The sequence below is a fragment of the Podarcis erhardii genome (genome assembly GCF_964252035.2).
Source record: "Podarcis erhardii genome assembly, chromosome: 1".
Classification (NCBI taxonomy): Eukaryota; Metazoa; Chordata; class Lepidosauria; order Squamata; family Lacertidae; genus Podarcis; species Podarcis erhardii.
Window position 1 is genome coordinate 130,184,685 of NC_138497.1, and position 288,358 is coordinate 130,473,042.

The 288,358-nt window shown below is 45.3% G+C and overlaps 2 protein-coding genes and 2 long non-coding RNA genes across 6 annotated transcripts; 2 read left to right on the forward strand and 2 right to left on the reverse strand.

The window, feature by feature from the left end:
- Positions 1-60,976: 60,976 nt before the first annotated feature.
- LOC309332440 (uncharacterized protein) lies at positions 60,977-206,465 on the forward strand. 2 transcript variants are annotated; one of them, XR_014152079.1, is made up of 9 exons: positions 60,977-61,371; positions 73,253-73,603; positions 76,135-76,253; positions 117,964-118,025; positions 120,488-120,603; positions 122,998-123,348; positions 123,862-123,971; positions 125,711-127,232; positions 206,244-206,465. XR_014152079.1 is itself a non-coding variant. In XM_081845644.1 (8 exons), exons 1-8 carry the CDS (start codon positions 61,317-61,319, stop codon positions 125,765-125,767), a joined length of 1,221 nt encoding a protein of 406 aa, XP_081701770.1. In that variant the 5' UTR covers positions 60,977-61,316; the 3' UTR covers positions 125,768-127,300. The 2 variants fall into 2 exon arrangements, 1 of the variants encoding a protein (XP_081701770.1); XM_081845644.1 differs by lacking the exon at positions 206,244-206,465 and having other exon boundaries at positions 125,711-127,300.
- Positions 147,389-174,131, reverse strand: LOC309335565. Its single transcript, XR_014153575.1, has 3 exons — positions 173,319-174,131; positions 172,856-172,932; positions 147,389-147,635 (listed from the first exon to the last, which is right to left on the reverse strand). It is a non-coding gene; the product is annotated as an uncharacterized lncRNA (long non-coding RNA).
- On the forward strand, positions 160,391-172,704 carry ICOS (inducible T cell costimulator). 2 transcript variants are annotated; one of them, XM_081849919.1, is made up of 6 exons: positions 160,391-160,748; positions 163,010-163,057; positions 165,532-165,852; positions 167,252-167,394; positions 169,568-169,659; positions 171,852-172,704. In XM_081849919.1, exons 1-5 carry the CDS (start codon positions 160,691-160,693, stop codon positions 169,640-169,642), a joined length of 645 nt encoding a protein of 214 aa, XP_081706045.1. In that variant the 5' UTR covers positions 160,391-160,690; the 3' UTR covers positions 169,643-169,659; positions 171,852-172,704. The 2 variants fall into 2 exon arrangements, with proteins under 2 accessions (XP_081706045.1, XP_081706044.1); XM_081849918.1 differs by having other exon boundaries at positions 160,398-160,748; positions 167,249-167,394; positions 171,852-172,703.
- A 21,131-nt stretch (positions 206,466-227,596) lies between the features above and the next one.
- Positions 227,597-230,262, reverse strand: LOC309335589. Its single transcript, XR_014153590.1, has 2 exons — positions 228,664-230,262; positions 227,597-227,705 (listed from the first exon to the last, which is right to left on the reverse strand). It is a non-coding gene; the product is annotated as an uncharacterized lncRNA (long non-coding RNA).
- Positions 230,263-288,358: the final 58,096 nt, after the last annotated feature.

The window sequence follows — 288,358 nt, forward strand, 5'->3', positions numbered from 1 at the left end:
TGGGAGAGGTTGGCACTTGAGTCGACAGCCTCTTTTTCCATAGTGTCACCTTGGCCTTAGGGCTTCAGTTACAGGGCAAAGAGGAAGCTGTCTTTCTCCTTTTTTATTTTTAGCTTAACATTATGCCCCCACCCCACAGCCCCTTTGCCAGCTCTCGTGTTCCAGACGACGTTTGTGAGATTAGTTTTGGGGCCGCACCGTAGTGGCAGCAGAGAGAGATACTAAACCTACCGCCATCCGATAAAGAGTGTTCTCCTTCATGGAGAGCACGCGTTGCGGTGGGGGCCGCCAGGACACTCCAAAGTTGTGGGCGGGCTAATTGATGGTTGGCCACTGATGCGATTGGGGCTTCCCTTGTTGTTGGGAAGAAGTTAATGTTGCCATTTGTTGATTGACAGCCAGAAATGCTAAAACTCCCTGCATGAGGCATAGAGCAGTGTTTCCCAACCTTGGGCCTCCAGCTGTTTTTGGACTACAACTCCCATCATCCCTAGCTAGCAAGACCAGTGGTCAGGGATGATGGGAATTGTAGTTCAAAAACAGCTGGAGGCCCAAGGTTGGGAAACACTGGCATAGAGCTTCCTCTGTTCACCCGTGCATGGGATTGCCCCCCCCCCCTATATTCAGGGTTGTTCGCTTGACCTTGCTATGCCTGTCATGGGGTCGTCGGCTCTTGGGGCAGGGGCCCGGTAGGAATTTTGTCCATCTGGCTGATTGGCTGGGGACATTTGGTTTTTGCCTACTGCGTAGAAAATCGTTACAACCTGTAAGGTTGTGGTTAGAAGAGGAAGAAGAAGAGTTTGGATTTGATATCCCGCCTTTCACTCCCCTTCAGGAGTCTCAAAGCGGCTAACAATCTCCTTTTCCCTTCCTCCCCCACAACAAACACTCTGTGAGGTGAGTGGGGCTGAGAGACTTCAGAGAAGTGTGACTGGCCCAAGGTCACCCAGCAGCTGCATGTGGAGGAGCGGGGAAGCGAACCCGGTTCACCAGGTTACGTGACTACCGCTCTTAACCACTACACCACACTGGCTCTCATTGGTTTATGGTTTGGTTGGTTGAGGAGCATGGATTAGCTGTGCCTGACCCTCTAATGCTGCTGCTGCAAGGGATTTCGTTAAAGGAATCAGGGGCTAACTATTGCTTGTCCACCCTGTCAAGGGGGCTCAGGCCATTGCAAGAGCCCCTGGCTGCATTTGGGGAGGGCTGAGGGCAGGTTCCCTGCTCCGTCGCTACCCCCAAGTTTATTCCCCTTTTCTGATTTTCGCAGGCGTGCGGAATGTCAGTCTGTCCCCCACGGTGGGGGCAGATAGTCGCAACCAATGCCTAAGCAACCACTCACATGTTTGTATTTTAATAAAGTTGTGGCCAAAATTATGCCAAAAACCTTAAACAATTTTTTTGTGTGATGTGTGAGTTATTGGAGTGGCCCTGGGGACCTCGACACGCAACACCTGACACCTCGAAGAATGCTCATACTGTTTCTATACCATGCTGGATATTTTCTAAGGTTGCCATATTTCGAAAAGTGAAAATCCAGACACAAAAATTGTTGAGTTTTTTTTTTGGGGGGGAGGGGAGGCAAAGCTTTTGTTTAGCTTAGCCTAGAGTTCTTGAGTTTTTATTTTTTTGGGTAAATTGCCGTTTTTATTATTTTATTTTTAGCGTACACACAGAGTCCTTTTTTTCTATAAAAATGTTTAGGGGTACTCTCATTTTGACTCAGGAAAACTACAATTTTACAGTTCAAATCGGGGGGGAATTAATACAGTAAATGGACAAAAGGACAAAGAACATGCATTACTCATATTGAAATACTGCCCCCCCCATGAGGCCAAACTTTCATCAGTAAAATACCACACATCCACATTCCACACTGCTTCACACATTAAACGCTCACTTCCATCTGAGACTCAGGAAACACCGGGAAAGGAAATGAGGCCGCCATCGGGGGCAGCAACGTAACTGAAGATTCACCGTGCTAGAGAAGAAACTAAATTTTAAAAAATGTTTAGGGGTATGCATACCCCTGTATACTCCCAGAAAAAAACACTGCATATACATATGCACACAAACACAAACACACACACAGAGAGAGTTTTGGATATATGCAGTTTTGGATGGTTGGTGGTCACTCCTAAAATGTGCCATTGTTTCCTCAGGTTTGACAAGAACCTGTGAAGGCACAAAATGCAGAGATGAGGATTGGGAGTGGGGAGCTGAGGATAAGGAATGAGGAGAGGGAATAAGCCTGCTGAGACCCCCTAACAGCTTACACCAAGACAGTATCCTGCAGTAACCACAAATTGCCATTTTAAAGCTAATTTTAACTTTTTTTGGTGTGTGTGTGTGTGAAAATTGGTTCATGAGTAGCATGGTGAAATAGGGTTGTCATACACCTGGATTTTCCCAGACGTTTTTGCCAATTTACGTCCAGATACTGCTTCCGATAAAAAGGGATGCTGGTGGCGCTGTGGGTTAAACCACAGACCCTAGGACTTGCCGATCAGAAGGTTGGTGGTTCAAATCCCCGTGACGGGGTGAGCTCCCGTTGCTCAGTCCCAGCTCCTGCCAACCTAGCAGTTCGAAAGCACATCAAAGTGCAAGTAGATAAATAGGTACCGCTCCGGCTTAGTCATGATGGCCACATGACCCGGAAGCTGTACACCGGCTCCCTCGGCTAATAAACTAAGATGAGCGCCGCAACCCCAGAGTCAGTCATGACTGGACCTAATGGTCAGGGGTCCCTTTACCTTTACTGCTTCCAATGACAATATTCCATGTATGCCCAAGAAATTCCGGATGTATGCAATCCTATTTCACCATGCTGTTCATGAACCGGCTTCATTTAAGAGTCTTCTACCAAAAGCCTTCACACAGAGATACCCAATGTAGTGCCGGACAGATGTTGCAGTATTTTGACGACAGCCATCTCTTACCATTAGCGGTGCAGTTTAGACAGATTGGAGAGGTAGCTCAACAACTTCTGAAGGGCTTCACCAGGGCCAGCTTACCCATGAGGTGTACTGAGGCGGCTGCTTCAGTTGTTGGAATCCTGTGTGGCGATGCCGCCATAATAATAATAATAATAATAATAATAATAATAATAATAATAATAATTTATTTGTACCCTGACCATCTGGCTGGGTTTCCCCAACCACTCTGGGCAGCTTCCAACAAAGATTAAAAATACATTAGAATGTCACACATTAAAAACCTCCCTGAACAGGGCTGCCTTCAGATGTCTTCTGAATGTTGTTGTTGTTTAGTCGTTTAGTCGTGTCCGACTCTTCGTGACCCCATGGACCAGAACACGCCAGGCACTTCTGTCTTCCACTGCCTCCCGCAGTTTGGTCAAACTCATGTTTGTAGCTTCGAGAACACTATCCAACCATCTTGTCCTCTGTCATCCCCTTCTCCTTGTGCCCTCCATCTTTCCCAACATCAGGGTCTTTTCCAGGGAGTCTTCTCTTCTCATGAGGTGGCCAAAGTATTGGAGCCTCAGTATTGGAGCCGGTGTTATATGGTCTCAGCGGCCGCCCCCAGTCACCAGTCTAGCTGCCGCATTCTGGATTAGGTGTAGTTTCCGGGTCACATTCAAAGGTAGCCCCACGTAGAGTGCACTGCAGTAGTCCAAGCGGGAGATATGGGCAGCCTGCCTGCCATCACCAGTGAAGCGAGGGGAAGTGGTGAGATATTGTGGAGTTTGTGGAAGATCTCGCCTGAAACTGCCCCTCGCTTTGGTGGTGAGGAGTGTCAACTTCCCGTTTCACCTCAGGCAGCCAAATGAGATGAGCCACTACTGGGCTTCATATATATGTGTGCGCGCACACGTGCACATAAAATACATCTATAGATCGGTGCCAGATTTATGTATAAGCTAAAAAAGCTATAGCTTAGGGCCCCGTTCTCTTGCCCCCCCCCAATTTCGCTATTAATATACTTCTTCTTAATTGTATTTCATTTCAACAATTACTTTGATAAAATGCATATTTTGTTATGTGCAAATGGCTTTAGATACCTACTAGGTCCATAAACTACCATATAGGATATATTCAACACAAAAAACAGTGACAATTTGTTGCTGACAAAGGACAGCTGGACATATAAAGGGCCCCATTACCTTCAGCAGCTGAGGGCCTCATCAAACCTAAATCTGGCCCTGCTATAGATGTAGGAGACAGGAAGAAACCCTTTCCACAACAAAAGCTATCATTCTAGTCAATATAAATGGAACATAAAGCTTGGTGACAGACATTTTCTTCCTGGTTATCATTATTTATAGCCTTGAACTTGCTTGCTAGCTTGCTGGCAACACCCCTCTTCTGTTCACTAGCAACACAAGCAAAACAGCAAAGGCAAAAGTGGAAGCGATAATACTAAAATGAACAGTTAGATTCTTCCAAACGCCTTGCGCTCTGTATTATTACAGCAGAGATATTGAATGCTCTGCGTTGAACGTTATAATCAAAGAATGACACCTTGATTACAACTCCTCGCCTTTAAGGTCCTCTTCCCTTCATCCTTAGCATGACTTATGAAACTAAAGTTTACCTCTTTGGCTGAGGGAGACACAGCCTTAAACTGGAGTGTCAGACAAAGTGATGTGACTTCTGTCTCAGGGAGATAGGCAACTGTGTTATACTGAATCAGACAATTGGTCCATCTAGTTAAGTATTGTGCACAGCGGTATCTTGGTTTTTGAACAGCTTAGTTCATGAACAACTTAGTGCCCAAACACTGCACTGTACTGTACCCAAACACTGTAGGTGCTCCGGTTTTTGAACTTTTTTCGGAAACCAAACGTGCTCCGTTTTGAGTTCCCCTGTGTTTCCTGTTGCACTGCTAATTTGCGTCCGTCCCCCCATTGCAATTCAAGCCTTCTGTTTCCGATCGCAGTGTTCTGAGGTGATATTTCACACATATATTCAGTAAACATTTTCCAGTCTTCTTTAAATGTATGTTCTTCTTGTTCTCTTATTCTGTATGTTAAATCTGCAAGCTGTGCGTATTCCATCAGTTTAAGTTGCCATTCTTCTTTGGTTGAGACCTTTCTCGTTTTCCATTTAGGGGCTAGCAAAACGCAGGCCGCAGTAGTGGCATACATGAATAATCTTTTTTGACACCTGGGAATTTCCCTCTGAATTATCCCCAACATAAAGGACTCTGAAGGACTCTGTGTATCTGAAGAAGTGTGCATGCACACGAAAGCTCATACCAAGAACTGACTTAGTTGGTCTTTAAGGTGCTACTGGAAGGAATTTGTTTTGTTTTGACTATGGCAGACCAACACGGCTACCTATCTGTAACTGATAAAGGACTCTGTGTTTTTTTTTTGAAAGGTACTTTTAAACATCCCCCCCCAATTCATTATATATCATTTCCCAATACTCCGTAAAAGATGGAATATGGAGCTACAAGCACTTCCCTCTACCTTAGGAATGCAGCCTTCATGAACATTTTTAAGGAGTAACTTATAACCAAGTTTACACTGGATTCAATTATCTCATGACAAAACACTTTCTGTTTTTTAAAAAGAAAAGAACTCAAGTGTGGTTAGAAATCAAGCTCGGTTCAATGTAGATGAACTTAGATGAACTTTCTTATCTAAAAGTCTCTTCCTGTTACTGGTACACCTTCCAGTTGCAATTTTATAACATGCCATTTAATAGGAACAAACACTAAATAATGATAATGATAATGATAATGATAATGATAATGATAATGATAATGATAATGATAATGATAATGATAATGATAATGATAATGATAATGATAATGATAGCGTACAGGGGTACCTCTGGTTAAGAACTTAACTTATTCCGGAGGTTCGTTCTTAACCTGAAACTGTTCTTAACCTGAGGTACCACTTTAACTAATGGGCCTCCTGCTGCCGCCACGCGATTTCTGTTCTCATCCTGAAGTAAATTTCTTAACCTGAGGTACTACTTCTGGGTTAGCAGAGTCTGTAACCTGAAACGTTTGTAACCCAAAGCGTTTGTAACCCGAGGTACCACTGTACTCTTGTTCTGATGTAATTTTCCGCCCCCATCTGAGGAGTGCAAATAGATTTTCACGCTATGGAAAACTGAGCTCAGCAACAGCCATTTGTGACAGACACATTATTCTTATTACACATGCGAGGAAAATGAGGCACAGGGATCGGTTGGCTTTTTCAGGCTCACCCAGCAAATCTGTCAAAAGGATCTGGAAGTCAAGCACAACTTTGAAGAAGAAGACTATGAGAAAACAGAAGGGATCCCTATATTGGGAACAACGTACTCCTCCCTGCCTGAGATAACTCAAGTTGCATTCTTCAAACCAGTTGGAAATACTTAACGTTTAAACTGATTTAAACTCATTGGGTTCCACAGACTTAACCGGCTTGTGATTCACTCCACCACTTAATATTTCCATCTGTGGTTTTCTTCCGCATCTTTGAATGGGTGATAAATCTTACCCTTCACAGAAGCGGTATTTGAAACATCTGTGTATTGCGGTTTGTGTTGAGCTAAAATAGGCCAGAAGGGATGGGAGTGTTTGGTAGGCATATTTGTCGTGAGTGGGAAGAGCCTGGGGAGTTCGATCTGGAGGACCTTGGAGCGGGTCCGAGCAGAGAGGGCTGACGGATTCTGAATCCAAAGAGATGTCTGATCCCAAGAAGCTGCCCATCAGCAGGGTGGAGATCCTCACCCCCAGAGGAGGCTCAGCTGGGAATAAATTTGTAAAAAGGTACTCCCTGTAAGTAGAGACATCACCTTGCCAACAAAGGTCCATATAGTAAAAGCTATGGTTTTCCCAGTAGTGATGTATGGAAGTGAAAGCTGGACCATAAAGAAGGCTGATTGCCAAAGAATTGATGCTTTTGAATTCTGGTGCTGGAGGAGACTCTTGAGAGTTCCATGGACTGCAAGAAGATCAAACCTCTCCATTCTTAAGCAAATCATCCCTGAGTGCTCACTGGAAGGACAGATCCTGAAGCTGAGGCTCCAGTACTTTGGCCACCTCATGAGAAGAGAAGACTCCCTGGAAAAGACCCTGATGTTGGGAAAGATGGAGGGCCCAAGGAGAAGGGGACGACATAGGACGAGATGGTTGGATAGTGTTCTCAAAGCTACCAGCATGAGCTTGACCAAACTGCGGGAGGCAGTGGAAGACAGGAGTGCCTGGTGTGCTCTGGTCCATGGGGTCATGAAGAGTCGGACACGACTAAATGACTAAACAACAACAACACTACGAGAATTGGCAGCATAAGTTCATTTCTTCAGTACTTGTATTCCCCAGTAGTGGTGGCAAGGGCGGACAGGGTATCTGTGGGGGTGCCATCCCATGGGGTTCTGCCACCCGAGGCCACTGCCTGAATCTGCCATATGATGAACTGCCAGAGCACCTGCGTGCTGCAGAAGTTTTCACTCGGCGTGATGTGAGAGGAGCATATAGCCTAGCGTGCGGCAGGGAAGGTTATAAATTGAAGACTGCATTCTAGATGTGCTGTGGACCTGTTCGAATACACAGCCTTGCTGTTCAGACTCTGCAATGCCACCCATCACCCCGCCCTTGACTCTGAGCCTTCTTCCGCTGGGGAAGAAGAGTCAGTGTGGTGTAGTGGTTAAGAGCGGTGGACTCGTAATCTGGGGAACCGGGTTCGCGTCTCCGCTCCTCCACATGCAGCTGCTGGGTGACCTTGGGCTAGTCACACTTCTCTGAAGTCTCTCAGCCCCACTCACCTCACAAAGTGTTTGTTGTGGGGGAGAAGGGAAAGGAGAATGTTAGCCGCTTTGAGACTCCTTCGGGTAGTGATAAAGCGGGATATCAAATCCAAACTCTTCTTCTTCTTTTTCTGGGGGGTTCCCTTGGGCGTTCCCCAGCTGGTGCTTCTCCCCCAGTCCTCTGCATCTAGCCAGCCCATAACAGGCAGCTGCCTCCCTCTGTCTGACAGTAGGGCATCCTTTTGGTATCATGGCACACCAGGGCTGGATCTACACACATCGTTTTAAACTTTGTATGAGAATCGGGTTGGCAAGAAGAGGAACTCCGCAGCGCCATCTGGTGTCACAGTGTTAGAATGCGCGAGCAACGCATAATAAAGCACTTTTTCTTTGCCAGTGTAGCCAAGTCTCAGGATTGAGAAGAATGAGTGAAGTGCTGGTTCAAAGAGCCTACTGTTTTTGTAGGTGTTCGGTACCCTCAGGCAGGAGACACCTGTAGAACCATTTTGTTTGCCCTCCCTGTCTGCGTTTCCTGTGGCTGTGGACAGGTTAAGACAGGCTTCTCCCTCCTTGTTCGAACAGCAATGAACCCTCAGCCTTGCCAGTTTGAAGACTGTTACGTGCCACTCACAGGTAGTAGGCAGGGCTCAACGATGCCCATGATTAAGCTGGGTTTATTTTCATGTGGTGATTACCGTCTGCTAAGTCTATTCCGCTAGCAACCGACTTCCTCAAACACTCAGACACAGGACTTGCAAATGATGAAATCCGCAAGTGACGTGCAGCTTTGACTTAATGAAACCAGCCGGTGTTATGAACAATCAGCCTCATTCCAGTTATTAATGCACCGCATCGGCGTAAGAGCATATTGTCATGTGATTATCCTTTGTCTTTTGGGCATAGAGTCAATTAAAGCGGCAACATGTACCGTAAAGCTTTTAGGCAACACTTAGCTTTAGCAGGGATAAAGGGGAATAATTATTGCAGGGAAAATCCTATTACTAGAGCATATTCTCTCTCTCTCTTTCTTTCTTTCTTTCTTTCTTTCTTTCTTTTAAATCAACTCAAAAAGCAATGCTATCACTAGAAGTTAGTTTACTTATGTAAAGGGATGCAGTGCATATTGTCCGAAAATAGAACAGTCACATCTTTTCAAATGCACAATATTGGACTTTTTTTAAAAAACAAAAACCCTTTCAGCACGACAGGAAACAATATGGAACTAATTAAAACTGCATTTGTAGTTTCCTTTGATGGCGGTTGCAAAGAATGTGAGTCATCTCCGAGTATAATTTTGACTTTAAAACAGGAGTTATTTATCTAGCCTAGATTTAAAGCCCACCCTGTCTCTTAAGTCATGGGCAGGTAATGTTTATCACTACCCTAACTAACCACATTTCACAGCCCGTCTCTGTTCACCCCCCATTTTCAGGTGGGGAATAGACACCGAGAGACAGAGCAATGGTTAGAAACAGGTTCATTATTATTATTATTCAGCCTTGAGCTTGGATTTGAAGGGAAGGTAGCATTTTGGATCCAGCTTGCATTGGAAAATAGCAGTTGATTCATGAAGCAACATTGGGTGACCAGAGGCCAAAGAGGGCAAAACTCCTTCATTTTCCAGAGTAGCAGGTCTATCTCCAGATCTACATGCCCATGGACGGACTATAACATATAAAGGAGACCTTTCTCCCTTCAAATGGATTCTGCTGGGTGAACTGTTTGCCTTTGTTTGGGCTTTCTTACATTCACAAGGAACACCCAAGTTTCTCTAAGGGTCCCTATTTCCCATGGATTCACTGTTTCTGACGTGATCCCAGAATGTCCGACTTTTCCTTAAAAAGGTAAAGGGAGCCCTGACAGACCTGCATACATAGACGTTAAAATTTCTCCATACAGGATGTAGAAACTCTCCCCTATTTTTTACACGAGTGATGCGGATCAATGATGCAGATCACAACTAGTTTGGTTGTCGTGGAAAGACCACCAGACAAAGTTAGTGTTTGACTCTGCCCACTGCTCAGGACCTCGATTGTTATGTACTAAGCTTGGTTCCTAGAACAATAGGCAGGTAGGATCCTAGAAGACAGCAACCTGATTGGTCTGCAGGAGCAGTCCAATCAGGTTCCAGGAGGGAAGTTGAATCAGCCAATCACGCGGGACCCATTGTGTAAATAATGTACATATAGCTAGAGGTTTTTTGGGAAATCACTCACTCACTGTTTACCATGAGCTGAAATAAAGAGCATGAAATCAACACTCAATTCTGATATTCTCTTTCTCCCATTTTATTTCCCTTTTGAAAATCAACCTACCCCTTCCTTCACCCAACGAAATGCTCAAGACCTTATGTGGTTTTTAAGCAGCCGCTGGGTATTTTTCCACTCCTCCCAACCGTTTCATAGTAATCCCATTGAAAGCGTTTTTCCTTAGTGTTATTTCATCAGTGTGGGATAATGACTACTTTCTTGGTCTGGTTTCCTGCCAGTGTGGAAATTTTTTGTCAAGGCAAGTTCCGACCAAGGTGGTGAGTGTGTTTTGGGCTTTTCCCAGGTAATATTGCTTTAACCGTCTTGTGCAATTGACTGAACGGGGATAAACAAATGACATTTCGCTTGCTCTTAAAAACCGCTCTTACTAACTGTAGAAATATATAAAACTGGGGAGGAGAACTGGCTGAAACAAAAAAACATATCCGTGCTGCAACCATAAAGCACGACTTTTTCAACTGCTTTTTAGACTGCTGTTAGGCAATTTCTGATTTCAACGTTTCAACCCTACTGTTATATATAACTTACTGACACAGTCTAGAGTGATACCTCGGGTTAAGTACTTAATTCATTTTGGAGGTCTGTACTTAACCTGAAACTGTTCTTAATCTGAAGCACCGCTTTAGCTAATGGGGCCTCCTGCTGCCGCCACGCTGCCAGAGCCCAATTTCTGTTCTTATCCTGAAGCAAAGTTCTTAACCTGAAGCACTATTTCTGGCTTAGTGGAGTGTGTAACCCGAAGCGTATGTAACCTGAAGCGTATGCAACCCGAGGTACCACTGTAGTTAGAAATCTGAAGGAAAAGAGAGGGGGAGAATCGATATCACTAATATTTTGTTCCTCCTACACTAATACGAATTTTCTTTTCCCTCCAGATTAATCCATGACAATTTCCTAGTAAACACTACATCTTTTTTATAGGGGGTAGACAGGCACTCCATGACGCTATCCAAAGGAATGAAACAAATTGTTTCGCGAAGCTGGAATTCACTTTTCCGTTTAGGACACAAGAAAAATTACTGATCTTTGATTTAGGAGTTCTGGGAACTTCTCAAAAGTCCCCCCTCCTGGAAAAAATAAAATAAAATAAATCACCCAACTTATCCAAAGCAGGCAATTACTGCTTCAACTTATTTTTTTCCCACTTTTGGCAGAAAAACCTTCTCCAGATACTGTTGAATGCGAGGCAGAGTTCCTTTACAGATAACCTGTTTGCGTGTCGAGGTCCCCAAGACACCCCCCCCAAGAAAAACACAATTGACACTTAATTTTTGTTTCAGGTTTTTGGCATAATTTTGGCCACAACTTTATTCAAATACAGCAATGTGAGTGGTTGCTTAGGCATTGGTAGCACTAACTGCCCCCGCACGGGGACAGCTCTGACATTCGCACCCCCCGCGAAGTCAGGAAGGGTAAGTCACCTGGGGAGAGAGACGGGACTGGGAACCATGCCTCACCTCTCCCCAGAATGCTCCCAGGGGCTTGCGTGGCCCTAGCCCCTTGCCAGGGGGTTTCGGACAAAAGCATGGGGGAGCCCCTGGGTTCCTTTAACGGTAAAACCCTTCAGCAGCAGCAGCAGCAGCATTTTGGAGGGGCAGGCACAGCCGAATCCATACCCCTCCACCAGCAGCAGCATTTTGGGGGGCAGGCACAGTCCGAATCTCTGTCAGTACTGTGTCCAGTTCTGGGCACCACAGTTCAAGAAGGACACTGACAAACTGGAATGTGTCCAGAGGAGGGCAACCAAAATGGTCAAAGGCCTGGAAACGATGCCTTATGAGGAACGGCTAAGGGAGCTGGGCATGTTTAGCCTGGAGAAGAGGAGGTTAAGGGGTGATATGATAGCCATGTTCAAATATATAAAAGGATGTCACATAGAGGAGGGAGAAAGGTTGTTTTCTGCTGCTCCAGAGAAGCGGACACAGAGCAATGGATCCAAACTACAAGAAAGAAGATTCCACCTAAACATTAGGAAGAACTTCCTGACAGTAAGAGCTGTTCAACAGTGGAATTTGCTGCCAAGGAGTGTGGTGGAGTCTCCTTCTTTGGAGGTCTTTAAGCAGAGGCTTGACAACCATATGTCAGGAGTGCTCTGATGGTGTTTCCTGCTTGGCAGGGGGTTGGACTCGATGGCCCTTGTGGTCTCTTCCAACTCTATGATTCTAGGATTCTATGAATCCATACCCCCCAGCAACCAATTCCAGACCAATGCCTAACCGCAAACCTTACAAGTTGTGACGATTTGCTACGCGGTAGGCGAAAACCAAGTGGCACACACTAATCAGCCAAATGGCAAAATTCCTACCGGGCCCCTGCCCCAAAGCAGACGACCCCATGACAGGCAATAGCAAGGTCGAGCAAACAGCCTAACATTAGGGAAGGGAGGGCGGGTGCTCCGAAGCATGCAGCGAAAGAGGACGTCCGTTGCTGCGTGCCTTGTATTTAACAAATAGGGCTGTCAATCACTAATTGGCAACATCTAAATTTCCCCGGTAACAGCCCGCCCCTGCTTACAGGATGGCCAAACCATTTGCCTAGTAACAGTGAGTTGTCTTGTCAGCCCCGCCCACAACCTGTGCTCTCCATGAGGGAGAACATACTTTGTCCTAAGATGTCTTCTAAAAGTTGTATAGTTACTTATCTCCTTGGCTCGGGAGTCACAAAGCTCTATATATCCACCAACATTTCTCAGGTGAATATAAGGACACCCGAACAAACCCTCCAACATTTGATGAAAATAAGGACGTCCTAAGGAAGTGTGGGACATTCCAGTATCCAGGACGGCTTCTGAAAATCCAGGACCGACCCTGGAAAATAGGGGCACTTGGAAGGTCTGACGTGGTCGGAATCTCACATTAGAGAAATGAGTAAAAGCAAGAATTCTGTGAGAAGGGTGGAAGGGGAAGAAACTCCTGGTGTTTGAAGGAACATTCCCTGGTTAATCAAGATGTTGGCTTCCATTATCTAAAAGTAATATAGCACAATCAGTTTGTAAACGACTTGCATTGTGCCAACGGAAAATTAAGATTGCAGCTCTGGAGAAATGAGAATATCTGCTATGTTCCGGAAAACGCACTAATAACAAAATCCTATTAAAACTTGCTTTTCTCACCATAGAAATGCTGGTCACGAGCTATTGGGTAGCAGACGTCTTAGCCCCCAAAGCAGGTCTTATTTACATTCTTCTATGAAGAAAGAAGTTGCCAGCTGCTTTGGCTGTGCCAATTCAGGCATATCTGTCTTTTCTTTGCAAATTACGTTGGACTGTTGTTGTTGTTGTTGTTGTTGTTGTTGTTGTTGTTGTTGTTGTTGTACCACCTTTCGCCCAGGCTGGGACTCAAGGTGGTTTGCACAAATTTGAACAACACACACCAAATACAAAAAGGTGTTGTTGTTGTTTAGTCGTTTAGTTGTGTCCGACTCTTTGTGACCCCATGGACCAGAGCACGCCAGGCACTTCTGTCCTCCACTGCCTCCCGCAGTTTAGTCAAACTCATGCTGGTAGCTTCGAGAACACCATTCAACCATCTTGTCCTCTGTCGTCCCCTTTTTCTTGTGCCCTCCATCTTTCCCAACATCAGGGTCTTTTCCAGGGAGTCTTCTCTTCTCATGAGGTGGCCAAAGTACTGGAGTCTCAGCTTCAGGATCTGTCCTTCCAGTGAGCACTCAGGGCTGATTTCCTTCAGAATGGATCGGTTTGATCTTCTTGCAAGAGTCTCCTCCAGCACCATAATTCAAAAGCATCAATTCTTCGGTGATCAGCCTTCTTTATGGTCCAGCTCTCACTTCCATACATCACTACAGTGGTGCCCCGCAAGACGAATGCCTCGCAAGACGAAAAACCCGCTAGACGAAAGGGTTTTCCGTTTTTCTATGCGCTTCGCAAGACGAATTTCCCTATGGGCTTGCTTCGCAAGAAGAAAGCCCATAGGGAAATCTCCGGGGACCTCTTTTAAATGCTGGCGGTGGGGAGCAAAGCCTTTTCCCCCCCCGGCCTTCAGAAGAGGTCCAGGAAGGCCGGCGGGGGCCGAAAGGCTTTGCTCCCCACCGCCAGCATTTTAAAAGCGGTCCGGGATAGCAGGGAAGCGCTTCCTGCTATCCCGGACGGCTTTTGAAGGCAGGCGGGGGGGGGGAGCAAAGACTTTCGCCCCCCGCCGGCCTTCAGAAGAGGTCCTGGACCTCTTCTGAAGGCTGGCGGGGGGCGAAAGTCTTTGCTCCCCGCTGCCTGCCTTCCCGGGGGCTTTAAAATAGCCCCGGGACAGCGGAGAAGTCCGTTGTCCGGGGCGATCTTAAAATGCTGGCGGGCGGCAGCGCTGCTGCCCGCCAGCATTTTAAAAAACCCCGAGACAGCGGAGAAGTCCTCTGCTGTCCCGGGGTTTTTTAAAATGCTGGGGGTGGGAAGAAAAGCCCTTGTCCCCCCCCCAGCCTTCAGAAGAGGTCGGGGGACAGACTATCCCCGGACCTGGTCTGAAGGCGGTTTCCATAGGAACGCATTGATTGATTTTCAATGCATTCCTATGGGAAACCCTGCTTCGCAAGACGAAAAACTCGCAAGACGAAAAAACTTGCGGAACGAATTAATTTCGTCTTGTGAGGCACCACTGTACTGGGAAAACCATAGCTTTTACTATATGGACCTTTGTTGGCAAGTTGATGTCTCTACTTTTTAAGATGTTGTCTAGGTTTGTCATTGCTTTTCTCCCAAGAAGCGGGCGTCTTAATTTCGTGGCTGCTGTCACCATCTGCAGTGATCACGGAACCCAAGAAAGTAAAATCTCTCACTGCCTCCATTTCTTCCCCTTCTATTTGCCAGGAGGTGATGGGACCAGTGGCCATGATCTTCGTTTTTTTTTTGATGTTGAGCTTCAGTCCATATTTTGCGCTCTCCTCTTTCACCCTCATTAAAAGGTTCTTTAATTCCTCCTCACTTTCTGCCATCAAGGTTGTGTCACAAATTTGAACAACACACACAAAATGCAAAAAGGTAAAAATCTTTAAAAAGACAATAGTTTGAAAAGTAATTAACCCATAATAGAAATAATAAAATAATACAGTACCAGGTGCTGTCAGTTTTGAGCCCAAAGAATTGTGTTTGTAGCAAATGGGTCACCAGAACTGGTCATTCCCAAGCCAGAATGCAGCTCAGCTTCCTCCCATCCACGTTCTCACTGCTGCTTAGAAGGATTTAAGATGCAGCGAGAATGTGAGATATATCTACATTCTTGTGGTTTCCTTTTGTGAAAGGACATTTCCTACCAAGGACATTGGAATCCCCAAACAACCTGATTCCGGCAGAGAAACAGAACGAAAAAGTACATTCTTCCCTGTGAAAGTATCCAGCGCGCAACTCACATTCCATTTTAATCTTTTTGTGTTTCAGAGATGCAAGGGCATCGGAGAGGTCCGTATAATTGGTAGCTTTTCGGTAGACATGTCTGTCTAGGGCAGAAATGGAGTAGATCGAGAAAAGTTAACTAAAGTTTGCTTTATAATCATCCTTGCTTGGAGGTGGAGCAAATCCGTGAGCATTTCCCAGATGTGTGATGGATGCCCATAAAAGATTCTGCCTCTGCAAACAGGGAGTTTATTTTTTGTCAGGAATGCTAGAGAGAAAGATTAAATTCCCCACCTCCACCTTTTCCCTGCTGCTCAGGCTCCCCTGCAGCTGCTATTTACTTTCTGTTTCTAATGCACATGTTAATTGCATTTGCCCAATTAACGCCATGTCTCATTCGGGCCTAATTCTGCACTCTTGAGGGGCTTTTGAACTGGGTATTTGAACTAGGGCTGCATGTGATGATCATATCCCCGTAATAACTTTGCACTACATGATAACGTTATAACGTTACTGTGCTCGTATTACAATAGTTCTTTTTTTAAAAAAGATTTTTATTGATACAGCAAGAAAAAAGAAAAAAAAAAAAAAACACAAATACCAAATTACACACAAGAATAACCATAGACACATAATTTTCTTAGCAAACAATAAAACATATATTGGTCTTAACACTAAAGACCCAAGCTCCTGTCTATTCCATATTTCAATTTCATATTACTTATTGCCAATACACACTTTTATCATAATTAAACTTATTCTTAATATATCTAATTTCTTATATCTACCTTGCAACTATTACTGAAGTTCCTCGAATGCTGAAACAGAATTTAAACTACTATATTTATTTTTCAGACGTTCTTTGAAAACCTCCCATGTGGAAACAAATTCCTGTTTTGATTTATTCTTTATTTTTTCTGATAGACCATCTAATTCGGCATATTCTGTCAGCTTTTGGATCCAATCTTGTATAGAGGGGATTTCATTACTCTTCCATTTTGCTGCAATCAAAACTCTTGCTGCCGCCGTCGCATATCAAAAGACACCCTTCCTCTTTTGTGGAATATCCAGATCTGTTATTCCCAGGAGGTAGGCCTCTGTTCTTTTATTGAAAGAGATCTTTAGCATTTTTTGCAGTTCTGCATGGATACTCTCCCAGAATACCTGCATTTTCCTACATATCCACCACATATGGTAGAAGGTATTACAATAGTTCTTAAGGAGTAAGACGATTACAAGGAATGCCGTTGAGATGCATAACTGTGTGTGGGATTGGAATCGACTGAAAAGAGGATCTCTGAAACTTGCTGAATCCTCGGCCACTTCAAATCTCTCTCTGATTCTCCCACTACTGAAATGGCACCACCTGAGGCCCCTTTAAAAAAGCAGCATTGTGAGTTTGGGCATGGGGGCAGAGCGGGTTTAATGCTGAGCTCTTCTAATTCCTGGATTCAGCATGGATTCCATTTCAGACCCTCCAAGTCTCCCTATTTTCCAGGGTCAGCCCCAGATTTACGGAAGCCATCCCAGTTTCTGATTTGATCCTGGAATGTCCTGCTTTTCCTTAAAGTAAAGGGACCCCTGTCCATTAGGTCCAGTCATGGACGACTCTGGAGATGCGGTGTTCATTTCACTTTACTGGCCGAGGGAGCCGGCGTACAGCTTCCGGCTCATGTGGCCAGCATGACTAAGCTGCTTCTGGCGCAACAGAACACCGAAACCAGAGCAGCGCATGGAAAAGCCGTTTACCTTCCCGCCGGAGCGATACCTATTTATCTACTTGCACTTTGACGTGCTTTCAGACTTCAGGTGCTTTCAGGTTTCCCCAGCCACTCTGGGTGGCTCCCAACAGAATTAATGATAACAACAACAACAACAACAAAGCGATAAAACATCAGATATTGAAATCTTTCCTAAACACGGCTGCCTTCAAATGTATTCTAAAAATCAGACAGTTGTTTATTTCCTCTCTGCTGATGTACATGTTGGCTGCAATCCTGCACACAGGTTGTTATTGTTGTGTTGTTGTTGTTACCCTGCTCATCTGGCTGGATAGAACATTTTTTATGTATGCAACAACAGCAGCAAGAATACTAATCGCAAAGTATTAGAAGACACAAGATTTACCCACCCGGGAAGAATGGCAGATGAAGTTGATGGACTACATGGAATTGGCAGAAATGACTGGCAGAATCCGAGACCAGGGAGAAGAGTCGGTGGAAGAAGACTGGAAAAAGTTTAAAGACTATATACGGAAATATTGTAAAATTAATGAATGCTAGGAAAATGTTGGAATGAAGTTATATGGCTTTAGTAGAAATGTTATAAGGAATTAAGGATAGATAGATTAATAGAGTATTAAAGGAAAAATAAGGTTAGAATGTGTTAAGATAATTATAAAATTAAAAACAGAGGAAGATGGAAAGGAATTGCTGGGAAAATTAATAGAAGTGGAACACAAAAAGGGAGGTGTGAGGAGGTCGCGGAAATAAGTGAATGAAAGATAAGACATGGAAATTATTTGATGTGATTTTTAAATTGTGTCTGTTTTTTTTTTGTTAGTTTAATGTTAGTGTTTTGTTAGTGTAATGTAGTATTTTTTGTATTGTATTGTATTGTATGGTTTTTCTTTTTTGCAGTGTTTAAATTGTTGAAAAGGGCAATAAATATTTTTTTTTTAAAAAAAGATAGTTGTTTATTTCCTTGACATCCGATAGGAGGGCATTCCAGAGGGCAGGGGCCACTACTGAGAAGGCCCTCTGCCTGGTTCCCTGTAACTTCGCTTCTCGCAATGGGAATGAGGGGATCGTTTGTTGCTTAGCTTGCTGCTGAAGGCTGACTGCCAACTCCCAGCGCTGTTGATGATTTTGTTCAATTTATTAGTTAAGTTCCAGCGATCCCTCTAGCTCTCTCCCTGCTGCAACTTCAGAGCTGACCAGCTCCCTTTCTCACTGTGAATGTGTGTGCATATATGTGCATGTTTTCTTCTTTTTTCTGGCACCATGCTTCATTTAACTTTAGCTTGGGGCAGCAAACACATGCTGTTGTCTGTTGCATGACAGTGCGCCAGCTTCTCCCTGTTCATTCGCTGAGCTGCTGAATTGTTCAAGCACTTGGGATAAGTTGGGCGAAATCGAGAAATGAGGAAGGACTGGTCGAGGGGAGCAGGTAGGGAGATGGATGGAAGCCTTTAGGTGAGAACAACAACAAAAGAGGAGGTACAGGCAGTAGTGGCAAGAGAGAAGTATGGCGTGTCTTCTTCTTCTTTCTTCTTCGGCAATCACTCGTAGCCGAGTAGCTGTGGCAGAAACATACAAGGGAAAGATAGAGGGAGGGGAAACGGGATGTGTGGAAAAGGGTTATATGGCAATGATACTACACCATGGTCTTGAATAAAAACTCCACAAAAAGGTTCGGAATTGATGCAAAGGGCTGCCAAGCGATGGGCAGAGAGGAATTTCACCTACTCTGTGCTTTGTCAGGGATATCCTCCTTTCCTGGTTGTTACAGTAGTACCTCGGGATGCAAACAGGATCCGTTCCGGAGCCCTGTTCACATCCTGAACAGAACATAAGACGCGACAGCGTGTCTGCGCATGCGTGGGTTGCATTTTCCCGCTTCCGCGAATGCGTGTGATGTCATTTTGACCGTCTGCACATGCGCGAGTGGCAAAACTCAGAAGTAACGCACTCCGTTACTTCCGGGTCGCCACAGAGCGCAACCTGGAGCATATTTATCCCAAGGTATGACTGTATTGGCATCCGTCTGTGTCAGAATGCTGTCAGCGGCTCCCGGCTGGTTGCCCAGGAAAGTATGGAGACAAGGAAAAGTTTCGTACAGTCCTTTTTCATTTCAGTCTTTGCAGAAAGAAGCTATAGAACCCAGCCTCTTGGATAATGGCGTTGTCCTGAGTGAATCTCTCCTACTTCCGACTTCCTACTTCCTTATTCGTCAATCTCATCATCTCCTCTACGGGTGCTGCTACGTGCCCTCTGTCTTTGAGCTCTTTGCTCTCCTACTTTTAAGGCTCGCCGGGTTCTGGGAGATAGAGGCTCTGGAATGCTTTCTAATGACAACGTGTCGGTCGGGTGTTGTTCTGGCTCTCCCATGATTTCCCAACTTTCCCCCTCATCTGCCTCTGAGTTGTGACCTCCTGCAAACCCCTGCTGTAAATCTATATGTCTTCCTCTTCCTCCTCCCTGGAAGGGTCAAGATGGGGAGGCGGTCTCCACCATTCCTCCTCTGCCCAGTCCCTGATATCCTGCCTTGGGAGGCAATGGAGGAGTGAGCCTTTGGGGGCAAAGTCAAACTGCTGGAAGGTTGCAGTGCCTGCTGTGGTTGTAGAGACTGATATGGGAGAGACGTGTTTTGTTGCAGCTGGGGCAGATGAAGGCGTCTGCTGCAGATGCAACATGGCGTTTCTTCTCTCTGCTTGTCTCCAGTCACTGTGGCCATCTGCAAGGGATTCCCACACAGCAGGGCTGGTGTTGCTGGCCTTCATCTCATTTACATACATTTTTGTAACGCAGAGTAAGTCTGCCAGCCATAGCTGTCAACTGTCCCTTATTAGGCGAGTAAGTCCCTTATCCTAGCGCCGTGTCCCTTACTGATGATGTCCCTTCAATTTCCCGGGTTTCAAAGGAAGCAGCTCCTCTCCCTCCCTCCCTCCTGGCCAGGGAGGAGGGAGGCTCCAACTGTGTGGCTTGGCTGCATTGCTCACCCAATAAGGAGTCTAAGAACGACTGCGGGGTGGAGCTTGCATGCCTTGTGCCGATCAAATTGGCCGCGTTGCCTGGGGACTCGCCTTTGCTCAGTGCTTCCCAGCGGAGAGGTGATGGTGGTTTTCCTTGCTGCATCCCCTTCACTGGGTTGCTGTGCTGTGGGAACCACCGCTCGAGGCTTCGTTTGGCTGCTGGCTGGGCTTTCTGCCTTTGGCTCGAAGGGGCTCAGAAGTTGAACATACCTGTGTTTGGAAAATCCCTTATATTGGCTGCTGATCCCTTATTTTTGAGGCTGCTGGTCCCTTATTTTCAAATCTGTAAGCTGACAGCTATGCTGCCAGCGGGGCTGGTGCCTGAAGCCAGCTCCCCATAGAGCATGTCCATGGGGATCAAGCCAGTGTAGATCTTGCTGAGACAGGACTGCAAACATACTGGGAATGTGGGCTTGGGAGAGCACAGCTTTGTTTAAAATTCCATCCTGCCGTGTGATGCCCCAAATCTTCCCGATGCAGCCCATGTGGAAGGCGTTGCAGTATCGCTCCTGGTGGTTGTAAGCTGCCCACGACTCACTTGCTTAACACACAAGCCTGATAGATCTTCATCTTGGTATTGGACTTTAACATCGCATTCTCCCATGCCCTTTTGGAGGGGTGAGCCATTGCCGTAGTTGTGTTGCTAGCATGTTTGCCCAGCTCAGCGCTGACAGTTGTCAGGCTTCGGGAAATCAGATCCCTCTCACGGTGGCAGCAAAGAAGCAGAGAAAAACAGAGAAGAGTTCTTGCCAATTCGTTTATTCAATAATCACAGCGGGAGACAAAGGAATGTGGTCTCTCTCTCAAAATGGCGTTGCTCCAAGTAAAGTCCAACCCCCCTAGGTCGTCCCTATTGTACATCACCCCTGTGTTGGCTAATCTGAGCTTTCTGCCTCTGAGCTCTCTGTTCTACTACCCACAATGCCCGTCTGGTTCGGGTGTGTGTGTGTGTCAGGAATGCTTTTCAAGGACACCGAGTCTGTCAGCTTTCTCTCCCCTGGCGCTTCTTCTTCTTCCTGAAGTTCCTCTTCCAATATTTCCCTGCTTCTCCCCTCTGTAGCCTCTGGACTATGCCCTACTGCAAACCACTGTTCTAAATCTATGTTGTTGTTAAGTCGTTTAGTCGTGTCTGACTCTTCGTGACCCCATGGACCAGAGCATGCCAGGCACTCCTGTCTTCCACTGCCTCCTGCAGTTTAGTCAAACTCATGCTGGTAGCTTCGAGAACACTGTCCAACCATCTCGTCCTCTGTTGTCCCCTTCTCTTTGTGCCCTCCATCTTTCCCAGCATCAGGGTCTTTTCCAGGGAGTCTTCTCTTCTCATGAGGGGGCCAAAGTATTGGAGCCTCAGCTTCACGATCTGTCCTTCCAGTGAGCACTCAGGGCTGATTTCCTTCAGAATGGAGAGGTTTGATCTTCATGCAGTCCATGGGACTCTCAAGAGTCTCCTCCAGCACCATAATTCAAAAGCATCAATTCTTCAGCGATCAGCCTTTTTTATGGTCCAGCTCTCACTTCCATGCATCACTACTGAGAAAACCATAGCTTTTACTATACGGACCTTTGTCAGCAAGGTGATGTCTCTGCTTTTTAAGACTGTCCTCCTATTCTTGGGAATGTTCAGGAGAAGGGATGGCAGTCCCCACCATTTCTCCTTGGTCCAGCCCCTGACAATCGAGAGGTTCCTGGTTATGGTGGAACCCAGGTAGACAAAATCATCTACCACCTCAAGTGTGTAGTCATCAGTGCTGAGTGCTGGTAACATCCTGACCCAGGACAATGTTGGTCTTTCTTCATCAGGCTGATGAGAAGGCTGAACTCCCTGCAGGCTTGGGCAAAACGGTTGATGAGTCTCTGTAGAGCTTCCTTGAAGTTTGCTGTCACGGGCACATCAACCTCAAACAACATATCTCTGATAAAGAGATCTCTTGGTGCAGAGATGTGAATGTTTCTCCATCGCTCCAAGATACAGAATAGATATGGATGTTTACACTGCTTCCCAAACCAGCAGTGGGAGTCACTGGTTGTAAATGGGTGTGTGTACAGAGCTACAGGGTACGACAGCTTCCAAAGCTCCTGTGTTAAGTGGATCTATGCTTGTTTTAGTGTGCACTTCTAGTAGGCACAACAGTTTTTTAGCATGTTTAATGCAACTGTTCTGATACCCACTCAATTTTAGGTTCACCCCCCCTTAAATGCCAGAAACCAGCTGTTATAGGAATTCTAAGGTCTTAAAGGTAAAGGTAAAGGGACCCCTGACCATTAGGTCCAGTCGTGACCGACTCTGGGGTTGCGGCGCTCATCTTGCTTTATTGGCCAAGGGAGCCGGCATACAGCTTTTGGGTCATGTGGCCAGCATGACTAAGCCGCTTCTGGCGAACCAGAGCAGCGCACAGAAACGCCATTCACCTTCCCGCTGGAGTGGTACCTATTTATCTACTTTGACGTGCTTTTGAACTGCTAGGTTGGCAGGAGCAGGGACTGAGCAACGGGAGCTCACCCCGTTGTGGGGATTCGAACCGTCGACCTTATGATCAGCAAGTCCTAGGCTCTTCTAAGCGCCACCCGTATAGAATAAATGTTGATAATTGCACAAGGTAAACACACATACATACGGTAAGTATATAAATCACATGTCTAAAATAGTACAGGAGAGCAATCCAAAAGCCATCTTGGCGCTCTCAATATTTCCTCTGCTTCCTTAATCTCCCTTACCTGAGAACAGGTAGGCAGACAGCAATCAGGGGAAGTTCCTGAAGGAATTCTTCTCCTATATCTATAAACCTCCCTTGTATTAATTGTCATGGTTTGCCCAGATGCTCTGCATTGAGGGATGTCCGATGGTCATCCTGATGGTCTTATCAAATGCTAATGTTTTGTGTAAACTGTGTCTGGAACTTTGTGAAGCTTGCTAAATCCTCAGGAATATCACTCCTTGGCCTGCCTGAGCCCCAGTAACCCCACCTTGTGTGTGATGTAATTTCTGACTGTTTGTAGAGGGGATGTCCTTCTTCTTGATGCCAAAATTCAAACCCTGAAAAGAGATGTTTCTTCTTGGTTTGGGGTCTCTCTTGCCTCCTTGCTGGGAGGGGAGGGAACTCTGTCGCAACAGAAAAATAAAGATCTGCCTTGCTTTCACTGCACCCTGCGTCCGTCCATTTATCTCTGACTGATCATGGACTTAGGGGACTCAGCCCCTTGGGGAGTTGGGCAGCAAAAGCCAACCATCCCTATTTTTTCTTCATCACAGCCTTGCAGCCAGGATCAATCCCACCAATAGCATAGCAAAGGGCCCCTCAATGGTGGCTAACACATGTCCGTAGGAATACAGATTCCACTCCCAAACCCACCCAGCTACAAGCTTTAGCACAATGGAGTACTGGATAATTAGAGAGAGAAGGAGAGAGAGATCAGCAGAATGTAAATAGCACTGACAGCTCCTTTTTAAAAGGCAGAATTGTAATTAGAGTTCACTTTGCTTGTGGGCTGGGATTTACCTATGTGAATCAGAGGAGTGAGGAATCATTGAGTAATGAATTATTCCAAAGCCATGCCAAGTCTGGCTGAGTTCTCTCTCTGTCTGACACTTGCTCAGACTTTATTAGCCAACACAGTTCACATCTGCTTCTAGGTGGCATTGCAGAAAGCCACGTGATGCAGCTGTTGCTATGGTACCTACAGGACTTCTAACTTTAAGAGGAAAGGGAAGAGAAGACGTACACAACCTTTAAGCTGACATCTGAGAGAACGGCATCCTCTCAGGAAGAAAAACAGCCTCGGCGGGCTTCGCTTTTTATTCTCATTGAAAATTACCTTGCATGATATCCGGGGATGTCGCTGAGAAGGATAGCCTGGACTTTGGAAGGCTGGGGTGTGTGATTTGCCCCAGGCCCTGCGACCCCCTAAAGATAGCTTTTGTATGACTTGTAATCCCCTGAAAATAGTAAAGGTAAAGGGACCCCTGACCTTTAGGTCCAGTTGCAGACAATTCTGGGGTTGCGGCGCTCATCTCGCTTTATTGGCCGAGGGAGCCAGCGTACAGCTTCCGGGTCATGTGGCCAGCATGACTAAGCCACTTCTGGCAAACCAGAGCAGCGCACGGAAATGCCGTTTACCTTCCCGCCGGAGTGGTACCTATTTATCTACTGGCACTTTGACGTGCTTTTGAACTACTAGGTTGGCAGGAGCAGGGACTGAGCAATGGGAGCTCACCCCATCGTGGGGATTCGAACCGCCTATCTTCTGATCGGCAAGCCCTAGGCTCTGTGGTTTACAGGAACCCAAACGCTCCCATCTAAGTAATGGGAACGCTTTCTCTCTCTCTCTCTCTCTCTCTCTCTCTCTCACACACACACACACACACACAGAGAGAGAGAGAGAGAGAGAGAGAGAAACACAAACATATCAGTTGAGTTTCCATTCTTGGAACTGCCTGAGACCTTGGAGAGAGATTATCAAAACCAAGGCTGGGGTGCAAATAACGTTTGGGTTTCTAATGAAGCTTATCTCATTAACAGCAGTCTTCCAAAATAGTTGCAGTTTATCGCACGCCCAAGACATCGGAATAGCTGTTCCGATTTCCCATCTATGTCTTGAATAATCCTCTGAACAGAACGACTGTTGCACCACTAGTGAGAATCTATGCACCATAGGGGATCCATAATTATCTTTTTTTTTTTTGGAAAAAATAACGCTCCCCAAAGCTTTCTAACAAATGTTCTCTATTTTTAACTTCCCTACTCATAAGGCTGGCCACAATACAGCCAGACAAGGGAGAACCACAGCATGAATGTCATAACAATAATACTTGCCGTCACAATTGCAGCGTTCCTGCTCGTTTGGGGTTTGTTAATGAGTCACTCATCCTCTTGTGAGAACCTGCATGAACTTCGCTAAGCTCTTTTGCCTTCCATGGGATAAACACACCTTCTCTCCACCCTTCACATAGGAAACCCAGGCAGATATTCCACATTCAAGTTGAAGCTTTAGAGAAGCTGCCAACAAATGAAAGATAAGTCTCTCCAGAGATAGTCTTTGGATGAGTAATGTGGCACATCATATCAGAACTATTCCAGTTTTCTTGGACTGGTAATTGTCAAGGAGACAGGCTATTCCTCACACAACTTCTAGGCCTGCTGCTCGATCTCATCCACCTCCTTTCTCATCCAGAAGAGAAATACTTTACAGCTCAGCCTTTGCTAACCAGACAAGCTCCAGATGTTTTGACTCCAGCTCCCAACTTCTGGCTCAGGCTGATGATGGGAGTTGTAGTCCAAAACATCTGGAAGATACCAGATTGGCAAAGATGGCCATAACTCCTTTGCCTGGAATTTTGCCTTTTGAACGACCAGGTTCTGTTTGCCACAAATAATAACAATTGCACTAAAAATCCTGAAAACTGGAGTGTGGTCTTCATCCTGGTGCTTGTTCTGGATATTTTGGGAGCCCCTAAAAACTTCAGAAACGCTGTAAAATGGGGTTTGTGTGTCAGGCTTGTGTAGGTGCTCCAAACCACTGAATAGCATTCTTCTGCCACAGCTTTGTAAACAGTCTGATGACAGTAAATTTAGGCACTGTCTCCAGGCCAGGAATGTAGTTATCCGGCCAGATGTCAACCGCCTTCTGGGCAAGCATCTATCAGCATCTTGGTGACTGAAGATGCAAGCCTTGTTTTCTTGTTTGTGGGTAAGGATTCCATTCATACTTCTTACTTGGGTCATGTGGACGCCATCTGCAAACATTAATTTCCTTCAGGGCAAAGAATAGAGTTTTGCCAAAAACGTCTCCTGCTCTTGCTGAGCCAGAAGAGTAATCAACACCATGGAGGCTCTGATTGTGACTCTATAGTCAGCCTGCATGTGGTTTTGTCTACTTGGGAGGGAGCAATTTTGTATTAGGGCAGTGTGGAACACTAAGAGGGGCTTCCTGAGTTATAACCCCTCTGCTTGATCCCACAAGGGACATCTGAAGGAGGAAAAATGTTAAGTTGTGGGTGAACATATCCGACGACACAGCGATTCTTCAAACAGCTCTTGTTTATACACAGGCCAGAACAGAACTGAACTGAAGGGTTCAGCCAGCCTGCTTATATAGAGCTCCACTAGAACGCAACAGTAACCATTTTCTGTAACTATCCAATCACTGAACGTCACTTTCGATCCCTTATTTGCATATGTGGGACTGAACTATCTACAGTATCCCCCTGCTGGCCCAGGGTGAGAACTTCAGTACATAACAAAAAATATGAATCCCTGTGACCTATGTATGTAGGTCTATCTGACTTTTAAATAAGTATCTGACTTTAGAAGACATCTGAGGGCAGCCCTGCTTAGGGAAGTTTTTAATGTTTGATGTTTTGCCGCATTATTATTATTATTATTATTATTACTACTACTACTACAGTGGTACCTCGGGTTACAGATGCTTCAGGTTACAGACTAACCCAGAAATAGTACCTCAGGTTAAGAACTTTGCTTCAGGATGAGAACAGAAATCGTGCTTCGGCGGCGTGGCAGCAGCAGGAGGCCCCATTAGCTAAAGTGGTGCTTCAGGTTAAGAACAGTTTCAGGTTAAGTACGTATCCAGAGGAATTAAGTACGTATCCAGAGGTACCACTGTAGTTAGCAACTAGCTAATCTGAAAAATGTCTTACTTCTTTCAGAAGGGCTCCCGGCTGTCACAGTTGCCATTCTGCAGGGACAAAGGTTGTACGGCCTCCATCTCTTAGTTGAGAAGGGATCCTTCCCGTCCCAATTTTTGGTGTGGATTCATGTGACAAGGCCGCTCCACTTCCTGGTGGGGCGGTGTTGCGAGTAGGCCATTTGGCCTCTTGCCTGCACTGGCGCTGGGCTTAGCCCCCACGTCATTGGAAAGTCCCCGGGTGCATCAGGGACCCTGGGGGAGCTTGAGTTGATGTACATCAACATGGCTTCCCCTATTGGCGGTTGACCCTTACTAGACTACCTGCATGGCGGGCAGGAGTCAGACATTGTCGGTTCAATTCCAGTGCCTAAGCCAATACCGCTCACATTCTGTAACCAATAAAGTTGTGGTCTAAATTTGCCCATTAACCTAATATACTGTGTCCTGGTGTTATTATTCAACATAAGCCTTGGGGTCTTGATACGCAATAATATTCAGAAGCCTGACTGAATTCTGTGGGAATTGCTCCCTGATATGTATGGGATTGCAATATGAATTGCTTAGTCTTAAAGGTGCAACACAGTACTGTTAACAAGGGACCCAATGTGTTTCCAGGCCTATGGGAAAGGATTATATTAATTATATTATATTTATTTCAACGTCCCTCCCCCTCGGAATGTGGAATAAAATGCAGGGATATCAAGTGGACTTGGAGCTTGGAAATCAGGGTTAAAATCACCACCCAGTCACAAAACTCACTATGTGACCCTGGGCCAGTCGTTGTCTCTCAGTCTATGGAATTCAAATTGAACAGTGGTACCTCGGGTTACAGACGCTTCAGGTTACAGACTCCGCTAACCCAGAAATAGTAGCTCGGGTTAAGAACTTTGCTTCAGGATGAGAACAGAAATTGTGCAGTGGCAGCGGGAGGTCCCATTAGCTAAAGTGGTACCTCAGGTTAAGAACGGTTTCAGGTTAAGAATGGACCTACGGAACGAAGTAAGTTCTTAACCCGAGGTACCACTGTAACGCAACAATTTGTGACATAATAAATAAAAGAAGCAATTAAAATTCAATCAAAATTCATCCAGCATCTAGCACAGTGCATTCCAATTGCTACAACAGTCTGAAAAATCATCAGGTTTAACGCCAAGAGCCTCAGCAATTTCCAAGTTATCTTTGGGAGTTTGGGAACCACTGCACTGTAAGATTATGAACAATTCTTTCAGTTTGCCTTGAGTGTGGTGAGAGAGTTGTGATTGCTGCCAGCAGTTTTTGCAGCATGCCGGAAGTTACAGCTGGAGAAGAGGCACAGACATCCTAAATCATTTAACTCAATGAGACTTAATTCCAAGCAGACATGTGCAAGATTGCACTCCACCAGAATGTATTTCGGGCACAATGCAATGAGATGTCTGACAGACAGAATGTGATCTGGTGACGCATCCCCCAGAATTAGAAAAAAGCTTGCTCCATTTAATTTCTGCCTGCCACCCAACTGTTAAGAGCACTTCTCTCTCTTAAAATATGCAAAGAACTCAAGTTAAGATTTAAAAAAACCAGTGATAGCAAAATGCGGGGCACTTGGTAATATATCTTAAAACAAAAATATTACAAGTGAACATCTGTGACTATATGTGCTGGTCCCAAGGGATAACTGTGCGGCGAGGTCAGAGTCCGGTCCGAGGTCAAGGCTGCGGTATGGAGGCTGTCCATCAAAGCTGAAGCGGGATCCAAGGCAGGGAGTCGGGTGGGGTCAGGAACTCTGGCAGAAGAGCAGGACAGGGTGCAGGCAGGAACAGGCTACCAACAACCTGCAACCTGGGACTGGGGCTGGCTGGCCTTTATCTCCTCTGAGGCATAGGGCAGCCCCGGTCCACAGGTGACTCGCCTCTCCTGGCCTGGAGGCGAGCACTCCTCCTGCGGGAACTTAGTTCCCTCCGCCTCTCTGCCCTGAGCCTCTGCAGCTCATGAGAGGCTGGAGGGTTACCAGACCCAGAGGCAACCTCAGCTTCCCCTGACGGGGCTGAGAGTGGAGCACCTGCAGGCAATGGGTCCTCCATCACAGGCTGCTGATGCCTGCAGCTGAGGATCCAGCACAGGTGAGGACCCTTCAGGCTCAAGCCCCAGCCCCGGCTCAGCTGGTTCTGGAGGCTAAACATGCCCAGCTAAACATGCCCAGCTCCCTTAGCGGTTCCTCATAAGGCATCGTTTCCAGGCCTTTGACCATTTTGGTTGCCCTCCTCTGGACACGTTCCAGTTTGTCAGTGTCCTTCTTGAACTGTGGTGCCCAGAACTGGACACAGTACTCCAGGTGAGGTCTGACCAGAGCAGAATACAGTGGCACTATTACTTCCCTTTGAGGGAAGTAATTTGAGGCTGGCTTGGGGACCCCGACATGCAAGCAGCCCAGGGAGCAAAATAGCTGTAATAAACAAGGCGTAAATTGCAACTAGCGGTCAGAAAGACAAAAGTCGGGGAGTTTTCCTCTTTTGTATCCTTGGCGTGATCTTAGGTCCTTTGTGGACCAGATAAAAAGTGCTGAAAGGTCACCCTTGCCTAACTTTAGTTAGGGTTCCAGGTGGAGAAATCGAAGTTAGAAACAGAATTGTTAGAACCAAAGTTAGAAACAGAATTGCTAGAACCAAAGACTAAGGTGCTATCTAGAATGTATAACTTGCTGTTAAAATGGAACACACAAGACGAAATGGTTAAATCGGCTATGATAAAGTGGGCACAGGACATTGGGCATAACATTATGTTTGAGGACTGGGAAAGGTTATGGACCACTGGGCTGAACTTCACTGCATGTAATGCTCTGAAGGAAAATGTAATGAAAATGATATATAGATGGTACATGACCCCAGTTAAACTTGCCAAAATATACCATTCGTCTGATAATAAATGTTGGAAATGTAAAGAAAATGAAGGAACATTCTTTCACCTCTGGTGGACATGCCCTAAGGTGAAGGCCTTCTGGGAAATGATATATAATGAGCTAAAAAAGGTATTTAAGTATACCTTCACCAAGAAACCAGAGGCCTTCCTTTTGGGTATTGTCGGCCAGAAGGTGCTAAAGAAGGACCGAACATTTTTTATGTATGCAACAACGGCAGCAAGGATACTCATCGCAAAAAACTGGAAAACTCAAGATCTACCCACACTGGAAGAGTGGCAGATGCAGCTGATGGACTATATGCAACTGGCCGAGATGACTGGCAGAATCCGAGACCTGGGAGAAGAGAGGATTGAGGAAGACTGGAAGAAATTTAAGATGTATTTACAAAAACATTGTAATTTGGTTGAATGTTAAGAAGGATGCTAGATTATAAAAAATTGGCCACCACTAAATTAGATTTTGAATTTGATGATAAGTGAGATTAAAGAAAACATAAATTTTATGGAGAATTGCTAGATTATACTTAAACGAGTGGATATAAGATCGTAAACAAGTTGATAATTTGCTTGGAAAAACCTTTTAACGATGTAAATGGGAGCGGGAGACGTGAGGGAGTCCAAAGAAGTGATGAAACTACGTTGTGATAGAAGTAAGATTGTTTATTATTGGTGTATTTGTATTCAAAAACTCTAATAAATATTTATAAAAAAAAAAGAAAGGTCACCCTTGCCTTCTTTTTCCAGTGTAATAGGAGATTTATGGATGGGAAGTTTTTGTGAAATGGCCACAGAGATAGATAATAAATGGGTAGCAAGAAGAAAGCTTGTAAATGTATTTTCGCCTACTAGACATGCAGAACACTTGGACGTTCTGCCCAATGGAAGAAAATTCTGCAGTGAACATAGTTGACTTAAGTGACCCGATGATAAAATATGTATGTGTTTGATGTATATTCCAATATTTAAAGGCCTATTTTTGCCAGATAGGGCATTAATAATGGATAATCACTCCCCCCCCCCAATGCGTCCCTAATGTTATTCGCTCTTATGAGGCAAGACAGAAATTGGTCTTGATTCTGAAATTCATGAATCCTCATGAGGGTAGATCATTCTTATAAAATAGAACAGAACGATTCATCTAACCACAGGACTCCACCGACCATAGCCTTTAATATTACAACGATTTCGTCGTTCCTTTAGTGTCTTTCCGGAATATTTTCATTATGTAGTTTTTAGAACACCATGCATGGGAGAGAGTGTCAGTTTGTCCCTTAGTGCCTGGTTTCGAGTGGTCAGAAATGTAAAAGAAAAAGCAATGTACTGAGAAGGGCTGGGCGATATCTGGTTTTCAATATTGTGATATATCGCCACCTAGTATACCGATAAGGGACGAGGGTGGCGCTGTGGGTTCAACCACAGAGCCTAGGACTTGCCGATCAGAAGGTCGGCAGTTCGAATCCCTGCGACAGGGTGAGCTCCCGTTGCTCGGTCCTTGCTCCTGCCCACCTAGCAGTTTGAAAGCACGTCAAAGTGCAAGTAGATAAATAGGTACCGCTCCGGCGGGAAGGTAAACGGCATTTCCGTGCGCTGCTGTGGTTTACCAGAAGCGGCTTAGTCATGCTGGCCACATGACCCGGGAGCTGTACGCCGGCTCCCTCGGTCAATAAAGCGAGATGAGCGCCGCAACCCCAGAGTCGTCCATGACTGGACCTAATGGTCAGAGGTCCCTTTACCTTTTACAGCGATATATCACGATGTCTGAAAGAAGGATGGAGCTGTGCAGAGGCAATTGGTTTGCTTTGTGATTTTTATTGCATCGTGATTTCGGCTGGCGCCTGATCTTGTGATTTGCTTCCCCCTGCGAGAGGAAGGGGAGAGCTGAGCCAACAGAGTTAACAGGGGCTGCAGGAATCGAGAGAAGCATTGGCTGGTTTCACGGTTTCCCCCACATTGAGATTTTTGCATCGCACACGCACACACATTTGCATGTTTCCATTGGTAGCAGCAGTTAACAAACTGAAGGACAGCTTCCTTTTTCTATGCTCCTCCCGATGGAAACATGCAAATGGGGACAGATATACCCCTGCTCCGAAACTTCGGCCACCTGATGAGAAGAGAAGACTCCCTGGAAAAGACCCTGATGCTGGGAAAGATGGAGGGCGCAAAAAGAAGGGGACGACAGAGGATGAGATGGTTGGACAGTGTTCTCGAAGCTACCAGCATGAGTTTGACCAAACTGCGGGAGGCAGTGGAAGACAGGAGTGCCTGGCGTGCTCTGGTCCAGGGGGTCACAAAGACTAAACAACAACAACAACAACATACCCCTGCTTTAAGCCGTTTACATACTGCCTTCTCTTGTATATTATTTACTACAAAGTCCGATGACTAAGTTCTTTAGCGATGAAACGTTGGATTACCGGAACAACGTCCATGCACTGATCCACTGGTATATCTCAACTGGAGTATTTATTACTGCCTTTGTAATTGTCCTGTATACCTGAATTGTCTCCACCCCCATCATTCAGCCCGGACACTGAGATCCAGCGCCGAGGGCCTTCTGGCGGTTCCCTCATTGCGAGAAGCGAGGTTACAGGGAACCAGACAGAGGGCCTTCTCGGTAGTGGCGCCCACCCTGTGGAAAACCCTCCCTTCAGATGTGAAGGAGATAAGCAGTTATCCTATCTTTAAAAGACATCTGAAGGCAGCCCTGTTTAGGGAAGTTTTTAATATTTAATGCTGTACCGTTTTTAACATTTGATTGGGAGCTGCCCAGAATGGCTGGGGAGACTCAGCCAGATGGGCGGGGTATAAATAATAAATTATTTTTATTATTATTCAAGATAAATCTGTTTTAGAAAAAGAAGAAATGAGGACTGAACTACTGATATATTACAAGCAAACTCCTTATTTACTGCACTTGCTACTGTTTAAGATAAAACCGATTTGGGAAAGAAACTACTTTTGCCACTTTCATGGGCGTTTATTGTTTGTTTACAGGTAGTTTCCATGGTGATATTATCTTGTGTCTATTGCAGAAGTGATTGCATCACTACCCTGTTTATTGTTTTGTGGAAATATCTGGAGCACGAAGCAATATCAGCGTTTCCACGCTATTCAACTCCCATCCGCTGCAGAAAATTCCCCGTCCTCATCAACGACTTAGTCAGTCTGGCTTGCTTTTCCCTTGTGAAATAATATCGAGGAGTGCTTGAAGAACTTCCTGTTTAAAAATGAATGACCTGGGTGCACTCTTGAGTCATACACAAGAATCACCGTAGTCAAATCTCACACACAAGGTTTGGGGCAGTTTAACGGAAATGCTTCAGGGAGCAGAATGAACTATGGTTTCTTCAGATTGCAGGTGGGTCATTTTCGCTTGCAACAGTTTTTTCCATTTTTGTTTCTTAAACCTATTGGATTTTTTTCCCCCCTGGGAAGAGCAAATCTGTACAGCCTGGCTTTCTTGATCCCAGTGGTGTTCAGGTGGCTGCTGTGAAAAAGTTGCACACAGCTGTAACACCCATTCCACAACGAACATGCATCCAAAAGCAACGGAGGCACTGAAATAGACTCAGAGTCGAGAGTGGATTTCATGCTCTTTATTCAGCTCATAGTGGTGAGGAGGAATGAATGTCCGCTCAAAGTATCTGCTTTATATACATTATTTACACAACGGGCTGCACATGATTGGCTAATTCCGGAATTCTCCTGTAGGCCAATCAGGTTGTGGATTCACTTCCATCTGGAGCCAGATTTGGTGGCTCCTGCAGACCAATCATACTGTTGCATTGTTCTAGGACCAATCAGACTGCTGCATTCTGAATCCTATTGTTCTAGGACCAATTAGACTGCTGCATTTGGATCCTATTGTTCTAGGACCAATCAGACTGCTGCATTTTGGATCCTATTCAACTCAGTACATAACAGGCACAGCAGAAAACAGCTTCTTGCTCTTCATTCATTAAAACAAGGGGGAAAAAACCTTTTTCAGACTGAAGGCCATGTTCCCCTCTCGACAACTTTCTGAGGACCAGAGGCAAAATTGTGTGGACCAGCAAATGTAAATTCTACCTTTGTACTGTAGGCTGGTTTCTCTCTCGCACCCTCCAAGTGCCCCTATTTTCCAGGGACAGTCCTGAGTTTATAGAAGCTGCCCCAGTTTCTGATTTGATCCCAGAATGTCCCGCTTTTCCTTGTTGTTGTTGTTGTTTAGTCGTTTAGTCGTGTCCGACTCTTCGTGACCCCATGGACCAGAGCACGCCAGGCACTCCTGTCTTCCACTGCCTCCCACAGATTGGTCAAACTCATGCTGGTAGCTTCGAGAACACTGTCCAACCATCTCGTCCTCTGTTGTCCCCTTCTCCTTGTGCCCTCCATCTTTCCCAACATCAGGGTCTTTTCCAGGGAGTCTTCTCTTCTCATGAAGTGGCCAAAGTATTGGAGCCTCAGCTTCAGGATCTGTCCTTCCAGTGAGCACTCAGGGCTGATTTCCTTAAGAATGGCTGCGTTTGATCTTCTTGCAGTCCATGGGACTCTCAAGAGTCTCCTCCAGCACCATAATTCAAAAGCATCAGTTCTTCAGCGCTCAGCCTTCTTTATGGTCCAGCTCTCACTTCCATACATCACTACTGGGAAACGCTTTTCCTTAGGACGTCCCTATTTTCATCGGAGAAGTGTTGGAGGGGATGGAGTTAAGTGACCCTGAAGCCCTGTATAGGAATTAAAAAAAAAAAAAGTTTAACCATCGAATCTCATAGGTGGAAGGGACCACGGGGGTCACCTAGTCCAACCCCTGCAGTGCAGGAATCTCAGCTAAAGCATCCATGACAGATGGCCATCCAACCTCTGTTTAAAAAATTCCAAGGAAAGAGAGCCCACCACCTCTCGTGGGAGTCTGCTCCACTGCTGAACAGCTCTTACCGTCAGAAAGTTTCTCCGAATGTCAGAGTCTCCTTTCTTGCAACTTGAAGCCATTGCCTCTCTCCTACCTTCCAGAGCAGGAGAAAACAAGCATGGTCCCTCTTCCATGTGACAGCCCTTAAGACATTTGAAGATGGCTATCCTATCTCCTCTCAGTCTCTTCTTTTCCAGGATAAACAGACCCAGCTCCTTCAAGAGCTCCTCATAAGGCTTAGTTTCCAGACCCTTGATCATCTTGGTTGCTCTCCTCTGCACACGTTCCCGCTTTTCAATATCCTTCTGAAATATATTCGGAGTTGAGAGTGGATTTCATGCTCTTTATTCAGCGAGAAGGTAAACGGCGTTTCCGTGTGCTGCTCTGGTTCACCAGAAGCGGCTTAGTCATGCTGGCCACATGAGCTGGAAGCTGTACGCCGGGTCCCTCGGCCAATAAAGCGAGATGAGCGCCGCAACCCCAGAGTTGGTCAGGGGTCCCTTTACCTTTACCTTAAGGAAACATTCTGGGATCAAATCAGAAACTGGAACAGTTTCTGTAAATCTGAGACTGTCCCTGAAAAAAAAAGGGACACTTGGAGGATCTTATACCATACCCCGGTGCAGAACGGCATGTGTAGTTGAAAGAGTTTTAAACAAGTGCTGAAACTTTAAAATGACTGTGTGTGGGTGTATATGTAAATTCACACGAGTCAAGGGATCTCCCTTCAGCAAATATTGTGTGTGGCGGCAGCCAAAATCGAAGGGTAGAGGCCTTAGTCAGGCAAACTGACTGTGCACAGTGCTGAATCAGTTGTCCATTGAGCGAGCAGGCTGCTTGAAGGTTACTAAAACACGATGTTGCTAAAAAAAAACACCCACCCCACTCTCCAGACACATAACGTTTCTGCATGGACTGAAGCATTGTCTGGGAGATAATAAAAGTAAGAATAGACCTGCTCCAACATTCTGGCCAACGCTGACATAGTGACTTAAGTCTGGGTCGATATTTTTGGAGAATAAATACATGCACGAAGTAGAGGAGGTGCAGAGATGAGCCAAAAAACTGTAGAGGGGATTTGGCAGGCCACCTACAGAAAGAAAGTCAGCAAGACGGCAGACGAAATACTGGCAGGAAGAAGAAGAACCATGACAGGTGAGGGAGTACAGAGTTACGGATCTGGCATTCGAGAACCTCCAAGTGTCCCTATTTTCCTTTTTTAAAAAAATAATTTTTATTGATTTTAACATATAAATTATAAAATGTACCACAAAACTTATCACTTATACAATCTTTTTAGACTTCCATCAGCACCTCTGATGACCCACCGTTTTAACCACTTCTTATGCATTTCTTAACTTTATATTGATTTTACATCTCTTAACAAATCATCCTTCCCCTTCTCCATTTTTACAATACTTCTAATAATACTCCTCACTAAACTTCTTGCAAACCTACAAACGTCGTCTGATCGTCACAAATACTTTTCAAATAGTCCGTAAATTTACTCCAGTCTTCCGTGAATTTATGGTCCCGCCAGTTTTGAATCCTTCCTGTTAGTTTATCTAGTTCTGCATAGTCCATTAACTTCATCCATTAACTTCATCCTCCATTCTTCAATCGTCGGTAATTCTTCTTGCTTCCATTTTTGGGCCAATAATATTCTTGCTGCTGTTACTGCATATAAAAAAAGCTTATATTCCTGTCTATTTATATCACTCCCAACAATGCCCAATAAAAATGCTTCTGGTTTTTTAATAAATGTATATTTCAACATTTTTTTTCATCTCATCATTTCCCAGAAGCATTTCACCTTTTTACCAAGTGTCCCTATGTTCCAGGGACAGTCTTGGATTTACAGGATCTGACCCAGTTTCTGTTTTGATCCCTGAATGACCCCTGACAGTTAAGTCCAGTTGCGAACGACTCTGGGGTTGCAGTGCTTATCTCGCTTTACAGGCTGAGGGAGCTGGCATTTGTCTGCAGACAGTTTTTCCGGGTCATGTGACCAGCATGACTAAGCCGCCTCTGGCGAACCAGAGCAGCACACAGAAACGTCATTCACCTTCCCGCTGGAGCGGTACCTATTTATCTACTTGCACTTTGATCTGTGCAGAAGTCATAGACAACGTGGATAATTTGTTCTGTGAACCACCCTGAGACCTCCAGCTTTAGGGCAGTATATAAATTCTATAATAATTTTATAATAATTTATTATTTCTACCCCACTCATTTGGCTGGGTTTCCCCAGCCACTCTGGTGGCTTTCAACAGAACATTATACACAGAATTAAACTTCAAACATTAAAAACTTCCCTAAACAGGGCTGCCTTCAGATGTCTTCTAAAAGTCGGATAGTTGTTTATTTCCTTGAAATCTGATGGGAGGGCGTTTCACAGGGCGGGTGCCACTACCGAGAAGGCCCTCTGCCTGGTTCCCTGTAAATTCACTTCTTGCAATGAGGGAACCACCAGAAGGCCCTTGGTAATAATAATAATAATAATAATAATAATAATAATAATAATAATAATAATAATATTTTTCAGGTGCCCTTGTCTGGTCTTGAGGGATACAATCCAGATGAATTTTTTTTTTTAAAAATAGTCATAATGGTGATTGTCCAGAGAGCAACGAACATGAGAAATACTTTATACTATAATTCCTGTAGTAGGTTCAAAAAATGGGCAGAGTGCAACCCGGGACCTACTAATTTAAAGTATTGGTTTATAACTGATCTCAGCGAACAGATGTTTCTGAGTGTAAAATGAGACGGTTGCCTGTTAAGGCTGGGCGGCCCTAACCAAAGCCACTCATTATGTTCAAATTACAGAATCTGGGAGAACGAGACTCTGCGTAGGAAGATGACATCAACATCTGTAGAACTCTGCTGGGACCATAAAAAGCCACTTTGCCAGTGTAAAGGCTATATCATATTACACACCCATTGTGTGTGTGTGTGTGTGAGAGAGAGAGAGAGAGAGAGAGAGAGAGAGAGAGAGAGAGAGCTAGCTAGCTGCAAATACAGGCTAGCAAAGAAAAATCAAACGAGTCAATAAGGGTGGTGGGAAATATTCCCAGGAAATGTTCTTGGTGGTTTTGGGTTGTTTTTTTTTTTTGTTTGTTTTTAATGTATAGCTACGCCAAGCCAAGCCAATCCTGAAAGAAACAACAAGCAGAACGTAGGCCAAATGATGCGACAAGTTCTAAATTGAAACGAACTTGCATTTTTAGTTTAACGTTTAATCTGGTTCCTTGAGGATGCATCAATAAGTCCTGAAGTCCCACATGCGGAGAAAGACATAATTATAATAGATTTGGAATGAGAGAAAAAAAAAATCCAGCGGATTTGGCTGTGAAGATGTGGCGAGGAGGAGAAATACGATATAGTTTTATCTGACCACTTGGTGGGTGGCACAGTGCTTTTTTTCTAAAAAAAATGTTTAGGGTTACTCTCATTTTCCTACTTATATTGAAATACTGCCACCTAATCCGGCCCACCAGTCAGTTTAATTCGGCCCTTGTGGCAGTTTATTTCCTGGGGTAAAATCTTTAAAAAAGCTCAACAACTTCAAGCCCAAAAAAGGTCAAGAACATTGGTTGGCCCTCACGGCCCTTCACTTCATCATATCTGGCCCTCTTTGGAAAAAGTTTGGACACCCCTGGTTTGGGGTATGCGTATCCCTGTGTCTCCCCCAGAAAAAAAGCACTGGGTACGCATACCCTATTTTGTGAATCTTCATACTTTTGTCCATTTACTGTATGTATTCTTCCCGATTCTAGCTATAAAATGGTGATTTTCTTGAGTCAAAATGAGAGTAAAGGTAAAGAGACCCCTGGCCATTAGGTCCAGTAGTGGCCGACTCTGGGGTTGCAGCGCTCATCTTGCTTTATTGGCTGAGGGAGCCGGTGTACAGCTTCCGGGTCATGTGGCCAGCATGACTAAGCCGTTTCTGGCGAACCAGAGCAGCACACGGAAACGCCGTTTACCTTCCCGTCGGAGCAATACCTATTTATCTACTTGCACTTTGACGTCCTTTCGAACTGCTAGGTTGGCAGGAGCAGGGACCGAGCAACGGGAGCTCACCCCGTCGCGGGGATTCGAACCGCCGACCTTCTGATCAGCAAGTCCTAAGGCTCTGTGGTTTAACCCACAACACCACCCGCGTCCCAACCAAAATGAGAGTACCCCTAAACATATTTTTAATAGAAAAAAAAGCACTGGGTGGGATGGAAGAGCTATTAGCAGGGTGGCAATTGCTTAGATAAGGATTCATAAAGGGCTTTTGAAAGACTTTATGCTTCTGAAAGAATCCTCATTGTGGGAGGGGGAGACAGAATATCCCACGGCCCCTGGGGAATATTTTATCTAAACGCTTTGCGATTTCTTATGATCTTGATTGTGTTAGAATAAATTTTCCTATCCAGCACCGGCTGAGGGGGAGCTTTTCCTTTTGTGGTTTTCGATAGCTCATTGGGAGAGAACATGTCTCCCACTAACAAGGTCCCAGGATCAACTCCCCCCCCCCACCTCCCCAGTAAGGCTAGGGGAAAAAACTGCTGCCAGAAACCCCAGAGACCCCATTGCCAGCTTGATGTTGTGTGAATTCTATAAGGAGGGATTTAAAAATATCTCTAGAAATGGGGAATGTCTCCTGTGTTTCCCTCTCCATCTACCCCCAACACCCCTCCCTCTTTTTTCTCTACCCCCCCCCCCCCGGCAACCCCACTCTTCCTGAAATATACTCGGCGTCGAGAGTGGATTTCATGCTCTTTATTCAGAAATGTGGTGAGGAGGAATGGAAGTTCCCCCAGAATGTCTGCTTTATATACATTATTTACACAATGGGCCCCACGTGATTGGCTAATTCCAGGATTCTTCTGCAGGCCAATCAGGTTGCAGATTCACTTCCACCTGGAGCTGGATTGGGTGGCTCCTGTGAACCAATCAGACTGCTGCATTCTGGATCCTATTGTTCTAGGACCAATCAGACTGCTTCATTCTGAATTGTATTGTTCTAGGACCAATCAGACTGCTGCATTCTAGAAGTCCGTTCGACTTCCAAAATGTTCGGAAACCAAGGCACGGCTTCCGATTGGCTGCAGGAAGCTCCTGCGGCCAATCGGAAGCCACATCACATGTTCGGGTGCAAAAGAATGTTTGCACACCGGAACACTCACTTCCGGGTTTGTGGCGTTTGAGAGCCAAAGCATTCGACTCGCAAGGCATTCGGGATCCAAGGTACGACTATATTTTGCAGTGTATTTTGCAGTGCATTAGTGTTCTTGACACAACACTAATGCCTCAGAATCATAGTACTGTAGAGTTGGAAGGGAAACCTGATAATCATCTAGTATAACCCTCTGCAATGCAGGAATATGCAGCCAGTGGCGTAGCGTGGGTTGTCAGCACCCAGGGCAAGGCAAGTAATTTGCGCCCCCTAACCCGTGGATTTGCGCCCCCTAACCCATGGATTTGCGCCCCCTAACCCTAACCCCCAGATGTTGTGCCCGGTGCGGCCGGCCCCCCTGCACCCCCCCACGCTACGCCACTGTATGCAGCTAGCCCATACGGGGATCAAACATGCTCAGCACCATGCTGTAACCAACTGGTGGGTTTATTCTGCTTTTGTTTGTTCTGCGGTGCTTTCCCAAGGCTACTGCATTCTTGCTGTCTGGAGGGGCTATAGTGCAACAAAAGCGGGACCAAAATAAAGTCCAGGATGTTTGTGGAATAAAAAATTATTGCATTTCAGCTGGTAGTTTCAGAATATGGACTGGCTGGAAAGAAAGCACCCAAAAATTTTGTGCGCGCAAAAGGTATTGAAATCACGTATGACCACTCTGATAGCATCCTGAGCACAAGTCATCATGAATGTGCAATAAAAAGGATGCCTTCTGGGGCCTTGTGAGTTTATTAGGGCTGGACGATATGTCGTCCCAAACGGGTTTGAAGTCCATATCGTGATACCGGTTTCATAATTTTTGACCTGGCAATATACTGTAAATCGTGGTTTGTGTGTGTGTGTGCGCGCGCGCATGTGCTACGCAAAAAACACAATGCGGGAAAAACTGTGAAACCAGCCAATGTATTCACATAGCTCTATCCTTATTTCAGACATCATGATAAATTGGTATACAGTGGTATCTCGGGTTACATACGCTTCAGGTTACATACGCTTCAGGTTACACACTCCGCTAACCCAGAAATAGTGCTTCAGGTTAAGAACTTTGCTTCAGGATGAGAACAGAAATCGGGCTCTGGAGGCACGGCGGCAGCGGGAGGCCCCATTAGCTAAAGTGGTGCTTCAGGTTAAGAACAGTTTCAGGTTAAGAATGGACCTCCGGAACGAATTAAGTACTTAACCCGAGGTACCACTGTATCACGACGTTTAGCTGGTGATAGATCATGATGTTGAAAACCAGATATCACCCAGTCCTGGTGTCTATTATCAATTCTTAATGACTTTTACATTGGATCTGTAGAATTTATCCTCGACATATGCTGGCTGTGGTCTGGTGCTATAATGGGGTATGGGGTTGCTTGTGCGTAAAGTGCAAACTGCTCCAGGCTGAGTAGTTTGGACCAAACTTCCCCCCCCAGGCTGGACAGTCAGTACACCATGACTGTCTCAATCACTGGAAGAATCCATCAGTGGGCGTTTCCTGAATTTCTTCCAACATAAGAGTTCTTTCACACCCAATCGTTGTCTCCCTTCTCTGCGCGAAAGCTGTCTGCGCAGAGTGGGCGTCCCCAGAGGAGGTCCTGTATTCTCTAGGCTGGCTTCACTGGAAGAGTCCTGGAGCCTTCTCTCCGCAGCTCCCTCGGACTCCCCTTTCTCCCTGGTGTCACCTCTATCTCCTTCCCCAGCAGAAGCGTCCTCTCTCCCTTTGCTGGTTCCCTCTCCAGCATCATCATTAGGGAGCCTCAGCGCCACCCTTGGCTCCGATGGCAGTTCCCTGACAGGTGCCTATGAAGATGACCCATGCATTTGTAGGCAGAGAGTACAAAAAAAGTGTCATCGGACAAATAATCAATTATTTTGAGTAGGTTTTACTGTGTTTGAAGAAGGTCTTTAGTGTTTCGTTCCTGCCGCCCTCTAGGTCTATAAGGATGCGCAAGGTGTCAGTTATCTTGAAGCATGAAGACATGAGAAAGCAGAAAAGTGTTGCCATAGCAACAGAAACAAATTCGAAAACAATGAACCCCAGTTGCTATAATGTCTAGTCCACACAGCGCAGGGAAGTTAACAGAATATGTACTATGAGAACTTATAATTTATCATGTCATTTTTTAAATAAAAAAAGAACCTCTGCCAGTCAACAGATTACAAGCATAAGCTTCCTTCCTTCCTTCCTTCCTTCCTTCCTTCCTTCCTTCCTTCCTTCCTTCCTTCCTTCCTTTCTGACTCTGGATTCTTGAAATGTAGAACAAAATTTAAACGCAAGGAAAAGATGTTGCAGGCACCTTTCACACAGACACGGAAATGAATGTGGGAACATTTGTGAATTCCATTGGCTTTCCTGTCAGAAACGAAACCATGTGTCCCTTAGCAGTCGAGAGAACATGCTTCCTCAAGAATGCAGCTGTAGCTCGAAGTTGCTTTTCCTTTCTGTCCCGTGGTTCCTTGTGGAACTCCAAAAGCAAAGAGCTTCTGGCATGTGCAAAACATTATTTTGATTTCCCTGAGAGTTTGCAGAAGAAGGCAGCCTGCTGTGGGATTTATGGATGGCGATAGAAAATGATGTCATCACTCTTTCAACACAGCCCCACCCCCCCAGGGACGGTGAGCTTTGCAACATGTGTCCGAGAGATGTGTTGCACATGGCAGCGATCGTATCATTCAGGAGAAAGCTGTGAGCCACAGATTTCCAATTGCGGTTGCTGATCTTGTAGCTCCCACTCTGCTGGTCAATCACATTTCTACCGCAGCTCTGAACTGGCTCTGCCAGTTAGGTTCTAGGAAGAACCAGTACAATATATGCTGTTGCTCAGCTAGAGATATGTGGTTGGGAATAAAGAAAGGTGTCTTATACTGGATCAGCTATTTCACCCATTGTTCACTCTGGGGCCCCTTCTGCGCGACACATTTAAAGACAGAAAACAAGACAGAAGTACTGTTTTGGGGGGACGGGCAGGTGTGGAGGACTCCCTGGTCCTGAGTGGAGTAACTGTGCCCCTGAAGGACCAGGTGCGCAGCCTGGGAGTCATTTTGGACTCACAGCTGTCCATGGAGGCACAGGTCAATTCTGTGTCCAGGGCAGCTGTCTACCAGCTCCATCTGGTACACAGGCTGAGACCCTACCTGCCCGCAGACTGTCTTGCCAGAGTGGCACATGCTCTGGTTATCTCCCGCTTGGATTACCGCAATGCGCTCTACGTGGGCTGCCTTTGAAGGTGACCCGGAAACTGCAACTAATCCAGAATGCGGCAGCTAGACTGGTGACTGGGAGTGGCCACCGAGACCACATAACACTGGTCCTGAAAGACCTACATTGGCTCCCAGTAGGTTTCCGAGCACAATTCAAAGTGTTGTTGCTGACCTTTAAAGCCCTAAACGGCCTCGGCCCAGTATACCTGAAGGAGTGTCTCCACCCCCCATCATTCAGCCCAGATGCTGAAGTCCAGTTCCCTCACTGTGAGAAGTGAAGTTACAGTGAACAAGGCAGAGGGCTCTCCCATGTTGGTCTCTACAACCACAGTAGGCGTTGTACCTCTTCAATGGTTTAACTTCACCCCCACGACCACTGCTGCTCGGATGTTACTAGCCCAGAGATGGGAAGGAGACAGAGTCCCTACTAGAGAAGAATGGCAGATTAAGTTGATGGACTATGCCAAAATGGCAAAAATGAATCAGAAATCAGGAAGACTAAAATTTTATTAAGGAATGGGGGAAATAAATAATTTACCTTCAAAACTATGGCAAGCAAAATTATTAGTAGGATTGGAATAACACTTGTAGTTTAATGCTGAATTTTGGTTATAATGGAGAGTTAAGAGATTTGGATTAATAGACAAGATGCAGGAGGAAAAGGTTAATAAAAGGACCCACAAAGGGGAGGAGGGAAGTCCAGGAGATTCTTTGTGGGCTTTATGGGTTAAAACAAAAACACAGAATTGGGCTCGGAAATGTCTTCTTCTTTGGCGATCACTTGTAGCCGAGTAAGATTGTCTTCCATGAACATGGTCTTAACAATGAGTCCGTAAGTGACTGTGGAGGCCAATTCTGGATCCATACGTCCTTCTATAGTGGGGACAAAGGGTTTCCGGGCAGGTGTTGATCACAACGAGGGTTTGCCAAGCATGCCTTCCTCTTAGCACGTTTCTCCCTTGCGTCCTGAGTTCGAGTGTCTTCAAAGCCCATGACACCTTTGGAAAAGGCTGTTCTCCAACTGGAGCTCTCGCAGTCCAGTGTTCCCCAGTTGTTGGTGTTTATACTACATTTTTAAAGATTTGCCTTGAGAGAGTCTTTAAACCTCTTTTGTTGACCACCAGCGTTAAACCTTCCATTTTTAAGTTCAGAATAGAGTAGTTGCTTTGGAAGATGATAATCAGGCGTCCGCACAACACGACCAGTCCAACGGAGTTGATGTTGAAGAATCATTGCTTCAACATTGGTGATCTTTGCTTCTTCCAGTACACTGGTATTAGTTCGCCTGTCTTTGCAAGTGATGTGTGTCAGGACTAAATCTTGTTTGAAATGGATCCAGAAAATCAGTTTGCCTGGGAACTGCTTGACAAGCACTGACTAGTTAGTGGCCAGATGATGCCCATTGTGCGGCATCATCCACACATGGGGAATATGGCATGGAATTGGGAAGGCTAGGCCCCATCTTTCCAAATTCTATTTTTTTCCAATTGGTTCTACCGAGGAACAGTCAGTCATAAGAGTCTCTGCATGCATCCTGGTTGCCCTGAAATAATCTCACCATCTCAATGAGAATCAGATCTTAGTCATGGGACCACCTGAAGTTCTATAGTTGTCCAAAGAGCCTAGACTCAAACACTGAGTTGCTCTGGAGCTGAGCCAGAAGTCTTAAGCATCCTCCCATTCATTCTCAGACAGAACATTGACTTCTGAGATGCTTGGAAAAGTATTTGGGAGGCGAGCAGGAAATGACCCACAAATATTAGCTAAATGCTGGAATGCTTTTGCTTGTTTATATCTGATTAAGCTGTCCTGTGTACTCCGTGACAGCTTGTTGTGATAAAATGCGTAGCAGCAGGAGGAGTATACATTTTTATCAATTATCAGGACTTTCCCATAGTGCCAGAACATGCATAATGTTCAGTATTTGCTGGAGTGCAACATCCTTAAAGCCATTTCCTTAAATGTGGAAATGGAAAGGCACTGTGAAAATGTCCAGTTACACAGACCTGGCCAAAAATGTTTATGTTTTTACTCAGCTTGTCTTTTAATTAATCCCGGGCTGATTAATTCAACTTCCTGCAATTAAGTAAATTCAGGATCTGTGCAAAGAGAAGAAGCCACAGAGGGCAGTACTTATCTGGGAGAATTAAAAAGGCAGAGATTTGGAGACAATATCACATGAAAGTGGAGTGCGGTCCAAACTATTAAATAAGAAGAAATTAAATAAAGGCTTTCATAAATGGAGACACCACTTCCAGCAACTGTTTTGATGAAATTTTGTTGTTGTTTTTTGCTTTATATTGCATTTGATGTTATAGTGATTGCAGTGTTAATGCTACTGTGATTATTGCAAACTGTTTTGAGTTCAACATTTGTTGTTGGAAAAGCAGGATACAAAGAGTAAATCAATTCAACTCAACACAACTCTGACCTGTCCTCCTTCCCTCCCTTCTTCCTTTTTTGTTTTCTCCCTCCCTCCCTCCTTCCCTCCCTCCTTCTCTCTTTCCTTTCCACTGCAAACCCATAACATTCACTGGAAAATAATCTCTGTATCCTGCTGTGATCAATAAAACCAATCTATCTTGACCTACAGTTTGCAGGTATTTTGTTTTGTTCTCTAAAACTGACAATATGGGTAGTTTTGACATTAGTGCACAATCCCATATTTTATCTTTAATATGTGATACAGTGACAGATCTCCACTTCTCTAGGCATAAATTTCTGGCAGCTGCTAGCAAATAAGAAACCAGTTCTAAACCATCTTGCCTTACTGAGCCTTCCAAACAGTTTAATAAGAACAAAAGTATTTTTTTTAAAAAATGGAAAACAGAACAATACAATAACAACTCAGAGCAAATACATTTTACACGAATAAGCTACTTTCCAGCTTTATGTGTTCATAATTTGTGTTCTAATAACCGATAAAGAAATCAATACATATTATATTCTCAAGAGACTTCGTCTGAAATATCAGCCTCCAAACATTCATGGTTTCAGTTTGGGCAGAAAACCTAGGCTTGAAATGAACAGGAATTGCTGTCCATTGCTTCTCCTGTTTCAGTTTTTTTTTTTATTCCACTATTTACAAGCTTGCTAAACGACAGGAAATGCCTTAATCCCAGCTTCCAGTTCAGCAGCCAAAAAACAAAACAAAGCAAAAACCCACTGAGAGCACGGCTTGCAATGACACTTCCCACATGATAGATGACAATTATCCCTATTTACAGATGGGGAACCGAAACCCAGAGAGCTCCCTTGTCTATTGCTGGGTGCACAGGAAGCTTGCGGCAAGGACTGGAAATCGTACCCAGACCTCTTGAATCTCAGCTCAGCTCTGAGCTGAAACCGCAACTTCGTACTTCCCTGAAATATTTTGGAACACAGCATTGCTTCAAAACATCCCTTATTTATAAGGAAAGCAAGTGTTGGAAATGTAAAATAACAGGAGGGACATTTTTTCACATATGGTGGGATTGTAAAATTATAAAGAAATATTGGGAAATGATTTATAGTGAAATGAAGAAGATGTTTTAAATAAACTTTGTTAAAAACAACAACCAGAAGCTTTCCTACTAGGTATTACAGGAGTAGACTTACCAAAATCACAAAAGAATTTGTTTATGTCTGCGACTATGGCCGCACGAACATTATTAGCACAACACTGGAAAGAAGAAGGTGTCCCAGCTAAAGAAAATTGGCAAGTTAAATTAATGGAATATGCTGAATGGCAAAATTGACAATGAAACTAAGAGGAAGAGACGACAACGAATTTAAGGAAGAATGGAAGATGTTTATTGCATATGTACAGAAGCAATGTACCCAGGTTAATACATTAGCAGGGTTTTAAAACTACTTGTAATTTTGTTATGAATGGATAACAGGTAATTTAAATGGGTTTCAAATTTAACAATGGACATGCAGTATGCTGATAAACAATGGAACCAAGGAAGGGACTAGAGGGAAGTCAATTTGTTTTGATTGCTTTTGTATTGTTGTTGTTTTTATTTTTGTTATTTTTGGAAAATTAATAAAAAGTTGTCAAAAAGAAAAAAGGAAAAAAGAAAGAAACATCCTTTATTTATAGAGGGGACGAGATACATATACCTGGGCAATCTTTACAGCTTACGGCTATTTGCGTCTGAACCTATATCTAGATACACTGTGCAAACCTTTGGCAGCGGCTCATAGTCACAACATATAATAGAATCATAGAATCATAGAGTTGGAAGAGACCACAAGGGCCATCGAGTCCAACCCCCTGCCAAGCAGGAAACACCATCAGAGCACTCCTGACATATGGTTGTCAAGCCTCTGCTTAAAGACCTCCAAAGAAGGAGACTCCACCACACTCCTTGGCAGAAAATTCCACTGTCGAACAGCTCTTACTGTCAGGAAGTTCTTCCTAATGTTTAGGTGGAATCTTCTTTCTTGTAGTTTGGAATCATTGCTCCGTGTCCGCTTCTCTGGAGCAGCAGAAAACAACCTTTCTCCCTCCTCACATATGGTGGACTTGTGGATGGAAGAGAAAAAATGCAATTATGAGGATGAGCAAGCAGAGTTTGCTTTTGTAGCTTTGTGGTATCCTATAACCATTAGCATAAAAATGGCCAGGAAAGCATGACTTGTACTACCCGTTCCATCCATCAAAAAACATTTTTACTTTTGCACTAGTTTTACCAAATGACATGCCAATCAGAGAGAGAGAGAGAGAGAGAGAGAGAGAGAGAGAGAGAGAGAGTTAAAAGAACAAGGAGAAAAAGGAAACACTCGGTCACTTTTCACTTTTTCATTTTAAGTACACGTGATCACCACGGAGGGTAATTTTAAACCCTGTCAGTATTTTAAGTGGTGCTCAGTCAAAGGTGGAAAACCAGAAGCATTTTGAGCTAGAGCCAGTGACGTAGCGTGGGGGGTTCAGGGGGGGCCGGCCGCACCGGGCGCAACATCTGGGGGTTAGGGTTAGTGGGCGCGAATCCACGGGTTAGGGGGCGCAAATCCACGGGTTAGGGGGCGCAAATTACTTGCCTTGCCCCGGGTGCTGACAACCCATGCTACGCCACTGGCTAGAGCAGTTCTCAATAAAGGGTTGATTTTGGTCAAAGTGATGTAGGACCTTGGGTTGTGAAACTGCATTTTTCCAGAACAAAATGGGCTCCCCCTTTGGATATCCCTGAAGAGGTACATCAGTTGTGAGGTACACAATTAGTATTTGTCTTCCCTCTGCCTCTGCCATTGCATGCTTTAACTAGAATTATAGAGTCATAGTATTGCAGAGTTGGAAGGGACCCATGACAGATGCTTAAAAACCTCCAAGGAAGGAGAAGCCACCATCTCTTGTGGGAGTCTGTTTCACTGTTGAACAGCTCTTATGGCCAGAAAGTTCTTCCTAATGTTTGGTCAGAATCTCCTTTCTTGTAACGTGAAGCCATTGGTTCGAGTCCTGCCCTCCAGAGCAGGAGAAAACAAGCTTGCTCCATCTTCCATGTGACGGCCCTTGAGATATTTGAAGATGGCTATAGGGTTGCCATCTTTCCGATGGATGAATCCCAGATATGTCCAGGAAATCCTGAACGTATGGCAGCTGTAGCTATCATATCTTCTCCCAGTCTCCTCTTTCCCAGGCTGGACATACCCAGCTCCTTCAACCATTCCTCATAAGGCTTGGCTTCCAGACCTTTGATCATCTTGGTCACCCTCCTCTGCATGCATTCCAGGTTGTCAATATCCTTCTTGAATTGTGGCACCTGGGACTGGACCCAGTATTCTATTGCTATATTCCTGACATGCGGATAATGAATGTTGCTGGACATATTTCAGCGACAGTTCATGATACTGTTCGTACAATCAGATCCACAGTGAGATCAAAACAGTTCTTTCCTTTAACATGAAACTGTTTTGGATCACTTTTGGACGGGTACTATTTTGCAAAAGGGCTTGAATTGCATAGTGGCAAATTAGGTCCAGTCGTGACCGACTCTAGGGTTGCGGCGCTCATCTCGCTTTATTGGCCGAGGGAGCAGGTGTACAGCTTCCAGGTCATGTGGCCAGTATGACTAAGCCTCTTCTGGCGAACCAGAGCAGCACACGGAAACACCATTTACCTTCCCACCAGAGCGGTACCTATTGATCTACTTGCACTGGTGTGCTTTCGAACTGCTAGGTTGGCAGGAGCTGGGACTGAGCAACGGGCGCTCACTCCATCACAGGGATTCGAACTGCTGACCTTCTGATCGGCAAGTCCTAGGCTCTGTGGTTTAACCCACAGCGCCACCTGCGTCCCCAGTGGCAAATTTAGTAATGTGCAATTAAAGCAGACGACAGTACTCTGGCAGAGCAAATTCATTTTTCGCCACTGACTTTGGGTGGCAATTAAAGGGACAGGAAAATGTGCAGGACGACAATAGATCAACTGGAAGTTACTCAAACAAATTGACATGCTCAGCCAATGCCAGGCACCATCCAACCTATGCAGAAACCCAATCACAAACGAATCACAAACAAACAGCATGTTTCTGGAAGTGACTTTGGTCAGCGTGTTATAGGAACAACAACAACAACAACAACAACAACAACAACATTTTTTTATTTATACCCCGCCCTCCCCAGCCAAGACCGGGCTCAGGGCGGCTAACAACCAATAATAAAATCAAGTTGATTAAAATACAATTTAAAAGAATTAAGATACAACATTAAAACAATTAGGGAACAATCTCTTCATAGGAGGAGAAAGGAAAAGAAAGGGGGAAGGAATCAAACTGATTCTGAGCCAAAGGCCAGGTGGAACAACTCTGTCTTACAGGCCCTGCGGAAAGAAATCAGATCCTGCAGGGCCCTGGTCTCATGAGGCAGAGCGTTCCACCAGGCCGGAGCCAGTGTTGAGAAGGCCCTGGCTCTGGTTGAGGCTAATCTAACCTCCTTAGGGCCTGGGACCTCTAGGGTGTTGTTATAAATGGACCTTAAGGTCCTCCGTGGGGCATACCAGGAGAGGCAGTCCCATAGGTACGAGGGTCCTAGGCTGTGAAGGGCTTTAAAGGTCAAAACCAGCACCTTAAATCTGACCCTGTACTCCACCGGGAGCCAGTGCAGCTGGAAAAGCACTGGGTGATTATGCTCCCATGGCAGAGACCCCGTGAGGAGCCTCGCTGCAGCATTCTGCACCCGCTGGAGTTTCTGGCACAGCTTCAAGGGCAGCCCCACGTAGAGCGAATTACAGTAGTCAAGCCTGGAGATGACCGTCACATGGATCATTGTGGTCAGGTCGGGGCGGGAAAGGTAAGGGACCAAAATGCAAGACAGGCTTTCGTCGAGTGCATGAATGCAACACATAGCAGGCAGAGAAAAAGTGAGAAGCAGGAGATCCCTTTGGCAGGTGTTGCCATCAAATGCCTTCAACTGTGAAATGTTGCAACGGGTGGATTTCTATACACAGGAAACTGTCTGTGACTGTCTGATCCCAAGATGCTTCTGTCCTGGGATGGATGATAGATAGAAAACACATGTTTCCGGTGAGCTGCCAAGGTCTACGCATGGATACTATCAACGGTTTGGGTTTAAGCATCGTTCATTCCTCCCTATTATTTTTCTGGCTTTGACATAGCTTGGAATGAGTTTCTGTCCCTGTGAGGGACTGGGTAGAAGAGGAGGAGGAATAGTGGAGTCTGCCTCTCCACCCTTACCCTCCCAGGGAGGAGGAAGAGGAAGACAGTATAGATTTACAACAGGGGCTTGAGGGAGGTTGCAGCTCAGAGGCAGATGAGAGGGAAAGCTGGGAAATCATGGGAGAGCCAGAACAAGCCCTGGCTGACACAGTGTCATTAGAAAGCATTTCAGACCCACCATCTCCCAACAGAGAGCGAAGACCTAGCATGCCCCAATAACTCAGCCTTAGCTACTGTAGCACCCTGCTTGTGGTTAACGCTTAGCTGGAAGGAAATATTCAACGCAGCAATAGAGAAATTAAAATAATAATTTATTTGTCAGACAAATAAATGATAGGCACAGTGGTATATGGTTACCAAAGCTCTGCCTGCCCTCCAGCCCTGATGGCCAGCACTTATATTTCCTCAACCCAGCCCCCTTGCTCCTCCTTTGGCTGCCTCTGTCCAATCAGCCTGGTTGAAATTCCTATTGGCTGTTTGCTAGAACCAATCATAAAAGATACACCCATTTCCTATTACCTTTTATGGGAGACAAAGAACTATATTTCCTTCTATCCATAAATGGCAGACAAGTAGCCATATATCTTACATTTGCCTCAACAAGGCACCTTAATTACCAGATCACCTTTTGCCCCTTTTGCCCTGTTGCCCCTACATTCCAAAACAAATGGCTAAAACAGATGGCTCGTGCTATTAAGTTCTATCTAAACAGAGATCTTACTATTTACCAACTCTTAATTAGTGTTTTTGCAGCTTGATTGTATTCTGTAATATGTAGGGTCAGTGTAACCTTTGCTCCCAGCCTGTATTTCCCTTTTACAACCTTGAGAAACCTGTCTCCTGCTACTACTATAAATCAGGGGGGGGGGCTTGTCCAGGAGGATAAACAACTGCCAAAGTCCTTAGCCAGCTGGTTTTCTGCCTGGCATGAAACATGTGCAAATCCTTAAGCTCATTTTAAATTACAGGCCTTGATCAGATGCCTCACTACTGCTTGTGATGCAAGCAGATCCCCTAGAGCAGGGGTAGGCAACCTAAGGTCTGGAGGCCGGATGCAGCCCAATCGCCTTCTCAATCTGTCCTGCGGGAATCAGTGTGTTTTTACATGAGTAGAATGTGTCCTTTTCTTTAAAATGCATCTCTGGGTTAATTGTGGGGCCTGCCTGGTGTTTTTACATGAGTAGAATGTGTCCTTTTAATTTAAAATGCATCTCTGGGTTATTTGTGGGGCATAGGAATGTGTTCATTTTTTCTTCTTCAACATATAGTCTGGCCCACCACGTGGTCTGAGGGATGGTGGACCAGCCCACGGCTGAAAAAGGTTGCTGACCCCTGCTGCAGATTGAGCAAACAAGGGAAACAACAACAACAACAACCATACTGGTTGGCAGATTACCCACCATCCTGAAAACAATGTGGTTATTTGCTTAGATGGGGGACAAGTTGTAATGACTATCTAATCGACCCTGCCAACCACTAGATGGTGCTATTCCATGTGCTTAGCTACAATTCCGTCCCTTTCAATTGTGACTGCAGAAGTTATAAAAGACGGGAGAATCTAATGTGTGGCGGTGTGTAGGATGGTGATTTGGTGGCATTGAAAAGGCCCCATCGCTGTCTTGTACGGGTGTGCCAAATTTCACAGCCACTTTTAAACCAACAGGTCTGGCAGGTTTTTGTAGAATTCAATAAACCTGCAGCACCTGTTTGAACGGAAAGAGCAGTGGGAGAAAATAAAATTGTGTGCGTCTGTGTGCTGCGCACACAAACAGCAATGGTGCAAAAGCAGATCTACATGCATGGTTTTTAACGTTAATGAAGAGTTAAGGGATGGTTTTGATAACACAGATGACACATGATGTCCTTTTTATGTTTCTAATGTAATTGATTTTTATCGCTTAATTTTTAATCGTTTATGCTGCTATATTGGTGAAACGCTGCTCATGTTTCCCTAATGTAGTGTTTCACCTCCCCCCCATTCAAACTCTGACCCCTCTCCAATGGTATTTATGGGATGGGGTTCATGGAAGGAGGGAGTGAACAAGGAAGGAAGAATTAAATTTTGACCCCAGGGTATGGAGTCCAGAGCAACCAATGACCAGCAGGAAAAGGAAACAGCACTTTGGGAAATGGTTCAGCCGGGTATCGCTTACCTTGGGCCAGAAAAACCAAGGTAAAAAAACATTTTAATTAACAAGTGTGCCCTGTGACGTTTTAGAACGACATATCTAACATTCTTCCAATACAGGGAAATAACGTCAAACAGGTCAGTGTAGATCCAGCCCAAGTCCCTGGTTCCATTATGTGCCTTGTTATTATTATTTTTATTATTGCTCTATCAACCACTCTGGGCTCCTGCTCTGCCACAAACCTATAGCCCTCTGTCACGGTGTGGGAAACCTGTGGCACTCTAAATCTTGCTGAACGACAACTCTCCTCAATCTGGGCCATTGGCTGTCTTTGCTAGGGCAGATGGAAGCTGAATTTCTGCTTCATCTGGAGGTCAGAGGTTCCTCGCCCTTGAGTCTATTGTGCACACTGACTTTTCTCTCCATAAGACGCACGGCAGATTTGCAAACATAGAGTAAAGGTAAAGGTAAAGGTAAAGGGACCCCTGACCATTAGGTCCAGTCGTGACCGACTCTGGGGTTGCGGCACTCATTTCACTTTATTGGCCAAGGGAGCCGGCGTACAGCTTCTGGGTCATGTGGCCAGCATGACTAAGCCACTTCTGGTGAATCAGAGCAGTGCCTGGAAACGCTGTTTACCTTCCTGCTGGAGTGGTACCTATTTATCTACTTGCACTTTGACGTCCTTTGGAACTGCTAGGTTGGCAGGAGCAGGGACCGAACAATGGGAGCTCACCCCGTCGGGGGGATTTGAACCACCGACCTTCTGATCGGCAAGTCCTAGGCTCTGTGGTTTAACCCACAGCGCCACCCGTGTCCCAAACATAGTGTAGTGCTCTTGTAAAACACCCATGAATATCAATGGGTTTCCCTAATACAGTGGTGCCTCGCAAGATGAAAAGAATCCGTTCCGCGATTCTCTTCGTCTAGCGGTTTTTTCGTCTTACGAAGCAAGCCCATTGACGGCTTAGCGGATTAGCGCTATTAGTGGCTTAGCGGCTTTTAGCGGCTTTTAGCGGCTTATCGGCTTAGCGGATCAGCTGATAAGCGGCTTAGCGGCTTAGAAAAAGGGGGGGGGGAGGAAAAAAAACCCACAGGAACTCTCAAGACATTTTCGTCTTGCGAAGCAAGCCCATAGGGAAATTCGTTTTGCGAAGCGCCTCCAAAACGGAAAACCCTTTCGTCTAGCGGGTTTTCCGTCTTGCGAGGCGTTCGTCTTGCGGGGCACCACTGTAGAAGTTCCCAGTAGATGAAGCCCATAGGCTTATAACATTTTTTTGGGGGGGGGCAGGGGTTAAGAATGAAAGCCAACTACGGCAAGAGTATTGTTAGCCCAAAAATGGAAGCAAGAAGAAATTCTGATGAAAGAAGAATAGCAGACAAAATTAATGGACTACGCAGAAATAGATAAAATGACAGGAAGGATTCGAAACCTGCGGGACCAGAAGATTGGAAGAAATATACGAACTATTTGAAGAGCAACTGTCAGGGGTTCAGGAGCAGAGACACAGGGGAGAGAGGAAACGGAGAGCGAAGGGGAAGAATCTGAGGGCAGCGTAGGGGAGTATGACAGTGGCCCGAGAGATTCCATGAGCTTCTCCAGCGATTCAGAAGATTCCCAGAGGGGGGCGCCGATGGCCAGGGCAGGGGGGGTCCCAGGGGGGACACACCAGAAGCAAGGGGCTAGTGGGGACTCCCAAAGCAGCAGCGGGAGATCAGGACCAGTTCCCCCACCAGAGCGGAGTGGGGGGGAAGAGTCCCATGAATCAGGGCCAGCGTCTCCTCCAGTAGGGAGAGAAGATGAGTCAGGGCTGGCCACGCCTCCATCGGAGGGTGAGGGAATGGAGGGGAAGTCAGGTCCAGCTACCCCCCCCCAGGGGGGAAGCAGTGACAGGAGCAGTGAAACGGTCAGAAGGAAGGTTGCCGGCTGGGCGCGCGCGCCAAGTTCAAATGTACAGGCACGCGGGACAGCAGAAAACCCGGATTGGGAACCAGGTCCTAAAGCCCGCCGGAGGCAGGGGGAAGACTCAGGGGACTCAGCGTCAGAAGAGTCTAGAAAGGGCAAGACCCCAGCGGACAGGAGGACCCAGAGGAGGAAAGAGCAAAGGAAGAGGTGGAGCAAGGCTAGAGTCTTAAACTGGTGTCTGGGGGGAGGAGATTCAGATGGAGCTTCAGCGGTCTAGAGTTGAGACGTAGAGCTGCGCGCCGCGGCTTTGAAATCGAAACTGAACTTCAATAAAGACTTTTGTTTATAACAAGAACTGGCGTTGGTCCTTTGTGAGCTGGGACCTTGGGCAGCTCTGACAGCAACTGTAATCAACAAATTACGCTAGTAGGACTACAAGAAGTTTTGTAAGGAGAAATATATGAAACATTGCAAAATAGGAAAAGAAGAGAGATATTAGTTAGGAGACTTAAATGTAATGGTGAAAGTAAGAAATGTATACTAAGTGATTAGACTGGAAAATTTTCAGAAGTCAAAAAAACTGTATAAGATGTAAAATTCTGTTTAATTATTGTTGAAAATGCTATGTTAAAACTAATAAAAATTATATTTAAAAAAAGAAAGAAAAAATGAAAGCCGACTAGTTCTTTTTTAAATTTAAATAAATGCAAGAAACAATAGCACTTAACATCTTGGGGTTTTTTTAGAAGGGTAAATGTGTTTTCGTTTATTTAAGTAAACGCCCAAGTTAAATAAACTAATATAGCTCAGTCGGTAGAGCATGAGACTCTTAATCTCACGGTTGTGGGTTCGAGCCCCACGTTGGGAGAAAAAATTCCCAGCATTGCAGGGGGTGGACTGGATGACTCCTGTGATCCCTTCCATCTCTATGATTTCACGATTATAATACCTAAATGAGCACCAGTTTCTTTTTTCATCTAGAAGAAGCAGCCACCTTGCACTTCTCACCATCGGAGTTTGCAACTGAAATCACCGGTTCCTCTGCGGAAATATTTAAAACTGTTCCTGGTATATTTACAGTGTTTTTATATCCCAGCCCAGAAAAAAAAAAAGGTTCCAGTTTGCTATGAGTCAGTACTTTCCTCTTACCAAAATACAATGAAACATCTGTTCCCCATCATATTTGGCAATAATCGCTCTGTTGGGTTTGGAAATTCGAGAAAATTCAAGTAGAGGATTGTTGAATTTGGAGCTCAGCTGATTTTGGCTTGCACTCTGGAAGCTGAATGGTCATATGTTATATAAATAGTTTGAAAGTTGTACATTCTTTCTTTTCGTATTCCAGTGTTTATTAATAACTACAGAAATACACCCCGTCCAGCCCAAATGAGGTGGTTCTAAAGAATATTCATCCCTGTGTTTCAACAGCAATTGAAAACCTTGTTCTCCAAGGCTTGTGAAAATTTGGTTTCTAGCCTTTGCTTCAAATTCACATATTATAATGGAGGAGCTGCAACACTCCAACTTCTGTACGGCAGTTGCTTGAATTTTCTGTATAATAAGATAAACTCTTGAGGGCGCCCACCATCAAATTTTGAGATTATGTCAAGATGTGTATCGCTAGGTTACATCTGTGTCCATGTGTAACATCTCTGAATGGTGACGATCACCTTGCAAGTGACCTTCATATTTACTGGGAGATATGTAGAATGAGGCATCAACCTTGCATGTCTTAACACAGGTAATTTGGGACTAATTTATGCCTTTGCTGATTTTTGTCCTGATGAAATTTCTTTCTTTTTTTTGGGAGGGGGCAAAATAACAATACATTCAGAAAGTAAAACATTAAGGTTGGGGCTCATAGCATAAATGAAGAATGGACAATTAATTTTGTTTGGTTGCCACATTTAGAAAAGGCCTTTCTTTTGGGGGTTTTGGGAGATAGGAAAAAACTTAGCTGGTTCACTTTTCTTTTTTAAACATAGGAACACATGAACCCACAAACTTACACCTCTTAGTAGAGGTTGGTAAAGTTCATGTTATTTGAAGCCAGAGTCCTTTTTAAATTTCAATTGCATAATCGAAAGCTCACATATATATTACTGTACTAGAACCTATAAAAGGACCTCTGGCAGTTAAGTCCAGTCACGAACGACTCTGGGGTTGTGGCGCTCATCTCGCTTTACTGCCTGAGGGAGCCGTTTGTCCACAGACAGTTTTTCCGGGTCATGTGGCCAGCATGACTAAGCTGCTTCTGGCGAACCAGAGCAGTGCACGGAAATGCCATTTACCTTCCCGCCGGAGCGGTACCTATTTGTCTACATGTACTTTGACATGCTTTTGAACTGCTAGGTTGGCAGGAGCTGGGACCGAGCAACAGGAGCTCACCCCGTCATGGGGATTTGAACCTCCGACCTTCCGATCGGCAAGCCCTAGGCTCAGTGGTTTAGCCCACAGCGCCACCCGTGTCCCCAATACAGTCTCCAGTTAAAGAACAGAGGAATCCATAGAGATAAATATTGCTATTTGATAGTTTTTTCAAGAGCGTTGTTGTGCAGACATGAGCTCCAGATCTTCAACATCAAGCTAATGTTCCTGATCTTCTACCCCTAAAACTGGGTGTAGAGAGGGAGTTGGGAAGTAGTAGCTTTCCAGATATAGTTGATCTCCAACTCTTTTTAAAAAAATAATATTTATTCAAAGTTTAAGAGTTACAGAAAGAAAAAAAGAAAAATACAAAATACAAAAAAATACAACAACAACAAAAAAGAGAATACACTCACTTGAAAAAAAGAAAAAAGAACAGATTAAACCTTTGCAAAACTTTCTTCCTTTACTTATTTCCTTGACCTCCTCACACCTCCCATTTTTGTATTCTAGTTCAAATCATTATTTCTGCAAATCCTTCCAACCTTATTTTCATTTAAGTAATTTAATTTATTTTTAAAACCACTTTTACTTTATCCAATCTTAACTCTCATCCAAACCCATATATCAATACTTATTCTTAAGACATTTCTCTAAGGTCGAAAAAGATTCCCTTCCACGAATTCCCCAACTCTCATAATAAACAAAAAAACAAATTATATTGTATACCCTTTAAGTTCCCAATTTCCACCCATACCCCCTTCCCGGGTTCAGTCCCCAACATAAGTCCATCAATCTCAAAAAGCCATTAGCCCGGAGATCTTACATCCGAGGCTCTTAAGTCTCTCTCTTGTCCCCTCTGCCAGTCTTTTTGATAGTCCTTAGTATTGAAAACCAAATCTCGGGGAAGCTCGAACCCATCAGCATCCACATTCCTTCCAGCCAAACCTCCGTACCAGCCAAACCTCCAACTCCGATCAGTCCTAACTAGCATGACCAATGGTTTTATGGTTTTCCCACATTACAAGGTAAAAGTAGTAGTACCAAGATATTCTCCTTACAACGAAGAGACTAATGAAAACAGAGCTACAACCTTTCTATGCATGGACATTACATATGGCTAAGCATTCAAAGATGAAAACTCACATCACTTTTTTTTTAGTACAGTACACATCATATGGGTACTGAAAGTATTATAGTAGATGTCTTGACAGCAAATCTATCCAAAATATTTTGTAAGGGTCTGGCGGTTTTTCTGCTTCTCGCTGACTGATCACATCATGCAAGAACGGATCCCAAATGATAGCAAAATTGTGTTTCTTGGCTTCTCCCCTGAGCAAACACCTATTCTGGGTAGTCTCCTTAAAGATCCATTGCTAAGAAGTTTGTAGGATGAGGCAGGAGCTGGAGTCCCGCTGTACAGTGGTACCTCGGGTTAAGAACTTAATTCGATCCGGAGGTCCATACTTAACCTGAAACTGTTCTTAACCTGAGGCACCATTTTAGCTAATGGGGCCTCCTGCAGCTGCCGCACCGTTGGAGCACGATTTCTGTTCTCATCCTGAACCAAAGTTCTTAACCTGAAGCACTATTTCTGGGTTAGCGGAGTCTGTAACCTGAAGCGTATGTAACCTGAAGCGTATGTAACCTGAGGCATCACTGTATTTTAGATTTCCCATCCCTGCTTTGGGCTATTCTCTCAGCTCGCAGTTGCCACCTTCTTTTTAGGGACAATAATTTTTATTAATTTTCAATTACAACCCACATTATAACAATACCAAATTATAAGACAGTTATCAATACCAATCACACAAATACCAAATGAAACAATTTATGTGACCCCCCCCCTGCATGCTAGAATTGATGGTAAGATGATTTTCTTTATATCTGCATTCCAAAACCTTATTTTACATTCCAGTCAAGGTAACAATCCCATATACAGCAGCAGTTGTCGCCTTCCTGGCAATAAGCTACATAAACAATGACGCTCTTTCCCTTGACAACTGGAATTAGTATATATGATGTTGACAATTCTCAGCCCACTTCCCAACCAATTTCTGCAGATCCCTGCACATCTCTTCCCCTGCAAACTGCCATGCATAGATCCCATTCAGAGACTTTTTGAGTGGGGCCACTCTTTAGCTCTGACTGTCTCTTGGTGTCATCTTCCCCAGGCCAGATTTCAGATGTTCCGCAACAATGCTACCATTTCCCCCCCACATTTCATTCCTTCTCCTCTGACATAGATTTCTTCTCTCTGCAGAACTTTATTAGTTGTACCTCACACATTTGACTGGGTTGCCCACTCTGGGCAGCTTCCAACACATAGGAAAGCATAATAAAACATCAAACTATAAAAACTTCCCTATACAGGGCTCAGTGGCGTAGCGTGGGTTGTTAGCACCCAGGGCAAGGCAAGTAATTTGCGCCCCCTAACCCGTGGATTTTAGCAGGGGGCAGAGAGCTGCGAGTGCGAGCGCCCCCCCCAGATCTTGCGCCCGGTGCGAGAAGGCCCTCTGCCCCCCCTGCACCCCCACGCTACGCCACTGACAGGGCTGCCTTCAGTTGTCTTCTAAAGGTTGCATAATTGTTCCGATTTAGCGCCGCTAAAGATTGGGTTTTCCAGGGGAAAGTGGCGAGGCAAAGGCAAAACCGCTCAGACCCATGCGTAGAAGTGGTGGTGAAACTGGTACAAAATGTTTTGCCTTTCTGGCTGCTATGGTAGGGTTACCAGATGTCCCCTGTTCCCAGGGACAGTCCCTGGATTTGCAAATCTGTCCCTGGGAAATGTGGCAGTGGCAGCCTTAGCGGCCTGGAGCCAGCCTGGTGGTGCAGTTGGCTCTGGCTGGCTTCAGGAGCTGCCTGCTGCCCGCTGCCGTGGTGCCCGCCATTTTTCCTTGCCGGAACTTCCAGCGAGGAAAAATGGTGGACGCCACAGCAGCGAGGAGCTCCTGAAGCCAGCCAGAGCCAACTGCGCTACCAGGCTGACTCTGGGCTGCTGACTGCCGCTGCTTCCGCCACTGCTGAAGGGGAACCGGGGATGTCTGGTGGTACAGAACTCCTGCCCCCTTCCCCCCTTTGTTTTGACTGATCAGAGGAGGCTTGGGAGTTGTGGCCGGCCGGCCGTTGCCCAGTTTTTTTAAAAAAACTCTGCGCATTTATGTTTCACAAGGTGCGAAAGAAGGGATTTGCATCTTGCCTGGCAGAGAAACTGCGCACCTTGCTCCCCTCCTGGGTAATGCCCTCCCACCTGCGATTCCCGAATCTCATCCGATCTGTCAAAACAAAGGAGGAAGGGGGAATGAGACCGGGGAAGACTCGGGAGTCACAGGTGGGTCATGCACCGTTGCCCAGTTTTTTTTAAACTTTGCACATTTATGTTTCACAGGGTGCGAAAGAAGGGCTTTGCGCCTTTATACATTACACATGTGTACTTGGGCTTTTGCCTCACCATCCCCACTACTGACTCCTTGTTGCTAAAGGACCCCTGACCATTAGGTCCTGTCATGGCCGATTCTGTGGTTGCGGCGCTTAACTCGCTTTATTGGCCGAGGGAGCCGGCGTACAGCTTCTGGGTCATGTGGCCAGCATGACTAAGCCACTTCTGGCGAACCAGAGCAGCGCACGGAAACCCCGTTTACCTTCCCGCCAGAGAGGTAGCTATTTATCTACTTGCACTTTGACGTGCTTTTGAACTGCTAGGTTGGCAGGAGCAGGGACCGAGCAACGGGAGCTCACCCCGTCGCGGGGATTTGAACCGCCGACCTTCTGATCGGCAAGTCCTAGGCTCTCTGGTTTACTCAGCTTAAAAAAAAAAAAAAAGGGTCCCCGGATTCATTGAAAAAAAATCTGGTAACCATATGCTATGGTGGTAGCAGGTTTCCTTTCCTAGGGATACAGATACTACTACTGCCTAGGGAGACAAGTAAGTGGAAAAAACCAGATGAGACCCAGCTTGCTTCAGGACTATGGTCCATAGATGGGCTGCAGTGGTCTTTCAAGAGAAACGAAATTAATATTTGCCTCAGATTCCACTGTCTAGTCTAACTGGGCTCCAAACTATCATGCTCATGTACGTTTCGGGGGCTGGCATTTCCTCCCTGCCAAATTCAGAACAGGCTGTCATTTACCTATGACTGAGCAACTTGATCTGAAAAAGAGGTGTAGAAAAGAAAGAGGATGAATAAACAGAGACAAAATGGTAAAGTCATCAAAGAGCTCTGCTTCCTGTTTGTAACTCTGCTTCCTGTATGCCGCTCAGAGGAAAAGAGGAGATGGAAATCTGCGAGGTGCCTGCCTTTTGACCTGAAAAGTCAATTTTCTTTTTTTCCTCCTCGGTCCTCTCTGTCTCTACGGGGCCAGGATTTTCAGCCCACCCTTTCGCACCATGATCTTGTGGATCCTTACTGCACTCAGTCTAATTCAGCCTGACAGCCTAACAGGTAAGTCCTTTCTCTCTGTCTCTCCCATATAGAGGTGGAAGGGACCCCGAGGGTCATCTAGTCCAACCCCCTGCAATGCAGGAATCTCGGCTAAAGCATCCATGACAGATGGCCTTCCAACCTCTGCTTAAAAACCTCCAAGGAAGGGAGACTGTTCCACTGTTATTGGCTGGATTCTATGCCAGTTTACTTGGGTGTAAACCAAATTAATTCAGAACAAGCTTGATTAGGACTTGGCTGCCTTGCACAAAAAATGATACGGGATTGAAATAAAGGGTGCCATTTCTGGAGATTGGCAAAAAATTAGTAACTGAGCTAGCTTTAATCACCAGTCTGTATTTCTTGAGAAGGGTCTGTGGCAAATGATGCTTTTTAAAAAGTTGCTGAAGCTAAGCAGATCTTTGTTCTGTACACTGCCCAGATAAGAAATAAGCTGCATTGGGATTCTTGGAGGAAGAATAGGATACATGTGCAACAAATATCACAAATGAATAGCATGAAGACCTCAAATTGGGTGCATTTGAAGATTTGCTTAGATACGTGTCATACAATATACGTTCTGGTTACTTATTTTCTATAGTGTGCCCATCATTAAGGTTGCATAAAACAGTATTTGGTTAATTGATATCTTTGTTTCCATTGGAAGTTTGCTGTCTGCGGTGTTTTGAAAATTAACAGATATATAGTTTGGTCACAGTCCTTGTGAGCGATTAGCAGCAAGGTTGTTTCATGTTTAGTGAGCATTTGTTGTGAATTTCTTTGCATGGTGGGATTATTATACAGCACCCATTAATTGTTGATAAGTCATTCTAATTTGTTTGTGGGCAACAAACCACTTCATAAAGGAATTGTTATCCCATACTTTCCAGCAGTTCCCCCGTCACTTTCCTTACTGCAAACAGTTCAATTTTTATTTCTGAGTTGGTTTGTTGCACAAGATCACCAAATCCATTTTGAACAACTTGAATTTGCTGTTCTACGGTGGAAATTCCACCCTTCTACCCGTAGAGTCGCAATCTAACTTTGGCTTCCCTAAAAAAACCCCTCAACAACTCTAGTCAATTCAATGGGTAGATCATTGCTAGTATTGTGGACAGCCCTGATATATAGCATAAACTAGCATCATATTTGCACACATTCCAGGCATCAGAAACAGCCCGTTCAGGATTTTGAAAAAAGATTTCAGCACATCTTTCAGATTTTGAATTGTTCCTACATAGTTAGCTCCCCCCCCCCGTGTTATCACCCCTTAAATGCTGCTTTTGTGATGCTCTAAATGCTACACTGTTCTTGAGACTCGTTAAAGACCTGTTTTCATTAGCTTATCAAAGCTCGAATTTCTGAAGTCCCTGGTGTGACTGCTACTTCTAAGCTTTGTTCCAAAGGGCAGAAGAATGTCGATACTTACAGGCAGAAATCACAAAAATGAAAGTGAATGCACCCTCTTTCAGTATGGTTAATGAGCAAAGGATTGTTGACATTTAGGACAACTTTTTGACACTGTAGAACCTTTTTGAGTTCCTTGCATATTTCCCACTCCTGCATATTTCTTGGGAGCGCACGTCCTTTAGCTTCTTATCCCTCGTTCAGATTTATAATTCACAGCTTTCTCTGTTAAACTAAGCAGAAGAGAACTGAGATATTATAAATGAACAGATCGCACCACCAGAGAGCAAATTAGCAGCAGCTGCCTTTAAATGGTCTCATAAAGTAATGATGATGAAAGATAATGAAGTAAGTATTTAATAACCACAGTGGGCCACACCAAAGTCATTGCGATGCAGCGAATTCACCGGCTTGTGTTGGGTCCCCACATCAAGTCCCAATGCATTAGTGTACTTATTGCATGATGTCCTTCTGCAAACCACAGAGCCTTATTTCTAAAATAGCTGTAATAATAATAATAATAATAATAATAATAATAATAATAATAATAATTTATTTGTACCCCGCCCATCTGGCTGGGTTTCCCCAGGCACTCTGGGCGGCTTCCACAGAGACCAAAAATACACTAAAATATCACACATTACAAACTTCCCTGAACAGGGCTGCCTTAAGATGTCTTCTGAATGTCAGGTAGTTGTTTATCACTTTGACATCTGATGGGAGGGCATTCCACAGGGCGGGCGCCACCACCGAGAAGGCCCTCTGCCTGGTTCCCTGTAGCTTTGCTTCTCACAGTGAGGGAACCGCCCTTGGCGCTGGACCTCAGTGTCCAGGCAGAACGATGGGGGTGGAGATGCAGGTAGAATCAGTGATGATGCTTTACAATGGTGCAAGGTGATTTCAAAATGGCTGGTTTGGATCTTAAATGTAGAAACTAGTCAATATAGAAATGGTGGACTGATTGCGGTCGGGGGAGAAAGATAATTCTGGTTGTATGCAATCTCCAGAGTAAATAAGCTATTTCACCTCAGGTTTCCCAAATGCAAAGCTGAGCTTTCCTCATTCTGTGAAGCGCCCCGAAATCTTCTGATGAAGGGTGATACACAAATTTAAGAAATAAAGTCAAATAACTCAGTTCGCACAAACCTCTGGCTCTCACCATTAAATTGCACACATGAGAACGCTTACATTTTGTTAAGAATATGTTGTTGCTGTTGTTGTTTAGTCGTTTAGTCGTGTCCGACTCTTCGTGACCCCCTGGACCAGAGCACGCCAGGCACTCCTGTCTTCCACTGCCTCCCGCAGTTTGGTCAAACTCAAGCTGGCAGCTTCGAGAGCACTGTCCAACCATCTTGTCCTCTGTCGTCCCCTTCTCCTTGTGCCCTCCATCTTTCCCAATATCAGGGTCTTTTCCAGGGTGTCTTCTCTTCTCATGAGGTGGCCAAAGTATTGCAGCCTCAGCTTCAGGATCTGTCCTTCCAGTGAGCACTCAGGGCTGATTTCCTTAAGAATGGATCGGTATGATCTTCTTGCAGTCCATGGGACTCTCAAGAGTCTCCTCCAGCACCATAATTGGCATTCTGGGTCAGGCCACATAGGTCAGAGGTGGGGAGACTTCAGGCTTGCAAAATCTATTCTTTCATTAGAACCTCAGGATTCACCCATCAGAGCCTGTGGCAAAAGAGAATTATAGAGTTCTGAGGCTTTTTGTTTAAGCCCCAGATTTTCTTTGGAGTATCAGAACTGGAGTTCACAATCCTTGTACGCAAAAACAACCACAGTCCTGGTTATTCTCAGCTTCCTTCATTTCCCATTTGTGGAATGCTCACCCCAGGGAGGTTTGACTGGGGCCTTCACTTTACACCTTTACGCGTCAAGCGAAAACATTCCTCTTTAACCAGGCCTTTGGCTGTTTGACAACCGAAGCCCTTTTAAAAATCTCTTGTGGAAGCGGGGATCATTGCTTTGTCTTTGTTTTCATTTATGCATTTTCTGTTTTTTGTTTTTTAATATTGTGATTTCATGTTGTCAACCACCCTGAGATCTATAGGTATAGGACAGGATACGAATTTAATAAATATATAAAATAAATAAACAGTCTATGATGTCTGAAAGGGAGGGTCATTTTGTTGTTGATATTGTCAAACAACTGGGAGTTGGAAATCCTTGCCGATCGACTGTAAATCACCGAGAGATCTACCAATAGACCCTGATCTCCTTTCCTTCTTTCTGCTCTATTTCAACAACCAGATTCATCCGGAAGCTTCTAGAAGGTTCTTAATCCCCTGTGGTTTGTCTCTAGTACCTGCTACTCAGAGATACCTTGCCTCTCAACAAGATGGTTCTATTAGCAATTCTGTCCAATAACCATTGATCATCCCATCCCTAGATATATTTCTAATGCCATCTAAGCTACAATTACTGCACCTTGCGGAGAAAGAGTCCATTAGTTAATTAAGCATTGTCAATCCTGAAGCATCTGACCCTGAGATATAAAATTTCTTCCACATTGACTCTTGCTTCCCTTAAATAATAGTACAATGTGTTTGTTTGTTTTTAAATCAAGTTCTCTTCATAATCAGAGCCATGTTACAGTGGAAGCATTGCACTGTCTCTCCAACCTAAATTCCACCCTCCCTGAAACCATTATTTGCAGAAAACATTCAGACACCTACATAACACCAATGTGCTTTCCCCAAGTCGGGCAAAAAGCAGCTTGCGGGGAGCAAATTTGATAGGGAAGATGACCCGGGGCACCTACTTGAGATGAATTTCAAGCAGAGGCTGAGCTAGGGTTGCATGTAGCTTGTTGTGTGCGGCCCATGACCTCTCAAATTACATGTACCTTATATGCGTCGATAACATGTGAGCAGGGCAACAGTTGAAGGCAGTGCAAATCAGATAGTCTGACTGGGAGTGGCTGCCAAGACCATATAACACTGGTCTTGAAAGACCTACATTGGCTCCCAGTACATTTCGGAGCACAATTCAAAGTGTTGTTGCTGACCTTTAAAGCCCTAAATGGCCTCGGCCCAGTAGACCTGAAGGAGCATCTCCACCCGCATCGTTCAGCCCAGACACTGAGGTCCAGCTCCAAGGGCCTTCTGGCAGTTCCCTCACTGCGAGAAGTGAGGTTGCAGGGAACTAGGCAGAGGGCCTTCTCGGTAGTGGCGCCCGCCCTGTGGAAAGCCCTCCCATCAGATGTCAAGGAAATAAACAACTAACTGACTTTTAGAAGACATCTGAAGGCAGCCCTGTTTAGGGAAGTTTTTAGTGTTTGATGTTTTATCGTGTTTTTAATATTCTGTTGGGAACCTCCCAGAGTGGCTGGGGAAACCTAGCCAGATGGGCGGGGTATAAATTAATAGTAGTAGTAGTAACAACAACAACAACCTGTGTGTTGGATTGCAGCCATCATGGAAATAAGCAGAGAGGTGTGGTCTCCATCTTATGTCTTCCATGCAAAGCTTAAGTTTGATTTTTTTGGGGTCAACAAGATCTCACATTTTATTTTCAAATGCTTTTTATTGAGATTTAAGAACACCAACACCAACCAACAAAAACATCAGGTCTTATTACATATATCCTACTTTGTGCTCCATAGAGCCGTTGACTTCCGTCCTTCCCTTCCGCAAGTTTTCTTATTCCAGTCTATAATTCACAGTTTCATTGATTAAAAATTACACCGTGACATAAGATTTAATTTAATCTTGCCAACGTTTTCAAATTTCTACAGTTCTCACTTATATAAACCATAAATTTACTCCATTCTTTTTGGTACTTCGTCTCCTCCTGATTGCGAATTCTGTGTGTCAATTTGGCCATTTCAGCATATTCGACCAGCTTTATCTGCCATTCCCTTAGTCGGAATCTCCTGTTACTTCCACTTTTGGGCTATCAAAACTCTAGCTGCTGTTGTTGCATACAGATATAATCTGTATTATGTTTATAAGTTTGATTTTTTTTTTTAAGTCTCAGAGAAGGCAGAGGCTCAAAGTCAAAGGGCAGCTAGTTGACTAAAGCAGTAAAACTCAGACAAAGAACTCTTAGACAAAGAACAAACCATTAAAAATGGGCGAAAGGGCTCTTGCTTTCACTTAAAAGTAATTTTAAATACCAAGTCGGACATGGCTCCTTACCGTTTTGCTTATGGCAAAACAGCGAATGATGCATTTTGGTGCTCGGTCACGCTGTTAAACATTATGCCTCATACTTGAGCAAGGCTGTATAGAAGGAGCTGCTCCTTCCGTTATTTGAGGCCCAAGTACTCTGAGTCGCGGTTGGAAGTGTATCGGCAACCAGTGGAGATCTTTGAGACTTGGTCAGTGGAGCCTGCTAGCATTCTAGCTACTGAATTCTGTATCAGTTTTAACCTCTAAACCATTTCCAAGGGCAGCCCCACGTAAAGCGCACTGCAGCAGTCTAGTCCCAAGGTTACCAGCGCATGGAGCACTGCAGCCAAGGATTTCTGTCCAGGGAGGGCAGTAGTTGGTGAACCAGCCTGAAATAACAACCAAAGCCACCTGGACCTTTGACCAGTGCTGGGTCAAAGAGCACTCTCCAACACCTTGCCTAAGAAGGGAAAATTAACCGTTTAGCAACACAGTGGTACCTCGAGTTAAGAACTTAATTCGTTCTGGAGGTCCGTTCTTAACCTGAAACTGTTCTTAACCTGATGTACCAGGTTAACCTGAGAGCCAGTGTGGTGTAGTGGTTAAGAGAAGTGGACTTGTAATCTGGTGAACCGGGTTCGATTCCCCAGTCCTCCACATGCAGCTGCTGGGTGACCTTGGCCTGGTCACACTTCTCTGAAGTCTCTCAGCTTCACTCACCTCACAGAGTGTTTGTTGTGGGGGAGGAAGGGAAAGGAGATTGTTAGCCGCTTTGAGACTCCTTAGGGTAGTGATAAAGCAGGATATCAAATCCAAACTCTTCTTAGCTAATGGTGCCTCCCGCTACTGCTGCATCACCACCACACAATTTCTGTTCTCATCCTGAAGCAAAGTTCTTAACCCAAGGCACTATTTCTGGGTTAGCGGAGTCTGTAACCTGAAGCGCCTGTAACCTGAAGCATCTGTAACTTGAGGTACCACTTTAGTCCTCTCCTCCTGTTAATGAGAGGGTGCAAAACCGCCTTCGTGCTTCTTGCAATGAGGCAATCCCTGCTTCCTCGACCCAACGTTCTTCAGCTCCCTCTTACGGAGCAAGGGAAGCTATTATTTAAATCTGGATGGATGCTACGGTCTCTGAGCCTTGGCGGAGTGCTTCCTGGGACCTACATGCTGGCCATTATTGAAAACAGGATGCTGGCCTAGAGGCACCTGACATGAAGATGATGCGCAAGCCGCTGTTGCAGCATTTTCTTCCACTCAGTTTGTGGGAAGAGGTCAATGCCCGCCCCCCACCAGAGCAGCAAACTTTTATCATTTGTTTGTGAGGCTCTCTTCTCCACACACACACACACACACACTCCTCACAAGCACCCAATTGTCATTTTGAGTAGCATGTTCTTAATTTGAAACTGTTCTTAATTTGGAGGTCCGTTCTTAATTTGAAACTGTTCTTAACCTGAAGCACCACTTTAGCTAATGGGGCCTCCTGCTGCCGCCGCGCTTGTTGTTCAGTCGTTTAGTCGTGTCCGACTCTTCGTGATCCCATGGACCAGAGCACGCCAGGCACTTCTGTCTTCCACTGCCTCCCGCAGTTTAGTCAAACTCATGCTGGTAGCTTCGAGAACACTGTCCAACCATCTCGTCCTCTGTCGTCCCCTTCTTCTTGTGCCCTCCATCTTTCCCAACATCAGGGTCTTTTCCAAGGAGTCTTATTTTCTCATGAGGTGGCCAAAGTATTGGAGCCTCAGCTTCAGGATCTGTCCTTCCAGTGAGCACTCAGGCCTGATTTCCTTCAGAATGGATAGGTTTGATTTTCTTGCATTCCATGGGACTCTCAAGAGTCTCCTCCAGACCAGAATTCAAAAGCATCAATTCTTCAGCGATCAGCCTTCTTTATGGTCCAGCCTTTATGGTCCAGCCGCTGTGCTACTAGAGCACAATTTCTGTTCTCATCCTGAAGCAAAGTTCTTAACCTGAGGTACTATTTCTGGGTTAGCGGAGTCTGTAACCTGAAGCGTATGTAACCTGAAGCGTATGTAACCTGAAGCGTATGTAACCCGAGGCACCACTGTAGTGTGTGGGTGGGTGGTTGTTGGTACACCTGCATAAACAACTTATGATCCAGCATTTTTTCCCCTTCAGAAAAGGGAACACCTATCAGTCCTGGTCCTAGGAATAGATCTCCAAGGGCTGCATGCATGCATGGATTTGATTTCTGCCTATAAACATACAGCTTATGAAAGGACCCTGTCTTTGCAGAGAGCTGGTTACAGATAGGTAGCCGTGTTGGTCTGCCATGGTCAAAACAAAATAAAAAAATTCCTTCCAGTAGCACCTTAAAGACCAACTGAGTTAGTTCTAGGTATGAGCTTTCGTGTGCATGCACACTTCTTCAGATACACTGAAACAGAAGTCACCGGACCTTTCTATATAGTGAGAAGGTGGGGAGGGGTATTACTCAGAAGGGTGGTGGGAATGGGTGATTGGCAGATAGCTGCGATGAGCCTGTTGACGACTCTTAACGACTGCAATAGGTCTAACAGGAAAAAGCAAGGGGTGAGAAGGTGAAAAATGGCTTTGTCATGTATAATGAGATAAGAATCCAATGTCTTTATTCAAACCAGGTCTCTCCATAGTTTTAAGTTTGGTGATAAGTTGCAATTCAGCAGCTGGAAAGAGAAGCTGCTGAATTGCAACTTATCACCAAACTTAAAACTATGGAGAGACCTGGTTTGAATAAAGACATTGGATTCTTATCTCATTATACATGACAAAGCCATTTTTCACCTTCTCACCCCTTGCTTTTTCCTGTTAGACCTATTGCAGTCGTTAAGAGTCGTCAACAGGCTCATCGCAGCTATCTGCCAATCACCCATTCCCACCACCCTTCTGAGTAATACCCCTCCCCACCTTCTCACTATATAGAAAGGTCCGGTGACTTCTGTTTCAGTGTATCTGAAGAAGTGTGCATGCACACGAAAGCTCATACCTAGAACTAACTCAGTTGGTCTTTAAGGTGCTACTGGAAGGAATTTTTTTATTTTGTTTTGCAGAGAGCTGTTGTCTTGAAGTCAAGAGTATCGGAATGAAGCTGGGTCCTGTCCTTCAGCTGTTCTAGCTCAGGGACATAAGATGGTCCAAGAATGCTTTGAAGGGGTTCACAGATGAGCCTCGACTTCCAGGTCCTACAACAGGCTGCCCTGATGCAAGTTACAGATGAACTTAAAGGTCCAGCTCCGAGGGCCTTTTTGCGGTTCCCTCACTGCGAGAATGAGGTTACAGGGAACCAGGCAGAGGGCCTTCTTGGTAGTGGCGCCCACCTTGTGGAACGCCCTCCCATCAGATGTCAAGGAAATACACAAGTATCTGACTTTTAGAAGACATCTGAAGGCAGCTCTGTTTAGGGAAGTTTTTAATGTTTGTTGTTTTATCGTGTTTTTAATAATCTGCTGGGAGCCACCCAGAGTGGCTGGGGAGACCTAGCCAGATGGGCAGGGTATAAGTAATAAATTATTATTATTATTATTATTATTATTATTATTATTATTATTATTTTCACTCGGCCTCTCGGCTGTGGTAGATGCATTACAGTTTTTGACAATGAGAGACAATACACAGAGATTTAGGAGATTTCAACCTCTGACAGTTGTACTCTAAATATAGCTGCAGACGGATGAGGGAAGACAAGCAATGGTGCGAAAATGGTACTTTATATTTCGTTTAGATCACAGTCCTATATGTTATAAGATCTAGAAGAAATAAATTAAATCTAAAGACTTGATGCAACATGGAGTTGTAGCCAACTAAGTTCTACTCAGAATATATCTGCTGAAATTAATGAACTTATGTTGGTATGTCCGTAAATTTCATTGGGTCTACTCTGATTATAACTAGCCTTGGATACATCCCATAATGTTGGATCTTGAGGTTGCTTCCCCATTCACTGGCATTTTAGCTCAAGAGCCATTATTTGCTCACCCAGTTTTTAAGATGATGCCAGATAATTGCCATCTGGCATTTTCTGCATTGTCGTCCCAACTTTGTGCAGACCTCATTTGTGGTAAAATAAATTTACAACATAAATAAGAATAGTGGCCATCTCTACAATGTGTGTGGATTGGCAAAGTGCTATTAAGGCTTTTCAGGGCTTCTGTATCTTTCATTAGCAGCTTCCTTCTTACAGCTTTTTGCCTTCTTATTGTTTCCTGCGCAGTGCTGCAACAGCATTACAGTGGTACTTCAGGTTACATACGCTTCAGGTTACATACGCTTCAGGTTACAGACTCCGCTAACCCAGGAATAGTACCTTGGGTTAAGAACTTTGCTTCAGGATGAGAACAGAAATCGCGCAGCAGCGGCGCAGCAGCAGCGGGAGGCCCCATTAGCTAAAGTGGTGCTTCAGGTTAAGAACAGTTTCAGGTTAAGAACGGACCTCCAGAACGAATTAAGTTCTTAACCCGAGGTCCCACTGTACTGAAGAACCAGGATATCAAAAAGATGTCAGAAATGGAAATGGACATAAGTTTTGCGTGTTCATTCGAGGTCAGAGATAGAAATGACAGAAGTGAATATAAGCGAATATTTGCAATATTCGCTATTGTTGTTTCTTTAGCCCACAAACAATATGTAAATAATTGCATTATTTTCTGCATTGTTATTGACATTTCCTTTCCATTGAAACACATTGAAATTCATTACATAATTAGAATTATGCTAATTTTGGCTCCAGTGGACAAGTGATACAGGTTTTAGCAGAAGCCAAATGGCAGTGGAACAGAAACAACATTGATTGCAATGAACACAGGTTCAGGATGAACATCTCTGACTCCTTACACCCCTACTGAAAATGGCCTTTTAATTGCCCTTTCAAAGGGCAAATTTCCCTGTAGTGCAATTTTTCACCCACCCCTTTTTATTGCAAACTAATTCTAGATTGCACTAAAATATTTTAGATAAATTAATTAATAAATAAAATCAGTAACGAATCTCCCACTGATCCTACAGGGAATAGGAATGGACTAATTAAGGGGGAATCAATCATTGAACTTTCAGCAGCACTGAACAGGAAGCAATAACCGAAGCAAAAACGGCAAGGAGTTGGCTGCAGATTAACACCGAATGACCTCATCTGAGTAGACCTTATAGACGAATCTTGGCCACGACCCTGGGTATGGTCAGATAACATAGCTATACATTCAAAATGTACAAAAACCACAGTTTGAATTAAACTTCCTGCTGTGTGTGGAAAAAGCAATGCTGCCACAGCAGTAAAGGGCTCTGCTGTGAAAGCAACCTGATTCTCATGCATTTGACAGCGGGGAATTTTTTTTTTTGCTGAGATCAAGGAGGAGTTCCTTTGTTTCCCAGGACCTGAGCTACATTCCCAGGCCATGAGCTTCATCCAGAAGATCTTTGATGACATTTGGAGCCACTAACTTTTGAATAAAGTGTTTTTCTGTCCTGTTTTGCTTAAGCATGCCTGGCCCTAAAACTTAGGGCAGTCTTATGCAAACTGCTTAAGGAGAAGTTAGGACAAGTTATCCCCCTAGCCAAGCTTATAATACTTCCTGAATCTTGAGGTTTTTTTGTTTTTCATATCTACGGGACCGCCTCTCCTGGTATGTCCCATGGAGGAACTTACGGTCTTCAAATAAAAACATCTTGAAGGTCCCAGGCCACAGAGAGGTTAGGCTGGCCTCAACCAGAGCCAGGGCTTTTTCGGCTGTGGCTCCGATCTGGTGGAACGCTCTGTCACAAGAGACTAGGGCCCTGCGGGACTTGACATCTTTCCGCAGGGCCTGCAAGACAGAGCTGTTCCACCAGGCCTTTGGCCAGGGCACAGCCTGACTCCCTCCTTTGGCAATCTTCACAAAATTTTAGCCTAATGGTTGCCATCAATTTGATTTGAATTAATTTTAGAATGAAATGATTTTAGAATGTTGTACTATTTGATTGTTGTTAGCCGCCCTGAGCCCGGCTTCGGCTGGGGAGGCCGGGATATAAATAAAATTTATTATTATTATTATTATTATTATTATTATTATTATTATTATTATTATTAACAAAGGTTTTCAATATTCCTTCCCCATTCAAGAAGAGTTGCACTTTTAGCAGTAGCTCACGCTAAAAATCTCGCTCTCTTTTTTCTTCTCATGCAATCTTATATTAATGTCCTAATTAAGGCTGGTAGCTACATAAGTTACTTCCAAGTAAATATATTTAGGAACAAAGCACTGTTATGAAATGCAGCAATGTTTCTCTTTGGAAAGGTTTAATAATACGAAACAAAACCTGCTCTGCTCTTCCCCCACCTTAATATTTTCCTTCCTTCTGGTGCCACCACTGCCTAACAACATTTGTTTCTCTCTTTCCCCCACCCTCAGAAGCGAATATTTTAGTGCAACAGAGACCTCTGCGCCTAATGAGCGAAAGTGCCAAGATATTCTGCAACTACACATCTAACGGAAAGAAAATAGAGGCCTTCAGAGCCTTGCTCCGTAAAGGAATAGAAAGGGTGGAAGTCTGCTCCATTTACAAGAACAGCACCCATAATATTACCAAATACAGTCCGGAAATCAGCTGCCAAGTTGCTTTCAAGACAGAAAAGGAGGTCACCTTTAACCTGCAGAGCCTACATGCCAATCAAACGGACATTTACAGCTGCAAAATTGAGGTCTTTGAGCCACCGCCGTATGAAGTCAACGAAAGCCTTGGCACTTTAGTTCACGTGCAAGGTACAAATGTGAAAGTCCTTGTATATGCCCCAAATCACTCATGCTAGGGCTACTAGTATTTAAACTGGGCATCTAGAAATGTCTACTCCCCTTTGCCAAATGCAAACCAACACTTTCTCAACAAACAGCGAATTTCCTTAACAGCAGGGGCTACTTTTATTTCGGAAGAAAAGGCAGCTGTGGAGCCCCAGTCTTCTGGTCCAGACTGCAGCCCCATTCTGTTTTCCTTCCTCCCCCCCAAAAAAACACCACACCTCCCTACTGCTGTCTCTCTGCCCCCCACTCAAGTGCTGCTGCTGCTGCAATAAAGTAAAGTCCAGTTGCGACCGACTCTGGGGTTGCGCCGTTTATCTCGCTTTACTGGCCGAGGAAGCCAGCGTAAAGCTTCTGGGTCATGTGGCCAGCATGACTAAGCTGCTTCTGGCAAACCAGAACAGCACATGGAAATGCTGTTTACCTTCCCGCCGGAGCAGCACCTATTTATCTATTTGCACTTTGACGTGCTTTCGAACTGCTAGGTTGGCAGGAGCAGGGACTGAGCAACGGGAGCTCACCCCGTTATGGGGATTCGAACTGCCGACCTTCTGATCGGCAAGTCCTAGGCTCTGTGGTTTAACCCACAGCGCCACCCGCATCCCAAATATGGGGTATATCAGAGCATAATAAGAGCCAGGTGCCTGTGCGAAACCTGCAAGCAGGACCTGAGCACTAATAATAATAATAATAATAATAATAATAATAATAATAATAATTAATACTTTGCCCTTCTGGGGAAGAACAGGGAAACATCAATCGTTAAGGCTTCCCAAAACAGGGCTGCCTTCAGATGTCTATGAGAAGTTATATAGTTGTTTCACTCTATGACATCTGATGGGAGAGCGTTCCACAGGGTGGACGTCATTACCAAGAAGGTCCTCTTCCTTCTTCTCTGTAACTTCACTTCTCACAGTGAGGGAACCACCAGAAGACCTCGGCGCTGGATCTCAGTGTCCAGGTTGAACTATGGGTGTGGAGACGCTCCTTCAGGTATACTGAGCCGAGGCCATTTAGGGCTTTAAAGGTCAACACCAACCATTTGAATTGTGCTCAGGAACGAACAGGTAGACTGGTATTATGTGGTCCAAGCGGCTGCTTCCAGTCTAGCAGCTGCATTCTAGATTAATGGCCATTTCTGAGTTAGCTGCAAAGGTAGCCCCACGTAGAGTGCATTGCAATAGTCCAAGCAGGAGATAACCAGAGCATGCACCACTCTGGCAAGGCCGTGCACAGGCAGGTAGGGTTTAGCAGGCATGGAGTTGGTTGACAGCCACCCTGGACCCAGAGTTGACCTGTGCCTCCACAGACAGCTCTGAGTCCAAGAGCCCTCTGCCATCCTGTGCTTTCCAACAATTGGTATGCAGTAGCTGTGGTTTAAACCACTAAGACTCTTGGGCTTGTTGATCAGAAGGTTGGCGGTTCGAATCCCTGTGACGGGGTGAGCTCCCATTGCTCTGTCCCAGCTCCTGCCAACCTAGTAGTTCGAAAGCATGTCAAAGTGCAAGTAGATAAATAGGTACCACTCCGGTGGGAAGGTAAACGGCGTTTCCATGCACTCTGTCTTCCATCATGGTGTCCCATTGCAACAGAAGCGGTTTAGTCCTGCTGGCCACATGACCTGGAAAGCTGTCTGTGGACAAACGCTGGCTCCCTTGGCCTGAAAGCGAGATGAGCACCGCACCCCCATAGTTGCCTTTGACTGGATGTAACCATCCGGGGCTTCCTTTACCTTTACCTTTTTTACCTTTACTGCATTAATTTGTCTAACCCTCTTTCAAAACATCTAGATTGACAGCTGTCACTGACTCCTGCAGGAGTGAGTTCCATAGTTTAACCATTCAGCCTTTGTGTTATTCAAATTCTTTTTCGGCTGTCCTCACTTGCACTTTTTTTTGGGTGCCAAAGTTTGTGTTCTTTTTTTGTTGTCTTCATATGGACAAGATTTCATTTTTTTAGATGAAGTCTTGCCTCTGATAGTGTCTTGGACCCTGCTTGTCAACCACACTGGTGTCATCTTGTTCCTCATGGTACACTTCTAGATCTGTGGCGTACATTCCATTTCAGTACAGTCGTATCTTGGCGCCCAAACGCCTTGGGAGTCGAACATTTCAGCTCCCAAACGATTGAAAACCGGAAGTAAGTATTCCGGTTTTCGAACGTTCTTTTGGAAGCCGAACATCTGACCGGGCTTCTGTGATCAATCAGAAGCCTCGCTTTGGAAGTCAAATGTTTCGGAAGTTGAACGGTCTTCCGGAACCAATTCTGTTCAACTTACAAGGTATGACTGTATCTAATAATGTGTTTTTAAACAACTCCCATGCATTTTGGTGTGATCTGACCCTCTAGACTTTATCAACTTCCTTTTTTAACCAATCTCCTCATTTTGGGGAAGTTTCCTTTTTTGAAATCAAATGTGATCTAGGAATAACAGTAACATAGCTTTTCATTTATAGTTTGTGCAGATGCGTTTTAAAGCTTTTCTCCCCTCTGTCAAGCCCCAGAAACTCCAGAATCTCAATGTCAACAAGGACCAGAATTCATGAGTATGGCAGCAGCTATCGGAGTCCTTATTTTCTACAGCATCCTAACAACAACAGCTTTTTTCTATTGTTGGGTAAGGAATGGTTGTTTCTCACTTATTTCACGTGCTTGAGGTACACTTAAATGCAGAAGAGCAACAATAATCTAATTTTGGAGATGGGAAAAGCTAGTCCACTTCCGTGTTGTTACATGCCATCCTACTCTGCCTTGCCAAGCAAAGAGGTGAGCTCTCTAGATCATGAACCCCCCATGGCCCAGATGTTTTGGACTACAACTCCCATGATCCCTTGCCATAGTGGCTGGGACAGAAGGATGATGGACTCCAAAATATCTGAAGGGCAACAGGTTGGGGAAATCTGGACCATCTTTTAATTCTCTTTGTATGGTTTGATAGCCGAAGGTCCTAGCTCAATGATCTTTGATGGCTGCTGGTTATCCTAAGGCAGTTGGATTTGTCTCTCACACTCCACCTTGGGGAGGGGGGCTGAGGTCATGAAATTTGAACCTGTCTGCAGAGTGGGAAGGAAAATTGAGCCATGAGGTGTACACTGCTGCTTTAGGCTGCGGAGAAAGATGTGTCCCAAGACTAGTGCTGCAAGGGTTGGCTGCTTGGCACGTCTTGACTTGGACATATGCAAATAAAAAATATAACAGAAATGCTTTATGACCCACCAGTTTTCGTTCCCTGCTAGGAAATAGGCCCTGTTCAAAACTCAGTGGCTGGAGTGTGGTTGAATTACTGGGGTGCTCATCAAAAGATATTTAATGTTGCACACCACCCTGGGATGTTTTGATAAAGGGCGGTACATAAACTGAATAATAATAATAATAATAATGATTTTTTTTTAAAGAAGTAAAAATGATACAGTGATGCTACTCAGCCTCAGCTCCAACTTCCTTACCATTTTAGGAGCCTGCATCTTGGTGAATGTTGTTGTTGTTGTTGTTTAGTCGTTTAGTCGTGTCCGACTCTTCGTAACCCCCTGGACCAGAGCACGCCAGGCACTTCTGTCTTCCACTGCCTCCCGCAGTTTCGTCAAAATCATGCTGCTAGCTTCGAGAACACTATCCAACCATCTCGTCCTCTGTCGTCCCCTTCTCCTTGTGCCCTCCATCTTTCCCAACATCAGGGTCTTTTCCAGGGAGTCTTCTCTTCTCATGAGGTGGCCAAAGTATTGGAGCCTCAGCTTCAGGATCTGTCCTTCCAGTGAGCACTCAGGGCTGATTTCCTTAAGAATGGATAGGTTTGATCTTCTTGCAGTCCATGGGACAGTCAAGAGTCTCCTCCAGCTCCAGAATTCAAAAGCATCCATTCTTTGGCGATCAGCCTTCTTTATGGTCCACTTGGTGAATGTGCACCCTCCCAATTGTGCAAACCATGGGCTGGATTCAACTAACCCGTTCTGCTAGTGGGGTCCCCCTCTTTCTCCCAAAGCCATCTGAGGGGTGTCGGAAGAACCCCAGAAGGTGTTTTTTTGGAGTGGGGGGAGAGGAGAGATCAGGCAAGCAGAAATGCTTGTGTTGGCAGAACAGCCTCCTTAGCTCTACACTGAATTCTGTCCCATGGGCTAAAGTATGGATTCAAGCCAATTTTTCGCTAATTTTGTTGAAAGTTGGGTGGCTGTGTTCTCTAGGCTCCTTCATCACAAGGGGACACTTTCATTGCTGTGTACTGTGCTGAGAAACACCCAGGTTTTCTAGTTAAATAATTGTGGCAGCACATTCCGCAGAAGCAAAATTGTTCGTGAAACAGCTAATAATAGTGTAGAGGCCGCATGTCTGAATCAGGCCAAATGTACAGAAGATTTTGCTAGCTCAGCTCTAGAGACCAGTGCATTTTTTGCAGCTGTTCCATACACTTGCAAGGAAGTGATGATAAGAAGATGAGCAAGTGACACAAACATCTGCTTTCCATACTTTTGGGTATTAAGTGAAGGGGAATCTCATGTACCTCTCTTGCTGTCAGTACTGAGTACAGTGGTACCTCGGGTTACATACACTTCAGGTTACATACGCTTCAGGTTACAGACTCCGCTAACCCAGAAATAGTGCTTCAGGTTAAGAACTTGGTGTCAGGATAAGAACAGAAATAGTGCTCCGGTGGCGCAGCGGCAGCGGGAGGCCCCATTAGCTAACAGTTTCAGGTTAAGAATGGACCTCTGGAACGAAATAAATCTGTATCTAGTTAAACGAAGCTGATACTATATCAGTAGAATTTTAGAGCCATAATCTCCACACAAAAAGTACCATGCATATCAAGTATTTCCATGTAGTACATCTTATGTTAAATACGTACACATCTACCAACCGCCATTCCCCTCCCCCCACCTGTTTATTATTTTTACACAATACAGTGGTACCTTGGGTTACATATGCTTCAGGTTACAGACTCCGCTAACCCAGAAATAGTACCTTGGGTTAAGAACTTTGCTTCAGGATGAGAACAGAAATCGTGCTCCAGTGGCGCAGCGGCAGCAGGAGGCCCCATTAGCTAAAGTGGTGTTTCAGGTTAAGAACAGTTTCAGGTTAAGAACAGACCTCCGGAACGAATTAAGTACTTAACCCGAGGTACCACTGTATCTCTCCAGTAAGGCGATGCACAAGGACTGAGTTTAGTTCTCCTCCGCAGAATACCCAGAAATGCCGAAAAATTATTAACACACAATTGTTTCATCACTCCTTGCAAAGTGGATTTTGTTCACTGGGTTTTGTTGATTACAACGATTAAATTCTCTCTCCTCCATCATTTTCTTTGTAGCTGAAAACCAAGAAGAATAAGATTGTTCGGAATGACTATTTCAACATGACTGCCTGGCAATCAAACGCTCCAAAGAAGAGACCTCAAGCGCCAGGTGTCCCAGCGAGAAACTACACTGCGTACCGGTCATGGGAGCCATGACAATTGGTAACATAAATGGCCTGTTCTCTACAATGGGAAATATGAATGGACATTTCACCCCTTAGCTCAGCGCGCCTGTTGTCGACGGTCACTGATATCCCCACGAAAAGTTGTTCTCAGCACTGTGAAGGATAAAAACTGTTATGTTATGCTTCAAACTGATGGTGGAAAAGAAGAAAAACTGACAATGGATTGTAAATACAGTCTCATAAACCTCTCTTACGCAAATGCTGGTTCCATCAGCATTGATGCAATTTCTTGATTGCTTCAGTCTTTGGATTATGTGTATAAATTGTACCAAAACTCTGGCAATTCACCAAGCAAAGAGCAGAGGTAAAAATATGTTGTCTTTCATGGCAAAAGGGGAAATACCGAATGGGAGAGTCTAAAACATATGTTTAACAGATCAGGAGCATTCAGCTAAGTTGGCCCAGTATTATAAAGAACATCATACTATTGTAAGCGAAGTGAGTGATTAGTTGGATAGCTTTGCCATGTAATTCTGCATAGTCCCTTTCCCTGCTGATGAACAAATTCCTCATACTGCTAAAACAATCAATCTGCAAGTCATTTCTGAGAGAGCCTTTAAGGAAGAGTGGAATGTGCAGCCATATGAGACCACTCTTGAGATTTGCAGACTTTCACTAAGGCTTGGACAATGTCCTACATAAAGGAGCAGGCAAAATGTCGTCACTGAGAAGAGAGAATTAATCAACTGATGACCCACATGCCGCTTGGCTCCCAGTGAGATCCAAGAGAGATAACGACAGGGATTATATTTTCCTTTCTTGCTGTCTGGACACAATATATGCATGGTTCAATGATTATAGCCAAGCAAAGCCTGGAATTAAAAAGGCAACTGGTTTTTCCTCCCTCAATGCTGTCTAGTTGTAGCAAATGTAGGACGTACAATAGCATTTTGCCAGTAAAAAAAGCGACATTGCAAAAAAACAAAGTTGATTTTAATTTTCTTGATGAGTTAACAACTTTCAAAGTGTGACATATGGGTTACTGAACAGGAACCAACAGGAGCCTTACAGAACAGGAAACAACTAAGGCTGTCACATCCTTAGCACCACCTCAGCAGGCACACCCATCACTACCGAATGTTCCCCAGTGCAATGTAGGTTGTAGGTACCGGGGTATGTGTGTGTCTTGTACACCGACCCTGGTCTGGCAAGGCTTGCAAACTTTCCTGCTCACCTGTGGCGAGTCTTGCCCAGTTGACTTACTTTCCTTTGTATAAAACAAGCCCGAAGGAGCCCCCAACCCGCTCACAGGTCCTTGTATGATCAGTGGAAACAGTTGGTCCTGGCAATTATTGTTGTAGTTGTTTAGTCATTTAGTCGTGTCTGACTCTTTGTGACCCCGTGGACCAGAGCACGCCAGGCACTCCTGTCTTCCACTGCCTCCCGCAATTTAGTCAAACTCATGCTGGTAGCGTCGAGAACAATGTCCCACCATCTTGTCCTCTGTCGTCCCCTTCTCCTTGCACCCTCTATATTTCCCAACATCAGGGTCTTTTCCAGGGAGTCTTCTCTTCTCATGAGGCGGTCAAAGTATTGGAGCCTCAGCTTCACGATCTGTCCTTCCAGTGAGCACTCAGGGCTGATTTCCTTCAGAATGGATAGGTTTGATCTTCTTGCAGTCCATGGGTCTCTCAAGAGTCTTCTCCAGCACCATAATTCAAAAGCATCAATTCTTTATGGCAATTATTAACCACTCTCAATTCCACCTTGATCATTGCCACATGCCCAGATTTTAACTTATCTGAGATAATTTTAAGATGTATTTTAATTAACTGGTGTCTGTTTTTATGCTTATTGTGTTGTTTTTATTATGTTAGCTGCTCTGAGCCCGGCCTTGGCCGGGGAGGGCTGGATACAAATAAAAAAATATTATTATTATTATTATTATTATTATTATTATTATTATTATTGAGTCAAACAAAGCACAGAAAGAATGTAGTAAGAGCAAGGCCAACGCATGACTTGAAATGACTAGGAAGCAATGAACCTACCGTATTTTTCGCTCTATTGGACGCACCGGAGCACAGAACGCACCTAGTTTTTAGAGAGGGAAATCAAGGAAAAAGATATTATCCCCCCCCAGCCCCAAAGAGCAACGGACAGGCTGCGTGCTTCCTCTTTAGTCTTGAGCAGCATCTGTAGCCTTGCACAACGGGATGGATCCAGGGGTGCCGACTTATAAAAAATATTGGGGGGGGCGGGGGCCCATACCGACTTATAAAAAATATTGGGGGGGCCCAAGACCTCCAAACCGCTTCTGCTGGGGGAACGAAAGGGGTGAGCCCCGGGCTGCCCCGACCTTAAGTGAACCTGTGAGGGCCCGCCCTTTGCGGCAGCCGATTGGCTGCCGCCGTGGGCGGTGAATATTAATGAGCTAGGGGGAATCCTTGCTTCTCGCGCGGCTGACGCCAGCCCCGCAAGATTGTTGATGGGTCGAGAGCCCGCAACCCCACCCCCTCTCTAGATCGGGAGTGGCTTTGTTTTAACTCATTACTGAATGTATTTTAAAAGGTAACTATCGTCAAACAAGGAAAATAAAAAATACCAACATAATTTTGTGATTTTACAAAGCATAATATAACTAATAATTTTCTTAAATTATTGGGGGGGGCGGAGCCCCCCAAATGAATTTTTGAGGGGGCTCGGGCCCCTTCAGGCCCCATGGAGTCGGCGCCTATGGATGGATCGTGCCCACCTGTCCACCGGGGCTGGACTAGATGACTCCTGGGGTTCCCTTCCAACCCTGCAATTCTGTGACCTCGGAAGTTGTTGGGGGTCTCCACCACTGGAGGCTTTTAAGCAGCGGTTGGGGGACCATCTGCCTGGCGTTCTTTAGCTGTGATTCCTACATTGTGAGGGGGCTGTGCTAGATGACCCTCGGGTGGCCCTCCCAACTCTATACAGTCCTACACTTCTGCGGCAGGAGATCCACAGCCACTTCACACAGTGCCCACTCCCAATTTTTTATTGGAGAGACATGTGGCTTCACTGTCTAGGTAGGTACCCCCCTACCTGCCACTCTTCCCTCACCCCACTTAAGCCGAGGTAATTCCTGCCCAGAGAAGCTCCCAGGTGAGGCAAGGGTTAAGATCTACCTCTGGTAAATGGCTTTGTATCCTCTCTCTTTCCCTTTTCTCTTCTTCTTCTATGCTAGTTCCTTCTCTTGTGTTTTGTTTAATCTGTTTTTATTGTATACTAAAATAAAAGCTGCAAGGTTTCCTTTTTTATAATATTCCCCCCCTCCAAACTAAAACGTTAATCTAGATAAAAACACTGATCCAGAAGAAAATAAGGGGGTGGAGAAAGGACAAAAAAGAAAAAGAGGTAGAGATAGAGAGATTTTTAAAAATGGATCGTGCTCGCTGCCCGGGCTTCCTCTTTAGCCTTGCGCAGCCTCCCACGACTGGAGAGATTGCGCAAGGCTTTTCTAGAGGAGGGAGAAGGGACTGACTGGCCGCGTCAATCCCTTCTCCCTCCTGGGGAAAAGCCCGCAAGAGCCGCGCGAAGCTTGTGTGTGGCTCTTGGGGGCTTTTCCTGCTTGCCTCCCCCCCTGCATTCGCTCCATAGGACGCACAGAATTTTCCCCTTAGTTTTTAAGACGGAAAAACTGCGTCCTATGGTGCGAAAAATACAGTATTTTGCATCGAGATGTGCGTAATTTTTTTGCCATTTTTGTCATTTTTTGCATACGCTCATTCCCCCTAGGTAGCACCTTTGTTATAGGTGCATCCAGGGCCGGATTTAGGTTTGATGAGGCCCTAAGCTACTGAAGGTAATGAGGCCCTTTGTCAACTACAAATTGTCGCTGTTAGAAATGAGCAAACCAGTGATATTTTAGGGAGCAGGCTAGCAGGCAGGGCCCATTACTTACCTCATAGGAGCCTACACAACACAAAATACTGTTGCTGTATGTAGGTTTTATTTGTTTTTTATCTTCTATTTTGGAAATGTACACCCAGTTTTTTCCTTTAATTTTTTTGGGGGCCCCCAAGAGAGTGGGGCCCTAAGCTATAGCTTGTTTAAAGGTAAAGAGACCCCTGACCATTAGGTCCAGTCGTAGACAACTCTGGGCTTGCAGTGTTCATCTCGCTTTATTGGCCGAGGGAGCCGGCGTACAGCTTCCGGGTCATGTGGCCAGCATGACTAATCCACTTCTGGCGAACCAGAGCAGTGTACAGAAACGCCGTTTACCTTCCCGCCCGAGTGGTACCTATTTATCTACTTGCACTTGGATGTGCTTTCGAACTGCTAGGTTGGCAGGCAGGAGCAGGGACCGAGCAACGGGAGCTCACCCTGTCGCGGGGATTCAAACCGCCGACCTTCTGATTGGCAAGTCCTAGGCTCTGTGGTTTAACCCACAGCGCCACATAAATCCGGCACTGGGCACATCACTTTTGTTTTTTTTGAACACCATTGTCTCTCAAGACTGAAAGATGTCAACACCGACACTGTTATGAAAAGGGCAAGAGCTCTCTCTCAAAATAAAGTGGGCTCATACCATCCTCTTGGATCCACTTTCAACAAGAGCATGTTTAATACAAGTACTGCCCGGCAATTCCTTCTGCTTGGTAGAGGAAAGGCAAAAGGATGCGCTGTTTAGGCTACAACAGAAACAGGTGGTATCTTTTTTCGTGGCGCACCCACCCGCTTTTAACAGCAATAGCACCCTAGCAGCGTAATTCATTATTTAGATGGCATATGCACACCCTAACCTTTGGCTCAGCGTAATCTGTTTCCTCCCATCCCTTATCACCCAATATGATGTCCCTGAACGGCCTGGCTTGTTTAAATCACTTTCATTTGCTCGCCCTTCCTTGTCAGGGGGAGGGGAGGGCATGTTTGATACATGGCGTACCCCAGAACTACTGATCTCATCAAGACCCCACCCACCCCCACCTCTTGCATTGTGTTGTGTATGAGCCCCCTCCACTCTTCCAGTGTGTGTTTTCAGCCTCCCTGTTATCAGCGGCGATGCTTCTCCAAGGCATTGACAGAAGCCATGTGGTTGCTTTAGGGGCCATGTGGTTTGTTTCATTCAGAGATTAGTGTTTATGAGAAAGATGAAATCCCTCTTGAATGCTAGTGAGCATGACACTCTCCAAATATTGCAGCGGAAATGGGGCGTTTCGTTAGTTGTTTTTATCTACATGTGTGCATGAATTTTGTTTTATTTAATAAAAGAAGGGGTGGATGTTTTATTTTGGGAATATGAGAAGAACTGACCCTTTAATAGTAACGTACTGTTACAATGTGGGACGTGGGTGGCGCTGTGGGTTAACCCACAGCGCCTAGGACTTGCCGATCAGAAGGTCGGCGGTTCGAATCCCCGCGACAGGGTGAGCTCCCGTTGCTCGGCCCACCTAGCAGTTCTAAAGCACGTCAAAGTGCAAGTAGATAAATAGGTACCGCTCCGGCGGGAAGGTAAACGGCGTTTCCGTGCACTGCTCTGGTTTGCCAGAAGCAGCTTAGTCATGCTGGCCACATGACCCGGAAGCTGTACGCTGGCTCCCTTGGCCAATAAAGCGAGAGGAGCGCCGCAACCCCAGAGTCGGTCACGACTGGACCTAATGGTCAGGGGTCCCTTAACCTTTACCTTTACTGTTACAGTGTGTCCTTGGTGCAATTGGTTTGACCGGTTTGTAGGAAGAGAAAACCACTGCTGTTAGAGCTGCTATTGAGACTGTTTACACATTTCCAGCTTAAAACACAGCTAAGTTCTTCTTCTTCTTCTTCTTCTTCTTCTTCTTCTTCTTCTTCTTCTTCTTCTTCTTCTTCTTCTTCTTCTTCTTCTCTATTTGAATTCATGAGAAAGGACGTGTAGAAAAATGGGTTGTGGCTAACACCTGTTACTCAAATCAGTGATGGAACCATACTAGAATGCAGAGTAAACAAGAATATGTTTACATATTCAGCCTAAGGTTGAAAAACCAGATATACAATTGAACCCATATTGCGTCCAGCAGCAGCTTGTGGGAAAAGGGTTTGTGGTTGGAAAGGCTGCTGCTGCCTCAATTCAAATCACACTCCACCAGCTCCTTTTAGCCAAAAAAAGCAAAAGCAAAACCCCAAATCTGAAATTCATTCATGAAATGTTGTCCCGTTTGGCCTTTAGGTGGTGAGTCAATTCCTGCAATTTCCAAGATGGCGGTTCTAAAGCGTATATGACCAACACCACCATCTTGGAAATTTGAGCTGGCATTGCATTATCAAGTTGCCATTTCTGTTGAACAGCTTCATCCCAACTCTGCTATCTAACTAACATATTTTTCACTCTATAAGATGCACCAGACCACAAGATGCACCTAGTTTTTGGAGGAGGAAAACAAGAAAAAAAAATTTCTGAATCCCAGAAGCCAGAACAGCAAGAGGGATTGCTGCGCAGTGAAAGCAGGAATCCTTCTTGCTGCTCTGGCTTCTGGGATAGCTGCGAAGCCTGCATTCGCTCCATAAGACGCACACACATTTCCCCTTACTTTTTAGGAGGGGAAAAGTGAGTCTTATAGATAAAAAAATACGGTAAATGTTATCTTAAAGACATGAGACATAGTTTTATAACGAGCATCAGAGAGTCATGAAATCTGTCCATAATAATAATAATAATAAAAGAGTCAGATGCGAGAAGTGGGTAATAAAGGTTTAAATGATATTGTTACCATTTAACTGGCCACTTTCCACCCCTAAATGATGCAGCTAATATGACCGGAGGCTCAGAGACCGACATCACTGCAATTCTCTTCCACCACAAAGGAGCGAGGTTACTTGCAAACCTTGCTCAAGCTACTGAGAATCCGCCTGAATGAGAAGAAATGAAATTCACATGTGGTTTCTGGGGTGAGCCGTGAGATAAGTTGCTTGCATAATCACTTTAAGTCCTTAAAAAAACAAATCTGAAAAACAAGCACACATTGGTGAGGTTGAAGCCATTATGGTCAGAGGCTTTTAAGTGGGAAGCAAGAAGCCCACCAAAGAGGAAGGAAGAGTTCAGAGAGGCGCTTGTAAACTTTTGAATCACATCTTCTTACAACTCAAACGCCGTTTTAGAGCACCCAAGTTAGAGAGCATTTTCTCTCGCAGATACAGGAGTCCCTGCAATTTTATCACTGTCGGCTCATGAACAGGGTCTTTGTCAGTTCAGCGGGACTCAGTCCCAGGCAAGAATGGAAGGATATGTCAAAACTAGTTCCTAGTTTCTCATTTTTCCAATCTTAAGTTTGGTTTTCCACGTTTCTGCAGCAATTTGCAAATGTTCTTTTGCAAAAAAATACCCTGAGGAAAATTCTCCAGCGTTTTAGTGCAAATGTCTCCTTGCAAACACATTTTGGTATGCAGTTTTGTCTAACGTACACATTTTTGGCAAGCATTTCTTCCCTAATGCAACACGTTTTCCTGTGTTGCTTGCACCGACGTATTCATTATTATGCACAATTCTACCTAATGTATGCTTTTGTAAATGTTGTTTGGTTGAAGAACTGCATTGCAAAATCCGGGTCAGTGCAGATTTTGAAGGACAACCGCGTTTCAGCTCTCGTTTTGTTTCAAATTTGGCTTTCAATGCTAACTGAATCGAATTTTTCCTCCTCCCTAACCGCAAGCTAGTGTGCTTAGGGCTGCAGTCTTAGTTTGGTAAAGGAACAATCTCATATGCTCTGCAGTAAGATACCATAACAGGATAGAGAAGGAGTTTCTGGTACTTGCTTTGCCTTTTTATAGCTCGCTGACTGATGTGTCATAGAATCATAGAATGATAGAGTTGGAAGGGATCACAAGGGTCATCTAGTCCAACCCCCAACAATGCAGGAATCTTTTGCCCAACATGAGGCTCGAACCCTTGGCCCTGAGATTTAGAGTCTCCTGTTCTGCCGACTGAGCTATCAGAGGTTGCTTCTCTTCACCGTCCATGTCACTAGGGATGGGCGAATCTATCAACATCCATTTCTCTCATTTTCCACTCTTAAGATCAATTCTCCATATTTTCAGTCCACATTCGAATATAGATGTTTTGGTACCTCATTTTGCCCAACATGCACATTTTCTTTTTCACAAAGCAATTTCCCTTAGCATAATGCTTTTTTGTATGTTAATTTCACTGATATATACAGGCTGCTAACTTGAATAATTCTTTTTCCAGGGGTGGGTGGGGCTTAGGTAAACTCCACTATGCATAATCAATCACAGGACACACCATTTGAATGGCAATGCCCATCAACTGGGGGCAGGGAGCTGAAATAATTTATTGTGGGGTCTGAAGGTACCTCAGCCCCTAAGAGTTGGTACCTATGGATATATACATTCATGCGCAATAATTCACCTCCAGGGTATGCATTTCTCTGCACATTGCTTATACAGGGAACTGTGTTGCAAAATTCAGAGAAGTGCAAAATTCAGAAAAAATATGGCTGTGTTTTGATTTGTGTACTGTTTTGCAAAGGGTCAATTAGCTAAGCTCGCTTTTATACGTAAACAGAATTGAACTTCCCTTTCAGAGTTGGAGGTCAGTGAAAATGAGAACCAGTATCTTATATCAATGAAAACGTCTTCAACTTTTTCCTGATCGATAATACAACTCTTTGGGTTATTTATATCTATATCTCCATTGCACCCCAGTAGGTGGCACCCACCTGTTTCCCTTCGCTACGGCGGATGAGATCAAGAGAGATAACACTGGGTGCTTATGCTTCTTCATCTAATCTCCACATACCACCAACCCCTCGCAAAGCCACAACAAATAAGAAAACAACACTGTTGGCCCTGCTTCTGTCTAACTGACATTGTCACGCAGTTCCTGTCTGCATAACCTGTAGACGCTCCGTGCAAAGGTTTATCTGTTCGTTTATTTTCTGCTCCACTCTCAACGTGTGGGTGAACAGCTGAAAGCAGAGAGCCGCCTCCCTTTGTTTTAATGCTATAAGATCAGGATGTAAATTTAAAGCAGATGATGCACATTCAGAGATGTTGCAGGATGGATGGTGGCAAACAGATTGAGGTTGAATCCTGACAAGACAGAAGTACTGTATTGGGGGGAAAGGAGGCAGGCAGGTGTGGAGGACTCCCTGGTCCTGAACGGGGTAACTGTGCCCCTGAAGGACCAGGTGCACAGCCTGGGAGTCATTTTGGACTCACAGCTGTCCATGGAGATGCAGGTCAATTCTGTGTCCAGGGCAGCTGTTTATCAGCTCCATCTGGTACGCAGGCTGAGACCCTACCTGCCCGCAGACTGTCTTGCCAGGGTGGTACATGCTCTAGTCATCTCCTGTTTGGACTAATGCAATGCGCTCTACGTGGGGATACCTTTGAAGGTGACCCGGAAACTACAACTAATCCAGAATGCGGCAGCTAGACTGGTGACTGGGGGCGGCTGCCGAGACCACATAACACCAGTCTTGAAAGACCTACATTGGCTCCCAATATGTTTCTGAGCACAATTCAAAGTGTTGGTGTTGACCTTTAAAGCCCTAAATGGCCTTGGCCCAGTATACCTGAGGGAGCGTCTCTACCCCCAATGTTCTGCCCAAACACTAAGGTCCAGCTCCGAGGGCCTTCTGGCGGTTCCCTCACTGTGAGAAGTGAGGTTACAGGGAACCAGGCAGAGGGCCTTCTCGATAGTGGCACCTGCCCTGTGGAAACCCTCCCATCAGATGTCAAAGGAAAAAAAAAACAACTTTTAGGAGACATCTGAAGGCAGCCTTGTTCAGGGAAGCTTTTAATATCTGAATGACTATTGTATTTTAATATTTTGTTGGAAGCCACCCAGAGTGTTTGGGGAAACCGAGCCATATGGGTGGGGTATAAATAATAAATTATTATTATTATAATAATTATTATTTAAAATTGGAGGCAACATCTGTGGCCTCCAAAACTCCCATCTGTTGGGTGATAACGCCCAGGCCGGTCCCTCCCCACAACGCAACGTCACCCAGGATTCATCATTCTGGTCTCCCGTCACACTGCTGTGACCCATATCCAAGGACATGACCACATGTCTAGCAGAAGCTCCGCCTTGAGGAGTAACGTCTAAGCCTAATTTATTGCAAATTAAAACAAACGTAACAGAACAAAGAAAAACATGGCTTCTCTCTCTGTCTTTCTTCCTCGGAGAGAGAGAGCAGCAAACACAAAAACTATGTTGTTGTTGTTTAGTCGTTTAGTCGTGTCCGACTCTTCATGACCCCATGGACCAGAGCACGCCAGGCACTCCTGTCTTCCACTGCCTCCCGCAGTTTGGTCAAACTCATGCTGGTAGCTTCGAGAACACTGTCCAACCATCTCGTCCTCTGTCGTCCCCTTCTCCTTGTGTCCTCCATCTTTCCCAACATCAGGGTCTTTTCCAGGGAGTCTTCTCTTCTCATGAGTTGGCCAAAGTATTGGAGTCTCAGCTTCAGGATCTGTCCTTCCAGAGAGCACTCAGAGCTGGTTTCCTTCAGAATGGAGAGGTTTGATCTTCTTGCAGTCCATGGGACTCTCAAGCGTCTCCTCCAGCACCATAATTCAAAAGCTATACAGAGTGGAAATGGCGTATCTCCCTTTCCACTCACAAGACTCCAACAATCAGTGCTGGAATGTAAACAGACATGTGACATGTAACAATCCCACACATCTGTAGCACGGGAGGAATGGAATTCTCAACACCATCGTCCCTGACTGATGGCTGGGACTGATGGGAACTGGAGTCCATTGTTATGTGGCAAGACACAGGTTAGCCACCCATGAGGGTAGACTCTTATGATCAGATCACAAGAAAGTCCACAAATGTGTGACAGGCCCAGAGATACAGGTGCAGATTCAACAAACCTGAGATTGAAGAACTACAGGCTTATTATAAAGAAAAGCGTCACCCCAAGCTCTTGTTTATGGTGAGTAGATCAGTCAATTCAGTACAGTGGTACCTCGGGTTACATACGCTTCAGGTTACATACGCTTCAGGTTACAGACTCCGCTAACCAAGAAATAGTACCTCAGGTTAAGAACTTTGCTTCAGGATGAGAACAGAAATCGTGCTCCAGCGATGCGGCAGCAGCAGGAGGCCCCATTAGCTAAAGTGGTGTTTCAGGTTAAGAACAGTTTCAGGTTAAGAACGGACCTCCAGAACGAATTAAGTACTTAACTCGAGGTACCACTGCATAAACATGATGAGTGGCTGAACTGGCCATTAACATGACTCCCTCAAGTCCATCGTTCTGAACCGCAGGCCCAAAGGAGAGCTCATGGGAGTGGTTGGGTGCAGGGATAGGTAATAGATAAATAAACTTTATTCACATTAGCCAACAGCCATAGCAACAGAAAGCAAGCAGTATACACAAATAAAATACAGTGGTGCCCCACAAGACGAATGCCTCACAAGACGGAAAACCCGCTAGACGAAAGGGTTTTCCGTTTTGGAGGTGCTTCGCAAAACGAATTTCCTATGGGCTTGCTTCGCAAGACGAAAATGTCTTGCGAGTTGCTGCGGGTTTTTTCCCCTCCCCCCTTTTTCTAAGCCGCTAAGCTGCTTATCAGCTGATCCACTAAGCCGCTTAACTGCTGATCCGCTAAGCCGCTAACAGCTGATCCGCTAAGCCGCTAATGGGCTTGCTTTGCAAGACGAAAAAACCGCAAGACGAAGAGACTCGCAGAACGGATTCTTTTCGTCTTGCGAGGCACCACTGTATATACAAATAAAAAAGACATCAATGGGTTCAGGGATACCAAAGAAGGATGTCAAAAACATCAGAATGGCCATTTTGAGTGCTTAAAAAAATTCAGGTGCAGACTTGCAACAAATTCCTGGCCTCTGAAGATGCAGGGCACACACTGCAGCAAGGAGATGACTTGTCCACGTCCAAGCAAATGCTCATACATGCTTTATATGCAAAGCAGGATGCGTCACTTTGGCCAGGACTTACCATTGCTTCACCTGACCAGATGAGGGCATAGGTGGCAAATACCCGGCAGATAGTTCCCCTTTCTGGTCTCAGAGCCCAGTCCCCAAGCCCCCAGATAAGGATAACACCAAAGCAAGCCAATTAGCCCATAACAAAGCAAGTGTATGAGCTCATTGCTAAAATGGCCACTCATTAATTGAGGGGTTATCTTGACAACCAAGGTGGTGTGTAGGGAGCTCCCAGAACAGTTCACCCTTGGTTCAACACATGCATTGTCTTAAGGCTATTTTTGCGATCGTCTGTGCATCCCCTTATCTTATCCGGAAGTGAATTTGAAGTCGCTAAAGACATTACATGAGTTCATTAAACCCTTGCGTTATAGTACATTGACCCATTGTTCCTGCCCCTTGCTAATGTTTCTGAACGACCCGCTGGACACAACGGTCCCTCACTCCCCTTCTTCAGATAATTGATAGCAGAGTAAATACCGTATTTTTCGCTCTACAAGATGCACCAGGCCACAAGACGCACCTAGTTTTTGGAGAAGGAAAACAAGAAAAAAAAAATTCTGAACCTCAGAAGCCAAAACAGCAAGAGGGATCGCTGTGCAGTGAAAGCAGCAATCCCTGTTGCTGTTCTGGCTTCTGTGATAGCCCGCAGCCTGCATTCGCTCCATAAGACGCACACACATTTCCCCTTACTTTTTAGGAGGGAAAAAGTGAGTCTTAATGAGCAAAAAATACGGTAGTTCTTCTTTGCTGCATATCCTCGTAATTCAGCTGCGGGGAAGGGAGAGAAAAGACGTTCCATTCCACGAGAGTCAGAATATGACACGGGCACCCTATGTCATCCAAAAATATCTATCCCTCCGTCTAATCTAATAAAACACAGAAAAATAGATAAACGCAAGATAAGGCATCCAATGGGGAGTTTCTGGGAACACAATGGAACACAGTAAAGGATGAGGCCTCCAGGAACTCTTGGGTTCCAGTCCATTGGTTTAAACCCAGCAACTCTAAGGCTAAATGAAGGCTGTGTACTCACCATATAAAGGTAAAGGGACCCCTGACCATTAGGTCCAGTCAAGGCCGACTCTGGGGTTGCGGCGCTCATTTTGCTTTATTGGCCGAGGGAGCCGGCGTACAGCTTCCAGGTCATGTGGCCAGCTTGACTAAGACGCCTCTGGCAAACCAGAGTAGCGCACAGAAATGCCGTTTACCTTCCCGCCGGAGCGGTACCTATTTATCTACTTGCACTTTGAGGTGCTTTCGAACTGCTAGGTGTGCAGGAGCAGGGACCGAGCAACGGGAGCTCATCCCATCGCAGGGATTCGAACTGCCGACCTTCTGATCGGCAAGTCCTAGGCTCTGTGGTTTAACCCACAGCGCCACCCGCGTCCATATATTTAAGGCCTATTTCACCACCCTCCCAAAAGAATCTTGGGAAAGGTGGCTTGTCCCTCACAGAGTTCAGAGGGTTGGATTCAACTAACCCATCCACTGCAACATCCCTCAGATGGTAATAGGGTCATTCTATTCTACATCAGTATCACTGCTGCCGCCCCCTTTTTGTCACTTTAAGATTGTTTATTAAAGTTTTTCATGATGCAGACAACTCCCCACTGAAGCCTAGCTAGCTCCAGTGCCCACCCTCAACCCTATAATGTCCTTGCCAGCCCACATCTCTCAAGCTCCAACAAGCTGACGTGCTCCTGACCAGCTACACCCTTCAGTTTCAGGGTCTCCTCCAGCCACCATCTTCTCTTCAGGCCTGACCTGGCTCATTTTCTCCTCCTTGTTTTTATGCAGCATGGCTAGCTGGCTGGGGGCCTGCCAGGCCAGAGAGTCACAGCCTCCCATCGCGAGGACAGTGGCAGCCCCATGCCTTGCTCTCCCTTTCTCCTCCACCTTTTCCCGCTACTACTGCTGCTACTTCTCCACTGGCCAGTCAACCAGTCAGCCCTGCTCCCTCCCTTGAACCCAGCACAAGACTCTGCCCCCCCACCCCATCTTCTCCGACTCCCAGGAGCAGCAGCAAAGGATTTTGTGGCAGTCCTGCCACTTTGGGGGCAGTTGGAGTGTTGGCAGAAGCCATTACAAGGTTTTTGACTCACCTGGGGGGCTGGCAGAAGAAGGGTTTCTGCTCTCCCTGGGCACCCTCTGAACTCCTCCAATCTCACTCTGGAGGGTCATGAGGACCCCCAGAACAGGGGTGGGGGAAGAGGGGGACAGTTCCCAGGGCCATCTTTAGCAGATGCGGCGCCGGGGTGCAAATATTCGCCCAGCGCCCCCAAATTACCATGGATAGTGTTGGGGTAGCCGTAGCTGTGCACTGCCAGCCATTAGGGGGCGCAACTCTCCCCCATGCTGCTGCAGGAGAGCGATCCCTGCGGAGGCTTGGGAGGCTTTAGAGGGAAGCTGCGCGCCCACCAGCCATATGGTTGGTGGGGCGCAGCTTCCTTCCTAAGCCTCTGTGGGGTCACTCTCCTCCCGAGGAGGCTTGGGAAGGAAGCTGCATGGCCGCCAGCCTTATGGTTGGCGGGACGCAGCTGGCGGGCATGCAGGGAAAGGGGAGGCCGCCAACAAAGCTGCACAGCTCCCCCACTTGCTGGGGTGCCCCTGAGAGGCCAGCGCCCTGGCGCGACACACCACTAAGCCCCATGGAAAAGATGGCTCTGATAGTTTCTTCTGGCAAGTGGAAATACTTCCACTGGCAAGGTGTGATGGCCTGGGATTCAGACTCAGAGGCTGAACCTGAGGAATCCCAGCCTGCACCGGAGTCCCCGCCTCCAGAACCAGCTGAGCTGGGGCTGGGGCCTGAGCCTGAAGGGTCCTCACCTGTGCTGGATCCTCAGGTGCAGGCACCAGCTGAGTCTGCTCTGGCTCCTGAGGTGATGGAGGACCCATTGCCTGCAGGTGCTCCACTCTCAGCCCCGTCAGGGGAAGCTGAGGTTGCCTCTGGGTCCAGTAACCCTCCAGCCTCTCCTGAGCTGCAGAGGCTCAGGGCAGAGAGGCGGAGGGAACTAAGTTCCCGCAGGAAGAATGCTCGCCTCCAGGCAAGGAGAGGCGAGTCACCTGTGGACCGGGGCCGCCCTATGCCTCAGGGCAGATAAAAGCCAGCCAGCCCCAGTCCCAGGTTGTGGGAGCAACATTGTTGCTAGCCTGTTCCTGCCTGCACCCTGTCCTGCTCTTCTGCCAGAGTTCCTGACCTCACCTGACTCCCTACCTTGGACCCAGCTTCAGCTTTGCCGGACAGCCTCCATACCACACCCTCGACCTCGGACTGGACTTGGACCTCGCCGCACGGTTAACCCTCGGGACCAGCACACAAAGTGATCAGAAGTGTGTGGTGCTGAATTCCATCCAGAGCTCCCAGGATTCTTAGCAGTGAGGATGGAGGGGAATGAACGATAAATGTGCTTTAAATGTATGTTGCACACATAGCCAAAGTCAGTGCAGTTCCAAGTCGCCAGTCATAGTACATGTGAGGTCCCTTGATACCACAATCCCATTCAACTGTGGACTCGCCAATTCTGGACAAGATGTGACCTTGCAGGAGACTTTTGGAGCACAGCCCAAGGTAGAGTTCATTAATGCAACGAGGCCTCCAATTTGCAAAGTTAATGCATGATGGCTGCTCCGGTCAAATCAGGAAGAAACCACTGAAAGCTGGGGCATATTATTACTTCTAGCCACAACCAAACATTTCAAGCGTGACAATGGGCGCATTTCAAGTTGTGTACGCAGTTATATATATTTTATTAGTGCATTTGTTTAGGGCTGAGGTGGAAACACTTCTCCAAAGGATATATGTGATTTTGGCAAGCAGATCAGAATAGCAGCTGCATGTTGCATGCAGGCATACTAATACCCCACAGTAATATATTCCTCATTAAAAAAACCCCACCAGCACTAGAACTCTCAATTACTCTTGAGTTATTGTATCTCCCTAGGGAGGTTCGCTGGTGTCTTCGTTACATATCTTGAAGTGCCAGCGAAAACATTCCTATTCATCCAGACTGATGGTGAACTAAACAATCTGTGGCTCTTAAAACTGTGTCTGGGTGTGTGTGCGTGTGTATTGTAATGTTTGTTATTATGCTATTTATGTTATGTGTTCTCATTTGGTATGTTGTGAACTGCCCTGTCATCCTTGAATGAAAGGCAGTACATAAATTTAATAATAATAATAATAATAATAATAATACTACTACTACTACAGTGGTACCTCTGGTTACGAACTTATTTCGTTTTGGAGGTCCGTTCTTAACCGGAAACCATTCTTAAGCTGAGGTACCACTTTAGCTAATGGGGCCTCCTGCTGCCGCCACACAATTTCTGTTCTCATCCTGAGGTAAAGTTCTTAACCCGAGGTACTACTTCGGGGTTAGTGGAGTCTGTAACCCGAAGTGTTTGTAACCCGAGGTGTTTGTAGGTACCACAGTAATATCAGCAGTTGGTTTAGTTCCATGGCTCAGGATAGCTCAGTCAGTAGAGCATGAGAGTCTTAATTTAAGGGTCATGGGTTCGAGTCTCACATTAGGGAAAAGATTATTGCATTGCAGGGGGTTGGACTTGATGACCCTCACGGTTCCCTTCCAATGCTACCATGCCCTCCAACATTTCTCCGGTGAAGATAGGGATGTTGTAAGGAAAAGTGGGACATTCCAGGATCAAATCAGAAACTGGGACGGCTTCTGTAAATCCGGGACTGTCAGTGGAAAATAGGAAAACTTGGAGGGCCTGTGCTAAAATTCTATGATTCTGTTTTTGTTGTTGTTGTTTAGTCTTTTAGTTGCGTCCGACTCTTCATGACCCCATGGACCAGAGCACGCCTGGCACTTCTGTCTTCCACTGCCTCCCGCAGTTTGGTCAAACTCAAGCTGGTAGCTTCGAGAACGCTGTCCAACCATCTCATCCTCTGTCGTCCCCTTCTCCTTGTGCCCTCCATCTTTCCCAACATCAGGGTCTTTTCCAGGGAGTCTTCTCTTCTCATGAGTTGGCCAAAGTCTTGGAGCCTCAGCTTCAGGATCTGTCCTTCCAGTGAGCACTCAGGGCTGGTTTCCTTAAGAATGGATAGGTTTGATCTTCTTGCAGTCCATGGGACTTTCACAATTAAGTCAACGGCTGGGTGTTCTTTCTTGTTTTTTGGTTCTGACAATAACAGCCACAAACTTGCTTCCTGTTCAGGACACTTACCCATATACAAAGTTTCCGCCTGGGGAGTGGAAAATCACAAGCATCCCTCTCTGGCAACCCTCATTCCTGACTAGATCCCTAGGCAGATAGCTCAGCCTTCCATAAAAACTTTCCCCTTCTTTTTCCTGCCTTCCCACATACTCCAAGATCCTGATTAAGAATACTTTGGATGGGGGTTTTGATTTACAGAGCCTTTTCGGGAGGTAGTCATCAATGTATTGTAGGTTGTGCAATCAAATTAATAAATGCCAGATATTTTGATTTCCCTCTAGAAACCAAGAAAGAAAGAAAGCTGCCAACTTTAAAAATGGCCATGAGAGAAATATAATCTTCTAACTATAGGTCTGTCAGACGTGGTGCTCATGTTTTGCACTAACGAGGGATACATGAATCAGTTTAACACCAATAGAATATATTTATTTTGAGTTTGCCAAATGGCTGGTTTATCTGGAAGCACCTCAATATTCCTTCGCCAGGCCTATTGGCAACATGTAACAATCTGCTTTATTTTTGGAATGGACAGGAATCGAACACACTGGAATGTGATGCAATAACAAAAGAAGTTTGTGGTGAAGGATTAGCTCCTTTCCACTCAGGCTATTGAGCTATGTGCGCTTTCAGACCCGAAATATTCTGCCACCACTTTGCTAGTGGAACAACTGCTACATTTAATGCATGCTCATCAACAACCTCAGATATGCAGATGACACAACCTTGATGGCAGAAGGTGAGGAGGAATTAAAAAACCTTTTAATGAGGGTGAAAGAGGGGAGCGCAAAATATGGTCTGAAGCTCAACAACAAAAAAGCGAAGATCATGGCCACTGGGCCTATCACCTCCTGGCAAATAGAAGGGGAAGAAATGGAGGCAGTGAGAGATTTTACTTTCTTGGGCTCCATGATCACTGCAGATGGTGACAGCCACCACAAAATTAAAAGATGCCTGCTTCTTGGGAGAAAAGCAATGACATACCTAGACAGCATCTTAAAAAGCAGAGACATCACCTTGCCAACAAAGGTCTGTATAGTTAAAGCTATGGTTTTCCCAGTAGTGATGTATGGAAGTGAGAGATGGACCATAAAGAAGGCTGGTCGCTGAAGAATTGATGCTTTTGAATTCTGGTGCTGGAGAAGACTCTTGAGAGTCCCATGGACTGCAAGAAGATCAAACCTATCCATTCTTAAGGAAATCAGCCCTGAGTGCTCACTGGAAGGACAGATCCTGAAGCTGAGACTCCAGTACTTTGGCCACTTTCCAGCCACTCTGAGCGGGAGAAGACAATGGGAAATGATTTTTAATGAACTGAAAAAAATGTTTACAATTACTTTCCTGAAAAAACTCCAGGGCCCTTTTTGTTGGAGGATAACCCAGACTGGGGACGTGGGGGGCACTGTGGTCTAAACCACTGAGCCTAGGGCTTGCCGATCAGAAGGTTGGCGGTTCGAATCCCCGCGATGGGGTGAGCTCCCGTTGCTCAGTCCCTGCTCCTGCCAACCTAGCAGTTCAAAAGCACGTCAAAGTGCAAGTAGATAAATAGGTACCACTCTGGGGGAAGGTAAACGGCATTTTCATACGCCACTCTGGTTCTCCAGAAGCGGCTTAGTCCTGCTGGCCAGCTCCCTCGGTCAATAAAGCAAGATGAGCGCCGCAACCCCAGAGTCAGTTACGACTGGACCTAATGGTCAGGGATCCCTTTATCTTTTAACCCAGACTGAAATTCCCTTGGGGAATTCCCATAAAAGGTTGTTTATCTATGCAACAGCTGCGGCCCGTGTTTTGTTAGCCCCCAAATGGAAAGTGAGTGAGGTCCCAACCAAAGAGGATTGGCAACTTAAGATGACAGAATATGCACAATTTGCAGATTTATCATCTAGAATAAGAGAGCAAGAAGAACATATGTTTAAAGAAGATTGGAAAACATTTGTTGGATATATGGAAAATAACTGTATATAGCTGAAAATGCTGGCAGCATTGAGATAAATTCAACAGAGTAAATGATTTCCATTGAGCTTTGTAGTAAATAATATACAAGAGAAGACAGTATGTAGACAACTTAAAGCAGGGACATTTCTGCTCCCGACATACTTCCTTCTCTTGTATATTCTTTACTACAAAGCTCAATGACTAAGCTCTTTAGCAACGAAACATTGGATTACCGGAACGACGTCCGAGCACTGAACCACTGGTATACCACTTGTGACATTTGTTGTTGTTTAGTCATTTAGTCGTGTCCGACTCTTTGTGACCCCATGGACCAGAGCACGCCAGGCACTCCTGTCTTCTACTGCCTCCCACGGTTTGGTCAAACTCATGCTGGTAGCTTCACGAACACTATCCAACCATCTTGTCCTCTGTCGTTCCCTTCTCCTTGTGCCCCCCATCTTTCCCAACATCAGAGTCTTTTCCAGGGAGTCTTCTCTTCTCATGAGGTGGCCAAAGTATTGGAGCCTCAGCTTCAGGATCTGTCCTTCCAGTGAGCACTCAGGGCTGGTTTCCTTCAGAATGGAGAGGTTTGATCTTCTTGCAGTCTATGGGACTCTCAAGAGTCTCCTCCAGCACCATAATTCAAAAGCATCAATTCTTTGGCGATCAGCCTTCTTTATGGTCCAGCTTTCACTTCCATTCATCACTACAGGGAAAAGCATAGCTTTTGCTATACGGACCTTTGTGATATTTTGTGATATTACCACTTTTGTGATATTACCACTAATAATACAAGCAAACACTTCATTTACTGCGTTTGCAATTGTTTAAGATAAAAACTACTTTTGCCATTTTTATGGATGTTTATTGTTTGTTTGTTTACCTTGGTGATATTATCTAGCGTATCTGTCTTGGCAGCAGTGTACCTAGAGCTCTGCCAAGTCTTGTCACCTCTTAGCCATTGGCTCTTCTTTGGTATAGGACCGCCCCCTAAACATGGCTTCCAAGTGGCTTTAAAGCCCTATTGCTTTAAATCATTTCTTCTCACTGAGTCTGGGTTGAAGGAAAAGACACCCCCACACTTAAGAGTTCCACAGAAGACTGTTTGCTCTGGCTTGCGGTTACAGTGAATAATATAATCACACCTCTATCTACTGAATCATCTCCAACACATTTTTTCCAGTCGTAAACACACTGCAGAAGTGGAAATATTTGATCTTTTTATAGCAGGCTAGGGTTTGTTGTTTTTCGTCTTGTGTGCATTTCCTAATACTTGGGTATGTGAGGACTGTAATCCAATTCTCCTCAGAATTAACATGGTGCCCAAGAGCTAGGAGTCTTAAATCTACCTAAAGATGTGACTGAGGTGACAATTTTGGCAAGCTCACAATACCTCCGGAATCTGAATTTAAATACACATGAATAATGCATTTTCCAATGCTGCGCTGGCACAGCTTTTCTAGTGGACAATATGGGAAGTGGCACAAGAAGTTGCATCACTGGAATGTGTTGAGCATCTGATATTTGTTCCCTCTCCTCCTCCTCCTCCTCCTCCTGCTGCTGCTGCTGCTGCTGCTGCTGCTGTCATCGGGATAAATCCAGAGGTGTCGTGCCATGTTTGCCCCAAAGTTGCCTAGCAACCGAAACATGCCTGCCCTTTCTTTGCTTTGGCACAGCAAAATCGGAGGCTAGTTTTGGACTAGGCACAGAGGAACACTGCGAGGGGTGGGAAGGAAATAAAAGGATGCTGTTTTGTTGGGTGAGGTGAGCAGAGCAACGAAAGGGAGGGAACATCTCACAGGCAAGGTGTGCCTGCGCTAGGAAGCTTCACCACCTAGAGGCACAGGGGTCCAGTTTAAGCCCCCCGCAGGAGGGGGGGAACTGGCAACCCAGCTGCCAATCAGGAGCCAAGGGCTGCCTTTTGCAGAAATGCAACATTGCATACACATAGTAGGAGAAATTAGGCAGAATCGGCACCAAAAAGCAGGCAAATTTCCACGAGGGCTTTGAAAAAACCTGAAAACTGTTATGACAATTCGGTTTAGAAAAATGTGCCCATCCCTAGGCTCGGTTCAGCACATTTGAGCACAGAGTTGTCCCCCTGACAGACTGTCCTGAATTTAGCCATGTCTCGCTGTGGGTTAAACCACAGAACCTAGGACTTGCCGATCAGAAGGTCGGTGGTTCGAATCTCCACAACGGGGTGAGCTCTTGTTGTTCGGTCCCTGCTCCTGCCAACGAAAGCACGTCAAAGTGGAAGTAGATAAATAGGTACCGCTCTGGCAGGAAGGTAAACGGTGTTTCTGTGCGCTGCTCTGGTTTGCCAGAAGTGGCTTAGTCATGCTGGCCACATGACCCGGAAGCTGTACGCCGGCCAATAAAGCGAGAGGAGCGCCGCAACCCCAGAGTCGGCCACGACTGGACCTAATGGTCAGGGGTCCCTTTACCTTTACCTTACATATTCAGAAAAGGCCTCCCCATAGTGCACTACCCTATAAGCAACAGGAATACAAAACAAACAAACACTTGTTTCAATCCTAGGGGTGTGGGTTTGCGTGCTGTAGCCTTGTAATCAAATCTTCCCATCTCAATAGCTGAGAATTACCGTGAATTATTGTTATCTCATTCATTCCCACATCCTTTCCTTTGTGTCGATAATATAATTTTTCACATAAGCAGACTGAGGATATCGAAGTCATAGCATAAGTCAATTTAATAATTGGGGGGAGGGGTAATTGCAGTTGAAACAAAAGAAAAATTGTACTAGTATGAGTAACCTTCCACAAGGAAAATGAAATATAGTTTTGCAATTGGTCCCACTAGTCCACTGTTTTAGAATAGAGATCCCAGCTGTCTTGTAACCATAGCAGCACATCTGCTCTGTTAAAATATACTGTCTATTTATTCACAATGCCGCTCTAAACTCTAACAGACAGACAGCGCTGTGAGCTCTTAAACACTGAATCTAAATCTAAATGCATCCAATAATTAAACCAAGAAGCTGGATTATTTCTTAGTGGCTGCTCCTTGGTCACCTGAAACAACCATCCTAAGCATACCATTGTTAAAAGCGTATCTCTCCGTTATGCTTAAATCCTTTGACAGCCCCTCGAGTCAAAGGAAATGTGTGGATCTAAAAACCCACTTGAGATTCTGACACATCCCATAGAAGATCAGGAAAAAAACCCCATTCCTTTCTAGAACTTCTCTCAGCAACACCCTCAACCCTTTCTCGCCACTAGCTGATGCCACAGGACCATAGCTGTCAAGCGTCCCTTATTTGGCGGGACAGTCCCTTATCCCAGCGCCGTGTCCCGCTGCTGTCCCTTATTGATGATGTCCCTTAAATTTCCCGGGTTTCAAAGGAAGCAGCTCCTCTCCCTCCCTCCCTGCCGGCCAGGGAGGAGGGAGGCTCCAACTGTGTTGCTTGGCTGCGTTGCTCACCCAATAAGGAGTCTAAGAACAACTGGAGGGGGGGTGGAGCTTGCATGCCTTGTGCCGATCAAATCGTCCGTGTTGCCTGGGGACTCGCCTTTGCTCAGCGCTTCCCAGCGGAGAGGTGACGGTGGTTTTCCTTGCTGCATCCCCTTTGCCGGGTTGCTGCGCTGTGGGAACCACCACTTGAGGCTTCGTTTGGCTGCTGCTTGACTAAAATCCCTTATTTTGGCTGCTGATCCCTTATTTTTGAGGCTGCTGGTCCCTTATTTTCAAATCTGTAAGTTGACAGCTATGCACAGAACCCAATCTGAGGTGAATGAGCTCTGGCTGTGCCCCCAAGAAAGAATACATCCCTCTGTCTTGAATTTTCTGACATTCAGCAAGGAGTTGGAGCCTGTGGCTGCGTTGCGTCTCCTAATGTCCTTTTTCTGACTTCTGGGGTTGGTTTCAATCTCTTTTTTTACTGGTTTACTTCCAGTCCACCCAAGTTGGAGACCGGAGTGCTTCCTGGCTTTTATTCCCTCCGTCCCCAGAAAGAAAGAAACGGATCTCTACATTTGCACATCCAAGGCAGCATAAATATAATATAAAGTGACTAATTTAATACTGCTTGTAACGAAATCCAATTAAAAGAATAATATACTTGGGGCAGGGCGGAGAGAAATCGACTCGGTTACAACACTTCCCTAATGGCCTTCTGGAGAGTTCTCTTCCTCTTCAGGATGAAACCAGACCTGTCATTATTTTAAATTACTTGCTGCATTCTCCAGTACCCAGAATCCTCATCTGCTCCAATAATTGCAAGTCACTGTGAGCACGGTATGAATCAAAATGACTGGGAGATTTTTCTCTGATTTTCCAATTCTGGAAGGCATATTTCCCTCCATTGTGTTCTGCAGCCGACAGGCGAAATTACCTCGATTAGCATGGGCATTAAAATACTGAGGAGCGGAGACATTACAAATGATGGATTTGGGCATGTGTTTGAAGTGGTAGCAGCTCCTCCTGAAACGTGCTACTACCTGGGGCTGGTGGAAATTGTTTTCAAAAAAACCCTGGACTGCAGGGCTCCAGTAGCACAAGTCAGCAACGCTAGTGCTGTCACTAGTTTGTCGCTAGTGAAACAAGGTCTCATTCAGAGTAGTGTTATAAGAAAAAACTGCTCCTTTTCCCTTATGGCGTATCCAAGAGCCCGTATAGAGTCCTTAAGTGGGTTCTGTATCCGTAGGAGAAAATAACAGAGGCCAACCAGAGAATATCGAGAAGCAAAGCAGCTAGTAAGCCTGGTCTTTATTAAACTGTTGCAACAGGGTGCTCACCCCCCACCCAACGCAAGAGGGAAGAGGAACCCAGAACAATGGTGTGCAAGCCCTTATATAGACTTTTGAAATTGCCACCCTGTAGCTCAAGACCCCCCCCCCAATACATCATACATACATCACAGAAGGGGCAGTCTACAGCAGAATCCTGTCCGGCAGGAAACCTGTTAATGGGTTTACCTGGGCAGCCTGGCCATTATTTTGTGATGGTAAATACTTAGTATCCGAATCTCTTACGCATATTTGTCCAAAGACAATTGGAAAGCTTTCCCCATTTCTTTCCTCCTTGCAGAGAAATATTTGAGGTCAATTTGGGAGAGTCAAAATGGTTTCAGGATTGTTCTGTACTATTTCAGACACGTGCTTTATATACTTATGCATGTGTTTGCCTGGTACATTTATGAACATTTATTTTATATCCTAGACCCTATAATTCTCGTAACCGTAGCATGAATTTCAAGAGGCATGTGTGAATTGGGGGGGGGGGGCTTCACATTTAAATGCCGGCCAAACCATAGCTGTCAACTTTCAGATTTGAAAATAAGGGAACAGCAGCCTCACCTGTCCCAGGGACAGTCTATGGGATATCTAACAATCCGGGATAGCAGCGGGAAGCAGCGGGAAACGGCGCTGGAATAAGGCAATTTCCCACAAATATAGGGAAGGTTGACAGGTATGGCCCAAACTGTATTTCCCTACCCTTCTCAAACTGTAGTCAAATCCTGAATTTCCTTGGTCTGGGGGCCTACGTTGCTTCCCTACCTTTGCTGATGGCAGTTTGAGTGCTTTGGGCGATCCAATCATTATGCTGCTCTCAGAATGAGGCTAAAGTTCAGTCCAAGCGCAGCTAAACACTGCCAGCCACAATCATTTCAAATTCCTCTAAGATTTGTTGGCGAAAATTCCCTCAAAATTCCTGCTGGCTATATCGGGGGTCCAAGTTCTAAAACACTCAAGTGCAACAGTTCTCATTAATGAATTATTATTCCCCTCTTGAGAGCTCCAAATAACATGGTCAGTACGATGCCAAGTCTTTATTGCTATAATATTCCGAAGTTGATGAGCACATTTATTGTATGGCCTGTGTACTCCATCTGTTGGTGACAGATGTGCACTGCATTCTAAACAATTCTTGTTGCTAAATTGGATCTATTAAGGCAGGAATCGTACAAGCAGTACATTGTTTTCTTGGTATTCGCACTCTCTTAAACTTCCTTTGCAAGGAACTCTTAAAGCAAGAGTCTGCTTCTGTTCTGGATTTTTTGGGGCTTGTTCTGAATGTTGTTGCCTACAGTGATGATCATACACATAGCTGTCAACCCTCCCTTATTTGGCAGGAAACGCCCTTATCCCAGCGCCGTGTCCCGCTGCTGTCCTTTATTGATGATGTCCCTTAAATTTCCCGGGTTTCAAAGGAAGCAGCTCCTCTCCCTCCCTCCCTACCGGCCAGGGAGGAGGGAGGCTCCAAATGTGTTGCTTGGCTGCGTTGCTCACCCAATAAGGAGTCTAAGAACGAATGGGGGGTGGAGCTTGCATGCCTTGTGCCGATCTAATCGGCCACGTTGCCTGGGGACTCGCCTTTGCTCAGCGCTTCCCAGCGGAGAGGTGACGGTGGTTTTCCTTGCTGCATCCCCTTTGCCAGGTTGCTGCGCTGTGGGAACCACCACTTGAGGCTTCGTTTGGCTGCTGGCTGGGCTTCCTGCCTTTGGCCCGGAGGGGCTCAGAAGTTGAACATACCTGTGCTGGGAAAATCCCTTATTTTGGCTGCTGATCCCTTATTTTCGAGGCTGCTGGTCCCTTATTTTCAAATCTGTAAGTTGACAGTTATGATCATACGTTTCAACTAATTACCCAAATGCTCTTTTGCATGGAGCACTGTGGAGTAGCCATTATTGGCACTTTGATATAAGATCCATAAATATGACATCTTGGATTTCAGCCATCCTGACTTAAGAACAAGTTGTTGTTTGTTATCGGTATCGTGACTTCCTAAATACAGAATCTGTTGGGGCTGCTAGTTGACTTGTTTTTTCAACACAAACCACAGAGCAGAACCCCTTTGCCCCATTTTGGGGGGCAGCAGGCTAGTTTGGGGACTCAGGGCAGGCCAGAGGGTACCCAGCTCTGTCTTCCAACTAGGGATGGGAAATATATTTGGTCCAATTCTCCTTTTAATGCAAATCTGCCTAACTCACACTTCCTGAAACAATATGTGAACCCAGCCACAGGCAGCCTTCAAAATACAGTGGACGCTTGGGTTGTGAACATGATCCGTGCGGGATGCATGTTTGCAACCTGCAGCGTTCGCAACCCGCAGTGGCGCATCTGTGCATGTGCGGGTTGCGATTCGGCTCTTCTGCGCATGTACAAAACATGATTTAGCGCTTCGGCGCATGCGTGACCCCCCAAACCCGGAAGTAACCAGTACTTCCGGGTTTCAGCGGGTCCGTAACCTGAAAAAACACAATCTGAAGAGTCTGTAACCCGATGTATGACTGTACATGTATTACTGTGTGAGAGAGAGTTGTTAGGGAGGAGTGGTACCTCTGGTGTGGTCTTTCTGGGGTAGTTTGTAAACCCTTGGTCCCCACCCAGCACTCAGCTCTCACCTGTGGCTCCTAGAAGCTGTCAGCATGTGACAGTGGCCACAATCCTGGAAACGGCTTTGGCTGCCCGACTAAACTGGGTGAGGGTATCCAATGGGTTTCAAACCCTCCGTGAGTTAGGGACTTGCCCTGCATGTGAAGATAGGTTCTGGCCGGTTGAGCAGACGAGACCAATAGCGGGTCGAACAGTCAAGAAGGCAATTTCTACATGTGATACAAAGGGAAGTGAAGGGCAGATGGGATTCATCAACTTGCGAAGGTAGCCCATCTAGAAGAAAGCCAGCTCAGATCGCAAATGTCTGCTGCCTTGTGGGATATATCTGGGAGAAGAAAAGGCCGAGTAAACCCTACACAAATCCAGAATGGAGTCCCTAAAATGGTTGGGTGGAGCCTTGTACGTTTCTATAAACTTATTGTCCCATCTTGTTGTTCATTCATTCATTCATTCATTCGTTCATTCATTCATAGGTTTCTACACTGTTCTTGACACCTCCCTTTCCATGGCACCTGAAATTTGTAATGGAGGTGCCAGGCAAGCCTCCCTGGGGAGGGCATTCTTCAAGTGGGGAGCCACTGCATTCTGCACCGGCTGAAATTTCTGAACTGTCTTCAGAGGCAGCCCTACGTATAACATATTGCAGTAATCTAACCTTGAGGTTACCAGAGCATAGACAACGGTAGTTAGGTAGTTTTTTGGGGGGGAAATAATTTTTATTAAGTTTTCCATTTAACAATCCAATCATATCACATTAGTTAATCCGAATTATACCAATACATATAATAAAATCCAAATATTTTGCCGAATTTTTCAATTTTTGTTGGGGGTACCCATGCTTCGAGTTCAGTAAGGGTCCAATCATCTCATATTTCTGCTGCTTTGATGTTCACAAATCCCATTTTCCAAACTTCTTGTTGTTATCATTTTTCTTCTTAGTAACCTCTGAGTTGTTTCCACAGGCAAGTTGAAGCAAGCATTATTATGTTTCTGTGTGGACTTTCACGCTGATCCAAAAGTCCTATTAGAGCGGCAGGCGCCATTTCAACGGTTCCGATGAAATAAAGTCTAAGTGTCTGCTCATTAATTTCCCCAGACAGTTGCTTCATAAATCAGCCTTTCCAGAGGAGTTTTTGCCAAATCAGACATACAATCCAAACATGATAACAGAACAGTGACTCGCCTCCCCCTTTGACTGTAAATCTCGCAACAACGTCTGTCTCATAATGGCGGATCCCGATTAGTAACTGCGTCACCCAAAAGCCTTTCGTTTCCTTTCCAGATCTTCCGCAAAACAAAGCCTTTAGTTAATATTTTTATTTCCACACAGTTTATTTTCCAATCTCACTTGCTATCAATCATGTGACGGTTCTTCTAGGGGAGGGGTTGTTAGGTAATGCAGTAATCTAACCTAGAGGTTACCATAGACCACAGTAGTTAGGGTATCTCTGTTCAGAAAGGGGCGCAGCTGGACCATCAGCCAAAGCTAATGGAAGACACTATGGGCCACGGAGCCTCAAGTGACAGCAATGGATTCAAAAGGACCCCCAAGCTACGTATCGGCTCCTTCGAAGGAAGTGTAACCCCATCAAGAGCAGGCAATCTCCCATCCATCATGTCTAGGGATCCACCCACTAACAGCCATATCTGGATTGAGCTTCGGTTTATTGAATCAAGACATAAATATCTGGTCATCTCTTTTAGAAAACAGACTAAACAATATTATTTTCAAGCACATGATTGTTATGTACTGAAGTTCTCACCCTGGGCCAGCAGGGGGATACTGTAGATAGTTATGCAAATAAGGGATTGAAAGTGACGTTCAGTGACTGGATAGTTTTAGAAAGTTGTTACAGTTACGCTGTACTGGAGCTCTATATAAGCAGGCTGACTGAACCCTACAGTTCAGTTCTGTCCTGGCCTCTGAATAAACAAGAGCTGTTTGAAGAATCGCTGTGTCGTCTGATATGTTCACCCACAACTTAACAATGATCATGTACAAAACAGAAGACAAGTCAAATGAACACCAAAAAGTGATTGGTTGTATTGAACTTTTGACAGCTTTGAGTGGAATTTTCTGGTGACAACTTTGCAAGAAATGAATGCAAGCCATTTAAATTTGGATTCATCTTGTGTATCTGTAATCCCTTTTCAAAAAATCTATGCAAATAACCATTTATCGCCAATAATTAAAATTCAGAGTGGGATGCAATAAGGCTGCTTGATGTCCCCTCTGCTGTTTGCAATTTGTTTAGAGCTTCTTGTCAATTAGGTACAGATGACTAACCAAATTTCAGGAATGAAACATAGTAATATGGAGTGTAAAGATTCTTTATATGCAGATGATGTACTTTTCCTGGCTAATTTGGAGAAATCAATTAATACAATGTTTAATACATTGGATATGTTCAGCAAAGCTTCAGGGTATAAAATTAACATCTATAAAATAAAATGTTTCAGGATTATCATTTCTTCTCGGAACCAATATTCTAATTAGGGAAAGAGCAATTTTCAGTGAGAAGCACACCCATATAATATATAGGCATCTGGATACACTGACACATGAATATACTATAACTACAAGCAGCTGACATTGCAGGTGGAGAAAGAAATAGAAATATTATCAATAATTTCTTTTCTGAAATATTCATAAACTTAAACATAGCAATAAAAGTACAAAAAATAATTTATTTAATTTCCCCCCTCTATTTATTTCTTGTTCTTCTTTAAGTATTTATCTTCATACAGTTTTCTTCTCTCATTTACTCATAGGTCTATAACATTTCAACAGATTCATTAATGATACCAGTTGTTAAGGAAGTCGTTAGAACAGCAACAACACAAAACCAAAGAGTGAGTCACCGTATGTGTGTTACAAAATTGGGAGAGATCTGTTTTAAATGCAATAATGTCTATGGGTAGTCACAAATTATTCTGAGTGATTCTGCCATTAAAGATCAATTTATGGCAAAACAGCAGTTTCCTGGGCTGAATGAACTGATGCCTGCGAAAAACCAAAGCGCTCTAAATGGCTTTCCGTGTTTTTATTCCCGCCACTGACCAGCTTCAGCTAATTATTTCGAAATTCAGAGTCACTGAGCAAATATTTGCTCTATTACCTCACCAAATTGGCCCTGTCCTGATTGCTTCATTCCGGGAATGAATGTGGCCTTCTCCTCTTGCTTTAATGTGACCATAATTGCTTTTGGGTATGGAGGTCAGAGCCCAGTAATTCTCAACAGCCCGGCCATGCAACCGTACAGAAATAAATTTCAATGTTAAGGATTGATTCTATTGATTTGCCTCTGGAGCCCAGAACCTAGCTTGCCCCAGTGAAAAACTTCCTCCACCCGATGTTTAGTCTTAGATTACATGCACAATAAATTGAATGTGGACACAGGCAACAGCACATCCAAGCTCTGAAGGATTTGATTTAACTGTAGTGTAAGGAATGCCATACAGGGACGCGGGGGGCACTGTGATCTAAACCACTGAGCCTAGGGCTTGCCGATCAGAAGGTCAGCGGTTCGAATCCCCGTGATGGGGTGAGCTCCCGTTGTTCGGTCCCTGCTCCTGCCCACCTAGCAATTCGAAAGCACGTCAAGTGCAAGCAGATAAATAGGTACCACTCCGGCGGGAAGGTAAACGGCGTTTCCATGTGCTGCTCTGGTTCGCCAGAAGTGGCTTAGTCATGCTGGCGGCTTAGTCATGTACGCTGGCTCCCTCGGCCAATAAAGCGAGATGAGCACCGCAACCCCAGAGTTGTCTACGACTGGACCTAATGGTCAGGGGTCTCTTTACCTTTTAAGGAATGCCATAAACCTTCCTGGTTGGCACTATGGTAGCCAATGTGATTCTGTCCCCAGCCTGTATGGCTAAATCAGGGCCGGATTCAGGTCTGATGAGGCCCTAACCTACTGAAGGTAGTGGGGCCCTTTCTATGTCCAGCTGTCCTTCATCAACAACAAATTGTTGCTGTTCTTTTGTGTTGAATATATGCTACATGGTAATTTATGGACCTAATACGTATCTCAAGCCATTTGCACATAAGAAAATATGCATTTTATCAAAGTAATTGTTGAATTGAAATGCAATTAAGAAGAAGTATATTAAACCTGCATCAATAGGAGTATAGCATCTAGATCAAGGGAAGTAATAGTGCCACTGTATTCTGCTCTGGTCAGACCTCACCTGGAGTACTGTGTCCAGTTCTGGGCACCACAGTTCAAGAAGGACACTGACAAACTGGAACGTGCCCAGAGGAGGGCAACCAAAATGGTCAAAGGCCTGGAAACGATGCCTTATGAGGAACGGCTAAGGGAGCTGGGCATGTTTAGCCTGGAGAAGAGGAGGTTAAGGGGTGATATGATAGCCATGTTCAAATATATAAAAGGATGTCACATAGAGGAGGGAGAAAGGTTGTTTTCTGCTGCTCCAGAGAAGCGGACACGGAGCAATGGTTCCAAACTACAAGAAAGAAGATTCCACCTAAACATTAGGAAGAACTTCCTGACAGTAAGAGCTGTTCGACAGTGGAATTTGCTGCCAAGGAGTGTGGTGGAGTCTCCTTCTTTGGAGGTCTTTAAGCAGAGGCTTGACAACCATATGTCAGGAGTGCTCTGATGGTGTTTCCTGCTTGGCAGGGGGTTGGACTCGATGGCCCTTGTGGTCTCTTCCAACTCTATGATTCTATGATTCTATGATTCTATGAAACCAGAGCAAACCAGTGATATTTTTTTTTAAAAAAAGATTCTTGAATCTTTGATGATACTGATTTCAGAAGCACTTTGTGCCATATACTTTTCCATTTAAAGGGGTCAAAATTGTAACCCAAATCCTTTCCCCAACATTTTTTTTGGTAATCCTGTTAGATCACCTGCATCTAATTTTGCCAGTATACGACACATTTGGGTAAATCTATCCTTGGCATTAAAGTTACGTGCCACAATCAAGTTTTCAAATGACGTTAATTCTCGTCTTGCTTGCTGTTTAACGATACCATTTTACTATAAAGGAGCTAACTTGTTCAAACTATGCGCTCTAGCTCATTTAACATTCCTCAGGATTTCTTATCCTTTTCTTAAGCTGGCCATTATTATAGAAATCCCTAATGCCACATAATCCTTTTATTGACCATTAAAAAGGAAACATGGGTTCTATTCTTGTCAGAGAAAAGATTTTAAAAGGGAGTAAATGGGGACTGGGTAGGAACCAGTTGCTTCCGTCTCGATTTGAAAATTGCAACTGCAGTTTTGAGGAAGGGACTTTGTAAGCAATATAGGGGGAGGCCCCCGACACAGAGTTGCGGTTGAACTGTTTTTGTTCTTCCCTACTTGCATTGCAAAAACCAGATGCTTAATGAGATAAAAGGATGATGATGAAGCCATAATGTTGATGTGATGTATTGAGATAATGGGTTCCTGAGTTCCAGGAGCTGTAAATTTTCTCTGACAGATATCGATACTATGCTGACAGTAAACTGGATGTCATCTGCATTTAGCTGATCTGTTTTTATTAACCACAGGCACGTTTCAATCATAAACCCGGCCTGTTCAGTTCCTGGAGAAATCAATTCAATGCAAAGGAGTTCTTATCTGTACATTAACGTGAAATGTTGGCTTTGCGCATAGTCTGGATTAGGCCAGCAGCACATCTGGTCCAGCATTCTGTTCTCACAGCGGCCAACCAGATGCCTGTGGCAAGGACTTATAGGAAGGACCATAATGCAATAGTTAGGGCCGGATTTAGGTTTGATGAGACCCTAAGCTACTGGAGGTAATGGGACCCTTTATATATCCAGCTGTCCTTTGTCAACAATTGTCACTGGTTTTTGTGCTGAATATATGCTATATGGTAATTTATGGACCTAATAGGTATCTAAAGCCATTTGCACATAACAAAATATGTATTTTATCCAAGTACTTGTTGCAACCTGTTGTCTTTGTCCATTGAGTTTTCCTGGCAGGGATACTGGAGTGGCTTGCCGGTTCCTGCTCCAGGTGGATCATGTTTGGTCAAAATTCTCTACTATGACCTGTCCATCTTGGGTGACCCTGCACGGCATAGCTCATAGCTTCTCTGAGTTATTCAAGCCCCTTCGCCACAGCAAGGCAATATAGTTAAAGCTATGGTTTTCCCAGTTGTGATGTATGGAAGTGAGAGCTGGACCATAAAGAAGGCTGATCGCCAAAGACTTGATGCTTTTGAATTATGGTGCTGGAGGAGATTCTTGAGAGTCCCATGGACTGCAAGAAGATCAAACTGATCCATTCTTAAGGAAATCAGCCCTGAGTGCTCACTGGAAGGACAGATCGTGAAGCTGAGGCTCCAATACTTTGGCCACCTCATGAGAAGAGAAGACTCCCTGGAAAAGACCCTGATGTTGGGAAAGATGGAGGGCACAAGGAGAAGGGGACAACAGAGGATGAGGTGGTTGGACAGCATTCTCAAAGCTACCAGCATGAGTTTGACTAAACTGCGGGAGGCAGTGGAAGACAGGAGTGCCTGGCGTGCTCTGGTCAATGGAGTCACAAAGAGTCAGACACGACTAAACGACTAAACAACAACAACAACAACTGTTGCAACCAGTCCATGCAGAATGTAGGCACCCTATATATAGAAATGGGCAAACCAGTGATATTTTAGGGAGCAGGCTAGCAGGCTTACATCATAGGAGCCTACATAACACAAAACACTGTTGCTGTATGTAGGTTTTATTTTATTTGCTTTTTATCTTCTATTTGGGAACTGTACACCCAGTGTTTTTTTTTTCTTTACATTTATTGGGGGCCCCCAAGAGAGTGGGGCCCTAAGGTATAGCTTGTTTAGCTTGTACGTAAATCCGGCACTGGCAATAGTACTATCCTCACTTGTTATTCCCAGAAACTGGTCTTCAGAGGCATACTGCTGCTGATATCGGTGGCAGAACCATGGATAACCTTTTCTGTGATTTTTGTCTACTCATCTTTTAAAACCTTTCAAGCCAGATCCCACTGCTAACTACCCCCAATTAAACCTGTAGCGAACCTGCCACAGGGTACGCCAATTAATTGAATTTCTAAATCACCACAGGCTTTCTTTGGGGGTTCTGGGAAAACTCAGTGATTTGGAATCTTAACGCAGAAGTTGAACAAATAAGAAAGGCTTTGTTTACCAAATAAAGTTGGCAAAACAAAGATGGGTCAGGAGTCGTGTTCTTTCGGGAAACAGTTGTTGTATTAATTACGCTAAATCTGCAGATGCGGCAGGCGTTGAAACAAAGCAGTAATGCACAGCTTCTCTTGAACTTCAGTTGCTAAAAATCGGTTGGTACACTTGAGGTAGATGTTCAGGTTTCTAGAATAGGTGGCAAAATGCTTGACTCCATTTCTGTTGCTTCACTCTTGTTCCTTTACTTAGTTATGGCAGGTGGTACAGTTAAATACAACTTCCTTCATGGATTGCGATGAAGGAAGGAGATGGTATAAAATGATTAACCCAGGAGGCATCACATCAGTCCCTCTTTTTAGCAGTTTCAGTCGGAAAACTTGAGAGACAAAGTACAAGAAAATACAAAATAAGAAGCCCACTTTGTTGTCCTCCCTACTAAGCCCTTTTCATCCCTTTAAAAATATTCTGTATTTTGTTTTTCGAAATATCTGGAAAGAAATAAAAGGCACTGCTGTGACGCAGTATTTAATTGGGATCCACCATTATGAGACAGACTATTTTGCAGAGATTACGGTAATAGCCATAGGGGGAGGCGAGCCATTACTTTGTTATCGTGCTTGTATTTTAAGTTCGACTTGGCAAATCTTCCCTGGAAAGGTTAATGTGTGCAACTTGTCTGGAAAAATTAATGAGCAAACGTCTAGATTCTATTTCATTGGAACTGAAAAAGATGGCGTCTGCCACCCGAGGAGGACTTTTCATAGAATCATAGAGTTGGAAGAGACCACAAGGGCCATCAAGTTTATCGTTATTTGTGCTGACAGAACAATTGAGAGATAATCTGTGTGGCGGCAATATCAGGAACACACGTGATATCCACACCTTTAACAGTTTCAGTATGACATGGTGGTGGCGGCGGGGGGAAGTGTGCCCTCTATATTTAAGAGTGGCTATTTGTGAAGAAAATGACACAATGGTGATTATCAGTGCCAGAGATCGCAATGAAAGCGAAACTAAGGTAAAAATAAAGTCGGAAATATTGATGATCGATGGCAGAACGCAAGAGCATTCGTTTGTGGTTGATGTTAGAAGCAGAGCAACGGTAAAGAACTGAAATCTACAGCGGTTAAAAAAGCAAATATCGAGCCATTTCTCACTGAGTTGACCTTCAACCCAGGTGAGCAGCATGAAACCATTGCCAGCCATATCTGCCAACCACAGGGACAGCCCTAACATTAGGATTCAGGTAGATTTTGAGAGGGGGGGATTGAAAGAGAGACAAGAAAGTGTGCACTTAAAGCATTAAGATGTCACTTTATTATTTTTTTTAAAAAAATATTTATTAAGATTTTATATAATAGAACAAACATACAACAAAAGAAAAAATACATCAAAAAGAAAAAATACATCACAAAGAAACAAAAAAAGACAATAAAAACATAAACAAGAAAAAATCCAATTTTTAACATTATCTATATAACCTTCTTTCTTGACTTCCTCACATCTCCCTTTTTTGTGTTCCCCTTTACACAATCAAGTTCAGCAAATTCTAACCCTCTTTCAGACCTCATTTATAATTGTATATTTCAACCTATTATGTCTCCAATTTTTCTTCTCTTTTCAAATTCAATTTTTACCTATTCTTTATAACTTAAACCCTTGTGCCATTTTATTTAAGTTTGACATAATATTACTCTGGCCTTTTCCCCCTTTTCGTTTTAAGAATTTTTTGCATACTCCTTTTAACTATATCACTGATGCCATATTCTCTTTAAATCCAACATCATTTTAACATTCAAACATTTTACAATGTTTCTGCAAATAGTCTTTAAACTTCTTTCAGTCCTCTTCCATCGACTCTTCTCCCAGGTCTAATATGTCACTTTAAACCATCACAGCTTCTTCCAAAGAATTCTGGGAGCTGGAATTTGTTAAGGGAGCTGAGAGCTGTGAGGAGAGAACAGGGGCGAGCCAGGGCTGCCCCAACCTTAAATGACCTTTAGTAAGCCCGCCCCTACCGCCAGCCGATTGGCTGGCGCTGTGGGTGATGACTAATAAGGAAATGGGAATCCCTGAGTCCCGCGGGGCTGGCGCCAACCCCGCGAGAATGTAGACGGGGGCGTGAGCCCGCAACCCCCCCTCCTTAGGTCGGGAGTGGCTTTGTCAGGAGACCCCTATTTCCCTCTCAGAGCTACAATTTCCAGAGTTGCCTGTGAGCAGGGATAGATCATCATTGTTTCCTAACAACTCTCAGGACCCAACTAGGCAAAGGTAAAGGGACCCCTGACTACTAGGGTTGCCTTCGTGACCGACTCTGGGGTTGCGGCGCTCATCTCGCTTTATTGGCTGAGGGAGCCTGCATACAGCTTCTGGGTCATGTGGCCAGCATGACTAAGCCGCTTCTGGCGAACCAGAGCAGCACATGGAAACTCCATTTACCTTCCTGCCGGAGCGGTACCTATTTATCTACTTGCACTTTGACGTGCTTTCGAACTGCTAGCTTGGCAGGAGCTGGGACTGAGCAACGGGATCTCACCCCGTCGCGGGGATTTGAACCGCTGACCTTCTGATCGGCAAGTCCTAGGCAAGACCCACAGCGCCAACTGCGTCCCTCAGGACCCAACTACAGTTCCCATAATTCTTTGTGGGAACCCATGCTGTTTAAAGTGGCAACATAGTGCTTTAAATATATGGTGTGAATGTGGCCTTAGCTAACAAGGAGCTGCTCTGAGATGCAATGGAGTTTCCTTCAACAGTGCTGAAGATTTGACTGCCATTCTGGTTAGCTGTTTCTGTAAGCAGAATGTAGGGGTGTGGGGCATCTTCTCCTTCACTTCAGGCAGCAAAACATCTTGGGTGGTATAATAATAATAATAATAATAATAATAATAATAATAATAATAATAATAATAATAATTTTATTTATGCCCCGCCCATCTGGCTGGGTTCCCCCAGCTACCCTGGGCAGTTTACAGCACATTAAAAATGGTAAAACATTAGACATTAAAAATTTCCTGATACAGGGTTGCCTTCAGATGTCTTCTAAAGGTCAGAGAGTTGTTTATTTCCTTGACATCTGATGGGAGGGCGTTCCACAGGGCAGGTGCCACCACCAAGAAGGCCTTCTGCCTGGTTCCCTGTAACTTCGCTTCTCACAGTGAGGGAACCGCCAGAAGGCCCTCGGAGCTGGACCTCAGTGTCTAGACTGAAGGAATGTATCACTTAACGTATATTGTAAGTGATACATTTGAATACCCTGTTAACTTATAAGGGATAAGGAGGCTTTCCTATTCCTAGGTGGAGCTGTCCAAGATATTGCATGGGAACCAAGGGACCATAAGAATAGTGATAGGGTGCATGGTTTTAATGCACAAAGTCCCCAGTTTAAGTCGAAGCATCTTTGTAAAGTGTGCGTGTGTGTGTGTGATAAAGATACTTTGACCTAAACCTGGGACTTTGTTCATGAAAACCATGCCCCTTATCATAGGATTTGACAAGGCCAGTGCTTAGAATGAACTAGTTTGGTTTAGCAAAGTTCAAAAATCCCAGAACAACTACACCATAATTTTTAAATGTGTATTAAGTTCATTTTATGACAGAACCTGGAACCATTTTTGTTTCACCTTTAAGTTCCTCTTCCTACTGTTGTTGTTGTTGTTGTTGTTGTTACTCTGTCGACTCTTTGGGCCTTTTGCATGCTCTAGTTATCTCTCGCTTGGACTACTGCAATGCGCTCTATGTGGGGCTACCTTTGAAGGTGACCCGGAAACTACAACTAATCCAGAATGCGGCAGCTAGACTGGTGACTGGGAGCGGCCGCCGAGACCATATAACACCGGTCTTGAAAGACCTACACTGGCTCCCAGTACATTTCCGAGCACAATTCAAAGTGTTGGTGCTGACCTTTAAAGCCCTAAATGGCCTCGGTCCAGTATACCTGAAGGAGCGTCTCCACCCCCATCGTTCTGCCCAGACACTGAGGTCCAGCGCTGAGGGCCTTCTAGTGTTTCCCTTGCTGTGAGAAGCCAAGTTACAGGGAACCAGGCAGAGGGCCTTCTAGGTAGTGGCACCCAACCTATGGAACGCCCTCCCACCAGATGTCAAAGAGAAAAATAACTACCAAACTTTTAGAAGACATCTGAAGGCAGCCCTGCCAGATGGGTGGGGTAATAATAATAATAATAATAATAATAATAATAATAATTTTTATTTAAGCTCAATAAAAAGCTCAAATAAATTAAACAGTTTGCATTTCATTGCACGTATGTTTAATGTTTTCTTAGTCTTCTTGAGTATATTGTGTACTTCAGCAAAGCAGCTTCTAACACTCTGAGTGCTGAAATATTCATTGCCGAGGATCGAAATGAATTGTGAACTGACTGCATATAGAACTGGAATTAGTGCCTGCTTCTACATGCTGTACTTGAACCGGAACTAGTTAATCTTTAGAATGGACTGTCCAAGCTCAAGAGACAACCAGGGGTCAGGCCAAGGCATTTGCTGCCTGAAACAGGACAATATGGCAGCTTTCTCCCACTTCATGTGGAGAGGCTGACCAGACTGGCAGCTGAATCTTACTTCAACACTGCTGGCAATGGCACAGCATCATTTACCACATGTGAGGGCAGCTTGCCCTCCAACCCTTTGCTGCGGCTCCCTGCCCCCTGTCGCATCTACTGCCTATTGCAGTTGCCCCATCCTGTCTAGTGGTAGGGCCAGCCCTGGAAAAGATCTCCAACTGAAAGCTCTTGCCAGCCAGAGTATACGCAACACTGGGCCACATGGATCCATGATCTGACTTAAGTAGGTTCATGTGTGGATCTACGAGCAACTTTTCAATTTAAATTAAGAAAAGCCATTTTTCTACAAGATGAGAAAGTCTCACACGTGAGATTCATGTTACGTTCATCATTCTCACCAGTGAACCAAACAGCTTGCAGGGATGTCAATAAACTGAAAGCCATCTTTGAAGAACGTCAGAAAGAACAGAACTGGAGCAGCAGCAGAAATGCCACATGTTTGATGTTTTTGAGTCAACAGTCAGCTAATTAATATGCAAATGAAACACAGTGAAGTAAGCAGGGAGGAAAGATGCTGGTGGAAATCTGATTACCATAATTACTCAGGCCATCAAGCAGACTTCCTGCCCGACATTATTTTTAGTCGCAAACTAGGATGACCCCGTGAAAATCTGTTTCGAAGTGAAACAAGGCAGGTTTTTACATAACGGAGAGAGCCTGGGGGTATTCAGAAGAACTTTCCATTCTACATCCTGCTATGGAATCATGACCACCATTTGCTCTGCTGGTATCTCACGGTGAGCCATTTTTGCAGCTGCTGGAATCATCTCTGTCCTTTTCTGTCACCAGGTGTGTGATTTGAAGAAAAGGCAGAGAACAGGTGAAGCGTACCTGTTGCTCCAGCTTTGCAGGTAAGCAAAATCCCATTACTGAAACTGGCAGCCAGGCAAGTGGTGTGTGGGCAGAGAGGAACAGCAGCTACTACCCTTAAGAAAGGCATAGACAAACTTGGCCCTCCAGATGTTTTGGGACTACAACTCCCATCAGCCCTAGCTAACAAAACCAGTGGTCAGGCATGATGGGAATTGTAGTCCTAAAACACCTAGAGGGCTGCCTTAAGAGGAGGAAGGACCAGCTTTCCCCTCCCAAAGTTTTGTGACTGTTTAAGCTTGACCACCAGTGAGGGAAGGGATGCGGGTGGTGCTGTGGGTTAAACCACAGAGCCTAGGACTGGCCAATCAGAAGGTGGGTGGCTCGAATCCCTGTGATGGGGTGAGCTCCCGTTGCTCGGTTCCTGCTCCTGCCAACCTAGCAGATCAAAAGTATGTCAAAAGTGCAAGTAGATAAATAGGTACCACTCCTGAGGGAAGGTAAATGGCGTTTCCATGCGCTGCTCTGGTTCGCCAGAAGTGGCTTAGTCATGCTGGCCACATGACCCGGAAGCTGTACGCTGGCTCCCTCGGCCAATAAAGCAAGATGAGCGCCGCAACCCCAGAGTCAGCCACGACTGGACCTAATGGTCAGGGGTCCTTTTACCTTTACCTTTGGAGGTCTTAAAGCAGAGGCTTGACGACCATATGTCAGGAGTGCTCTGATGGTGTTTCCTGCTTGGCAGGGGGTTGGACTCGATGGCCCTTGTGGTCTCTTCCAACTCTATGATTCTATAATTCTATGATTCTATTATTTTTTATAACAACTTTCATGTTTTGAAGCAACTTCAGAGGTATATTCTAGTGGTGAAGTAGACACCTATAGAAGTCTCAAATGGGATACCACAGACCCTGTGCATGCCATAGACATGCTATGCAATTCGTGAAGCAAAGGTAAAGGGATCCCTGACCCTTAAGTCCAGTCATGGATGACTCTGGGGTTGTGGCGCTCATCTCACTTTACTGGCTGAGGGAGCCGTTGTTTGTCCGCAGTTTTCTGGGTCATGTGGCTAGCTTCTGGCGAACCAGAGCAGCGCACGGAAATGCTGTTTACCTTCCCGCTGGAGCGGTACCTATTTATCTACTTGCACTTTGACATGTTTTCGAACTGCTAGGTTGGCAGGAGCTGGGACCAAACAACATAGTTCACTCCATTGCAGGGAATCGAACCGCCAACCTTCTGATCAGCAAGCCCAAGGCTCAGTGGTTTAGACCACAGTGCCACCTGCATCCCTTCAATCCGTGAATTGAAAATTCCAGCCTAATTGAAAATTCCAGCCTAAATGGTTCACCCTCTGGTTCTCAAATTGCTCTCATGAACTAAGAAGCATCAGCAGGAAGACAGCTTGCACCGGTCAATACCATATTCCCCTAAGGCGGCGTTGTCAGGCATTTCAGTTCAAAATGATGTTGGGGTCTCATATAGCCCATTGCCACTATAAAGGGTAAAGGGACCCCTGACCATTAGGTCCAGTCGTGGCCAACTCTGGGGTTGCAGCGCTCATCTCGCTTTATTGGCCGAGGGAGCCGGCATACAGCTTCCAGGTCATGTGGCCAGCATGACTAAGCCGCTTCTGGCGAACTGGAGCAGCACAGGGAAACACCGTTTACCTTCCCGCCAGAGCGGTACCTATTTATCTACTTGCACTTTGTGCTTTCGAACTGCTAGGTTGGCAGGAGCAGGGACCGAGCAACAGGAGCTCACCCCGTCGCAGGGATTTGAACCACCGACCTTCTGATTGGCAAGTCCTAGGCTCTGTGGTTTATCGCATTAGGGAGGTAGGCATCGTTTGCCTCCAATTAAATTATTAGTTAAAACAACACCATGACGTTATTTTATTTTCTCACTTGTTATATTTTGAATTTGCTGCGGGATTGCTGGACCTCTGGCAGACTTCCATGGCTGTGATAGGATTTCACCCCTTCCTCTCCTACCTCCTTTGGCCCCACCCTTCAAAATCTTCTCTTGGCGGGTTGGGGGAGATTCTCTGGAGAAGATTTGGGGAGAGTGGGTGGGGAAAGAAGAAGAGGAAGTCCTCTCACGCGAGCAGAAGTCCATTCATGTGATATTGGCTGCTGCCCAATACTATTATGTATATAAATGGAAAATAACAGAAAGAACGGGAGGAAATGAACTCACATTGATGCTGCAGGGGACAATCTCTCCTTTCTTGCTGTACATTTTAATATTGAATACAAGTTTCATATTGACTAATTTTTCTGGGTGATGAACATTTGCTTTGCTCACTGCTCTTTGAGGTTAACTGCACACGTATTTCCACTGTTTCCTGTCTTGAAACAACCAAAACATTGCTTACCTTTTCAGGTATATCCTCCCTCCCTCTCTCTCTCTTTCTCTCTCTCACACACTGCGTGGGTTCCGTTCACACAGAAATCCTCTATCGTGAACAAAGGATCTAAATCTCAATCCGGTTTGTTTCCAGCTTGTCTTCGACTAAGAAAGCATCGAACGTCTACATGAATCCAACATCTGGCTGTGTGATGATTTCATTTTTTATCGCCATTGTCTTTCCCAGCTTAGCTGCTGGCTTCAGCAAAGGTGAGTTATTAATAATATAGGACGAGGCTTAGATAGTCCTCCTATATAAAATTATCCAGAAGAGTCATGAAAAATACATTAGAAAGTAGGGTTGTTGTTATTGTTACTACAGTAGTTGTTACTACTGCACTGGGAAATTTTTAACGTCCAATGTTTTACTGTTTTTTATGTGCTGTAAGCTGCCCAGAGTGCCTGGGAAAACCAGATGGGCAGGGTATAAATAATGATGATGATGATGATGATAATTTTATGAACGCCACCATGACCACCATGTATATATGTACATATGGGCCTCCTACAGGCAGAGCCATAGTTATGGGAGGGTTGGGGAGGTTAGCCAGGTGTTTTGCCCCAGGTGAAGCCTCCAGAGGTATACCATTGAGGCTGCCCAGCAAATGCTCATGGGTGGGTGTGCCAAACTGGGTCTTTGACTAGTTTTGCCCCTGCCTACCAGCATCTTGTTGGTCACCATGAGAGTAGGGTGCTAGAAGGACAATTGGCCTGATATAACAAGGCTCTTTTTATGTTTTTATTGTACTTTCGCTATTGTATTAGTACTTAGCTTGAGGCATTTACAATCTAGAAAATAGATACAGGACGGAATTCTTATTCTTATTCTTATTCTTATTCTTATTCTTATTCTTATTCTTATTCTTATGCATTACCTTCCTTAAGGTTACTTGGAGATTGACGCCTGTTCGGCTGCAGTCCATTACAGGGATTTGATAATGTTATGATTTCTGTTTCATTTTAAAAAAACATAGCCTTAGCTTTGGAAAAAACCTCTCATTTACGTGCACTTTTAGTGATGGGATTTTGATGTTGTTGTTTTCATGCATTCTTGTTTTCACAAAAACATTTAACTGAGAGCTGCTTGAGGCGGAACGCTAGTTTTGAAAAGCTGCATGCAAAATTAATTAAGTAAATAAGTGAGAGACCAGCAGGGACTGCATTTCTCTGTTGCTATAATTCTTGAGACGTTACTGGGCGACTGCTAAAGAAGTAGATGTCTAAAATAAAATTAAAATAAACTTTTGTGCAAAGTTCATTTATTTATTTTCCCAATAATAACTCACCCTTAAATCCAAAGTTTCCTAGGATAGTGTGCACCTAAACTCATTCTTTTTTCTTTTTCTTTAAAAATCCAAATATTGAAAAACCTCCAAATACTAAAACGTAACATATAGAATTGCATGATTGTTCTTACTAATTTTAATATTGTGGGAACTGCAAATATTTAAAAAACCCTCTAACATTCCAGATATTTTTTTAAAAAACCTCCAAATATTAAAATCTCACATGCAGAATTACATAATTGTCTTAACTGATTTTAATATTGTGGGACCTTATGGTGAACGGCAGGTAAGAAATGTTGTTGTTGTTGTTGTTGTTGTTGTTGTTGTTGTTGTTGTTGTTGTTGTTGTTGTTGTCTAATACTAACACTACTACTATTAATACCATAAAAACTACTAAGTATAATACAACAGCAAGCCATAAGCAGAAGAGATCAGCTCTTTTACCCAAGTTAAGTTAATAATGAAGCTAAATAGCAAGGGAGGAGAACTGTATTTCAAAGGGAGGAAATTCTACACCTGTGGTGCCAAAACAGAGAAGGCCATGCTCTCAGATGCTGCATTACAAACTATAGTCATTGATGGAACTATGACTAGGTCTTCTCCTGCAGAACTTAAGGCACGTGTCAGCTGAATTCTGCTCACATGTTGAATATATGCCTGGTTTTATTTGAAGAACTTCAAGTCAAATTTTCCAAGATATGGCTTGAGGGAACCCTACGGATGGTAAGAAAATCTGGGCCTAGTCAGTGCCTGGATTTGTGACTGCCTGGGAACGGCATGTATGCTGTCTTGAGTTCCCTCAAGATATAAATGTCGTAAATTAAATTGTTGTTGCTGCTGTTTAGTCATGTCCGACTCTTCGTGACCCCATGGACCAGAGCACGCCAGGCACTCCTGTCTTCCACTGCCTCTCACAGTTTGGTCAAACTCATGCTGGTAGCTTCGAGAACACTATCCAACCATCTCGTCCTCTGGCGTCCTCTTCTCCTTGTGCCCTCCATCTTTCCCAACATCAGGGTCTTTTCCAGGGAGTCTTCTCTTCTCATGAGGTGGCCAAAGTATTGGAGCCTCAGCTTCATGACCTGTTCTTCCAGTGAGCACTCAGGGCTGATTTCCTTAAGAACGGATAGGTTTGATCTTCTTGCAGTCCATAGGACTCTCAAGAGTCTCCTCCAGCACCATAATTCAAAAGCCTAAATTAAATATCTGATATTAAATAAGTATCTGAGATACCTGCCACTCCCCTTTCTATGGATACAGCATATTTCTCTTAAACATGTTTATTTATCACAGCACTCTGTTTGATATTTAATTACAGTCATAGAAGTTACTCAACCGTCGTTCCTGGTGGTAAAAAGGCCAGAGGCTGCCCACTTTGCGTGTGAATACAGGAATGCTGGAGATGCAGAGGGACTCGTGATAACTTTACTTAAAGACCTTGGCAACGAGTCTCTCAGAATGTGTGCTTCATGGCTTACTGCTGGGTACGAGCCGTTCATCGTGAAGGATGGCATCAAGTGCCAAGTCCACCCTGGTCACAATGGTGTAAACGTTACTCTATGGGGTCTGCAGCCGACTGATGCTGGTCTGTATATCTGCAAGATGGAACGGATTTTCCCGCCACCCTACAACCAAGTCATGGGAAGGGGAACCCAGCTCTATGTGGTTGGTGAGTTCAGAAAGCTCACGATTTGATGTCAGGGTGCCTTCAAGTGTTTTTCAGAATGAATGTGTGTCCTTGAAGTCTATCACTTCAATCCTGTAACTCTCAAATCAGCCTTCTCACAGTATGTACATGTTTGTGCAGAAGTCCCTCACACTGAGATTTGCTTCCTAGTGAGTGAGTTGTGAATTTCTCGCAGCATATTGTCCTCCATATCTATTGCCAGTAGGGATGGGGAGAAATCAGATTCAGTTTGCATTTAACCTACCTTCATATTTTCCAAAGCAATACGAGAACTGAAGCACAGCCATCCTTTGAAACTCACACTTCTCTGAATTTTGCAGTGAGCTTTCTGGCCTGTGCCTTGGTTTCCAAATGTTTTGGAAGTAGAATGGACTTCCGGAAGGGATTCCTTTTGACTTCCAAGGTACAACTGTACTTGGGAATCTGTATGTGTGTGTGTTAAGATTTGCTCTATCTTTCTGAAGATGATAATTTGAAAAATTAAATGTATTTCAGACACAGATCCATGCCCAGACCCGCAACTCTATCTTTGGATCACAACAGCAGTAGCTTCTGGATTGCTTGTATACAGCATTTTAATCACAACCTGCGTTATGAGAAAGGCTGTAAGTACTGTATAACATAGTACATGGGCTTTTAGGAATAAATCCAAGGGGATTTGTAATATCGTGACCATCATATTTTTAGCAGTTTGCTTCCCTTGCATTCTGGTCAACAGACAGGCCTGAAGAGTCAACCTGGAGAATGTAGCCATGCATTCACATCAATTCGTGTGTGCATGTGCTAGAAATTGCATCCAAAGTCTTGAGTTGCTATCCCAAGAAGGACTTGAATGCAATGTCTGGTCTGTATTGCTATGTTGCTGAGCAGAATCTAGAACAGGCATGGCTAAACTTGACACTCCCGCTGTTTTGGGACTACAACTCCCATCACTCCTAGCTAACAGGATCAGTGGTCAGGAATGATGGGAATTGTGGTCCCCAAACAGCTGGAGAGCCAAGTTTGGCCATGCCTGATCTAGAATTATTAGACCAAGGATGGGGTGTCCTCACCAACATATTTTAATTTGGTCCACCAACATGCTTTGTTTTTGGTTTTAAGCAAGAGTACATGTGCAAGAACTCTTGACACAAGAGGCATAACTGATCCATATTAAGTCATCCAAGCCCAGAATTATTATTTTTTTGCCAGAATTACAGCACCCAGCATGCAATCCACCAGAAATGGGGCAGGGGCCTTATGTGTGGACCAGAAACTGTGTCCTACTCAGCACTGTTAAATTATTACTCTTGCCGTGAAAGGTGAAGGAACACCGAGAGACCGAAAAGTCTGTAGTACTTGAAGATGAAACGAAATTCCTTGCAGGGTTATTTAGTTCTTCAAGATCAACTGCTGTTCTGGGCTTGAGGTCAAAAAGGATGTTCATCAATGTGAAATGAACGGCAGCAGTTTCGTTCTGATTCAGAACTAGCAACCACTGCCCTTGCCTCCCTCACCACAATACCAGAATACTGTAATAATCTCAATACGATGAGTAGAGTCAGCATGCACTGATCAGGGTGGTTTAACTCTTCACAGAGGTGTGTTGCCTATCAGAATTAGAGTATATTCCTGTTCCTTAGAGTCTTCCAAGCACCCCCATCCTGTGTTTTTGCCTTCTAAAGTCCTACCTGAGTCGAATCTGCCTGGCACATCTTTGGTGGATATTGTGGATGTTGTTTTTTGATTGGACTTTAATCTGGAGATTATGTTTGTCTGGTATTATTTTTTTATTATTGAGTTCTTAGCCACCTTCAATCCTTCAATTTGAAAACCCCACCTACTCCCTTTGGAGAATATTCTGCAAACCCCCCCCCCCCACTCTGCCCGAATTTCACCCCCGGAAAAGAGAATTTGGAGAGGCCATTTCCCCTCAGCCATAGTGCCAAAATACAGAGAAGAATGCTGTTGGTAGTGTAAAATTGTGAAACGCATAAAAGAATATGTTGGTTCCAGGCATCTCACCATCAGCATTGTGTATAGTAGACTGGGAACACTTTATCTAAATTTCTCAGGCGGAGGTTACAAGCACAGCAAACAGGCCATCAGTTCAAATACCTTCAGACTTGATTTTTGTTGTCTTCCTGGATTTGAGATTATGGAAGAATGAAAAAGCTTATAGATTGTGAAATATTCTGTCAGAAGCAATTATCAGGGGCCTCATTTGTTAAGATCAACAGAAATTAGACAGGTCGAGAATATACACCTGGAGGTAGGCTATATCAATCTCAAGTATTTGGAAGCATATATGGTTGGATGAAACACAGTTTTCTTGCAGTGCCAGATTATTTTTCTTATTTTACAGATACGGAAAAGCAGCTATTTTACTCCTGGGGTCTATGAGAAAATTGTACCAATGTAACTGGGGGAAAGAAAGAAAACTGCCACGGAAAAGGACGAAACGGTGTTGATTTCTTCCAAGTAACGACAGTGAAAATAAATGTCTAATAAACAGGAATGCAATTTGTTACTTCCAGATTGGATCACAACAAAGAGAGATGCAACACATCAACAAAAGAATACTAAACTGACACTGCAAAGGCTGTTTGGTCCTTGAGTTCCTTAGGATGTAGCCAATTCACTCCACAGTGTGAACTCCCAAGTACCCATCTTCTTTGCAAAAGAATCCCCACGAATTCTTCAATAACAAAAATAGCATTATGCTTAGGGTTGGGTTATATACAGTCCGTAGAATCAGCTGGTACAGCTTTTCCTAGACTGTACCACTTCAGGCTGAAAGTAGGGGTGTTGTTTACCTGTTTGAATGCTTCCCCTCAAACAAACTGAACAATATAACACAACACAATGGCCAATAACAATGGCCAATAACAACTATTTATAGACTAATACAAACGATCAGAAATTACAACCAAAGTCTCTAAATCTTCTTCACCAGTCGTGGTAGAATAATTCAAAAGTTTGATATATACATAATCAGTCACCAAATATCGCCGGAACAGAGTTTCCGGATAACCAATCTGTTTTGTTCAATGCTTCATCAGCCAATCTTGATCAATTCTTCACCAGCCAGACTTGTAAGAATTAATATGAGAAGTTGTGTTATATTGTTCAGCTTGTCTGTATTGCAACACAGTGGTTTGTTTACGGGTCCCCTCAAACAAAAGCATGTAGCCTTGCTTACCTTTTTCATGTGCCCCCGGTTGTGGCTGTGTTTTTTGTTGTTGTTGTTGTTTCGTTTTTACTTTCTCTAACTTGCACTGTTTAACAAAACCAAACCCTGACTCCTTCTAGAAGCAATCCTGGCCAATGAGGCAGAGAGACAATGCCTATTCTCACCCAGCCAATTATATATAGCTATACGATGATGTCCGAAAGTCACATCAGAATAAGTACAGGGAAAACTGCCCGTACGCGAAAGAGGCTTCCTGTTTATACCATGTAGCCTATCAGACGTGAGCATGGGATGAGATCATGAATCCACATTGGAGGAAAGACTGTGCACCCATCCTCCTTGCTCCAAAACTGGCAAATCTTCTGCTTCTCTATAGAGTCTTCCCCAAATGGGAGGGCGTTTAGGAGAAGCAAGTGTTTTAATTACTTGCTTTATGTCAACCCTAGTTCTGCACTCCAGTACTGGAGTCAGGAAGTATATACAGTGGTACCTTGGTTCTCAAACTTAATTTGTTCCGGAAGTCTGTTCCAAAACCAAAGCGTTCCAAAACCAAGGCGCCCCTTCCCATAGAAAGTAATGCAAAATGGATTAATCTGTTCCAGACTTATAAAAACAACCCCCTAAAACAGCAATTTAACATGAATTTTACTCTCTAATGAGACCATTGATCCATAAAATGAAAGCAATAAACAATGTAGTGGAGTCACACAATCAATCAATCAATGAATCAGTAGCTGAACAGGGTTCCACACAGTCACAAAAAAAGAGTCGCAGATACAAAAATGCAAAATAAATAGCAAAAACAGACAGCGTAACACTCAAAATGGAAGTGTGGCACTCAAAACGGATGTGTACCACTCAAAACGGAGCTTGTTGGCTTCCGAAAAAGGTTCGCAAACCGGAATACTTACTTCTGGGTTTGCAGTGTTTGGGTTCCAAGCTGTGTTAGTACCAAGGTGTTTGAGAACCAAGGTACCACTGTATCTTTTATTTCATATCGCAAAGAACCCTCTCACTTTCATTCTGCTCACCAACAATCTCATTGTCTCCTTCCAACCAAGTATCTACCACCCACTCTGGTCTTTCTATTTATTCTTTTTAAAAAAAAAAAAAAAAAATATTTAGTTTTCTAAATTTTAACAATTTACAAACAATGATCAAACCATCAACATAACAAGAGAATTCTGAAGAATCACCTGGATTTCCCTCCTCCCCTTTGTGGGTCCTTTTATTAACCTTTTCCTCCTGCAACTTGTCTAATAATCCAAATCTTTTAAATCTCCATTATACCCAAAATTCAGCATTAAACTACAAGTGTTATGTTAATCCTACTAATAATTTTAATAATTTTACAATGGTTTTTAAGGTAAATTATATATTTTCCCCATTCCTTATCAAAATTTTGGTTTATGATTCTTCCAGTCATTTTTGCTGATTTGGCATAGTCCATCAACTTAATCTGCCATTCTTCTCTGGGACTTCTTTCCATTTCTGGGCTAATAACATCTGAGCGGCAGCAGTCACGTACATAAATAGTCTTTTCTGATCTGCTGGAATTTTGGCACCTAGAATTCCTAAGAGAAAAGCTTTGGGTTGTTTTTTTTTAAAAAAGAAAATGTTATTTTAAACATCCCCCCCCCCCGCAGTTCCTGTCTTTCATGCTTCACCCCTTGTCATGCCCTTAGCTTTCTTTGTTATTCTCTTTTTTAAAAAAATAATGCTTTGTAAATAAAAGAATAATTATCAAATGAATATCATCTGGTCTTTTCTGCGTATGTATTCTAACTAGTGATTTTTATTATTTAAATGGCATTGTGGAGGTGTAACTAATTAACACTTGAATAGGGATGGGGGAGGGGAAATTTGATTCCGTTCACATTTAAAGGCAGACTCACCTAATACACACATTCCGAAATAATGTTTGAACCCAAGAAACAAAGATGCATCATAATAGAGAAAATTGCATATAGACATATATATTGAGAAAAATTAGCACTAAAATGCTGTCGAATTTTTGTGAGGACTTGTTTTATTTATATTTTTTTTAAAGTGGAAGTTGATTGCCTTCCAGAGAAGACGACAATTCAGAATTACAACAGGGGTTTGAGGGAGATGGTTTGAGGGAGATCATAGCTCAGAGGAAGATGAGGGGGAAAGTTGGGATATAATGGGAGTAGAGGAGGAGGAAGAGGAGGCAGAGCTGGAGCAGCTGGCTGACATGTTGTCACTAGAAAGCATTGCAGAACCACCACCTCCCAGAACCCGGCGATCCTTAAAAGTAGGAGAGCAAAGAGCTCAGAGACAAATGGCCGTAAGCCCAACAGCATAACTGTAGGGGGCTTGTGCTGTTGATGAATGAGGAAGTGGGAGAGAAGGGTGTGTGTGGAGATTTACTCAGGACAAGGCCATTATTCCAAGAGACTCCATTCCCAAGCCTCTCTCTGTAAATATCGAATAAAAAGCATTGTGAGGACTTGTCTTATCCATTCCTGGTAACCTGATATGGGGGCTGGTTCCTCTGCCGCCTGACACTGATGTGGAAATAAAGAGAACTAGGAAACTGAGAAACTGAGAGATCATCATCATCATCATCATTGGTGTGCTGGTCCCATGGGTTACCCGAGAGGTGAGGTCCAAGTCTGGTCCATGGTCAAAGGTGCAACGTGGAGGCAGTCTGTAGTAGCTGAAGCTGGGTGCAGGGCAGGGAGTTGGGTGAAGTTAGGAACAGGCTTGCAAGCAGGGAGTCAGGGTTGGTAAGGAGCTCAGGCAGGAACTAGCAACCAACAATGTTGCTCCTGCAACTTGGGACTGGGGATGGCTGGCTTTTATCTGCCAGGAGGCATAGGGCAGCCCCGATCCTTTGGTGACTCGCCTCTTTTGTCCTGGAAGCGAGCACTCCTCCTGTGGGAACTTAGTCCCCCCCCCCCTCTGCCCTGAGCCTCTGCAGCTCAGGAGAGGCTGGAGGGTTCCCGGACCCAGAGGCAACCTTAGCTTCCCCTGACGGGGCTGAGGGTGGAGCATCTGCAGGCAATGGGTCCTCCATCGCCTCAGGAGCCAGAGCAGACTCAGCTGGTACCTGCACCTGAGGATCCAGCACAGGTGAGGACCCTTCAGGCTTAAGCCCCAGCCCCGGCTCAGCTGGTTCTGGAGGCAGGGAATCCTGTGCAGGCTGGGATCCCTCAGGTTCAGCGTCTGAGTCCGAATCCCAGGCCATCACAATTGGACTGTTCTATTTCCATGCCATGAATTTGAACCTGGGGATGACCCTGAACGTCCAGAGAAGTCACTGTCTTCTCCTGGTATTCAATCAGCAGTAGGACACTGTTCCTTGTTCCCTCGTTCCTCTCTCCCTTGCTTGGCGTTGTGCCAGAGTTATGTCAGGCAGTAGTTAACGCTGATGGGTTTCCGAGCCAATGGCAACAGGAAAAAAAGGTCACACTGCAGGAGTCCTATTAGGCTGTTGCTCAAGCTCAGCAGGAAACTTCAGCTGTACAAATGATCGTATTAGAGTGCTCCGCTTGTTCTAGCCACAGGCACTTGCCGGGGATTTTACAAATGTTAAACTGCAAAAAGCAGAAGGCAGCCCGGCTTGTTGTCTCCTACAGAATTTACCCAACAAAGCTAATTTCTCAACCAGCGTGCATGCTTCTGCTAGCTGGGACTAAAGAGGTTGGGCAGGGATGGGAAATATGAAGCTTCCAGCTTCTTCAGCAAAGGGATTGTCCCCAAATCAATCAACATAAGGACATAGGATAGGCTTGCCATATTTCAACCAGAGTCAGAGCTTAAAGAAAGCAAACAGCTCACCATTGTCCTCTAAACAGACGACGATGAGCTGTTTGCATTTTTAAAGCAAACAGTGGTCTTACCTATGCTAGGGTTGCCATATTTCAAAAAGTGAAAACCCGCACAGAAAGGTTGTGTTGAGATTTTTTGGCAAAGTTGTCGAGCCATTTTTAAGGAAAATCACTGAAAACGACTCTGCCGACATGGGTTGGCATGGGTTGTCTCGGACATATTAGTGTCCTGGATATGTCTGGGGAATTCTAGACTTATTCTAGAGCCAGTGTGGTGTAGTGGTTAAGAGCAGTAGATTTGTAATCTGGTGAATCGGGTTCGCTTCCCCGCTCCTCCACATGCAGCTGCTGGGTGACCTTGGGCAGTCACACTTCTCTGAAGTCTCTCAGCCTCACTCACCTCACAGAGTGTTTGTTGTGGGGGAGGAAGGGAAAGGAGAATGTTAGCTGCTTTGAGACTCCTTCAGGTAGTGATAAAGTGGGATATCAAATCCAGACTCTTCCTCTTCCTCTTCTTATGGCAACCCTAACACACAAGAAGACTCAAACGAACCAGCCCAAGCTGTGAGATCTTCAAGGGAGGCCCTTCTCTCAGTTTTGCCACCCTCACAAGGACCTTCTCAGTGACTTTGGAGCTCCATTCCTAGAGAGGCTAGACTGCCCTGGTAGCAGTGGCATAGGAAGGGGAGGTGTGGTGGGTGTCATCACTGAGGGGGGGTGACAAAATGGAAAATATTTTTGAAAAAATAACTCCCAGGAGCACTCTCACCTCAAGTGATTTCCAGAAACCAGAAGCATTGCTGCCTCCAACTTTGTAGCCTTTATGGCTAGCAGCCTTCGACAGCCCTCTTCTCCATGAATCTGCCTAATCCAGAGGTGTAGCTAGGTGAAACGGGGGGTGCTGGGCGTCACACCATGGGGCCTGCAGCGTGCCTGAGCCATACGTCTCTCCTGAGAGGGAGGCGGTGGGTGAACTGCCTGCAAGCTCCACACTGCCTTTTTGAGCAGTGAGGGGCTTGTGTCTGCCCATCGCCTCAGCCGCCCTATAGCTGAGGGGGAGGCTGTGGAGAGGCTCTATGCTGCGCGCCCTACCTTAGCTCGCCCCGCCCCCATGGGCGGCTCATTCCGCCCCTGGCTGCAGGGCGCTCGCCGCCCCAGCCAACCAAACGGCTAGCTACACCACTGCCTGGTAGCAGATGGGCAGCCAATGCAGATGTTTTGGTTACATGCTGTTGTCCACCTGCCTGCATCTGCAATCTGAGAGCCAGTGTGGTGTAGTGGTTAAGAGCGGTAGACTCGTAATCTGGTGAACTGGGTTCGCGTCTCCGCTCCTCCACATGCAGCTGCTGGGTGACCTTGGGCCAGTCACACTTCTCTCTGAAGTCTCTCAGCCCCACTCACCTCACAGTGTTTGTTGTGGGGGAGGAAGGGAAAGGAGAATGTTAGCCACTTTGAGACTCCTTTGGGTAGTGATAAAGCGGGATATCAAATCCAAACTCTTCTTCTAGCCAATGCATTCTGGACTAGGTGGAACTTTTGTTTTACAGTTTCAAAGGCGCAACCTGCTATTGTCCTCTACACTTACAGACTAGTTCTTCCAAGTTTTCTGTGGGTAAGCTCCCCAGTTAAATGGAGACCTACTAGATCAGCTCAAAGGCCCATGAAGTCCAGAACCTGACTTCCTACACCGGTAAATGTCTCCAGGAAGTCCTCAAGACACACATGGGCGCAGTAGCTCTCTGAGGCAGCTTTTGACAGGCTTTCATCCCACAGATTTCGCCAATTCCCTCTTTAAGCTATCTAAAGCGATCGGCTATCTTCACAATTTGTGCTCACAAATTTCATATATTCTTTATAGACTGTGTGGAAAAGTATCTTGCCCGCCCACATCCGCCGGTCAATTTCATGGGATTATCCTGAATTTTAGTTGCCATACCACGCATAATTTTGTAAGTTCCTATCATTTGCTTTTTAAGAGATTTCAAAGACACCCTTCATCAATTAGATATTAGGGCAACGTGTACAAAATGCCACCCTGAGTTGTCTTGTTCTGAACTTAAAGGTCACTAGGGTGTATCGCTTTGGTTCCCCTTTCTTGCGCTTTGTGTAGCTCTGCAATATCCTTCTTGAGATAGGGCAACCAGAACACTACACAGTTTCCCAAAGTGATCGCACCATAAGGCACATGTAGACACTGAGATCCAGTGCCGAGGGCCTTCTGGCGGTTCCCTCATTGCGAGAAGTGGGAACCAGTCAGAGGGCCTTCTTGGTAGTGGAACGCCCTCCCATCAGATGTCAAAGAGATAAACAACTACCTGACATTCAGAAGACATCTGAAGGCAGCCCTGTTCAGGGAAGTTTTTAATATTTAACGCTGTACTGTTTTTAACACTTGATTGGGAGCCGCCCAGAGTGGCTGGGGAAACTCAGCCAGATGGGTGGGGTATAAATAATAAATTATTATTATTATTATTATTATTATTATTATTATTATTATTATTAGGAACCTTTGGAACGGCTGAAGTTGGTGAACTACAACCCTCATCATCCCTGGTCATTGACCATGCTTGCAGGGGCTGATGGGAGATGGAGTCCAGCAAGATTCCCCACAGACATTCTCTTTTATAATGTTCTTTATTCGGGTGGCCCTGACGCCCCCTTCCATTCCCTTTACTCAACCTGAATGATGAGACATGACAGAGTCTGAGCAGTCTGCCTTTTGTTATCTCCCATGACTTCCTCCTAAGACTTGCTGTACTATCAAACGAATGTTTTGAAAGGATGCTGCTGAGGTCCCAGTGCAACATCTGAAGCGAAGACACTGTTGTTGCTGCAGGGATCTCATTCTGACCTCAGGAAAGCTCCCTTCCATTAACCTCAAGAGACGCCCCTTTCAAATGACCTCGTTCATCTCCCAGAGAGATAAAAAACAATATATCACAAATGACAACTGGAGGTTTTTAAAAAAGCAACACGCACACAACTCTTAATATCCATCCGGGTTAAAAAAGAAAGAAAGATATACCCTATTTTTCGCTCTATAAGACGCACCAGACCACAAGACGCACCTAGTTTTTGGAGGAGGAAAACAAGAAAAAAAATATTCTGAATCTCAGAAGCCAGAACAGCAAGAGGAATCTCTGCGCAGTAAAAGCAGCAATCCCTCTTGCTATTCTGGCTTCTGGGATAGCTGCGCAGCCTGCATTCACTCCATAAGATGCACACACATTTCCCCTTACTTTTTAGGAGGGAAAAAGTGAGTCTTATAGAGCAAAAAATACGGTAACTGAAATATGCCAGCAATATTTTCACATTATCTGGGGATTTGTTTTCACAAACGCCATAATTGAATTATTGCATTCAGAGCGTGATACTTAGCAGCACAGGAAAGGAAAGCAAAACTACAATATCAGAATCTTTCTGGTAAATTGCAATGGTGGAAATACTGAGTCGCTGACTTCTTGCTGACTCCTTGCTTATGCCTGATGAGAAACGCGTTCTTATCACTTCCCAGCAGAATGGGCTGGTTTCATAAATGAGTTTTGGTGGCCTGTTATGCTCTGTGGATGCTGAATCATTGAAAAACATTCTCAATTAACTTCACCCAATTGCCTTAACTCTTAAAATGGGTATCTAGATGTATGTACGATTGCTTTTCTTTAAGGAGTTTCCTCTATAGTTTGCTCTACGAACCTTGGTTTATTCAGTTTCAAAGTGGTGGGTGCCTGAGAGAGCCCATCTGAACACAATGTGACAACAAACATTTGAGCACTCTCTTAACCACAGCATCAACGAGACAAGTCATTACAGTGGTACCTCGGGTTACATACGCTTCAGGTTACATACGCTTCAGGTTACGCACTCCGCTAACCCAGAAATAGTGCTTCAGGTTAAGAACTTTGCTTCAGGATAAGAACAGAAATCGGGCTCTGGCGGCGCGGTGGCAGCAGCAGAAGGCCCCATTAGCTAAAGTGGTGCTTCAGGTTAAGAACAGTTTCAGGTTAAGTACGGACCTCCGGAAAGAATTAAGTACTTAACCTGAGGTACCACTGTACTAAGAGATTAGATTGGAAAATTTCATCTCTGACCTTGAATGAATGCGCAAAACTTATGTCCATTTCCATTTCTGACATGATCTTTTTGATATCCTGGTTCTTCAGTACAGTGGTACCTCTGGTTACGTACTTAATTCGTTCTGGAGGTCCGTTCTTAACCTGAAACTGTTCTTAACCTGAACCACCACTTTAGCTAATGGGGCCTCCTGCTGCTGCCGCGCCCCCGCCGCACGATTTCTGTTCTCATCCTGAAGCAAAGTTCTTAACCCGAGGTACTATTTCTGGGTTAGCGGAGTCTGTAACCTGAAGCGTATGTAACCCGAGGTACCACTGTATGGCCTCAAGGCTTCACTCTAAGAAGAATTTCCAGAGGCTGATCTAGACCATAGCTGTCAACTTTTCCCTTTTCTTGCAAGGAATCCTATTCGGAATAAGGAAATTTCCCTTTTTAAAAAAGGGAAACGTTGACAGCTATGATCTAGACTCACCAAAGCCAGGGTCTCTGCACATTTTTCCAGAAGCACTAAAAAACATAACTTTTTTATTCATGTCATGTTCACACCATACATGCAAAGCACTGGCACAGTCATGGCTTTCCCCAAAGAATTCTGGGAACTGTAGTTTGCATACCACAAAGATACAGTTCCCAGCAACCCTTAAAAAACTACAGTTTCCGGGAGTGCTCAGGTGACATGGATCCCTCAAGCAGTTGTGCCACCTCAAAATGCACGCGTCGGCAGGCATTTCCGTGTCAAAGGCTGTGTACATGCCATGCATTTTAAGCACATTCAAAGCACATGGCTTTCCACAGATAACCCTAGGAGCTTATGGAATATGGAGAAAAGGAGAAACTTACTGGAAAGATAAGAAATCAACTTTTTATAAAAGAATGGAAATGGTTTATTGAATATTTACAAATAAACTGTAAACAGATAAGAACATTGGCAGGATTATTGTAACAACCTGAGGTTTTATAAGAGTATATATTTAAAGCAGATGAATAATTGAGCAAATTAAGTTAATTTGGATATGCAGAAAATACTAAAACTAAATTTAAGCAACCGCAGAAAGAGGGGGAAGGAAGTCGAGTTCCAAAATGTTAAAATGATTGTAAAATTATTGAAATGTATAAAATTGAAAATCATAAATAAAATAACAAAAAGAAACAAGAAACCGGAAAACCAGATTTGAGTGAACAAGTGTGATGAACTTAGGGAATATTGTGCCATCTCTGCATCGCTACGGCACAAGGAGAACTCTGAGCACCTGAAAGCTAACTGTGTTCAGCTTGATCCAACCTTGAGGATGAAATGTATGAGGCCAGAATAAGTCGACTTTTTTTTAGGGACAAAGGAGCCGCTGACATGAAGATGTGCTCCATTCTCTGCCCACTACCCCCCTCAGCTGTTGAATAAAATCTTAACGTTGAATTAATAGGTTATGGCTGTTAGCCTGAGGCACAGTAAGGTCACATGCCAGGAAGGGAGGGAGAGAAGGAAGGAAAAGAGAATCATAGAATTGCAACGTTGGAAGGGATCCCAATGGCCATTGCCGGATTTACGTATAAGCCAAGCAAGCTATAGCTTAGGGCCCCACTCTCTTGCACCCCCCCCCAAAAAAAAATGAAAGGAAAAAAACACTGGATGTACATTTCCAAAATATAAGATGCAAAACAAATAAAATAAAACCTTCATACAGCAACAGTGTTTTGTGTTGTGTAGGCTCCTATGATGTAAGTCATGGGCCCCGTCTGCTAGCCTGCTCCCTAAAATATCACTGGTTCGCTCATTTCTATATACAGGGTGCCTACATTCTGCATGGACTGGTTGCAACAATTACTTGGATAAAATGCATATTTTGTTATGTGCAAATGGCTTTAGATACCTCTTAGGTCCATAAACTACCATATAGCATATATTCAACACAAAAAAAACAGAGGCAATTTGTTGTTGACAAAGGACAGCTGGACATATAAAGGGCCCCAAGCAAAATATAAAGGGCCCCAAGCAAAATATAAAATGGAAGAATGGTATAAAGAGGTGTGGGATATAGCTATTAACAATAAATTAACATGTGCCATTAAGTTAAGACAGGGGTTATGCAGGAGAAATGATTCTGAGGAGATATGAAAGGAGTTTGTAGAATTTGTACCATTAAAACAGAAAGGGGTCAAACCATTGCAAGAGGTGTTGAAATTTCGGGAGGTTGGATAGTTGCAATGGAATGGTCTCGGGCATGGGGTGCATGTTTTTATTCTTATTTATTTACTATTATTACTTTATCAAAAGAAAATAATATAAAAAGAAGCCTCTAGAGAGGGGCACCACACATGAGTTGTCCAACGCTAGAAGCCACTGAGCCAAAATGGAGGAGTTAGCTTGTGAAGAGATCTTGCAGAGCTGAGAAAGGGGGATTATAGGATGACCAAAATGATCAGAGAGCTGGAGCAACCAGGAATGGTTAAGGCATTAAAAAGCGAGACACCACCTTGCCAACAAAGGTCTGTATAGTTAAAGCTATGGTTTTCCCAGTAGTGATGTATGGAAGTGAGAGCTGGACCATAAAGAAGGACCATCGCCGAAGAATTGATGCTTTTGAATTATGGTGTTGGAGGAGACTCTTGAGAGTCCCATGGACTGCAAGAAGATCAAACCTCTCCATTCTTAAGGAAATCAGCCCTGAGTGCTCACTGGAAGGACAGATCGTGAAGCTGAGGCTCCAATACTTTGGCCACCTCATGAGAAGAGAAGACTCCCTGGAAAAGACCCTGATGCTGGGAAAGATGGAGGGCACAAGGAGAAGGGGACGACAGAGGACGAGATGGTTGGACAGTGTTCTCGAAGCTACCAGCATGAGTTTGACCAAACTGCGGGAGGCAGTGGAAGACAGGAGTGCCTGGCGTGCTCTGGTCCATGGGGTCACGAAGAGTTGGACACGACTAAACGACAACAAAGTTCAGAACAAAGTGGGCCCATGATAAAAAAGGTAAAGGTACCCCTGCCCATACGGGCCAGTCTTGACAGACTCTAGGGTTGTGCGCTCATCTCACTCTATAGGCCGGGAGCCAGCACTGTCCACAGACACTTCCGGGTCACGTGGCCAGCGTTTACCGTTTACCTACCCGCTGGTAAGCGGTCCCTATTTATCTACTTGCACCCGGGGGTGCTTTCGAACTGCTAGGTTGGCAGGCGCTGGGACCGAACAACGGGAGCGCACCCCGCTGCGGGGATTCGAACCACTGACCATGCGATCGCCAAGTCATAGGCGCTGAGGTTTAACCCACAGCACCAGCCGCGTCCCATGGGCCCATGATAGAAATGCATAAAATCACACCCATGTTCCGACATCTCTCAGGTGCCATTCTAAGAGAACAAGGGAGGCATCCATGGTGAGTTCTGGCACCTCTTTTTCTAGAAAAATAGCCTTGATTATACCTGGTGTGGTCAAAGTGGACAGAGATGAGTTTCCCTTCTTCTCTCGAAATATTCGTAGGCAGGGTCAGTCAGTGAAACTGGATATGTGGGGTTTGGAGCAGACAAGACCACGTACTTCCCCACACAACACATGGTTGAGTCGACCAATGTGCTCTCTCTGGATGCGGTGATGGGCCACCAACTGAGGCGGTTTAAAAAGGGGATTATGGAAATTTAGAGGAAAAGGCTTTAGAGAACTTTCCTACCCTTCCTCTTGTTCCACTGCTCCCCCTGCCGCAGGAAAAACCGCTCTTTAGCGCTCAATCAGAGCAAACAGCAATTTGGGTTTTCTCCAGATTAATGTTTGTTTCGATTGAGCAATAGAGAGTTTTGCCTGGGAAAAGAGGGGGGAAGCGGAAAACCGCTCAGACCCATGCTTTCTACACGCAGGACAAGTGGCAGTGCAGACGAGCCCTAAGTGAGCCACAAGACCGGGGGCAGAATTTGGGCTTTGCGGCGCTGTGTGCTTTCTCTTGGGATCTGATGCTGGGCTGGCCTGCTTGGAGTGTTCACACTGTGCCTCTATTCCTGCATTGCAGAGAGTTGGACTAGATGAACTCTCAGAGGTCCCTGCCAACTCCACAATTCTTTAGTAAAGGTAAAGGGTAAAGGGACCCCTGACCGTTAGGCCCAGTCGTGACCGACTCTGGGGTTGTGGCGCTCATCTCGCTTTATTGGCCGAGGGAGCCGGTGTACAGCTTCCGCGCCATGTGGCCAGCATGACAAAGCCGCTTCAGGCGAACCAGAGCAGCACACGGAAATGCCGTTTACCTTCCCGCCGGAGTGGTACCTATTTATCTACTTGCACTTTGATGTGCTTTTGAACTGCTAGGTTGGCAGGAGCAGGGACCAAGCAACGGGAGCTCACCCCATCGCACGGATTCGAACCGCCGACCTTCTGAGCGGCAAGTCCTAGGCTCTGTGGTTTAACCCACAGCACCACCTGCGTCCCACAATTCTTTGGTTCTATCTAAAAAATATAGATAGAAGCTCAGCCACTGCTTATACCATTTTGTAATATGTGAGTTTACTTAAAAATAAACTCACATATTACAAAATGGTATAAACAGTGGCTGAGCTTCATGCTCCGGCACTGGGGGGCGGAGAGCAGATGGGGGCGGGCCTGGGGTACATCCTGAGGGCATGGTGTGCTACCCACAGGGCGTGGCACATGTCCTGGGGGTGTGGCACCCAGCGCAGGCAGGGGGCACCATTTGATGTAAGCCTCCAGGAAAGCTTTGTTGTTAGATCTAGACAAGCACTGCACCTCACCTTTTGGATAAGTGGGGTGAGCACAGCAATGTAATAATAATAATAATAATAATAATAATAATAATAATAATAATAATAATAATAATATAATATTAATTGTACCCCGCCCATCTGGCTGGGTTTCCCCAGCCACTCTGGGCGGCTTCCACAAAGACCAAAAATACACACATGTAATCAAAGTCACAACCGAACCATCCGAAATATACTCGGAGTCGAGAGTGGATTTCATGCTCTGTATTCAGCTCATGGTGGTGAGGAAGAATGGACGTTCCCCCAGAATGTCTGCTTTATATACATTATTTACACAATGGGCCCCACGTGATTGGCTAATTCCGGGATTCTCCTGTAGGCTAATCAGGTTGCGGATTCACTTCCACCTGGAGCTGGATTGGGTGGCTCCTGCAGACCAATAGTACTGCTGGATTGTTCTAGGACCAATTAGACTGCTGCATTTTGGATCCTATTCAACTCAGTACATAACACATCCTTACAGCAAACCCTGGAAAGTAGGTCAATATTGCTGTCTTCTTCTTTTCGCATATGAAACCGTGGCTGGCCGAGGGACTTTGTGGCTGCGGCAGAATTTGCACCGGAGGCTCCCTGGCTCGCCGCTCACATTTTAAAGCCCCTATTCAACCACCCTGGGCATAGATAAGTGTCCTGTTTAGTCAAAGAATCTATCCTCGCCTACCCTCAATGCAATTTAATGGAGAATATAAGCATCCACTTTCCGCCATGTCTTGGGGGCGAGTTAAAATTCGCAGACAGCCGTGCTCAGACCACTTAGATGGCAGGATTTAGTGAATGGCTTCTTCTGAGGCGTATAATGGAGCTATGACTAAGGCTGAACGACTCGACCGCGATGAGCACAGAGCCAAGAAACAGCTCATTAGGAGATGGCTCACAAATGCAGCCTGAGCATGAGTGCCGCAGGCTGAATCCTGCTCACTGATCCTCACGACAGAGCCCCTTCTCAAGGCTTTCTCTTTCCATTTGTGCCTGAGTTTAACGGCAAGCATTACGCCAGAATCCAGAGATGCCCAGCGGCTCTCAAAAGAATTGCCTCCCCTCCCCTCACTTTTGATTTTGACTTCTTTGTATAATTCTCCAGGAACGTTGAAGAAGAAGAAGAAGAGTTTGGATTTGATATCCCGCCTTTCACTCCCCTTAAGGAGTCTCAAAGCGGCTCACAATCTCCTTTCCCTTCCTCCCCCACAACAAACACTCTGTGAGGCGAGTGGGGCTGAGAGACTTCAGAGAAGTGTGACTAGCCCAAGGTCACCCAGCAGTTGCATGTGGAAGAGCGGGGAATCGAACCTGGTTCCCCAGATTACGAGTCCACTGCTCTTAACCACTACTCCACACTGACAACTCGGGAATACAGTGGTACCTCGGGTTAAGTACTTAATTCATTCCGGAGGTCTGTACTTAACCTGAAACTGTTCTTAACCTGAAGCACCACTTTAGCTAATGGGGCCTCCTGCTGCTGCCGCGCCGCCAGAGCACGATTTCTGTTCTTATCCTGAAGCAAAGTTCTTAACCTGAAGCACTATTTCTGGGTTAGCGGTGTCTGTAACCTGAAGCGTATGTAACCTGAAGCGTATGTAACCTGAAGCGTATGTAACCCGAGGTACCACTGTATAGGCTTCATGGGTGACGAATCTTCCTCTGACCCCTCAGTTGATTATTTCACAAACAGCCTCCCAGGAAAGGGAGGCTGTGAAGCTCTGACCACTTGCAAACTGTTTGCAGAGAAATTGCCTGCTCTTTGATGCTGTGTTTTGTTTCTGCCAGCTTCTCTTACAGTCTGGCCCATTCCTAGACAGCTGGAAGGTGTTAACGGAGAAATCTGAGGGCTCCCGTGGACAAAAAACAAGGACACCAGCCAGGAATACCAGAGCAAAACAGCAACCAGTAGGCTTGGTCTTTATTGAAGACTGTTGTGACAGGACTCCCACCTGCCGCCAGGTGAAACAAGATGGAAACCCTGAACAAAAGGAGACCCCAACTTTTATTAGCTACTAATCCCCCAAGCCACACCCCTAGAACTACATCACAACTACATCATGACTACATAATTGACACATCACGAAAAGGAGGGGTTGAGGGAGGAGTTGTGATGGTAACCTGAGTGTCTTGTCACCTGGCCGGTTCCACCTTTCCCCCTCCCCATGAGTACTTTCCAGAGGACAAAGGGGAGTTTGCAGTATCCTGCCCCAGAGGGAAGAGCTGATCATTGTCCTTTGTCTCAGTCCATGCTGAATCCACTCCCATATGCCAGTTCTTTGTGACCTTGATGGTCTTCTGTCTGGGACCATCACAGTTGGCATGCCAACTGGGTAGGGCTCCTGCGTACATATTGGTACGCTCAAGGGATTATGGTCATCCTGTATCAAACCCTCCCCTTTTGATAGTCCTTTCTTCATGGAGCAAAATGAAAGTGGAACGGTGTAGATCTGATGTACGGTTGATTTTCTATAAATTTATAACAGAAACATCGCGTATGTCATGTGTGAGTGTGTGTGTCGAGTTTGTACAAACTAAATGATTTGGGGGGGGGGGTTCCTGCAACAAAGGCAAATACTGCAACCCTGCCCCCGGAAGGTAATGTGGGTCGGCCAAGTTGATAGGATCGCTGCTATGGCTTTATTGTTTTTCTATAAACCGCTTAGAGCATGGGTACGCAAACTAAGGCCCGGGGGCCGGATCCAGCCCAATCGCCTTCTAAATCCGGCCCGCGAACGGTCTGAGAATCAGCGTGTTTTTACATGAGTAGAATGTGTCCTTTTATTTAAAATGCATCTCTGGGTTATTTGTGGGGCATAGGAATTCATTCATCCCCCCCCCCCAAAATAGTCCGGCTCCCCACAAGGTCTGAGGGACAGTGGACCGGCCCCCTGCTGAAAAAGTCTGCTGACCCCTGGCTTAGAGATTTTTATTATATCAAGTGGTACAAACATTTCTAAAATAACTAAAATAATGAAATAGCTAAGTTCGACGTACACATCAGTGCAATTTAGCTTGCAACAATGCTTCAGAAAGAAAGGCAAATTAAGCTGCTTAGCTCGTCATGTAAAAAGCGTTGGTTCGGGGGGGGGGAAACAGGTTATAGAGGATTGCCAACATTAGTCACATTCAGAGTTTTGTTTAAAAAAGTTTTTATTTATACTTCTCATGTTTATACATTTTATTCGTTTTACAATCAATTTAACATTTCAAAATTTGGCTTCCAGCCCCTTTCCTTCTGCAGTTCCCTAAATTTATTTATTTTTAATCCCTTCGGCATATCCAAATTCATTTAACTTGCTCATTTACCGGTAATTATCTACTGTAACTATATACTCTTGTGAAACTGCAGGTTATTACAGTAACCCTGCTAATGTTTTTATCTGTTTACAATTTATCTGTAAATATTCAATAAACCATTTCCATTCTTTTATTAAAAGTTCGCTATCTTGATTTCTTATTCTTCTGGTAAGCTTCTCCGTTTCTGCACATTCAGAGTTGACCCAGTTAATTAATTTCAATGGATCTGCGCTGAGTTGGGTAAAACCAGCCATAGATTCTGTTTACATCTCTCAGCCTCAAGGAATGAGTTCCTGGAGACGGAACCATCTGCCCACAAAGCCTCCGTCTTCCAAGGATTCAGACTCAGTGTCTTGACCCAGAGTGCATTGGCCCTCAGGTTATTTACATGCCCCTGCAAGTGGGAATAGGGCTACTGTGCAAGTAGGCACAGAGCCCCCGATGCCCATTCCACAGAGCTGACCCAGAAGGATTCTTTTCTTGTTGGCATCCTTCTGTCTCAAGAGACAATGGAGCACAGCTCTGGGCATGAAGCCAAACCACCAGAGAATCACGGCGCCTGCTGTGACTGCAGACCAGTAACTTGCAACGGCCTCCTCCCATGTTGTTTTTGATGCATGAGCAGCACTGAAGTGACCTCCAGTGTGGTGTAGTGGTTAAGAGCGATAGACTCGTAATCTGGAGAACCGGGTTCGCGTCTCTGCTTCTCCAGTGTGGTGTAGTGGTTAAGAGCGGTAGACTCGCAATCTGGAGAACCGGGTTCGCGTCTCTGCTTCTCCAGTGTGGTGTAGTGTTTAAGAGCGGTAGACTCGTAATCTGGGGAACCAGGTTCGCGTCTCAGCTCCTCCAGTGTGGTGTAGTGGTTAAGAGCAGTAGACTCATAATCTGGGGAACCAGGTTCGCATCTCTGCTCCTCCAGTGTGGTGTAGTGGTTAAGAGTGGTAGACTTGTAATCTGGTGAACCGGGTTCGCGTCTCCGCTCCTCCACATGCAGCTGCTGGGTGACCCTGGGCTAGTCACACTTCTCTGAAGTCTCTCAGCCCCACTCACCTCACAGAGTGTTTGTTGTGGGGGAGGAAGGGAAAGGAGAATGTTAGCTGCTTTGAGACTCCTTCGGGTAGTGATAAAGCAGGATATCAAATCCAAACTCCTCCTCCTCCTCCTCCTCCTCTTCTTCTTCCACATGCAGCTGCTGGGTGACCTTGGGCCAATCACACTTCTCTGAAGTCTCTCAGCCTCACTCACCTCACAGAATGTTTGTTGTGGGGGGAGGAAGGGAAAGGAGAATGTTAGTCGCTTTGAGACTCCTTAAAGGTAAAGGTAAAGGGACCCCTGACCATTAGTTCCAGTCGTGACCGACTCTGGGGTTGCGGCACTCATCTCGCTTTATTGGCTGAGGGAGCCGGCGTTTGTCCGCAGACAAACCTGTTTCCAGGTCATGTGGCCAGCATGACTAAGCCACTTCTGGCAAACCAGAGCAGCACACGGAAACGCTGTTTACCTTCCCGCCGGAGCGGTCCCTATTTATCTACTTGCACTTTGACATGCTTTCGAACTGCTAGGTTGGCAGGAGCAGGGACCAAGCAATGGGAGCTCACCCCGTCTCGGGGATTCTAACTGCTGACCTTCTGATCGGTAAGTCCTAGGCTCTGTGGTTTAACTCACAGCACCACCCACATCCCCCTGATGCAGAGTAGTTTTGTATGGGTTTTTCCTCAGGGTTTAATCCTGAAGCTTCCTCATGAAAAGGCAACAGAGGTTTAGGGTCAGTGTCTTCCATCTCCTAGACGGGCTACCTTCCCAGGTTGACAAGTCCTATCGGCAGGATACTACGGTCAGTTTATATCTAAAAGCCTCTGTGAGATCAAATGAAACAAGCAGATTTGCATTCACCGGCCTCTCTCCTAATAAAGGTTTTCTGATTCAGTTCCATACCTGGGCCTGAACCAAGATTGAAATGGATCTAGATCATCAGTTTCTTCAAGAAACACCACTATGTCCTTTCCTACTATCTTACTCCAAAACAGGGATGAGAGTGGCACTGTGGTCTAAACCACTGAGCCTCTTGGGCTTGTCGATTTGAAGGTTGGCGGTTCAAACCCCTGCAACGGATTGAGCTCCAGTTGCTCTGTCCCAGCTCCTGCCAACCTAGCAGTTTGAAAGCACACCAGTGCAAGTAGATAAATAGGTACCACTGTGGCGGGAAGGTAACTGGCGTTTTTGTGCGCTCTGGTTTCCATCATGGTGTCCCTTGGTGCCAGAAGTGGTTTAGTCATGCTGGCCACATGACCTGGAAAGCAGTCTGTGGACAAACATCAGCTCCCTTGGCCTGAAAGCAAGATGAGCGTTGCAGCCCCATAGTCACTTTTGGCTCGACTTAACCATCCAGGGGTCCTTTACCTTGACCCGCCCCCAATGGATTTTTAGCAACTGATCAATAGTTGCTGTGTTCCATTGGTTCTGAAGGACACTGGTTCCATTGGTTCAAGAAGGACACTGACAAACTGGAATGTGTCCAGAGGAGGGCAACCAAAATGGTCAAAGGCCTGGAAACAATGCCTTATGAGGAACGGCTAAGGGAGCTGGGCATGTTTAGCCTGGAGAAGAGGAGGTTAAGGGGTGATATGATAGCCATGTTCAAATATATAAAAGGATGTCACATAGAGGAGGGAGAAAGGTTGTTTTCTGCTGCTCCAGAGAATCGGACACGGAGCAATGGTTCCAAACTACAAGAAAGAAGATTCCACCTAAACATTAGGAAGAACTTCCTGACAGTGAGAGCTGTTCGACAGTGGAATTTGCTGCCAAGGAGTGTGGTGGAGTCTCCTTCTTTGGAGGTCTTTAAGCAGAGGCTTGACAACCATATGTCAGGAGTGCTATGATGGTGTTTCCTGCTTGGCAGGGGGTTGGACTCGATGGCCCTTGTGGTCTCTTCCAACTCTATGATTCTATGTTTCTATGACTTTTTAAGATGTGGACACACTCTTTTGAGATGGCAGGCCCCACTCGTTCTTAGAGTCTCTCACACACAAGATGGCTGGCTTTCAGCAGCCGGAACAGGCAAAGCCAGGAGTTATCCTCCCCACTTCATTAGGCTGCGTTAAGTGACAACGATCCCACTATTATGGTTTCTCATTTGTACTGGACAGGCAACCACCCCACCCCATTCATTTAGTCCTACCCGCAAAAAGGATGCCAAAGTATCTTTAGAATTACTTTATCCCACCTTTTACGAGCTGTTGATTAGAAATATGCTTTAACAGTTTCTCTTTGTACAGCTTTTGTTATAAGGTTCCCTCCACCCGCCTGGCAGCTATCCTTTTTCCATTAAAAGGGGAAAATGCAGATCAGCAGCACCCCTTAGTGGCAGATACTGGTAACTGCATGTGGAGGGAATGAAGCCAACGTGAAAATAATTTTTTTTTCCATTTGGCATTTTCCCCACCCTCCCATAACTACGTGCCTCTTGGTGTCCTTTTAGAATAGCAATCATCAGCCTTAATTTATTCTAAGAAGATGAATTAACCTGCCAATATGCAACAGTATATTCACATGCCTTATCTTGATGCTCTGGAATAATTCTTTTCAAATTCCCTTTGCAAAACTGATTTTTTTTTTGTTTTTTTTTTAATTGCATTGAGAAGAACAGTAAAAGGAGAACCAGTGAGAAGATTTTTCTCTTGCCACTGCCGGGCAACACTGGGGATTGTCCTCATGGGACATATGCCATTCATTCTTGGGATTTATCGTGAACTTTACATATTTAGGTTAAAATGCACACAAAATGCATATTTTAGGATTAAATGCATTAAAATCATGCTCTGATGCAGAGTAAAGTAAAGGTAAAGGGATCCCTGACCATTAGGTCCAGTCGTGGACGACTCTAGAGTTGTGGTGCTCATCTCGCTTTATTGGCCAAGGGAGCCGGCGTACAGCTTCCAGGTCATGTGGCCAGCATGACTAATCCACTTCTGGCAAACCAGAGCAGCGCACAGAAACGTTGTTTACCTTCCTGCCGGAGCAGTACCTATTTATCTACTTGCACTTTGACATGCTTTTCGAACTGCTAGGTTGGCAGGAGCAGGGACTGAGCAATGGGAGCTCACCCCGTCTCGGGGATTCGAACCGCCGACCTTCTGATCGGCAAGTCCTAGGCTCTGTGGTTTAACCCACAGCACCACCCACGTCCCCCTGATGCAGAGTAGTTTTGTTTAAAATCACAGGATGAGGAGCAAATGGGATGGACTTGTGCATAAGTCTGATCCGTCCACCCTTAATAGTAAAGCATTTTCTGATGATTAAGTGGTTAACATTCTCAGATAGGTCTTAATTGCCTTGCTGATCTTTTCTTTCTTTCGGTGAATCATCTGGTGATCTTAATTGTAAAGCTGTATAGAATACATCACAAAGGTAAATTTGATCCACCGGGATCCATCCAAGATCCACCAGGATGAGTGCGTCAGGATCCAGTGGACCTCTGGCGCATCTGGCTAATTCCTGGCGCAGCTGAGCTATGCCAATATAAGTCCCATATCCCGGCCCGGCCAGAGATATGTTGGAGAAAGTTCCTCACTCCTAAGACCTGCAGATCTTACACCAGCAGAAACTGGGCAATTCAGGAGAGAAGAAGGGGAGCAGTGGGGGAAGGAATCAGGCTGAGTGAGGGGCCCTTATACTGGACTCCATTCAGCTTGATCATGTAATGTGGCAACCCCAAGAAACGTACACCAGAAAAAGGGGTGGCTGAGGTCAAACTCTATTTTAAAGCCTTGTTTCCCCTCTGCCAGGCTCGAACCAGCTCAGCTGGCCGCCACCCTGCTCCTAGTTGAAGTTTGGAATAGGCTTAAATTGCACCAACTTAACTTCAGTTGGGACGTGGGTGGCGCTGTGGGTTAAACCACAGAGCCTAGGACTTGCCAATCAGAAGGTCGGCGGTTCGAATCCCCGTGATGGGGTGAGCTCCCATTCCTCGGTCCCAGCTCCTGCCAACCTAACAGTTCGAAAGCATGTCAAAGTGCAAGTAGATAAATGGGTATCGCTCCGGAGGGAAGGTCAATGGCGTTTCCGTGCGCTGCTCTGGTTCGCCAGAAGCGGCTTAGTCATGCTGGCCACATGACCCGGAAGCTGTATGCCGGCTCCCTCGGCCAATAAAGCGAGATGGGCGCCGCAACCCCAGAGTCGGTCACGACTGGACCTAATGGTCGGGGTCCCTTTTACTTAACTTCAGTTGGTGTAAGTTCCACCAGCTTGTTACATTGTGCAATGCAACGTGATAACTAATGGAGGAATCGGTACACCCTACACATTTCCACGTAAAGTCCTCTTCACACTGCTTTGGAATCCGATCTCAAAACCTCTGGAGGACGATTCAAATCCTACTGTTTACATTTCCAGATTGCAAGGTAATTTCCTATCCAGAAATATCAAGCGGTATATTCAGGCACACGTGTGCAACCCAAACCTAGCACAGAGCATCACAGAGCCTAAAGGAGAACCTACAGCTAGAGCTGTGTTGTGCTGTGGACCAGAAAGCAAAAAATTATCAGGTTCTAGGCCCCTAGAGGGCACCACAAAACAAGTTCCCGGAGAAAACCACAAACATGTTTTCAAGATCTCTGAGCAGAGACGAGGCACCCTTTACCTTTCCCCCCACTTGCCTTATTTGCATATAGAATGCTGTGGCTAACAGTGATGAAACAGAATATATTCCCCAAACCATGACAGCATCATCGGCTTCCCACATGAAACCTTGACTTTGACATGCTGCGAATAACATCATTGCACCGTGCAAATTGCTGCCAAGATGTGCAGAGCTACGGCTGATACGGAAGGTCCTAAGAAACCATCTGGGCCATATCTAAGGTGCAAAGATTCTGCAGCTTAGAACAGGAACCTTAGCGGCTCAAAAAGGAGGAAAAGCTAATACACACCAACCCCCACTGAATTATTATCTAGCTAGGATTTCAGCCTGAGTGGAGAAGAATCCCAGTTCCTCCATCAGAGGCTGATTTAGGGCAGTGCAACCAATTTCCCTACAAAGGGCACAGGAACTAGGTCCAGCTAGCTCCCCAAAACCTAGTAAGCGCTGGGCTTTGAGAAGGAGGCGTGAGGGCTCTGGCAGGGTCCTAGAGCCCTCTTTCTTCCTTCTCAAATAATAATAAGAATAATAAGAATAATTTATTATTTATACCCCACCCATTTGGCTGGGTCCCTCCAGCCACTCTGGGAGGCTTCCAATAAAACACTAAAATACAATAACCTATTAAACATTAAAAGCTTCCCTAAACAGGGCTGCCTTCAGATGTCTTCTAAAAGTTTGGTAGTTATTTTTCTCTTTGACATCAGATGAGAGGGCGTTCCACAGGGTGGGTGCCACTACTGAGAAGACCCTCTGCCTGGTTCCCTGTAACCTGGCTTCTCGTAGTGAGGGAACTGCCAGAAGGCCCTTGGAGCTGGACCTCAGTGTCCGGGCAGAACGATGGAGGTGGAGATGCTCCTTCAGGTATACTGGACTGAGGCCGTTTAGGGCTTTAAAGGTCAGCACCAACACTTTGAATTGTGCTTGGAAACGTACTGGGAGCCAGTGTAGGTTTTTCAAGACTGGTGTTATATGGTCTCGGCAGCCACTCCTAGTCACCAGTCTAGTTGCCGCATTCTGGATTAGTTGTAGTTTCCGGGTCACCTTCAAAGGTAGCCCCACATAGAGCGCATTGCAGTAGTCTCAGCTGGTAAACAGCTGCCCTGGACACTGAATTGACCTGTCCCTCCATGGACAGCTGTGAGTCCAGAATGACTCCCAGGCTGCGCACCTGGTCCTTCAGGAGCACAGTTACCCCATTCAGGACCAGGGAGTCCTCCACACCCACTCACCTCCTGTCCCCCAAGAACAGTACTTCTGTCTTGTCAGGATTCAACCTCAATCTGTTAGCCCCCATCCATCCTTGTTAGTGCTTGCCCAACTTTGGGAAGGAGGTGGGAGGGCTCTGGGACCCTGCCAGAGCCTCGCAGCTTCTTTCCAAAGTCCAGCACCTTGTTTACCCGGGAAGGCGGCACAAGGGCTGGGCGTCAAATGTTGGCCTCACACAGGGCACCATGTTACCAAGGTCCACCCTTGCCTCCTTTCCAGCCTTCTCTGTGTCTCCAGGTCACTTTCCCCCTTTGCCACACTCTCTTATCCATCTCCAGCCTCCTCACACCTGTTTTCTGGTGCATGGCATTTGGTCTGCTATAGCAGGACTGGGATGCGGGTGGCGCTTTGGGTTAAACCACAGAGCCTAGGACTTGCAGATCAGAAGGTTGGCGGTTCGAATCCCTGCGACGGGGTGAGCTTCCATCACTCGGTCCCTGCTTCTGCCAACCTAGCAGTTCGAAAGCACGCCAGTGCAAGTAGATAAATACCGTATTTTTTGCACCATAACACTCACTTTTTTCCTCCTAGAAAGTAAGGGGAAATGTCTGTGCGTGTTATGGAGGGAATGCCTACGGGTGGCGGGGGGGATCTGCTGCAGTCGTGAGCAGAGGATCCATGGTTCCCCTTCCTTCCCTCCTCCGTGGCTCGCTTTGAAACAGCAAAGCGGGAGAAGAGCCGCTGAGTGGGGAGGAGAGAGGGACAGAGAGCCTGCTTCTTTAAAGGAGCAAAGCGGGAGAGGAGAGACGCCGCTTATACGAGTGTAAGCAGCTCCTGTCCGGTTGGTTCCTTTAAAGCAAGCAGGCTCTCTGTCCCTCTCTCCTCCCCACTCAGCTAGCTACATAACAGCAAAGTTTTTCAGCTCGCTAAGCTGGGGATGAGCAGGGAGGAGGGAGAAAAGCAGAGCCTGCTTGCTTTAAAGGAGCAAAGTGGGAAAGGAGAGGAGCCTTCTCCCCTTATACCCCTCTTCTTCATTATTAGCAGCATCCTTCTCCACCCACCCCACGCGTACTCCTTGTCCCTTGAGTGCTTTTCCTTCCCTCCCCAATTAAAACGTGGTTACAAAGCACGGATCCACATGTATCCTCAGGATTTTTGCACTGGGTCACCCCAAATTTACCATCAGATCACATAGCATGTCCATGGCTACATCTTGCACCAAAAAAATCACGCACCCACTGTTGCCTGGGGCCGCAGTGGTGCAAAAACGTGGTTACAAAGCATGGATCCACATGGATCCTCAGGATTTTTGCATTGGGCTACTCCAAACTCACTGTCAGATCACATGTCTGTGGCCACAGCATGAACCACAAAACTCATACACCCACTGTTTCGTTTAGAATATTTTTTCCCCTTGTTTTCCTCCTCTAAAAACTACGTGCGTGTTATGGTCAGGTGCATGTTATAGAGCGAAAAATACGGTAGGTACCACTCCGGCGGGAAGGTAAACGGTGTTTCTGTGCGCTGCTCTGTTTTGCCAGAAGTGGCTTAGTCATGCTGGCCGCATGACCTGGAAGCTGTCTGCAGACAAACGCTGGCTCCCTCAGCCTATAGAGCGAGATGAGCGCCGCAACCCCAGAGTTGGCCACGACTTGACCTAATGGTCAGGGGTCCCTTTACCTTTACCTTTATAGCAGGACTGATTGGGAAATGACATTTCTCAGCAATTTTGGCAGCTGGGGCTTACTATTATATGGAGTGGGTGGGTGAATAAGTCTTGTCATTTCTAACCCAGCAGATGTACCAGGTTAGCAGGCAGCAAACTTTCGATAGTAAAAGGCAGCAAGCGTTGCGAAAACACCGGTGCCTGTTTGCCAATTCACCTACACAAAGTTTTGGCCACCATGCTCCATCTCAGACAAAACCCGAAATCTCCAAATGGGCTATAACAGAAATCTCTGAGGAGGCTCTTGCTTCAGCTGGGAATGCTCTGAAGAAGCTAGTGACCAATCCACACATTTCCATCTCAAGGAATTTCTGGTGTGTCCAATCCTTAAATCTGCTCCTTTTTTCAGCCGCTCCCAGTGCTATTTCACATATTAGACTGCTTCTCCACAGAAAGCGTTTATGCGCAGGCAACAGTGTGCAGAATGTCATGCATGGTGAACGCAGCTGGGGATGGGAGATGAATCCTATTCGGTTCACATTTAAAGGCAAGCCTATCTAATTCAGTTTTACAAAACAACCTGCAAAATGAAACACAGCCAGGGCCTTTTTTCAGCCGGAACTCACAGGAACAGGTGTGGGGACCTACTTCTGAGCACCAGCAATTAGCACGTGAAGAGTTACAGAACCCAGGAAGGGTCCTAAGTGTTTAGCAGCCTTTAATCTTAGTAAGAGCTGTTCAACAGTGGAACGGTTTCCCTTGGGAAGTTGTGAACTCTCCTGTCCTTGGAGGTTTTTAAACTGTCATGGATACTTTAGCTGAGATTCCTGGACTTGATGACTCTTGGGGTCCCTTCCAACTCTACAATTCTATGATTCTGCGATTCTATTATTCTAATCAACAAGTGTTGATGAAGATGGGAAAATTCCTTTGTTGGGCGAACTCATGGGGATGAACCATGAGTACTTTAAAGCATCAAAAGAGCTGGGTATCAGAATGCAAATGAATAAAGGAGGCTTGGGTTTTAGGACTCAACATCAAAAAAACGAAGATCATGGCCACTGGTCCCATCACCTCCTGGCAAATAGAAGGGGAAGAAATGGAGGCAGTGAGAGATTCTACTTTCTTGCGCTCCATGATCACTGCAGATGGTGACAGCAGCCACGAAATTGAAAAATGCCTGCTTCTTGGAAGAAAAGCAAGGACAAACCTAGACAGCATCTTAAAAAGCAGAGACATCACCTTTTCCCAGTAGTGATGTATGGAAGTGAGAGCTGGACCATAAAGAAGGCTGATCGCCGAAGAATGGATGCTTTTGAATTATGGTGTTGGATGAGACTCTTGAGAGTCCCGTGGACTGCAAGAAGATCAAACCGATCCATTCTGGAGGAAATCAGCCCTGAGTGCTCAATGGAAGGACAGATTGTGAAGTTGAGGCTCCAATACTTTGGCCACCTCATGAGAAGGGAAGACTCCCTGGAAAAGACTCTGATGTTGGGAAAGATGGAGGGCACAAGGAGAAGGGGACGACAGAGGACGAGATGGTTGGACAGTGTTCTCGAAGCTACTACCATGAGTTTGACCAAACTGTGGGAGGCAGTGGAAGACAGGAGTGCCTGGCATGCTCTGGTCCATGGGTTCACGAATAGTCGGACACAACTAAATGACTAAACAACAACAACAAAGGGTTTTAGGAACAGGAGAAGGAGCAGAGACAGGACCAGGAAGTGGAGAAGGAACCTTGCTTGTATGCTCCTGGAAGACTAAGATAGGCAACTGTAGGGATAGGCTGGTGCATTTTGGGGTGCTGCTGCTGTGCGCCCCTCCATGGAGGACTAAAGGTTGTACATAAGTGAAAAATAAACCATATATTGTTTACGACACTAGCTTCCATTGTCCCTAATTTCTCCAGGGGAACACAAACCCTGGGTGAGAGCCTAGAACCTCCCTGGAATTTTGCGACTGCTTGGCAGTGATCGAGGGTGGCACCCAACCTTTTTAGCACTACACTTTCTACCGTTTATCTCAAGGAAAGAAATGAATAGGCCATTGCAGGGACCCAGTTTAAAATACTGGTAGTATGATTAACTGAATGATCACACTGCTTTCAGTGAGTATGAGTAAGATCAGGAGAACTAGAGAAGAGCGAGACAAACAATTTGGTCGGAAAATATCTAGCTTTATCTTCTCTGGTAGTTCTGGGAGGTTCTTTTGGACAGGGAAACTAATTCCCTAGTATTATCATTGTTTCTGACCTTCCTATGTATTCTGTTTGGTTTTCAGAACATTCTTGTTCTGGGGTTTGCAATTCAAATCCCTCCAACTTCATATAGTTTTACCATTAAGAAGTTCCTAAAGCATGCATTATAAATTTAAGCCAGCGTTTAGCTATTAACCATTTTTGTATTAGCCTCTCTTGCCTCTCTTCCAGTAAACATGTGCCCCCCCCCTTATACAGGGGTTACATTACAGGCCCCCACATGCTTCAGTGAAATTGCATAAAGTGGAGAGCAGGCTCTAAACACCCCTTGGATACTGGGCAGTATATCAGTTGAATAAACAATACAAATAACTAATAGGTTAGCCCAGGGGTAAGCAAACTTTTCCAGCAGGGGGATAGTCCACTGTTCCTCAGACCTTGTGGGGGCTAGACTATATTGTTTTTTTGGGGGGGGGGATGAACGAATTCCTATGCCCCACAAATAACCCAGAGATGCTTTTTAAATTGATACGGAAGGGGGGGGCACATCTTCTTCACCTTCTTCTTCGCTACAATATATCCATTTATTTCCAATTGTCAATGTCAAAAGGGACTAAAATCTATAAAATTCATAGAAAATCAACGTGCCAATTTGCTCAATTTCTCTAGGACTCCATGACACCTCCCCTGTCCTCCATAATCCCTCAAGCAAGGTGTCAAGACCCTAATCCTGTCAAATCGCTCTGCCAAGCCTTGCCTCCGGGCAATGCCAGTACATGGACCATTGTCTTCTCATCACTGGTACTCAGGATGTGCTTATCTGTGCATATCTTCAGCTCTGCATATTCCCCCCTCCCTCCTCCATATGTTAATCCTGTGTAACCCAACCTCTTCTTAATGTATTCATGATGTAATCTGTGTAACCCAACCTCTTCTTAATGTATTCATGATGTAACTGGGATGTATTTTGCACTGTATTCTGGGACATGGAGGGAAGTTTCAAAAGTTCATGTCACCCCTTTCTCACTGTTCAGTCTCACCTTGAACCTGTTGTGCAATAAACTTGGATCTTCTGCTGCTTGCTCCTGTCTCCAGCTGAGCTCATTTTCCTCCGCAGGGACCCGCGGACTTAGTCCGACAAGCTGGGTGGCAGAGCAGCCTCGCACCCAGATTTTACCGTAACATAAATAAAAGCACACCTTCTATTCCTGTAAAAACACGCTGATTCCCAGACCATCTGCGGCCGGACTTAGAAGCAATTGGGCTGGATCTGGCCCCTGGGCCTTAGTTTGCCTACCCATGGGTTAGCCTGTGCAAGAACAGTGACTTCCCAGTGAGCTTCATGGCTGAGTGGGGAGATGGTGAAGATAGGCTTTCCTGGTGTAAATACAACACTCAGGTCACTAATAATTACATTTACAGTGGTACCTTGGGTTACATACGCTTTAGGTTAGAGAGGCTTCAGGTTACAGACCCCACTAACCCAGAAATAATATCTCGGGTTAAGAACTTTGCTTCAGGATGAGAACAGAAATCGTGTGGCGGCGGCGCGGCGGCAGCAGGAGGCCCCATTAGCTAAAGTGGTGCTTCAGGTTAAGAACAGTTTCAGGTTAAGAACGGACCTCCAGAATGAATTAATACTTAACCCGAAGTACCACTGTATATCACTCCTTTTGTTTAAGGAACGTGAGGCGACACAATGCTTTCAGACTTTCCAAGTGTCCCTATTTTCCAGAGACAGACCCAGATTTAAAGAAGCCATCCCAGTTTCGGATTTGATCCCGGAACGTCCCGCTTTTCCTTAGGGCATCCCTATTTTTATCAGAGAAATGTTGGAAGGTATGAAGTTATGCAACCCCCAAGCCAAGGAGATAAACAACTATACAGCCTTTAGAATACATTTGAAGGCAGCCCTATAGAGGGAAGTTGTTCAATGTTTAATGTTTTATTATGTCTTTATATAGGTTGGAAGACAACCAGGGTGGTTGGGGCAACTCAGTCAGATGGACATGGCATAAATATTATTATGATGGAATAGGCTGTCCTTATTTTTACTGGAGAAATGTTGGAATATATGTACTTTTTCTCTCCCATTTTACCCTCACAATGACCTATGGTGCAGTTTAGACTGAGAGATAATGTCTAGCTCATTGTCACTGGGGAGCAGAGAAGGACTCTGAACCCTGGTCTCCAAGTCTAAAAAAATGTAACAATTACATCAGACTGGCATCACAGCTCTTTCTTTCTTTCTTTCTTTCTTTCTTTCTTTCTTTCTTTCTTTCTTTCTTTCTCTTACTATGCTTGCTGCTGAAGCACAAGGCCTCAGGATACATGTCACCTTGAGACCTCATCGCTTCCAGCCCACAAACAAGTACTTTTAGAACAGGGGCTTTGAAACAGGCAGAAAACACTATTTTTAGCTTCATGGGAAGAAGTAATTTCCGACATTACCCGAGCGAAGGAGCACAGAGCCAAATCGTTTCCTCAAAGGAAAGCACCTGATCGCTCCTTCAGAGGAGCATTTTATCTGGCACGGTGCCAGGGTGAAACCCTGATTGCTTCCATTAGCCTCGTGATGGAGAGATCATTACCAAGCGAGCTCCACAGGGCCTGAAGAAAAATGGAAGTTGTTGCCAAAAAAAAAGGAGAGGGGAATGTCAGAACGAGGAAAGGAAACAAGCTACCTTAATGAAGAACTCCAATTTCAGGTTGAAATCGCTGACTGATTGCAACTTGTGTTTTGTGTTTGTATGTAAAAAGAGGCTTGGGAGGAAAGCAATGACAAACCTAAAAAGCAGAGACATCACCTTGCCGACAAAGGTCCGTATAGTTAAAGCTATGGTTTTCCCAGTAGTGATGTATGGAAGTGAGAGCTGGACCATAAAGAAGGCTGATCGCCGAAGAATGGATGCTTTTGAATTATGGTGTTGGATGAGACTCTTGAGAGTCCCGTGGACTGCAAGAAGATCAAACCTGTCCATTCTTAAGGAAATCAGCCCTGAGTGCTCACTGGAAGGACAGCTTTTGTTGTTTAGTTGTGTCTGACTCTTCGTGACCCCATGGACCAGAGCACGCCAGGCACTCCTGTCTTCCACTGCCTCCCACAGTTTGGTCAAACTCATGCTGGTAGCTTCAAGAAAACTGTCCAACCATCTCATCCTCTGCCATTCCCTTCTCCTTGTGCCCTCAATCTTTCCCAACATCAGGGTCTTTTCCAGGGAGTCTTCTCTTCTCATGAGGTGGCCAAAGTATTGGAGCCTCAGCTTCACGATCTGTCCTTCCAGTGAGCACTCAGGGCTGATTTCCTTCAGAATGGATAGGTTTGATCTTCTTGCAGTCCATGGGACTCTCCAGAGTCTCCTCCAGCACCAGAATTCAAAAGCATCAATTCTTCGGCGATCAGCCTTCTTTATGGTCCAGCTCTCACTTCCATACATCACTACTGGGAAAACCATAGCTTTAACTATACGGACCTTGAGACCTTTGAGTAGCCCTCGCTACTCCTTCCCAAAGCCCTGCATCTCATTTACTTGGCTTTGAGAAGACTGCCCGACAGTTGTGGGTGGGATGGGGGTTCACATTTTGGCCTCAAACAGGGCGCCATAATACCAAGTTCCACCCCTCCATGTCTCCATCTGTGATTGAGGTCACAAGAACTCATGCAAGGGATCAAAAAGCTGTTCAGAAGAAAGGCTGCTTTGTAACAATAGCAATGCTCTCATCCGGAGGCTGAAGCAGAAAAATGGTAGGCAAGATGGAAATAAAAGAATGCACACATTTCTTTATAGTCCTAATTGCAGAAGATCATGGATGAGTATGGAAATGACTGTGTGGAATCTTATGATGACAACTGTCGACAAATGGCAAGTTGTTTTCCTGGAAGAACTGTAGTCAGAGAAGCCTGTCTGAAACCAACAGAGAAAATAGTCATCTCCTTTCAGAAATGAGGCTGTCAGTGTGCATGTTATTGGATTGTTCAAGCTCATCTCCAGGGAAATTACTTGAGAGCGCGATGAAGAGGTCAGTGATCAGAGCGCTCGGGGGGAGATGGTAACAGACAACCTGTGGTTAGAAAATCCTGCATTCAAACAGATTGTTCCAATCTGAATTATAGCTTCAAGTTTTCAAAAATAAATAAAAAAAAAATAGACATTAAGGCTAGAAAAGAAAGAACTCCCATGTAATTCACAGTCATCAGCCTTCTTCAAGCATTCATATCCGGCATAGAGGACATAAGGAGAGCTTTCCTGGATAAGGCGAAAGCCCCATCTAAGTCCTACAACTACTTCTTACAGAGGAGACCCAGATGTGAGCAGGACCTGAATGCAACAGTGCTCACCTCACTTGTCATTCCCAGTGATACAATCCCTCAGAATTCCACCAGGGGGCTGGAGCCTCTCTCTAATTGGCTACCAAGACAGCTCGTCATAGGGGGGTGGGGCCAGAGGGAGAATAAAAGGAGCCGTTTCTGAGAGAGTGTTCAGATAGTGTTTAGTTTGAGAGGGAGATAGGGTGATGGTTTAAGAGAGAGTGTTGGTTCTGGGTTGAAATGTCCACTTGGAAGAAAATATCTACAACTAGGGAAAGGAGATTCTGAGCTTTGATTGAAGGACTGTGTGTAGTGCCCTGGAAGAGTATTAATTCAGTCAGGAGTTAACTGGGAGGTGGAGTTTGAGCAGCAGAATTCGAAGCTGTGGGGACATAGTCTACTTGGGTCTCATTCTCCTTCATATGTCATTTTGCTTTTCTTTTGTTCTTACCTCCACTACAAGCTTGTTTGATGTATGACAAGATTGGCTGAAAAGTGTAATAATATAGCATTAATATTATTTTTTAAAGGAGTTCCATTCAACCCAGTTGAGCTCACCTCAGCAAAAAGTAATTGCTGTGTGTGAGAGATTTTCATGGGGATTTCAGCTGCAGAGGTAAAGATTAAAATTTCTCCACCCATCTTATTGCAGTCCTGATGGAAATTGCCACAGACACAAGGGACAGAAAGAGTTTGAGGACGGGAAATGTATGAAGCAATTGTAGACTTGTGAAGTAACAGAGCAGCAGGTGTGAGTGTGCACATTCAAGCAAAAGAAGAGATGACGAACAAAGGAGATTACTAGAATCTACACATTTGTAGACCGAATGAAGAAGCATTGAAATGAACACACTAAAAAGAAAGAAAGGAAACAAGAGGAAAGCTGGTGGGGAGGACAGGAAGGAAGAAGTGAGAAGTAGATAAAGGAGAGCAGTAGAATGAAGAGGAGTCTTCTCCAGGCTAAACATACCCAACTCCCTCAACCATTCCTTATAAGGCTTTGTTGTGGTTTGAGGACCCGATCCCCGCTTTGAAGAATAAAGACACACGGATACAGTGTATAAGGTTAACGGGCAAGAAAAGGCCACAACTATATCTAATATCTGTGCACCAACATTTCCCCCTGTTGAAATTCATTTTATTAGAATCATAGAATCATAGAATCATAGAGTTGGAAGAGACCACAAGGGCCATCGAGTCCAACCCCCTGCCAAGCAGGAAACACCATCAGAGCACTCCTGACATATGGTTGTCAAGCCTCTGCTTAAAGACCTCCAAAGAAGGAGACTCCACCACACTCCTTGGCAGCAAATTCCACAGTCGAACAGCTCTTACTGTCAGGAAGTTCTTCCTAATGTTTAGGTGGAATCTTCTTTCTTGTAGTTTGGAACCATTGCTCCGTGTCCGCTTCTCTGGAGCAGCAGAAAACAACCTTTCTCCCTCCTCTATGTGACATCCTTTTATATATTTGAACATGGCTATTAGTTTTGGCCCAGTTCTCCAAACTGTTAAGATAATCTTGAATCCTGATTCTGTCTTCCGAGGTGTTACCCCTCCCACTTTGGTGTCATATGCCAATTTGATGACCATCTCCTCTATTATTTTATCAAAGGTAAAGGTACCCCTGACCGTTAGGTCCAGTCGCGGACGACTCTGGGGTTGCACACTCATCTCACTCTATAGGCTGAGGGAGCCGGCATTTGTCCGCAGACAGCTTCCAGGTCATGTGGCCAGCATGACTAAGCCGCTTCTGGCAAACCAGAGCAGCACACGAAAACACCGTTTACCTTCCCGCCAGAGCGGTACCTATTTATCTACTTGCACTTTGACGTGCTTTTGAACTGCTAAGTGGGAAGGAGCAGGGACCGAGCAACGGGAGCTCACCCCGTCGCGGGGATTCAAACCGCAGACCTTCTGATCAGCAAGCCCTAGGCTCTGTGGTTTAGACCACAGCGCCACCCGTGTCCCCCTATTCTTTTATCAAAGTAATTGATAAATATGTTGAGCAGCACCAGGCCCAGAGCAGAACCCAGTGGTCCCTTTTTTGAGAATGATCAGGAATGATTGGTGAGCACTCTGGGTTCAGTCAGTCAACTGGCTGTGAATTCACCTAATAATAAAATTCATCTAGTCAATATTTTACCAGCTTCTCCTCAAGAAGATCATGGGAGACATTGTCGAAAGCCTTCCTGAAACAGAAATACACTACATCTACAGTGTTCACCTGATCCACCAAGCTTGTAGCTCTATCAAAAGAAAGAAATGAGATTCATTTTGCATGACTTCTTTTTGAGAAACCCAAGCTAGCTCTTAGTAAAACCAGCATCCTTTTCTAAGTGCTTACTGACCCACTGTTTAATTATCTGTTCTAGGATCTCTCCTGGTATTGATGTCAAGATGACTGGTCAGTAGTTGCCTGGGTCTTCTTCATTTCCCTTTGGGGGGAAAAAAGGTTCCCTTCTCCGGCCATTCTAAGACTTTTATTTTCCATATATATGTATATATATATAAAATATTTATTAAGATTTTGGAAATTACAAAAAGAAAAAAGAAAAATTGAACATACAAAGACAGAAACAAAAACAAAAACACTACATAAAACATTAAATTAACAAAACAAAACAAAAACAATTAAAAACACTTCCAATATTTTCAAATCTTAACTTTCATACACTTGTTTCATTGACTTCCTCAACACCTCCCTTTTTGTCTTCCACTTCAATTAATTATTTCAGCAAGTCCTTTCCATCTTCATCTATTTTCTATCTTAAAGTTAATTTTAACATATTGTAACCTAGTTTTTTTCCCTTTCTAAGACTTTATTTTCCATACACAGGGTCAGGGTCAGGTTATCCAGAGGACTACAGCACTAAGGCAAAAATTTGCATCGTAAATGCTGTCATCATCATGATATATATTCATTTTTAGATCAGCATAAGCTGATAATTGTAAGCTCAGTGTTCTTACCAAGAAATGAACTGGGGAAACCACCACAGATCTCGGATGGATAATGAAGACCTTCTGTGGTGACGTGTCAAAGGTGTGGGATCTAATGAAAAGGTGGTGAGATATTTTGGCAAATGCAAGATGACTTCTCGACGGTGAAGTTGCCTTCCTCTACCCACTGAAGATTTCAAAGGGAATGGAGCCCTAATTGTTCTAAAGCTTCAACCTCTTCCCCTCAAAATAGAACAAAAGAGAAGCGTCAGTGTCTCTGTTCAAGAAGCATGAAGCTATATATTGTGACGATCTGCCTTTTTTGCTTCTACTTTGAGCCTCTTCATGGTAAGTGATCTCCACAGTCTCCCGGCAGCCATTTACTGATCAATTTACTAGTGGAAGGTTGTGTGGGGAAGAGGTAGCAGAGGAACACTGGTCAGAAAGCCTTGGTGGATAAACTTTCACGGTGAACGTTCCTGCAGTCTTTTAAATGTCTCTGGCTGCAGGTTTCATACACTTATGCTCTTTTGATGAGTATTACCATCTCATTCTATTCTATTGAGTTAAGCCACTTCTGGGTGGAGCTATGATTTAAGGACTAAATGTTATTCATTCCTTGGTCTCTACCAGAAATAGCAGCAAGAGAAACTGTAAATATAAACTTTTGACACCACTAATTGCTGAATTATTTGGGATTAGGTGCCCAAGGCTGTAATCCTACTTTACACTCTTACCCATTGGAGCTACGGTAACTTCTGAGCAGACATGCACTGGATTGTGCCATAAATGATCATGGTGCATATATTAAAGACACACCTGTTTACAGAGGCAAAAAAAAAAAAAAAAAAAAAAGTCTCTGTGGGAAGTGGAGAGTTATTATTTTGTCGTTTTGGTTTAATTATTTACTTGCATTTTATTTTGTATTTTATTCTGTGAACTGCCTTGAGATCGTTTGATAAAGAGCGGTATATACATTAAAATTAAAAATAAATAAAAACAACAACTTTTTACATGGAAATACATTAGTTTTGAACTGAACCACTGCTTAAATTCAAAGGATGGGTGGATTTCTGCCAACATCAGTTGGTGCTTCCTGTGGTTTTTGAGGCAAAAAAGTAATGTGTTTTTTTCCCTTTTTCATATACAAAGAAAGCGAACCTTTATCTGTTTATGTACCGCATATTGATAAACCTATCCTTCAGCAATGCTTTAAAAACCAACTATAGTTTTAAAAAAGCAGCGGTAGTCAAATATTCATTATCTAATTAGTGATTATGGAAATTTGGCTGTCTAGAGGTCAAGTCGAGCCGATTTGTTTCTCTTACTAAATAAGCTCTTTTTTTGAAGATGTAGCTAGACACCTTCCAGATAAATACAGCTTTTTGGAGTTTCCAATTGTGGCATAGCTCCCCATCCCTTAGGACCTTTCCAATATGTCAGTTCTTTTGTTAAGTAAGTGTGATGTGTCCACATGGTTAGCGTGGTTCTATCTGATTTTTGCAATAAGTTCTCCTGTGAAAAGTTGCTTTTCAGTAGGTATCCCTTGCTTGTTCAATACATTTCAAATTAATAAAAACACAGTGACGCCTTCCCACTTAGTTCAGAACATATCTGTTGTTGCTTACCTTTCGTGCTTGGAACCTAGATATTTGAAAGACCTCCTCCTTCTACTTTAGGAGCCTGTCCAAATGTTATATTCCTCAGAGTTTCCTCTCAGGTCCACTGCCTCTGAGGTGGGGCATGTTAGACGGCAGAAAGGGTCTTCTCAGGTCACCATGAAATGTCTCCTCAAGGGAGACACCACCTGGTACCAAACTTGGTGCCTTTTCAGGTCAGGCTTTTCACCATGTCATTTGAGCTGGTTTTAATTCACCTCGCTCTGTTCTCTTCATCACTCTTTGCTGTCTTAAATCCCACTATCGAATTTTATGTCTTCTTATTAATATTGTGAGCTCTGCTGGGAGCTGGTTTCAACTGAAGGGTGGCCTAATTGCATTTTAAACAAAGAAATAAACAAATACATTAGGAGTTCATGTGCCCAACCCAGAAACTTTGGTCACTGAATTTTGGGACATCAGACTGAGCTCTTTCCCACTGCCCAACCCACCACACTCTCTTAAATATCAATATTTTATTAATTTTTAAAGAGACACAAACAACAAGAGAACAGAAATAGAGTTGCCATATTTTGAAGAGCAAAACTTTTCACATTTGCCAACTTTTACTTTTAACTATGGATCACTATGACAATTCTACCCATGAAAAAGAGGACATGTCCTGGAAAAAGAGGACAAATGGCAATCCTGTAAGTTGTCCATAAATCTAGCCCTTATATAGAGCAAGGCACCTGAGAACAGCAGAAGGGAGACTCAGTGGAGAACAAAGGGTTTGTGTGAATAGTAGATCCTCTGGGATTCTGTTTCCCTCTTGGCTGCCAAATAGCTCAGTCGGTTGAGCATGAGACTCACAATCTCAGTCTTGTGGGTTTGAGACCCACGTTGGACACTGAGATTCCTGCTACTTGTTAATACTACTTATTAACATACAATGTTTGCAGAATGAGAAATGTTTTCCATGGGTGAAAAAAACACCTGTTTTGCTTTTAGGTGGCGACTCCTGTTCATCATTTGCATCCAGCAGAGCTTCACTGAAAGGTACATATTTTTTGGGGGGGGATGCTTGGCTGGAATCAATCTAGCATGCCAAACTTTATTTCTATTTTTACTGTTGCGGATCTAGAGAAATGATACAAAAATTTAGAGGAAAGAAATGATGTCTACAATCCTGTATCATGTTAGGCTGTTTAAATCTCATGCAAGCAATTGGGATTAAAGCAGCCTGTGTATGGGATTGGAGCAACGGATTACGATCCAGTATGCATGTACAGTGGTACCGCAGCTTACATACACTTCAGGTTACATACGCTTCAGGTTACAGACTCCGCTAACCCAGAAATCGTGCTTCAGGTTAAGAACTTTGCTTCAAGATAAGAACAGAAATCATGCTCCGGCAGTGTGGCGGAAGCAGGAGGCCCCATTAGCTAAAGTGGTTCTTCAGGTTAAGAACAGTTTCAGGTTAAGAACGGACCTCTGGAATGAATTAAGTACTTAACCTGAGGTACCACTATATACTTAAGCACCACTGAAATCAACAAAGATTAAGCATGCCCGATTCTGAGCTGGATTGCAGTTAACATGATTTAAGAAGATTCATAACCATGGACAAGGATCTGACCAAGTCAGTTTTAAACTTTGAGATATCATCCGGAAGATCTGTTCAGAATAAACTATTTTGGCTGGCATTTCATCACATTTATAAACTGCAAGTTTGCAGCCTTCAGACTGGGTCATCAAATGATCGAGCTCAGTCCCTGGCAAGGGCACAGAAGAGAGGAAAACTGAGAGTGAAAGACTTAGAAGAACTTTAAAACTTTCTAAGGCAAATGAATGGGACGCGGGTGTTGCTGTGGGTTAAACCACAGAGCCTAGGACTTGCCGATCAGAAGGTCGGCGGTTCGAATCCCCACGATGGGGTGAACTCCTGTTGCTCAGTCCCTGCTCCTGCCAACCTAGCAGTTCGAAAGCACGTCAAAGTGCAAGTAAATAGGTACCGCTCTGGCGGGAAGGTAAACAGCATTTCTGTGCGCTGCTCTGGTTTGCCAGAAGCGGCTTAGTCATGCTGGCCACATGATCTGGAAGCTGTACACTGGCTCTCTCAGCCAATAAAGTGAGATGAGCGCCGCAACCCCAGAGTCGGCCACGACTGGACCTAATGGTACCTTTACCTTTTTAAGGCAAACAAATGCTTGCTAAAATTAAACTATACCGGGGTGGCCAACTCCCAAGAGACTGTGATCTACTGGCAGTGATCTACCCCCCTTTTCGGGGTTCAGGGCAAAGTTACTGAACTTTTTATAGGGAGTAAGAAAGGAGGTAAGCCCCATTTTTTGGGAGATCAAGGCTAAGCTCTTGGGAGGGAAAAAGGGGAAGAGCCACTCACAGATTGCTGAGGAAATAAAGAGCCTCACTGAGTAAATTCCATCTTTCCGTCTGCAGATTGTGCAACAATGGAGGGACGGCTGAGGGGGTGGGGCTGGATTCGATTTTACCAACGCTAAGGAAAGGGACCCAGCCATCGACTGCGATCTACCAAAACCTCCCAGGGATCTACCAATAGATCGCGATCGACCTGTTGGACATCCCTGAACTATACAAATACGAACATCATCATCATCAAAATTAATAATAATTCCATTTACATGCTGCCCTTTATCAAAAGATCGCAGGGTGATGCACAACATTAAAAACCTATTTCATGGAGCAAAATAATAAAATAATAAAACAACAATGAAATCAAAGGATGGTAATAGATAATAAAAAAAATAGCCATTAAAATTCAAATGACTTTTTGCTTACACAAACCAGTTAGGCAATTTGGGAAGATTTCACTGGAAATTCTTGGCCGTTGAGCAGAGATAGTCAAGATCAGGGGTCAGCAACCTTTTTCAGCAAGGGGCCGGTCTACTGTCCCTCAGACCTTCTGGCAGGGCCGGACTCTCTCTCTCTCTCTCTCTCTCTCTCTCTCTCTCTCTCTATATATATATATATATTGGGGGGGGAATGAACGAATTCCTATGCCTCACAAATAACCCAGAGATGCATTTTAAACACAAGCACACATTCTACTCATGTAAAAACACGCTGATTCCCGGACTGTCCGTTGGCCGGATTGAGAAGGCGACTGGGCCGGATCTGGCCCCCGGGCCTTAGGTTGCCTACCCCTGCTTGCCTCCAGATGTTGTGGACTACAACTCTCATCATCCCTGGTCATCCTAGTTGGGGCTTATGGGAGTTGTAGTCCATCTTATTGGGTATCCTGGCCGTAGGTGGGCATAGATGTTCCTGTTGCTTATGGTAGCTCATGATGTACATGTTATAAGACCAGAGAAAACATCCGGGATTGGGGGTCTAGAAAGAGCATAACTCCCCTCTTTATCGTTCCTCTTTTCCTCAAATGTTCTTTTTTTAAATAAAATAAAATAAAATAGAAGAAGAGATGCTTGTACTTCCAATGGGATTTCTCTTTTATATGCTTGTTGTGAACAATTTCATTCTCTCTCCATTTCCAGGGAATCTTACTGCCTCCAATGATGAATTTCCAAGAGAAAACTTCACATTTGACTGCCCTTTGCCACACAGTGCTGACATCTTCCATATAAAACTGTTCAGAGGGCAGCACAAACAAAAAGTCTGTGATCTCTACATAGAAAAAGGGAAACCACGTATTACCAGGAGTGAGATTTGTAATCCAGTGCATTCTGGTGATAAAGTGTCATTTGTTCTCAGAGATTTGAAAAGCAAACATAGTGATACCTACATCAGCTGCCTAGAAATCTACGCACCTGTCCCTCATTGTTGTGAAACAATTGAAAAACATCTATATATCCAAGGTCAGTAGACTGCTTTATCTTTGTTGTCTAAGTGTAAAAATGAGAGTCCTGCTAGTCATTCATCTGTGATAAGAGATACACCTTATGCTGTTGTTTAGTCGTGTCTGACTCTTCGTGACCCCATGGAGCAGAGCACGCCAGGCACTCCTGTCTTCCACTGCCTCCCGCAGTTTGGTCAAACTCATGCTGGTAGCTTCGAGAACACTGTCCAACCATCTCATCCTCTGTCATCCTCTTCTCCTTGTGCCCTCCATCTTTCCCAACATCAGGGTCTTTTCCAGGGAGTCTTCTCTTCTCATGAGGTAGCCAAAGTATTGGAGCCTCAGCTTCAGGATCTGTCCTTCCAGTGAGCACTCAGGGCTGATTTCCTTCAGAATGGATAGGTTTGATCTTCTTGCAGTCCATGGGACTCTCAAGAGTCTCCTCCAGCACCAGAATTCAAAAGCATCAATTCTTTGGCGATCAGCCTTCTTTATGGTCCAGCTCTCGCTTCCATATATCACTACTGGGAAAACCATAGCTTTAACTTTATGGACCTTTGTTGGCAAGGTGATGTCTCTGTTTTTTAAGATGCCTAAAGTCTAGAAAGTTAAATCATCCTTCCAGTATAGAAGGCTTTCTATACTGCATTTTTTAAAAGTGAGAATTTGTCTCTTGGCTTATTAATGTGTTGTTTTCTGGGGACAGTGTGGTATTATGATGGTAAACCTACAATTCGAATTTACCAGTCAGATCTACTGTGTTGGGAGGAAAACTGCCACATTTCCCCTGAGGTTCATGAGACTAAGATGGTGGCCAGTTCTACAACTTTCTCCGTGCCTCCTGCTTCCCTCCATCTGTGACTGTGGCCTTACCCTCATGAGGGATAGTGTGGCTGGTAGAGGTGGAGTGAAAATTCGATTCAGTTTGCATTTAAAGGCAAATTGATTGAATTCACACCTCCCAAAACCATGCTCCAACCAAATTCCAAGCCATCGCTTGAAATCTGCACTTCAGCGAACGTTGCGATGCAGCTCTTCTGTCAAACAATGTTTAGCGAGACGCATATATCAGGGGAAAGTTTGCATGAAAATGAGTATATTAGTAATACGAAATTAGGGGGAACTGCTTGAAAAAAATGTGTACATTAGTCGAAACCGCCTGGGAGAAATTTAGTATGCATTTAGTAAGGCTGTTGGATTTTCATGAGGATTTTTAAAATGAAGAACTGTGTTTAAGATTGGAGAAATCATAAAATGAAATGGCAGATCCTTCCATCCCTAGTCACTAGGGCTAAGGAAGACTGGCAAATAAAGAAGGAAAGAAGGAAAGAAGGAAAGAAATAAATGTACAGACAATAGTGGTTGATCTTAGGCCGGAAGATCTAATAAAAACTATTTATTTATATTTTTTTCAGAAGATGCAGAAGATTCAAAAGTTTCAGAAGATTCAAAGGTTTCCTGCTTGTTCTCAGAATCTGCATCATGGATACTCATTGGGCTCACTGTTTTTTCCGTTGTTGCCTGCATCTTCTGTTTCACAGCATGCTGCCTGAGAAATGTGGTAAGTGATCTGCACAGCCTTCTTCAAAGGTTCCTAACTTGTCGCTGCGAGATGGAGCGACATTTGGGCTTTCGTTAGCGAGATGCAGAGTCAGTAACACCCTCGCACACCTACGGAGTCAGTACGTCGAATGGAAACTGCTTTGATGAACAAATTTGAGCCATTTATTTACGACTGGAATTCAGTCACCGGTGACAGCAGTTTACTTTCAATTTCTCTAAGACAGAGCTGCTTATCGATTTAAAGACCTGGAGCTTGAGGAAAGGGAGAGGGGGGAAAACTTTGTGAACATCAGCAAAAACGACCCGAGGTAGCAATCCCCCTTATTGCTTCCTTCCAAAGGAGAAACAAATAACTGGCCAGCTCTGAAGTCATTTGAGCAGTCTTGGTGAGAAGACAGTGAATTTAGTTTATTTCTTTTTCCACAAAATCTGGCAAAGTTGCCTCCAAGTCCATTTTGGATTCTTCCTGTTTGAAAGTAGGCCTCAGGGCCAGGTTACATCTTGTTTTTCCTTCATAAGGAGACATAATAATAATAATAATAATAATAATAATAATAATAATAATAATAATAATTTTTATTTATATCCCGCCCTCCCCAGCCGAAGCCGGGCGCAGGGCGGCTAACAACAATAAAATAGTACAACATTCTAAAATCATTCATTATAAAATTAATTCAAATCAAATTGATGGCAACCATTGGGCTAGAGATTCTGTGAAGATTGCCGAAGGAGGGAGTCAGGCTGTGCCCTGACCAAAGGCCTGGTGGAACAGCTCTGACTTGCAGGCCCTGCGGAAAGATGTCAAGTCCCGCAGAGCCCTAGTCTCTTGTGACAGAGCATTCCACAAGATCGGAGCCACAGCCGAAAAAGCCCTGGCTCTAGTTGAGGCCAGCCTAACCTCTCTGGGACCTTCAGGATGCTTTTATTTGAAGACCATAAGTTCCTCTGTGGGACATACCAGGAGAGGCGGTCCCAGAGGTACGAGGGTCCTAGGCCGTATAGGGCTTTGAAGGTTAAAACCAGCACCTTAAACCTGATCCTGTACTCCACTGGGAGCCAGTGCAGCTGGTATAGCACCGGGTGAATGTGATCTCGCAGCGAGGACCCCGTAAGGAGTCTCGCTGCGGCATTCTGCACCCGCTGGAGTTTCTGGGTCAGTCTCAAGGGCAGCCCCGCGTAGAGACTAACATGTAGATGTTAGTGCAGGTGCCCCCCTTTTTTGAGGGTGGGGATTGGGTACGTACACAAGGGAGCTTCCATTGACACCAGCTTCCTGATTTGCGTACACAAGGCCCAAAAGACAGACGGACGGAATGCGACATTCACACGTAACATTGTTCATCCATCCCAACACCATCTGAATGTATGTGTGAATTGGTCCTTGGAGATGAACCATGGCTTTAGCAAACCGTAGAAAACCTAAGATGGGAATGTTAGGTGTGTTGAAACCATAGCCATATCTATATACAGGCCTGGCCCACTTTGAGCAGCGAATCAGGACACGCCAGCCTGGTCTATATGGATATACAGTGGTACCTTGGTTCTCAAACTTAATCCGTTCCAGAAGTCCGTTCCAAAACCAAAGCATGCTTTCCCAAAGAAAGTAATGCAAAACGGATTAATCCGTTCCAGACTTTTAAAAACAACCCTAAAACAGCAATTTAACATGGATTTTACTACCTAACGAGACCATTGATCCATAAAATGAAAGCAATAATCAATGTACTGTACTATGAAATAAATAAGACAGTATTGCAGATGATAAAAATTAAAATTATTATTATTTCTTACCTGCACAGATGAAAGTCATTGTTTATCCATTTCTGCAGTCACACAATCAATCAGTAAGCTGAACTAGGTTCCACATGGTCACAAATTAACTGAAAAAGCCTCAAAAACAAAAAAAAATCAAAATAAATAGCAAAAACAAAAGCACCAAACTTAATCCATTCCAGAAGCCCATTTGACTTTTGAAATGTTCGAAAACCAAGGCGCAGCTTCTGATTGGTGCAGGTGCCCTGGAAGCAATAGCTGACAGCCACAGCGGGCGTTTGGCTTCCGAGAAACGTTCAAAAACCGGAACACTTACTTCCGGGTTTTGGGCGTTTGAGAACCAAGGTAGCACTGTAGATAGAAATCAGCAATCTAAAATCTTAAATGTCTATTTCCAGGTTTGCCGCCATGTCACGAGCTCTCATGACTACAACAATGAATACATGTCCATGGCAGCTGTGAAGCCCATCTAATAACCCACCACTCAGAGGTAATACACAATTCTATCAGTGGCGTACGGACCATGGACTAGTGGGACTAGGCTAGTTCCCCCCTAGTTCCCGGCAGGACCTTTCTGTGTACCAGGCTCCGTGTATCTGAGTGCATGCGCCTCTATCTATCTATCTATCTATCTATCTATCTATCTATCATCTATCTATCTATCTATCTATCTATCTATCTATCTATCATCTATCTATCTATCTATCTATCTATCTATCTATCTATCTATCTATCATCTCTCTCTCTCTCTATCTATCTCTATCTCTCTCCCCCCCCCCTCTGTAAAGGCTGCAAAAAACTGCACGACCCTGCAAAGAAATACACACACACATGAGCTGGAAGTGGCTGCTTGAAGTAGAACTGCAGACCCATATATATATAGATATATGTAAAGGTAAAGGGACCCCTGACCATTAGGTCCAGTCATGGCCGACTCTGGCGTTGAGGCGCTCATCTCGCTTTATTGGCTGAGGGAGCCAGCGTACAGCTTCCGGGTCATGTGGCCAGCATGACTAAGATGCTTCTGGCGAACCAGAGCAGCGCACAGAAACACCGTTTACCTTCCCGCCAGAGCGGTACCTATTTATCTACTTGCACTTTGACGTGCTTTCGAACTGCTAGGTTGGCAGGAGCAGGGACCGAGCAATGGGAGCTCACCCCATCGCGGGGATTCGAACCGCCAACCTTCTGATTGGCGAGTCCTAGGCTCTGTGGTTTAACCCACAGCGCCACCCACGTCCATATATATAATTTTCAGTTATATACATTTCAATAGTTTTACAATAATCTTAACATTTCAAAACTTGACTTCCTCCCTCCTCTTTCTGCAATGCAGTTCTGCAGCTAAGTCACCTCTACAAAGATGCATTAGTGAAAATAACAAAAGAATGCGCTGTACTGCAGAAAACCGCATTGCAAAAATGTGTACAATAGGCAAAATTGCATACATGGATGTGCATATTAGCAGAGATTGGCACTAAAATGCCAGTGAGTTTTCATGAGGGACTTGTTTAGAAATGAAGAAATCACAAGCTGACATGGAAATGTGAAGGACTGAACTTAAGACTGTAAAAATGAGAAACCAAAAGGAACCCAAACGCTAGCTGCTACTTCTAACATTTTATTAAACCTTGGTCTCATGAATTGATTGAGGAGTGGATGTTATTTTTGGTTAATCAGGTGAAATAATAACTTTAGATCCTTATCATAGCTGTCAAGCGTCCCTTATTTGGAGGGACAGTCCCTTATCCCAGTGCCATGTCCCGCTGCTGTCCCTTATTGATGGAAGTCCCTTACATTTCCCAGGTTTCAAAGGAAGCAGCTCCCTCCCTCCCTCCCTGCCGGCCAGCGAGGAGGGAGGCTCCAGCTGTGTTCCTTGGCTACCTGGCCCGCCCCCCTCCGGCCTCCTCTCACCAGCCTTGGCCCCCGGGAGCCCCTCCCCGCCGGGACTGGCGGGAGCCTCGGGCCCTTCCGCCGCCATCCTCCTCAAGGCCGCCGAACTGAGTGTCTCTGCCTGGGGCCTCCCCTCTGCCCGTCACCACCGCTCCCGGTAGGCCATACTGTGGCTGTGCCGCCGAAGGACCCAGATGAGATGGGCAGCCTGGCATGGTCTATGAATTGCTGAGGAGCCTTGAGAGGAGAGCGAGGGCAACCATAGAGAAAACAGTTCCGAGAGAGGAGGAAGAGGAGGAGGCGGAGGCGCGGGCAGGTGTTCCAAGGGCTACAAGGGAAGGACCGCAAGCGCCTCTCCCATAGATTTGTAGTGGTAGACTAGCATAGATGGTCTGATCTGCGGGTTTGCTTTGGGCGCTATTTCCCTGCCCCTTTCTCCCGCCCCACCTGATGGAACTGAGAGCTGCAGATGGAGCACGAGAGAAAAGATACAGAACTGCAGCAGCATCTTCGTAGCTTGGACTTCGTTTTGTGCAAAAAGTGGTTGCTGCTTGTAGTTATTTAATTGCAGTGTTTCATCGGCTGGTGTCTTGAGCAGCAACCTCTGGAAACGAAGGGCTAAAAACCGGCGCTGCTCTACAAAATGATCTGGTCCCTTTTAACTGGTTGACTAAAATCCCTTATTTTGGCTGCTGGTCCCTTATTTTCAAGGCTGCTGGTCCCTTATTTTCAAATCTGTAAGTTGACAGCTATGATCCTTATGTCACAGGGCCTTTTCATTTCTTCCAGGTGGTTCAGAGCTTCACTTTAAGGCGTGGCTTCTGGAGTGCAGCAGAGAGAGGACACTGAACAAGAAATCTCTGTCCACCTTGCAGTGTTCAGTTTGGGCCTTGTGGTCACATGCTGACATCTGCTCAAGAAGAAAACTTCTCATGCTGCAGCCTCACTTCCCTGTTGCGTCTTGCCCAAACCATTCTTCATGTACGAAGCACTCAGAACATGCCCAAACAACACTGATCAAATTTAATGGGTCTGTGTTTGCTTTTTGAAGGGATTTTCCTTTTGCAGCTGTTCGGAAAGCAAGGCTTTCAGGCCCAGATTCAACTAACCAGAGGACTGTGTGCGCATTATATATTTAAAGCACACCTCTCTCTAAGAATCCTGGGAACTGTACTTTAGCCCTCACAAATAATCCCCAGCGCCCTTAACAAACAAGAGGGAGGGATTCAACTAACCTGGCATGCTACCAGAAGCCAGAGCAAGGGCTTTCGCTTGCACCACAGGTCTTCCCCTTCTCCTCCCCGCTCTGGGCACCCCCTGTCCCTCCCCAAAATATGCTCTGGGGAATTGGGAGACTCCCAGAACAGCATGCATGGGGGGAGGAGAGGGGGATCATTCTGTCAGAAAAGCTTTCGCTGATGGAACAGTCGGAAGAGCGTGACGTCAAATTCCTCCCAAAACTTTTGATGGCAGGTTTCCTGTTCTCCGTCTAGGGAGGCAGGTGGCGCTGTGGGTTAAACCACAGAGCCTAGGACTTGCCGATCAGAAGGTTGGCGGTTCGAATCCCCGCGACGGGGTGAGCTTTCGTTGCCTGGTCCCTGCTCCTGCCAACCTAGCAGTTCGAAAGCACATCCAAGTGCAAGTAGATAAATAGGTACTGCTCCAGCGGGAAGGTAAACGGCGTTTCCGTGTGCTGCTCTGGTTCGCCAGAAGTGGCTTAGTCATGCTGGTCACATGACCCGGAAGCTGTACGCCGGCTCCCTTGGCCAGTAAAGCGACATGAGCGCCGCAACCCCAGAGTCAGGGGTCCCTTTACCTTTACCTTTAACTTCCTGTTCTCCACTTCCCCAAACCCTAAGAGCTGAGATATCTATATACAGTGGTGCCTCGCAAGACGAAAAGAATCTGTTCCTCGAGTCTCTTCGTCTAGCGGTTTCTTCGTCTTGCGAAGCAACCCTATTAGCGGCTTAGTGGCTTAGCGGCTATTAATGGCTTAGCGGCTATTAGCGGCTTAGCGGCTATTAGCGGCTTAGCGGCCATTAGCGGCTTAGCGGCTATTAGCGGCTAAGCGGCTATTAGCGGCTTAGCGGCTTAGAAAAAGGGGGGGGAGCGAAAAAAATCACAAGACTCGCAAGATGTTTTCGTCTTGCGAAGCAAGCCTATAGGGAAATTCATCTTGCGAAGTGCCTCGAAAAACGGAAAACCCTTTCGTCTAGCGGGTTTTTCATCTTGCGAGGCGTTCGTCTTGCGGGGCACCACTGTATCAGTGGACTCGAGTAAAATAACCAGCAGTATTACGCCATTATGCTGTGTGGTTGGACTATAGCCTCCTGCGGAAGGATAAGAGATGACTGGAAGACACCTGAGACTTGTTGAGAACACTCCCAGCCCAAGCATTTATGAGCAAAGTCTCTGCAGATACCCTTTTGCGTTGCATGGAGGGTGAGGGCTGATGTTTCTCTCCCCATGCGTATTGTGGTCCTTCCTGCCTGGTGAGAGCCAGGAGCTTTGGGAGTGAGGAGTGTGTCATGTCGCCCCATGTCATGCGAACTCAAGTTGAGGAGGCAGCACCGGACCTCTGAGTGCTTCTGCTACCTATAAATACACACTCCGGACAGAACCAGCCATGACCTGAGAGAGTTGTTGGGGCATCTCCACCTTTCCTGGGACTGCTTAAGAAAGAACAGCATGCTCTGAGGGAAGGCAGAGGTGAAGGAGCCGGGAAGGGACTACACAAACCACCGACTTGCAGCTGGCTTCAGAGCACTCTGCCACTCTACGTTTTATGTAACATATTTGTTTGGGTGTTTGGAAATTTTAGACTGCCCTTGGATGACTTGGCAGAAAGGCAGTATCTTAACTGAATAATTAATGTTTGATAGATGAGGCTGATGGCCTCTGAGGTATTTTGGATGTGCTAGTTGTTGCTATGGTCCCCATGTGTTAGTTGCTTCCATTTACCGTATTTTTTGCTCTATAAGACTCACTTTTTCCCTCCTAAAAAGTAAGGGGAAATGTGTGTGCATCTTATGAAGCGAATGCAGGCTGCGCAGCTATCCCAGAAGCAAGAACAGCAAGAGGGATCGCTGCTTTCACTGTGTAGCGATCCCTCTTGCTTTTCTAGCTTCTGAGATTCAGAATATTTTTTTTCTTGTTTTCCTCCTCCAAAAACTAGGTGCGTCTTGTGGTCTGGTGCGTCTTATAGAGCGAAAATTACGGTATATTGATGTTTAAGAGGGCATCTTATTCTTGTCTGTGCTGCTCTAAAATATGGACATTTTTACTCTCTTTTTGTTGCATTTGACATTTATTTGCAGTATTTTTAGGATGTTGTAAACTGCTCTGAGGTTTCTATGAAATATGAGGTGGCATGTAAATCACCTGAGTGAATGAATAAAAAACTCTGTTGCGCCATCTCCCTCACAAACCGCTGGCACGTGTTCCCCCCAAAGTTGCCCACGATGGAATGCATCCCCCCAAAACCCTACCCCACCTGCCCTAGACAGAAATTTTGGCCAAATTTGTAGCTGGAACACCTAACGGAAGGGAAAAGCCGGTGAAAATGTGTTTCCTTGTTGAAAACAGGCAAATTTGTGACCCTAAGAGTCCTCTTTACATGGACAGTGCAGAAGATTGAAAAGAAATTTGCTGCATAACATACGATCAGGTGTTCTGGGGAAATTATTATAGGTCAACTCATCATGCAAGGAGTTTATTATCCGTTGGTTCAATTTGTGTTGCTGACTCTATACTAGCATTATGCTATGGTCTATATATTGCTGTAACGCAGGCCTGAGATTTGTCTTCCTAGTTTAGCCATAGCCAAAGGCTTCCATTTAATAAATGGCATTGACTACTGAATGTGAACAGCTTGGGTTCAAATATTACGGCAGTCATCAAGAGGCCTGGGCTGGACAATATTTTTTAAAGCTAATTGATATGTGTAAATGCAAATTTACAAATAATTGCTCTAATTTAAATAGATCCCACCATAGTGGACCTGGTAACCTGTCTGTGCTTGCTTATTTTCTTCTGCCCAGATGCTGCTATTGTTGGGCAGCTTCCAAGATCCTGCTGATCTCCATTCTTCTCAACATCTGTCTTTAACCTGAACTTGGACTGGACATCCCTTCAAACAGAGGACTGTTTGAGGTCCTCGAGGACCATTCTCTGCTAAAGCAGGGAACTTTTCCATACTGGTCTCCCTGACGCTAGTCCAAACATCCTAACTAGTATATCACACTGGTTGTCAACAATGTGACATCACAATAACATGATGTCATGACCACAGCATGACCCCATATTAGACCCTTTCCTCCAGCACTGAATATTCCACCACTGCTCCAGTGACTTCTGAAGCTCATGCGCTGGTTTGCAAAGACCTCTTGCACATCACCATGTAGCATCCATAGCACAGGAAAGAGATGCACACCCTGGCCTAGAAACAGCATCTCCTCTTAGTGACAGGCCTCATCCTCAGATCCCTTAGTTGTCATCCTCAGATCCCAACAGTTGCTGTCTTGTAGCCTTTCAGGCCTTTCCCATGGGTAGGATGAGCATTGCTCCCGGGGGAGGGAGGAAGGAGCCAAACAGACACCGAGGTAAGTTCAGAGAAAGAGTCTTTTTATTTCTGCTATCCGGAGTAGCAGAAAGGCACCTGTGTGATTGATTCACAATCAAGCACACCTAAAAGCATTTTACATACAGTTTGTTATGTATTGAAGTTCTCACCCTGGCCACCAGGATGGGTCGAATCCTCTGCGGGGTCCGGGACATCCGTCTACAACGGTGTCTCCTCGCCAAGCCAGACCTCACGCTGCAGAAAGCCATTGAGGAGGCCATGGCCTCAGAAGCTGCTGAACTCTCCGCCCAGGAAATCCACAAGGCCAGTAGCCCGTATTTAAAAGACTATGTTCACTGGACAAACTGCACATGTAAAGATGTATGGTGAATAGGGTCAATTAATATGCTTAAGTGCCTTACTGAAACCAATAAGGGTATTGCTGTATGTAATAGAACTACTAATGCCTTATCTCGGTGGGGAGGGGTGTTATGTATTGAAGTTCTCACCCGGCCACCAGGAGTATCATGTATATAGTTTTAACTCAGGTCCATGTCAGTTACTTTAGGTGGGAAACCCTGGGTTGTTGTTGCTACAATGTTGACATCCAGCTGCCCATAAAAGCAGGCAGGCTGGCTGAGCTGTTTGCTGTTCAGTTCTGTTCCAGCTTACAAATAAAGAGCTGCTTGAAGAATCGCTGTGTCATCTGATAACTTCACCCACAACTTAACACAGTTTTTTCAAGTCCCCTCCCCCCCCTTTCCCAGGGATCCAGCCTCGCAAGTTTGCATCCGTGAGCATGAATAGAAATTGTTTCTGTACTCCTGGCGCCATTCCCGGGGTCTGTGCGTCAGCGGGCCAAGAAACTTGCAATCGGCAAGACAAGTTGGATGCGCTGCTGGCAAAGCCATCTTTTACTGAGAAGAGGATAACGCTTTGTTCATTTCAGCTACTTTTTGTTATACAGCAAAAGCTAACGCATATTTTAAGTTTGCATCCTGAGAGAAAGAAATATAGCTCTAGCTAATGCATTTCAGCTGTTGAATCCTCAAAGAAAGAATTTGGGAAGTCTTGAGGCCTAGTTGGGGTGACTACACACTAGTTGGGGTGACTACACAGTCAGGTTTTGGGTAAACTGTCCCTTCAGTCTGACCACAACAGAATTAGGCTCTTGTGATCTCTGGGAGTCTCAGGCCATGTTTATGCTTCAAAGGGCCGTTTCTGGTTGCAGATTTATGTAGCACAACACTTTGCCGGCTCGGACACGTAAGAATCCCTCGCTTCTGCCTGCGATAAGGCAGCTTTGATACATATCGGATCACTTAAGTACAGAAGCTCTGCCGATAAGGGAGAGCTGAGTTGCGTGTGCAGAATTGCTTTGAGGAAGGAAGGAGTTGTCTCAAGCTGATAAGAGAATTTATAGGGTTTTAGAAAACCGAGTTACAAGAATGAGGCCCGTGTAAGGACAACACGGGCTGATAAGGCTATCAGGGTCTCCTAACCCTGATGCTCGCTTCTGCCTCTGTGGTTGGAGGCTGTTGCTTCTGAAGACCAGCTGCTGGAAACTGAAGAAGGAGAGGGTGCCCTTGGCTTCTGATTTTGCTGGTGGGCTTCACATACATAGGCACTTGCTTTGCCATTGTGAGAACATAATGCTGGAGTAGATGGGGCCACTGGTCTGATCCATCAGGCTGCTCTTATATTCTTAATTTATCTTCCCCGATGAAGCACATGTTGGAAAGGAGGAGAAATGGGAGCCAATGGCATAATGGTAGGCGAACCTACGGGACCGCCTCTCCTGGTATGCCCCACGGAGGACCTTAAGGTCCATATATAGCAACACCCTAAAGGTCCTGGGCCCTAAGGAAGTTAGATTAGCCTCAACCAGAGCCAGGGCCTTTTCAACACTGGCTCCGGCCTGGTGGAACGTTCTGTCACATGAGACCAGGGCCCTGCGGGATCTGATTTCTTTCCGCAGGGCCTGTAAGACAGAGTTGTTCTGCCTGGCCTTTGGCTTGGAGTCAATTTGATTCCCTCCCACTCTTTCTTTTTCCTTTCTCCTCCTGTGAAGAGATTGCACCCTAATGTTTTAATGTTGTATCTTAATCTTTTAAATTGTATTTTAATCAACTTGTTTTTATTATTGGTAGTTAGCCGCCCTGAGCCTGGTCTTGGCTGGGGAGGGCGGGGTATAAATAAAAGTTTATCATCATCATCATCATCATCATCATCATCAAGTCCAACATCCTGTTCTCACAGTGGCCAAACACATAAAAACAATTCATTATCCCCCCAATACCAAATGTTGGAGAGGCTGTGAGGCTCTTGGCGCCTACAGGCATATGTGGTGGGGCTGTATCACTATTAAAGCTTTGTGGGAGGCACCATTTGCAAATACATCTGTGCTTGCCAGCATCTTAATTTGGACCCAATGCTATCTCCCTTGTCCCTGGAGGCCGATAACAATCTGAATATCATACATAAGGAATCAGTGGCATTCTTATTAGCAGCCACTCAAACGAAGATTTCTGCTATATCGAAAACAGGGACTGGTTTCAGTGTTTGGTGTTGGATAAACAGAGAGCCTCACTCCCCCTAAATGCATGGTTTGTGGGCAACTGGGTTGCATGCAACCTGGTTGCATAAGTTACCGTATTTTTTGCTCTATAAGACTCACCTTTTCCCTCCTAAAAAGTAAGGGGAAATGTGTGTGCATCTTATGGAGTGAATGCAGGCTGCGCAGCTATCCCAGAAGCCAGAACAGCAAGAGGGATTGCAGTGATCCCTCTTGCTGTTCTGGCTTCTGAGATTCAGAATATTTTTTTTCTTGTTTTCCTCCTCCAAAAACTAGATGCGTCTTGTGGTCTGGTGCGTCTTATAGAGCGAAAAATACGGTATGTAGAGAAATCCACCTCCTCAGCAAAACCTCCAGTGACACATGATTGATCTTCTGAGATATAATAAACCCACAAGAGAAGTCTGTTTATGTTTATGTTTGTTGTTTGGTGGTATTGTTTGGAAGGAATGCTTTCAGGCTAATTTGTAGAACTTAACTTTTCTTTTCGGAGCCTGTGATCGGTTTTTCTTTTTTCCTTGCATCTCTGCACTTTTGTACTCCTCAGTTGTTAAAAGCAATAATAGATATATAAATATATATTTATACATTCTTTTTGCCAGTCCCCTCATCCAGAGGGGTCACAGGTTCCCTACCTCTCGTGTACAGAACTGCAGTCTGAGAGAACATTATATTAAATTGCCATTTCCCTAGTGAGCTGAAATTTAGAGGTCTGCATTTCTGTTCTATGATTATCAGTTCAATTCACTTGGGGTGGGATGGGGGGGAAAAAGAAAAGATTAGTCAGTTTTCACAGTAAAATGAATTAGATGGATCAGCACTTCTATATATTCACACATACATAGATATAATGAATGCATAAAGTCAAGGTGCAGAAGAGTGAGGAATTTTCATCTAAATTACTATCTCCATGCTATTTAGTGCCTTAGCAGAGCAGTAAGTTCTCAGATGGCCGGGGATATCAACTTTTAACATGAAATAAATCAGTTCTAATGATCAAAGCGAAAGATTTAACTGCGGCACACATTAAATACTATCACTTTTTTTTTTAGTATTAAAAAACCCCACACATTGACATCTTTGAAATACTGAGGAAGATTCATCATGTAAATCCAACTTCAGTTTTATGGAGTTTTATTTTTCGAAAATGCAAAGTGCTCAGCAGTTCCAATCTCAGACACTCAATCAGTATCTGCCTCTTGGAAACTAATCCCCATGAGTTCATTTTATGATCATTCAGCAGAAACAGATTCTGCAGCCCCCCCCCATTTCACCCCTCAATATTTATATCCAATGTCATTTACTTGCCTATCTCAGCCCCATATGTTCAGCCATAGGATATAGTGTTTCCAATAGTTGTCTCCAATAATTCTGTCTGACATCACATAGCCACCAAAGATGACAGAAGATTCGAAGTTACATCTCTCTGAAGAACTCTGATCTCCTTCAGCTGACTGGGTGGGAAAGAATCACTGTATTTTACGCTCTATAAGACGCACCAGACCATAGTTTTTGGAGGAGGGAGACAAGAAAAAAAATATTCTGAATCCCAGAAGCCAGAACAGCAAGAGGGATCGTTGCGCAGCGAAAGCAGCGATCCCTCTTGCTGTTCTGGCTTCTTGGATAGCTGTGCAGCCTGCATTCGCTCCATAAGACGCACACACATTTCCCCTTACTTTTTAGAAAGGAAAAAGTGAGTCTTATAGAGCAAAAAATACGGTATCCAAGAAAAGCTTAAGACACAGGGCAAATGAATATATACAACTGGGGAGGAAGATGATGTGTTTTTCTCTTCTTGGTGATATTTCCCTTTAACAGCAGATTGCATTTGATCTCCTACAGGACTAATGCATACTAGACACTCAGCATGTGGCGATCACTTTAGGTTTCATGCTTCTTGCTGCTGGCAAATGTGTTCTCTTGTTTCGTTTGCCATAAGCCATAAGCAAAACAGGATGTTTCCAAGGCCATACCTCAGCACCTGCTGGCTTCTGCTGAGATGCAAAATTACAAGTTCAAGTGACAGAACCAAAGCCAAAAGGAGACAACGAAGGCCTTGGTTTGGTGCTGAAAAATTGGGAATGAGTTTACTTATCCAATATGAGCCCGGAGTAGCATAGTGGTTAAGAGATTGCATTGCAAATCGGGAAGAGGACCCTGACTCAAATCTCATGTCTGCCACGAATTCACTAGCATTCTCTCTCAGCCTCAGTGGTCTCTCTCACTTTGCCCCATTTGAAACAGGGAGGATAGACATGATAGTACAGGCTGTGCTATGATATGGTTTATTTCTAAATGGCCTCGGTCCAGTATCTCTGAAGGAGCATCTCCACCCCCATCGTTCATCCCGGACACTGAGGTCCAACGCCGAGGGCCTTCTGGCAGTTCCCTCACTGCAAGAAGCCAAGTTACAAGGAACCAGGCAGAGGGCCTTTTCAGTAGTGGCACCTACTCTGTGGAACGCCCTCCCACCACATGTCAAAGACCTTTAGAAGACATCTAAAGGCAGCTCTGTTTAGGGAAGCTGTTCACAACGTTGGAGAGTAATCACCATCATCATCATCATCATCATCATCTCAAGAGAGTTTGGTGTGAGCTGTGGTGAGCCTTCCAGGGATCCTGAGCTCTAACATTCACCTCACCGTGGCAGGGGCTGATGCTGGGCCTGTCTGAGGAAGCAAATGCCATAACCAACATTCTCTCTCCCAAAGACATGGACAGCTTTTAGGGTTAAAATCTGTCGCATCAGCACATCCAACCTTTGCAAATGCAATTAGGTCAGGTTAGAAGAGTTTTTATGAAGATTGAAAGACTGGATATATATCGAAAGTATTAAACTCAATATTAACAAGATAAAATTAATAGTTTTGAAATGAGTGATTAACTGCCTTGCTTCCTGGAACGGGAAACCCTAGAGACAAAATCTATATTCTTTTCATTTATTTATTTAAATAGAAACGTGTCTCGTTGAAGCAGGTGATTAGGCAAGCAAGGATTTGAAGACGGCTTTGGACTTAAAATCTATGTCGGGTGGAGAGGTGACCCACAGCTCCTCTCAGCTATGTCCATGGCAGAAATGGTGTTCATCCTTGTGGTTCTTGATAGCGCAGGTAGGCACAAGTTTAAGTGACCACTAGCACACCATGTTGAAAGCAAGGATACTCTAAGGGTGGTCTACCTTACGGGTTAGTCGAGAGTAATGTGAAGTGAATTGAACACATATAAATGTGGAGTGTTTCTATAGCTATTACAGCCATACCTTGGGTTGAAGTAGCTTTGAGATGAATATTTTTGAGTTGCACTTCGAGGCGACCTGGAAGTAATGAAGTGCGACCTGGAAGTAACGGAGCGCATTACTTCCGGGTTTCGCCGTTCACGCATGCGCAGACGCTCAAAATGATGTCCCGCACATGTTTGGAAGTGGCGAAATGCGACCCACAGACACGTTTTACGTTTACTTCAGGATGCAAACAGGGCTCCGAAATGGATCCCATTCGTATCCAGAGGTACCACTGTATAGCTGTGATTTCAGACCCTCCAAGTGTCCCTATTTTCCTACAGAAGACATCCCGGTTTCTGATTTGAAACCGGAATGTCCCTCTTTTCCCTTAGGACGTCCCTATTTTCATTGGAGAAATGTTGGAGGGTATGGAGTTATCCAACCATCTGAAGGCAGCCCTGTACAGTTGTACCTCAGGTTACAGACTCTTCAGGTTACAGACTCCGCTAACCCAGAAATATTACCTCGGGTTAAGAACTTTGCTTCAGAATGAGAACAGAAATCATGCTCTGACGGCGCGGCAGCAGTGGGAGGCCCCATTAGCTAAAGTGGTGCTTCAGGTTAAGAACAGTTTCAGGTTAAGAATGGACCTCTGGAACAAATTAAGTTCTTAACCCGAGGTACCACTGTATAGGGAAGTCTTTTTTAAAAAAAATGTTTAATGCTTTACTATGTTTTTATATATGTTGGAAGCTGCCCAGAGTGGCTGGGGGAACCCAGTCAGATGGATGGGGGTATAAATAATAAAATTGTTGTTGTTGTTGTTGTTGAATAGGATATCCCTATTTTCATTGGAGAAATCTTGGAAAATGTATGATTTCCTGACCACGTGGCATCATGCCCCTAGTCATAAAAATGAAACAAAACAGTGAAATCTAGCGCCACATTACGCCCACTGAAATAATCGACGACTTCTGGAATACGCAACGGATCACCTTTCCCTAAGCGATTGTGGCAGTCGCACCTCCATATAGAGCAGGCATTTGTGGATGTTATTCTAGCAAGCAAACACCTCTGTTTCCCAATTACTCGAACGCCGGGTGACCTGAACTGGCAATGCCACTTCAAACTGGACCCCAAGCGGTTGGAGCCGATAGTTTTGCTTCTCCGATCCAGCCTTGATGACAACAAACGCAACCAGACTGAATTTTGTTTGTTTCCTTTCCGTTGGCCCATGCTTGTAAATCAAACCACCCCGAAAAGGGTTGTTTTTGCGCGACAGGAAATGTGGTAACAAGATTGTCAGAGGCGGGCTGGAAATCATAATGATACATTTTCATGAGTGTGTCGATTGCCTTGGGTGACAAAGAACCGCAGCGCGTCTGCTGGGAGGGAAACGGAACGCGGCTCGCTGTCTCTCACTTGTTTGCGGGCCTTTGAATTGGAGTCGCTTGTCACCTCAGACCTCATTTCTGTTGCCCCTGAAGCTGTTTTCTGCCTTTCTAGGGCAGAGTCAGAAGTGGGTAATGGAAAAGAGCCCTTTCTAATAACAAGAAAACTGGGGAAATCTACCCGTGGCCTGAGTAAGAATGAAAAAGAACTGTAAAGAAAATAAAGCATGATTGAAAACAAACAGGCACTGATAGGCAGAGAGGATGTTTGTGGGGTCATTGGCACCTGCCTGATGCAAATAGGCAGGGAGTTTCAAAATTTGAGCCAAGTGAAGTAATAATAGTAATAATAATAATAATAATAATAATAATAATAATAATAATGGCTTCCAACAGAATTAAAAGCACAATAAAACATCAAACATAAAAAACCCCTAAACAGGGCTGCCTTCAGGTGTCTTTTAAAAGTCAGATAGTTGTTTATTTCCTGGACATCTGATGGGACGGCGTTCCACAGGGCGGGTGCCACCACCGAGTAGGCCCTCTGCCTGGTTTCCTGTAAGCTCACTTCTCAAAGTGAGGGAACCACCAGAAGGCCCTCGGAGCTGGACCTCAATGTCGGGGCTGAATGATGGGGGTGGAGATGCTCCTTTAGATAGATTAGTACCCACAGATGCACATATTATCAGCTTTCAAAACAGGTATCTTTAAAGGAAATCTGTGCCTGACTCAGCTGTGTACAGCCAGCCCTCATCTGCAGATATTTCTGTCCACAAAACCACATTATTAGAGTCAATGAGATTGTGTGACATTCTGCAGCATTCTTAGATTAAGGTGCAATATAAATATTTTGATCACTTTGGGGATCCCCTTTGAAGCCTCTAAGGTATTGGCTGATCACCGGAAAAAGTCCCTTTGGACTCACAGCTGCCCATGGAGGTGCAGGTCAATTCTGTGTCCGGGGCAGCTGTTTATCAGCTCCATCTGGTACGCAGGCTGAGACTCATCCTGCCCACAGACTGTCTTGCCAGAGTGGTGCATGCTCTAGTTATCTCCTGCTTGGACTACTGCAATGCGCTCTATGTGGGAATACCTTTGAAGGTGAGTCGGAAACTACAACTAATCCAGAATACGGCAGCTAGACTGGTGACTGGGAGAAGCCGTTGGGACCATGTAACCCCAGTCCTAAAGGATCTTCACTGGCTCCCAGTGTGTTTTCAAGCACAAATCAAAGTGTTGGTGCTGAGCTTTAAAGTCCTAAACAGCTTCAGTCCTGTATACCTGAAGGAGCATCTCCATCCCCATCGTTCTGCCCGGACACTGAGGTCCAGCGCTGAGGGCCTTCTGGCAGTTTCCTCACTGCGAGAAGCAAAGTTACAGGGAACCAGGCAGAGGGCCTTCTTGGTAGTGGCGCCCACTTGCTTCGAACTGCAAGGTTGGCTGGAGCAGGGATCGAACAACGGGAGCTCACCCCGTCGGGGGGATCCGAACTGCCAACCTTCTGATTAGGCTCTGTGGTTTAACTCACAGCGCCACCCGCGTCCCTTTGCATATACAAAATGTATATGTGTAGGTGCAAATATATAAATAATTGCCATGATTACAACAGAAATGCAAAACAGTCCGTCCACCCCCATAGTGAGGAAGAGCAGAACCAGGTGACTTGTGGATAGTTGCTAATTCTCTTCTGCCCAGATGCTGCTACTGTTGGGCAGCTTCCAAGGTCCTCCTGCTCTCCATTTTTCTAAACTTCTGTCTTTAACCTCAACTTGGACTGGATATCCCTTGAAACAGAGGACTGTCCCCAAAGAGCCCATCAAGTTGAGGACCGTCCTCTGTTAAAATGGTTCCCTTGTCCATCCTCATCTCCCTGATTCCAGGGCAACACCCTAACTGCTATATCACACTGGTTGTCAATAATAATAATAATAATAATAATAATAATAATAATAATAATAATAATTTATTATTTGTACCCCGCCCATCTGGCTGGGTTTCCCCAGCCACTCTGGGCGGCGTCCATAAAAACCAAAAATACACTAAAATATCACAGATTAAAAACTTCCCTGAATAGGGCTGCCTTAAGATGTCTTCTGAATGTCGGGTAGTTATTTATCGCTTTGACATCTGATGGGAGGGCGTTCCACAGGGCAGGCGCCACTACCGAGAAGGCCCTCTGCCTGGTTCCCTGTAGCTTTGCTTCTCGCAATGAGGGAACCGCCAGAAGGCTCTCGGCGCTGGACCTCACAGAATGTGATATCACAGTAACATGATACCATGACCACGGCAATAACCACTATTAGATCCTTTCCCCCAGCACTGAACATTCCTCCACTGCTCCAGTGACTTCTGAGGCTCATGCGCTGGCTTGCAAAGACCCCTTGCACATCGGCATGTAACATCCTAAGCACGGGAAAGAGACGCACACACTGGCCTAGAAACAGCATCTCCTCTTAGTGACAGGCCTCAGTTTTCAGCCTCAAATCCCATCAGCTGCTGTCTGACCACAACAGAATTAGGCTCTTGTGATCTCTGGGAGTCTCAGGCCATGTTTATACTTCAAAGGGCCGTTTCTGGTTGCAGATTTATGTAGCGCAACACTTTGCCGGCTTGGAGGCAAGGTCCACGTGTGAGAATCCCTCACTTCTGCCTGCGATAAGGCAGCTTTGATACATATCGGATCACTTAAGTACAGAAGCTCTGCCGATAAGGGAGAGCTGAGTTGCGTGTGCAGAATTGCTTTGAGGAAGGAAGGAGTTGTCTCAAGCTGATAAGAGAATTTATAGGGTTTTAGAAAACCGAGTTACAAGAATGAGGCCCGTGTAAGGACAACGCGGGCTGATAAGGCTATAAGGGTCTCCTAACCCTGATGCTTGCTTCTGCCTCTGTGGTTGGAGGCTGTTGCTTCTGAAGAAAGCATCGGTCTATCGTGATGTTTAGCGGGTGATATATCACGATGTTGAAAACCAGGCATTGCTCTGCCCTAACACACACCCTTGATTTAGACTCAAATTAAACAAGGCACGGGCACCTCACATGTAACATTAGAGGAGGGAGAGCAGGGCCTTCTCGGTGGTGGCGCCCGCCCTGTGGAACGCCGTCCCATCAGATGTCAAGGAAATAAACAACTATCTGGCTTTTAGAACACACCTGAAGGCAGCCCTGTTCAGGGAAGTTTGATGTTTTATCGCATTATTATTATTATTATTCTGTTGGGAGTTGCTCAGAGTGGCTTGGGAAACCCAGCCAGATGGGCAGGGTATAAACAATCAATTATTATTATTGTCACTTGCATCATGACCTCCGGGGGAAACTCACATGAGGCAGAGTTGCAGGAGGGGAGAGGGTGCTTAACCGTTCTCCAGATGGTTGCTAGCCCCCCCCCCCCAAAGCAGTTTGAATGCCAGGAGGCAAATGGTCATTAGAGGAGGGTAGGCTCCCTTTCCCTCCTGAGGGTACACTGGAAAGGGATAATTCCAATGCAAAGTGTCTGGATCCGCACCTCTCAGACTGATGTGCAGGGCAAAATTGGACTATCCTCCCCGGAAAGGGACACAGGTGGCGCTGTGGGTTAAACCACAGAGCCTAGGACTTGCCGATCAGAAAGTCGGCGGTTTGAATCCCCGTGACAGGGTGAGCTCCCATTGCTCAGTCCCTGCTCCTGCCAACCTAGCACTTCGAAAGCACATCAAAATGCAAGTAGATAAATAGGTACCGCTCCGGCGGGAAGGTAAACGACATTTCCATGCACTGCTCTGGTTCACCAGAAGCGGCTTAGTCATGCTGGCCACATGACCTGGAAACTGTACGCTGGCTCCCTCAGCCAATAAAGCGAGATGAGTGCCGCAACCCCAGAGTCGGCCACGACTGGACCTAATGGTCAGGGGTCCCTTTACCTTTACCTTATCTCCCCCCCCCCCGGAATTTGGTGGTGCAGTCCTTGCAATACACATATTCAAATACTTCTAAACATGTATTTAAATGTTTATTTGTGTGATACATTTGTTTAATACTAATTTGGTGTGAGATTCACTTCCTCATAAATACTTTTAGAATTGCAGTCAACAAACTTCTCCTTATAGATTTATACCGCCACAAGAGGGCAGCAAAGTAGCATGAGGTTTAACAAAATAAATCCTTTAAAAGAAGAAAGAAAAAACTCTAAAATGTGAGCCGAGAGAAAAATCCATTGAAGGAGTCCAATAATAAGTTTTAAATCTTGGCACATAAAACCCCCAAAGTCTAAAACTTGGAGACATGGGATTTAGGTCCATGCTCATTTCCTATATCAAACCAATAGGAACTTCAGTAAATTTTACTAAATGACTCAAATTAGGGGGATTTTCTCTCATTCTTCCATCAGCTTAAAAAACAAACAAACTTAACAACTTAGGGCAGGCTGTGTCTTAGTGGGAAAAGGATGTATGGAGAGAAAGTTTGCCTAACCTTCTCCCCTCTCACTCCTTTCCAGCTCAGAATCACCCTTCCTGAGATGCCTTTTCACCTGTAAATAGAAATACAGAGGGTTCCATATTTTATCCTATATCACCTTGCAGAGCACAACATAAAGGTAAAGGTAAAGGGACCCCTGACCATTAGGTCCAGTCGCGGACGACTTTGGGGTTGCGGTGCTCATCTCGCTTTATTGGCCGAGGGAGCTGGCGTACAACTTCCAAGTCATGTGGCCAGCATGACTAAGCCGCTTCTGGTGAACCAGAGCAGTGCACGGAAATGCCGTTTACATTCCCACCGGAGTGGTACCTATTTATCTACCTGCACTCTGACATGCTTTTGAACTGCTAGGTTGGCAGGAGCAGGGATCGAGCAATGGGAGCTCATCCTGTCGCGGGGATTCGAACCGCCGAGCTTGTGATTGGCAAGACCACAGTGCCACCCGCGTCCCAGAGCACAACATAGAACTAGGGAAAATCAGCACAGGAAAGAGTTAAGGAGCCTGCCTTTGCAAACCTTTCTCCCATTGACTGCATTCACACATTAAATTTAAAAGACATTTAAAGCACATTGCTTCCCCCAAAGTATCCTGGGAACTATAGTTCTGCCCCACAATTCCCAGCACCTTAAACTATAGTTCCTAGGATTCTTTTTTGGGGTGGCGGCAGCGAGGGAATAATGCCTTTTAAATGTATGTAGCCCTGGGCTACATACTAAAGTGTTGGTGCTTTTTTTGAGGCAGATGGAAGAATCAAAGAATCGTTTCATTAAAAGAAAACAACACCCGAAATTATGTATGTATCTTTATCTGCGTGTGTAAAGGGTAAAGGTAAAGGGACCCCTGACCATTAGGTCCAGTAATGGCCGACTTTGGGGTTGCGGTGCTCATCTTGCTTTATTGGCCGAGGGAGCCGGCGTACAGCTTCCGGGTCATGTGGCCAGCATGACTAAGCCGCTTCTGGCGAACCAGAGCAGCGCACGGAAACGCCGTTTACCTTCCCCCCGGAGCGGTACCTATTTATCTACTTGCACTTTGACGTGCTTTTGAACTGTTAGGCTGGCAGGAGCAGGGACCGAGCAATGGGAGCTCACCCCGTCGCGGGGATTCAAACCGCCGACCTTCTGATCAGCACGTCCTAGGCTCTGTGGTTTAACCCACAGCGCCACCCGTGTCCCTATCTTTGTGTGTACATGCAGCAAATACTTGCCGTCTTGTGTGCTGCTCTGGTATATTGGACGGTGACATGAAATTAATTGCCAGCCCATGCAAAGTGGTAAAAGAAGTGTTTGTCCTTGTAAGAAGGGGCTCTGAGGAGATGGGTCATTCAGATAACAAGAGCAGGCGGAGATTCGGCTGGAATTATTGCAGCCAGTCCTTTTTTTCTGGGGAGACGCAGGGGTACGCAGACCCCTAAACATTTTGTGAATCTTTGTCTTTTTGTCCTTTTACCGTATTTGTTTTTCCCGATCTGAGCTATAAAATGGTGATTTTCTTGTGTCAAAATGAGAGTACCCCTAAACACTTAAAAAAAAGATGGCAGATGAAGGTGATGGACTATATGGAACTGGCGGAGATGACTGGCAGAATCCGGGACCAAGGAGAAGAGTTGGTGGAAGAAGATTGGAAGAAATTTAAAGTTTATCTACAGAAATATTGTAAAATTAAGGAATGTTAGAAGGATGTTGGAATGAAGTTATGTGGTTTTAGCAGAAATGATATAAAGGACTAAGTAAAAATGGATTGTTAATTAGTGAAAGAAGAGAATATAAAATTATAGTATCTCAAGATAAATTATTAGGATAAAAATAAAGATGGAAAGGATTTGCTGAAATATCTAATTGAACTAGAATACAAAAAAGGGAGGTGTGAGGAGGTCAAGGAAATAAGGAAAGGAAAGAAAGTTATGTAAAGGTTTGATTTGTTTTTTAATTGTATTTACTATTGTCTTTTTTCTTTTCTTCTTTTTTGATGTTGTTTTTTATGCATTGTTTTGTTTTTGTTTAAATTGGTGTTTTTTCTGTTTTTCTTTTTGTAACCTTTAAAATCTTAATAAAAATCTATTTTTTAAAAAAACACTTAAAAAAAAGAAAAATAGCACTGATCGTAGCTGTTCCAAAGGAGTCTGGAAGAAACATGGGAAGAAGAGCCACGAGAAAGCAAGACAACTGCTTCAGAGCCAATTTCCTCTTCCAAGCTGGATGGAACTGGCTGGTTGGTGGACTGACAATTTTTTTTTGCAGGCAGTTGAATGAATGAACTTTATTACGGTCACAGACCAGGATAAAAAACAAAAAACAAAAAACATATAAATAAAATAGCAGTTAGCATTTTTTTAACCGATAATTGTTAGCGCAAATAAAGACAAAGAAACAAGCATTGGATAAAACATCTGAATAAAATACAAGATTAAACACGGATAATGGATGGATAAAAACTGATAATTAAAACAGATAAGAACTAAAAACAAATAAAAACACGCAGTTAAGACAACTGCAAGAGCATAAGAACTAAAAGACTTGCAGTTAAAACAACTATAAGAGGCTTCAGAGCAGGCAGTTGGAGCAAACCAAAAGCATTGGGGCATTGAGCGAGGGATAAGATGAATAAAAGTTTCCTATACTTTGGAGGGATTAGGGTTGGACTGAAACAATACCAATACAAAATTTACCAATGTAACCAAGCTTTCTATATGTGTAAATATAGATCACGTCTACATATATACACGGAACAACTAGTCGCTAAACATTTCAGTTCTTAGGGCCACAGCCCATCAGGCTTATGAGTAATTGTTACAGAGACACAGATCTAACAACAACAACAACAACATTTATTTATTTGGTTTTTCAAATCAAAATTTTACAGAGATAAATATAAATATAAACCATAAAAACAAGATTCCAAGGAACCTCCTGGACTTCCATCCTCGGGAGCCCATCCTGGACTTCCAGCCCGGGAGCAGGGCTGGGCCTCCCTCCCTCCAGGTGGCAGGTTTCGGTTTCGGTCCGCCCACCAAACGCCTCGCCTCGGGCTGCTGCTGCGACGACAGAGGCAGCGGAGGGGTGCGCGCTCTGCCCCTGGTGACGCTTGGCGGGCGGCCAAACTCTATCATTTAACAGCAAAAGTTGAGGGGTGGTCTTATACGCCCAGTCGCCCTATACGCCGGAACTTATGGTACATGCAAAGCAGATTCTCCACCGTTGAGTTATGTCCCTTCCCCAAAGTTTTCTTCTTCTTCTGCAAGGATGGTGGTGGGACAACAGAATTAAGTGGTTGCCCTAGAGGCGAAGCATCCACAAGAGATGCTCTCTGTGAGTGGCCATATTATTATTATTATTATTATTATTATTATTATTATTATTATTATTCTCCTCCATTTATACCCCAGCCACTCTGGGAGGCTTCTAGCGCATCTAAAAACATAATAAAACATCAAAGCTTCGTGATACAGTGCTGCCTCCAATGTCTTCTAAAAGTTGTGTAGTTCTTTATTTCCTTGACATCTGACAGATAGGGCGCCACCACCGAAAAGGCCCTCTGCCTGGTTCCCTGTAGCTTCACTTCTCTCAGTGAGGGAACCACCAGAAGGCCCTCAGAGCTGGACCTCAGTGTCGGGCTGAATGAATGGGAGTGGAGATACCCCTCAACTTGTAGCCGAGCATCGGGAATAATCCCAGAGACACACAGCTGACGTGTAATCTTTGAACCAATTTGTGCTCTGGTTTGACTTAATTCTCTTTTACAATAGGGACCAGGTTTCCCCAGTTCACAGTGAAGTGAGTAGGAAAACAAAATTAGTATTTAATGATGCCATAACAATTCCTATTATTAAAGAAAGCACTAGAGGCATATTGCACGGTTATACTATCTGTTAATTGACCATAATACAAAATTCCCACAGAATACAATGGATCGCATTTGTTCTCATTATTGCTGTGTGCATATAGAAAGCCCTTTGAATACTGCCTGCTCTTAAGGCCTTGAATCCAATATTTTTTCCGCTGCGGTGTCGCTATTAAGGAAATATTATTTCAGAGGTTTTTTATCACAAAGACCACCTTGAACAGACTTCATGGAGCCTTGCTTCCCCACTTTTCGTTGCCATTCTCAATGCTTCACTGACCTGACTTTCAAACTAAATCCATTCAAATTATCAGTAACATCCAGGACTGTAACAGAAATACATATTAGAAGCAGACCATTGACACCGAAAACATCCCTCTCAAGAACTTAAAAACGTCTGGCCAATTTTAAAATGACATCACGGAATTAGAATAAATTATACATAGTGATTTTTAATTTTTTGGGTTAAAGCTTTCTAGGTAATTACTTGGGATTCCAACCGTATTTCTGTACTGACATGAAAGGTTTTTAAAAATGAAGATGACTGACACTATTATGGGAGTACAGTAGTACCTACAGTGGAATCTTACTGTAGCTCACGATTCGTAATGGCCGAGATGATGGTTGTTGGAGTAGAAGCCAAACTTTTGTCAATTCTAACCCCATTTTTATGACTGAGGTAGTTTTCTGGAAATAAGTGCAAGAAATCTCCACGAGTTAAACCATCACACTTTATTACTTGAAAGCATTGATAAAGCAAGCCATATTTCATCAGATCCCTCTGGAGCCAGCCACAAATTTACCACTGTTTCTTAATGGCCTAGCAAACGCATAATTCTTCTAAGTCTTATGCCTGTCCAAAAGTAGAAGCCTCTTTGCTGAGCCATTATTAGAAGGGTTAGACTTATTTCCTGGCAGAGCAGGTGGACAAAACTCCTGTCTTCCTTAGAGAAGGCCCCATGGCCCTGCATGGGGGGGAGGGGGCATGACCCATAAAAATTTGCAGACAGTTTGCAGTTCCTATCGCAGTTTCCTTCTTAACAGGTTCCTAGCAGATAAAACAACAAAGGTCCGTATAGTTAAAGCCATGGTTTTCCCGGTAGTGATGTATGCAAGTGAGAGCTGGACCATAAAGAAGGCTGATTGCTGAAGAATGGATGCTTTTGAATTATGGTGCTGGAGGAGACTCTTGAGAGTCCCATGGACTGCAAGAAGATCAAATGCATCCATTCTTAAGGAAATTAGCCCTGAGTGCTCACTGGAAGGACAGATCGTGAAGCTGAGGTTCCAATACTTTGGCCACCTCATGAGAAGAGAAGACTCCCTGGAAAAGACCCTGATGTTGGGAAGGATGGAGGGCACAAGGAGAAGGGGACGACAGAGGATGAGATGGTTGGACAGTGTTCTTGAAGCTACAAACATGAGTCTGACCAATCTACGGGAGGCAGTGGAAGACAGGAGTGCCTGGCGTGCTCTGGTCCATGGGGACACAAAGAGTCGGACACGACTAAACGACTAAAGCAGATAAAGTTCTTAATGGCTGCTAGCAATAATACTTTGTCGTATCCTCCAAGTGCCCCGATTTAAGCTGGACAACATGGATTGACAGAAGCTGCCCCAGCTTCTGACCCCAAACCTGGATGTCCCATTTTGGCCAGAGCATGGGACCAAAAGATAGGCGTTTGTTGGTTCTCCGTTGGCTCTCAACAGAGTGTGGGACCCCCAAAGTGGAAAACCCCACATGTTGCCATTCTTTTTCCTTCTTCTGTTGTGGCACTTCTGGAAGCTGGGAGTATGTCTGTGGTGCCGGAGGAAGAAGTGGAGGCTGTGGAGGTCAACGTGGCGTCTTCTGATGATGTGCAGACCAGTGCAAGATTTCACCAGGCCACGTCAGCCCCCACAGTGTCTCCCGACCCCACACAGACCAGACAGGCTGATGCAGCCTTCCGCTAGGTCACAAGTGGAGTCCCACTGCAAGAGACCATGGTGACTCTGATCCTGGAGGCAAAGCATGGCCTCCATGGGTAGGAGCCATTGATCACTTGCCTAATTACCCCCCTCCCCACTGCAAAGCTACTTAAGCTGGTGACCATGAGCACATGTGGCAGCAGATTTCATAATTTTGCTATGTGCTTTGTGAAAACGCGCTTCCTTTTGTCTGTCCCAAATCTATCACCGACTAATGTTTTTAAGAGGGAGAAAAACCTTTCTCTTAAAAAGAAGGCAAAGGACTCCTGGATGGTTAAGTCCAGTCAAAGGTGACTATGGGGTGCAGCGATCATCTTGCTTTCAGGCTGAGGGAGCCGGCATTTGTCCAAAGACAGCTTTCTGGGTCATGCGGCTAGCATGACTAAATCGCTTCTGGCGCAACGGAACACCGTGATGGAAGCCAGAGCGCATGGAAATGCTGTTTGCCTTCCTGCTGCAGTGGTACCTATTTATCTACTTGCACTGGTGTGCTTTCAAACTGCTAGGTTGGCAGGAGCTGGGACAGAGCAACGGGAGCTCCTTCTGTTGCACAGATTCGAACTGCCAACCTTCTGCTTGCCCTTTGATCTTAACCTTTCTCTACCCAATTTCTGCACATCATTCATAATTTTATAAACTGCTATCATGTCCTCCTTTACTCTTTTTTTCAAACATAGTATGCCCTTTTCTTAGAGAGGAATTGCCCCAGCTCCCTGATATTTTTAGTTGCCCATTTCTGCATCTCTCCCAGCTGTACACAATATCCTTTCTGAGACGCAGCAATTCAGAAATGCGTGTGGTATTATGTGTGCGGTTGCTCCATAATCTCCACTGGTGGGGATTGGTGAGTAGGAAGCCGTCAGGTTTTATAAAATTGGGGGATCCCTGACAGCGGAAGGGGATCAGTGAGGCAGGAAAATGGGTATTGCAAAAAGGTGCAAGCAATATTGCTGCAATAAAGGCTTCTCAAGAGGCTTTGTTTACTAAAGGCCCCCTTCTTCAGAGTCTGCCTGCTTATTCTTTGCACAGCTAACAAAAGACCAAGTACCCTAAATCGTCATTGTCTTCAACGGGGCAGGAGATGCCCAGAACACCCCCTCTCCACAGAGAAAGCCACATGTGTCTTTAAAATTAGAACGGTTCATGAAAGAAGCATTAACAATGATGAACGATGACGGGGTTTTGTATTGAGACAAAACGCAGAAGCGAAAACAAAGCAACCGACTACAGAGGCTGACGAACAATAGCAAATTATAAGATTAAAGGAGGAATAATGTGGGATGATAGAAGAGGAGGTCTGAGAGAACAAGGGAGCTAATAAAGACTGATGCACAACAGTGCCAGATGATAGACAATAGGGCTTTGTAATGAACTTTTCAGGAGAAAGCTGGCTTATCAAACCTGATATCAAGTTGTCCTGTGTCACTATCAGGAATAGGGAAAGAAAGGGAAACGTGATGTTTTACAAGCGCCACACAGTATCTGAGGGCTGCTCAGAAGGTTTTGAGCCATCTCACTGTGATAAAAGAATGAAAAGAGTCCTTTTAAAAATTATGATTTTTGTTGTTGTTGAATGATACACACACCGCACAGGACTCAGTTTTCAAGAATGGGGGATAAAGTGTTTTCAAGTGAGAGAAAAGTCCTTCAGCCCTAACTTACACTTTTTCTGTAAGGTCCTCACTTCTGCTGCCACTCTGGACCTTTTCAGCAACAAATATATAATACTGCCTACCGGTCTCAAATTCCTCGTGCAGGATTTTCCAAGCACCCAGTAGCCAGCTGGTCATTGGGCACCTGGAACCACAGTGCAAGGGGTTTTGCTAGCCCTATGTGCCACGCTGAACTCACTCCGCATCAACTGGGAGCTTGTTCTCACAGTTGACAGAGCAAGCTTGTGTTCTGCAGGGATCAGGAGTATGAAGCGGTTTACACTGAGGGTGCAGCTAAAGCAGAGGGGATGGGAAACCTCTATTTTAGCAGCCGGTCCGGTGCAAAGAGTTTTGTGCTATTGAAGCAAGGTGCTCTCTCGCTGCCCGTCAACTGATGGAGTGTGCCTCATTTCAGCAAATTCACAATTGGGAGCCAAGTTGGTGAGGCTCATTTGACAAGAAGAAACCTATCTTTGTGCATAATTGGTGCCTTCTATGCCAACTTTTAAATACCTGCAGAAAACATTTCTATTCTCCCTGCCAGGCCTATGCAGGGAATAAGAATACATCCTTTCACAATGGTTAATTGGTGTCTGTATTTAACTTTTTAACATGGCTTTTATTGTACAGTTCTACATATTATTGCAGAACTTTATTATTAAAAAAAAGCAGAGACATCACCTTACCAACAAAGGTAGTGATGTATGGAAGTTAGAGCTGGACCATAAAGAAGGCTGATCGCCGAAGAATTGATGCTTTTGAATTATGATGCTGGAGGAGACTCTTGAGAGTCCCATGGACTGCAAGAAGATCAAACCGATCCATTCTTAAGGATATTAGCCCTGAGTGCTCACTGGAAGGACAGACCGTGAAGCTGAGGCTCCAATACTTTGGTCACCTCATGAGAAGAGAAGACTCCCTGGGAAAGACCCTGATGCTGGGAAAGATGGAGGGCACAAGGAGAAGGGGACAACAGAGGATGAGATGGTTGGACAGTGTTCTCGAAGCTACAAACATGAGTCTGACCAAACTGCGGGAGGCAGTGGAAGACAGGAGTGCCTGGCATGCTCTGGTCCATGTGGTTCACAAAGAGTTGGACACGACTAAACGACTAAACAACAACAACAACATTTTATTGCTGTAAATGATTGGGTTGTGTTTTTTAAAAATGATGTAGTGTTGAAGTAAGGTTCAACTGCCGGTCCAGCCAGCACAGGGAATGAAGGAGGGACGCCATTTTGCTCATCACCTCAGATCAGACAGCAACTAGGCATTGCGACCATTACTGACGAGTTAATCCATTTTTAAAAAACTACAATATTGCTTATGTAGTCTAAAACAGGTGGTCTAAATGGAAAGCACTTACTTGGATGTAAATCTCACTGGTAAGATGACTGGAACTTGCTTTCAAGTGATGACTTTTCCACACACAATTCCCCTGTACGCTCTAGAGTTGTTATTCATTCTATTGGTGGAATTTTTGTCCCTGAAGGTATTGCCGTTGTTGTGGGGGTACCACATTTTTGTTGCCTGGGAAAAAAGTGATGTTTTCCACAGGTGGATGTGCTGGTGTCATTTAAAATGTGGCTGTGCTGTGTCCAGAGATCAATGGCAGGTCTCCCCTGCGTCCCTGCCATGTTGTGTGACCATAATCTAAGCACTCAGTCCGGAAAATGGAGGCTTACTTCATAGCTGAAACGTATTAGCCTCGAAGTATAGATAAGCTCTTTTGACAGCTTCACTCCCTCTTCCCTTTCCCCATCATAACTTTCTGAATCAGGCTTCTCTGGAATTAGATCTGTTTTCCACCCTCTTTTCTGGCCAACTCTTTTCGTGTTTCCTAGAGACCACAAATTCATTATCCAGCCTTGAAGAAATGATCAAAGAGGAAGTTCAATAGCCATCTTCTCACGATTGCCTCCCCACATTCAGTCAAGATGTGGGGAGAGCCTTCTGACCTGTGTACCGATGCCGCCATCCTCTCATGGCTCCTGCATGTGTTGGGCTGATATACCGGCAGATACAGTGGTGCCTCGCAAGACGAAAAAAATCCGTTCCGCGATTCTCTTCGTCTAGCGGTTTTTTCGTCTTGCGAAGCAAGCCCATTGACAGCTTAGCGGATTAGCACTATTAGCGGTCTAGCGGCTTTTAGCGATCAGCTGTTAAGCGGCTTATCAGCGGATCAGCTGATAAGCGGCTTAGCGGCTTAGGAAAGGGGGGGGGCGAAAAAACCCGCGGGAACTCGCAAGACATTTCGTCTTGCGAAGCAAGCCCATAGAGAAATTAGTTTAGCGAAGCGCCTCCAAAACGGAAAACCCTTTCGTCTAGCGGGTTTTCCGTCTTGCGAGGCGTTCGTCTTGCGGGGCACCACTGTATACAGCAGACCCTCCAAGTGTCCCTATTTTCCAGGGACGGTCCCAGGTTTACAGAAGCCGTCCCAGTTTCTGATTTGATTTCAGAATGTCCCGCTTTTTCTCTCTATTTTCATCGGAGAAAAGTTGGAGGATATGATAAAGTTGTCCATGTATAGGGCCTCTAGTGCTATCAGGAATCTTGGTGCAACCATGGTTCCCCATCGCTCATGGAGCTCTTATGTGCATTTGGTTATATGCACGCAGTGTTAGCAAAGCCACTTGATAGTATGCTTTTTATATTATTATTAAATTATTATTAAATTATTAAATTATTAAATTATTAAATTATTAAATTATTAAATTATTAAATTATTATTAAATTATTAAATTATTATTAAATTATTAAATTATTATTATTAAATTATTATTATTAAATTTTATTAAATACAAAAAAGAAATAGATACAAATAACCAAATACAACAACAAATACAACAATGAAAAAGATACAAATAACCAAGGAAAAGAAAAAAGCAAAAAAAAAAGAGCTAAAGAAGACAAAATGTTTACATATACACATGCATATAGTTATCTACATCTCTGTAAAACAGTGTTAGCAAAGCCACTTAAAGAATGCAGAGAGAAAAGTCTTGAAGCACATTACTGCCAAAACTGAAGAAAACAGAGGGTATAATCTGAGGAGGAATGAACAGAGAGGTTTTCTTTCTTTCTTACGTCAATGTAGCAGGGTAACATCCAATGAAACAAGCAGAGGAACAATTCCCTCAGAACTACACAGCCTATTAGAGCATGTGCTACCTCACGCAAGATCATGCCGCTCTGCCTGGTTGCTAAGTGACACCTCCAGCTGCCCCTCCTCTTGGCTAGTTGACTTTGATTACGGTCTTCAAATAAAAACATCTTGAAGGTCCCAGGCCACAGAGAAGTTAGGCTGGCCTCAACTAGAGCCAGGGCTTTTTTGGCTGTGGCTCCGACCTGGTGGAACACTCTGTCACAAGAGACTAGGGCCCTGCGGGACTTGACATCTTTCCGCAGGGCCTGCAAGACAGAGCTGTTCCACCAGGCCTTTGGCCAGGGCACAGCCCGACTCCCTCCCTTGGCAATCTTCGCGGAGCTCTGGCCCAATGGTGGCCAGTGGCTTGAATTGAATTAATTTTATAATGAATGATTTTAGAGTGTTGTTTGTGCTGTACTTTTGTACTGTTTTATTGTTGTTAGCCGCCCTGAGCCCGGCTTTGGCTGGGGAGGGCGGGATATAAATTAAATTTATTATTATTATTATTATTATTATTATTATTATTATTATTATTATTATATAACTCTTAAGTGACGAAGTGAAAGATCCCTGCTGTTGCACTTCCCAACATGTAGGAGCCATTGCCACAGACCCTCCAAGTATCCCCATTTTCCTAGAAAGGCATGAATATACTCTACCATGACCCACCCTGTGCACAGGGATTATCAACAGTCACAAGGCTTTGAGAAACCCATGACTCTAGATTTTGCCCTAGTCGCCTTGCCATTTTTATTTTTTAAAGGAGTGGTTGACAATGAGCCGTGGTTTGAACGGGCTGAGAACCTTATTCCGGCGGGCAGAATTTGCGGGAGCGATTTGAAGTTCAAGAGGGGTACAAAAAGCTATCGACATGTTACAGTCCTGGATCTGGAAGAGCAAAATGCAAACAATATGGTACTAAGCCCTTAACTAACTCAGCCCATCTGTCATTTTCCTGGAATGCAGTAATGGCTCTTTTTAGGAGGTGCCTGTTCTTATTTCAGAGCCAATCTCCAATCCATCTTCACTTCCTATTCATGTCGAGGAAGTTATGAGAAACGACTCTCTTCACAGATGAGCACGTACCCCTGTCAGTTCCCTATTACAACCATTCCAGCATCAGTTTCGCTTGCTTGAGTTATGGGAGTAGCTTGGAGCCTTTTACTACCCCGTTGGGTAAATTCAGAATTTTAGTTGTAAGCTCTCTGCCGGTTTGGCTCTCAACATTAATGGAAGTTGTAATATATATATACACACACATATCTATATCATGCACGATCTCTCTTGCCCTTGATTCTCCTTAAAACTTATCTTCTTCTTCTTTTTAAAAAATACTCTTTATGCTATGTTGTTATAGGGTGCCAGTGAATGGAAGACATACTCAACAGCATCTAATACCCTGAGAAGGAAAATCTTACAGTGTTATTCAACTAAATAATTGCTCAGGTGGACCAACTTCTGCTTGCACAATGCAATTCTCCACCCCCTACTTTTCTCTCCCTACTGCAACACCCCCAAATCTGCCCTGGAGAGTTAGGGGAACAGATTTAGGGGATGCAGGAAGGGAGGGGAAGTCCCACTGTGTAAGCGGAAGTTGTTTGTCTTGCCCAAGGAGTTCCTTATCACCACATTGAAGACAACGGATGAGCTACTTCATCACATTGCAGTCAGAGTCTTAGACCTTTGAGCGTGGGGCGATGTAAACATGCCCAGTACAATGTAGAAGTGAATCCCACCTTGGCACTGAAGGGGACAGGAATGTGTGCAAAAGTCTCGGGGAGAAAATACATAGGAGGGAGAGGCTAATGATACATAGGAGGGAGAGGCTAAGGTCACCCAGCAGCTGCATGTGGAGAAGCGGAGACGCGAACCCAGTTCCCCAGATTACGAGACTACTGCTCTTAACCACTACACCACACTGGCACCACACTGGCCGAAAACCCTAAATCCTAGAGGAAAAGGGAATTGGAACTCCTTGCTGCTCAAAATGGCATAGCCAGGCAGGGAAGGTCTTAGCGATGTACCCCAATAATGCAATATGGGCACCGTCCAATTAGAAGCCATCGACGGCTATACAACCACCACCCCCACAACAAAACTACCTGGACAGGGATAGCCTAACTACCATTGTCTATGCTCTGGTAACCTCAAGGTTAGATTACCGCAATACGTTATACGTAGGACTGCCTCTGAAGACAGTTCGGAAACTTCAGCCGGTGCAGAATTCAGCGGCCAGGTTGCTCCCTGGAGGAAGATGGTTTGAGCATATTACTCCGATCCTGGTCCGACTGCACTGGCTACCAATTAGTTTCTGGGCCCAATTCAAAGTGCTGGTTTTGACCTATAAAGCCTTAAACGGCTCAGGACCGCAATATCTCAAGGACCGCCTCTTTCTATACAAACCTCCCCAGAGGAATTTTCCGCTGTCCCAGGGTTTTTAAAATGCTGGTGGGCGGCAGCGAAGGCTTCGCTGCCGCCGGACAGCATTTTAAAATCGCCCCGGGAGCGGAGAAGTCTCCGCTGTCTGGGGTGATCTTAAAATGCTGGCGGGCGGCAGCGCTGCTGCCCGCCAGCATTTTAAAATCGCCCCGGGGCAGCGGAGGAATTTTCCGCTGTCCCGGGGCGATTTAAAAGCCCCCGGGAAGGCAGGCAGGGGGGACAAAGACTTTCGCCCCCCACCGGCCTTCAGAAGAGGTCCTGGACCTCTTCTGAAGGCGGGCGGGGGGCAAAAGTCTTTGTCCCCCCTGCCTGCCTTCCCGGGAGAGCGGAGAAACGCAGCGCTGCGTTTCTCCGCTCTCCCGGGAAGGCAGGCGGGGGGGGGGAGCAAAGACTTTCGCCCCCCACGGCCTTCAGAAGAGGTCGGGGGACAGACTGTCCCCGGACCTGGTCTGAAGGCGGTTTCCATAGGAACGCATTAATTGATTTTTAATGCATTCCTATGGGAAACCGTGCTTCGCAAGACGAAAAACTCGCAAGACGAAAAGACTTGCGGAACGAATTAATTTTGTCTTGCGAGGCACCACTGTAATAATAATGGGAAGAACCTTGCTTTTTAGCCTCAAAGGCCACTGTTTCTTAGCAACTTGAGAAGTGTTCTGGCAATATTGCTGAAAACCAGTGCTTGTAGGGATGAGGTTGACTTCCTTGTGAAAGGGTTTTCTAGGAGTCATCAACCCCCCATCCCAACATATACCCCCCTCCATAATTTGCAGTAGCTAGTAGCTATTGCAGATTATAGGGACGCAGGTGGTGCTGTGGGTTAAACCACAGAGCCTAGGACTTGCCGATCAGAATGTCGGCGGTTCGAATCCCCGCGACGGGGTGAGCTCCCGTTGCTCGGTCCCTACTCCTGCCAACCTAGCTGTTCGAAAGCACATCAAAGTCCAAGTAGATAAATAGGTACCACTCTGGCGGGAAGGTAAACGGTGTTTCCGTGTGCTGCTCTGGTTCGCCAGAAGCAGCTTAGTCATGCTGGCCACATGACCCGGAAGCTGTCTGTGGACAAACGCTGGCTCCCATGGCCCGTAAAGCGAGATGAGCACTGCAACCCCGGAGTCGGTCATGACTGGACCTAATGGTCAGGGGTCCCTTTAGCTTTACCTTTATTGCAGATTATGCAATGGGGCAAGCTCTTTGGCACGAGAGCCTTCCACATACAGGTAAACAGGGGCAGAAAAGTTGCTCCCAGTCTAAGAGAGAGCAAGGAAAAAGGAGAACACCTAGAAAACAATGAAGGCGCTAGCTAGTAAACACAACACTCTAAGGCTGTGCAGTCCTATTTACTCTGCATTTTGTGTGTCCCTTCACCCAGTGTGGGAAGCAGAGTTCACAGGACATTAGCCAAAATCCATACCTCTTCTGTATTTATCCTATCATGCTGCATTCCCCCCCAAGCCAACTTCAATCTGAATTGCAAAAAAAGAGTGACTTAGCTGCATTTTAAGCTGGCAACGCGAACACAGCCTAAGATAGCAATTAACCATTATAATTTATATTGCAAATGCCTAATCACATCCAGCCATTTCACATGACTGAAATGTCAACAATCTGAGGTCACATACGTTGCAATAATATCCTTGGTATTACAATAAAATATGGCTCATTCAGATTATTCTGAAGGAGCCACTTAGACCCGTTCAGTTGCTCTGAATGTCATTGCTTCGAGGAGTGGACAGTCTGAAAGCCACTTTCATGAGCACCTAGTCATGCTCATGACTACAGAATCAGCACAAGGATCTTTCTGTGTGTATATATTATCTGCTGCACAGAAAGTTATCTAGCTTCCATGCTGATTTTACTGCCTAGCAGTCCTCTGTGGGGCTAGTCCAAGACATTTTGCTGCCTCAGGCAGAAAATGGCAGCCCCTCCAAGTGCCCCTATTTTCCAGGGACAGTCCTGGATTTACAGAAGCCATCCCAGTTTCTGATTTGATCCCAGAATGTCCCGCTTTTCCTAGGATGTCCTCATTTTTTCTCGGAGAAATGTTGGAGCAGGTATGGAGTTATGCGACCCCCAAGCCAAGGAGATAAGTAACCATACAACCTTTAGAAGACACCCAAAGGCAGCCTTGTATAGGGGAAGTTTTTTTTTTAATGTTCAATGTTTTATTATGTTTTTATATATGTTGGAAGCCGCCTGGAGTAGCTGGGCCAACCCACTCAGATGGGTGGGGTACAAATACAGTGGTACCTTTAGATGCGAACGGGATCCGTTCCGGAGCCCCGTTCGCATCTAGAAACAAACGTAACCAGCGACGGCACGTCTGCGCATGCGCGTGTTGCTTTTTGCCACTTCTGTGCATGCTTGTGACATCATTTTGAGCGCATGCGCAAGTAGCGCGCTCCGTTACTTCCGGGTTGCCACAGAGCGCAACTTGAATGCGCTCATCCCGAAGCACATCCAACCCGAGGTATGACTGTAATCATTTGTTGTTGTTGTTTAGTCGTTTAGTTGTGTCCGACTCTTCATGACCACATGGACCAGAGCATGCCAGGCACTCCTGTCTTCCACTGCCTCCCGCAGTTTGGTCAAACTCATGCTGGTAGCTTCGAGAACACTATCCAACCATCTCATCCTCTGTCGTTCCCTTCTCCTTGCGCCCATCTTTCCCAACATCAGGGTCTTTTCCAGGGAGTCTTCTCTTCTCATGAGGTGGCCAAAGTATTGGAGTCTCAGCTTCAGGATCTGTCCTTCCAGTGAGCACTCAGGGCTGATTTCCTTCAGAATGGATAGGTTTGATCTTCTTGCAGTCCATGGGACTCTCAAGAGTCTCCTCCAGCACCAGAATTCAAAAGCATCAGTTCCCTTTGATAAAAAGCATGTGGACACGAGTATTTAGGCTTATTGGCTTAGGCATTGGGTGAAGCCAGGCTATATCTCAACTCCCACCCATCTGCAGAGAGTCCAGCTAAGGGCAAACCACCAGTAAGGGGAGCCCTATGACTTACAACAAATAGGGCCACCCTGAGAGGTCCCCACTGGGGTTGTGGCATGGTCCATGTCAGACTTGCGTTCGACCGAGCTCCTCCGACGCGATTAACGACCTGACCCTTTGATGAGGCTCCAAGCACATTCCCTCATTACGCAGAGTGTTCAGCATGCAGGGAAGGAGCCGAGAAGTTTATGAGCTTCATTGCTAAAGAGTTTTATTTCTAGTTACACAGACAGAAAAGAAATATACATGCTCTCTCTGTGAGAGCAGAGAGCAACTGGGAAAACGAAGGAACAGGAAACCAGTAACATCACATCCATCTCCTGTCTTCCGTGAGACTTCCAACAGTCTGGAATCCCTGGAATGTAAACAGAGTCCTGTGACTCCAAGCAACTGCACAGTGTCACAAACAGAAACTAACAGTCCAGACCCACGCCAAGACTTCAGATAGGATCCACATCTCCAGATCCCTTTAACAGGATCCCTTTATTGAGGAGGGGCAGGCAGAGGCTACAACCAGGGCCATAGCTAGGGGGTGGCGAGGAAAGCCCCCAAAAGGGGCAGAGGCGAGGGGAAGGCTTTAAAAAATATCCATAAATATGTCTATAAATAAAAATATCAAGTATTGCCTCATAAGAATTGAATGGGTGGAGGGGGGGATTGGAGGAGAGGCAGAACGAAGAGCTAGGGGCTACAATCTGGATGGTTTTGCCAGGGGCACAAGATCACCCAGCTACGGTGCTGCTCAGACGCCCCCTTTCTCTATCTTTTTGGCTTCCTTTTTCTTTTCCTTACAGCTACCAGGCTGACAGAGAGCATCCTTCCTTCTAAACAAAAAGGCCCCAACCTTTCCACATAAGGGAGTTACTCCAAGCCCTTGATGATTTTGGCTTTTCTTTTCCCCACCTTTTCCAGAGATCTTCTCAGCAGCTGTGCCCTGCGACTTCCGGGCTACTTATTCACAATGCACCAACAGGGCATCATTCCGTGGGGTTGTGTGTAGGGACACGGCCCTCTGGGGTGTGGCAGGAATCATTCTATGTGCTGTGCCTTCCAAACCCTGAGTCTTCCCCTCCTGTCTAGGTAAAGGTAAAGGGACCCCTGACCATTAGGTTCAGTCGTGGCCGACTCTGGGGTTGCGGCGCTCATCTCGCTTTATTGGCCAAGGGAGCCGGCGTACAGCTTCTGGGTCATGTGGCCAGCATGACTAAGCCACTTCTGGCGAACCAGAGAAGCGCATGGAAACACCGTTTACCTTCCCGCCAGAGCGGTACCTATTTATCTACTTGCACTTTGACATGGTTTCGAACTGCTAGGTTGGCAGGAGCAGGGACCGAGCAACAGGAGCTCACCCTGTGGCGGGGATTCAAACTGCTGACCTTCTGATTGGCTCTGTGGTTTAACCCATAGCGCCACCTGCGTCCCATTCCCCTACTGTCTATTGGAGCCTATTTTGATAGGAACCGCACGGTTTGACTACTTCCCACAACTTTCTCTCCGTTGGTCGTCTCCAAAGTGCAATTCTCTTTCTCCAACATCGTCTTTATGGAAGGTGGCAAGTGGGTTATCTGCATACTCATACAGCCTTGGATCTGAAGGGGTTAGGTCACTTAATAATGGAAAAATAATAATACCTTGGTCTTCCATTCAAACAAAGCCCAAAGGAAAATTCAGATGACCACGTTTAAAAATGTGTAGGGAGCCTGTGAAGATCAATGGTCAACCACGAAAGGTAAACTGATCACCCTTTTCTCACCCCATGGCTCCTCATCCACCTTCCATGTTGACACCATCTGTCAGGGGTTCAGGAGCAGAGACACAGGAGAAGGAGCAAATGGAGAGTGAGGAGGAGGAATCCGAGGGGGGTGTAGGCAGTGACAGTGGTCAGAGAGATTCCACGAGTCTCTCCAGCGAATCGGAAGATTCACAGAGAGGAGCGCCGATGGCCAGGGCAAGGGGGGTGCCAAGGGGGAAACCCCAGAAGGAAGGGGCCAGCGGGGACTCCCTGAGCAGCAGTTGGAAATCAGGACCAGCGTCCCCACCAGAGCGTAGTGGGGGGGAGGAGTCCCAGGCATCGGGACCAGTCTTCTCACCACCAGAGGGAGGAGATGAGTCAGGATTGGCCATGCCTCCATCGGAGAGCAGGGAAACGGTCAAGAGGAAAGTCACCGGCTGGGCGCGCGCGCCAAGTTCAAATGTACAGGCGAGCGGCACAGCAGGTAGCCCGGATAGGGAGCCAGGTCCTAAAGCCCGCCGGAAGGAAAGGCAAGACTCAGGGGGGTCAGCGTCAGAAGAGTCCAGGAGGGAGGAAACCCCAGGGGGCAGAAGGACCCAGAGGAGGAAGGAACAGCGCAGGAGGTGGAGCCGGGCTAGGATCTTAAACTGGTGCAGAAGGGGTAGTGACTCAGAGGGGACTTCGCCGGTCTAGGGCCAAGACGTAGGGCTGCACGCTCTGGGGTTTGAAATGGAAACTAAACTTCAATAAAGACTCTTGTACATTACATCAACCGGGCGTTGGTCCTCTGTGAGCTGGGACCTAGAGGCAGCTCTGACAACATCTGATTCTGATTCTAATATTCTCCTAGCCCCTCCCTCACATTCTGCAGGGTTACCATAGAGACAGCAAGAAACAACTTTGCATCATTGCTATTCCATTGTCCACTTCTTACCGGACGCTCGATCAGTATGCAGTGCAAGGAGTGCTCTCAGCTTAGCCTATTTGTGTTATTTCAGCATTCCTATCAACATGGCAGGTAGGAAATTGTGCCATTGAGATGTCCACATGTTCTGCTTCATTGTCCCATGAAGCCAGCTGAGAAGTTAAGGATTTATAGCTGGGGAATGGATGAAATCATTGGACAACTTAGAGACGGTAACATAGATGCAAGTGGATGCTGTGATAGACAGCAAGAGAAAAGGGGGAAAGGGGGATTCCCTTAAAGGTAAAAGGTAAAGGGAACCCTGACCATTAGGTCCAGTCGTGACCGACTCTGGGGTTGCGCACTCATCTCGCTCTATAGGCCGAGGGAGCCGGTGTTTGTCCACAGACAGCTTCCAGGTCATGTGGCCAGCATGACTAAGCCGCTTCTGGTGAACCAGAGCAGCACACAGAAATGCCGTTTACCTTCCCGCCAGAGCAGTCCCTATTTATCTACTTGCACATGACGTGCTTTCGAACTGCTAGGTTGGCAGGAGCAGGGACTGAGCAACGGGAGCTCACCCCTCGCAGGGATTCGAACTGCCGACCTTCTGATCAGCAAGCCCAAGTGGCTCAGTGGTTTAACCCACAGCACCACCCCAATTAGTCAAGGTCCCAGTACCCCCCATGCGGTTTAGATAAGACATGACTGAGTTTTGAATATATTTTTCACTAGATGTACCGATGAAGTCTGAGGCTGCTTCAAAATCACATTTTTATTTTCGGTACTCCGGTCAAGCTACATTGCATTTTGTAGAATAATGTATATTGCACTTGTCCAAAGGAGCCTATGAACCAAGAGTTTCCAGGGATCAACAACACAAAACATTGGGAGGAAAAGCAGTAGATAAATAAGTAAATAAGTTGGGAGTGTGGTGCAGGAAAAACAACTTACTCCTTAACTTAAAGAAAACAAAAGAGATCATTGTGGACTTTAGGAAATGTAAATTGAATATTCAGCCACTTATTATTGAGGGGAAGTGCGTGGAACAGGTCTCGGTGTTTCGATTTCTGGGAATGGAGTTGAGAGACGACCTAACCTGGGGAGAAAACAGCAAAGACCTGATGAAGAGAGCACAGCAGAGGTTATATTTTCTGAGAATCCTCCGGAAAAACAATCTCTCAAAGGACCTGTTGATGGCATTTTACCATTGCACTGTGGAGAGTGTATTAACTTATGGTCTCTGTGTGTGGTTTGGGAGCTGCACGGCCAGGGAAAAAACAATGCTATCCAGGGTTGTAGAGACTGCAGAGAGAATAAATGGGTGCACTCTTCCCACCTTAGATCAAATCTATGCTGCCGGGTGCCATAAGAAAGCGGCAGAGATAGCGCAGGATAGTACGCACCCCGGAAATTATCTCTTTCAGTTTCTGCCTTCTGGAAGAAGGTATAGGGATATAAAGGCCAGATTAGCCGCCTGAGAAACAGTTGCTACGCAAATGCAATTCTGGTTCCAAATGCAGCATAAGGGGTCTCTATAGTATAGTGTATTTTATAGTATAGTGTATTTTAAAATGGGGTTTCAGAGTTTTTAGGGGTTTTTGAATGTTTTATGTAGTTTTTCAATTTCATTGTTCTGTATGGGACAATGACAATAAAGATATCGTATATCGTATAAATATCCATAAATGATCCACATTGATCCAGAATTAAAAGCAGTTTGGTTAGATTCCGCTCTCATGTGAGTGCCGGAAATAGCAATTGTTCTTCAGATGAATGATGATCTTTGTTGCTATTGTAACTCCTATCTCACCGAATTATAGAAACAGGTGAGCTTAATAGGCGTAAGATTTAGCAGGTGCCTGTGACTTCACTAGGTATCTAGATTAACCCAGTCAAATTTTTTTTTTGGGGGGGGGGGTACCAAACAGGGTATCGTAGGGCTTCTTGTGACTCATACTTGTCATAACTTCAGTTGATCTTCCCCTAACAGACGTCTTTTCAATCCTGGCACCTTCAGTTTAAGCCAAGTGCCCACCACCTTTTGAATTATAGCATCCTCTGGCCAGTTAGAATCTTGGAGGTCACCATGGTGACAGCAGCAAACAGGCTCATATGACCCTAGCTCTATGGGCTCCCACTACGGAATGCTGACTTGAATTACCGTATTTTTCGCCCTATAGGACGCACTTTCCCTCCTCCAAAAATGAAGGGGAAATGTGTGTGCGTCCTATGGGGCGAATGCAGGCTTTCGCTGAAGCCTGGAGAGCGAGAGGGGTCGGTGTGCACAGACCCCTCTCGCTCTCCAGGCTTCAGGAAGCTATCCGCAAGCCTTGGGAGCTCCGCGGGAGTTCCCGTTGGGCTCCCAAGGCTTGCGGATAGGAGCCTGCATCCTGAAGCCTGGGGGGCACTGCACAGTGCGCCCCGGGCTTCGTGCAGATATCAGGAAGCCCCACAAGCTCGAGGGACAGCAGGGTGGTGGAGCGTCGTCATCCCTCTATTCCCTGACCTGGTTTGGAGGCTGGCAGTGGGGAGAAGCGCGCACAAGCCCCACAAGTGCAGGGGACAGCGGGGAGGCGGAGCGCCGTCACCCCGCTGTTCCCCAACCTGTTTGCAGAGTTGCCTGCATCCCGAAGTCTTTGGGCAGATATCTGCAAGCCTGGGGAGACCGGCGCGACTTCCCGCGGGCTCCCTAGGCTTGCGGATAGCAGCCTGTTCTGGGGGCTGGGGTCAGGGGAAGCTCGGGCTTCCCCCCTTTATTTCCTCCCTCCAAAAAAACTAGGTGCGCCCTATGGGGCAAAAAATACGGTAACACTGAGGGCGGGTACATTTGAGGACCACGGTGGGTGGGGGTGGGAATCACCCTCATTTTACCCTGAAAAGAAGGGGAATAGCAGAGTGTCTTGAAAGACAGAATCTGTTATAGCAACAGCATCAGGGCAGAGCTATTCATCCATGGAAGAGAGAGGGAGAGGATGGGGGAAATATTCTTTCCCAATGGGATCATTCAGGGCATAACAGAATAGCAGGAAGACGTCAAGGCAGCAAAAGGAGGCCAACCATTTCAATCTTCCACAACCCTTTAATTATTTTTTTTTATTATTCAAAATTAAAATAAAACATATCATCCAGAAACGTATCATCCTTTTTTAAAAAATAATATTTATTAAGATTTCAAAAAAGTTACAATAATAAAAAAGAAAAGAAAAAGAAGAGAAAAATACAAAACACAAAAAGACAAAAAACAATTAAAAACAAATCAACCTTTCCATATCTTAACTTTCAATTACTTGTTTCCCTGACCTCCTCACACCTCCCTTTTTTGTATTCTAGTTCAATTAATTATTTCAGCAAATCCTTTCCATTTTTGCTTTTATCTTAATAATTTATCTTAATATATTATAACTTTACATTCTCACCTATTAACAATCCATTTTTACATACTCCTTTGTAACATTACTGCTAAAACCACATAACTTCATTCCAACATCCCAGAAACATATCATCCTTATTCTCCCCCACCGCACAAACACACACACCGCGTGTCACTTAGGAAGAAGGGAGAGCAAACGGAAAGGGGGGGGCGTTTCCTAACTTTTAATTCTTTTAATATTATTTCTTAAATTCCCATATCCCGCCCTTCCTCCCAAAGGAGCCCCTGCCTTTTCCTGCCACTGCCACCTTTTCTGTCCCGTGAGAGTGCAATGTGGGGGAGAGGAGAATATCTATCTATCTATCGATATCTTTTCATATATATCTATATATCAATGTCAACATATAGATATATATGAAAAGATATACATAGATGATAAATAGATGATAGATAGATAGATAGATATAGATATAAATATGTAGATATCGATATTGATATATATAGATATATGAAAAGCACTATGTATGTATAATATACATGTATGTATGTATGTATGTATGTACGTCTGACAGGCCAGTGTGAGTATTCCTAGAATCATAGAGTTTTTTGGGGGGTTGAGTTTGGGGGTGTTGAGGAGAGAAATAGGGGGCATTTAGGTTTTGCGGCTGAGCAGAAGTTTGTTTGGGGGCATTTGAGGGTGTTTGTTTGGGGGTGTTTTATATATATATAAAAGGATGTCACATAGAGGAGGGAGAAAGGTTGTTTTCTGCTGCTCCAGAGAAGCGGACACGGAGCAATGGTTCCAAACTACAAGAAAGAAGATTCCACCTAAACATTAGGAAGAACTTCCTGACAGTAAGAGCTGTTCGACAGTGGAATTTGCTGCCAAGGAGTGTGGTGGAGTCTCCTTCTTTGGAGGTCTTTAAGCAGAGGCTTGACAACCATATGTCAGGAGTGCTCTGATGGTGTTTCCTGCTTGGCAGGGGGTTGGACTCGATGGCCCTTGTGGTCTCTTCCAACTCTATGATTCTATGATTCTATGAGGGGCCGAGAAGCAGGAGTTTTGTGGGGTTTGTGGGGATGAGCAGAGGGAGGTTTGTGCTAAGATGTCAAGGGATTTGGTACTAGGAAGCAGGAGGGGTGTTTGCGATGGAAAGGAGTTAGGTTGGGTAGTTTAGGTTCAGGGGGAGCAATAATAATAATAATAATAATAATAATAATAATAATAATAATAAAACTGTGCCATCAATGGCTAACATTCATTCATTCGTTCCCCACCCATCTGACAGTGTTGCCCCAGCCACTGTGCGTAGCTTCCAACACATATAAAAACATAATAAGACACCACACATTAAAAAGGTTCTCTATAAAGGTTTTTAAAAGATTATATAGTTAATAATAATAATAATAATAATAATAATATATTATTTATACCCGGCCCATCTGGCTGGGCCTCCCCAGCCACTCTGGGCGGCTTCCAATAAAATACTAAAATACAATAACCTATTAAACATCTAAAGCTTCCCTAAACTTATCTCCTTGACATCTAATGGGAGGACTTTGCAGATGGTTTGTGTGTGGGGTTCAGAGGGTGGTGTGGAGGTGCTCAAAGAATGAGTACTGAGGACAGCATTTAACAATATACCACTTGATTGTTGCAAGGCTTCTAAGGGGTTTACAAGCAGTATTACAATTATCAACAAAAGCATTTACAGATCATTAAAATTAAGAGTTAAAAAATAATAATTGTGGTTCGCAACATCTTATGTGTCTATCCCTGTTGCACATTACAATTCTATGTAGCTTTCTGGATCCAGACCCCAAAGTTTTTGTTCTGCATGTAGATGGCACCTTAAGCGAGGAGATGGTAAGAGGAAAGGAGTTGCTGGAGAATAGACTATCTTTATGTTAAGACTACAGTGGTACCTCTGGTTAAGAACTTAATTCGTTCTGGAGGTCCGCACTTAACCTGAATCTGTTCTTAACCTGAAGCACTACTTTAGCTAATGGGGCCTCCCGCTGCTGCCGTGCCGCGGGAGCACGATTTCTGTTCTCATCCCGAAGCAAAGTTCTTAACCCGAGGTACTATTTCTGGGTTAACGGAGTCTGTAACCTGAAGCATATGTAACCTGAAGCGTATGTAACCCGAGATACCACTGTATTGCAATACACACTGTCAGGCTGCTGTTCAAAATCACCTGGAAACCTGTCCAAAAGGGGCCCTCTTAGTAGTTTACACACTCACCCCACACACTTATGGAGTAACTTTCCCAAGGAGGCTTGCTTGGCCCCATCTCTCTGGTGATGAAGTCCTTTTTTGTTGATGTTGCTGACATCACCTTGCCAACAAAGGTCCATATAGTTAAAGCTATGGTTTTCCCAGTAGTGATGTACGGAAGTGAGAGCTGGACCATAAAGAAGGCTGATTGACGAAGAATTGATGCTTTTGAATTCTGGTGCTGGAGGAGACTCTTGAGAGTCCCATGGACTGCAAGAAGATCAAACCTATCCATTCTTAAGGAAATCAGCCCTGAGTGCTCACTGGAAGGACAGATCGTGAAGCTGAGGCTCCAATACTTTGGCAACCTCATGAGAAGAGAAGATTCCCTGGAAAAGACCCTGATGTTGAGAAAGATGGAGGGCACAAGGAGACGGGGACGACAGAGGGTGAGATGGTTGGACAGTGTTCTCAAAGCTACCAGCATGAGTTTAGCTAAACTGTGGGAGGCAGTGGAAGACAGAAGTGCCTGGCGTGCTCTGGTCCATGGGGTCACGAAGAGTCGGACACAACTAAACGACTAAACAACAACAACATCTGCAGCTCCTATTGGCCCCAGCAAACATGGCCAATGGCCAGGGATTATGGGAGCTGTGTTTCATCAACATCTGGGGGAGGGGTAAAGATTTCCCACACCTGATTCTAGACATTGGATCTCCTTAACTTATAGTAACCTTTGTTTCTTCCAGATGTTTTGGACCACAACTCCCAGCTGTCAGCACAGTCGGGAACCCATCAGCCTTGGCATCATAGAACCAGGCTGGCTAGAGCTGATGAGACACTGTAGGCCAAAACAACTGGAGAGCACCAGGTTGGCAAAGCCTGGCTTCAATAATCTGAGCCTTTGTTGTTGTTTTTCTTTTTGGGGTGTGGCATAATAATAATAATAATAATAATAATAATAATAATAATAATTTATTATTTATTATTTATACCCCGACCAACTGAGCAGCTTCCAATGGAATATTAAAAACTTCCCTAAACAGGGCCGCCTTCAGTTGTCTTTTAAAAGTAAAACAGTTGCTTATTGCCTTGACCTCTGTCGGGAAGGCGTTCCACAGGGCAGGTGCCACCACCGAGAAGGCCCTCTGCCTGGTTCCCTGTAACCTCACTTCTTGCAGCGAGGGAACCGCCAGAAGGCCCTGGACCTCAGGCGCTGGACCTCAGTGTCTGGGCTGGATGATGGGGGTGGAGACATTCCTTCAGGTATACTGGGCCAAGGCCATTTAGGGTTTTAAAGGTCAGCAGCAACACTTTGAATTGTGCTCAGAAGCGTACTGGGAGCCAATGGAGATCTTTCAGGGCTGGTGTTATGTGGCCACTCCCCGTCACCAGTCTAGCTGCCGCATTCCGGATTAATTGCAGTTTCTGAGTCACCTTCAAAGGTAGCCCCATGTAGAGTGCATTGAAGCAGTCCGTGGCATGGCAGTTCTTTTTTGTTGTTTTTATTTAATTATTCATCCGCCTCCCCTTTTAATTTTTTTTTTTTAACTTTTCTTTTTTAGCTTCCCCCCTCCTTATTTATCACCAGCCATCCAAAGGACCTTGTTATGGGGTGGCATAGAAATATCAAAAAATAAATAGGGAAGAAAGGAGGTATCAAGAGTGGTGGGTGAGGAAGAAGGAATTTGCTTTGTACACATGGAGCTGACTTAGATAAAATCTGATCATTGGTCTGTGTAGTGCACAGTCCTGGCCTCTCCACGTCCAAACAGGTCTTTGAGACCTGGAAAAGTTGGAGAAAAGAAAACCTAAATTATCAAGGGTAATAAGAGTAACTTCCTTATGTGGAAAGGTTGGGGCCTTTTAGTTTAGAAGGATTCTTTCTGTCAGACCTGGTAGTTGTATTAATTCTAGACCCATCAAAATTCAATTTATGCAATGCCCTCTCTTATACAGAAGTGGTTGCAAGATTCAACCAGAGGATATAATTTTATGCACCTCTGACCCTATCACAGCAGGCAAAATACTATGTACAGAATTGGAATAGTTCTCCAGGGTCTCAGGATTGCAAGTTACTTTTAAGAAAGCAGAGGTAATGTTCTTTTCAGACACCACCCCATCCATATACAACAGACTTTTATAGCAATGTTGAACATTCCAATAGCCAGGAAAAGTTTTAGTTATCTGGGGATACAAATCACCCAAAATTTGAAGTTGTATCAGTTTAATCATAGTATGGTTTGTAAAGCTCTAAATATGGATATAATACATTGGAATAAGTTAAGACTCTTCATTGTGGACAAACCAGATGCATTATTTTAAAATAATTTCTTTTCTTCCAGACTTGGGTGAACGCGTGAGATGCAGGATGACCTTGGGATCTATTCCAGAGGGTTTCAGAAAAAGCCTGCCTGCCTGTGGAAAGCAAGATAGGGGAGACCTGGGCAAAAAAGGGATAGGCACACCTAGCCCCAGAAAAGAGACCCCCCCCCCAAAGAGAAAATTATACAGTGGTGCCCCGCAAGACGAATGCCTCGCAAGACGAAAAACCCGCTAGACGAAAGGGTTTTCCGTTTTGGAGGTGCTTCGCAAGACGAATTTCCCTATGGGCTTGCTTCGCAAGACGAAAATGTCTTGCGAGTTTTTCCGACTTTTCCCCCCTTCCCCCCCTTTACTAAGCCGCTAAGCCGCTTATCTGCTTATCCGCTTATCCGCTAAACTGCTAAGCCGCTAAAAGCCGCTAAGCCGCTAATGGGCTTGCTTCGCAAGACGAAAAAACCGCTAGACGAAGAGACTCGCGGAACGGATTCTTTTCGTCTTGCGAGGCACCACTGTACGAGGCCGAAAAGGAAGCTGAAAAGATAAAGGGAGCACCCAAGACATCCGAGAGAACAAAATAACCCTTGATGAAAGGCCTAAAAAAAGCACTCTGAAGGAAAACCTCCAGCCCCAGCCCAACAGGATGAAATACATATGGAGCCCCCACAGGAAATGAAAACATCGAGTCAGAGGAGGAGAAGCTCCTGAATTTCATTTATGAGGGCTTGTAGGAATTGTGGTGTTCTTGGCCACTTTCCCAGTTCATCCCACCAGCAAAGGAGTTGTGGGCCCCTGGCCAGTATGTCCTGTTGATGTTGCAGAGGTGGCAGTCATTGTACCACCAGACTCCTGTGTAGATCTCTGCACATTTCTGGTTCTTCGACTCCTGTTGTTTGTCCTTGGTTGAGAAAGGCATGTTATTATGGTAAGAAAGCGAATCACTTGTGAGAAAGAGAATAATCTCCAGTCAAAGTCAGACCAATTTAGCGCATATGTGCCAATCCCTCTGTTCCAAATTTGTAACGCAGCAGAGGGGGAAAGCCAGAGATCTGGCTCAAAACAAAGGAAAAGGTTACCTAATTTTTCCCTCTGCTACAGCGGCACCTATATAATAGCCAGAGAGGCTACTTTAGTCACTGCTAACTGTAAGGGAGGTAGAGTCCAACACTCTAACCGTCACACACCACACTGGCTTCACCCAACTTCACAAGGAAAGGACCTGGGAGGTGGCGGTGAAATAGAAAGTTGTGGTCACAGCAGGAGGAGCTGAGTGAAGAAGGTGTGCCATTTACCCAAGGAGGTCGGTGGGTGAAGGTGGTCATTTGCCAGCCAGAATTCCTTCCAGCTGGCTTTCAAAACCTCTCTTGCGAGAATCCCAGTCCCAGCAAAGACATGATGACTAGGTATCTTTTAGGCCCTCTCCTCAATCTGGGGCATAAAACTCAAATGTCTGCTCACATTATGTGATGGGATAATGAGCTGCTTGTGCGTAAAAGCTTGATCCCTTTGGGGTTTGGCTGGTCATCCAAACCGATGCACTAACGGAGCCCCCAAAGCATGACTCCGTCAGTCGCTGGTAGAATCTGACAGTGGGCGTCTACGGAATTTACGCCAACATAAAAGCTGTTTGACGGACATGCGCCTTCGTGACTCTCTGCGTGACAGTTTCCGGCGAAGGGCGGGAGTTCCTAACGGGGGTCCCGTTATCTCTCCACTACTCTCACTGGAAGCATCCCAGAGCCTCCCCTCCGCTGTGACTCCTGCACTCCCCCTGCTGGTTCCCTCTTCTGCTGCAGATTCTCTCCTATTCTCCTGGAGCCTGTCCACCACCTGTCTCTCCGATGGCAGTTCCCTGACATCCACCTCCCCCCCAGGGCCCCCTTCACCCCCTCCCGCCTCCTCTCCCACTGGCGGTGAGAGCGGAAAGCCCCTGAAGGAACTCTCCTCGTCGTCCGAGGATTCTAACACTTCTAGCCACGGCGTACCGTCTCTCTCCCCGTCTTCCTCTTCTTCGTCGGAGTCGGCTTCTTCACCCACCCCTGACTCTGGGAACCCTTCAAACTCTCCTTCCTCATCGGTGGTCCCAAAGTGTTCCCTTCTAAATCGTGCCACGGGTTGCGGTTTTCTTGGGAAACGCTGATGAAATGTTTCTATTAAAACCTCGTCATTGACTACCTCTGCTGGTACCCAAGTGTTTTCCGACTCTACTTCCCCCTCCCATTCTACCAGATATTCCACCTGATTCCTCTTCCACCTGGAATCAATGATTCCTGCCACGTTCATGTCGCGCTCTCTCTCTTCTATCACGGGCGTTTGGGTGGCCTCTCTCTCACGCTCCCCCCACTCACGTCCCTCTCGGTACGGCGACAGTAATGACCTGTGAAATACTGGGTGTAATTTCATGTGACTGGGCAGCCTGAGTTTGAATGCCACTGGGTTGACCTGCTGTATGACCTCAAAGGGTCCCAATCTTTTGGGCCTCAATTTCTTACTCCCGCCCTTGAACGGTAGCCCTTGGGTGGACAACCACACCCGGTCCCCCACCCTTATAGTTTCACCTTCCCTCCTATTTCTGTCTGCTTGCTTTTTATATTCTTCCTTGGCTTTCTCTAAGTTAAGTTGAAGCTGACGGTGGATCGCCTCCATCTCTTCAAAAAAATATTCCGCCGCCGGCACGCTCCACCTCTCCCCTCTCTCTCCTGGGAATGCCCGGGGGTGACACCCATAATTTGCCAGAAAGGGACTCATCCCTGTGGACACGTTCTCCGCGTTGTTGTAGGCAAATTCTGCTAGAGGTAACTTATCCACCCAATCATTTTCTCTGTCTTTTACATAACACCTCAGGTATTGTTGTAAAATCCCATTTGCCCTTTCCGCTTGCCCATTGGTTTCTGGGTGCCGGGCAGTTGAGAAATTGAGTTCTACGTGCAGTAAGCTCATAAGTTTCCTCCAGAACCTGGAAGTAAATTGTTTCCCTCTGTCGCTCAAAACCCTCAAGGGGGCGCCATGCAACTTAAAAATATGTTCTACAAACAACTTGGCGGTTTCCTCCGCTGTGACTGCATGTGAACAAGCTATAAAATGACACATCTTGGTTAATTGATCTACCACCACCATGACAGCTGTTTTGCCTTTGGATTTTGGCAGGTCCGTCATAAAATCTATGGATACTGCCTCCCATGGCCTTTCGGGCGTGGGTAAGGGTTGTAATAGCCCCACTGACGCCACCCTCTCTCCTTTCGCTCGCTGGCACCTGTCGCAACCCCTGACATATTTCCGTACGTCCTCCCTCACCTTGGGCCACCAAAACTCCCTGGTAACCAACCACATGGTTTTGTGCTGTCCAAAATGTCCCGCTGTGGGGCTGTCATGCAACTGCTTGAGTACTCTGCCCCTCAGTTCCCCGTCGGGTATGTACAGTGCCCCTTTGTAATACAACGCCCCGTTCTTTTCTTCGAACCCCCCTGTGTTCTCCTCTGTCCTCCGGAGCTTTCTGAGTTTCTCTTGGGCGTATTCATCGTTCTCCGTACCCTCTATCAGTTCCCGCTGCCCCACCAATGCCGCCCCACACACCCAGCGGTCTTCAGGGATTACATGCCTTGCCTCAGGCGCTCCCTCCCCCTCTAAGTACTCAGGTTTCCTGGAAAGAGCGTCCGCCCTCACGTTCTCGGAGCCGGGCACGTAACGAATCTCAAAGTGGAATTTGGAGAACTCCTGGGCCCATCGCACTTGTCTCTGGTTCAGCACTCGGGCTGTTCTCCAGTATTCCAGATTTTTGTGGTCAGTTCGGACTTGAACCTTGTGCTGCGCCCCAATCAGCAAGTGCCGCCATTTCCGGAATGCTTCATGAATGGCGAGCAGTTCTCGGTCGTACACTGTGTAGTTCCTCTCGGATTTGTTCAACTTCCGCGAGAAGAATGCACACGGTCTCCATTCAGACGTATCTTTTCCCGGCTGGAGAAGAACGGCCCCCACCGCTCGGTCTGACGCGTCAGTCTCCACTCTCATTGGTTGTTGTAGATCCACGTGCAAAAGTTGCTCTTCCGATGCAAACGCCTGCTTTAAGCGTTCGAACGCCCTCTGCGCTTCTCCCGTCCAAACAAATTTCTTTTTGCTACTAAGACAATCCGTGATGGGCGCTGTTAAATGGGCAAAGTTTTTGATGAACTTCCTATAGAAGTTTCCGAAGCCCAGGAACCTTTGCACGTCCTTCTTGGTCTTTGGTGTTTTCCATTCCAGTACCGCTTGAACCTTGCTGGGATCCATGGCCAATCCCTTGTCAGACAACCGGTACCCCAGGAATTCCACCTCCTTGGTATGAAACTGACACTTCTCCAGTTTCACCCACAGCCGGTTTTCTCGCAGCTTGCTCAGTACCTCTCTTACATCTCGCACATGCTGCTCCTCATTGTCTGAGTACACCAGGACGTCATCTAAGAATGCTACGCAGTTCTTGTAGAGCAGTGGCCCCAGGACGTGATTCATGAATGATTGAAAGCAGGCGGAGCCCGCTTGTAATCCGAAAGGCATAACGAGGTACTCAAAGGCCCCCAAGGGGGTGAACATAGTGGTCTTCCACTCATCCCCCTTTCTCACACGTATCAAGTTATATGCCCCCCTAAGGTCCAGCTTGGTAAAAATTTTCCCTTTTCTCACCTGTGTTAGAATGTCATCAATTCTAGGCATAGGGAAAGTCACTGGTTCTGACACTGCATTTAGGGCCCTGAAATCACATACAAGCCTGGGCTTGCCCGTGTTTTTTTTGTCCACAAAGAACACTGGGCTGCCCCCCACCGCTCGTGACTCTCTGATGAAACCTCGCTTGAGATTCTTGTCAATGAACTCCCTTAACTCCTGCATCTCACTGTCTGACATTGCATACAGCTTGCCCACTGGCAATTGTGCTCCTGGGAGTAAGGTAATTTGACAATCAAAGGGTCTGTGCGGGGGCAGTTTATCTGCTTCTTTTTCGCTGAATACGTCAATCAAGTCAGCGTATTGTGGTGGCACCCTCCCCTTGTCCATCACTTCCATCCCTGCTAGAGTGGCCCTGGCGCCTGCCTGAGCCTCTCCCTCCTTGCAGTGTTCTAGGCAATGTGCTGATCCAAAGGAAACCACTCTCTGATGCCAGCCTACTAGCGGATCGTGTAGCGCCAGCCAGCTCATACCCAAGATAATAGGAGCTCCTCCCAAGGTGGCTACGTTAAACGCTATCAGTTCGGTGTGTCGTGCCACCCTCATTATCATTGGTACAGTCTGTTGGCTCACTTCTCCTCCCAACAGCTCCCTCCCATCAATCGTGGTAACCTGCAAAGGCTTACTCAATGGGATAGTCTGTATCTGGTGTTCAGCTGCAAACTCTTTGCTCATGAAATTACATGAGCTACCTGAATCCAATAGCGCTTTTATCTTCAGTGGGTGTCCATTTGCCAGTTCCAGCAACACCTCTATCACAAGCGCTGGTCTTGGAGGTTCCGGCGTGGGCACATTCATTACTCCCTGGCCTGGCTGCTGTGCCCTGATGTTGGCAACCAGGCATTGGCTTTTACTTGCTCCGTGATTTCTTCTTCCTCCTTCCCCCCAACAGTTCCCGCCATCCCTTGCCATTCCTTCCTTTGCGGACAGACTCTGGCAAAGTGACCTGGCTGTTGGCAGAGATAGCATCTCTTGCCGCTCTTTCCCTCCTTCTTCCGCCCTTCACTGGTGTTTGAAACTGCGCGCGCGCGCGCTGTTCCAAGTTCCATCGGCTCTGCTGGCGGGAAAGGCTGCTCCGGAATCTCTGGAATGCGGAAGTCCTTCCAACGTTCCCCCTTTCCTTCCCGCTTTTCCATAGCTCTAGCTTCCTGGCGTGATCCTATGGACAGCGCTGATTTAGTCAGCTGATCCATAGACTCCGCCCTAGGCGCCCGGGAAAGTTCATCTTTCACTGCCGGAGAGAGACCTTCTTCAAACAGCATTTGAATAGGTTCACTAGCAAGGTCCCACCCAAGTCTATGAATCAGCATGGTGAACTCAGTCCAGTACTCACGTACAGATCGGCTCCCCTGTTTACACGCCATTAACTGCCTGCGCACCACTCCCTGCTCGATCTCGCTGGAAAACATCAAGTCCATGGCGCGGAAAAACTTCATTGTGTCCTTTAAGATTTCATTATTGGCTGCCATCAGGGGCCGAATCCAGTCCCTCGCCCCTCCCTCTAGATGGCCAATCACGTACGCCACTCTAGAGTTCTCATCGGGGAAGTCATCAAATAGTAGATTGAGAGCATATTGCATCTCTGTCCTAAAGGCTTGATAGTTCCGGGGATCCCCCCCAAATTTCTGCACCAGTCCAGGCACCCGTCTGGCAAGTGGGGTGGTCTTCCCCTTATCTGCATCTTGAGCCCTCCTCTCCTCGAGCCTCGCCGTTTGCAGCGCCAGCTGGACCTCCAACGCACTGTACCTTTCTTCCAGGCTTGGACCTGCTCCAGCTCCAGCTCCTGCTCCTCCGGTTCCGGCTGGTTCGCTCATGATGCCTTCTGCTTGCACAAGCTGCTTTCAAAGACTGTCAGATTGCTGTGATGGGATAATGAGCTGCTTGTGCGTAAAAGCTTGATCCCTTTGGGGTTTGGCTGGTCATCCAAACCGATGCACTAACGGAGCCCCCAAAGCATGACTCTGTCAGTCGCTGGTAGAATCTGACAGTGGGCGTCTACGGAATTTACGCCAACATAAAAGCTGTTTGACGGACATGCGCCTTCGTGACTCTCTGCGTGACAGTTTCCGGCGAAGGGCGGGAGTTCCTAACGGGGGTCCCGTTACCTCTCCACTACTCTCACTGGAAGCATCCCAGAGCCTCCCCTCCGCTGTGACTCCTGCACTCCCCCTGCTGGTTCCCTCTTCTGCTGCAGATTCTCTCCTATTCTCCTGGAGCCTGTCCACCACCTGTCTCTCCGATGGCAGTTCCCTGACACATTATATTCTGTGTTCTTTTTAAAAAAATAATATTTATTAAAGTTTTAAAGGTTACAGAAAGAAAAAGTAAAAATACCATATTAAACAAAAACAAAACAACACATGACAATATGAAAAAACAGAAAAATAAAATCCATTAAACAGAAACGAAAAAACAAAGAAAAGTACAGCAAATCTTCTCATTACTTATCTTTCATTAGCTTATTTCCTTGACCTCCTCACACCTCCCTTTTTTTGTATTCTAGATCAGGTATCCATTTCAGCAAATCCTTTCCCTCTCTTAAAATTTTAGTCCTGTAATTTATCTTAATATAATATAACTTTACCTTTCCTCCTTTCACCAATTCACAGTCAGTTATTCCCAAACCCTTTATATCATTCCTGTTAAAATCATATAGTATTATTCCAACATCCTTCTAACAGTTATTAATTTTACAATGTTTCTGTAAATAATCTTTAAATTTCTTCCAATCTTCCTCCACCGACTCTTCTCCCTGGTCTCGGATTCTGCCAGTCATTTCCGCCAGTTCCATGTAGTCCATCACCTTCATCTGCCATTCTTCCATGGTGGGTAAATCTTGTGTCTTCCAGTACTTTGCAATAAGTATTCTTGCTGCTGTTGTGCCATACATAAAGAAAGTTCTGAAGTATGTTAGATGTAGCCCACCAGGATAGTCTTCTGCAAAAGCCCTGAAGAAAGGAATGGAAGCAACAATTGTATTTCACAACGAGAAACCCTGAATGCCTATCCTCAGAGGGAAGGTTCTTCAGCTCCCGGTTCAATTTCACAAAAATGGCATCAATCGCTTCAGGATATTATTATTTTTTGTGGGGGGAGTACATGCCTTTCAATTCCCCCCCTTTTTATAACTGTATCGTTTTTCATTAGAGTGTTTTACATTTCATTGAATATAACCGCACATTCAATCCTTGACTTCCCTTCCCCCTTCTATGGTTCCACCTCCCCAAGCCGGTGCCGCCCACACCTGTTCACGGCGGTAGTGCCAGGAGGTGGGCGGCAGCGTGCTCAAAACAGAGTGCCGGCACCGGCCAGGGCAGTAGTGCTGGGAGGAAGACGCGTAGTGCGCTTGGAAATCCCAGCACTACCCCCCCCAGAATGGGGGATGGGGGGCGGTCGGGTTGGCATTTGTTTCCAAACATGCTGCACGCCCACCTCGTGGCACTACGGCACTCCCGGCACTACCTCTCCAAGCAGGCACTGGCCACCCCATGTCTGGTAGCTATACCAGTTTGGGGCCTGAAAAGCTTATTTCTGGTAATATGTAGGGCTTGAGCTGTGGTTTCTTGTTGGGGATGAGCTGTGGTTTGGTGGGTAAAACATACTGTATTGGCTTGAATATAAGACACACCCACAAATAAAAGCTGCACCTTTAAAATTCTAGGCTTATTTGTGGGTGCGGCCCACCTCCCAGCACTACTGCCCTGGACGGGGGATGTGGGGCAGCCAGCACCGGCTTGGGGAGATAGTGCTGAGACTGCTGGAGTGGCGGGAGGTGGGCGCGCAGTGCGTTTGGAAACGAGTGCCACCCCCCGCCACCCCCAATTCAGGATGGTAGTGCTGGGAGGTGGGCTACACCTGCAAATAAGCCTTGAATTTTCAGGACAATACGTTATGTTTTACCCACCAAACCACAGCTCATCCCCAAAAAGAAACCACAGCTTAAGCCCTACATATCACATTTCTAGGTCTTATCTTACATCCTGACGCACAGACCTAGTCCGGGAACAGAGGCAGAGAAATTGAGAAATGCCTCGCCCCTCAGAGGATGCTCCTGTGGGTGTTTGGGAATGAATATGGCGGCCAACATTGGTCCATAGCAAAGTCGTGTCATAAGGTAAAGGTAAAGGGACCCCTGACCATTAGGTCTAGTCGTGGCCAACTCTGGGGTTGCGGTGCTCATCTCGCTTTACTGGCCAAGGGAGCCGGTGTACAGCTCATGTGGCCAGCATGACTAAGCCGCTTCTGGCAAACCAGAGCAGCGCACGGAAACGCCGTTTACCTTCCCACCACAGCAGTACCTATTTATCTACTTGCACTTTGACGTGCTTTCGAACTGCTAGGTTGGCAGGAGCACGGACCGAGCAATGGGAGCTCACCCCGTCACGGGGATTCGAACCGCCAACCTTTTGATCGGCAAGTCCTAGGCTCTGTGGTTTAACCCACAGTGCCACCTGTGTCCCATAAGTCGTGTCATACCAATGCATAAAAAGAGGGAGGGTGGGCTGGGAGATCTGGCAAGGAGGCGAAAGAGGGAACCCCCCCGGCTGTGCCGCAGTTTAAACCACCCATGGCCATGCCCCCCGCCATTGCTGATTGGCCAGCGGGGTGCGTGACGCAACCGGGGGTCGGCGTGAGGTGGGCATCAACCTTCCGCCCCCTAGCTGAATCACTGAGATGACCCGGCTGCCCGGCTGCAACACCACCCACCGGGGAAGGTGAGCGAACCTACCAATTTGCTGTCCTTTCACGAAGCCCAAAATCAACTGCCCAAGGTGTCCAACTCACTCTGCCTAATAGTAGGGCTGGCCCTCCTGGCTTTCTTGTTGGTGCTCTTGGTGTACGGTCCAATCTGTTGACACTTGATTAGATAAAGTGGGCAGGAGAAGAGATGGATTTTGGACTCACAGCTGTCCATGGAGGCGCAGGTTAATTCTGTGCCCAGGGCGGTTGTCTACCAGCTCCATCTGGTATGCAGGCTCAGACCCTACCTGCCTGCGGACTGTCTCGCCAGAGTGGTGCATGCTCTAGTTATCTCCCGCTTGGACTACTGCAATGAGCTCTATGTGGGGCTACCTTTGAAGATGACCCGGAAACTGCAATTAATCCAGAATGCGGCAGCTAGACTGGTGACTGGGAGTGGCCGCCGGGACCACCTAACACTGGTCCTGAGAGATCTGCATTGGCTCTCAGTACGTTTCCAAGCACAATTCAAAGTGTTGGTGCTGACCTTTAAAGCCCTAAACAGCCTCGGTCCTGTATACCTGAAGGAGCGTCTCCACCCCCATCGTTCAGCCCGGACACTGAGGTCCAGCACCGAGGGTCTTCTGGCAGTTCCCTCATTGCGAGAAGTGAGGTTACAGGGAACCAGACAGAGGGCCTTCTCAGTAGTGGCGCCCACCCTGTGGAACACCGTCCCTTCAGATGTGAAGGAAATAAGCAGCTATCTTCTTTTTAAAAGACATCTGAAGGCAGCCCTGTTTAGGGAAGTTTTTAATATTTAATGCTGTATTGTTTTTAACACTTGATTGGAAGCTGCCCAGAGTGGCTGGGGAAACTCAGCCAGATGGGCGGGGTAGAAATAATAAATGGTTATTATCATGTTGTGTTCCCTAAGCAGAATGGTGGTAACACCCTAACAAAAGCACACTTTTATCAGCTGCAAGAAGATTACCCAAAGAGCAAGGTAACAACTAGGCTTTTCGACCCTGCCAGAGGCAGAGGAAGAGCAGAAAAGACCACGAAGGGGGAAAAAGGGGGCCAGGAAGAGTTGTGGATTGAGGGCAGGAGTTTCCTCCCTGTCACCGACATCCTAAGGACACGGAAGCCCTGTCTGGGCCTGGAATATCACACCCCTTCAAATGAGTGGACTATCACAGTCCATTAACATTAGAGCACTACAGAGATTACCTGAACTGTAATATGAGCAAAGTGTAGAGGCCATGCCTGCTGGATAGACTATCAATGGCTTGTAAAAGATAACAGGATATTTATACCAGTGTTCAGATTTGTTTTTGGGTTTTTTAAGGCATCTGCCTACTCGGGGATTTCAAGGTTTAAAAGAGCAATTGCAGAAGATATTTTTGTCAGCCGGAGCATTCTTGCTGACATCTCATTTCCTTTCTCTTCTTTAGCAGGGAAGGTATAATCAGCATTTACTGCTAACCCTTCCTTCCTGTTGCAACAGATGGAAGTAACAAAACAGCAAAAATAAAGGGGGTTATTAACATTGACGGCAGGCCTCCCAATGCTCTGGCCATTAACTGAATGCTGCAAGCTGGAAGTTATTAGAACAGCTAAGGGCATCTAGTGTTAAAAACACAGGAAAAATGTTTCTGAGAAAGAAGGCAATGGGTGGGGAACGAAATATGCCGGAGAATATTATTGATGCAGAATAAGGCAGAACATGTCTGAAAAATGTAAATCACCGTTGTCATAAATTAAGCATTCTTGGAGCAAACAACATCAGATGGGCATAAGGATTGTTTTTCTGATGGCCAAAGCCATCACACAGCACATATTTTAGGGCTCTTCTGCATTAATTTACGGTGATATGATGGAATTATGCTAGTAACCGCCTACCTTTGCGCACACAAAAAGAAGACTTTGGGACATAAATGAAGAAAAATGTGGCAGTGTTAGCCTTGTCTCCTTTTCTCTTCACCTCGTAAAGCTCCGATCTCGTGGCCTCGTCATAAAACAGCAAGAGTGGTCAATAGTAATTGAGATTCAAGATTAAGAGGGCCTGGTCACATGGCAATGTGCAGCTGGTGTTATGGAACATCCACTCTAGGGGTCAGTACAGCTTATCCCAATTAGTCCTTGGCTTTCAAACAGGTTAAATGCATGTTTAATTAAGATGCAAAGCCATAAAGGTATATACCGTTTTCCTAAAGTCCCTCTTGATTAATCAGGTTTAGGTTTATCTTATCTATTAATTGAGGGTAAGGAGCTGTTATAAACCAGTCAAACAGGAATTGCTGTTGAAGAATTATTACTGAAGAGCTCCTGTCAAAGTGAAGTTAATTACTCTCAAAATTGAAAGTGAGGGGGGGTGGGGAGCCAGTGCCTAGGAAAGAAAGCATTTTGCTAAAGGAGATAGTAAATCCGCTACCATTTACATCCTTTAAAGGAAAGGTGAAGAAGAAAACTGTGACCCTCTCTTCTGACAGTGTTCTGAGTCTACTGAGTTTCAGGGCCTTGGGAATTCCATTCACGGAGACTAGTCAGGGCAGAATCCCTAGTCGGGACACCCAATTAACCTCAGCCATAACTGGTTGAATGCTGGAAGGCACTGCTCCCCCCCCCCCGAATTAATCAGATTTTCAAACAGGCTAGCTTTAGTTGATGGGGGCACAAGGGGAATGGATTAAAAGCTAAAGCCATAACCCAACCAGAGCTAAGTACACTTAAACCCATTGACGTCAGTAGACTTAAGCTCTCTTAACTGTGAGTTGGATTATGGCCTGCGGTGGCTTGTTACTCATAGTCCAAGACAAAAAAAGGAGTCCTGTAGCAACTTAAAGATTAACCAACATGGCATAAGCTTTCATGGATCATTATCCTCCTCCCCCACGCCCCGGCCACTTTTTTCCCTTATGAAAAGAGTCCCAAAAACCCAATGAAAGTTATACGGGTCACAATAATAGGTGGAGCATAAATGAATTTAAGACGTAATAAATTTTCTTGTCTTTAAAATATCACAGGTTCATTTCCCCTCCCTGTTCTCTAGACTAAGATATCTGCTTCTCTGAAACACAGCATAGTCAAATGTGACTTAAAAGTCACTTTTGATCATGTCACCCACTTTTACATCAGCTGGTAGATGATATTAAGAAGACATTTGGAACAGAAAGAAACAGGAAGTTTGTTCTGTGACTGTTGATTTATGCTAACAAGGTAATGTATATAGTCATGGGGACCAGGGCCTGGAGACCATGGGGCTCTTTTTGTGGTTTGAGGATATAAAGATGTTCTAGTCATTGGTTACAGGAAACCTTATCTTGAATAGCTTTTTAATGTTGAGCAGAAACTGGTTTTTCTTTGTAACTGGTCCAGCTCACACTGTTGTAAACCACTTGACTAGCCTCACCAGACTGTGGAAAGAGGCACATAATAGTTACTATTGATCATTATTATTTACTTAACTTGTCGGGCACTTTATACAAATCTTTCAAAGACGTCCACAGAAGTACAAAACTATTTAAAACCAACATGCAGCGCTGAAGTCACTCAACCATAAAAGAACCCCTCCATCTCTGCACAACATAGGCCCATATCTAAACAGCCTCTTCCGTGACATATGATTTTTCCCCTCATTGAGGAGCTTTCAGTTACATGAGACCACAACTGTAACCTAAATCACTACAGCCCAGACACAGCAATGCAACCCCAAGGCAAATTGGGAGAGAACAACGCTCTCCTAACAAAAGTCAGGCCCTAAACTACGTTCCCGTTTGCATGTCACTGCAATAATAATAATAATAATAATAATAATAATAATAATAATAATAATAATTTATAATTTGTACCCCACTCATCTGGCTGGGCTTCCCCAGCCACTCTATGCTGCTTCCAACAAAGATTAAAATGTCACACATGAAAAACTTCACTGAATCAGATGTCTTCTAAATGTCAGGTAGTTGTTTATCTCTTTGACATCTGGTGGGAGGGCGTTCCACAGGGCGCGCGCCACTACCGAGAAGGCCCTCTGCCTGGTTCCCTGTAACTTGGCTTCTCACAGTGAGGGAACAGCCAGAAGGCCCTTGGCACTGGAGATAAGTGTCTGGGCAGAACGATGGGGGTGGAGACGCTCCTTCAGGTATACTGGGTTGAGGCTGTTTAGGGCTTTAAAGGTCAACACCAACACTTTGAATTGTGGTAGGAATTGTACAATGGCTTGACATCTCTTTCCCCATGGCATAATTCTAGTCTGCTGTGTGTATAAAATCACTGAAATGTACAGGTGTCTCATGGGTCTCCCTCACACACAACTGGTGTGTTCTCTCCTGGAGGGGTTTTAATCTAGTAGGAAATACCTGCACCACAGGCTGTCCTAAGATGGTTGCTTTATTCACATGCAGACACACCAGTGAAATACAGGGAAATGTCTCTCCAGCTCTCCATTTGAAGGTGTCAGGATGCTGTCAGCGGCTCCCGGCTGGTTGCCCAGAGAAGTATAAAGACAAGGAAAAGTTTATTACCGTCCTTTTTTATTTCAATCTTTACAGAAAGAGGCTAAAGAACCCAGCCTCTTGGATAATGGCGTTGTCCCGAGTGAATCTCCATCCCCCATCTCTCCCAATTCCTCCTTTGTCACTTCTACAGTTGCCACTGTTACTGTTTAGTCCTTTAGTTGTGTCCAACTCTACATGACCCCACGGACCAGAGCACGCCAGGCACTCCTGTCTTCCACTGCCTCCTGCAGTTTGGTCAAACTCATCCTGGTAGCTTTGAGAACACTGTCCAACCATCTCATCCTCTGTCGCCCCCTTCTCCTTGTGCCCTCCATCTTTCCCAGCATCAGGGTCTTTTCCAGGGAGTCTTCTCTTCTCATGAGGTGGCCAAAATATTGGAGACTCAGCTTCAGGATCTGTCCTTCCAGTGAGCACTCAGGGCTGATTTCCTTCAGAATGGAGAGGTTTGATCTTCTTGCAGTCCATGGAACTCTCAAGAGTCTCCTCCAGCACCATAATTCAAAAGCATCAATTCTTTGGCGATCAACCTTCTTTATGGTCCAGCTCTCACTTCCATACATTACTACTGAGAAAACCATAGCTTTAACCATACGGACCTTTGTTGGCAAGGTGATGTCTCTGCTTTTTAAGATGCTGTTGCCACTACATGCCCTCTATCTTTCAGCTCTTTGCTCTCCTATTTTTAAGGCTCGCCGGTATCTGTGAGATGGTAGGTCTGGAATGTTTTCTAATGGCAACGTGTCAGCCATATGTTGCTCTGGCTCTCTCATGATTTCCTAACTTTTCCCTTCATCTGCCTCTGAGCTGTGACCTCCCTCAAACCCCTGTTGTAAGTCTATACTGTCTTCCTCTTCCTCCTCCCTGGAAGGGTCAAGAGGGGGAGGTGGTCTCCACCATTCCTCCTCCTCCTCTGCCCAGTGCCTGACAGAAGGGAGCCCTGATATTCCCCTCTTCAGTTCTGGATAGGTGGCCATATTCCACAACTGTGACTCTCGGTCATCACAAGGAGTCACAGGGCTCCTACTAACTTAAGAGTGTGTATAGTATTCATGGAACAATATTGGAAGTTCTCCTTTAGTGATGTCGGTGTGTGTGGCATTTGTGTGTGACATCATACTGGGTCATAAGGAAAGGGTTAACTAAGTGTAAAATGATTAACCAATAGGAACCCAAGGGGAGGAGTTAGAGTTGTTAAGAAGTGAGTCTGGAGTTAGAGAAGGGAGAGGGAGGATAAGTCTGTGGGTTGGGCTAGTTTGTTGTGAGAGAGTGAGAGAATCTGTTAAGAGGAGTCAGTTAAACTGTTGGGATAATCAGTTAGAAGGTCTTAGGAAGGTATAGGCCGGTAAAGAAACTAACATTAAGAAACTGACAAGAAAAATTATCCGAAACCATAAACTTGTTAATGCTTATAAAATAATCTTGTTTATTTGGTTTAATGTTAACAACTGTCTGGACTCAGTGTGTACCCGAGAGAAACGGGTTGGTGGCAGCGGGGAAGCGATCACAGTGGTGGCACAGGGATCAACAGACCGTCAAACGTCTGGGGACCCTGTGTGATGGCCACAGTGTGTTAGATATTAACTCTACCCTTTTATTGACTTACATATGGACATCAGTTGTAATGTAAGAGAGGCAAATGAGGCCTCAGTTATAAATGTTAACATAGGCTCTTCCTGCTGGGTGCCGGAATTTGTGAAAATCAGCATTTGTGAAATATAGATAAAACATCGTGAGATCGTATCTCAGGTGCCCAGATTCCGTATCTGACAAGCAAGCTTTCCCTTCAACTCTTTCCAGCAGGAATTCTGAGGAACTCCGTTTCAAATAATTGCAGTGCTTTTTTTGAGGGAGAGTGTGAGACAGCCGACAGAGAGTTTTGGACTGAATTCATAGCCGCTGTCATCCCTGAAACTCCCCTGGGTGCCCCCGAGCAAATCACTGTGTCTCTCTCCCAACCAAGGCTACACCTTTTGCAGGGCTGTGAGGTTAAAATGGGATCACTCCTACACTCCTCAGAGAAGTGTACCAAACATATAAACCAATAAACCTGCTAACAGTGACAGAGCAACCCCATCGCCTCTCTGAGGCTGCAATCCTAGACACTTCTCTGGGAGCAAATCCCATTGAAATAAGCGCAGCTTACTTCTGAATTGAATTTTTGTGTGCCTCTCCTTTCCTTAACGAGAGCTACACTTCCCCCAGACATCATCGTGTCACATGCTTGCACCAGTATGAGAGGCAGCATTCATAATTCTGTATTCTGTGCCGAGCACCTTCGTACTAGACAGATGTCAACGGATTGGAAGGGATTCAAAGAACCACAACAAAGCTGATTAATGGGCTGGAGGGATTGATTTATGAGATGAGATTAAAAGACCTTGGGACAAATCATTTTGCCAGCTAATGATTCAGGAAAGAGTTCTCTGTACTTATTCATTCATTCACTTATTTGTTCATTCATTGTTGTTGTTATTATTGCCATGTTTATGATGATAGTGATTGGAATGCTCACAATGGTGGCATGGGGATTTTAGTAATTAGGCATGTCCACTTTGCATGTCATATTTATATTTATATTTATATTTATATTTATATTTATATTTATATTTATATTTATATTTATATTTATATTTATATTTATATTTATATTTATATTTATATTTATATTTATATTTATATTTATATTTATATTTATATTATTTCTATTTCTATTTATATTATTTCTATTTCTATTTATATTATTTCTATTTCTATTTCTATTTCTATTATTTCTATTTCTATTTCTATTTCTATTTCTATTTTTTCTACGACATTTATATAATGCTCACTAACAGAAAGAAAAAGTAAAGACTATGAATATATGAAAAGAGAAACAGACTCATCAAATCTGCAACAAAGAACAAGTGCCCTATGCTAATCTTGGGGCTCATCCACACTTAATTTTTCTTCCATGCTTTTGTGATGGCCTGGGATTCGGACTCGGATGCTGAACCTGAGGGATCCCAGCCTGCACAGGATTCTCCACCTCCAGAACCAGCTGTGCCGGGTCTGGGGCTTGAGCCTGAAGGGTCCTCACCTGTGCTGGATCCTCAGGTGCAGGCACCAGCTGAGTCTGCTCTGGCTCCTGAGGTGATGGAGGACCCATTGCCTGCAGGTGCTCCACTCTCAGCCCTGTCAGGGGAAGCTGAGGTGGCCTCTGGGTCCAGTAACCCTCCAGCCTCTCCTGAGCTGCAGAGGCTCAGGGCAGAGAGGCGGAGGGAACTAAGTTCCCGCAGGAGGAGTGCTCGCCTCCAGGCCAGGAGAGGCGAGTTACCTGTGGACTGGGGCTGCCCTATGCCTCGGGGCAGATAAAAGCCTGCCAGCCCCAGTTCCAGGTTGCTGGAGCAACGTTGTAAGTAGCCAGTTCCTGCCTGCACCCTGTCCTGCTCTTCTGTCGGAGCTCCTGACCTCACCCAACTCCCTGCCTTGGACCCAGCTTCAGCTTTGATGGACTGCCTCCCTACTGCACCCTCGACTTTGGACTGGACTCGGACCTTGCCTCACAGTTACCCACAGGACCAGCACAGCTGTCTAGGCACAGGTCTATGTCTTCCTGGTCTGAGTTCTTCTTCTTCTTCTTCTTCTTCTTCTTCTTCCACTTTCCCATTGCTCAGCTCTCAGCCTTCTGCATCTCAGTGAGGCTATGCCTTGAAGCTCCTTTGAGAGATTTCCACTTTTACCTTCTCCTACAGCTTTGCTCTCTTCTTTCAAGAAGAAAGGAGCACTTCTTTCAAGAAGCACTCCATCGGTCTATTCAACTTAGCAGTGTTCACAGTGGATTCCAAAACACAGTCGTCTTGCCTCTCCTTCACTAGAATGGAGCCTCTCCTTCACTAGATACCTCCCATGTGACCGTTAGCCAACCACATGAGAACTGCTACAGATCTCTCTAGAATTCGGTGGCCAACCAATCAAATTTAAACACATAGCAATGCGTATAAGCGTTTACAAGTTCAGTGATTTAAATTACTGTGCTTAACAAGGAGGTCACATAGAACCAAAGTGCTCCCTGGCTATGACCACATGACTGCTTCTTTAGGGCTTTGTGGTGGGAGTTGTCCTAGCTGGAGTGCCGGTGAGAGTCTGGTTTTTGCCAATGATGCTACCATGTGTACTCAGGGGGTACGCTGCTGCCCTATTGCTACTCAGTCTTGGGCTCCATTTCTTCTACTTGCCTGCTGTTTGGAACTTGGAGGGCTGTCCCCTCAAGGGGGGCTCCGCTTGGGCTGGAGGATGTTGTGGGAGCTTCTGGTGCACTGGTCTTCCCTATGTACTAGGGCACCACACATACAGTGGTACCTCGGGTTACATACGCTTCAGGTTACATACGCCTCAGGTTACAGACTCTGCTAACCCAAAAATAGTGCTTCAGGTTAAGAACTTTGCTTCAGGATGAGAACAGAAATCGTGCTCCGGTGGCGTGATGGCAGCAGGAGGCCCCATAAGCTAAAGTGGTGCTTCAGGTTAAGAACAGTTTCAGGTTAAGAACGGACCTCCGGAACGAATGAAGTACTTAACCCGAGGTACCACTGTACAAACAAGGGATGTCTGCATCAGGCACTATATAATGGTTTGCCCTTTTAGCTACAGATGCCTGCTCATTCTCAGGAGGCAAGTATTACGACAGATATTTCAGAACAAATACATCTAGGCTGCTCCAGGAGCACTGGGCTGCTATTAGCTGCATAAATTAAATGCAAGGGACAGCTTGTGTGGCAACAATCCGAGAGGCCAAACAACTTGAACGTGTGAAGAAATAAAAATCAATCTAAGCTGAAAGAAAACAACCACCAAGATTTTTTCCAAAATACTATAACATGGAAAATACACCAAGGAGGTTTCACATTCTACACCCACACACCCTGCCAACGGAAATTTAGCTTTAAAACACACAGCTCAGAAATGTACGAAGGAAGATAAGAACAATTTAGCATTTTGGCCCTCTTTATAATTTTATCCCCCCTGCTTTAATAAATCGGGATGTTTTAGGAAACGCTGACTGCAGACGTTTTTTGACTCTCTCAACAGTACTTTAATAAAGTCTGGGAAATAAACTTCACAGGAAAACCTCGGGTGTTCAATTAGTTTAAAATGTTGTAGGGTAGAGAAACGGAGATAATGAAATTATAAGGATAATGGCGGCTTAATGTTTTGTGGCTCACACGAGATTTATGTGCTCCAATATAACCTCAAGCTACACATATGGCATAATAAAAAAAAACAAAAAACAAAAAATTAGAAGAGACTAGAATCCTGGCTAGAGAAATAGGGGATGTGGAGAGGGTGGGTTTTGAATGCAGAAAAGTCATAGCCATGCTCTTGGGGGATGGAGTTGAGCAGCTTAAAAACACTGGCCTCTTGACAAACCTTATATCATTCCTCTGTCCGCTGCTCCTCACAAATGAATAATGTCCACTTAATAGCATCTGAATGCAAGAAGACTTATTGCACAAGACCCATTTCCTCCTCCGATGTAAATTAGGCTCAGAAGGAATTCCACCGCAAAACCACAATTCTGTCGGGAGGGCAGGGAAAGAATCCTGTGAAAATGTGTCTGGACTCTTCCCAAATGCCCATTAAGCAGGAGTTTCGTTTCCACCACGGAAAGTCTGAGATCCAAAGGGATTAAAGAACAGAACGTGTGTGTGTGTGTGTGTGTGTGTGTGTGTGGGAGGGAGAGAGAGAGAGAGAGAGAGAGAGAAGGAAGGGGGGACTTCTGGGTGTAGCAAGATATGCATCTGCAGTACAGTAGCTGAAAGATGTGTATTCATAATGTCCTATGGGCCTGTGAGCTTTTGGAATATGTGTTGCCTCTCAAGGTGAGCACAACTCATCAAAATAAGGGAAGACGGTCAACGTTCGGTGTTCCTGATATGTGCATCAGGAATGCGGCAGAGGTTGGATGCTTCTTGCCTCTGTCAAGAAGCCAGCAGTTGGTCTATTTGCCCCCTCTGTTGTCTTAAGGGGAGGTTTCCCACTTGGTGAGTTGCCAAAAGCTTGTGGAGGCGCTTCTGTGTGTTGTCTTGGGAAGACTGGAAACTCAATTAAAAATGGTGGGAAGGAGATGGAACATTTGTTTTGTATTTAATTTATCTGAGGAGGGATTTATTTTTTTTGGGGGGGGGGAAGGTTGCAAGAATTTCTGTGCCTGAAAACCGTGAGTCATCAGGATCGTATCTGCCGAAGGTAGATGAAAGAGACAGTAGGTTGAGTACATAGAGGTTTGAATGATAGGAAATGCTTCCTAACTTTCAGTGGCACCAGCAGCATAGGAGGCACACGTCCAGGACCCCATTCAGCAGAATCAGTGCAGCTGTAGAAATAAGTGAAAGAATGCACATCACCATCTAAAGTGGGGAACTCCATAAGATCAGCGGGTGGCGCTGTGGTCTAAACCACTGAGCCTCTTGGGCTTGCCGATCATAAGGCTGGCAGTTCGAATCCCTGCGACGGGGTGAGCTCCCGTTGCTCTGTTCCAGTTCCTGCTAACCTAGCAGTTCAGAAGCACATCAGTGCAAGTAGATAAATAGGTGCCGCTCTGGCGGGAAGGTAAACGGCGTTTGCATGCACTCTGGCACTCGTCATGGTCCTCTGTGCACCAGTAGAGGTTTAGTCATGACTGGGAAAGCTGTCTGTGGACAATGACCGCTCCCCACTTAAAACGGGGGGCGCCTTTTGCGTGGACGCGTGCAGCCCTGGATCTGGAGTGGCCCCATCAGCATAGGCTTTGCCTTCCCTCAGGTGGGATACCTGGAGGTCCCCGCCTACCCCAGCGAGTTGTCCAATCCCACCTGGGGGAAGTGTTGCCAGGGAAACCAGGCCAGGTAGGGGGAGGGATTACCTGCGCACACAATAGAGGGTGGATCTTAATTGTTAATCCTCACTTGGCTCCAGAGCTTCTCCCACCCTACCCACCCTCAGTTAATGTCTTCTTTTGCAGGTAAACTTTTTTTTTTTCATAGGTTTTGCAGGTTAACCTGTCTCCACAGGTATGCGGGCGCTGCTACGATAAGGTCGCTGTTAAAGGGCCGGAAAGGAATTTCCCTGCATTGGCAGGTTTCGCCTTTCCCGTAGCAAAACGTCACAACTTTGGCGGTATCAGGCCTTGGGCGGAATCCTTTAGTCCATCTTCCTCTTTGCGGCGGCGATACCAGGGTTCCCCGTTAAAGGGGTTTTTGAAGGGAGGCTTTGGCCGTACGCCGAAAGGTCGTCATTGCTCTCCCCTGCGGCGGCGTAACGGGGGCGGCTATCTCTGCTTGAACATATGTTCTCCAGAGCCGGCCCATCCCCCCCACACACACTGGATAACCCTGATGCTCCCTAGGTCCCCGGCTGGGGACTAGGGAGGGAGAACGCCCAATGCCTGAGCCAAGGTCTACCCACATTTGAAATTTAATAAAGTTGTGGCCAATTTAATCCCATAGCACGTTGTCTAGAGTCGTTATTCCACATGACGGGGGGACCACTCGGGATCTGGGGACTCCGCCTGTCCACGCAAACACCGGCTCCCTCAGCCTGAAGTGAGATGAGCGCCACACCCCATAGTTGCCTTTGACTGGACTCAACCATCCTGGAGTCCTTTACCTTTTACCTTTATGTTTTTACCAATAAGCCACAGCCTAAAAACTGCCTTATTGCACCACTAACAACAACTATCTAGGTTATAAAGAGCTTTTGCAAAGGTAGTGGGGTTGTCATTGTAGTCCAGGATTGCCATATTTCAAAAAGTAGAATTCCTGTATCAACTACTCCAAAAATAGATTCTTATCTCGTACATCCAGGTTTCCCCTGACATTTTGCCATTTCGGCAAAATTCCACCCTGATGCCATTTTTCCACCCCAAAACCAGGACATGCCAGGAATTTTCCTGACATATGGCAAGCCTATTGTGGTCCCTCACACTTCACTCAAAATCCAGTCCAGATGGTTGGGAGACAATCTAGAGGAGGACTCCACAAGACAGCACAAAGTGGAAGTACCAGCATTAGGCTCTCGGCATGCCAGCCAATATGAGCAATTCAAAAGCTGCCGAGGAAACAAGAGATGAAGATTTTGCCTTCCATGGAGAAGATCTGGTGGAAGATCAGGGCAGGCAGATCTGTTTGTTGTGTGAACTTACAACAGTATAAATTTAAGTTGGGAGGGGTTGGCAGCAGAGGGTTAATGAAACCAGAATGACTGCAAATATTTCTTTGTAAGCCAGCAGACCAAATTCTGAGATGCATCCTTTGCTGGAGGATGTAATCCATCCTATCTCCACCCCTTTCTGGGGAGCAGGGTTGGGTTGGGTCAGGGATAAGCTAGCTGGGAGTGGAGAACAATAGACAGTAGTTTTGAGTCAGAGGGTAAGAAAAGGTTAGAAAATACAGACTAATGGAGACAAAGGCTGAGACTTACTTCTGAGCAAACATGTGTAAGAGGGTGCTGTTCATTTGTGCTTTTGAGATCTGTCCCTGAATTTGATAGTCAGGAAACAGAACAATTCCAGAGCTTCAAAAATGTGGGTTTCATCAAGTATCATGGAAACCGTTTATTGGAATTTCCATCTATAGCTGTTAGGCTTGCTGTGGCCAAATCTGTTCAAGCCCTCTTGGGCTTTACTCAGACTCTTTAAAATCTTCGAAATTGTAAGTAACCTGAAATTGCATTATAATGTTGTGGGGATGTAAATTCCATCAGTAAAGCCCCACATAAATGTTTGAAGTAATTCCTGATACTGTTCCTACCCACAAATGATCTTTGCCACATATCTGACAGCTGAAGTAGATTGCAAGGGTATATAATTAGGTGCAAATTCTGCAGTGATAAGAAATTGGAGTGAGGTTTCCCATACAGAAGAAAATCATCCTGAAATGTGCCTTATAATACAAGGAAATGTACTTACATTTTAATGTGATTTTTTTTGGGGGGGTCAACTATCTAGGAACTAGCTACAATTTTATAAATGATACTTGATGTATGGTATAATATATTTATAATAAATATTGTAATAATTTGTAATAAATAGATAAGAAAAATAAATTGACCTTCTGAGTGTAGATGTAGCAGGCAGAAATATGGTCTGGTTGAGCATGGCTTTAGAACTTTGGAAAACTCAGAAGTCCGCTCATTGAAAAAGAATAAACAAAAATATTTTAATGTTCAAAGGGACATGGCGTCAACCCAACACTCAGTTTTCTCTCAACCCAACACTCAGTTGACATGGCGTCAACCCAACACTCAGGAAGACTGGGAGAAATTCAAGATGTATCTACAAAAACATTGTAATTTGGTTGAATGTTAAGAAGGATGCTAGATTATAAAAAACTGGCCACCACTAAACTAGATTTAAATTTGATGATAAGTGAGACTAAAGAAAATATAAAATTTTTTGGAAGAAGTGCTAGATTATATTTGAATGAGTGGACATGAGATTGTAAACAAGTTGATAATTTGGTTGGAAAAAAATTTTAACGATGTAAATGGGAGCGGGGGACGTGAGGAAGTCCAAAGAAGTGATGAAATTGTTGTGATAGAAGTAAGATTGTTTATTATGTGTGCATTTATATTTAAAAATCTCAATAAATATTTATAAAAAAAAAACACACTCAGTTTTCTCAAGATGTTATTCGCATATTAAAAGGAAGCATGCCTTTGAAAGTTATTTACATAATCTCACATTTGCCAGGTTGTGAAAGGCATGAACACGCTGCATCTTCAAACAATGCCATCCCAGTTTTTGGAGTCCTGCAATTCAATGTTTCCTGTAAGTGAACATCTAAGCATCTGTGGTTCTCAGGAAACAGAAGGCATTTGCAATTATTCACTGTATTGCTGATGCTATGTGCAACCTAGGAGAAAGTTCAGTAGTGAAATATTGGATAGGTGCCTTGAAGCAAACAACCAGGTAACATTTCTCCTGGAAAACCAAGAAAAATCTGCCATAAAATAAATTGCCCAATGATAGCCCAAAAGCTGAGAAAGGTTTGCAATGTTCAGATTAACATTTAAAACTGTAATAATCATGATAATATGCCACCCATATAATATACCCCAGGTGTGTGATGTATGGAAGTGAGAGCTGGACCATAAAGAAGGCTGATCACCGAAGAATTGATGCTTTTGAATTATGGTGCTGGAGGAGACTCTTGAGAGTCCCATGGACTGCAAGAAGATCAAACCCATCCATTCTGAAGGAAATCAGCCCTGAGTGCTCACTGGAAGGACAGATCCTGAAGCTGAGGCTCCAATATTTGGCCACCTCATGAGAAGAGAAGACTCCCTGGAAAAGACCCTGATGTTGGGAAAGATGGAGGGCACAAGGAGAAGGGGACGACAGAGGACGAGATGGTTGGATAGCGTTCTCGAAGCTACCAGCATGAGTTTGACCAAACTGCGGAGGCAGTGGAAGACAGGAGTGCCTAGCGTGCTCTGGTCCATGGGGTCACGAAGAGTCAGACACGAATAAATGACTAAACAACAACAACAACATGTGTGTCCTAGTGGACGAGTGGAAATAGGAAGTGGAAGCAAAAACCTGACACTCATTCTCATTTCTACAGACGTTGTACGCAACCCAAGTTATAATTATTATTATTGTTGTTGTTGTTATTATTATTTATTTATTTATTTATTTATTTATTTTTATTTATACCCCGCCCATCTGGCTGGGTTTCCCCAGCCACACTGGGTGGCTTCCAAAAGAATATTAAAATACTGTGATACATTAAACATTAAAAGCTTCCCTAAAGTTATGATTTGTTATGATTTTAAGTTAAAAAACCAGAAAATCCATGTTGCTTGATCTTCTCTCTTGCTAAACTAATTGCTCAATTAGCACATGTGTCACTCTTGATTCTGACACATGAAGTAAAGTAATATAAATAAACCTTGTTATAAGTTATTCGTAATAATGGGTTAATAGTTCATCTTTACGTCTGGCAGAAACAACAAATGATAGAGGAAACCAAAGGTAAAATACTGTAAAATATCTAGAGCTCTAGGAACGACTCAAGTTCTCCTGAGTGGGCAAAATGTCTTGCCAGAAAAATACGACTTTCCCCCCATCTTTTAGCCCTGAAGCCTACTGAAAACAAACCCCAAAGCCTGGCAAGGGATTAACAAAACATTTTCAAACTACAGACATAAAAGACAGGGGTCGAATCATATTTCATTTGGCCTTGTTCGGCAATATTTTTGGCTTTCCAGGGGAAATGGACTTCAGTCAAACTCCTAGAGCTCTCAAATGACTAAATCAGCCACAAATTTGCCCGGCATGGAATTCATAGCTTGTGACAGGTGAAAGCAATTGATCCCTTGGTAGTTACAGAGAAAACAATGAATAACTGGTAGTGGATGATCATATCCAACTTGAGGAAGCAGTCAATGACTGTACAATTGCCCCATGCTTATTGTGAGGCAACCTCTTTAAAGCAGTTCAAAATTAACCCAGAAAATCCCAGTGCTAGGTCAACACTGGGTACTGGTAGCCAGTACTTTTTTTTTCTAAAGAAAATGTTTAGGGGTACTCTCATTTTGACTCAAGAAAACCATCATTTTATAGTTCAAATTTGGAAAAATAAATGCAGTAAACGGACAATAGTACAAAGATTCACAAAATGTTTAGGGGTCTGCATGCCCCTGCGTACCCCCAGAAAAAACCACTTTTTAAAAACATAATTTTTATTAAATTTTTCCATATTTCATTTAATTCAGTATACATATTCATAACTTTTATTATTTGCTCAAAGTGAGCTTTGACTTCCTTCTATCTCTCTTTCTGACATCCCTGTAGTCTATAAAATAACTTTCGCATACCCATATTCACTTCTTTATCCTATAATCACCTTAAAAGATCACATTCTTATTTATAAATCAGCATCTTAAATTCACATTACAAAACATTTCACGTTAATGCTACAAACATTTTTAAATGAGTACAATTTTCTTTCAGGTAATGAATAAATTTGCTCCAGTCCTTTTGATATTTTTCTTCGGGCCGATTCCTGATTCTCCCCGTCAGCTTCGCCAACTCCACAAATTCTACCATTTTTATTCTCCAATCTTCCAATGTGGGGAGTTCTTGCTGCTTCCACCTTCCAAAAGCACTTTGGGTAGCAATAGAGGCTACCATTTTATTCTAAACCACTTCAGCCAGTGTGGTGTAGTGGTTAAGAGTGGTGGACTCATAATCTGGTGAACCGGGTTCGCATCTCCGCTCCTCCACATGCAGCTGCTGGGTGACCTTGGGCCAGTCACACTTCTCTGAAGTCTCTCAGCCCCACTCACCTCACAGAGTGTTTGTTGTGGGGGAGGAAGGGAAAGGAGATTGTTAGCCGCTTTGAGACTCCTTCGGGTAGTGATAAAGTGGGATATCAAATCCAAACTACTCTTCTTCTTCTTCTTCTTCTTCTTCTTCTTCTTCTTCTTCTTCTTCTTCTGGAACTATAACTAGGAGGAAGAATTAAAAATGGGCAAATAGGTAATATTTAGACACCATGGAGAGCTCCAATGAAAGCCAGAGGTGAACCGAGGCCCTTTCAGTTCACCCAAGCTTTGAGTCTTTGGCCTGAAGACTCTGGTTTTTACATTGTCAGGCCTTTGTTCCTCCATTCTTTGAAATCGTAGCTTCTGTATGCATTATAAATATCAGGTCCAGTTCCCAGACTGGTGGGGGTACAGCAATGTCAGATTCTGCTACAGCAGACTTAGTCAGCTCCTCCTCCTCTGACCCTGAGCTTGAGGCCAAAGCCAAGGCATAGATAGATAGATAGATAGATAGAGGATAGATTTGTAGATACTCATTTCTAGTTGCTTTCTATTTTATTATAGTTTCTTGCTACCTGCAGACTATTGGCATGAGGTTTAGGAGTTTTTGTTGATATGCAGATTTGATTTAAGAAGTACTTAATGGTTGCTGTTACTGGTTTTAAAAGGGATGCAGGAGGTGCTGTGGTCTAGACCACTGAGCCTCTTGGGCTTGCCGATCAGAAGGTTGGTGGTTCGAATTCCTGCAATGGGGCGAGCTCCCGTTCCTTGGTCCCAGCTTCTGCCAAGCTAGCAGTTCAAAAGCAAGCCAGTGCAAGTAGATAAATAGGTACCCCTGTGGCGGGAAGGTACATGGCATTTCAGTGTGCTCTGGTTTCTGTCACGGTGTCCCGTTGCACCAGAAGCGGTTTAGTCATGCTGACCACATGAGCCAGAAAGCTGTCTGTGGACAAATGCTGGCTCCTTCGGCCTGAAAGTGAAATGAGCGCTGTAACCCCATAGTCGCCTTTGACAGAACTTAACTGCCCAGGGGTCTTTTACCGTTACCTTTTTACCTATTATGTCTTTGCATCCTTATTCTTAGTCCTTATTATGAATTATGTGGGGATTGCTTAATTTTACTGTATACTTATTGAGTTTTATTATATATTGTTAGTGACTACTTACCTTTTGTAAGGGAAGTGGGTGGCGCTGTGGGTTAAACCACAGAGCCTAGGACTTGCCAATCAGAAGGTCGGCAGTTTGAATCCCCGCAACGGGGTGAGCTCCTGTTGCTCGGTCCCTGCTCCTGCCAACCTAGCAGTTCAAAAGCACGTCAAAGTGCAAGTAGATAAATAGGTACCACTTCGGTGGGAAGGTAAATGGGGTTTCCATGCACTGCTCTGGTTTACCAGAAGTGGCTTAGTCATGCTGGCCACATGACCCGGAAGCTGTACACCGGCTTCCTCGGCCAATAAAGTGAGATGAGCGCCGCAACCCCAGAGTCGTCCGCGACTGGACCTAATGGTCAGGGGTCCCTTTACCTTTACTTACCTTTTGTTTTGTTTATGCAGTTATGTAAATCTTTTCATGTGGCAAGCCGCATTGATGAAGGTGATGATGATGTATATTTATTAGCAGCTATGCTCGTAAAAATGACCGCACCTTGAGCATGTTTTAACTATGGAAAGAAAGCATACAAATAAAGGATGGTGATGATGCAGCAGGAACTTCCAAACAAGGAAAAGACACAGGTTCCAGCAGAGCCCCCCCCGTTGCAAAAAGGTAGGCTAATAATAATAATAATAATAATAATAATTTATTTATTTATACCCCGCCCATCTGGCTGGGCTTCCCCAGGTGCTCTGGGCAGCTTCCAAAAAAATATTAAAATACTGTAATACATCAAACATTAAAAGCTTCCCTAAACAGGGCTGCCTTCAGATGTCTTCTAAAAGTCTGCTAGTTGTTGTTCTCTTTGACATCTGGTGGGAGGGCATTCCACAGGGCGGGCACCACTACTGAGAAGGCCCTCTGCCTGGTTCCCTGTAACTTGGCTTCTCGCAGTGAGGGAACCGCCAGAAGGCCCTCGGTGCTGGACCTCAGTGTCCGGGTAGAACGATTGGGGTGGAGACGCTCCTTCAGATATACTGGACCGACGTTGAAGTGAGCCACACAGACACAGAATTACGATATGAAGGAGGCAATCTAAAGATGTTGAGCCCGTCACTTTGGGGCTCTCGCACTGTTACAGCTTTGCAAGTTGGCAGCATCTGTTTGCACAGCAGGGAAATGATATAACCTGTTCTGAGGGATTTGTTTAAGCTTTTTTTCTCCCCCCCTTCCCCACTCTCACAAAAGTAAAAATGGCAAAAATTTAGTCCTTAATGGGATCATACTGTTCTTTCCTCACATTGTCAACTTCACTTAATTTCCTCCGTGCCATTAACATGTCTAATGCATATGTCAGGCACAAGCCTGATACTATTCAGGCAAGCAGAATGTTGTATGAAGTCGGCAATGTGTTAAAACAATTGAGCAAGCAAGTACTAAAAGTTTGTTGCTCTGGCCATATGGTACAGTGTTTAATTTCCCGTAGTGGAAGGACGTGGCTGTCACAGGGAGAGAAAAATATGATGAATAAATTTACTTGGGGAAACATATTATAATGAAGAATGGCTTTCCGGGGAAGTAAACGGAGGAATTTCAGCTCTGAAACAGGGGCAAATGGGAGGCATTAAGATCTAAATAAGGGTAGCAGGGCACTGTGCCTTAAAGAATGAAAGACATATCAAGGAAAACAAGGTGATCTCTCTTGCTAGGCCAGCTATGAGAGAGACATCTTATAAGTGCACGTTGTTGGGCTGAATTATGAAAACGAGAAATGGCATTTGCGTAATTGACAGTCGGAATACCTCTGACAGAAAAACAAAGGCGATGTCTTCATTTGTGGGCCGATGGGCCAGTCCTTTCGTAGGTTAGGCTGCACACTGAAATTGACAAAATGTAGCATATTGAATGAAGATTGTGGTCCTCTTGCCCCTCAGCTGAAAAACAAAAAACAAACAGTAATGATAATCATAAATACTTTTGGGTTTTATTTTTGAGAGTCCCATGGACTGCAAGAAGAACAAACCTCTCCATTCTGAAGGAAATCAGCCCTGAGTGCTCACTGGAAGGACAGATCCTGAAGCTGAGGCTCCAAGACTTTGGCCACCTCATGAGAAGAGAAGACTCCCTGGAAAAGACGAAGGCACAAGGAGAAGGGGATGGCAGAGGACGAGATGGTTGGACAGTGTTCTCGAAGCTACCAGCATGAGTCTGACCAAACTGCGGGAGGCAGTGGAAGACAGAAGTGCCTGGTGTGCTCTGGTCCAGGGGGTCATGAAGAGTCAGACACGACTAAACAACAACATTGTTTTTGGTTTGATTTTGTATGTTGTGCTCTTGCTTGTGAACTGCCCTGAGACGTCCGGGTATAGGGCAGTGTATAAATTGAATAAATAATAATAATAATGAGGTCTATTGATTCTTGTGGAGCTTGAGTTAATTCAGTAACATATGAGAGCCCTTTTTGAATAAGGAACAATCAGAGATTTATCATTATAAAAAAGCATCACCCTGCTTCTAACCTGCATCCTTGCAGAAATCCCACATGGGCCATCAGCAAGCTGATTGCTCTACTATTCATAATGGTCTGCCTATTCATGATTTTATGCATTTAGGAAGATGTATGAATCGCTTCATCAAAGAGCCGTCTCAGCAGTGTCCATAATAAATAATGAGTGTCCATTTATATTCCTTTGTAAGATGTGCAATGGAGAGCTGGGAGAGAGTCTTCCTGCTCTTGGCCTTGTTCCAATGACCCACCCAAAAGCAGGAAGTGATGTCATCGTGAGGAGGCTACAAGTTGACCAAGATGTGAGAAGAGGAAGCAAGAGTCCTGGATGCAAAGCCAGGGCAGAAAAGCAGCACAGATCAAGCATTAAAATAAGTGACAGGCCAACTGAGTGAGGAGGAAGGGGCAGCAGGTGACAGGAGCTACCGATGCTTCCTGGACTTAGAAAGTATCTGGGAAATCCACTCCCGAACTACGGAGGGGGGGGTTGCGGGCTCACGCCCCCATCCACACTCTCGCGGGGCTGACGCCAGCCCCGCGATTCTCACTTCACATTATTATTCATATCCAGCAGCGCCAGCCAATGGGGCTGGCACTGGGGGCTGGGCTTCCCGGGGGCACTTAAGGTCAGGGCAGCCCGGGCTCGCCCCTTTCCTCCTCTTCGCCGGTTAGGCATTGGCCGGGGTATTGTTATGCAAATGAGGTCGGGGGGGGGAGGATCGCCATCACCTCCCCCAATGCTTGGAGGGTAGTTTGTTAAAGGACTCCGGGGAGCGACGCCTCGTCCGAAACCTACAGAGGCTAGGGCCTAAAGCGCGCTCCCGAGCGGTAACCCCTTGGGGAGTGCCTACGGATGTGCATCTCGGGGGCTCCCCCTGTTGGTGTTTAACCCTCCCTGGTTAGACCGGATAGTTTGTTAGGGCCAATGCCTAAGGCCAATACTGCTCTTACCTGTAATCAATAAAGTTGTGGCCATTTTTCGCCCATCAACCTAAATTCTGTGGTCCGGTGTCTTTATTTATTCCATCTGTGGGAGGGGGCGGGTATTGCCACGCAATAGGGAGCTGTGGCAAGAGTATTAGCCCCAGGGGAATCCAAGTCCATTGCAGCTCTCTCCCTGAAGGAATGAAGGATTAGTTTCAAGGAAGCCCTTTTCCTGAAAATCCAAGTACAGGATTCAATACCACCCATTGAGATGTTTATATATGGGGAGAAAGGAAAAGAAAATAACTGTAATGATTTCTGTTGGCACCTATAAACTGGAATGTTTGCCTCACATTCAGCGGCTTCGGTGCATTGCTTGAGGTGTCCTGGAAGTAGAGGACCAATCCCCCAGGCAGAGACTACAAAACCCATGAATCACTGCAAGTGCAAACAGAACACTCACTGCTTCCTAGGCCTCAGATGACAGTGAACCAATATATGAGCCCTCTTCAGATGTTACACATACTGTAAACATACAAGGGAAGTCAGTGTGGATGAGGGCACTATTTTTGTTCTCCATCTCCATTTCAGCTGCCCTCCATTAGGTGGGGTGGTGGTGGAAGTAATCCCCCCCCCCCGGGTTCTAAGATGCACAGGAAGTCTTTGCATGTATTGGAGAGTCTCCACTTCACTCCAACTTGTGGAAGGCAACTGAATGAACTCGTCCATGCCTGCCCTCTCTTGTATGTTTACTTAACCCTAATGTAGAATACCCCAAGTGTGCTATGATATTGGAGGAATAGAGATGCAAGAGGGAAGTCCATATTTTTAACTGTCAGATGGATTTTCCATGGGTAACCTCCTGCAGGGGCCCAAAAAAACAGAAGCGCAAAATGAATTCCTCCTTGGGGTTTTGCAGATGGCTACAGCAGGTGGGGACGGTTTGATGGTGGTTTGGGCCACTTCCCCCCACAGAAACCCATGATTTAACTGCAAGAGCAACCAAGGGGATGGACAAATGAATGATGACAAAGGCAAGCGGGGGGCATGAATCAGTGGGGCGTAGAAGAGAAGATGAGAGAGAGAAAGAGTCTTTTTGTAGGGGCGTTATAGAAAGCAGGGCTCTAAGAGAAAGGGAGAGAATGACTTGAGGAAAATGCATGAAGATGGAAAAATAAAAACCTATTAAGCAGTTAAGCTTATTGAGGTAAGAAACGTAAACTAAGAGTGTTTGTTCACATGGTTGCACTGTGATAACAAGAAATAAATTCATCTCTTACCTCCAAAGATACTGCCTTCGGATGTCTTCTAAAGGTTGTATAGTTATTTATCTCCTTGGCTCAGGGGTCACATAACTCCATACCCTTCAACATTTCTCTGAAAATAGGATCATCCTACCACACTCTCCCTTCTTGGGAGGAAAGCAATGACAAACCTAGACAGCATCTTAAAAAGCAGAGACATCACCTTGCCAACAAAGGTCCGTATAGTAGAAGCTATGGTTTTCCCGGTAGTGATGTACGGAAGTGAGAGCTGGACCATAAAGAAGGCTGATCGCCGAAGAATTGATGCTTTTGAATTATGGTGCTGGAGGAGACTCTTGAGAGTCCCATGGACTACAAGAAGATCAAACCAATCCATTCTGAAGGAAATCAGCCCTGAGTGCTCACTGGAAGCACAGATCCTGAAGCTGAGGCTCCAATACTTTGGCCACCTCATGAGAAGAGAAGACTCCCTGGAAAAGACCCTGATGTTGGGAAAGATGGAGGGCACAAGGAGAAGGGGACGACAGAGGACGAGATGGTTGGACAGTGTTCTCGAAGCTACCAGCATAAGTTTGACCAAACTGTGGGAGGCAGTGGAAGACAGGAGTGCCTGGCGTGCTCTGGTCCATGGGGTCACGAAGAGTCAGACACGACTAAACGACTAAACAACAACAATACCACACTCTCCAATCCCTCCCCCCAATGAAAATAGGGACATCCTAAGGAAAAGAGGGCTATACTGGGATCAAATAAGAAATCAGGATGCCTTCTGTAAATCCAGGCCTGTCCCTGGAAAATAGGGGCACTTGGAGGGTCTGTCACACAGTGCTGATGTGTCATGTCAGGTGTGGGTGTGTATAGGGGTACACATGAAAGTCCCTCTGCTTTTGGGGTGCCCTGCACCATACACAGAAACGGGAACATGGGACACTGTCTTATACTGAGCCGGACCATTGGTCCATCTCATTCAGTATTGTCTACACTTATTGGCAGAGCCTCCCCAGAGTTTCAGGCAGGACCCTCTTGCAGCTCTACCTGGAGTTGCCAGAAATTGAACTTGGAGACTTCGGCATGCAAAGTAGATGCTATTCCACTCAGTCTATCAGCTGAACTACATAAGAGAATGCATGCAGCTTCCCAGAAGCCTGTGGCACTAAGTCCCCAGAGCTTTCACTTCCGTAGTATATTCTGCGTTGATGAAGGCTAGGCAGCCCTGACATCTTATGCATGAGAAAGAACAGTATTGTGCGAAAGGGGAACACCTGCAAGAGCTTACCGATTTATTTCAGCTGTGCCTCTCCCACAGACACAGATGAACTACTTTGCCTGGGGTCTGCGGGGCTCTGTAGGAGAGGGGCAAGAAAGGGGGAGCTGAATTTAAGCCAGTCCCCCTCCCCTCTCCCACCCCTGTGTGCTCCATCGTGGATTTATTTTCTAGGCAATCTCCCCGAGGTGAAAGGTGAGCTCATGAACTGCTGTATGATTTAGTGACTTGAAAAACACAACTCCATTCCGCCTGTTTCTGTAACTTGCTCTAGATGGCGAACCTCAGAAAGTCCTTGTCGCTCTCAGGACCCAGGCTCTTGTCATTGTTTGCTCGTGTTTTGTTTGCTATTTTGGATACTGACACTGGACAGATTGAAATAAAATTGGCCAGAAGAGAAACAAGACGCTTGAGTACACAGTGCCTTGCATTGCCTTATATGAATGTCACAAGAATTAGCTTTTCCATACTCCACTAATTTCTCCTCTCCTCAGGTCAGATGCAGAGGCTAGTTCAGGTTATGAAAGGGGACAGTATGAGGGTGCATCATTCAAGGATCTACAGATGGTTAGAGGTGCAAGACTTTGATTGAAAATTGATGTCTAATTTAGGGCATGTTCTGACATCCACCTCAAATGTAACTTTTCCAGGGTAGATCCATGTGCAGGATCTTAGGTCTCATGAGGTCTAGGAAAAGTGAGTTGGATAATAAGCCCACCAACTTTAAATTCCGACAGGCAGATTGTTCGTGTGATTCCCTTTTAAAAAGTGGAACCACATAATTGATAGAGGATTCATGCAAATGACTGATTCAGCATTGAAAGAATGGACAAACATTACAGAGCAGATATATCCCTAGCTAATTGGGATGCAAAGCTCAACAGAGGGAAAGCTATGAGCCATCAACTGTTTCAGGCAGTGATAAGGAGAGAAATCACATGATTACAGTGGTTCCTGAGTTTACAAACTTAATCCATTCCGGATGTTCGTTCTTAAACCGAAACCATTCTTAAACCGAGGCGTGCTTTCCCTAATGAGGCCTCCGGCTACCGGTGCCCTTCCACCATTCGGATTCCATTCTTAGACCGAGGTAAAGTTCGCAAACTGGGACACTACTTCCGGTTTTGCGGAGTTTGTAAACCGAATTGTTTATAAACAGGACTGTTCTTAAACCGAGGTACCACTGTATTGCTATTTCCATGTGAGAGTATGGTTGCATGAATGCACTAAGTCAATGATGGCCCGTGCCCACTGGGACTGTTTGGGCACAAGCTAGGGGACCAACAGTAGATGGAGCCAGAGCCAATGACAGACAGAGGGACCCCCTGACTGGTTGTAAGTAAGAAGGCTGGCAGGCAGGAGCTAGCTGATAGCATACCAAGGGCATACCAAGCTAGCTGATAGCATACCAAGGGTGGGTCTGTTCCCCATTCACTCTAATGAACCAACCTTCACACTACAGTGTGGTGTAGTGGTTAGGAGCGGTAGATTCGTAATCTGGGGAACTGGGTTCGTATCTCCGCTCCTCCACATGCAGCTGCTGGGTGACCTTGGGTTAGTCATACTTCTCTGAAGTCTCTCAGTCTCAATTACTTCACAGTAATTGTTGTGGGGGAGGAAGGGAAAGGAGAATGTTAGTCGCTTTGAGACTCCTTCAGGTAGTGATAAAGTGGGATATCAAATCCAAATTCTTCTTCTTCTCTTCTTCTACTCAAACTGCATCTGTATGTGACTCAGGAACACAACCAGCATGGACAATGTGCTGGTCTCTATTCTGACACTCTGTTGACCAGACAACCCGCCAACAGCCAGCATGACTAAACCAACTCAATAAGGAACATTGCACAAACACCAACCCAAGCAAACTTGGCTTTATGTTGGAATTGCTTTCTGCACTTCCGGTATACATTGTTGTGTACTATTTGGAAGAAGAGGCAAACTCATCCACTGAATCGCCTTCCCAAAATTATTCCTGATGATTATTTTTTATATGACACTCCACACCCTGAGTGCCCATATGAGTCTCCAATAACTCAAAACAACCCAATGTCTCCTTGCCATCCTTTGCCATGAAAGGAAGGTAACTGGCAATCTGGAGCCTGCTGCTATAGATCCTGCAGCACTGTTTGATCCAGAGCTCCCACGCAGGCACATTAGACTATCAGCCCCAATGTGTCAGAAATTGGGCCCTCAAGCCCTGTCCATGGTACTGATTTCCACGGCTGCAGAACTGCATGGAAGGTAGGTGCCAGACTTGGACCATAGTTAACTCAGTGCAAAAGTCACATGTGCAGTGGTGCAGCTGGGCTGGTGATAACCATTCACAGTTCTTCCTGCACTAGAAAACTCAGACCCCAATGTGCTCATGGGAAGACAGGATGAGAAATGGCCTCATTTCAAGCATCTCATCCTCCAGGTATGTGAGCTGGGGGTGGGGAGAAGCTCCAAAGTGTCTTGACTGATTTCTGAAGTGCCTTTCTCCTACGCAGAGCAAAGATGCATCAGAGCCGCTGCTTTCCGATGGGCACAGGAGTGTCAGAAAGGCAATCAACACCCCCCTGCGCCCACAGCAATAAATCTGCCCAAGAATTTGATTAAATATTTAACGAGCTTAAGAGCCGAAGATGAAATATTGTGTTTAATTTTGAACTAGCACATTTATTTATTAGACTTTTTAAAGTACCGAATTGGTTTTAAAAGATAATATTCCTTTAATTTTCTCATGAAAACTGGGACTTAATTAAAAAAGCTATTTTAAGACTCTGGGAAGGGTACTTAACGGAGAGGAGGCAAGGAGAGGCACAACGACATTCGCTTGGAAGGCCCATGGAGGTGAGAGCCGGGAGCCACGTGAGATCGCAGATACAGGTCAGAGAGGAAGGATGATGCGAGAGTTTTGCACCAGGCAGTAAGACTAAAAGTTATCTGTCTCACCGAAACACCCAGAGACAGCGCTCCAGTTTCCCTTCATTTCTGTAACATGCTGGCACTGCGAGTTCTCTTTTTTATTCACTCAACTGTTAAAATAATAACAATACTCTGCCCTTCGATTGAATGTCCCAAAGCAGAAACACATAAACCTGAAGATCAAACTCAAAAATAAAACTAAAATTCCCCCATGCACTTTTTATCGCCATCATTATTTTTTATTGAATCTATTAGGGCTGTGCATCCGTATCTAGGGGTGTGCCCTGAATAATGAGGAAAATTGGGATGACTTGGCGCAGACTCCCGTTTTCCTGAGTCAGATCCACACAGATGCACGTTGAAAGGGATCAGGGAGGCCTTGACTTTCCGAGTCACGACATGGCCTTGGTCCCTCGTCCTGAAAAGCGTTTCCCCTCTTTTCTTTCCTGAGGAACCAAACCTAGCCAACTGAGGACATAACCTGTCAGTGGAGGAACTTCTCTGACATAACCAAAGCTCAAAGGGAGGAAAGTGGGATTGGGATTTTTCATTTTGAGAGACAGGTCTAGCTTTTAATGACAGAGCATTATTTTCCAAATATACTCCAATCACAGTGATTTGCATGCGTGAAGAATAAACAGAGTTGTTTTTCCATGTGCCTTTCTTTCCCCTCTGAGTTTTGTCGGCTCAAATTGCTTTAAGTCAGCTTACTTTAAGTAAGTCAGTTTTGCATACTGCATGATATCACACATTCAGTTATTGCTAGCTCTTCAGTACGTTTTTTAAAAAACATTTGGAATAAGTGAAGAAGAAGAAGAAGAAGAAGAGGAGGAGGAGGAGGAGTTTGGATTTGATATCCTGCTTTATCACTACCCGAAGGAGTCACAAAGAGGCTAACCATCTCCTTTCCCTTCCTCCCCCACAACAAACAGGTGAGTGGGGCTGAGAGACTTCAGAGAAGTGTGACTAGCCCAAGATCACCCAGCAACTGCATGTGGAGGAGCGGGGAATCGAACCCAGTTCACCAGATTACGAGTCCACCACTCTTAACAACTATACCACACTGGCTCTCATATTAATGATAGCACTTTCCTTTCTCTCCCTGTAACGTTTACTGGTGGTAAACACAGCACAATTGATAGCCAAGGAAGAATGACCTTCGCCCCAAAGCTTTGAACACGATGCATCTCACAAGCCCATTACCACTGAGATGAGCACAGCAGATCTTGTGACTTTCTCCCATCACAGTTGGCCGCACAGCCTGTGAACAAAAAAATTGGACAGATCTGGATTCCAAACAGCCTTACAGCTCTTTCAAAAGGTTAGAGTTTATTACTCTGGGGGAATCTTCTTACGAATATATTTACAAGTCATGCAGATTGTGTGTTTGTTTTGTAGCTCGACATTTCAGTGTAGGTAGTTGAAAGCAGACATTTTCATTTCTCCCTTAGGGTGCTGCCTTGTAGATTAATGATACTTATGAACTGAAATGTTTGTGCAGTCACTCCTCAATGCAGCAGGGGATCTCCACTGTCCACACTTGAATTTCACCTTTAAGTAGACTGGATGCCATCAGCACTTGATTTAAGCTGGAGAAGCTCAGGGGCTGAGTATTAACAGTATGCAGGATTGACTTGTGTGCTTTTGTAGGTGTGCATTTGAAGCTGAGAAGGAGGCAGGAGAGATTTGAAGAGATTGATTGGCTTCCAGGATCTAGTCTCATGAGGTATGTGGCTTGGCCCCCAGTAAACACAGAAGAGAGTGCAGCAAACTGCTAGGGGAACGGGAAGCAATGCACAATGGTTTCTAGAATATCAAATACCGAATTTTCAAACAACCATGTTCAGCCTTCAGTGCCCCAAGGATTTGCTCTTTTCGGCTGCTAAGACAAATTAGTTCAATCTGAGATTTTTAGCTAGAGAGCCAATAAAGTTTCTAAGAGCTGCAAAACTAGAATATTCCATGTGGTGGAAGCCATGAGACACAGCAGGCCTTCCCAATGTTTATTTTTTCCCCTTTCACAATCATCAGCTACCAATACTGGTATATGTCTCTCTCTCTCTCTCTCTCTCTCCTCGACCCCCCCCCCGCTACAAGATCCCATTAATCATCATTACTATTTCTAACTTCCTACACATTAAATACCACTTGTCATCACGCTTCTGTCTCGACTGCCTCAAACCAAACCCTTTGCTTATTTCTTCACCCCAACCTCTCTTGGGAAGACTGCTGCTTCCCTGGGTCTCTTTGTGGTTCGAGGACCCGACCCCCGCGAAGTAAAATGAAGACACAGGGACACGTGATATAAGGTTAATGGGCTAGGAAAGGCCACAACTTTATTGATTACAGCAATGAAAAGGTATTGGCTTAGGCATTGGATTGCGTGGACTGCAAGAAGATCAAACTTATCCATTCTTAAGAGAAATGAGGCCGGGGAGAGGCTGGCACTGCAGCATAAAGGCTGCTGGACACGCCCCCCCATGGCACCTGGTTGGACGGCCACCGGGGGGGCGTGAGCGCCAGCCAGGTGAGCTGGAGGCAGGGGGCAACGCCCCCTGCTAGGAGCGGTGTTCGGGCTCCCGCCCACAACCACTCCCCTCTCTTTCAGGGAGGAGAGTCTTTCTCTGACCAGGGAATCGCGTTCTATTTCAAACGAGAAGTGCCATCCCACCTCTGCTGCTGGTGAGAAGCAGTGCCAATTTTGGGTGAGATCGATGGCTCAGTTGGTAGAGCACGAGACTCAATAGGGGCAAACGTACGGTTCTGTACTTAGGCAGGAAGAACCCACTGCGCAAATATAGTATGGGGGATACCTGACTTACTACCACTACACTGAAAGGTATCTAGGGGTCTTAGTGGACAACAAGGTGAACATGAGTCAGCAGTGTGATTTGGCAACAAAAGAAGGCTAATGATATTCTAGGCGGCATCAACAGTAGTGTCCAGATCAAGGGAATTAATAGTACCACTCTATTCTGCCTTGGTCAGACCAAACCTGGTGTACTGTGTCCAATTCTGGGCACCACAATTTAAGAAGGATGTTGACAAGCTGGAAGGTGTGCAGGGGAGGGCAACCAAGATGATTCAGGGTCTGGAAACCAGGTCTTATGAGCAAAGGTTGAAGGAGTTGGGTATGTTTAACCTGGAAAACAGGAGACTGAGAGGAGATACAATTGTTGTTGTTTAGTCGTTTAGTCATGTCCGACTCTTCATGACCCCATGGACCAGAGCACGCCAGGCACTCCTGTCTTCCACTGCCTACCTCCCTACTTAACCCTACTCCCACTTCCTCCATCCCTCTCTCTCAGCTATCATATCTATCTACAGTGGTGCCCCGCAAGACGAACGCCTCGCAAGACGGAAAACCCGCTAGACGAAAGGGTTTTCCGTTTTGGAGGCGCTTCGCAAAACGAATTTCCCTATGGGCTTGCTTCGCAAGACGAAATGTCTTGTGAGTTCCTGCAGGTTTTTTCCCCTTTCCCCCCCTTTCCCTAAGCCGCTAAGCCGCTTATCAGCTGATCCGCTGATAAGCCGCTTATCAGCTGATCCGCTAAAAGCCGCTAAACCGCTAATAGCGCTAATCTGCTAAGTGTCAATGGGCTTGCTTCGCAAGACGAAAAAACCGCTATACGAAGAGCCTCACGGAATGGATTAATTTCGTCTTGCGAGGCACCACTCTATCTATCTATCTATCTATCTATCTATCTATCTATCTATCTATCTATCATCTATCTATCTATCTATCTATCTATCTATCTATCTAATCTATCTATCTATCATCTATCTATCTAATCTATCTATCTATCTATCTATCTATCTATCTATCTATCTATCTATCATCTATCTATCTCTATCTATCTATCATCTATCTACCTATCTACCTATCTTCTTCTTGTTGTTGTTTAGTTGCATAGTCATGTGCGTCTCTTCGTGACCCCATGCACCAGAGCACGCCAGGCACTCCTGTCTTCCACTGCCTCCCGCAGTTTGGTCAAACTCATGCTGGTAGCTTCGAAAACACTGTCCAACCATCTCATCCTCTGTCATCCCCTTCTCCTTGTGCCCTCCATGTTTCCCAACATCAGTGTCTTTCCAAGGGAGTCTTCTCTTCTCATGAGGTGGCCAAAGTATTGGAGCCTCAGCTTCAGGATCTGTCCTTCCAGTGAGCACTCAGGGCTGATTTCCTTAAGAATAGATAAGTTTGATCTTCTTGCAGTCCATGGGACTTTCAAGAGTCTCCTCCAGCACCATAATTCAAAAGCATCAGTTCTTCGGCGGTCAGCCTTCTTTATGGTCCAGCTCTCACTTCCGTACATCACTACCGGGAAAACCATAGCTTTCACTATACGGACCTTTGTTGGCAAGGTGATGTCTCTGCTTTTTAAGATGCTGTCTAGGTTTGTCATTGCTTTTCTCCCAAGAAGCAGGCGTCTCTTAATTTTGTGACTGCTGTCACCATCTGCAGTGATCATGGAGCCCAAGAAAGTAAAATCTCTCACTGCCTCCATCTCTTCCAATAGCCATCCTCAAATATCTCAAGGGCTGTTACATGGAAGATGCAGCAAGCTTGTTTTCTCCTGCTCTGGAGCGTAGGACTCGAACCGATGGTGTTGTTACAAGAAAGAAGATTCCAACTCAACATCATGAAAAACTTCCTGGCAGCAAGAGCTATTCGATAGTGGAACGGTCTCTCTCGGGAGATTGTGGATTCTCTTTCCTTGGAGGTTTTTAAACAGAGGTTGGGTGGTCATCTGTGATGGATGCTTTTGTTGATATTCCTGCATTGCAGGGGGTTGGACTGTATGACGCTTGTGGTCCCTTCCAATTCTACAATTCCATGAAGAAATCTCACATGCTCTACAAGATCGTGCCCAATTTCAGTGAGCTGGAAACTGGTGCAATCTCACCTGAAATCGGTGCTGATGGCAGTTCTGCTTCTCCCCCAGTGTCAAAAGTTATTTCTATGCTGCCTTCTGGCCAAAAAAGACCTCCAAGGCAGTTCACATAGGATGTACACAAAAATTACAAACATTTAAGACAGCAAAGTCTTTGCATTTCAAGGAAAACTAAAAGCCAACCACATCCATGCTCCTGCCAAAAGGCAAAGGACCGTTCCCAGAAAGACGTCAGAGAGAGCAAGCAGAAATCCTTAGGGGGCAGCTCCTCCTCAGGAAGGTCCAAGACAGGGGTGGTGATGGGGGGCAGGGTAGATAGGAAAACTTGCCCCTGGTGGTTCTGGTTACTCTCTCGCAGCCTCTGAATGCACCTAGAGATAGACTGATCCATCTCCAGGCCAGTTCCACGTCAATCTGCAGTTTATTTATTTTTTAAAGAAAACTCACATTATTTTTGAGCATATTTTGTTACAAATAGCTGGATTTTGTGCTTTTTTATTTCTTGAAGCAAGAACTGTATCACAAAGTTTGGAGGGGGGGATGCAAAAACTGAATTTCAGACTGCATATGAGCAAGAATCAGGTGGAATCGCTTAAAAATGTGGAACAAAGGACATCCTAGGGCAACTCTATGTACATCCAGCCATACTACAATCCATGTAAAGGTAAAGGGACCCCTGACCATTAGGTCCAGTCGTGACCAACTCTGGGGTTGCAGTGCTCACCTCGCTTTATTGGCCGAGGGAGCCGGCGTACAGCTTCCGGGTCATGTGGCCAGCAGGACTAAGCCGCTTCTGGAGAACCAGAGCAGCACACGGAAACACCGTTTACCTTCCCGCCGGAGCGGTACCTATTTATCTACTTGCACTCTGACGTGCTTTCAAACTGCTAGGTTGGCAGGAGCAGGGACCGAGCAACAGGAGCTCACCCCGTTGCGGGGATTCGAACTGCCGACCTTCTGATCAGCAAGTCCTAGGCTCTGTGGTTTAACCCACAGTGCCACCCGCATCCCAACAATCCATGTATTCTTCCACAAAGCGAGACTTTTTCAGTTCCATGGTTGTTGTTTTCCCAGCGTTTCTTTGCTGTGCCAGCCTGAGAACTTGCATGTGGAAGAGACTTTCCTTTCATCCCAGGTGGCAGAAATGGCAGGGCCGTGGATCTGGAGGCAGCTACGCTGCTTCTAGATTTCCCCCTTATGCCCCACTGACTTCAGTGGGTCTACTCTAAGCATGACTGCGTGCGGATCCAACCCATAATTCAAACTCTTGGCTAAACTTCCATGTGGAGACAGTTGTCTTAATCAACTTCCTGCAGAAGTCAATGTGGGATCTCTAACCTTAGGAGAAATAATAAACCCACAAGAAAACCTGAACGTTACCTCAATGTACGTACAGTGGTACCTCAGGTTAAGTACTTAATTTGTTCCGGAGGTCCGTGCTTAACCTGAAACTGTGCTTAACCTGAAGCACCACTTTAGCTAATGGGGCCTCCTGCTACTGCCGCGCTGCCGGAGTATGATTTCTGTTCTCATCCTGAAGCAAAGTTCTTTTTTTTTTTTTTAAGAAATTTTATTAAGATTTTTTTATAGCAATAGAGAAGAAAAACAGCATAGCAAAGAACAAACAGAAAAAGAAAAACAAACATAAAATTTAGCATCGTACAATAGTTCTTAACCTGAAGCACTATTTCTGGTTATAGATAGGTAGCCGTGTTGGTCTGCCATAGTCAAAACAAAATAAAAAAATCCTTCCAGTAGCACCTTAAAGACCAACTAAGTTAGTTCTAGGTATTCTGTGTATCTGAAGAAGTGTGCATGCACACGAAAGCTCATACCTAGAACTAACTTAGTTGGTCTTTAAGGTGCTACTGGAAGGATTTTTTTATTTTCACTATTTCTGGGTTAGTCTGTAACCTGAAGCGTATGTAACCTGAGGTACCACTGTACTGCAAAATCCTGGGAAGCATTAATATAGGATGTCTCAAATCTAAGTCACGGGAAATTGTTACGGCGCTGGTTAAACAGCCAGGAAGCTGTTCTGATCACTCTGCTAAAAAAAGGTACTATGAGAAATGTACAAAAACTACCAGAGGCAGCAACAGTGACTCAGATATACAGCAATCTCACATATTTCGAATAAAAGGGTTTGGGTCAACCGTTTTTGCATTCTTCAGACATGAAGTTCTTGTTTAAGAAATGGGTAGACGTAGTTAGTTATCCCTTTCAGGGGAGAATGAAAGAGCCATGGTTAAACCCCAAATATGTCTGAGGAAGGTTGTCTACTTGTCATTGCACAAGGGAAGCAGAAAGAACTAAAAAAGGACTTTAGGCAGAAATTTAACAGAATTAAATCAGTAGAGACAGCAAGGGGAACAGCTGAGATGTAGAACTTGCAAGGGAAAGGTGTTAAAATCTAAAGATGATTTTTATCTTGAAGGAAGAAACATAATGTGTGATATGACAATGATCCTGAACGCTTCCTTTTTTAAGTGTGAGCATTTTTTTAAAAAAATTGTTTAATCAAGAGAGAGAGAGAGAGAGAGAGAGCGCACACACAGGTGCTATATGGACAAAGATGTTTCTAGCAACTTAAGACCACATCAGCTGGTGGCTTTGCCACAGTGCATAACCTGGGGACCCGCTCCCCAGTTTTTTCTTTAATGGATATGGTGCAATCTACGATAGTCTTCCCCTCCAGATGTTGTGTGACTTCAGCTCCCATCAGCCATGGCCAGCATGCCCAATGGTTGGTGACGATGGGAGTTGAAGGGCATCTACATCTAAAGGGCACCAGGCTGGGGGAAGCTAACTGATGTCACCAGCCTATTAGGTCCGAAATCATGTAGGTCTTTCATTCCAGTAAGTAGGCTTCGGACTGCAGGCTTACACAGAGAGTAAGGAACTCAAGATTCATGATGGAGCCAAGGACTTTACAAGGGGAAGCAAGCAAGAACATGCTCTCTGAAGGCTTTGTTCAAGTTGGCTATAATCAATCTGGAAACTTTTGAACTTGCTTTTATTGCTCTCTCGGGGCTTATGTTCCTTGACGCACTCAGAAATACTGCGTGTTTCTTCAGACTCTAATAATGTTAGCATGAAGTCCCTTGCTCATTGTGAGGGCCAATTTCGCGATGACATGAGCGAAGGAGGCGGAGGAACCTAAAGCTGGGGGTCATTATTTACCTCACACCTGATAAAGAGCCCCCCGGAGGGCCATCTCAAAAAGCTCAGCTGGTGACACAGAAGAAGGGCAGGGGCCCAGTGTGTAGCTGGAGGTGTTGAGCTGTTTGGACAGGGTTCGTTTTTTATGTAGATCCCTAAAATTATCATCACTTGAGGAAGGAAGAGAAGCAAGGAATGGCTCGGAGGCAAGTCTGTTTGAGTTTAAACAACGCGAACATAAAATATGAACAGCCATCTTCATGGATTAATCAATTCAAATGGATTTCGTTCTCCCCACGCCCCATGCAGCTGTCTCTTGCTAGGCAAAGTTAACATGTTCTATTTCAAGGCTGCTAATGTTGGAGCAGCTGCAGCACTATCTGGGATTCTTTTTTAAAAGATAAAATTAAAGGCAGAGACAACCCCCCACTTAAAAAAAAATATGTAACAGCTCCATTGGCTGATAGCGCTATAGCAGGAATAAGCTAGACAGTCCATCATGTAGCTGAGAAGACCTGCATTTAACTACCATATGTTGCCACACTTGCCTGAAGCATAATCTCTTAATATCCAATATTCATGAGTTCAGTTCCATCGCACAACATAACACACACACACACTGACTCTCGTCTCGTGGCCAAAAGAAAGGCACCCCAGGAGTACGGCCGTCGTCATAAACACTTGAGATCTATGCACCCATGCGCAGGTGTGCCAGGGGTGGATAATTTTGTTCCATCTGTGTTTTGAACCAAAGTGGCCTAATTTGTTATTCCTGGATGTCTACAGGGATGGGGACACAGTGCTTAAACAGACCACTTGCTTCTCTGAATTTTCTGATAGGTACGAAAAATGCATTAGTACAGCCACACATGCTTTTTTGGAGAGTTGGGTGTCTAGAAAATGCATACTTAGCGGGATAATGAGTTCAGAAAGCTATGCAATTCACATGTGGACTGTTTAGAGATGAACAGTGAATGAATGGAAGGGGATGAAACCTCAGCTGACCTTTCTCTTGTCCATGAATAGAGTTGTTTGGGTTACACCAGTACGTCCAGCCCAACTTGGCCATAACTTAAGATGTTTGTCATCCCTAGGGATAATGTCAACTGAAATTAAGAAAGAAGTACCCCAAACTCAAAGGTGCCCAAAATGTTTTCAAACCTTAATAAAGCTAAAAGCAATAAGTACCAGCAAATGTTCAGGGACGCAGGTGGTGCTGTGGGTTAAACCACAACCTAGGACTTGCCGATCAGAAGGTCGGCGGTTCGAATCCCCGCGACGGGGTGAGCTCCCATTGCTCGGTCCCTGCTCCTGCCAACCTAGCAGTTCGAAAGGATGTCAAAGTGCTAGTAGATAAATAGGTACCGCTCCGGCAGGAAGGTAACCGGCGTTTCCGTGTGCTGCTCTGGTGCGCCAGAAGCGGCTTAGTCATGCTGGCCACATGACCCGGAAGCTGTACGCCGGCTCCCTCGGCCAATAAGGAGATGAGCACTGCGACCCCAGAGTCGGCCACGACTGGACCTAATGGTCATGGGTCCCTTTACCTTTACCTGCCATCAAATGTTATAATTTGTGCTGGTTAGCTCCATCATAGATATAAAAAGCTGGATCAAAATGACAGCAAAGGCCACAGTTCAAAATGGGAGAAATGGATTGTAAGGATTGCAATGAGAAAATCGGCTTTTTAGTTCACATAGCCTGCTCTATGATTTGTTCTATAAACAAGCCAGGTATCGGCATCTTGTACTTCTATGCAGAATTAAAGCTAAGAAGAATGAGGATTTATGCCCCTAAGGAACTTAGCCCTGCAGCTGAAACCACAAGCACACCTCTCGTACCCACCTGGCTCCCCCTGGGCCAAAGGAGTTGATGGCCTATGCATTATATGATGCTATCCATTTCTTTTGTTTGGGTGAGAGGGATTAATATCTAGGGATGGGCGGTGGAGGGAAAACCAATGACCCCCCTTTCCACTAATGGCCCAAGACCTTCATTATAACTGGAGGGCTTCTCTGGTCTTTAATTTATCATTGCCTGCATTAATATCAAATAGCCGTTGGCCTCTTCAAGTAGATTACTATTTCTGTCAAAACTGTCCCATCTAATAGGGAAAATGGATAAATAATGGCCATTTATTCCAAGCCTGTGCATTGTAATTATGGGTTTGAAAAGCCCCCACTCCAGTGGGTGACTTTTCATCCCTTCATGGTGCTATGCATACCTGACTTTAGGGAGGGGAGCATTTGGTACATACTAGCTGGCCTTACAGCCTTCCCAGAGCCGTCTTTAGCATATGTGCCGCTGGGATCCCCCCAAATTTAGTTTAACTGCCCCCAAATTAACTTTTATTGAGTTTTTTGGGGAGGGGGGAAGCCAAAGTTGTTGACCTTTCTTTAAGCAAACTCAAAGTTGTTGAGCTTTCTTTGGGAGGGAAATCGCTCACCTGTAATAAATAAAGTACAGTGGTGCCCCACAAGACGAATGCCTCACAAGACGAAAAACTCGCTAGACGAAAGAGTTTTCCGTTTTTTGAGGTACTTCGCAAGACGAATTTCCCTATGGGCTTGCTTCACAAGACGAAACGTCTTGCGAGTTCTTGCGAGTTTGTTTCCTTTTTCTTAAAGCCGCTAAGCTGCTAAGCCGTTAATAGCCGCTAAGCCGCTAAGCCGCTAATAGCCATGCTTCGCAAGACAAAAAACCGCAAGACAAAGAGACTCGCGGAATGGATTAATTTCGTCTTGTGAGGCACCACTGTACTTTTGTTTCCTGACTCGTCGGGAATATTTGATGCTACGGAGTAACAGAGCGATGGAAGAGGAGGGCAGGGACTTTTGCTCCATTGCTTTTCACTGCCGCCGATTGAGAGGGACAGGTGTACATTTGGCGCCCCCCCAGAATTTGATGCCTGGGTGCCTTGCACCCCTTGCACCCCTGGGTGAAGACGGCCCTGACCTTTCCATTGTTTCCACTCTCCCAAATATAGGCAGTTCTTTTCTGAGTGAAAAGCACAAGTCAAGGAACACAAAAACCTATGATCCTCCCTGTATTCTCTCCTTCCAATAACATATTGTTGGGAAAGGGATCCTTTTTTTAGGCAAGGCTGGTTTGCAGAACCAGCGGCGCATTTCGGCTCAGCCCTACATCATGTAAGGTTGGAGCCATTATCCCAAAATGCCAGATCACTTATGAAAGGGCATGACAACAACAAGGCTATTTGCATATGTTACATTTCCCGCATTCCGCATTTGCGAATTAGACGCATAACCAGACTAGCTTGTAATGAGCAGCAGCCTGCTGTCTGACAGATATGCAGCAAATTGCCAAGCTCAAAGAACACTCCACTGATTGGTTGTGAAATTAATGGGCTTAGTTTGTCCCTGTGCATAGAAAGCACTGGGCAGAGTTTTTGGCTCACAGAACTGGAGAAATGCTGTCTGACACTGGCTCCAGAATTGCACTAAGTGCTTTCAGGGACAGAATCTAAGGCAGTGTCAGGGCTGGTTCTATAAAATACATCATTTAGGCCAAAACATCCTCAGAACCATATGGAGAGAAAGTGAGGGTCTAGTGACACAGAGGGATGGCTCACACAGGCAAGTCTCTCGCTTGATGGCCAGCATGTGCAGAATAAGCCAAGCCATGGCCAGACATCTACCACACATGGACCTTTCATCTCTCCCGGACACTGAGGTCCAGCTCAAGGGCCTTCTGGTGGTTCCCTCACTGTGAGAAGTGAGGTTACAGAGAAGCAGGCAGAGGGCCTTGTCTGTCTCTGCTCTGCACTCTTCATACCTCTGTGGGTTTCTGGGAGACCAGGAAGGGAAAGGAGGTGGTCACAGCAGGAGGGGGATACTTCCTGGCTTCTTCGTCAGCCTGCTTCCACTCTGCCTTTTGCCCTCACCGGCCTCTGCTCCTGCCTCTGATTCTGAACTGCTCTCTGCCCCATCCTCTTCCTGCTCACTAAACCCTGTTTCCTCTCTGGCTTCTGACAACTCCACCTCCCCGTGTTCTCCCTCTTCTCCCTCTGACTAATCATTGTTGCCCCAACACCAATCCCCTGGCTCTGGGCTTTCTTTCTCTGGTGTTCCCTTGGGGTTCCTCAGCTGATGCCTCCCACCTCTGCCTCCAGCCAGTCCATGCCAGTATGTGTGAAAGTAACCATCCAATGTTTTGTTCCCTTCCAGTTCAACAAGTTTAGGAGGTGGGAGTCTCATTCTGTGCTTCTTCACTACAATTCTTCTTCTTATTATTATTATTGCTCATGTAGCTCTTATCAGGTAAAGAGACTAAACCGTGACCTCTTACAATTTACATACATTCGTAATGCAAGATGAGAAACTCAGCTTAGCTAGAGGAAGGGCAGTGCCTGTATATTCCACAATAAGCAGAACGTGTTGAATATTACAACTGCACAGTGGAAAATGACATGTTGCCAGTAGCAATAATGCGGGATTGTTTTAAATGTAACCCCATTCAAGTAGAAGTATCGAAGAAGTAGCAGATCGCCTGAGTCGGCAGTTGCTTTGTGAAGGTGCCCTGCTTGCAAGCTCTGGTTCAGAATTATTAAGTCATGTATTTACATTCTGCCCCCAGATGCACATGGCCAGGAGCAATTTCTATTGATTTCGAGTATTGTCTTAGAGTTAATTGATCCATGCTTTGTGCTTGCGCACAATAAGCGACAGAACCTGGCCCTCGGCCAAAATTGCGAGGATAGGCAGAAGACAACAGAACAACTGTACAAACAAAAGGACCCAATCCCATCCAGCAACAACTTAGCGTATTATCATGTAAATATGCTCAATGCGCCTCATCAAAGGACGCGGAGCTAAACAGCTGTGGAAGGGTAACTCATCTCCTGATTCGGCCATTCTGGTTGGGAAGATTGGGTTTGGAAGAAGTGAGAGTGATGTGGCATCCAAAGTCCTTTTGAGATTCAGTGACACGTAGAAGCTGATGTCCATATATAAATGGAAGACATCTGCACGCCAAGATTTGCTGGTTCCCAATGCTTCTCTCGGGGGGCTCTAAGTCAACGGTGCTTTAAGGATCAAAACATAGCTCTGTGCTTCCTTGTGGCCTGAATGCCATCACTATTGTCTATTTGGAAAACCATTCCCCAGCCCCAGCTGGCCAGATAGAATCATAGAATCATAGAGTTGGAAGAGACCACAAGGGCCATCGAGTCCAACCCCCTGCCAAGCAGGAAACACCATCAGAGCACTCCTGACATATGGTTGTCAAGCCTCTGCTTAAAGACCTCCAAAGAAGGAGACTCCACCACACTCCTTGGCAGCAAATTCCACTGTCGAACAGCTCTTACTGTCAGGAAGTTCTTCCTAATGTTTAGGTGGAATCTTCTTTCTTGTAGTTTGGAACCATTGCTCCGTGTCCGCTTCTCTGGAGCAGCAGAAAACAACCTTTCTCCCTCCTCTATGTGACATCCTTTTATATATTTGAGCATGGCTATCATATCACCCCTTAACCTCCTCTTCTCCAGGCTAAACATGCCCAGCTCCCTTAGCCGTTCCTCATAAGGCATCGTTTCCAGGCCTTTGACCATTTTGGTTGCCCAGATGAAGAGCAGGTTGTCTGCTAGCTAGGGTGGAGCAAATTTGCCAAGTTTGGTTTCTCTCAGTTTCTTGCGTTTCCAGTTTGCAATTAAAATTAAAAAACAACTGTCCTCATGAAAACTCATAAGCGTTCTAGTGTGAATTTCTCCTGCTGGACATTTTGTTGTTGTTGTTGTTGGTATGCATTTTTGCCAAATGTACACATTTTTACAAAGCCACTTTCCCTAATATAATCACAAAGCCACAATTTACAAAGCCACTTTCCCTAATATAATTGTATGTTATTTTCACAAATAAATGCATATTTTTAAAGAAAATGTTATTTTGGCATTTTCTATTTTACATAAGCAAACAAATTAAAAACATAAACATATAATCCCCTTTGACTTCCCTCCCCCCCCCCCATTGCGGATCTTCATATAATGATTTCCTCCTCTGCATCTCTTTCATAACTCTATTCTTATAAATCCGTTATCATTCCATAGTTCAATTTTTTACTACAAGTTTTCTGTCAATCCTACCAATGTGTGTAATTGTTTACAATAGCTTTTCAAATAAAGTACAGTGGTACCTCGGGTTAAGTACTTAATTCGTTCCGGAGGTTCTTAACCTGAAACTGTTCTTAACCTGAAGCACCACTTTAGCTAATGGGGCCTTCTGCTGCTGCCGCGCTGCTGAAGCACAATTTCTGCTCTCATCCTGAAGCAAAGTTCTTAACCTGAGGTACTATTTCTGGGTTAGCGGAGTCTGTAACCTGATGCGCATGTAACCTGAATCGTATGTAACCCTAGGTACCACTGTATAAACTATCCCCATTCTTTATTAAAGACCTCCACTTCCTGGTTTCTAATTCTCCCTGCAAGCTTTGCCATCTCAGCATAGTTCATCAGTTTTGTCTGCTACCCTTCTTTGGTTGGAGTTGTACCATCTTTCCATTTATGGACTAACAGAGTCCTGTGGTTGCGTACATAAACAGTTTCATCTGGTCCTTCTAGATCTCTGGTCCTGTACAGTGGTACCTCGGGTTACAGACACTTCAGGTTACAGACTCCGCTAACCCAGAAATAGTACCTCAGGTTAAGAACTTTGCTTCAGGATGAGAACAGAAATTGCGCGGTGGCGCCAGCAGGAGGCCCAATTAGCTAAAGTGGTGCTTCAGGTTAAGAACAGTTTCAGGTTAAGAACGGACCTCCAGAACGAATTAAGTACTTAACCCGAGGTACCACTGTACATAACATCATAATTGCAAGCATTTTATGCAACTCATTTCTAGGAGGGCATCGCTGTCTCCCTCCCTCCCCTCCATTCTCTCTCTCTCTCTCTCTCTCTCTCTCTCTCTCTCTCTCTCTCTCTCTCATACTGGCACGCTCTGAGCAGAGCTTAAGACTGTAAGCATTTCCACTTGGCAGACAGAATGATCTTGCCTCTCCTTAACCCACATGCTGTTCTAGGGGTTCTCTAGGGCTGATGGGGGGTACAGGGGGGAAGAGAGGGGAGAAAGCCCCATTGTTCCAGCAGGACCCATTGCATCCATGAAACTGTTCTTAACCTGAAGCACCACTTTAGCTAATGGGGCCTCCTGCTGCCGTCATGCCGCCAGAGCACGATTTCTGTTCTCATCCTGAAGCAAAGTTCTTAACCCGAGGTACTATTTCTGGGTTAGCAGAGTCTGTAACCTGAAGCGTATGCAACCTGAAGCGTATGTAACCCGAGGTACCACTGTACTGAGTTGAATAGGATCCAAAATGCAGCAGTCTGATTGGTCCTAGAACAATAGGATTCAGAATGCAGCAGTCTGATTGGTCCACAAGAGCCACCCAACCCAGCTCCAGGTGGAAGTGAATCCGCAACCTGATTGGCCTACAGGTGAATCCCGGAATTAGCCAATCACGAGGGGCCCATTGTGTAAATAATGTATATAAAGCAGACATTCTGGGGGAACTTCCATTCCTCCTCACCACTATGAGCTGAATAAAGAGCATGAAATCCACTCTCGACTCTGAGTATATTGCATATGGCCATTTCTTTTCTGCCCTTTCCTCGGAGCGGAGCGAAATTTGTTTAAAAACGACAACAAATCCCCTCTCTTTCCTCCAGATGTCAGCACAAGACTGCAGAACTCCCATCCTCTTCCCCATCTCCAATTGTCCATTCATAAAGTAGAGGCTGATTTGTGGGGCTGCCCCTCCTCCATGCCAGAGAAGACGAGCAGCCGCCTCTTTTCTTGTCTCCCTCCCAGATTTGTTTCCCTAATTTCTTTTTTTTACTGAAGGTTTACCAACTGCTTTATTTCCAGACTGAGCTCTCCTTGCCGTCTCTCTCTCTCTGTGTCTCTCTTCCTCTCTTGTTTCTGGAGACAATCTCTGTCTCTGGCCCCAGCTGCCACTGCTGATTTTTCATTACCGTTTAATTTAAAACTAGGATTGGAATGGAAATGTCCCTTTTTCTTTTTTCTTTTTGCCATTGCGGGGTTGCGAGGCCTGTGGTTTTACTGCCGAAGTCACAAATGTTGGCTGCTTATGACTGTCTTTCCAGCATGTAAGTGAGAAGCAGGCTGTAGAGAGGCTTCGTTAAAGTCTGGAAGCTGATCAGGAACTGGGGAAGCAGACCCAGGGCTGGGCTGCAGGTATATCCATGTACACTTGGGTGTCCTTTAAAAAATGAGTCCATGTGACGGTCACCTCCAGACTGGATTATTGTAACTCGCTCTACGTGGGGCTATTGACCCAGAAACTCCAGCGGGTGCAGAATGCTGCAGCGAGACTCCTTATGGGGTCTTCGCTGCGAGATCACATTCACCCGGTGCTATACCAGCTGCACTGGCTCCCGGTGGAGTACAGGATCAGATTTAAGGTGCTGGTTTTAACCTTTAAAGCCCTATACGGCCTAGGACCCTCATACCTACGGGGCCGCCTCTCCTGGTATGTCCCACAGAGGAACTTACAGTCTTCAAATAAAAACAACCTGAAGGTCCCAGGCCACAGAGAAATTAGGCTGGCCTCAACTAGAGCCAGGGCTTTTTTGGCTGTGGCTCCCATCTGGTGGAACGCTCTGTCACAAGAGACCAGGGCCCTGCGGGACTTGACATCTTTCCGCAGGGCCTGCAAGACAGAGCTGTTCCACCAGGCCTTTGACTGAGGCACAGTCTGACCCCCTCCTTTGGCAATCTTCATAGAACTCTAGCCCAATGGTTGCCATCAATTTGATTTGAATTAATTTTATAATGAAATGATTTTAGAATATTGTATTATTTTATTGTTGTTAGCCGCCCTGAGTCCGGTTTTGGCTGGGGAGGGTGGGATATAAATAAAAAATTATTATTATTATTATTATTATTATTATTATTATTATTATTAATTATAGCATCGGTGCTAGAAAACTTTAGCATCCACAGGCAGGATTATGCATGGTGGTTGATGTACTGATGCCACTGGAAAAAGGAGCCTTGTGTTTTCTCCCTGATAACATCTCTAGCGGTGCCCTGTACTGCTTCTTGGGTTAGAGCATGGGAGCAATGCCATTTATATGTTTTGTACCCCACATAGTGGGACGCAGGTGGCGCTGTGGGCTAAACCACAGAGCCTAGGACTTGCCGATCAGAAGGTCGGCAGTTCGAAACCCACGACGGGGTGAGCTCCCGTTGTTCGGTCCCAGCTCCTGCCAACCTAGCAGTTCAAAAGCACGAAGTGCAAGTAGATAAATAGGTACTGCTCCGGCGGGAAGGTAAACGGCATTTCTGTGCGCTGCTCTGGTTCGCCAGAAGCGGCTTAGTCATGCTGGCCACATGACCCGGAAGCTGTACGGCGGCTCCCTCGGCCAATAAAGCGAGATGAGCGCCACAACCCCAGAGTCGTCCGTGACTGGAACTAATGATCAGGGGTCCATTTACCCTTTTACCCCACCTAGGTGGAATCTAGACACATATAAAAAATGCTGCGAAAATGCTTTTTGAAAAAAGAAGTTTTGAAATTCCCCCCAAAATATGTATTTCAAATATATTTGAAAAATATATTTGCCATAAGCTCACTATTGCTGTGTAGTGTCACATTTTTAGAATGCACTTCAAACACACTTAAAAAGTTATATTTGCAGCTGTATAGCTGAATCCCTAGATGAACACTGTGAAGTCAGACTCGGCAGATCAGACAGAAAATTTCAGTTTCTGAATCCAGCCGTCACTCTTAAGCTCACACATTACCACATCAGGTTGTATCTTTTTAAAAAATTCCTCCTTAAAATTCACCAGCATTTTAGGGGAACTTCTCCCCAAAGACACATTTTTGCATGCAATTTTGACAAAAATACACATTTTTTTCCAAAGCAGCTTCCCCTACTTTAAAGGAGCATCTCCACCCCCATCATTCTGCCCAGACACTGAGGTCCAGCGCCGAGGGCCTTCTGGCGGTTCCCTCATTGGGAGAAACAAAGCTACAGGGAACCAGATACAGGGCCTTCTCGGTAGTGGCGCCCGCCCTGTGGAACACCCTCTCATCAGATGTCAAAGAGATAAACAACTACCTGACTTTCAGAAGACATCTTAAGGGAACTTCAGGGAAGTTTTTAATGTATGACATATTAGTGTATTTTTGGTCTCTGTGGAAGTGGCCCAGAGTAGCTGGGGAAACCCAGCCAGATGGGCGGGGTACAAACAATAAATTATTATTATTATTAAAGGCGATGATCTATTTATGCATGTCTGGTTGATGTGCAGCCATGCATGTGTGCATCGCGACGACCCAGAAGTGGCCAGAAAATGGGGTGGAACAGGGGCACGGAACCAGGCAAAAAGGGGCAGCTTGGGCCTACGCACTCACTGCCATTGCGCGGACCTTTAGAAAACCAACAAATCTATTGTGGCCTAAATGTGTTAATGCCCAAGTTGCCCCGAGGCATGCGGTTGTTTCTGCTGCAACAGCCCCGCAGGACTCCTCTTCTGGATACAGATCAATCAGTGGTGTTTGCTTGGCCTTTGATTTATTTTTCCTTTACGTTTTCCCCACCCTGCCCTTCAGATAAGTCCACGTTGCAATGATCACAAGGAAGAGGAAATGGCAGAACTATCTCCAACTTTAAAATTAAATTAAGCTTGGAGGAAATTCAGCGTCCCCAGGGGACGGATGGATGGATGGATAGGGGAGGAGAGAGCAATTTAAATATTTAGCAGCAGCAGCGTAGGATGTTTCGAGCTCGGCAGATCATAGAAGGAAGAAGGCCTATTCTCTTATCTGTCACACTAAAAACAATTATTGTCTCCCCTCCCAGCAAGAGCCTTATCTTTTCCGGGCAACACCGATTTGGTTGTCAAACAGAATTCTCCGCTATCTCTTTGGATCGTGCTGACTCTTCACACTTCTAAGTCTCTCGTTCCCCCTCCCTTTACCAAAGCTGGCCTTCGGCTGAGAGTTCTTCTTGGTACCAATTCACCAACTCATTATCAATTCTTGAGAGTTCTTCTGGTACCAATTCACCAACTCATTATCAGCTTGCCAGCTCTCGAATGGACCGTGGTTGGGTTTTTCTTGAAAACAAGAGATGCGCCTACCTGCCTCCAGTATCTTATTGGGTCGCACCTATTTCAGGTGCAATATATTTTCCATTACTTCCATGCAAGTCCACTTACTTGAAAGGGAGCATGTGGTTGTAAAATCTGCCCAAACTGTATAGAAATTTATTCATGTATGCGACTACAATGGCAAGCATGGTATTTGCCCAAATATTTACCGGAAGAATAAGAAATCAAGATAACAAACTCTTTATAAAAGAATGCAAATGGTTTATTGAATATTTACAAACAAACTGTAAACAGATAAGGACCTTGGCAGGGTTATTGCAATAAGCTGCAGCTTTATAAGTGTAGATGAATAAATGTTTAAGTTAATTTGGATTTGCAGAAAATATAAAAAATAAATTTAAGGAACCGCAGGAAGAGGGGGAAGGAAGTCGAGTTTCAAAATTTTAAAATGATTGTAAAATTATTGAAATGTATAAAATTGAAATTTGAAAATTAAAAAAAGAAGAAGTAAAAGCAGATCTGGCCATTGAGCTGATTGCGTCAAGATCAAATAAAAAGCTGTAGAGTCCCATTTGAAGTAATCAGTGATATGCCCAGTAGACTATATAGTCCAGGTGTGGTGAACCTGTGGCTTTCCAGAAGTTGTTGGACTACAAACTCCATCATCCTTCATGATTGGCTGCACTGGCTGGGGCTGATGGAAGCTGGAGTGAAGCAACATTTGGAGGGCCACAGGTTGACCACCAGTGGTCATTCTGTCCAATGTCTCTGTCTTAATGCAGGACCATCCGTAAAACAACATTCATCCTACCGCTTGTGGTTGTTTAGTCGTTTAGTCGTGTCCGACTCTTCGTGACCCCATGGACCAGAGCACGCCAGGCACTCCTGTCTTCCACTGCCTCCCACAGTTTGGTCAAACTCATGCTGGTAGCTTCGAGAACACTGTCTAACCATCTCGTCCTCTGTCATCCCCTTCTCCTTGTGCCCTCCATCTTTCCCAACATCAGGGTCTTTTCCAGGGAGTCTTCTCTTCTCATGAGGTGGCCAAAGTCTTGGAGCCTCAGCTTCAGGATCTGTCCTTCCAGTGAGCACTCAGGGCTGATTTCCTTCAGAATGGATAGGCTTGATTTTCTTGCATTCCATTTGACTCTCAAGAGTCTCCTCCAGCACCATAATTCAAAAGCATCAATTCTTCGGCGATCAGCCTTTTTTAGGGCTTTTCCTTGGACCTTGGAGAAGAAGTTCTGCACTGTGTCTTGGCTTCCAGGAGTAGGATGGAGCTGGCTTGTGGGACGTGTACTGTGAGGGAAACCCTGGTTCAGGAGTCAAAAGGGGAGGAGATTTCAGAGACGCCAGGGAGACCTGAGACTGTACTCACAGTTAATAAAGAGAGTGGAGTCTCTTCATCACAAACACCTAGCAACATATGTATGAGTTTCATGTTCTGTTGTAAAAGATGCGTTCTTAGAAAATGAGAACCAGTTCCAAGTACTCTCATGAAGATACATTGAACGTTATGAGATTATATCTATATTTTAGAGAGAAACAACTCATTCCTTGGAATCTTTGGTTCCTAGGAACGCTGAACATTGTGGCCCACTCTTGATCATGCAAGAATCATATCCCTACTTTCCACCATGTTTTGCCAAAGTAAACTCAAGAGAATATGGAGACTGAATGGTGCTTGTCCTGTTTCTCATTTCAGTTGGTTCACAGCAGATATTTGTGTGGTGACAGCATACAGACTCCTCTTGTGGTTTTGTTTTGTTGTTCACTCAAGGCAGAGAGAGGGAGAGCGCGCAAGCTGTTGACTTGGTTGGGGTTTGGAAAACATTGAATATGAAGCATAGCTTTGACATCTAACTAAGTGATTTTCTTCTGGAGATTAAATCATGTGGAACACTCAGATTCTTTGGCAGGAAACCAAGGCTGCTGTCCCTGCTTTCCTCTGGCGTACGGCTGCAGAGCAGAAAGTCATTAGATCAAGATCTCATGCAAACCAAGGCTGACTGGATACAGGTTGGGCTGACCAAGAACAGGAATAACATATATGTACATGCATTCACAGAGACACATACATGTGCAATCACCAAGATGTTATGGGAAATGGGAGAGAAGCCAAAAGCTTCAGAATGCTAGGGAGAAGTGCCACACTCACGAACACACTCACAAAGCAGAAAAACATATAGCAACTTCAGACCAGGTTATCCCTTCCCCCAATGCATCTTGCATAGGAGCCAACTCCTAGGGGCTGTGAGGTCGTCATCTCCCCCAATAAAATACTTGAGGGGTCTGGGGGGCCCAAGGTTGATGGGCATTGCCATTCAAATGTGTCATGTGATCAAGATTTTATTCAAGTTGGCACCCCTGGTATCTTGGGAATTGCAGTTGCAGGAGAGAATTGCAAATCTTGGGAATTGCAGTTGCAGGAGAGAGTTGGGAATTCTCTGCTGCAACTTGAGAGCCAGGGTGGTTAGGGTGACTAATACCGTATTTTTCGCTCCATAAGACGCACCTAGGTTTTGGAAGAGGAAAACAGCAATCCCACTGGCTGTCCTGGCTTATGGGATAGCCACGCGCAGCCTCTCCCGGGCAAGGGGAGTCTTCATCCCCTGCCCGGGAGAGGCTGCGCACAGCTAAGGCTCCCCTCCTCCCTCCTCAAGGAAAAGCCCCCAAGAGCCGCACACACGCTCCACGTGGCTCTTTTAACGGAGTGCTGAGCCGAGCCTCCTGCCTGCATTCGCTCCATAAGACGCACACACATTTCCCCTTACTTTTTAGGAGGGGAAAAGTGCCTCTTATAGAGTGAAAAATACAGTATTTGTCCAGATATAATCTGGGCAATAAGCCTTTCCCCATCACTAGGCATGCTGTCCGTCCTGCAAGCACAAAGCACACTCTGCAAAATGAAATTCTTGGCCACCTCGCATTGAGAAATCCTTCTTTCCGCTCCACACACAATTGTCAACAGGGAATGGCTTCTCCACTTGAAATGCCTACCACATGCCAGCTCTTTGTCTGTGGTTAGGAAAGAGCAGCGTGCCTTTGTCATCACGTGGATACTGTAAGCGGGATCGCCTTTCCTTCTCCAAAGATGAGATGGAGAAGTTGGCAGAAGTGTTGGCAGTGTGGTGCTTGTCTTTGGCTAGCTTCTTTCTCTGAAGAAGCTAACGTTACCGCAGTTTGAAAAAAGAAAAGAAAAGTAGAAAGAAAACACTTCTCCTTCCAGTGTTTTAGAAGTGCACCGGATAGAATTTCACTCCCTTCTGGATAGTAAATGCGCACAGAATCCAATTATGTTCACCTTGGGCAGATGCTAACCTTTGGGAGGGGTCCACAGCCCAGCAAGAGAGCCCCCATTTTGCATGCAGACAGTCCCCTGCCCCAGCCTGTAGAATCTTCACTTAAAAGGGCCAGGAAAGACCTCTCTGCCCTAGGCTCCGACTGCACATCATCTTGTTCCATAATTCCCCCCCCCGAGTCTTTTCGCTTAATCTAAAGCAGGCTGGGACAAGCTGCAGGAGGAAAAGCTGCTCGTCCCTTTCCGCACAAGTACTTTCCCAGCGGAAAAATCACCCCCGCCAACCAACCTTTTTTACTTACAGGGGAAAAGATAGGTGGCCATATCTCCATTCTGCAGCTCCCCCTGTGGGGCAAATACAAATACCATATCAGAAGACAGCTGCCAGGTACTGTTTCAGAACATTGGTCTACTGGGCTTGGTATTGTCAATCTTGACTGGCAGCTGCCCTACCTGGAGAGGCCAGGGACTGAACCTGAGGCCGTCCTCATGTCAAGCAGCTGCTCTGAGCTAAATTAGGGATGTTGGAGAATTTTGGGAGCTGGGAAAAGGAACAAGAAGTGGCGGTCAGGAGCCGAAATCAGTCTAGCAAATATTTGTCATGTTTGTTCACATTCTTGTTGGGAGGGTTTAAGTCTACATATGATGGATAATTAATGATGGGTCTTTTTTTTTAATTACATGGTTTTGATGTTTCCTTCGCATAAAAATGAGTAAAAGTTACGTAACTTATATCACTTAGGTCAGCTAGCCTAGTATTTGGCAGAGACTGAATTTCAGCAGAATGGAAACAGCGTTGATTGTGAGAAAATAACCAGTGCTATTTTTCTAGAAAAAGAGGTGCCAGAAGTCAGCATGAATGCCTCCCCCGTTCTCTTATAATGGCAATGGCGCCCACTTGAGAGGTGCTGGAAATGAATTCCAGCTGAAACCCCCCTAATAAGAAGAAGAAGAAGAAGAAGAAGAAGAAGAAGAAGAAGAAGAAGAAGAAGAAATTATTTGCCCGTAATCGCCCATCTGACTGGGTTGCCCCAGCCACTCTGGGTGGCTTCCAACAAATGGAACACATTGTTGTTGTTTAGTTGTTTAGTCATGTCCGACTCTTTGTGACCCTCCAGATTGTTGTTGTTGTCTAGTTGTTTAGTTGTGTCCGACTCTTCATGACCCCATGGACCAGAGCACGCCAGGCACTCCTGTCTTCCACTGCCTCCTGCAGCTTTGAGAACACCATCCAACCATCTCATCCTCTGTCGTCCCCTTCTCCTTGTGCCCTCAATCTTTCCCAACATCAGGGTCTTTTCCAGGGAGTCTTCTCTTCTCATGAGGTGGCCAAAGTATTGGAGTCTCAGCTTCAGGATCTGTTCCTTCCAGTGAGCACTCAGGGCTGATTTCCTTCAGAATGGAGAGGTTTGATCTTCTTGCAGTCCATGGGACTCTCAAGAGTCTCCTCCAGCACCATAATTCAAAAAACCTCCCTATACAGGGCTCTTTCAGACGCCTTCTAGAAGTCAGACAGTTGTTTGTTTCTTTGACGTCTGGTGGGAGGGTGTTCCACAGGGCAGGCAGAACAGAAATGGCTGCCTTCTCCCATACCACAGGGCCGTTCTCCATTGGAACAGAGCCAGAGACAAAGAATCAACCTCACTGCCCCAGGAGTGTGTTCCAAAACCAATCGCCCCCACTCCCAGTATGCATTTGACATAAAATAAGATCTGTGCATGATATTGGGATAATGGGAAAATTGGGGGGGGGGGAGCAGTGAATACACTAGATGCTTGGAGTGTTCCGCTTTGCATGATCCTACAGAACAAAGGGAAAGGATCAAGAAGTACAGGAAAAACGGGAGGGGGGGAACCTGTCAGATGCTGAAGGTCTTTCCTTATAAACACCCAGGGCTATTTTTAGTTTTCTAATGTAAAAAGTCAGCGAGATGAAGAATGAAGTGATCGGTTTCCCGCAGAAAAACCGGTTGAATCTTCATTAATAATTCCTCATAGGAATCTGTGTGCGCGCGCCTTTATCTGACAGATTGACAAGTCATGCTAAACAACAGCCACTGCAAAAATGTGAAAGATACAATCTCGGGCTTCGCAGAGGTTCCATTGTCATCTTACATCAAGAAAGGGGTTTCTCAGGGGGTGGGGAGTCCCTACTTTAACAGACAGGGACCTTGACGTAAGAGTGATTCTATTAGGGTGTTAAATAAATGCACGCGCGACATTAGAGTTTTTGTTGACAGAAGAGGTTTCTTTCCAACATGGTCTTTCAGATGCTTCGTCTGATAACCGCCCTGTTCTTATTAACACTGCAAAAAGCCCAAACACATCCCTTATCCTGCTTTGAATCTGCCTGTCACTGAACATTAGAAGAAGAAGAGTTTGGATTTGCTATCCCGCTTTATCACTACCCGAAGGAGTCTCAAAGCGGCTAACATTCTCCTTTCCCTTCCTACCCCACAACAAACACTCTGTGAGGTGAGTGGAGCTGAGAGACTTCAGAGAGAAGTGTGACTGGCCCAAGGTCACCCAGCAGCTGCATGTGGAGGAGCGGAGACGCGAACCCGGTTCCCCAGATTACGAGACTACCGCTCTTAACCACTACACCACACTGGCTCTCCAGAAAGGAACCTCAGAACCAAATAGAGGGGGGGGGGAACAGACATCTCCGTTGCCGGCTAATAATGGCTATGAGGCAGTGCATTGCCCACTGGGCAAGACAGTGGACTGGAAGTTCAGCAATGGTGACCTTACAACATGTTTCTTTGCAGATTGTCGCCGTGTTGTTGGGGCAATACGTAATATATTCCCGTCCCCATTTTGCAGACAAGCTGCCTTCGACCACACAGCGCCCACTCCAAACCTGGAAGCCTCAGGGCATAAATGTGCATGTACACGGAGTCATTCTGTTGGTCCACCTACTCCCATTTGGCTTCCTCTGAACGGCAGCAGCTCTGCAGAGGGGTCTTGCTCAGATTTTTCTTAAAAAACCCAGAAACCTGGAGACGCCAGGAATCAAACATTGCCTCATTCTGCATGCAATACATGTCCTTTGGCACAGAGCTCTGGTTCGGAGTTGAGACTTCTAGACCACACTGACTTTGATTTGCACGCGCTGACGCAGCTTGATCTATTCACTGACTTCTTTGGGTTGATACGGTGCCCATTTTCTAGCAGCGACAAAAAAGAAGGGGGAAAGGGTATGCAGGACACTGAATCTGACCCAGTTCCAAAACGTCCTCTGCAGCCAGCAAATGGCTTGGTTTCCTCTTCTTCTTCCCCGATCTTATCAGTCGTTTCCGAAGTCGTGTCTGTCATGAGTGGTTTGGTTAATAACTTTCCTGTGATCTCAGAGCAAAGGTTGCCTGGCAGCTTTCTCCCCTTCCTGCTGCCTGTCAGGATAGGAAATCACAACTTTCAGGAGTGCCTGCCACACAGGGAACTGGGTAGCAGAGGGGGTCAAAGGGAAGATTGTGCATGAACTCAGAATATGCAGACTTAGCAGCAGCTGCTGCCTGGACAGGAAAAGCAGGCCTTGTGTCTGCCTTCCCTTGTTTACTATCTTTGGATATCCCAAGAGGGAGGAGGGGGAAGGGGCACCAGCTTACACGTTTGTGCCACGCAGCAAAGCTGACAAAATAATGGCAGGTAGTAGCCTGAACTCGTAAACCAAGCCTTCTGGAAAAGCTCACAAAATGACTTATTCGTTGCACCATCTTAGGCTTTGCTCTGTCTTTTGTGCTAGAGAAACCCTCATGTGTAGCAATGGATGATTATGACAATTTGAGTTTCTCATTATTCCAGTCTTGAGTCCTGTTCCCCACATTTCCACATCGGTTTATAACAACAACAAAACCCTCATGAAAATGCACCAGCATTTGTGTGTGAATTTCTCTTTGCGCGAAAGACCTTTCCTTTTATACACAATCTTGCAAAGAGGTTTTGACTAACATGATGAATTTTGTACTCTACTTTCATTTTTGTGCATGTTTCCCCTCAGTATATGCATATTTGTACACGTTACTCAGAGGGACAACTGCATCGCAAATTTCGGAGGTGTGTGAATTCTGATGGACGGCTGTGTCTTGGTTCACACCTGGACTTGGAAACAGCAGATTAGGTAAGCTCACGTTCAAATACAAAATGAATCATTCCTGATTATATGTAAACAAGATCCCTAACTTTTAACATCAGCAGCCCATGTACATGGATAAAATTTGTTGTGGCATATTACAACTTTGTGGGACACGGGTGGCGCTGTGGGTTGAACCACAGAGCCTAGGACTTGCCAATCGGAAGGTCAGCGGTTTGAATCCCTGCGACAGGGTGAGCTCCCGTTGCTCGGTCCCAGCTCCTGCCAACCTAGCAGTTTGAAAGCACGTCCAAGTGCAAGTAGATAAATAAGTACCGCTCCGGCGGGAAGGTAAACGGCGTTTCCGTGCGCTGCTCTGGTTCGCCAGAAGCGGCATAGTCATGCTGGCCACATGACCCAGAAGCTGTACACCGGCTCCCTCGGCCAATAAACGAGATGAGCACCGCAACCCCAGAGTCGGCCACAACTGGACCTAATGGTCAGGGGTCCCTTTACCTTTACCTGTTACAACTTTGCACTATTGTAGGGGCCCATACAATTTCTACCCCTGGGGCCCACTGAAAAAGTGGCTGAAAATTACAAAGGCCCACCTCTAATTGGTGGTTCAGGTGAGAGAGCAAGTCACAAGATGGAGGCAGAAACAGAGTGTGGCACAACCAGGTGGCAATTACTGACATTTTCTACTGATACCTGATCCATCTTTAGAAATTGCTCATTTCTTTGGCACAGCACTTTCCCTGTGTCAAGGACTTCCACACCTCAGCTGCCCTCAGTCTACTGTAAGTACAGACATTTCCTCTGGAGGCACTGTGACTCAGCCTCCCTCACAATTTCCTGACCAAGAGACACTGAAGTGTCTCTTTTCTTTGATATTTTCCCTATTCAACCCCTACATGCCTGTCAATTTTTTTTAAAAAAATCCATCTCCTGTAATTTATTTATCCATTCTCCTTTCACAATCAACTTATACTTTATTCCTTGCAGACGACCGCAGTGCCTGGAGGCAGCCAGCCAGGTTGTGTATCCACAGTAGTGACTAGAGGAGGAATGGCTGCTGGGAGGAGTGCAGACAGAAGAAATGCCTGAATCAGCACAACCGGATGCCTTCATCTGCCCCAGCTGCAGCAAAATATGTCTCCCCCTTATCGGTCTCTACAGCCTCAGCAGGAGATGTAGTTCTCCAATGGTTTGACTTTACTCTTCCAGTGTCTGCCAAAGCAAACACATGCCAACAACAATACCACCTACGCAAGCCAAATTGCCAGTTTCTTTCATTTCTCCTTCCTGATCCTTTTACACTCACGTCTTGCTCCTACAACTGGTTGCCTCTCTTATCTGTGCGACAAATCCACACGACGGGGTAAGCTTCTATTGCTCGGTCCCTGCTCCTGCCAACCTAGCAGTTCAAAAGCACACCAGTGCAAGTAGATAAATAGGTACCTCTGTGGTGGGAAGGTAAGCTGTGTTTCTGTGCACTCTGGCTTCCATCATGGTGCCCCATTGCACCAGAAGCGATTTAGTCATGCTGGCCACATGACCCGGAAAAGCTGTCTGTGGACAGATGCCAGCTCCCTCGGCCTGAAAGTGGAGATGAGCACCACACCCCATAGTCATCTTTGATGGACTTAACCATCCAGGGGTCCTTTACTTTTACCTTTTACACTCACGTCTTGCTTCTATAATTGGCTCCCTCTCATCCCTTTCCTTTCTATTCTCAAGAAGTGTGCATGCACACAAAAGCTCATACCAAGAACTAACTTAGTTGGTCTTTAAGGTGCTACTGGAAGGATTTTTTTTATTTTGTTTTGACTATGGCAGACCAACACGGCTACCTATCTGTAACTTTCTATTCTCAGTTTGTTTGTTTTTATTCTTATTCTTATTAATCATAAACAGTGCTTTTGTTCTAGAAAAAAGGTGTCTGTGCGGCATACCCTTGAATACCCCCAGAAAAAGCACTGATATAATAATAATAATAATAATAATAATAATAATAATACAATGGTACCTTGGTACCTCAGTTTTCGAACGTAATCCATTCCAGAAGACCGTTCGAGTGCTGAAACATTTGAAAACCAAGGTGCAAAGGGCGGCCTGCAAATTCAATAGAGGAAATTGAAAAAAAAAAACCTCAGCAGAAGCCATTCGACTTCCGAGGTGCTTTCGAAAATAAAGCATTTACTTCCTGGTTTTCAGCATTCGAAAACCGAAACGTTCAACTTCTGGGACATTTGAAAACTGAGGTACCACTGTAATAGTAATAATAAACATTATCCTTTTACCCCACTTCCTCCTTTCCTTCAATATGTCACCCTCTGATCCTTTCCTGTCAGATGAGGGAGACTTTCCTTCTGTTTTCCTCCTTTGGTGGGATGTGTGGAGATGCACCAATGTCCAGGAACTGGCCAGTGTACGGTACAAAGCTCTTCCAGTAGCAAAACTAATGCAAGAGCCCTCAGTACAGGTACTTGGTGCCTGTTATATTGATGCAGATGTTTCTGGGTGTCAGATAGCGGTTCACTAGCACTTGCCCCAGCAAAATAAAACCCAGCTTGGCTCTTGGGAAAGAGTATGAAAAACCGGAACGCGTACTCTTCTCGCTAGAAAGTATGCTGAGCTCCTTATTGATTTGGGATGGGGGAAAGGTTCAAGCAGGGGAGGCAGTGAGTCAGTCCCTGCAATGCCACACGCCGCTATAATGTCGGCGAAATTTGACATGGACCCCACTTTCATAATTAAAGCCTTGTAAAAAGGACACGTTCTAGAGAAACCAGCCCTCGGTGGGACGAGAGGAAATTAGGAACCAGGAAAAAAGGGCCGCGGGGAGATGCCCGCTTGCCAAAAGCATCCCTCGAGGACTTTAACAATTGTGTAATTTTTATTTCCCTCCCCATTAATTGTTTCTCATTTGCTTTTAAGACAAGACAGAGAAAAGAGCTGCGTTCCAAAGCCAGTGGCCAGAAGCCATTCACAGGCATTCAATGTCCATTTTTGTAGGACGTGGAGGGAGGGGAGGTTAGAGAGAAAAGGATAAGGAGAACGACTTGTAATCGTTCATAAAGGTGGGAATTATGCACACTTGTCAGAGTCACCCGTGGTCCCAGCTCACAAGAGACCAAAGTCCAGTCCGGCTTATGTACAAAAGCTTTTATTGAAGAACATTCTTAGCTTTACATCCGAGCCCCGTGACTCTACGTCTGTTACCCTTAGACCGCTGAAGTCCCCTCTGAATCAGTCCCGCCTCTACACCAGTTTAAGAGGCTTGTACTGGTCCACCTCTTCCTCTCTTTCCGTTTCCGCAGGGTCTTTCTGCCCCCCTGTGTTCTCTCCCTTCGGGACTCCCCAGAGGCTGAATCCTCTGACGCCTGCTCCCCCCTCCTTCGGGCTTTGGGACCAGGCTCCTCCCCAGGGCTCTCTTCACTTCCGCGCACCTCCCATTTTGAACTTGGCGCGCGTACGTTGCTCCTGACCTTCCCTTCGACAGTTACACTGCTCTCGGTACTACTTTCCGCCCCTTCCGTCAGGACGTCTTGCCCCGATCTCCTTCCCCTCTCTGCTTCCTGTTCTGCTCCTTCTGACACACTGGTCACTCCTCCCCCCTCACTCCGTTCCAGCGGAGCAGCCGGTCTCGCTCTCCAACTCCCACTGGGGGTTCCCCCTTCGTTTCCCTGCTCCTGACTGCTTCCCCCTCTAGCTCCCCTTGGCTTGACCAGAGGGGCTCCCTTTTGGGAGTCCTCCGATTCACTGGACGGACTCATGGACAATCTTGGGTCATTGTCGTCCTCTTCCTCGTCAGTCTGGAATCCTTCCCCCTCGCTCTCTGTCTCCTCCCTCATCTGCGCCTCTCTCCCTGAACCCCTGACAACACTGATGGCAGTAACTCATCAAGCGCTGCTGCTGCTGCAGCACTGTTCTTTCCAGTGGGGAACTTCACATAAGCTCTTTTGAAAGGAGCAGAAGCAGGGCTTGTGTGATGGCCTGGGAATCTGATTCAGAGGCTGAACCTGAGGAATCCCAGCCTGCACAGGAGTCCCCGCCTCCAGGACCGGCTAAGCCGGGGCTGGGGCTTGAGCCTGAAGGGTCCTTACCTGTACTGGATCCTCAGGTGCAGGCACCAGCTGAGTCTGCTCTGGCTCCGGAGGTGATGGAGGACCCATTGCCTGCAGGTGCTCCACTCTCAGCCCCATCAGGGGAAGGTGAGGTTGCCTCTGGGTCCAGTAACCCTCCTGCCTCTCCTGAGCTGCAGAGGCTCAGGGCAGAGAGGCGGAGGGAACAAAGTTCTCACAGTAGGAGTGCTCGCCTCCAGGCCAGGAGAGGCGAATCACCTGTGGACCGGGGCTGCCCTATGCCTCAGAGGAGATAAAGGCCAGCCCGCCCAGTCCCAGGTTGCGGGAGCAACATTGTTGGTTACCTGTTCCTGCCGGCACCCTGTCCTGCTTTCTGCCAGAGTTCCTGACCACGCCCGACTCCCTGCCTTGGACCCCACTTCAGCCTAGGACTGCACACGGACCACGCTGCATGGTAACATCCCCCCCGGGACCAGCACAGCTTGGAGTGCTATGATAGAGGCTGGCTCTTAGCTAGGGAGCCGAATGTGTTATCCAGAGATGGATTTAGGGCAGCACAACCAGTTCTGCCGTCCTGGGGACTTGAGCCTAGAGGGCGCCACAGGGTGTTACAACGACGATGTCGTGAATTGTGCAGAATGTAGTTCAAGAGGCAGGGGGCACCAAATTTTGGCCTTCGCACAGGTCGCTGCTGGAATCTGAAAGACCAAAGTCTGTGCCAGAGAGAAACAACTTAATCTGCGCACTCTCCTTGGTTGCTTTCCAGCTTGAGCACAGAGATGAAGAAACGCCCACCTGTTGCAGAGGCCTTTCCCACTACTATAAGGTGGGCTCCACCGTGTCAAAAGACAAATGTAGAAAGCTGCTTGGTGGATCTCTAGGGTGGGTTGGGGGACTTGTGGCACTCCAGATGTGGTTGGACTCCAACTCCCATCAGTCCCAGCGAGCAAAGCCAATGGCCAGGGGTGATGGGAATTGTGGCCCAGCAACATTTGCAGGTTCACAGGTTCCACATCCTTAGTGGAAGGAGCGTCTCCACCCCCATCGTCCAGCCCGGACACTGAGATCCAGTGCCGAGCACCTTCTGGCGGTTCCCTCATTGCGAGAAGTGAGGTTACAGGGAACCAGGCAGAGGGCCTTCTCGGTAGTGGCGCCCGCCCTGTGGAACACCCTCCCTTCAGATGTGAAGGAAATAAGCAGTTAATCTATCTTTAAAAGACATCTGAAGGGAAGTTTTTAATATTTAATGCTGTACTGTTTTTAACACTTGATTGGGAGCCGCCCAGAGTGGCTGGGGAAACTCAGCCAGATGGGCGTGGTATAAATAATAAATTATTATTATTATTATTATTATTATTATTATTATTATTAGTCTATAGCCTAGTTCTCGCAAACAGCAGAAAATAAAGCTTTCATCTGTGTCTGGGCTGCAGCACTTCCAACTGCAGAGGGAGACTCACATGAGTAAATACTCCTCTGTGCAAAGATCTCTCAGAACTTAGAAAAAATTGTCAGGGAGAAAAGTCCTAGACTTGTCATCTCCCTAGCATACTTTTTTCTACTGCCAAGTATTCCTCCCCCCCCCCCCCCGCCAATGCTGGGCCCAGGGGTAACCCATGAAATATGGTCCAGGACCGGTCCAGAATCCAAAGGTTCCGCTAGGAGTCAGTCCGACAGGGCCAAGGCAGGACACGAGGCAAGAAACCAGGCAGGGACAGGTACAGGATCTCAGGCAAGTTCTGGCATACAGCAATGTTGCTCCCACAACCTAGGGTGGGGTCCAACAGCCTTTTATCTTTGTCAGGGTAACGGCCGGTCCTGATCCCCCGGTGACTCACCTCCCTGTTTCGCCCAAAGACGAGCACTCCTCCTGCGAGTATTCAGGTCTCTCCATCTCTCAGACCTTAAGCTCTGCAGCTTGGGAGACGTCGGTGGGTTACTAGACCCAGGGGCCGCCTCAGCCTCCCCTGACCCAACCGGTAGTGGAGCAGCTGTAAGTGATGGCCCAGGTGAAGGCAACAAGGTAATCACCACATCTGGAGCCAGGGCAGGCTCAGGCCCCTGACTCGGCCCAGCTCGTGTTTGTTGCAGGAGAACCTGTGTAGACTGGAACTCTTCAGGGTCAGGCCCCAGACTTGGTTCAGATGATGCCCGAGGCAAAGGATCCGGTGCAGACTGAGACTCCTCTGGCTCCGAGTCTGAGTCCAAGCCTGAGTCCCAGGCCATCACACCCCCATTCATGACATCATACAACCATGGTCCAAAATGGTACAGCTGTTCATCGCTTTAGGAGAATTTGCAGCATGTTACGTGGAAATTGGTCGTGTTTCCAATAGTGGGTTTCTTTCCAGGACAAGGTGGGTCAAACTGTCCGTCGTTGCTCCTGCAGGATCCTCTACTATTCCTTGAATGTGTACAGAACACATGTGCAAGGATTATCCCGTACGTTAATAATAATAATAATAATAATAATAATAATAATAATTTTATTTATATCCCGCCCTCCCCAGCCGAAGCCGGGCTCAGAGCGGCTAACAGCAGTAAAATAATACAGCATTCTAAAATCAATTCATTTTAAAATCAGTTTAAATCAAATTAATGGCAACCATTGGGCTAGAGTTCTGTGAGGATTACCAAAGGAGGGGGTCAGGCTGTGCCTTGGCCAAAGGCCTGGCTGAACAGCTCTGTCTTGCAGGCCCTGCGGAAAGATGTCAAGTCCCGCAGGGCCCTAGTCTCTTGTGACAGAGCGTTCCACCAGATGGGAGCCACAGCCAAAAAAGCCCTGGCTTTGGTTTAGGCCAACCTAACCTCCCTGTGGCCCAGGACCTCCAGGATGTTTTTGTTTGAAGACCTTAAGGTCCTCTGTGGGACATAACAGGAGAAGCGGTCCTGTAGGTATGAGGGTCCTAGGCCGTATAGGGCTCAAGAATAAGCTTAACAGCCTACTGAGTGAAGGGGCAGGCAAAGTTGTTTGCTAAGCTAAGCCCTTACGATAGCTTGCTATCATGAAGGGTAGTGAATAACTATGCCAAATAGGGATGGAGGTTGACAGACAGATGGAGCCACTGGAGGGCCACAGGCACATGCGTCAAGTTTGTTATAATGGATAAAAAGACGACAACGCCCTGAAACAGCGATGGGCCAATATGTCAGTTTTGGTTTATTTTGGTTTCTCGTTTTCCCAGCCTTAAGTTGCATTTTCATTTCAGTTTGCAATTTTCTCCCCCACCCCACCCAAGGTATCATTAAAGTTCATCTGCATTATAGTGCACAATTCTCTTAATATGCGGCCTTTTTGTATATTTTTGCTCAAAATACACATTTTTGCAAAGCAGCTTTCCCCTAATATGATGCATTTTGTATGTTATTTTCACACACACACACACACACACACACTTCATTTGCAGACTTTACCCTAATATATGCATTGTTGTACACATTTCTTGCCTGGAGAACCAGATTGCAACATGTGAATAATGAAGGATGGCAGTGTTTCAGTCCAGGTATTGTTTTGCAAAGTGTAAACTAGGTAAGTCTGACTTTAATTGCAAACTGATCCACTTTCTTTCTCCCCCATGGCTGCCCTGTCAGGAGCTTGTCCGTTCCTTTCCACGTTCGATTTCTAAAACTGCAGTCCTGGGGGTGGGAAAAATGCTTTTCGAGTCCAAGGTTTGCATCGGAAAGTCTTGTTGCACTGTAACTGAAGAAGATAAGCTCTGAATCCAACAAAGGAATCCCAGACTGTGATGCTGATCCGCTGAAGTTAATTATAAAGTTCCTCTCAGTTGCAGCCAAGTGCAGGAGAAGGGGCTGTGAAAGAGGCTGCTTTACTTCAACTCCTCATTTATATAACACTCACAGTTTTGTGCCTTCAGATTGTTGTTGTTGTCTAGTCGTTTAGTCGTGTCCGACTCTTCGTGACCCCATGGACCAGAGCACACCAGGCACTTCTGTCTTCCACTGCCTCCCACAGTTTGGTCAAACTCATGCTGGTAGCTTCGAGAACACTGTCCAACCATCTCGTCCTCTGCCGTCCCCTTCTCCTTGTGCCCTCCATCTTTCCCAACATCAGGGTCTTTTCCAGGGAGTCTTCTCTTCTCATGAGGTGGCCAAAGTATTGGAGCCCCACCTTCATGATCTGTCCTTCCAGTGAGCACTCGGGGCTGATTTCCTTAAGAATGGAGAGGTTGGATCTTCTTGCAGTCCATGGGACTCTCAAGAGTCTCCTCCAGCACCATAATTCAAAACCATCAATTCTTCAACAATCAGCCTTCTTTATGATCCAGCTCTCACTTCCATACATCACTACTACTGGGAAAACCATAGCTTTTACTACATGGACCTATGTTGGCACTAAACCTTCCCAAATAGGCTCAATATCTTCAGCACCCATATCTCTGAATGCTGCCATCTTGCTCCTAGTCCCAGAACTGCAAATTATGTTACAAAACTGGTAACAAAGGGCTTCTCCAGATGACCTGTTTATTGAACATTCATCTCAATTTGCTTGTCTAATCTTTATTGAGCCTTCATTCTGATTTGTTTATGGGGGGTGGGTGGGTATATGACAATTAGTATTTGTCCTACATTCACCTTCATTTGCTTGCATGCAGCTTCTACGTCTTCCTGTTAATCATTCATTCACTTTCAATGCATTTCTGCATCACTTTCCTAACTGCAAGAAGCCCATTTCTTCTTTAAAGCAGGTGTGCTGTGTGCTGTGCATAAACCTAAGTTTCACAGTATGAACCCTCCTGAAAAATATTGACAGTCTAGAGGCATCCTGTCCGCTTCAGACTAGTTTGTTGTTGTTTAGTCGTTTAGTCGTGTCCGACTCTTCGTGACCCCATGGACCAGAGCACACCAGGCGCTCCTGTCTTCCACTGCCTCCTGTAGTTTGGTCAAACTCATGTTTGTAGCTTCAAGAACACTGTCCCACCATCTCATCCTCTGTCGTCCCCTTCTCCTTGTGCCCTCCATCTTTCCCAACATCAGGGTCTTTTCCAGGGAGTCTTCTCTGGAGGTGGCCAAGGTATTGGAGTCTCAGCTTCAGGATCTGTCCTTCCAGTGAGCACTCAGGGCTGATTTCCTTCAGAATGGAGAGGTTTGATCTTCTTGCAGTCCATGGGACTCTCAAGAGTCTCCTCCAGCGCCATAATTCAAAAGCATCAATTCTTCGGCGATCAGCCTTCTTTATGTTCCAGCTCTCACTTCCATACATCAGACTGGTTACAAATGGAATACGATTCTGCGAAATGGGGGTGAAACTAGTGTGTGTTTGCTTTCACCACTTTTAAAATTAAATGATCAGCCACCAGCCACCAAGGCTCGAATCTTGAGTGAAGCATCAGTTTGTCTGAGAGAGGAAAGGAAGCGAAAGGGTCTCATGTTTTTCTGCTCAGAACTGTCTCCCTGGGAGGGCTGGGGGAGAGATGGAGATCCCTTTAAGGAGGGCAGCACTTTCACCTCCCTGATTTCCAGCAGAAAAAGGTCAGTGGAAACTTAACACTTGACTGCATGCAGTGCAGTTGCTGTGCTCTAAATCTTCATACATCTCTCTTTTTTATTTGTATCACTTACTTACTTCCTGCCCACCCGCCGCCCAAGGCAGAGCTATAGCTTTATCAGCAGAAAATGACAGCATCAACTATGAAGCCATTATTGTTGCAATGAAACGGTACATTTCCTGAGAGAGGCATTTTTGGTTATTGTTCTGTTATTTTGTAGGATGCCACTGAGCAGGCAACACCCCATGGAATCATCCCTTCCCATAGTGTGTGGGGTGTGGGGTAGGGAAATGCCTGAGCCACTGGTGCAAACTGCCCCTTAATGACCTTCTCATGTATGTAAATGCCATCGGAGACATTTAAGGATAATAACATTGTTTTTGGCTCTTTACGGAGGTGACGAATGACATATGAGGGCTGAGATGTGAATGAAAGCAGAAAGTACTATAATTTCGAACAGATTTTCTTTCTCTTTCCCTCTCCCTCCCTCCCCTCTCCCCCCCCCCACATCCTGCCCTCATGGCTTGTGGGGGCAAATGCGCATCACTTGACAGTTTTTGTGGTATCCTCATCACCAAGAACGATGGACTCGTTTGTCAGTTCCTCGGCCTGATGGGAAACTAAGGTTTAAAGGGGGGGAGGGGGCTTGTTCTGTCAGCATGTTTTCCCATTCCACATGAACTGTCAAAATTGCTCTGAGGAAGCCAGTCAGCAAGCACATAGATCAAATGAGATCAACCCAGCACAGTCCACAGTGGTTTCGGCAGAAACCTACAAGAAGGTTCTCTCCACATCACCTGAGAACACGGGGAGCCCTCCGCGGCTGGAGCAGTTTAAGATGCGTGCTGTGTTTCTCCGCAGATGGAATGCAAATATGTCATTTGAATTCCCAAATAGGTTAATGAAAACCGATAAACATATAACTGCATCTGTTCTGGGCCCTATATCAGCTGAGAGAGCGAGAGAGCGCACATACACGCAAACCAAACCAAAAACACATTTTCAGCCTAATAGGACTAAATGAATCCCTTCAGAAGCGCTGAAACATATTGCCCTGGAAGAGTGGCATTATTTTCACATTTAGTAGCATGATAGGGGCATTTTGCACCGCCATTAGAATTCGATGAATTTACGTAGACTTCTTATTTCTTCTAGACCCCATTCCCACCCAAGAATTTAACCATTACTTGGCCAGTAATGCAGAGTGCGACAAAGAGCATAAGCAAGAAAGATGCCACCTTGGGGCCAAAAAGTTTTCCTTTTGGGAATTATAGGGACAGAACTACCCAGACTGTATAGAAACTGATTTATGTATGTGACTACAGCAGCAAGAATGTTACTTGCCCCAAAATGGAAAGTCTTGACGAAAGAAGAATGGATACAAAAACTTACGTAATATGCAGAAATAGCAAAACTTACCGGAAAAATAAGAAATCAAGAAAACAAACTTTTTATAAAAGAATGGGAATGGTTTATTGAATATTTACAAACAAAGTGTAAACAGATAAGAACATTGGCAGGATTATTGTAATAACCTGCAGTTTTATAAGAGTATATGTTTAAAGTAGATGAATAAACGAGTAAACTAAGTTCATTTGGAATATGCAGAAAATATGAAAAATATTTAAGGAACCTCAGAAAGAGGGGGAAGGAAGACAAGTTTTGAAATGTTAGAATGATTGTAGAGCTATTGAAATGTATAAAACTAATAATAATAATAATAATAATAATAATAATAATAATAATACTAAAAGGTTAGGGTATGTGTACTGGGGGAGGAGATTGCCCCAACCTTCTCTAACCTCTACTCCATGCTGGCTGCAGTGAGTCAGTTAATTAATTTCTCATTATGGAAGAATTTCTTTAAAACACCACCTAATTCGGTCCAGATAAGTTTTATATTTAGTTAGGGACAAGCTGATTTTATATATCTTGGTGCAATCATGTAAACAGCCCCAGTATAACGAAGGAGGTATATGAAATCACATAGTTCACTCTTGACATTCTGGTACCTCTCGTGACTAAGTCTCTCCCTCTGAGCCGTCTTGGCCTATCAGCCTTGTCCATTCCTTATCCAGCATGAAATGCATTTGTTCAGGCTCAAGATGAAAGAGTCCTCAGCACTGAAGAAATAGATATTAACTTATCTTAGATTAGGTTTTCATACTCATCTTAATTTAAAATCATTTTTCCTAAATCCTTCACTTAATTATAAATTACAGCAGAACAATTTTATATTCCCAGTAATTACTATTTTAAGGTCATAA

What these genes read in the sequence shown, in the direction of transcription:
- LOC309332440 (XM_081845644.1), top strand. Translation starts at nt 61,317, where the DNA reads ATGATCTTGTGGATCCTTACTGCACTCAGTCTAATTCAGCCTGACAGC. An exon ending in TCAGCCTGACAGCCTAACAG is followed by an intron (nt 61,372 to 73,252) that starts GTAAGTCCTTTC and finishes CCCCACCCTCAG; the next exon opens with AAGCGAATATTTTAGTGCAA. An exon ending in AGCTGCTGGCTTCAGCAAAG is followed by an intron (nt 120,604 to 122,997) that starts GTGAGTTATTAA and finishes ATTTAATTACAG; the next exon opens with TCATAGAAGTTACTCAACCG.
- ICOS (XM_081849918.1), top strand. Translation starts at nt 160,691, where the DNA reads ATGAAGCTATATATTGTGACGATCTGCCTTTTTTGCTTCTACTTTGAG. An exon ending in CTACTTTGAGCCTCTTCATG is followed by an intron (nt 160,749 to 163,009) that starts GTAAGTGATCTC and finishes TTTTGCTTTTAG; the next exon opens with GTGGCGACTCCTGTTCATCA. An exon ending in AAAACATCTATATATCCAAG is followed by an intron (nt 165,853 to 167,248) that starts GTCAGTAGACTG and finishes TATTTTTTTCAG; the next exon opens with AAGATGCAGAAGATTCAAAA.